This window comes from Rhododendron vialii, chromosome 12a, assembly GCF_030253575.1.
Source record: "Rhododendron vialii isolate Sample 1 chromosome 12a, ASM3025357v1".
Lineage (NCBI taxonomy): Eukaryota > Viridiplantae > Streptophyta > Magnoliopsida > Ericales > Ericaceae > Rhododendron > Rhododendron vialii.
This window is the reverse complement of record NC_080568.1, coordinates 26,113,352-26,399,540: the sequence shown is the minus strand read 5'-3', so window position 1 is coordinate 26,399,540 and position 286,189 is coordinate 26,113,352. Positions and strand designations below refer to the sequence as shown.

The 286,189-nt window shown below is 38.0% G+C and overlaps 19 protein-coding genes and 2 non-coding genes across 35 annotated transcripts; 6 read left to right on the top strand and 15 right to left on the bottom strand.

Annotated features, from left to right (window-relative positions):
- Window positions 1-6,162: 6,162 nt before the first annotated feature.
- LOC131310629 (ATP-dependent Clp protease adapter protein CLPS1, chloroplastic-like) lies at window positions 6,163-19,102 on the bottom strand. Its single transcript, XM_058337761.1, has 3 exons — window positions 18,864-19,102; window positions 9,522-9,669; window positions 6,163-6,597 (listed from the first exon to the last, which is right to left on the bottom strand). Exons 1-3 carry the CDS (start codon window positions 18,925-18,927, stop codon window positions 6,336-6,338), a joined length of 474 nt encoding a protein of 157 aa, XP_058193744.1. The 5' UTR covers window positions 18,928-19,102; the 3' UTR covers window positions 6,163-6,335.
- On the top strand, window positions 15,036-18,177 carry LOC131310628 (uncharacterized). Its single transcript, XM_058337760.1, has 2 exons — window positions 15,036-17,237; window positions 17,325-18,177. The coding sequence occupies exon 1, from the start codon at window positions 15,230-15,232 to the stop codon at window positions 17,027-17,029; it is 1,800 nt and encodes a 599-aa protein (XP_058193743.1). The 5' UTR covers window positions 15,036-15,229; the 3' UTR covers window positions 17,030-17,237; window positions 17,325-18,177.
- Window positions 19,103-21,240: 2,138 nt separating the features above from the next.
- Window positions 21,241-30,237, bottom strand: LOC131310627 (peptidyl-tRNA hydrolase, chloroplastic-like). 2 transcript variants are annotated; one of them, XM_058337758.1, is made up of 8 exons: window positions 29,787-30,237; window positions 29,542-29,626; window positions 29,090-29,157; window positions 28,957-29,007; window positions 28,803-28,876; window positions 28,439-28,497; window positions 28,281-28,357; window positions 21,344-21,837 (listed from the first exon to the last, which is right to left on the bottom strand). In XM_058337758.1, the coding sequence occupies exons 1-8, from the start codon at window positions 30,120-30,122 to the stop codon at window positions 21,724-21,726; spliced, it is 864 nt and encodes a 287-aa protein (XP_058193741.1). In that variant the 5' UTR covers window positions 30,123-30,237; the 3' UTR covers window positions 21,344-21,723. The 2 variants fall into 2 exon arrangements, with proteins under 2 accessions (XP_058193742.1, XP_058193741.1); XM_058337759.1 differs by lacking the exon at window positions 28,957-29,007 and having other exon boundaries at window positions 21,241-21,837.
- Window positions 27,394-27,501, bottom strand: LOC131312179 (small nucleolar RNA snoR100). Its single transcript, XR_009195756.1, has one exon. It is a non-coding gene; the product is annotated as a small nucleolar RNA snoR100 (small nucleolar RNA).
- A 1,257-nt stretch (window positions 30,238-31,494) lies between the features above and the next one.
- Window positions 31,495-45,566, bottom strand: LOC131310626 (protein CASP). The gene is made up of 19 exons (XM_058337757.1): window positions 45,172-45,566; window positions 43,207-43,317; window positions 42,810-42,988; window positions 42,117-42,266; window positions 41,861-41,949; window positions 41,008-41,117; window positions 40,782-40,876; window positions 39,139-39,194; window positions 37,595-37,760; window positions 36,887-36,979; window positions 35,412-35,540; window positions 35,138-35,257; window positions 34,792-34,872; window positions 33,668-33,775; window positions 33,338-33,481; window positions 33,157-33,258; window positions 32,310-32,389; window positions 32,060-32,152; window positions 31,495-31,986 (listed from the first exon to the last, which is right to left on the bottom strand). The coding sequence occupies exons 1-19, from the start codon at window positions 45,257-45,259 to the stop codon at window positions 31,926-31,928; spliced, it is 2,055 nt and encodes a 684-aa protein (XP_058193740.1). The 5' UTR covers window positions 45,260-45,566; the 3' UTR covers window positions 31,495-31,925.
- A 7,469-nt stretch (window positions 45,567-53,035) lies between these two features.
- On the bottom strand, window positions 53,036-55,266 carry LOC131310625 (heavy metal-associated isoprenylated plant protein 25-like). Of its 2 annotated transcripts, XM_058337756.1 has the most exons (3): window positions 55,130-55,266; window positions 54,938-55,019; window positions 53,036-53,351 (listed from the first exon to the last, which is right to left on the bottom strand). In XM_058337756.1, exons 1-3 carry the CDS (start codon window positions 55,139-55,141, stop codon window positions 53,170-53,172), a joined length of 276 nt encoding a protein of 91 aa, XP_058193739.1. In that variant the 5' UTR covers window positions 55,142-55,266; the 3' UTR covers window positions 53,036-53,169. The 2 variants fall into 2 exon arrangements, with proteins under 2 accessions (XP_058193739.1, XP_058193738.1); XM_058337755.1 differs by having other exon boundaries at window positions 54,938-55,190.
- A 6,873-nt stretch (window positions 55,267-62,139) lies between these two features.
- On the bottom strand, window positions 62,140-62,968 carry LOC131309603 (protein NIM1-INTERACTING 2-like). The gene is made up of 2 exons (XM_058336212.1): window positions 62,617-62,968; window positions 62,140-62,198 (listed from the first exon to the last, which is right to left on the bottom strand). Exons 1-2 carry the CDS (start codon window positions 62,966-62,968, stop codon window positions 62,140-62,142), a joined length of 411 nt encoding a protein of 136 aa, XP_058192195.1.
- Window positions 62,969-88,093: 25,125 nt separating this feature from the next.
- On the top strand, window positions 88,094-91,578 carry LOC131310624 (zinc finger protein CONSTANS-LIKE 16-like). Its single transcript, XM_058337754.1, has 2 exons — window positions 88,094-89,431; window positions 91,059-91,578. The coding sequence occupies exons 1-2, from the start codon at window positions 88,322-88,324 to the stop codon at window positions 91,299-91,301; spliced, it is 1,353 nt and encodes a 450-aa protein (XP_058193737.1). The 5' UTR covers window positions 88,094-88,321; the 3' UTR covers window positions 91,302-91,578.
- An 8,232-nt stretch (window positions 91,579-99,810) lies between these two features.
- On the bottom strand, window positions 99,811-102,645 carry LOC131310623 (NADH dehydrogenase [ubiquinone] 1 beta subcomplex subunit 10-B). Its single transcript, XM_058337753.1, has 3 exons — window positions 102,235-102,645; window positions 102,119-102,158; window positions 99,811-100,485 (listed from the first exon to the last, which is right to left on the bottom strand). The coding sequence occupies exons 1-2, from the start codon at window positions 102,518-102,520 to the stop codon at window positions 102,130-102,132; spliced, it is 315 nt and encodes a 104-aa protein (XP_058193736.1). The 5' UTR covers window positions 102,521-102,645; the 3' UTR covers window positions 99,811-100,485; window positions 102,119-102,129.
- On the bottom strand, window positions 101,611-101,721 carry LOC131312190 (small nucleolar RNA snoR100). Its single transcript, XR_009195766.1, has one exon. It is a non-coding gene; the product is annotated as a small nucleolar RNA snoR100 (small nucleolar RNA).
- A 2,363-nt stretch (window positions 102,646-105,008) lies between the features above and the next one.
- On the bottom strand, window positions 105,009-106,377 carry LOC131310622 (LOB domain-containing protein 40-like). The gene is made up of 2 exons (XM_058337752.1): window positions 106,188-106,377; window positions 105,009-105,800 (listed from the first exon to the last, which is right to left on the bottom strand). The coding sequence occupies exons 1-2, from the start codon at window positions 106,375-106,377 to the stop codon at window positions 105,169-105,171; spliced, it is 822 nt and encodes a 273-aa protein (XP_058193735.1). The 3' UTR covers window positions 105,009-105,168.
- Window positions 106,378-116,218: 9,841 nt separating this feature from the next.
- LOC131310621 (NAC domain-containing protein 79) lies at window positions 116,219-121,277 on the top strand. Of its 2 annotated transcripts, none has more exons than XM_058337751.1 (3): window positions 116,219-116,580; window positions 119,747-120,012; window positions 120,446-121,277. In XM_058337751.1, the coding sequence occupies exons 2-3, from the start codon at window positions 119,758-119,760 to the stop codon at window positions 121,010-121,012; spliced, it is 822 nt and encodes a 273-aa protein (XP_058193734.1). In that variant the 5' UTR covers window positions 116,219-116,580; window positions 119,747-119,757; the 3' UTR covers window positions 121,013-121,277. The 2 variants fall into 2 exon arrangements, with proteins under 2 accessions (XP_058193734.1, XP_058193733.1); XM_058337750.1 differs by lacking the exon at window positions 116,219-116,580 and adding an exon at window positions 117,948-118,325.
- A 1,022-nt stretch (window positions 121,278-122,299) lies between these two features.
- Window positions 122,300-129,134, top strand: LOC131310620 (cleavage stimulating factor 64). 3 transcript variants are annotated; one of them, XM_058337748.1, is made up of 7 exons: window positions 122,300-122,452; window positions 122,599-122,676; window positions 124,305-124,343; window positions 124,483-125,064; window positions 125,153-125,245; window positions 128,094-128,273; window positions 128,382-129,134. In XM_058337748.1, the coding sequence occupies exons 1-7, from the start codon at window positions 122,360-122,362 to the stop codon at window positions 128,505-128,507; spliced, it is 1,191 nt and encodes a 396-aa protein (XP_058193731.1). In that variant the 5' UTR covers window positions 122,300-122,359; the 3' UTR covers window positions 128,508-129,134. The 3 variants fall into 3 exon arrangements, with proteins under 3 accessions (XP_058193731.1, XP_058193730.1, XP_058193732.1); XM_058337747.1 differs by having other exon boundaries at window positions 124,468-125,064; XM_058337749.1 differs by lacking the exons at window positions 128,094-128,273; window positions 128,382-129,134 and adding an exon at window positions 126,992-127,401 and having other exon boundaries at window positions 124,468-125,064.
- Window positions 129,135-130,151: 1,017 nt separating this feature from the next.
- Window positions 130,152-145,860, bottom strand: LOC131310618 (synaptotagmin-5-like). The gene is made up of 14 exons (XM_058337742.1): window positions 145,454-145,860; window positions 141,700-141,774; window positions 141,504-141,611; window positions 140,448-140,480; window positions 140,268-140,357; window positions 138,631-138,756; window positions 137,271-137,414; window positions 135,827-136,246; window positions 135,083-135,205; window positions 134,520-134,738; window positions 134,015-134,290; window positions 133,382-133,519; window positions 132,114-132,416; window positions 130,152-130,576 (listed from the first exon to the last, which is right to left on the bottom strand). Exons 1-14 carry the CDS (start codon window positions 145,679-145,681, stop codon window positions 130,355-130,357), a joined length of 2,505 nt encoding a protein of 834 aa, XP_058193725.1. The 5' UTR covers window positions 145,682-145,860; the 3' UTR covers window positions 130,152-130,354.
- Window positions 130,152-163,754, bottom strand: LOC131310619 (synaptotagmin-5-like). Of its 5 annotated transcripts, none has more exons than XM_058337744.1 (15): window positions 163,205-163,754; window positions 161,770-161,844; window positions 161,574-161,681; window positions 161,109-161,141; window positions 160,929-161,018; window positions 158,845-158,970; window positions 156,314-156,457; window positions 154,618-155,037; window positions 153,854-153,976; window positions 153,289-153,507; window positions 152,784-153,059; window positions 152,163-152,300; window positions 151,028-151,330; window positions 149,198-149,420; window positions 130,152-130,353 (listed from the first exon to the last, which is right to left on the bottom strand). In XM_058337744.1, exons 1-14 carry the CDS (start codon window positions 163,391-163,393, stop codon window positions 149,199-149,201), a joined length of 2,466 nt encoding a protein of 821 aa, XP_058193727.1. In that variant the 5' UTR covers window positions 163,394-163,754; the 3' UTR covers window positions 130,152-130,353; window position 149,198. The 5 variants fall into 5 exon arrangements, 4 of the variants coding, with proteins under 4 accessions (XP_058193727.1, XP_058193726.1, XP_058193728.1 ...); XR_009195278.1 differs by lacking the exon at window positions 130,152-130,353 and adding an exon at window positions 148,711-148,952 and having other exon boundaries at window positions 149,035-149,420; XM_058337743.1 differs by lacking the exon at window positions 130,152-130,353 and having other exon boundaries at window positions 148,711-149,420.
- A 3,541-nt stretch (window positions 163,755-167,295) lies between these two features.
- LOC131310617 (cysteine-rich receptor-like protein kinase 29) lies at window positions 167,296-173,287 on the bottom strand. The gene is made up of 5 exons (XM_058337741.1): window positions 172,697-173,287; window positions 168,804-169,014; window positions 168,457-168,694; window positions 168,125-168,275; window positions 167,296-167,826 (listed from the first exon to the last, which is right to left on the bottom strand). Exons 1-5 carry the CDS (start codon window positions 172,895-172,897, stop codon window positions 167,452-167,454), a joined length of 1,176 nt encoding a protein of 391 aa, XP_058193724.1. The 5' UTR covers window positions 172,898-173,287; the 3' UTR covers window positions 167,296-167,451.
- Window positions 173,288-187,579: 14,292 nt separating this feature from the next.
- Window positions 187,580-191,076, top strand: LOC131310616 (glycosyltransferase BC10-like). Its single transcript, XM_058337740.1, has 2 exons — window positions 187,580-188,345; window positions 190,377-191,076. Exons 1-2 carry the CDS (start codon window positions 187,815-187,817, stop codon window positions 191,022-191,024), a joined length of 1,179 nt encoding a protein of 392 aa, XP_058193723.1. The 5' UTR covers window positions 187,580-187,814; the 3' UTR covers window positions 191,025-191,076.
- A 2,073-nt stretch (window positions 191,077-193,149) lies between these two features.
- LOC131310613 (LEAF RUST 10 DISEASE-RESISTANCE LOCUS RECEPTOR-LIKE PROTEIN KINASE-like 1.2) lies at window positions 193,150-206,781 on the bottom strand. Of its 2 annotated transcripts, none has more exons than XM_058337733.1 (4): window positions 206,027-206,781; window positions 195,088-195,123; window positions 194,746-195,006; window positions 193,150-194,300 (listed from the first exon to the last, which is right to left on the bottom strand). In XM_058337733.1, exons 1-4 carry the CDS (start codon window positions 206,757-206,759, stop codon window positions 193,381-193,383), a joined length of 1,950 nt encoding a protein of 649 aa, XP_058193716.1. In that variant the 5' UTR covers window positions 206,760-206,781; the 3' UTR covers window positions 193,150-193,380. The 2 variants fall into 2 exon arrangements, with proteins under 2 accessions (XP_058193716.1, XP_058193715.1); XM_058337732.1 differs by lacking the exon at window positions 206,027-206,781 and adding an exon at window positions 196,862-197,815.
- Window positions 206,782-212,016: 5,235 nt separating this feature from the next.
- Window positions 212,017-260,549, bottom strand: LOC131310614 (LEAF RUST 10 DISEASE-RESISTANCE LOCUS RECEPTOR-LIKE PROTEIN KINASE-like 2.1). Of its 3 annotated transcripts, none has more exons than XM_058337735.1 (3): window positions 259,697-260,548; window positions 213,593-213,628; window positions 212,017-213,503 (listed from the first exon to the last, which is right to left on the bottom strand). In XM_058337735.1, exons 1-3 carry the CDS (start codon window positions 260,541-260,543, stop codon window positions 212,395-212,397), a joined length of 1,992 nt encoding a protein of 663 aa, XP_058193718.1. In that variant the 5' UTR covers window positions 260,544-260,548; the 3' UTR covers window positions 212,017-212,394. The 3 variants fall into 3 exon arrangements, with proteins under 3 accessions (XP_058193718.1, XP_058193719.1, XP_058193717.1); XM_058337736.1 differs by lacking the exon at window positions 259,697-260,548 and adding an exon at window positions 215,670-216,511; XM_058337734.1 differs by lacking the exons at window positions 212,017-213,503; window positions 213,593-213,628 and adding exons at window positions 230,931-232,276; window positions 232,450-232,488 and having other exon boundaries at window positions 259,697-260,549.
- On the top strand, window positions 244,911-251,006 carry LOC131310615 (uncharacterized). 3 transcript variants are annotated; one of them, XM_058337737.1, is made up of 10 exons: window positions 244,911-244,955; window positions 246,507-246,556; window positions 247,585-247,851; window positions 247,970-248,191; window positions 248,489-248,742; window positions 248,833-249,054; window positions 249,190-249,282; window positions 249,375-249,485; window positions 250,233-250,761; window positions 250,850-251,006. In XM_058337737.1, the coding sequence occupies exons 4-8, from the start codon at window positions 248,095-248,097 to the stop codon at window positions 249,456-249,458; spliced, it is 750 nt and encodes a 249-aa protein (XP_058193720.1). In that variant the 5' UTR covers window positions 244,911-244,955; window positions 246,507-246,556; window positions 247,585-247,851; window positions 247,970-248,094; the 3' UTR covers window positions 249,459-249,485; window positions 250,233-250,761; window positions 250,850-251,006. The 3 variants fall into 3 exon arrangements, with proteins under 3 accessions (XP_058193720.1, XP_058193722.1, XP_058193721.1); XM_058337739.1 differs by lacking the exon at window positions 246,507-246,556 and adding an exon at window positions 245,088-245,306 and having other exon boundaries at window positions 244,922-244,955; XM_058337738.1 differs by lacking the exon at window positions 244,911-244,955 and having other exon boundaries at window positions 246,054-246,556.
- Window positions 260,550-279,636: 19,087 nt separating the features above from the next.
- On the bottom strand, window positions 279,637-282,630 carry LOC131309602 (PR5-like receptor kinase). Its single transcript, XM_058336211.1, has 3 exons — window positions 282,547-282,630; window positions 282,272-282,334; window positions 279,637-280,861 (listed from the first exon to the last, which is right to left on the bottom strand). Exons 1-3 carry the CDS (start codon window positions 282,628-282,630, stop codon window positions 279,749-279,751), a joined length of 1,260 nt encoding a protein of 419 aa, XP_058192194.1. The 3' UTR covers window positions 279,637-279,748.
- Window positions 282,631-286,189: the final 3,559 nt, after the last annotated feature.

Sequence of the window (286,189 nt, the reverse complement as noted above, 5' to 3'; positions counted from 1 at the left end):
CCTCCAGTGCAAGAGTCAGTTTACTTGCAAGAAAGAATTAGGGATTAGGAGCTAGGGTTTTTTTTGTGCGTACCTCCTCCAAGTAGGCATAATGGGATATTTATAGGGAACCCTTAGCTTGGTCTCCAAGGTCGCACCAACGCTCAACACGCGTCGGCTGATGTCACTCTTACATCACGTTTAGGATTTTGCAACCGTTTTCAAGATGCGCTGGCACCTTCACGTGCCCCCATCATTATCCTCATAACCGTTTGGATGACGTCACAACCATCATCATTGCCATGGCTATTGTTCTAACGCAGACGGGCTGGATCGTCGGCCACGACATGCTCGGAACCGAGCATGTCGTGCAACCTCGGCAGCTGTCTAAACGAACGTATTCCCCCGCCCATGCGGGTGCTGGGACTGGAGCGTTTAAGGAAGTAGTAATTGACGGGACCTTCGGCTACGGGGACCCTCGGCTACGGTTGCTGTTCCGAACGTTGAGAGAAAGATGACTTGGAGTTGAAAGGGATTATTGGATCACGTTCGGAAATGGCCCGAGCCATTTTGCTCGGCCTGCTACAACCTGCATTTGTCCATTTGAGCTGATTTTTCACGAGGCCACTTGATTTTTTATAAATATTGAACAATTTCGATTTTTTGTGCGGACCTAGAGTGGGCCCCACGTGCTGGTCGGTGCACCCATCGTCGGTGGCCATAGAAGGGTTCTGGAAACAATACTCCCCTCCGTCTCTTTTTAAGAGTCCAGTATTCTATTTTTTAATGTTCATTAATAAGTATCCATTTTTTATAAAAAAAATTATCAGCAGCCCATTTTATAAAGTTAATAGGTAAAAGTTTGCACATTTCTTATTTGTCCCTAAAAATAGATTTTATTTTGAAAAGTAAGTGAATAAAAGTGTTATCATAATGTCTCCATCGGAAATAAGTAGGAAAAGCTATAACTTTTATACTACGAAATTGAACTCTAAAAAGGGACAGATGGAATAGTATAATCTAGGGGTGATAATGATAATAAAAAATCAACCGAACGAGACGAGCAATAGTTATTCAAATTTAACAAGCTTCAAAACATATTGAAGCTCAACCTATTTTATTAATTAAGCTAGTTTTGAATGAGTTTTAATCGAGCTTAGATTTTGTATACAATATAAGCCCGAGCGGAGTAGTAGCATTTTGAGCTTGGTTTGAAACTTGACGAGCTTAAAAAAACCTTGTCAAGCTTAATTTTTTTATGCAATAAACTGATCTTGAATGATCTTTTAAAGAACGAAAACAAGTCTAAACTCAAATAGCTTGGTACGTTTGTCCGCCTCATATTCAACCTTGCCACCGACAAATCAACTTGTCTTGGTTGAAATCAGGGCCGGCTCTGAGATTTTGGAGGCCTAAGACGATCTTCGAAAGTGAGGCCCTTAATAATTGTAAACGAAAATCAAATAAAAAGTCGATAAATGAACTTTAATTTCAAAACCAAATACATGTATTTAAGGCAGAAAACCCAACAAAAAATACAATATACCACATTATTTCAAAAGCATCATTATCTTTACTTAAACATCACTCTTCTTGCGGTTTTAGCAGCAAAAGTACTAATTATGCCCTCACAATCAACCTCCTCTACCATTTCACTCTCGATAGATAGGATGGCCAGTCCATTTAACCTTTCTAAGGCTCCGTTCCGGAAAGGAAAATAAGTACTTATTTTTAAAAAATGCAATTTCAAGCTCAAAAATCATGTGCTTACGCAAATTATTTTCCTATTAATATGGGTCTTGTTTGATAGATCTCATTGAGATCTTTAATATGGTGCGAAAAAAATTGAAAAATAATTTTTCATTTACATTATTTTTTAGTTTGAAAATGTGAAATAAGTACTTATTTTTTAAGAAGGTGTTCTGGAACAGGGCCTAATTTTAGGCATGATTCCATAAAATCTGCAAATCCCAAAAAATGTCAACCATCAATTTTGCCATGAATCATGATGCCATCAAGAAGAAATAAACATAATGATATCAAACATGTAGTCCACACTCATATAGACATAAGACGTCCAGATTGAAGAACTAACAACTAATATTATGATTTTAAACCATGTATACTCATTAAGGGCCCAAACTAAAACCCGAGATAGGATGTGGGAAAAGAGAACAAATAAAGAATCGATCATAAAATACCTGTTGAATCTGTAATTTCCTTCTTGTCTCTCTTACTCTTTGATCTTGTTCCTTTAGTTCTTCGTCTTCTTCTCGATTTTTTTCCGCCCTAGTTCTGTTCGTTATTCCTCCTTTTTGTTTTTTTTCTTGCGTTCCGACGGTTCCTTATTCATTTTTCTGGACCATTGGACCTCAAGTGTAGAATGTATTGGGTTTAAAATTGGGCCCTAAATTAACACATATATACTAGGTCTCACAAATAAATAGAGGCCCTGTTTTTTTGACATTTTTTAGGGGCTTAAGGCCCACGCCTCTTGGGCCTTAGCCCAGAGCCGGGCCTCTTGAAATAAGAAATCAGTAACAAAGTCTATGCAAGTGTTTTTCCCTAGCCAATACAAGAGAAGGGGGTAAGAAAAATTAACCAAAAAAAGAAAAAAACAACCAAGGGAAGAAAAAAGGTAGACATGCTCAGCCGACTCCATCTCAACCACTTGGCAACTGAAAAATGGGATTGCAAAGAGCCAGAAAAACCACTCTTTAAACACACAATCAGCCATTTCATGTGCAGCCTCGTTAGCTTGACGATGAACCAAGGCAGAGGACTACCTAGGATGGGTAGCGAGTTAGAGCATCTACGGTGAAATAATCAAAATCATAGAATTGCTAAAGTTAATAATATTTTTTCAAAAAAGTGTTCACAGTGACATAGTTAAACTTAACAACCCCTTAGCCCTTGTTCGGTTATGGGTTTGGAAAAAAATTTCTTAACCCAAATTCACTCATTACCTATATTTTCAATAATTACTTTCATTTCTCTCTCAACTTATTACCCCTTTATCGAATCATTAATCTCCTTTTTTTTTTGCTCTCTCTCTCTCTCTCTCTCTCTCTCTCTCTCTCTCTCTCTCTCTCTCTCCACTCATTATCCCTATCTCCAATTATTATCTTATTTTCTCTCCTCACTAATTACCCAAAAACAAAACCGAAAAAATTTTCAAACCCACAACCAAACAAGGTAGCAACTCATCAAATTTTTGCCATTGAATAATCAAAATTAGCAACTTTTCGCCAATAATCAAATTCAGTGATCACGATATTTTCTCAATCAAGTACACCGATCATTACATAAAAAAAAAAAGAGCTCACATTGGAATAGCCAGACTTAAAAATATCTTAGCAACTTATCAAATTTTGGTCCTTGGATAATCAAAACTATCAACCTTTTGCCAATATCCAAATTTAATTGTCTTTATATTTCCTCAATCAAGTACATCATCATTACACAAAAATCTTCTTTCTTCCATTTTCAACATGTTTAAAACAAAAATACTTTTAAAAAGTTTTTATTTTTTTGCAAAAACAGTTTTTTTACACGTTTTTTTAATTAAAACTGTTTTTCTCAAAAAAAATTTAAACAGTTTTATTTCAAAACAGTTTTTTTATTAAAACTTTTTTTCAAAAAATGTTTTTTTAACTTTTTCTCTAAAACTATTTTTTTAAATCAAAGTTTTCAAAAACTATTTTCTCTTTTTCTAATAACCTATTTTTATTAGTTTGAAAACTATTTTTAAAAAAATTGTTTTCTATGTCACAATTTCTAGATTTTTATAAGTTAAAAAGGTGATGTGACAAATTTTGGTTATTCAATTTTGATTGTACTATTATGACCTCTATACTGCTAACCTTAGCAACCCCTAAAATAGATAATCAAAAGATGATGTGACAATTTTTGATTATCCACTTTTGATTATTCCACTGTGGAAGCTCTTAAATGGTTAACCAAAAGATGATACGATAACTTTTGATTATTCCATCACGGATGCTTAATTTATGGCTAACAACCCTGACCCATCTTTCTAAGTACGTAGGATCACGTCTAAAAATTGTCAGATCATTTGCCAAGCTACACTTTTACCAGATTTTCTACTTGGATTTACTATCTGATCTAGTCAAACGTGGTGTACACTAGGTTTAATTTTGCATATACTTGGTTTAACAGAGTCCGCTAGGCTTGACTTTTACATCATTGCGTATGACCTATTGGCTATATGAACCTATTTATTTTTTCTTAAATAACCGTGACTCGATCGGTTGTCTTTTAAAATGCCAGAGAGAAAATCCTCGATTGAGAGAATAATTTAAGCCTTTTTAAAAAGAAGTAGTTTCTTAAATTGTTCGAATTGAATAGATTTTAAAACATGGATCTAAGTAGAAAATGACTAGACGCACAAAAAGATAAAATGAATCCGGAAATTTACATCCCGAGCACGCGGGAAAGGTTTTAGCACTCCCTTTTAGAACTCATTTTCCAAAACATTAGTTTATGTGGAAGAAATTATATTGGCCATAACAATAATGTCATTTATTTACTTAAAAAAAAAAAAAAAACAACTAAAACTTGATACGGGGTCAAAGGTCATCTGTTAGAAGGGAAAGACTACAATACACACCTCTTATTTGAGTGTGTATCATATGAAGCTTGCCAACGTATTTGGTAATCCTAAGGGAAATCGTATCTAATGTAGTTCTTAACTTCTTTGGAGCAAATTGTACTAGTCATTTTGCAAAAATTGACCAAGGTTAAAGCCTGCCTACGTATCTCCATGCGAAGAGAATCAAATTGGACGTAATTTTTAAAAAATTTACAAAAATTTATTTAAGTAGTATTTTAAAAGACGAGACCGAAACTATACGAATGTTGCTTTTCTTTGCCTCAGAAGAATTAGGTACAAGACCTTTTATTAGTCTTTTAGATACTGTAGTTTAAAAAGTCCCTCAATTTGCAATTTCATACAAATCATTGGAAAAAAACATTCTTTTAAATAAAAACTCTTTTATCTCGTATCTTCTCGAAATTGGTTTCTAACTGGAATCAAATAGAGTGAAGACTATATATTTTTTTATTACATAAAAAAGTAAAAGTATTGAAAGATATTTAGGCCATGTTCTTCCTAATTTTTGCTCAGGTATTTTTTTCCCGTATAATTACTTTTGGCAATTTTTGTTTACCATTTTGTCGTAAGTTTTGGGGGCTAATTATTCATCTCAATGAGAGGAATAAAAAACATAAAAATGCACACCAGGGTTGAAAAGAGTTTAAATAAGGCCACATAAAGATAAAAAAAGAGAGAGCTGTTTGGGTTTATTGTGAATTATTTTTGTTTTTGGTGGTAATCTTTTATTTTTTAGACTATTTTTGCCGAAGCGAACGGCCAACCCATAAAAGTCAGTATGAATCTAACCAAACTGGGTGCTTTGGCTAAATAATTGAGCTAGATTTTTTTTTTGTCCTTATTCAATTTGTTTTCATATTTGTTAGTTTTGTGTCAAATTTTTTCATTCGTAGATTATTGATTCGTATCGTCGAAAGAAATCCAAAAAGTAAAGAATTATGAACCAAACTAAATTTTTTTTTGAATAAAGACAAAATAATTCAAAAAATCAGTTTTTTTTTTTGTCTTTACTAAACTTTTTAAAGATTTTGATCATAGTTTTGTACGTTTTAGATTCTTCTCGTCGGGACAAATCGATAATCCAAAATAAAAGTCAACACAGAACTATAATAAGTGCATAAAAATTTAAATAAAAACACAAAGAATAATCTGACTCAATTATTTAGCATAAACACCAATAATAGAAACGAAATCGAAACAGAATTTAGCAACAACCAGGTAGAAAGTAGAAACTCTAAAAGCAAGTGAAGCAACTGATTTTGAAAACCACGGCAAGAACATATCAGAGTGTCTAAATATCAGCCCCCCCCCCCCCCCCCCCCCCCCCCCCCCCCCCGCATTTTAATGGTAGAATGGAACCCACACGTATGTCAGAGTGTCTAAATATGAGCAAGAACATACCAACACTGACATAATGCTGCAACAACATTTTGCACAAAAACTGCAATCTATATATGAGCAATTCCTCGCGTTTCTTTTCCAATCATAAAACCTATTTGTGCAACTGAATCAGGGATGAGCCAGCGAATCATCATAAGAACAGGGTAACCTACACTGAAATATTAGGACTACGTTTTATTTGTCACATATGTTCTTGTTTTAATTCAACAAGCATTGTACATATGATCCACAACCATGTTATTCAGCATATGTACACATAAACCGAGTCACAAAACATGACCTGAGATAACTTTACAGGACGCATTCAAATTTTACCGAGTGTCTAACAACCTCCACTTGCAGGCTCTATCGAGCTCCTAAGGCCATTACCTCTCAGCTGTGTGCAGTGCTCTTCCGCATCCGCTTGAGCACATATAATCACGACCGAGAGGCCATTAATATGTGCCTCTTGCATGATATTGACGGCATTGTCAACAGTCATCCCGGGTATGACCTTCATCAGGACTTGAACAACATACTCCCTCTTATTGTAGTCATCATTATGGAGCATGACTCGATAGGGAGGGGAAATTTTCCTTGATTTCCTGAAAACGAAACCAACAAAACCATGATACCAAAAGCTAAATAAAAGTTTGTAATTCTAGGACATTAAGTAGCAATGTTGTTGCACATCCCAAGGGTTTTGGAAAAAAACATGTAGTTTAGGGCTTGTTCCCCCTCCTTTGCGAGTCAGTTATTCTCCAAACAACGATTCCGAGCGGCTTCTTCAGGGCTGATTTATTTTGGTTCATCTCAGGTATGATCTGACCTCACCTCACCTCTGGATTACTTGTTGGTTTTAGACCTTTTACACAGATGAAAAGTTCAACTGCTGAGTAAAGAAAGAAATCCAATACGAGATGTTCTAGGGAGAAACTTACTATAAAATGAGCTGATGTTGTTGGGACCAAAAACTGTTTTCGCAGGAAAAATGTTTTCGCAGGGTTCAAAATTGAGAAGTTTTCATTATCTCGGGCTCGAATTTGGAACAGTGGTTTGGTGGGTTGAGTTCGTGTGGTTTTGTAGTGTTACAAGTGAGAAATCCCACAAAACCAAGTGGTTGTACTGGTTTTTTTGTGCCACAGTCTATATGCTCCGGCACTCAGATTTTGGAAGATAAAATTCCTTTTTGGTGTTCTCTCTGGCCCACAACTCTCCATTTGGTATTGGGTTGTTTTCAACCTCCACCTCTCTTCCATTCAGATAGCTTCTTTGAGACACGTTGCGTTCCTCAACTATGTTGGCATTGATTGATTCTCTATTCCTACAAGTATGTTTCGCTATGGGGCTTCTGATAAGGGCAAAGTATTTCAAGAGTGTCGTCAAGAAAGGGTTCCTAGGTTCTGCACCAACAGCTGACAAGAAGTCCTCAAAGGAGGATTTAGGTAAGCATTTACACTTGAACATACAAGGCAGCAGAGGAGTCGCAACCCATCTCTGCTTGCACAGATTCAGTTATGGAGTTTGGTTAGACTTCTAGGACCAAACATATGGATATGGTAGGTAAGTCGTGTGTGATGGAGCTTGTTTTGATTCTTCTAATAATGGTGATGAGGGATGTCCAAGGAGAACAATGCTGCACCACAGGCTCAGACTCCTCGGCTTACTGCACATACTATTTCCTCTTAGTGTTTTTTTTTTTTGAAACAGCAAAATATTATTAAGAAACTTGATAAGGGTATCAAGTGGGGGGAGAGGGGAGGGGGATCCAACCGAAGGTTGGACAAACACCTGGAGGGACAAAGCCCTAAACACCTAGGGCAGGCCGTAACAAACAGACCAAACCCGAAACACCAATGGACCTAAAATGCCCAGATCATTCAACTCAGTACAAAACCTAAGGGCCGAAATACCCAAATTTGAAAATTCAGCACAAACACAAATGGCTAGGCTCAGCCCAATCCCAAAACCCCGTTCCCTACCCTACGTAGATCACCGCTATTTCCTCTTAGTTATTTGCCTGTTTTGCTTGTTATCCTGTATAACCGTTTGTTTTCAATGAATTTCTTACCTTTCCTCGAAAAAAAAAAAAAAAACTGTTCACTTTTTGAGTTTTGGGTTTATATTTGTAGAATATACATATTGCTCATGTTAAATTAGAATTGTTCTTGAAACAAGACAGTTAAATGGCCTCTCCGGCTCTTCCCCCTACATACCATACCATGTAAGTTGATTCATTGATTGGTTAATTCAATAAGAAATTGTAGTTAGACCCCAAAAAATGCACAAAATCTTTTTCTTAACAGAAAGAAAAACAAACAAAAAAGAGAGGAAAAAAACCAGAAAAATCAGAAAAACACCAAAACAGAAAGGTGACACTACCATCTAAGCTAACAGATGGTAAGGTTTTTATCCATACGACGGGAGCATATTGGCCCTTTATTATGATGTCTATCTAACCGTTGCTTGTGTTATGCTTTAGTATCCTCCTTCACGTATTGTTCAATAATGAAGGCATATTCACTTCACAAAATATAATTCTATTAACGAGTAGACCAGCTTAGACGCCTTCGCTATCTGATAAGTACTGAAATGTTTACATGTCGACCGGCCAAGCTACACTTAGTGCCGTATTGGTCTACATATTGGTTATATGTTACTTGTTTTGCCCTCTTTAAGCTTGTAGATCATTGGAGCTCACTGGGTGATTTTTGAAATGAATTTGGAAGATTTGAAAACTACTGTCAAGTCAAAGCAAAGTTTTGGAAGTCCATGATCTAATTTATCAACTTTATGAAGTTTAGGTTGCTAAATGTAGTTTCTACCCAATATAAAATTAGGTTGCTGAGTGTAATTTCTACCCGAGAAATACAAAAGATGCATTTTGACCTAGATTAAAGAAGGAAACCTTTTGCTTTACATTGTTTAAGCTTTGAAGAAGACGAAAAGAAGCAAGGGAACAACCCAAAGAAGAGATCTAAGGAGTTTTCCATGGAGATTCTAATGACGATATTCGATTCATCCATAACCATGAGTGGTTAATCTTCCTCTCTTACAATGTAGACTAATTCCTAACCTAGTAACAATGGGCTACATAACTGGAATTCTTCCATAACCATGAAACATGAAGACAGATTATTCTCGGAATTCAATTGCATGTAATTTCTTGTTGACACCATTAGAGCTACATAACAGGTCTTAATCATTTTGGTTATTCAATTTCTAAATTGGTACAATAACTTGGTATTTTGAAGTTAGGATGGAAGTGAAACCCTAAGACCTTCTCAACCTTTGAAATTCAACTCAGCAATTATTAATCTTCTTGGTTTACATTTGTTAGATAAACTAAAAACCACTAATATTTTTCTGAGTTGAATTGAGAATTGATTTTTTTAAAATAATAAAACATAGCCTTTTGATCCTTGTGGTACGATACTTGGACCCAAACCACCATCCTATTTACATCAAGGTCTTAGCTCAGTTTATATAACTTAATTATAATGTGGAAATGACCTTCCACTATCCATACCTCACACCAAATTCAGCTTCGCGACCAGGTTTTGTTTTCTCTCTGGTTGGTATGTCCAAAACACCACCACCTTTCCCCGCTGCAGCGGCTGGTACTGACCAAAAAAAGCTCCGGTTTGTGCATTGCTTATGGAGAGCATATTTATCACCTGCCATACAAGTCATTAATCAAATACCAGGCATACAAGGAATTGTCATATTACACAGACACAAGAGTGAAGCAAGATTTCATCTACCTAGGGAAAAAAGGAAGAAAAAAACTCATCAGAAAACACGTGGGTCCAATACAAGAATGTCAGTTAAAAGGAGAATGAGGGCGGGATATCATCTTGTTTCGCTTGAGAAAAACTGTCCATTGATGAAAGAAGCAAACCTGAGGAAGCATATATTGCTAACTTGCTGAGTATTGGTAATTTCGAATATTTTAAGGAAGAAGAATACATCATCTTCAGAAGCTCATATAAAAGAGAATTAACAATATACAAACTTCCAAATAAGTCAGTGTTCTAAAAGTTGCTAGGCACTAGTCGGCCAGAAGAGAGGCATCTAGCGCCTAGAGGCCGACTAGCTTCCTAGGCGGTCGACTAATCGGCGCCTAGGCTGATTTTTATCTACGCGTTGGACCCCCGTCTAGCACTTAGGTGCCAACTACTCAGCCACCTATACCAATTTTTAGAACAGAGCAAATAACACGGTACTAATTAACTCGATTGTTCCTTTGTTGGCAAACCAATGAAAAAGTAATCATAAGGTGCAAATAGGATAAACTCTGGCCTGTAAATAAGACAAAAATCTATCCTTGACCAGGAGACGAAAAAAACAGTTGCAGAGATCATCACAATTGTGCGAATGCCAATGAAATATGTTTTTAATTGAAATGGAACCTCATTTATGCATTATTTGGAATGATATACAAGCATTTATAGTGTGAAGCTTAATTTATACAAGTCATGACGGTCTAGGGGTGACTTAGTTGTCAGGAGCTTCTAAAGCGAGGGTGCTCCCATGATGGGAGCTGTAATTGGCGCTCCCGTCTGGCTCCCATCGAGATGGGAGCGTGCTCCTAAATAGGATGGGAGCTTCCACACAAACTTCAAGGAGGAAATTTGGACTTCTCTTTGCAAACATATGCAAGGAAGAAGAAAGAGAGAAAAGAAGTAAAGAGATTTAGGACTCTCGTCTCGTATTTGACTTGTCTATGTGTTTAGCCCATAAATTTGATATAAAACCTATATTGGGCCGTCTTTTATCACTCATGTTTATGTAATACATACTTGTATACACGCTCCTTTCGGCGCTCCCAACTTAGGATCTTCTACATACCCCCGCTCCCGTGCTTCTGCGTCTGCTCTCACTCCCGTTCCCACTTTGAGCAACTAAGGGACTTCGATCTTGTCCTTTTACGAGTAGAACATATTCTGTGTGTGTGTGCATATATATATCAACTTAACTCTGCCTGGTTTGTGCTTAGAGCCTTATCTTTATTCCCTAGCCGGCCCAAGCCCGGATAAAGGAGGAGGGTTGTGCGTTAGGTAGCTGACAGCCAGCATGTAAAAAAACCCGTCAGATCTCTATGACATGAATCCAAATATGATAACGAAACATGCTAGGACGTTCCCTTTAAGCGACGCGTTGTGCCTGCCTTCGGGTGCTTCGAAAAATGAGCAAGGGGCGCCACACCGGCACCCGGGTGTGGTGATAAGTGAGCAAGGGTTCCCGTGTGTACCTGGACGAGCACGGGTAAAGAACCTAGCCCAGGAGGAAGATTAGTATAGCTTGTCTTCAGGAAACTAAGTGGGTAGGGAAGAAAGCTAGGGAAATAGAGAACACAGGTTATAAGCTCTACTATACGGGTAAGAATAGACATAGAAATGGAATAGGTATCGTAGTAGATAAACACTTAAAAGATTCGGTAGTTACAGTCACGAGGAAAGGAGATCGGATTATTTTAGTTAAGCTTGTGATTGGAGGGAGCATAGCTAATATTATTAGTGCTTACGCACCCCAAGTAGGTTTGGATGATCTCACTAAAGAGCAATTCTGGGAGCAGATGGATGACGTGGTTCAAAATATACCTCTTGGGGAGAAGCTATTTATAGGAGGCGATTTCAATGGTCATGTGGGAGTGCATAAGTAAGGGTATGAGAAGGTGCATAGTGGCTTTGGTTTTGGTGACCTTAACGAAGGTGGTCGAAGGATTTTAGATTTTGCAGTAGCTTTTGACGTTATAGTGGGAAATACCCTCTATAGGAAGCGAGAAGAGCATTTAATTAACTTTAAGAGCGGAGCCAATAGAAGCCAAATTGACTACTTCCTTGCTAGAGGTGCAAACCGCTTGACATGTAAGGATTGTAAGGTTATTCCCGAAGAGTGTCTAGTGGCACAACATAGACTTTTTGTGTTAGATATTAAAAGGAGGAAGGAAACTAGAAGCCCACGAACTAAATGGTAGGGCCTAGGAGGGGAGAAACTAGAGGTATTCAAGGAAAGAATGTCTCAAGAAGTACAGTGGGGAATGGAAGGAGATAGTGACAATATGTGGAATACCATAGCTAACGGTATTAGAAGAATATCGAGAGAAGTTCTCGGGGAGTCGAAGGGAAAAGGTCCAATCTCTAAGGAGACATGATGGTAAAATGACGAGGTTCAAACCAAGATAAAAGCCAAGGAGTGCTTTAAAAAGTGGCAAAAGGACCGGAATGAGGAAAATTTTCAGGGTTATAAGCAAGCTAGCAAGGATGCTAAGTTGAAAGCCTATGAGAATTTCTACGCTAGACTCGATAGTAAAGATGGAGAAAAGGTTATTTATAAAATTGCCAAGTTGCGAGAAATGAGGGCTAAAGACGTTTCTCAAGTTAAGTGTATAAAAGTTATTAATTCGGTGGTGTTGGTAAAAGACAAGGCGATCCGGGATAGATGGAAGTCGTATTTCGAGAAGTTGTTAAATGAGAAACATGAAGGAGGTTTTGGTGGGGAGGAAGAGTATGTACCTGGCGAGAATATAGAATATGAATTTTATTGGAGAATACAAAAGTTCGAAGTAACCAAAGCTTTGAAAAGGATGAAACCGGGTAAGGCCTTAGGACCAGATGGTATCCCTATTGAAGTGTGGAAAAGTCTAGGTGACCTGGGGGTGACTTGATTGACGAAATTGTTTAACAAGATAATTATGACGAGGAAGATGCCCGACGAGTGGAGAAGGAGCACTCTAGTACCTATCTATAAGAATAAAGGGGATATCTAAAGCTGCAACAACTATAGAGGTATTAAATTGATGAGTCATACAATGAAGTTGTGGGAAAGAGTTATTAAGCATCGCTCGAGGATGGTGACTACGGTGTCAGAGAAGCAGTTTGGGTTCATGCCCGGAAGATCAACCATGGAAGTTATACACTTATTAAGGAGAATGGTAGAAAAACATAAAGCAAAGAAGAAAGATCTCCATATGGTTTTCATAGACTTAGAAAAGGCTTATGATAGGGTGCCTAGAGACATCATATGGTGGGTTCTGGAGAGAAAGGGAGTGACCAAAGGGTATATCGAGGTGATTAGAGACATGTACGAAGGTGCCGTCACTACCATTCGATCACCAGTAGGGGAAACGAGTGAATTCCCAATTACTGTAGGATTGCAACAAAGGTCAGCCCTGAGCCTGTACCTTTTTGCCTTAGTTATGGATGTATTGACTAGACAATTTCAGGAGGATATCCCATGGTGTATGATGTTTGCAGATGACATTGTCCTCGTAGATGAGACCGCTAGAGGTGTTAATACGAAACTAGAAATTTGGAGGAAAGCATTAGAGTCAAAGGGTTTTCGAATAAGTAGGAGTAAAATTGAGTACATGGTGTGCAAGTTTAGTGGTACCAGCAGTGCGCACGAAGAAAGAGTGATGATCCAAGACCAGGAGATACCTAAGAGTGATCATTTTAGATACTTAGGATCACTCATTAATAGTGATGGAGAGATTGCCGATGATGTGACCCATAGGATTCAAGTGGGGTGGCTCAAGTGGGGGAGCGCTACTGGTGTACTGTGTGACAAGAGGGTACCCATAAAATTGAAGGAAAAATTCTATGGAGCTGCCATTAGACCAGCGATACTTTACGGGACAAAATGCTGGCCTATTAAGAAACAACAGGTGAACAAGATGAGTGTAGCAGAAATGAGAATGTTGAGGTGGATGTGTGGTAAGACTAGAAGAGATAGGATTAGAAATGAAACGGTTCGTGAGATTATAGGTGTAGCACCCATAGAAGAGAAATTGAGGGAAAATAGGCTAAGATAGTTTGGGCACGTCTACCGTAGACCAGGAGATGCAGTAGTTAAGAGAGCAGATATGATAGCTTTGGGTAGCAATGCTACGGGGAGGGGTAGACCTAAATTGACATTAGATGCTGTGGTACGCAACGATATGAGTATAGTAGGTTTGTGTGAATAAATGGCTCTTGACAGAGCTCAATGGAAGAAAATGATTCATATAGCCGACCCCAAGTGATTGGGACTTAAGACTCGGTTTGATTTGGTTTGGTTTATAAAGATCAGCTTATCTAACAAGAATGATGGATAAAGCACTACTTTATAAGGACTCTTGGAGCTTTAAGTGCCACTTTGTCCGTTACCAAACCAATCCGTTTGTCCCTTAAGTCAAGATAAAGATCCAGGTATGACCAAGACCATTTCTTATTAATGCTGCAAAGTATTTCAAATGTATTAATACTTGTATCAGACACTCGAAACTCAGAAAAGGTTATGATATCCTCACCCACCAAGTTTAGGTGGACATCCGCTGAGCAAGTTTATTTTGCAATTCAAATTTACCATGAGCCTGGTTCAAAAAATAAAATAAAATTTACAGTGTTCTAAAAGGCGGGATTAATCGCCCATTAATCGGCGATTAATCGGAATTTTGCCCTCTCCGATGAGATTAATGCCTAGGCGGATCGATTTGGCGGTCGGCCGGTTAATCGGCGTTCGTCGGCGATTAACCGGCGATTAATCGGTCGGCGGTTAATCGGCGCTTAGTCGATTAATCGTTAGAAGGCGATTAATCGGTTAGAAGGCGATTAATCGGGGTAAAATCAGTATTTTTGGAAAATGAAAGGGGGTAACTGTTATATTTTTTACCAGGTTAAAGGGGCTTCGGCTACACTTTTAGCCTTTAGGTCTTCATTCCAGTCGATCGATCGACGATCTTGGACTTCGAGTGAAGTCGCCGCCGACTGTGAAGTCGCCGTCGGCTGTGAAGTCGCCGCCTTCTGCCATCGCCGCCGTCTGCCATCACCGCCGCACTGCTGTAATCTCTCTCTCTCTCTCTCTCTCTCTCTCTCTCTCTCTCTCTCTCTCGATCCCTCTCTCTCGATCGTATGATCTCTCTCTCACAGTTTCTCTCCCTCGTATGATCTCTCTCTCTCTCACAGTCTCTCTCTCTCGTAATTTCTGTTTCTATTTTGAAAGTCCATGGTATATATGGCCACGACTGGACTGTGGACAGTGGCCATGTGGAGAATTTTTTTTTTTTTTTTTAATCTTAAAACAGAAGTGTAGTATTGACTATTGACTATTGAGTATTGACTGCATTGTTAATCTTAAAACTTAAAAGTTAAAACAAAGTGTAGTAATTTTTTTTAATCTACTGATGTGTATTGACTGTATTGACTGTATTTTTTTTTGTGTGTGTGTTACTGGTGTAGTCTATACTGATATAAAATGTCAATGAATCCCACTCATATTCCATCTTCGGAGGCCTCTAATTCTGCGCCGCTATTGAAAAGAAATTCAGTTGATGTTGGATGGGATTATGGAGTTATTGTGGATCCTAGCAATAAGGACCGCCTACAATGCCTTTTGTGTGGGAATCAGTATACTGGTGGGGTTAGTAGGATGAAAAGACACATAGCTCAAATTAGGGGAGATGTTGCCTCATGCATTAAGGCAAGCAAGGAAGATATATTAAAGTGTAAGAAGGCAATTGATGATAATGCAGCTAAGAAAAAAAACAAGAAGAAAGCAGCCTTGGAAATTAGGGAGGAAGTGAATATAGTAGGTGATGAATCCGAAGGTGATGAGATTGAAAATGTGGCGGTGGGATCAAAGAAGAGGCCCTATGTTCTTGGTCCCATGGATAGATATACAGATATCAATCCCGATTCTTCTGACACGAGTGGATTTAAGAAGATGAGACAACCAAACATAAATGATAGCTTTTGGAAGGAGAAGAGTCATAAAGTGAGTCAATACTTGGCTCGATGGGTGTACGAAGCCGGCATTCCATTTCATGCCATAGACAATGATAGCTTCAAACGTTTTGTTGAAGCAGTTGGTCTATTTGGCCCGGGATACCAACCTCCAAGCCAATACCAACTAAGGGAACCATTGTTGAAGGAGGAGGTGGAGAGAACCAAAACATTACTCAAAAAGCAAGAAGAAGAGTGGGCTTCGACAGGTTGCTCTATCATGACAGATGCTTGGACAGACCGAAAAAGGAGAAGCATTATGAACTTGTGCGTTAATTGTAAGCAAGGGACTTGTTTTCTTTCTTCAAAGGAAGATTCAGAGGCGTCACACACGGGGGTGTATATCTTTGACTATGTTGACAAGTTCATTGAAGATATTGGGGCACAAAATGTAGTTCAAGTAGTGACGGACAACGCATCCAACAATATGGCCGCGGCAGATTTGCTAAAGATCAAGAGGCCTAACATATTTTGGACCTCATGTGGCACCCACACAATTAACCTCATGCTTGAAGGAATTGGTAAGCAATCCAAGTTTAAAGCAACTATTGACAAGGCCAAAGCGTTCACTATATTTGTTTATGCTCATCATAATACATTGGCGATGATGAGAAAATATACGAAGAAGAGAGACATAGTGAGGCCGGGTGTTACTCGATTTGCTACATCATTCTTGACTTTACAAAGTTTGATGGAAAAGAAACAAGAATTGCGAGCGATGTTTAGTAGCAATGCATGGGGTGAGAGTAAATGGGCTAAGAGCCCAAAGGGAAAAACGGCATATGCTACCGTGATGAGTCAGGCATTTTGGAATGGCGTAACCTTATGCTTGAAAGTGTTTGGTCCGTTGGTGATAGTTCTTCGACTTGTTGATGGGGATCGTAAGCCCTCAATGGGCTTTGTATATGGAGAGCTCACAAAAGCAAAAGAAGATATCAAAGCGGCATACAAGCAAGTTGAGACTAACTACCGGCCAATACTAGATGTCATTGATGGGAAAGCTAAGGGTCGGCTAGATAGTGCATTGCATTTGACAGCTTACTTTTTGAATCCTTTTTACTTCTTCAACAATTCTACCATTCAAGATGATCCTATCATTATGGATGGGGTTCTTACTTGTGTTGAAGCTTTCTTTCCCGATGATGTCAATGTTCAAGATGAAGTCATCAATCGAGAGTTGTTGAAGTACAAGAACAAAGAAGGTGGATTTGGAAGACCATTAGCCGCAATGGGATGTGCGACGAACAATGACTCTTATGATCCGGGTAAATAAGTAGTTACTTTCCTTCTTAGTATTATTCTTTTTGCTAAGTTACTTAGTTACTTAGTACTATTTTTTTGTGTGCTTTCTCTCATGACTAGTTGGATGGTGGTCTAACTATGGCAATCATACACCCAATTTGAAAAGAATGGCCACTCGAATTCTCTCTTTGACTTCAAGTTCATCGGGGTGTGAGAGAAATTGGAGCACTTTTGAGGGAGTAAGTACATACACGCACTCTCTCTCTCTCTTTCTTTGTATATATATGCATAAGAAATTATATTAACTGAAGATTTTTTTTGTATAGATACATACAAAGAAAAGGAATAGACTAGATGCGACAAGGTTGAACAATCTAGTCTATGTCCAATTCAATGCCAAACTCATCAACAATAAAAGAAATGGGAAGGATGTATTACGTACTAAAGAATCAACAAATGCACAAGGATGGCTAGTTGAAGGTGGTGACGAGGAAGTTGACCCGGTTTCGGGACTTACATGGGAGGTAATTGGGGAAGCTACGGGAGCGGATGAAGTCCTTCAACCTAGAAGGACTACTAGAAATATTGGAGTACGAGAACTACATGAGGAAGATTTTGTGTCGGAGGATGATACCGAAGAGGAGGTAGATGAGGATTTTGAGTGTGAGTCCGATGGAGAAGAAGTTATGCATGGATATGGAGAAGAAGAGGATGAGTAATTGACTAATAATTTCGTACTTGATTTCATTTGGTTTGAACGTTGAAATTTGTAATTGACTAGTAATTTTCCGTACTTGTTTTCATTTGGTTTGAACGTTGAAGTTTGTAATTGACTAGTAATTTTCCATACTTGATTTTATTTGGTTTGAACTATGAATATTGAACTTCTATGTCTCTATATTTGAAATGTAGAGAAGTGTTAACATTGAGTATCCGATAGCCAAAGAGAACTAAGAAATTTTTTGGGAGAGAAGATATATCACATAAACTAGAAAAACTGTGATTATTAATGTCAGGGACTCTAGGGAGGTTGTAGAATATTTATAAATAAAAAAAAAAAAAAAAAAACCCGACTAATTGCTAAAAGGCGATTAATGGCCGATTAATGGGTCTCGAAGCTTGAAGGTGGTCGGCCGCCCGCCTAGCGCCGAGCGCTTTTTAGAACATTGAAAATTTACCATGAGCCGTGCATAGAACTCCTACAGTATGAATATGCAATGCCCAAGGCACCTAGTGAGATTCATTTCTCCTAGAACATAAAAGAAACATACTAAGGAATAAGGAATATCAAATCTGAATGTTCTGTCATGTTACCGTGTCCTTGAGATGAAAACTAGATGAATCTGTTGGACACATAGCCAGACTTGACACCCGCACCCGAGTTAATGTAACATGAGCAACATATAAAGTTTGAAACTTCTGACGGTAATTAGGAATATGAACAGCATTATTTAGATGTGTACAGCTTATAGGCGACAAACCAAAATCTCTTCATCTTAAAGTTAACATTTTTCTCAGCTCATCATCGTTCCTAACCCAAAGCACCCCAAAATATAGAATAGTCAGTCCTGCTAACCTCAACCCAAGAAGCAGTGGTATTCTATTCTTTGCCCAAAATTCACATGGGAACTAGTATTTAGTGGAATCTATTGAAATTAAGAAAGCCTAATACTTTCAAACTTTTGGTCCAAATCTTGGCAGACCCAGTTCATATTCAAGAATTCAAATATCGAAGAAAAATCAGAATATGCAATTGTAAAACAAATCGCTCAATCTCTATTCATATCTGTGCTACACAAACATATAACTATATATACAGAGAGAGAGAGAGAGAGAGAGAGAGAGAGAGAGAGAGAGAGAGAGACCTGGTTTAGGGTGGAAGACTGGATTGGGGGAGAGAGCGACTCGGCCGCAAATGGCAGTGTCCATAGCCCCCTCGTCTTCCACTCTCTTCCCAACCAACACAATGCTTTGTTTTGGTTGCCCCAACAAAAGCAAATAAAAAATCTACAGCATTTTTTCGTTAAAGTAGACTTTCTGAATTCCTAGAGCCATGGGATTTTCTTATTTTGTTCTAGTGGTATGAGATATTTTGTCCTATTTTTATGCTGGTATTAGTTTCTCTTTTTTTTTTGTATAACCAGTTAAAATTTTTTTTTTATAACCAGCTGTCTGTGCTAGCATCTCGACTAATTTCAGCACCTTGAAGTAAAGAAACCTCTCCAAAAGGTTTCGAGGCTAACCTTAGGAAGAACCAAACTTGACCTTGTTCATTTTGGTTTTTAGATTTTGCATTTTGGATTTTGAGTGGGAAGAAATAAAGAGAGAAATGAGAGTAATAATTGAAAGAAAATTTATTAAAGAACGTGCGCTGAGAGAGAATCCAAAAACTAAAACGAACAAGGTCGATTTCCACACTAATACCTTAGAAGGGACAAAACCAATAGCTTCAGACCTTGACCGCAGGCTCAATCTCTTGGGATTATACAAGCACCAGAAAAAGAAAAGAAAAAAAAAGTAGTTACGTTATATTGAAAAGTTTGTGGTGTGGAATTCAGGGCTTATCAATGTTAAATCTGGGCCGATAGTCACTATTCATCATGGGGCGGGTGGGGATTATATACAAGGGGGGTTTGCTTCTGGATTTGCCCACCAGGAACATAGGTTCATTTTGGATTCAATCATTACAGTGACACACCTAAACTCACATGAGTGATGGACCCCATACACATACTAGAGTGTGTAGTGTGTGTGGGATCCACCACTCATGTAAGTGATGGGTGTGAATTTTAGTGTGGTACTAGCACCATTGTTTTGGATTTGCTTCTGTCAGGTTGGAATGAAAGCTAAAACAACAAAAAGGGGAAGCAGGAAAATTCATTTCAGCAAATCCAAAATGAAACTATGTTTCTCTGCCTTCGTCAAATCCAAAATGAAACCATGCAAGCACTTTACAAATACATACTCCTTCGATTTCTTTTTAAGTGTTCCTTACGAAAAGGTATGTAATTTTTGAATTAAATATAAAAGTACTTTCGTTCAAGATGAACCCTAAAATTAATTTCCACATTATGTTAACTAGTACAATAGGTTCAAGGAACTAGAACTATTATATAACACCATTTTTTTTGTTTTGACAGGTCAATCGTAATCATATCATTTCAAAAGGCTCAACACACTTAGGCCCCGTTTCAGAACTAAAAAAAGGTCCTCATTTTTTAAGTAAGGCCCCGTTCCAGAAACCTTCTTAAAAAATAAACAGCTTATTTCACATTTTCAAACTCAAAAATAAAGTAAATGAAAAATAATTTTTCAATATTTTTTTGCATCGTATAAAAGATCTCATCGAGATCATCCAAACAAGATTCATATTGCATATTTTTAAATTTCAATAAACCCATAATTTTTGAGCTTGAAATTGCATTTTTAAAAAATAAGGACTTATTTTTTGTTCCGAAACGGAGCCTTAGAAAGGAATCTACCCAAAAGACAAGGAAAAAAATAATAATATGCAACCATACTAACAAGATAGACAAAAAAACATTCAAAAAAGGAAATCTAATACTTCATCCGTCCCTAAATAAATGCCTGACCTACAAACCTAGACCTTTAGAAACATGCAATTTTTTTGTTAAAAAATTTAAACTTTTTTTCATAATTTGAAAGAACTCATTAATATATATTGATTTGTGAAAAAAATTTGAATTTTTTAGCGACACAAATACATCTTTCTAGAGAACTGGGTTTGCGGTCCGGACATTTATTTAAGGATGGAAGGAATATCTTTCATTGAGACAATAGGTCATACTGCAGTGCAGTACCAACACACATAATTCGATCAATAGAGCCGGTCAACAATAAAGAAATAGGCACCTAAGGGGGCATATAAAATCAGATAAATGTATAAACAATTTAGCACCGTGCATTCCAAAATATCTAGAACTAAGATGACCAGACAAAACTTAAAAACAACAAAACAAACAAGAAAAAACGCTGTGTCTACTCATGACACGGGAGAGAACAAACGCCGACGAAAAAATGCCAGCAAATCCTATATAACATCGATTGATATTTCATTTCATTTTATTTTCTCTACTATGCCATCATCAAATCCTAGATCCAAACAAAGTAACGATTCCAAGATAAGGATATGTAAGTTCTTCACAGAAATAGCGAATTTCGAAAGCAATCAACGATGCAAGATATAACCCTAGCAGATCTCATTATACTTCCAAACTTATATGTACCCGAAACAAAACAGTCTTTGCAAATCCAATGTACAACCAAGGACTCCCAAAAATAGGTACCTTGGAAAACATGAAAATCCTAACAGGGCTTTGCAATCTGAATAATTGAGACCAAATACATGTAAAATAATAAATAAATAAATTGATTGGTCATAATATTACTCTCATTCTTGTTAAGAAAACAAATTCTCACTCATTCAAGTAAATGTAAATCACGATTAGAAAAATTAGTACATGTATATCAAAAACACAGCTCTGAGGGCTCTTCAAAGAATGAATCCGGCAGACTCCCGAAGTGCTTGCAACTACCACGGATGGCGGAATTTCCAGTAATTCATGCTCACAGGTTTACCAAGAACAGAAAACCGTCACCATCAACTGGTGTGTAAAACACAGCCTCTTCTTCCATATATCATCAATCCTCAATATAACAAAACTTTGGAGCATTTCTAAGGAGCAAAACCTTGGGAGGCATTCTTTAACTAAGCTGTTCCAAATATTTGGCACTGTTGACAAATGTTGCACTTTTATCGAAACCTTCCAGCAAAAGAATCCGCACCGCTTCTATGCCATTTTGAAATGCGAAATCCAACTGAAAAAAACAGCATTACTTACATTGTGGTCCTGAATTAGAGGATGGACCAAAGGATCATAACTCAGTCTAAGAAAATATTTATTAAGATTTACATCTCTTTGTACATAGAAACCTGTTAGATGATGGATCTATTTGTATCTAGTGTAATTATATGTCTTATCATGTAATTAGTTTAAGTATCTAGGACCGTAGTGCAATTATTATACAGCTTGTATATATATTTTTTACGTTGAATGAAATTAACCCTAATGGGTTTTCTCCCTATTATGATTACCCTAAAACTGAACATGGTATCAAAGCGATAGAACCTGGCGACCTACGACGTTCTTCTCGTCGCTGCGTGAACAGTACTTACGGGTGAACAGTGATCGTGAACAGTGCCGCGTGAACAGTGCATGAATAGTGATCGTGAACAGTGATCGTGAACAGTGATCGCGTGAACAGTGATCGCGTGAACAGTGCTTTGTGAACAGTTCTTCGATCAGTCGGGGTTTGCCGTCACCGTCGATCAGATCTGTTCTCGCCGATCAAATCTATTTTTTTTCTTTTTCAACACTGTTTCAGTCAGATCCGAAGGTATTCAGTTGATTTTTTTTGAGGTTCTAGGGTTTTTGGAACCTTTATTTATTATTTTTGGAGTTCTAAAGTTGCTGGGAACATTGTTTATTGTTTATTTGGCATTATTGTTCTGCTTTCAAGATGTCAGAAGAGAAAAAACAGGCTTCCGCTAGTGGCAAGGATGAGTTGAGTCGTGTAGGGACTCTGGATAACTCTCCACTAGATATTTGTCCCATCAAACTGGATGGCACAAATTATTTACTTTGGTCTCGTACTTTTACATTAGCCATTAAAGCTAAAGGGATGTCTGAGTTCATTGAAGGCCCTGTTATTGAGCCTACTACTGATGTTGAACTCAAGACGTTTAAGTCTCGTCGATCTTTAGCCATGACTTGGTTGTTTAATTCTATGAAGGCTGATATTCGTAGTCCTTTCTTGCTTCTTAACACTCCATATCAGATTTGGACTATTGCCACACAGACTTATTCTCAGCAGGGCAATGATTCTCAGTGTTTTGAGTTGCGAAAGCGACTTCGTACTATGGATCAACACAATCGATCTGTTGCTGTTTACTTTGCTGATCTTAGTGGGGCCTGGCAAGAATTTGATTATTATCAGGAGTTTCAAGCAGTCTGTTCCGTTGATGCTGGTGCTTGATTAAAAAGAATAGAGAAAGAGCGTGTGTATGACTCTCTTGCTGGTCTTGATGTGGAGTATGATCCAATTAGAGTGCAGGTGTTGGGTCGTGTTCCGTTTCCATCTTTGGGCGAGGCCTATGCCATTGTTCAACAGGAGGAGAGCAGAAGGGGTGCTATGTTACAAGCTCCTACTTCTGATCGTTCTGCATTGGTTGCTATTCCGCAGGGACAGTTTGGGTCTGGCAGTGGAAAGTCTCAGTCTGGTACTACTAGTGGGATCATAGACCGTATGTCACTCCAGTGTGATTATTGCCACGACACTGGACATACCAAGGATTTCTGTTGGAAGTTACATGGTCGTCCTTCTCGTGGGCGAGGCAGTGGACGTGGAGGTCGAGGTCGTGGTCCCGGGCGTTCTCAGGCTCAGGCACATGTTTCAGAGTTTGCTACCTTGTCTGATTCTGGGTTCAGTACAGGAGTTCAGTCACCTTCTGATTCTGTTGGTGGTTTCTCTCAGAGGGAGATGCAAGCTCTCAGGCGTCTTATGGCTCAGGCTGATTCTTCCTCTACTATAGCTCCTACTTCCACAGCAGCTCCTACTGCATCCTATTTTGCTCATTCAGGTATTCCAGCTAGTGCATTTACTGCCTCCTCTGGTATTCCTTGGATTATCGATTCTGGTGCTTCAGATCATATGACAGGTTGTTCCTCTGTTTTTGATTCTTATTCCACTTGTTCTGGTAAGGATAAGGTTCGAATTGCCGATGGATCGTTCTCTGCTATTTCAGGGAAAGGTTCCGTTCGCTATTCTCCCTCTATCTCTCTCTCTTCAGTCCTCCATATTCCAAACTTTGCCACTAACCTTCTTTCAGTTAGTAGTTTTACACATTCTGCAAACTGTTCTGTGACATTTTTTCCTACTCACTGTATCTTTCAGGAACTGAAAACGGGGAAGGTGATTGGCAGTGGTAAAGCACATGGTGGTATCTATTATCTGGAGCATGCACCTCATCCATCTCAGCCATCTTTATCATGTGGACAAGCTCTACGGGCAGATATGAGTTCCACTCTTTCTTTGTTACATCGGTGGCACCGTAGATTGGGTCATCCCTCTTTTGGGATATTAGAGAAACTTTTTCCTACTTTAGTTAAACATTGTCCTAGGGATCAGTTTTTTTGTGAAGCTTGTGAGTTTGGAAAACATAAACGCTCTTTTTATGCACCTATTAATAAACGAAGTGATTCTCCATTTATGGTTATCCATTCTGATGTTTGGGGTCCTTCTCCTGTTACTTCTTTAAAGGGCTATCGATGGTTTGTTACTTTTATTGATTGTTATTCTCGTGCCACATGGGTGTACTTACTCCAGTCAAAAAATGAAGTATTTTCCTGCTTCAAATCTTTTCATAAGATGGTGTGCACTCAATTTAATACACATATTAAAATTCTTCGAAGTGATAATGGAACTGAGTATATTGATAAGATTTTTCGGACATATCTAGATGATAATGGTATTATTTTTCAGACGATTTGCGTTGACACTCCACAACAAAATGGAGTCGCTGAGCGTAAAAATCGTCATCTTGCTGAGGTCGCTCGATCTCTTTTGTTCACTATGAATGTTCCCAAATATTTATGGGGAGAAGCTATTTTAAATGCTACATATCTTATCAACCGTATGCCATCAAGTGTCCTTAATTTTAAAACACCTATTGAGTGCCTGCCAAGCAGTTGTCGAGTTACGACTCTTCCACCTAGGGTGTTTGGTTGTGTGTGTTTTGTTCATGCCCCAAAACTTTCTGGGGGCAAGCTAGGACATAAAGCCCATAAGTGTATTTTTGTTAGGTACTCTCCTACCCAAAAAGGCTATAAGTGTTACGATCCTTATTCAAGGAAGATGTTTGTCTCTATGGATGTTACCTTTTGGGAAACAGAGGTTTTTTATTCTCCCTCTAAACCATCTCTTCAGGGGGAGCATCAACAGGAGGAAGAGATGTTTACCTTTTATAATCATAGTGAGGGGGAGAAATTTTTCTATGATCATAGTGAAGGGGAGAAGGAAAACACTGGAGAGGAACCAGTATTTGTTGAAAGGGAAACACATGATATTGGTGGTGACATTGAGGAACAACTACCTGCACGACAACGACTGCAGGGAGCTGGCTTACAGAGGTATGCTAGACGGAAAAATGGAAAGTCTTCATATACGTTACCACTTTGTCAATCACAATCACCCAATCCAGTTCCAAATTTCTCAGCTGACTCTTCTGGTAATGATTCTTCTCTTATTGAACCTCCTCCTATGGATCCTGACAATCTTCCTATTGCTATTCGAAAAGGTGTTAGATCTTGTACTCAACATCCTATTTCACAGTTTGTTTCTTATGACCGTTTGTCTCCTTCGTACCATGCATTTGTCTCTTCTCTTTCTTCTATATCTATTCCACAGAATTGGCAGGATGCATTCAAGATACCTAAGTGGAAAGGAGCTATGGTAGAAGAGATGACGGCTTTGAAAAAGAATGGCACCTGGGATCTAGTGTCACTTCCAGGAGGGAAGAAATCAGTGGGCTGCAAGTGGGTGTTCACTATTAAGCAAAAGGCTGATGGTACAGTTGAGAGATACAAGGCAAGGCTTGTTGCCAGAGGTTTTACTCAAACTTATGGTATTGACTATGAGGAGACGTTTGCTCCGGTAGCGAAGATGAATTCTGTGCGAGCTCTTCTCTCGTGTGTTGCCCACTTGAATTGGCCTCTTCAACAGTTTGATGTGAAAAATGCATTTCTCCATGGTGATTTAGAGGAGGAAGTTTATATGAATATTCCACCAGGTTTCTCTTCTCTTGCAAGTGAAAGAAAGGTGTGTAGATTAAAGAAGGCACTTTATGGGCTGAAGCAGTCACCTAGAGCCTGGTTTGGCAGGTTTTCTAAGGCTATGCTGAGTTTTGGTTACAAGCAGAGCCATGCAGATCATACGATGTTTATCCGGCGAAGTAATGGTAAGATTGCTGTCCTTATTGTTTATGTTGATGACATAATAATGACAGGCAACGATGTGAGTGAGATTCATAACCTTAAGTCTCGTCTAGCTCAAGAGTTCGAGATTAAGGACTTGGGATCATTGAGATACTTCCTTGGAATGGAAGTAGCGAGGTCTGATAGAGGTATCTTTATTTCCCAACGCAAGTATATACTTGATTTTTTGGAAGAGACAGGCATGTTGGGCTGTAGACCTGCAGATTCTCCTATTGAGGCGAATCATCATCTTAGTGGAGATGTGGGGGAGCGTACTGATAAAGAGAGGTATCAGCGACTTGTGGGTCGACTAATATACTTAGCCCACACTCGACCAGATATTACTTATGCAGTAGGTGTTGTTAGTCAGTTTATGCATGATCCTCGTACTTCACATCTAGATGCAGTTTATCGTATTTTGAGGTATCTAAAATCAGCTCCAGGAAAAGGAATTTTGTTCTCTAATCATGGCCATTTGCGATTGGAGGCATTCACTGATGCTGACTGGGCTGGTTCTGTGGATGATAGGCGCTCTACTTCTGGCTATTGCACTTTCCTTGGGGGTAATCTGATTACCTGGCTAAGTAAGAAGCAATCGGTAGTCGCTAGGTCTAGCGCAGAAGCTGAATATAAAGCTATGGCTAATGGTGTTTGTGAGCTCTTGTGGCTCCAAACTTTGTTACTTGATTTGGGGTTTGCTGATAGTGTTCCGATGAAACTTTACTGCGACAATAAAGCTGCCATTAACATTGCTCATAATCCCGTTCAGCATGACAGAACGAAGCACATAGAGATTGATCGACACTTCATCAAGGAAAAATTGAACGAGGGTTTGATATGTATGCCGTTTGTGAGATCTGAAGATCAGTTAGCTGATATATTCACAAAAGGGCTGGGTAGCAAGAGTTTTCATCCTATTGTGTTCAAGTTGGGCTTGATTGATATCTTCGCACCAACTTGAGGGGGAGTGTTAGATGATGGATCTATTTGTATCTAGTGTAATTATATGTCTTATCATGTAATTAGTTTAAGTATCTAGGACCGTAGTGCAATTATTATACAGCTTGTATATATATTTTTTACGTTGAATGAAATTAACCCTAATGGGTTTTCTCCCTATTATGATTACCCTAAAACTGAACAAAACCCATCTAAATTTAAGTTTGAATCAACATCATACAACAATAATAGAAACCCATCTAATCCCTGATCATTGGGGGTATAGACGGGGGAAAATTGGAGACAGATCTAACATTTGGCAATATATGCACAAAGTGGCTGCTCTCAGAATACCACTGAAATAGTGGCCCCTATACCTCTAAGAACCAAGGAGCAAAAGAAACGTTTTGCTAGGGAATCATGCCCCCAAATCAAAGCCGAAAAGCATCAGAGAGGATAGGCCTGGAGATCCAAATCAATTTCTTTGCATATTACCACGCTTCCTTCATTCATAGTTCAGAGCATCGGATCTACACACACACACATCAAATGCCTACCATCATCATGGAGTCTTTTTGTAAATTTCTGATATATTCCATCAATTTGGTAAACTTATCAGTTAAGATGTTTTTATCACATTAACAATTTTTGCTTTGTGTCATTTTGTTCGTCTATCAGTTTTGAATCTTTTGATAATTCTCCTTTAAATTTTACACACATTACCATTGTTCTAAAAGTCGCTGGGTGTTAGTCAGGCGGAGGAGGGGCACTCAGCGCCTAGGGGCCAACTAGTTGGGCGCCTAGCACCTAGTGGCCGACTAATGGGCTTGCCTAGGCAAATTTTAATCTAGGCGTTGGACCCCTGCCAGGTGCTTAGGCACCAACTAATTGGTCGCCTAGGCCAACTTTTAGGACAATGTACACTACAAGAAATTTTGCATTTTTCTTCTTTCCTGCGTTAGCTTACCGGCAATTTTTTTTTGTGTTATTTACTTCATAATGCATTTTGAAATTTATACAGAGAAAAAGGTTTAAGGAACACAAGATTAGCGAAGAGATAAGGAAAATATTTAATTTCCCTAGCTATAGGAAATAAGAGATTTTAGGAATGGTTTGTGTGGTTGGAATCTATGAGTTATTAAGGGTATTTTACGGATGTTCTGAATCCTAAGACTAGTTACATGTTTTATCTTAAGGCAGGAGCTAGCCCCCTCAGCATATAGTACATATGAATCCATCACCATATTAGTTTCACTTTTCACCCACCAGTACATGTGGACTTCTTCATACCTCTTGTCGTTCTTGCTTGTTAAAGGCGCGCATAACAAAGCTGACAGGATTCATCTTCCCAGGAGGCCTCCCGATGCCTGCAGAAATTTAATACATCAGTGACTGGAATAACTGCTTGAGCAGCCTTTTGGCAAGGTCAATTGGCATTTTCAAGCTACCTATTCTCAACCGAGGAAAATCCTTGCTTCCTTTGAAGTGGTCAATCACACTCCTCATGCTGTAAGAGAAAGCTACATATCAACCTTACAAGATAATGTGGTAAGGAAGAAGACAAGATGCCTTTAAATAACCCAAAGCTAAGCATGCCTTCGTGTCAAAAAAAAAAAAATAAGCATGCCTTTGTAGTGACTGGGGTTCTACATGATTCAAAGTATCATAACTCAGCCAAAGCCCAAGATATGATTTGTAACGAGTTACGAATTCAAAACCTGATAGCTAAGACCGAATCCAGGTCATCAATGTGTAAATCTCACATAACTAATTGCTTAATATCAGAAGAAACTGCAGTGAGGTGATAAATACCCGTTGTGTCCTCCATGTCCACCTTTAGGCAGTAACCTTAATTTTGCAAAAGGCAAATCTAGGTCATCAAAAATCTGCATATGGCTGAATCGTGAGTTAGTTGCTCCAAGGTAAAAGCTCCTAGTATACGAAGAACAATCAAAATTCACTTTACCACGAGTACTTGCTTCAGAGGAATCTTATGATATGAAACAATTGCTCCAACCTTCAAAGTGACTCCAAAGGTCAACTAACCTTAATTACAGGTCAAGTAGTGGAAGAAAATATTTCAAGAGAAGTTTACTTACGGACTGACCGCTTGCATTCATGAAAGTTTGTGGTTTTGCAAGCATAACTGGGACATTTCCAATTAACCCTGCAAGGAAGGAACCTCATACATCAATATCGGGCATTGTGGGGTACAAGAAAATGCATTGAGTTTCCTTTCCATAAACTCCTAACTTCTTAAGTAGTTTACATAATAATACCTGCTTTAAGATCATTAATTACCAGTAGGTAAAAAAAAATTATTTAACAGTAGGTCCACCAAAAGTTTAATACTCCTGAAGTCCAATTGCTTAGGCCATTCTCTCGGGAAGTGCTACAATAAATACCCTATTTGTCTGTGTACGCAATTCACTTCCTTGAATTTCCTTAAATTCATAGCATTTGAATAAAAATCCATAACATATGTATATAATGCCAAATATTTGCACATAAATTCATAACATTTGCATCAAAATCATGACACCAAGAGAACCTTTCCCGAAAATGGCCTTGTTGGAAACACAGCTCATAGAAATCCCCTCAGCTTCAGCTATCGCATCTACCATCTCAAAACCCACCTAGAAAGAAATCCGTTACACAGCAGCATCAGGAACAGCACGAGAGGGAAAGAATGACAGACTAAGCTGCAATAGACTTTTACAAGATTAGAGAGAGAGAGAGAGAGAGAGAGAGAGAGAGAGAGAGAGAGAGAGAGAGAGAGAGAGAGAGGGAACACACATTGTGGCGGGTGCCATTGTACATCTTGCCGGGGTTGCCGAGGCCGACGATGAGCCACGGCTTTGGCTTGGGCTTCGTTGCCTCCACCGCCACCTCCGACGGCGAGGGTGTAACGGCTTCGGCGGCAGATGGTTGTGTAGTGGAGGCGGAAGAAGATGAGGATTGAGGCATAGTAATAGACTTGAGAGTCCTGTTGTTAGAATACGTAGGGATTAGGATTTTTGAGGAGGGGGAGGAGGAGTAGCTGCTAATAAGGAGGGGCCAATTGAAGAAGCGAACAGCGCCGAGGGAGAATAATGAAGCCGAAGAGGAGATTGACCCTCCAACCGCGTTCATGGCGTCCTCTGATCTTGTTGGCCCGCCGTGGAAGGAAGCTGTGAGGAAGACAAGATTTGGGGGTTTAGGTCAATGGTTTGCTTTGCACATTTTCCTAATTGCCGCCACGAAAATAAATTCCAACTAATCACAATTTACTCCTCTTTCTTTTCTTTTCCAACAGTGGAAAATTATCATCTATTTTGTGTTTGTACCCTATTCTTCTCTCCCAAGGTTTTGATTCGACCGAGTCTGCATTGAATCAAGCCAAAGATTGGTTCAAGCTCGGCTCATTTCTATACAAAAATTTGGCGGACTATTGCTTAGGGGGCGTTTGGTAATTTTTTGTTTTCAATTTTTAGTTTTAGCTTTTACTTTTTTAAAAACCAATGAAGAAAACTTGTTTGGTAACAAGTTTCTATTTTTTTATTATTCATAAACTTTTTTTTAGAGTTTTTGTAAACTATGGAAACTACAAAAAGGTGTTTTCCCCAGTTTTTTTTTTAGAAACACAAATATTACCAAACATGTTGCTTGTGTTTTGTTTTTATGATAACATAAACCTGTTTCTACTTCTAATTTCTTAAAAACAAAAAACTGAAAAATAAAAAAAATTACCAAACACACCCTTAAAGATTGGTTCTCGTTTTAAAAATACTACTTACAATCTATCTTCTCCTTTTTTTCCCCCCTATTTTTTCCATTGCTCAAATATTGGTTTTCATTTTAGAATTAACTACATACACTCATCCATTATGATTTCCTCCATCGTAAATTAGCCAGGTTGATTTGAAAATGATTATTGATTAAGTAATGTGCGTGAATATAGATATATAATTAACAACTAGCGTTGTGCTCATTCAATGCCCAAAAACGAAAAGAACACATCGTAAACATTTTATTTGTTGCCCCGTGCATCAAATGGACACAACGATACTTGTTTAATATTTGAAAGTGGCCGTGTTTGCTACAACTGCAGAGAGGGTCCAATGGCCTTGTAGCATGATGGTGTAGAAATTAGAGTTCGTACTAGTAAATTGACTTCCTAGTTGCAGGGCCTGTTTGGCCGCCCCATTAATTTAAGTGTAAAAAAGCACGCGTCAACTCCCTCTCGTTAAGGAAACACCAGTTATCCTTCTTCGAGTAATGATTTATAAAAGTTTTCCAGCCTTCTTAAAGAAAATGGCTTAGTGTATATTTCTTCTTGCTAATTTCTTTAAGAAAATAAACATGCAATTTAGGTCCAAACATCAGATGAAATAACCTTTAATAAATCACAAATAAAATGACGTAAAGTCATAACAAGAGGAACTAGCCAGACACTGGAAACTACTCAACGAGTCAATGTCTTCGTATACGATGATAAGTGAAGGGCGCGTACAACAAACAACAACAAAGCAATAACATGAATATTCATTGACACATTAAATTTGCACGTAAAGATCATAACAGCGGTCTTAACTGGTTTCTGAAGCCTTTAGAAATTTATCCTTCTTCAAGTAATGATTTACAAAAGTCATCCTTCTTCAGGCAATTCATACGGTCTCTGGAAACTATTGCTATGTTTTCGGTATTGAATTTGAAGAGGACAAAATAAGTGAAAGAACATGCAAATTGACCTTCCTGCATTGCTCAGATCCTCGCATAGCTTGAATGCCTTCAGATCTTCGTATAGTTGATAAGAAACGTATCCTCATGTAGACTTTGTACCATAAAGCTTGGTTAGAAGACCAACAAAAAAGCATATGTACATTGTAAGACACTCGCAGGAATTTTCATCACTCAAAAGAGGGAAACCAGAAATGAAAACAGAATATGGGAAGCTCATTGCGCGTGTGGGAGGTTGAGAGTTTTATCTCCGAGGAGGGATTCCTCTGGGCCGTTACTGCAGAAATACAGTTTTGAGTTAGGGAACAACCATTAGAAGAATGAAGGAGAAGCATTTTAAAGATGGTTACCTGAGATAGCTCAGAGCTGACATTCTATACAGACATGTGAATACAAGAATATGCAAACCGATGGTGTAGAAGAAGGCAAAAGTTCGAGCATATCTGCCAAAAAATTAGAGCTGTTATTTCTGTATCCCTTCCATAGTAGATAATTAATAAATAATATCCTTTATTTAGATACCAAATAAAGGATAGTTGATAAATATAAATAGACAAAGAGGGTATATAGGAAACCAAGTGAAGGACTATGAACCCATACTTGTTTCCGAGAACAAAGCGTCCACTGCTAAGTGTAATTTTATCCCGTAAACCCAACTCCTTGTACCTTTGATCCCTTTCCTGGAGAGAGTAAAAATTCAGTAGCACACTCGATTTACAACTGACAAATATTGCCACACGAAACAGTGTAGTCTACCTCTTTATGAACAAGGAAAAAAAAGGAAATATAGGAATAGCGTGCAGTATACAAAACATATGCCGACTGCAAACATGTAAGCTTTGCATATAGCAAGTGATACCAGTCAAGAAAAAATCTACGTCAGAGAGATATTGAGGGAAAAGCAACCAACTTGTTGCAGAATACATAACGTTACGTGCTAGTGCATCTACTGTCACGTCTGGCCAATCTTCAAATGTCAAGGTCAGGAGTTATGGTTGATGTCAATTAGCGGTTAAACAGGACCAGTTGCGTATTGTTAAGTACACATAGAAGCAGGGAAGGTACTGTCAAGAGCTTTGACATCAACTACTGTATTTGCATCGTCATTAATATGCAATGCTCATCAACAACTATTGTTACCAGGTAATGTTGTCTGGAGATCCACCCAAAAAAAAAGTTGTCTGGATACACAAACACGCTGAAATTAAGAAATTCTTGAAATTGGCCATCCTAAGTTTTGGGTTGGTGGTATTTTGGTTTTATCATTGTTTATCATTTATGTTAAGGGTAGTCAAGTCTTTTAGCCTTGATAGGATTTGTCAAAGGTTGTTAGGACTGGCATATATAGCAATAACATTGCTCGATTCAACATTTCAACTACGTATCCCAAGTCTAAATTTCATGCTCTGCAAAATTAGACAAGTAGCTCAGGAAGAGAGTAAGAAACCTTTTTCGAAAATGCTGCAAAAGGATTAATATCATCCTCATAAATCTTCTTATACTTGGATTCCACATCGGAGCTGAACCCACTTTCTACATCTTCAGCATACTGAGAATGAACAGAAATTTGAGCAAGAAGATATTTCTAACACACTATGAAAACAACTGTAGCATATGCAGGAGAAAACCTTTTTTGATCCTCTGGAAACTACTTTCTCTTGGTTGTAATCCTGAACATAACGGATCTTGCCATATAGTTTGACATTATCAGCTTTTGTTCTTTCCAGTTCCCCCGTCAATAACCCTATCTTCTCTTTCAAATGCCTTATTTCCTAGAACAGCAAAGATAGGGGGAAAACAAGCAAACGAATCACTAATCTATCTAACAAAGACAATGACAATATACACAATTGCCATATGAAGAAAACGGAAATAAAAAATAATCCTCTTTCTTACCCAGAACAAAGAAATAAAATAAAAGCAACAAATGCAATATTGTGCAAGGTGAAATGACATACCTCTTCTGTCTCTCGCAAGCGTACCCTAAACCGATCTCGCTGGTTGCAAATAACCTTAAGCATTGAGCTTTGGTCTTGATCTGAGGAAACATGTCTTTGATCTGGATTCTGCTCCATAAAGATTATAAATGACAAAAGGCACATAACCAGCTGGAAAGCAGAACATCGTGCAGAGACCAAGTAAAGTTGATCTATGATTAACATAACACAGAATGTTCTCATCAATGGTAAAAGTTGTCATAGATGATTAGTTCGTCAAATTCTTATTAGTTACTGTTGCTTTGTATCTTCATAATGCACTACCATATGCGTTTTTCATCCCTAATTTCATAGGAATATGTTTTTTATTGTGTTGTATAAACCTTCATACTAAAGGCTAAATAACAAATGTCCTTTTGATATTCAACATGACCCATGTGTCCTAATTTTTCAAAAGTAATACGTCCTTGTGTCGGCCTTGTGTTGTGTCTATATCCATGCTTCTTAGTTTGATGGTGTAATATTTACCGGGCCAACTGTAGTGTACAAGTTATTTTACTATATAAACTTTGGTACTGTAGCTTTGAAATCTCAGATCTTCCACGATTTGCACCTCTGAACAATTAGATAATTTTAGTCAGCTCAGGTCTGTAATGTTGCCGTATCAGGTTATAGTGGTCATTTTAGAGTTTCCCAACATCAAACTTGGCTTTGATAAGCTCCCAATGAGGATTTTCCCCAAGTGCACAGAATATGGGACTCATTAGACTTCGTTGGCAACTCTGGTGTTGTAGTCCCCTCCTTTGACCAATTCCATGGAAATAGTTAATCCTAATTCTTAAATAATTATCTGAGGTCAGGCTCATTGTAACCAACTTTCCAAAAGCCAAAAAGGAGACGAAAGAGATACATAGATGAACATGAACAAGAAGCAGGACTATTCAAAGTGACTTTGCCCATCAAGCAGTGGTTGTGTTCATGAAAAGGCATCCTACGTGGGAAAAAAATCTAACTCTGATACAGGAGAGACTATTGAAAAATATTTTCACAGAAACCAACAAAGTGCAAGCCCGGAAGCTGTCACTATTGCTCTTAAATCTTGAATATAAAGTGAACTAGAAAAAGGAAAGAAAAGAAAGGCATACTTCAGATGGCTCTGTAGCTACTGACTCTGAAACATCCCAATCATCGAATAGAATGGCTCTCCGATCTTTAGAATTATACCCCTGCATCAAAAGTAAAATGATGGACATGTGAAAATTAAGAGGTAGAGAAGTAACCTCCTTACGATTTCTATACTACATAAGGCAAGAAAATAAAATAAAATAAAATGCACTTGACAGATAAACAAAACTCTGAAAGGAACTTGATCTGCTAAACATAATTTCATTTCCAATGCCATAAGATAGTCTAACCATCCGTGAGAACATGTGGACAATTTAGCAAGGAAAGAAAGAGGCCCTCATCAGATTTTAAAATTAATTACCAAACCTTTAGTATATCATCTTCAAGCTTTTGAATTAATCTCTGTTGTTCGTTAACATTTGCTGTAAGTTCTGAGATCTTGGCTTCAGCTGCTTCCAGCAAAGATGTTTTCTCAGAAAGTTTGACCTGAAAGCACGCAGAGGCATTAATTTGCGTACAACAAATGGAGATTGGTAGAAGTTCAACCAACGTTTTAATTCAGATCCTCCAATATGTCACTGATGCAGAAAACTGAGTATAGATAAACTCACAAAAGCACAATGTACCCACAGATTCATACCTTCAACTGAGTGACTTCATGTTCCATTTTTCGGTTCTTATCAAGAAGTAGAGACTCAAGTTTGCTCATCTCTTCCCCACTAGTAGCTACTTCCCAATCTTCAGCCTCAATTGTATTATAACCAACAGCCTATGCAAAAAATAGGGGAAGTCAGACAGGAGAATAATAATGACTCAAGTTTGCTCATCTCTTCCCCTTCTCCTAAGGACCACCTTAACTTAACAAAATAAGGACCTCCCTTTCCCGATAGAATTTCGATGATCCAAGCTGCTTAATGTGTTCAGAACGTAATTTTAAGGGTACCCGCGAGAAATCAACAAAAAAAAATGACCGGAAAGGCTTCATCCGAGCCTTTTTTTTTTGTTTTTTATCGAACGGTTCAAATAAAAACTGCTTGGATGAAGCCCTTCCCAGTCATTTTTTTTGTTGATTCCTCGCGAGTACTCTTAAAATCACGTTCTGAATACATTGAGCGGCTCAGATCATTGTAATTCAAACGGGAAATGGGAGAAATGGAGAGGTCCCTCCTCATTTGAAAATGACTGTATATATATATGAAAAACTGCTCAGACAGGAGAATAATAATGACTCAATTACATCAACGTGTGAATAATTATGAAAAACTGCACAGATCAAGCCCTTCCCGGTCATATTTTTTGCCGATTTCTAACAGTTTCTCTTAAAAACATGTTTTAAACACATTGAACAGTTCGGATCATAGAAATTCAATCGGGAACAATGAGGTCTGGACCATAAAAAAATCAGGGATCCCTGACTTGAAAATTTCTGTATATATACGTGTGTGTGTGTGTGTCTATATATATATATATTATAAACAGATGAAGAAATATCAGGCCATGTGATAAGCCCCAAACACCTTGGCCTGCAACCTTAAACTTCTACTCCCTTAAGTTTCTGGTAGAGTAATTTGAGATTTGTTCAGGGTCCAGTTGGTCACTTAAACCCTGAGTTTGCTTAATCAGAAAGGCCACTAGGCAATGCATAAGACGAACAGACTTGTAGACCTTTCAGGGGAGCAAACAACAGTTTGAGTCAAACCTTGAGAATATTGAGCTTGGGAAAGAATTTCCTTCAGTGAACCCGGGCATATTGTAAAACTCGGCCAAAGGATAATACAATGTTGAAATTACTAGTAATTATCAACGACAATATTATTTAAGGCAGATTAACCTCCATTTTCCTCATTTTGTTTGATTTTGGACAACAAAAGAACAGTCTCCAAAAAAAATCTATGGCAAAAGCTTTATCCTCGTTCATTTGATAAGCTTTTTCCATCATCTCAAGATAGGCTTATGCCACTTATCAAATGAACGAGGAAAAAGCACCCAAAGTTGGCCATCATTATCAATTTGGTTGATATTTGTTTGCATGAAATCTCAGGTAAAGCATAAAAAAGTTCACAGTAAGAACTACTAAATAGTTCAGCGGATGTTAGAGAGAAGGGAGTACATCACCTGCAGAATTTTGACCTTTTTGCGCAAGTCCTCAACTAATTTTGCCGTAGGCCTTGCCAGAAGCTCTTTCTTGATCTCCTCAAGAGAAACGTCCTGTGGGTTAACAAAGAAGAAAACGATATTACAGCTGAGAAAACATCAACCGCATATAACAAACTTAAATTCAGAAACGTAATCAATTCAGCACATAAGTGAAGTTACCCCAACACTCTAAACCAGTAAACTCAAGGTATGTTGTCATATATTTGTCGGTTACTTCTGACTAGAGATCCATGGGAAGATTATCAACAGAGAGAGAGAGAGAATTGATTTGGTCATTCAACCACTAATAAATACAATAGCCATCTAAATACAAAAACCATGATCTGTGTTTCTAACACACATACAATAGCCATCGGGGGAGTGTAATCCTTCCTTGATGATAGATTTTCTTGTGCTCGGGGAAGTCTATAGAGTTTCTTGGTTTTTGGCCTTTTTGCAATCGGATGGCATTCACGTGTATGGGAAAAAGAAATTTGCAATGTTATTTACTTGTTTATGAAACTAAATCATTAAATTACTATTAAAAAAACAAAATTCAGGCACCAGCCTGATTGAACAGAATTTCTCACGAAGGCGTCGAAGTGTACATGGAAACACATTAATTTATTGTCCTAATTTTTATTCATAAACACAGGACTAGGGACTCAAAAGGCAAAATATAAATACCTTCTCATTGAGCAATGCATTCAACTTCTTGATTTCATTCACGTGTTGTTCCCGCTCATGGGATAAGGTTGTTTCAAGGTTGTGAAGTTCCATGTTAAGTTCAGATATTATCTTTTCCTTGGCACTCAATGAGCTCTCGAGCATGCTGTTTGAATCCATATCATCACTGCAACCACAGGAATGAAAACAGACAGAAATATTAACCCGAAATGAGATGTACTTCATACAATGAAATCACAAAGATGATTGTTGTAATAATGACCCCAAAAGATATTAGCTAACAGAAATTTTTCAGGGGCTGCTCCAGGATTTTAGTTTAGCGGCAGCAAAAACGTAAAGAAATTTTTGTATATAAAGCTCTATATAAATAAACATCTTTATTTTCGTTGAAATTTTATTGAGCCAAGTTTAATTTGTTTTGTTGAGCTAGATTCTCTACTTGTAAATTTAAGTGACTTCTTTTTTAATTTGGCTATGTACAAGCAATTCAGTGCCGACAATGCTAAAAAAATCAAATTATATGTAAAAAAAGGACAATTTCAGTGGATTTTTTGAGCCCAGGGGGTTCGCTTGAACCCCCTCAATCAATAGTCCAGCCACCCATGAGCCTCTCCATTGTTCCACTAAAAGGGAATCGATTGCATTCATGAATTACCTATATTAGAAAGACTGGAACAACCCAGCATGAAAATATATCGGTTGTTTACTGGTAAGAATTCAAAAGGTTTGAATCCAATTAGAGCTTGAAGAAACTGTGGAACTTGTTAATCTCAAAATGAATAACATTTTGGAAAGACGATTCCTAAAGTAATACTTAAAACGGTATTACAATATTTTGAAACCTCATTTCCTGAGTGAATACAAAATAAAACTCAAAACTACTTTTGCAGCAGCAGGTAGCCAGTTCCTAAACTGCTAATTTTGATATGACTCCAGTTCAACTTCAGAATTGGGCTGGGTACAGCACAGCTTTTCACTCGTAAACTCAAAAGCATTCCTAATTTCCAATTAACGTTTCCTGAATTTCCAAGTTTCTGACCAACCAAGATAAAATTTTCCACTTATTTAATCTTTATAGGAAAGTTGACAGATGATTCCACCAATGTCTTGTCAACTCAGATACTCAAGTTATTGTCCACGTATCAGAAGTTTCTCCAAATTCAAATGTCCTTCAAATAAAAATCCCGCTAATGCTCCTCCTACGGCTCTTTGCCAATCAAGTCAACAATTAGCTATTCAAATACTAAAATTACCTTTACAGAAAAAATCCACATCAGAAGAATGACAGAATGTCTGATCTAACCCAACGAGCCCCAACTTAGAGCACTAAAATAAATATTTAACCAACTTAGGATCACAAGACTTAATCCTTCTAATTTGCCCCACCAATATAATTTCTTTGGATAAGATCACAATCTTGGAGAATGTAAAACCACGGAGAACAGAAGCTCTATTATCATTTTACTTTGCTATTTGAATGTTTATTGTAAGCCCAGAAGGGGGAAGATGGAGTAAAAAAAGAAACAAAAAAGTGAACAACTCACCTTCTCTTATTCCCATTGTCGTCATTTGCTGATTGTAACTGGGAACGAAGAACTCCCTGCAGAATATTCGAGAATAAATTTGGGCAAACACTTACATTAACAACAAAAAACAAGAAGAGAAAGGTAGAATGGGCAAACTCTATTCACCAATCTCAAACTATAGTAAGTGAAGCCTGCTGTCATAAAAGTAAAAGCTGCTCAAGTCCAATTATTGGCAGGGGAGGTACCTGCTGATTACTACAACCTTCGGGGGCATTTACCCAACCTTCATGGGAAGTCGGTGAAAGTTACTAATTCACAATATTATAGTACACACTAACAGTAATCATTTGATGCGAGTGATGCAGTTTGGGCAGTAAGGACCAGCTGATCCACACTCAAAAGTGATACAACCAAATGACAACCAGCTATCTGGTTTAGAGTTTAGATAAAGTCACGCATCTCTAGTGGGGAAGGAGGTGAACCTGTGAAGACCTCCGCCAGGGAACTCACTAGACTCCAAAGCCATAAAGTAGGGCTAAGAAGAGTATCTCCAGGGGAAGAAGCAAAAATTCATACCAAATTTATACTTTTTTAACCTATGTGGCAAGTTGAGGAGGCATACTCCAAAGGTCTCTTCAAATGTTACTATTTTAACCATTTGTTCGGCATTTTTAGGGATCCAGTAGATCAAAGAATTCATTTCTTGACCATTAGTTTGGATTCTTGAAATTGTATGATGATGCGGCAATTTTGAAGAGCCATTTCTGTCTTCAAATTTGAAGATCGTGGGTGTGTGTACGTGTGCCTGCGTGCATGTGTGAGTGAGATAGAGATGGAGAGAGACAAAACCAAAACAGTATAGTACTTTGCTACTTCTTTTGAAGTCCTTTTCAGTGATATGGCTCTTTAAATTTAGTGTAAATCTTATTTTGCTACCTCCCTCATTATTTTGGAACGGATTGGTTGACGAGCCAATTTGAAGAACCATTTTTGTCTCTTCAATTGAAGAGAGAAAGTTAGACCAAAACAGTGTAGTATTTCCTTTGGAGTGCTTTTTGGTGGCAGGGCTCTTCAAATTTAGTAGGAATCTAACTTTGATACTTCCCTCAGAGTCAGAGATGCTCTAAGCCGGTTTCAATCTATTAAATCCATTCTGACTCCTAGGTTATGTCTTAGTCCCCACCATACAACGCATCAACCAAGAAGTCTCCCTCTTCAGATTCTTTGACTGCTAGATTTCTCCGCCATAACAACAGTACCAGGATTAACTTCATACAGCATGCACAAGGGATTCAAGAGATCGACATAACTTATAAACATCTCAACGAGTTGATTTAAACTAACCAGGACAATCCCTTCAAATCAACACATGCACGGATGAGGCATTCATGGTAATTTCATCAGAAGAAGTTCCACAGCGATTAAAGAAAATAACAGCAGCAACCAATAGACAACCAGTAAACCATAATACAAGGAGCATGGTCACAAGAAAACAAGTACTTGAGAAATGGAAGAGACGCAATGAACAAAGAAAATAAAATCTGAATCAAAGAACTCAATATTAGGCAAGGCGAAGTAAATGTGCCTTGTACCAAATGTTTAACATGAAAATTTGCAGGGCAGTCTGATTCTAAAAATAGAACAAATATATTGAGATGGACCTTCTCTCTCTCAAGACTATGAAGGCGGGTTTGAGCCCGTTCAACTTCATCCATCAAAAGGCTGACCTCCGACTGTTTGGCTGCTCTCTCCTCATCTGAAATTTTCAAATGAAAGTGAGTTGACAACCTATTTCAAGTAACCACAATCTTAGCCAAGCGAGTAGCTTAGTAGTTTACCACCATGAAGTTCCCTACAAACCATCATAAATGTCAATTAACATATCACCTGATTGAGCACGAACTTCAAACAACTGATTCTGTGCAAGCTCATGAAGTTTTTGCATATTGGAAACACTTTCCTTTGCTTGTCGCAATTGATCCTGCAGTAATCTCTCCCTGCATTAACCAATGAGCATAATCATCACTCATCAGAAGATACCCCGCTAAGCAAATAAACAAACTATGCGATTCTGAGCAATATCAAAACTCAAAAAATTAATATTGATGGTTGCTCTTGAATTAGCAAGCCCATGAAGGTACATGGCAGTATACTCAGTAATGTCCATTGTCAGATTAAACTGGTCATAGGGCCTGTCTGCGAATTGGATTCAGACCAATCAACAAGGTCACAGGTAATTTAGACCAAAGAGCAAAATAATATGACCAGTTCTAATACGGAAATGGATCGGCAGTGCAATCTAATTGTGAATAAATTTGTCGACAACAATGACTGGATTCACATCCATCTTGAAGTAATACAATTAATAACTGTTTTGCTTGCAAAGGTTTCTTATTAAACTATAAGTCTACAACCATATAACTCACAGAAATAAGAACAAATTATCCCTCACGCATGTTAAATAAAATGAAAAAACAAAATTTTGCAATAGGATCAGTTAATATTCCACCATTTTATTACTCTACTGTGATACAATGAGGATCATCAAAGTGGATTTAGATCAAAATCCTGTCATCCTATCCGTTGATGGGCCTAATGGTAGTTATATAAGTTACATAGTTCAATGGTAATTATGCAAGTTAAGTTACATAGTTCAATGGTAATTATGCAAGTTAAGTTACATAGTTCAATGGTAATTATGCAAGTTACAAAGTTCCCATGCTGCCACAGAAAATGATACCTTTCTTTTAGGACCTCCATTGTTTTCTGATTCTCTTCTGCCAAACTGCGTTGTTTAATCTCTACAACTTCTTTCACTTTTTCCTCCATCTGTACGAGTATCAGAAGATACATGGTAACAAGAAAATAAATACCACAAAACCATATAATCTACAACATTTTTTTCACCACAAGACAAGTACAAAGCATGCCATCTATACGTTACAACAAAATTACTATAACATAAAGACGACATTGTTATTTGAAGCAATCCTAACCTGTTGTTCTAACTGACGGGTGCGATCTTCAAGTCTCCTTATTGTTGCTTGTTGATTTTTCAGATGAGTTGCTTCTGTCCTGAACTCCTCGAGTTCAACCTTCATTTTTCGATTATCAGATTCTAGTTCAGATAATTTCAGATCTTTCTCCTGCATAGAGACAAGAAACAAATATCAAGTATCTCACACATGCACAAAACACACTTAATGCAACAACTTTCTAAATTCTACAAATGCAGAATCATATGAGTTTAATCATAGTGGAGAATTCTCTTTTGTACTTATAATAATGCAACCAAACATTATAAACAAGTCGCCGAGTGTACTGGATTTTTCTGTAAGAAGTACGTAGTGGAATAGGTACACCTACTTAGACGCATCCATCAACCTTTATACGATTCCACTTTGGAAGTTAAGACTTCAGAAAGTAAGTACTGAACTATCTCATTTATACTCAATTCTTAGTGTAAAGTTTAAAGTGAAGAAGTTTCCAAAGACAAGATAGTATAGGGGCAGGAATTGCATAAAGGAGAACCATCTAATTTCGTTTGGTTTTGAGAGCCTCCCTCTCCCCGTCCCAATGCTATGGGAGCTCATACATGTGACTATGAAAACAAAAGGGTTACAAAGTGGGGTGTAACTCACATATAAAAAAACTGTCCCAAAAGAACCTTGAAAAATACAAGTACTTACAGATATTGAAGCAAGAACAGGATAAGGATCTGGAGCCTCATAAAGTTTCTGATAAATGTTAAGGAATGCATTTTCTCCAAATTTTGCTCTTTTGGTAAGATTATCAACCTCTTCCTGGTAGCCTTTAAGTAAAGAATTGAATAAACCTAACTTTTCCTCTGCAGAAGCCTTCTTGAAATCTGTCAAAAGGAAGTATAACACACAATGAGTATGCCATCCCCGTTGACCATAACATAAAGTTCCTTTTTTCTAAAAATGTTCCAAAAACTGAAAGATAAATTCACATCTTTGCATCTAGACCACACTGCCAGCTTATGTCGGATTCTGATCCAATGATGATGATTGCGAAATGACATCATCAGTATGGCTGTAAAATATGGAAAACATGTGGTATTACCTCTAGTGCTCTCTGCAAGTTTCCGGCGATTCTTCTGGCTGTTTTCCTGATTTTCAGCTATCCTAAGCCCTTGTTCATCCAACAAAACCCTTTCCTTCTCTAGCTCAAAGTCTGCAAACAACAGCACTATATATAAATGAAACACTTAATAATTTCTTTCCTTTTCTGCATAGATGAACACAAGAAAATTGTATTCTGCATAGACTTCCGCAATTTTGGTTTTATGAATCAAATGACGTCTCCCAACCAATGAACTGATGTAACTTCGACAACTGTCATCATTAAGGAGGAGACGAAGAGAGAAAAAGGCAGCAAACGAAATGAAATCAATCCTTTTAAAGAACCTGTCATAAGCGCAATCTGGTAAAGTAACATAACGTGTATAATAACCAAGAAAATAGGAGAGGATGGCAAAGGTGATTCGAAATAAAACCCATGATGACATAATTAATAGAGTTGCACACTTCTCTAGCAGCTGATGAGTTGGTGGTAAACAATTCAATAGCGTATCAGAGCAAGCAATAATCTAGTGTTCGAAAATCACTGCCAACCTAAAAATCAACAAAATTAAGCAAGTTTTACGTGCTTATGATTCATGAAGGAGAGAATGGCCACACGTGATGAAACATCAATCATAAGTTGTCTTCTATCTAACAACTTAATCTTTTAAATAAGTGAGTGGTTACCAATGTTGTAAAAACAAAGGTCTTGTAAGATTTCTTATCTCTCCTTTCAGTGTGACTGGTAGAGGATGAATATCAGGACATTAAGCAGCAAGAAGGAAGGCGAAGTGGCCGAAGTGAGGCCTCTGCGAAGATGGGGGCTGCTAAGATAGTCCAAGGTCACCAGAGGTGGAGGAAATGACTGATGATAATAGATAAGGTACCTTAGGTGAGAGAAAGGATGGCAGTGGAAAGGCTTGATGTGACAGTGAGGTGCATCAAGAGAGTGTAGAGATTGTTTATCATCCATATATGCCTCCTTACATAGGAGGGCCCAACGGCCCCAACCATAGGGTATATATCAGCCCGGGAAAGGAAGCTCCCTTTAATTCTAATGTGCAGGTTTCTCTACTATCTGTTGTGGTGCCCCCATGGCAGACCTAAAGGACTGTGCCGGGAAAAATACAAAGAGGATATGATGGTTCAATGATGAAACAGTTCTTGAACAAAAGATTCTCACGAAGACTGGTCGCCCCACGAGGCAGGATGGCAATGTGCCTTGAAAAATTCTCACCTCTACCTTCAAGTCACATCCAACAGTGATAGCGTGATTCCTTGACCCCCTACCCTTTAGAGTAGGTGGCTTTAGCACCAGTGGAAGTGCCCATATGGAGACCAAGTTAGTGAGCTGGAGTGTCGCTCAGAGGATGCCACAAGGGCGAGGCAAATTGAACCAAGCGGGTGCCTTTGGAAGTTATGTGCGACAAGCTGACAACCATGTAATCTTACCTTAGACTTCAAGGGATGCATAAGACATGCTCACGCAGATAAGTACTTTGATGTGCCAAGACATGTAGTGAGTAATTCAGGTTGCGAAGTCTATGATGCCTGGTCTCTATGGATAGGGCACTGCCCGTGATCCTTAATTGGCATAGCTTAGCTTTCAAGGAGAGTATCTCGAGGGAAAACGATCGCCCCTCAAGCATGTTTTAGTAGTTCAGGGTGTTTTTGAAAGACGCATTCACGCTTGCACTCGGCATGTGCATTATGTGACTTAATGCATTTTTATACTATAACGGAACAAATAATCGAAAAACCAACAAAACAATTCACCAAATCAATCTCACGATCATAAGTGCTAATCACCTCATGGCTCATCCAATAACTAATCAGTAACTTCAAAAGCACTAAACACATGCTTCCTTTCATCAACGAATTAGATCAAGAGTTAACCGCATATCAAATTTGGAAGTCACTTGCAATGCTACGGAAAAGGTGTGAAAATCATTGTAAACTGCCGTACCTTTCCAGAAATTGGCGACACCGGAGACAGGTGTAGAGGTCGATGAATTCGATTTATCCCGCTCGGATCCTCCCTGGGAGGACTCCATTGATGAATCAGTACAGATCTGCCAAGAAGCTAGGGCTAATCAAATCTCTCTCGATCGATCGATGTTGATTGATCTCGCTAATATGTGTGTTTGTGTGTGTTTTGGTTGTAAATTCGATTCAAGGCTCAGTGCACGTGAGATGAGAATAGAGGTTGAAGAAAGAGAGGGATCGGAAGAGTGTTCTGTGACGGATCTCAGCAACGTATTGGCACTTTTTTGGAGGGGTTTAGAACAAATGAACCGAGTTGCTCGATTAAAGGCAAGATCAAAGCTCGAGTTTTAAATTTATTTATAATTTTAAAAAAAACTTTGCTAGCTAAGAGAGATTCGATTCGATTAAAAGATTCGTTTAGAAAATAGTAAACGAGCCAATATCAAACTTGAGTTTCAGGATCATTTAGTTTCGAAAAAAGCTTAACTCGTTGAGGGAGATTTGACACAATTAAATATGGTTGTTTAGAAAATGACTACTCGGCTTGTTAAGACTCGAGCCAAACTCGAGTTCAAGTTGTTGGCTTGTTTATTAAACAAGCCAAGCTCAAACTTGAGCTCGAAAAAACTCGACTCGGCTGGTTTGCAGCCCTATCCTGCATCCTCGGGCTTTATTTGAATTTAAAACTTTTATAGTACGAATTTTATTAACTAATAAAATGTAATAACTACTAAAAACTTAAGAAAGAAAATTTTGAACGACTCTATTTTTATTTATCAAACGAGTCAAACTCAATTTTGACGAAATTTTTTATTTTTGAAGTAAAAAAAGAAGAAGAAACAAATGGCTCGTTTGATTGTCGACAAGGAAGGAGATTTGGTAAGAGTAACACAAGGGCACACATGTTTCACATTATTCCTTAGTTACATTCGAAATTAACTATCGAACGGGATAAAGTTAGATAATTTCTCCATCTAATATGCAGGACATTATCTGCCGGTCCTATTTTCTTGTTGTCGTTCCTTGCGGACCCTATTTTGGTTTTGGAACTGTTTTGGAGTATTTGCGAATGGCTGGCAAGTACTCCATCAACTCATTTATGACGGCGGCGAGGATTAGAGCGAGAGGGGTTAATCAACGGCAATTGAAACAGTAATCCAACAGAATATTTTACAGTCGTAAGCAATTGTGAGCAAATTATACTCATCAAGTTGTGATTCAAATCATTACAGTTGCTCAATCTCTAATCTCTGTGGACAATGGTGTTGTATCTCATGTTGGAAGTCCTGGTGGATCAAGTTGAAAGTTCTGGTGGATCTCTAGATCTCTCTCAAGTCGGTTGGATGGAAGTTGGAAGTCCTCATGGATTTCAAGTTCGAAGTCGTGGTGGATCTCAGAAAATGCCATCTTGTCTGTCTGATGTCTGGGTGTGATTAAGGGGTGTGAATTCTGTCAAATAGGACATGTGAATTCTGTTTTTAGGGCGTGTGAATTCTATGAAATAGGGGATAGAATTCTGTTTTTATAAATTAGGGGGTGTGTCAAGGCATGTGAATTCAGTTTTTACCGGGTGTCTCAATATAGGGCATGTGAATTGCGTGTGAATTCTGTTAAATATGGGTGAATTCTGTTTTAAGGGGTGTGAATTTTGTCAAATAAGGCATGTGAATTCTGTTTTTAGTATGTGTGAATTCTATGAAATAGGGGGATAGAATTATGTTTTTAGGAGGGTGTGAATTCTGTCAAATATGGCATGTGAATACTATTAAATAGGGGTGAATTTTGTTTTTAGGGGGTGTGAATTCTATTTTTAAAGGGTTTGAATTGTGTCCAATAGGGGTTTTGAGTTATGTTTTTAGGGGGTGTGAATTCTGTCAAATAGAGAATGTGAATTTTAATGTTAGGGAGTGTGAAATCTGTCATATAAAGCATGTGAATTTTATTTTTATGGGGTGTAAATTCTGTCAAATAGAGCATGTGAATTCTATTTTTAGGGAGTGTGAAATCTGTCATATAGAGCATGTGAATTCTATTTTTATGAGGTGTGAATTCTGTCAAATAGCGCATGTAAATACTATCAGTATGAGATAAGATAAGGGGAGAATTATGTTTTTAGGGGTGTGATTTCTCTCAAATAGGAGGTGAATTTTGTTTTTAGGGGGTGTGAATTATGTCCAACAGGGGTTTTGAATTCTGTTTTTAGGGGGTGTAAATTCTATCAACTATCAAATAGGGCATGTAAATTCTGTTTTTAAAGGGTGTGAATTCTGTTAAATAGAGCATATAGTACATGTGAATTCTGTAATTCTGTCGGCAGGTAAATTATAGTATTAAATAGGGGTGAATTAGGGTATGAATTCTGTTTTTAGGGTTTGAATTGTGTCCAAGAGGGGTTTTGAATTCTGTCTTTAGGGCTTGTGAATTCATACCCATACTCCATGCACAATTCACACCTCAAAATTACACAATTCACACCCCAAAACTATATCATAGATTTAACAACTCCAAAAAAAAGAAATAATTCACAAAACAAACAAGCATTAAATCTAGATAACAAAAAACAAACAAACACCTAATCAATTGACCCCCCCCCCCCCCCCCCCCCCCCCCAACTGATCGTGAAATTAATACTAGAAATCCTGGTGGATTTCGCCCGAGATCTTGGTGGACTTGGGACTTGGAGCGATGGCAATGGACTTGGATTGAGAACGCCAAATCCTCCAGGCGGCAGTTGAGGCACGTGAACGTGGAGAAGCTGGGGGTGTGAACGCAGAGGAGAGCGGCCACAATGAGGAGGAGCTACGGTGGGCGGCACTGGAGAGGTTGCTGACGGACACGAACAGGAGAGGGAAACGGGGCCAAGACGTACAAGAGTTGGGCGAAGAGAAGATGAGCGACGAACTATTGGAAGCAATGAGCGGGGGTTATTTTGACAGATCACTTAAAACAGGGCCGGACCGGTATAGGTTGACACGCGCTTGGCCTAGACGGGAAGGGATTGACAAAACAGGCCGGCCAGTCAAAACCTCTTTAATATAACATGCGGGGAATCAACTAATTAATAACCTGGGGAAGGATGGTATTAGCTAGCCCCGTTCACCGGATTATTACCCTATCCTCTTTATCTCGTTATTATATAATCAAAAGCAGTACAACTAATTTTGATATTAGTATGATTCCATGATCTCCATCTATTACTCAGTGTCAGTGGACTCCAATTGTCTCTACTCCTATCCTAAATATCATCTTTTTCAAGTCTTGGAAAGGGGGTATGGGCCGTTGGGAAACAGCTTGGGCTGATATTTGGGCACTTCAATGGTGGGGTGAACATTGGAGGGGGCAACAAGTTGGGTTGGGAACAAACGGGCTTTCTTTTTGGGGTTTTGCTTATTCAGTGTTGTTGGCATCACCAACATCATTTTTTTTTTGTGTGTGTGTGTTATTTTTTGAAAAATTGAGAGGTTTGTGGGTATGTTAAGATTTTGCAAGTAGCAGCACTAGAGTCGTGGTTCACTCTTTGTAGATCTCTCTCAATGCATTTCATTAATTTGCTATTGCATTACGGGGTTGATCGCCGGATTTACGGGATAGTGGAGATAATCTGACTCATTGCTTCTCGGAATCCATTGTTGGTTTGTGAGTAAACTCCGTTGCTTAGGAAGAATCGGCATGATAATCTCCGAGAAGAAGAATCCGATTTTTTTCGGTAGTGTAATATCTGTTTGTTTCAAGGGAGAATTTTTCATAAGTCCATTATAGCACTTTTCAAACCCATCTAGTCCACTTCTAAGTTTCATAACCCACTAAGTCCACTAATAATTTTAATGACAAAAATACCCCACCTAAGAAACAAGGGCCTTGTTTGGCTAACACGAAAATATATATTTTTCATTTTTTTTCGTTTTTGTTGCAAGCAAGCCGCCACTGCCGCCGCCGCCGCGCCACATATAACGTTATATGTATAACAAAAAACGTATTTTTTTATTTTTCTCGATTTTTTTATTGAACCCGCTACACTTAACATTTAACGTTATATACGTGACAAATTTCTCTTTTTGTTTTTCCTATTTTTCTTGTATTGATTTTTTAACGTTATATGAGTGATAAAAATTTTCTAACATACAACATTATATGTGGCAAAAATTTTCTAACATGCAAAATTTCCGTTTGATTTTTCTTGTTTTTGGTTTTTAATGTTATATGTTGGTCCATATAAAACATATAACATTATATGTGAGTTTTTGAATATTTAAATATCGCCCAAAAAAAATAGAACATATAATATTATATTTGAGTTTCTGCAACTTTGAATCTCACAAAAAAATAAAACAGAACATATAACATTATATGTTAGCTTTTGTAATTCTAAATCTCACAAAAAACAGAATATATAACATTATATATGAGTTTCTGTAGCTCTAAGTCTCACAAAACATGACATATAAAATATAAGTTCTCAAAACAACATCATATCTTTTCAACAATATTATATATCTCAAAAAATAACATTATATGTTCACTACATATCATGCCACCATTATCCTTTTTTTCAGTTGCGCCTTGAATCCCAAGTTGAATGTTGATGAGGCCAGAGAGGGTTGAGCTTCATTTTTTCACTGTTTCTTCATCAAAATCCTCATCGAATCCTTCAAAATTTGTGATTTTCTGCCTCCGAATAGCATTCCCATAATCTCTATATTTACATATATACATATTCAAAACAACATAAACAACATTAATATATCTCAAAAACGAGATATAATATTATATATCTAACCCTAGGAAAAATACATATTACACATGACAGAATTTCACATATAACGTTATATGCTCCGTTGTCCATCACTTATTGAATTGGTCCGCGCAGCGGCCTCTTCGACTTGCTTCTGATAATATATGGATATATCCATATGTGCTTTTGAGAGGTCGTTGCGCAGACCTATTCAATAAGAAAACATATAACGTTATTAGTTCCTCTTTTTTTTTTTTTTGAATTTTACAGGACAAAATTTCATATACAACGTTATATATTCTCTATGCAAATTGAAATATTTTTTTTATGTCAATACAAGCTCATATATATATATATATATAACGTTAGAAGAATTTTCAAGTGAGGGATCCCTCATTTTGTTAAAATGAGGGACTTTCATTTCCCGATCAAAATTTGAAAATCCGAACCGTTCAATGTGTGCAGAATGTAATTTTAAGGGTCCCCGCGAGAAATCAGCAAAAAAAATGACCGGGAAGGGCGTCATCCGAGCAGTTTTTTTTGAACCGTTCAATGAAAACTGCTCGGATGAAGCCCTTCCCGGTCATTTTTTTTGCTGATTTCTCACGGGGACCCTTAAAATCATGTTTTGATCACTTTGAGCGGCTCGGATCATCGAAATTCAATCGGGAAGGAGAGTCCCGCATTTTAATAAAATGAGGGATCCCTTACCGGAACCTAACTCTATAACGTTATAACCATATATATATATATATATATATATATGTACATATGGTCAGAAATATTCTTATATAACCATATATAATCATATATGGATATATCCATATGTGTTTTTGAGAGATCGCTGCGCGGACCAATTCAATAAGAGAATATATAACGTTATTAGGTCCTTTGTTTTGAAATTTTACTGGACAAAATTAGGTACCAAGGGCAAATTATCACATATAACATATATATGTCTTAGTAGAGAAGATCATCTATAACCAAACTACATCGCGAACCGAGTTTCAAATCACATATTTTCTCGTATAAGTTGGAGAGGCCGCTACGTGGACCAATTCAATAAGTGATCAACAACAGAGTATATATTGTTATATATGACTAAAGGTCATATATAATGTTACATGGTACAAAAAGTAATATATAATGTTATATGTTCTCTTTATTAAATAACATAAAATATTTCTAATCTAGAATGTTATATATAATAATATAACGTTATATATTATTATATCTCTCTCTAACTAAGAATGTTTTTAAAACAATGACATTAAATAACAAAAACACACAAAAATATTTTTTTTTTGTGACATGAAAAATACACATATAATCTTATATTTTTTTTCAAAAAACACAACCTGTTCCAATCTTATATGTCTAGCCTTAGAAAAAACACACATAATCTTATATATTTATTCAAAAAACTCCAAATATTTCGGAAGCAAGTCGGAGAAGAAAGATTGCTGATGGAAGGAGAAGAAAGATTGCTGATGGAAGAAGGGTAACTGAAAAATGAATCAGCAGACAAAATGATGCATGATATGAGACCCTGTAGTTAAAAACTCAATAGTTCATAACTTGGAACTAAAAGTTAAACAGACAAAAGATCTGCTCTGCACGTTATTATCCTAATACCTTTAAAGATTCTGATTATAATCCAAAAACTCTATAACGTACGATACAAATTCAAAATCTAAACAATACTTGGCTCCCAAACACCTCCTTAGTCGCCAACATTATCTCTGTACAATAATGTGCTTCAAATTCAGACTTCCTCGAATTGGATATGTACCATAATACGAAGTGTCTGTTAAAAGCAAAATCAATAAAGCCGAGCTTTAAAGTGTTCGGCTTGTTCAAAAACTATCCTCATAACTCGGTTCAATTACTGAAACGAGACGTTATTGCAGAGCATCTACAATCGAGCCGAGCCTCGAGTTGCTCGCAACCGACCCAGTTCGGTAGCAGCCCTAAGGACGATTACACATCTAGGACTACGACATACTACTTCAAAGGAAAAAAATCAGAGACATAAAGTATACGGAGGTTTGAATTTAGAAGAGCTTAGACCTTGACAGAGTCAACCGTCGTCGTTCCGAGAGTAGCTTCTCTAGGATTTGCTGATTCATTTTCTCGAGGGAAAACTCGGCACGGTTGAACGGCGACCTCCTCGTACTCGGGGGAAAACTCGGCACCGTTGAACGTGGGTGGTGGATCGGCGACGGGGGCGTAAAAGGAGTTGGTCTTGTTGGAGCGCTGGGAGTCGAAGCCGACGGGTTGGGCGGCTTGGTTCTGCAAAATTGAGAGAGAGAGGGAGAGAAAGAGGCGTGCTCCAGATCTGTTTGTAACCCCTCTAGGGTTTCTCTCTTATGACTGGTTATATAGGAGGGTAATTTTGTCTTCGGATAATTTCTTTTTAAAAAAAAGTGGACTTAATGCCTTACCAAACTATATTAGTGGACTAGAGGGGTTACAAACATTAGAAGTGGACTAACTGGGTTACAAGTTCTCTATAGTGGACCTAAGACCAATTTTTTATTGTTTCAACTCATTGGCAGTAGAAGATCCTATAAACCCCAAATCTTTCATCTCTTCTTCTGCAAATTAACAAAGCTGAATGAATGTGCTTATTTTTAAACTCAATTTGTTGTTGAATTTGTCAATTCTGGCGAATCAATTTGGAAAATGCTGCACCACCCCTATTCTGGTATGCACGATATACATCCCCCGGTCATACTTTATACATCAACATGGGTTAACGAGTGTGTTAGTATATTAGTCAACAAGGGGTTCAGAGGCTGTCCATAACCCTGAACCCCAAAGCCGTCCCTTTTGGGGCTCGAACTCAGGCCTCCACTGAGGAGACACGAGACAACCAACTTCACCAAGCTTGGGTATGCTCGATATGCATCTCTTTAATCGCTTTGAATTCTTAACGTTTTGCATAAGGATTCACAACATTAGTCTTGAATTCATAACATCTAGATAACTCTTCATATAACTTTTGGATCAGTGGCAACGTCAGGATTTACATTGAGGAGTGACGCTATTTAATGAGATTAATCCACTTTATATCATTGAATATTTCTCGAAAAAACAAATGCTCCGAATGAAGAGAGAAATGTAATTAAGTGCCAAGAGAGTTCAACAATATAGTATGATCTTTGGTATGTTGTTAAAAACAAACTACAAGTTGCAATCTGGTTGTGGTTGGGGACATTGGATTCCAGTAGTATATACTACTAATTAGCGGATCAAGCGAAGTCTCTGCTCATAAATTCCAGTGCTGGGATTGAAGTCTTGTATATCCAGTATCTCCACTCTGCGGTTCGTCTTCTTCCTTATCTTGGTCGCCACATCTTGAGGCATGAATTTCCCGCACACGCTTACCCTGCACTGCTGCTTCTCTATCAAATGCGTTTCCAACTCTTTATTTTCATGCAAAACAAACCAAAAAACAACTCTTATTTCAGTACTTTTGGTTCCATTACTTGAAATTCCAAGCTAATCTTAAGCCCCAACTCTTATTGCAGTTTCAATGCACGTAAGACTCTGTTTGTTTTTTACGGGCAGCGATTGAAGAAGTAAGACATAAACATGATAGCCAAATCATGTGGAGATGCATGGCTCGGATCCTGCCTACTGGCCTCCGCGAATCAATGGCACTATGTGGTTACATCAATCTTTTATCGAGGTATATATGTAATTGATACAATATACGTTTAACCGGAACGGAGCCACCGACTTGTATCATGGGAGTTACTAATTAAAAATGTTCATCTTTATGAGGGTAATACAACAAATAATGAGCATTGCCATCAAGAAGATGTGTATCAACTAGCTAGTTCATATGAACGTGCGCGCGCAAGTCATGGAAAAAAAAGAAAGAAGAAGCGACGGCATTTATAACAAAAACACTAAATTAAATGCTACCTTTGTGTGGGAATCAAGTGGTAAATGTGTGAGTTTTTTTTTTTTTTTTTTCAAAGTACTACGTGTTTTAGAACAGTTGGCCGCAAAGTACTCTATTTTTCATACTATTTTTAAAACTGCTCTCTAACGTCGGTTTGAAGGACGTTGTCCGAGTAGCGCTGCGTATTAGCTTGTGTGACAACAACATCCACAAAAGCAGCGCCATCTAAGATGGCTCTGATATTGCTTCAGACTAGCGTCTTTCACAATAGCGCTAATTAAGGCTTGTTTACCGCTAACACAAAAGCCCGCTTCTTCTCCCTAGCTCTCTGTTTTTAAAAAAAGGTAGTACTTTGAAAAGAAACCTCTGAATGTGTTGTGCAAGACAATAGTGGTGAATGCGTGGGACATCACTGATCGATGGTGGGGAGAAAATAAAAAAGTTACTCAACAAACACAATTATTCTACTTTTCCAACATCAATCAACCGGTCAATGCATGTGGGCTGTGTGATGCTAGTTTTCCCCATGCTTTTACTTGTTTTCCACCACTACCATATGGGATTAATGTTTAATTTCAATACATGCTGACTCTTGCGACTGATTTTTCTGCGCATTTCAAAATTTCCAGAATAACTTGAATATATGCAAGGGAAAAAGAAGGAAAAAAAAAAAAAAAAAACCAGCTCTTTTCCACCTTCTGTTAATTTCTTTAGTTTGGAAAGTGTCTTCGTCTTCTCTCTGTTTGAAATATTGCCGGCAATATTGACATGAAACCCAAAGTTCAAGGTTAAAAAATTGATAAACTGATGAATGCAATATCTATCCAAAACTTGTTGAGAGGCCTTTTGACCCAACGACATCAGGTATGCACTTGTCAAAAGTTAAGAAAAATGTCAGGAGTTCAACTTATTTTTCAATGTGTCAATCTAACTATTCTTATGTTAACGACTTTCAAAAAAAAGAAATCTATCCAAAACTAGGGACTTGGAGAGAGAGAGAGAGAGAGAGAGAGAGAGAGAGAGAGAGAGAGAGAGAGAGAGAGAGAGAGAGAGAGAGAGAGAGAGAGAGAGAGAGAGAGAGAGAGATTGGAGCTTCTTTACCATGCATGCTAAGAAGGGCTCTTCTTACTTTCCTGAAACAGCCATTGCAGTCCATGTTGATTCTCATCACCATGCAACAGAACTGCGTATTAACATAAGGAACTTCAGATTCATAACTCCGTATCCATGGAGTATAGAGACTAGAATTCATGATTCCTTAATTTGCACTAGCTGTGAAACTAATTAAATTACCTTATCTGTCATTGTTGGTCCTATATTAATATATATCCTATGATTTGTTTTACCAACGGTGTCGGTAGGTCCTATGATGATAAAGGGATCGGAATATATAACAAAACGCAACAATGGGATCGAATCTTATATATATACACACACAATATATATGTATATATGCACGGAAGATTGCAAGCTGGTTTCATGTTTCGAATCCTTTGTAAATATGATTGTTTTTTGGTGTAGAATCTGATTCTTAAGAGTATGGAGAGAATTCTGGAGAAAATTCTTGTCTTCTTTACATTGTTTAATTATGCATATACTGCAGCAAAGCATACCTTTCTTGTTTGTAAAGGCCTTTTTAGCTTAACAAAAAAGGGCAAGTCTTTGTTTTTTGTTCATTCGCGCGCCGACCTTGCATGCAGGAGCGAAGCTAGGAATCGAAGGAATGTTGAACCTATAAGACATACTCCCTCCGTCCCAAAATTATAGTCCAATATTGAAAAGGCATATAATGTTTGGATTAAAAAAAAAAACTTTCATAGATAACTTAATTTTTGAATTTCTTCATAACAATTTAAAGAACTTTTTATTGAGATATATATTAAAATTAGTGCTATGAAATTCAAAAATTATGCACAAAAGTAAAAAATTACACACCTTTTTGTGGTGACCTAGCTAGGAGTGTAATTTTCGGGCGGAGAGAGTATATTATTTTGTAGGATGATTTCTTTTCAAATAAATACAGTCATTAATTATCGAATGGCTTTGATAAACTAAAGAATCTCTATTGTAAAACAGAAGGGTGTTGGGACAAGTTGTTGGAACGGCTTAGATTCATTTGATCCAAAGACTGTAATGCATCCTCCTACTTTCCGGTTAAGTGCTCATGGTTTTCACCTAAATCACACAACTGTCATCCCCTTCCAACCGGGATGCGTAGTGGCGTAGATACGGACTAATACTAGTTACTACTATAATTCAAGATATTATCGCTACAATATCGTTTAATGGCACACAGTGTCATTGTGCAACTGTATCCTACAAATGATCCCAAAAAAAAAGAAAGTGAAAAGGATAAATTATACATACACCTCCTCATATATAGGCTTGTATCACTCACACCCTCTAAACTTTAAAACTGAAGAATGACACCCCTAATCTATCCATAACAGTAAATTGCTAACTCTGTTAACGGAAGGTCATAATATAAAAGGTAGACTGGTAAAATTATACTAGAAAGGAGAGATTGCATAGCTAATTTAGATTATTTATAATCCAAGTGATTTTTTTAGTTGTGGCCAGAGTAGCTCTTCCCTTGCTTTCAAGCTACTTCCTCCGTCCCAAATTATTTATTCTATTCACAAAACGGAGTGTTAAAAATAATGCAATTTTTTCAAGAAAAAATTCAAACTTTTTTCACAAATTAAAAATATTCATTGATATCTAGTAAGTTGTTGAAAAACTTTTGATTTTTTCTTGCAAAAATTATATTATTTTTAACACTCTATTTTGCGGACCGAACAAAAAATCTGAGATGAAGAAAGTAATTAATATATACTTAAGAGCGGGCTACGTCTAGCTTTCTTTGTTTCTAAAGGAAAACTCTTAACATGCCATTGAAATAGGTGCGCGCAACATAAGTGGTAAGCCAATTAATGGTGGTGGTAATTTCATACCCTACCGACCCGGCCATCTCCAATTCCCTATGTTAGAGTAGAATATGTTTTTCTTTGCACTATTGAAAAAGATGAAACAGTTCAGTCCCGTTCCGCTAAGGTTTTTATTTTTTAAATATTTATTTCTCGTTTTACGAAACAGGTCATTCTCTTATAATACATTACATTTAATTCAAAAAATAAGTACTTACTTGAAAAACATCAAATAAGTACTTATTTTAGTTGGTGGAACACACCTTCGTCTATGAACCGTGGATTCCCAACTTTTTAATTCCAACTACGAAGCAAAGGATACTATATACTATTTCTTATGATCGCATGTCTTATATAGGAACATAAAAAATGGAAAACAAATTATTTCCCTCCCTCTCCCCACGATTATGGAGTCAACAAGGCCGGCCCTCTATTTATCGGGCCGCCCATGAACTCCAAAGACCACTCGACGGTGTCATATCATAAGACCAAATTACAAAGAAGATAAAAAATATATGTGTATAATAAGACTTAGAAGCCCTTTTGAAAGAAGACTTAAAAAGCATGAAAAATATATGTATATAATAAGACTTAAAAGCCCTTTAAAGTAAGACTTAAAAGAGTCCGGTATACGGATTAATTCAAAAAGAATGGAGTGAGTTCGGCCTAACTTTTTATGAACTTTCTGGCACAGTTTTTTTAATTTATTGCTTTCTTTTAATCTTTACAAGTTTTGGATGCATTTTTTACATAGTATTTTTTGTCCCGACAAGGAGGAATCGAAAAAATTTAAAAATATAAATCAAAGTTGAAAAAACTTCATATGAGACGATAAGAAAGACCCAACAAATCGAAAGAGTCTCATCCTACTTCTAGTGTTCTTTAGAGTAATGCGTTTCCATAAACAACATATATAACACATCAAACAAATGGGAAAAAAATTTACAATACACACCCCTTAAAATGATGTACCATATACACCTATTTTATGGTTCATTCATAACATTTTAGTGTGTTTCGTAACTTTGTTCTAGAATTTATAACCTTTCAGCAGTACGATTCGTAACATTTTCATTATAATTCATTTAGTTTATCTCGTAACCTTTATATGATTCATAACTTTTTAGCAATACGATTCGTAAAATTTTCTCCATAATTCACAACATTTTTAGGGGTGCATATGATACACACCCAACAAGGGATGTATATTGTAGTTTTTCCCCAAACAAATGTATAAATCTACGACACCATAAGAAATTAAACTATTTAATACTTAGAAATTAGAATTATACTTGCGCATTTTAATCACTAAATTTACAAGGACATTTTAAGTACTGTTGTGTCCTCTCTTCAAATTTATTATACTTGCGGAAGCTGATTTTAGCGCTCTATTTTTGTACGCAGACGCTCTACTTTTAACGTATCCAAGTACAAAGTGAAGCGCTTGCGTATAAAAGTGAAGCTCGAAAATCAATTTTCCAACTGGGTTAAGTCAAACAAACAACGTCCAAAGGGCCTTTATGTAACTCATGCCTTAAAACCCTATATGCAGAATGATGCCTACCGACATCAGGACTTGAACAGGGAATTGAGTTCTGGCCGTGGGCATCGTGACAGTGGCGGAAAAAGACCAGAAGAAAATCGTTCTTTTGAGTATGGAGATTAATCCAACATCATCCGATTCACTTCTTTCGATAGCCGGCTAAACCCTCGTTTAGGGTGTAGATGAAACTCGCACTTTGAGTAACATCATATATGTTTTGATTTAGGTTTCAACCATTCGAATTTTGGTTGTATATATGACTTTTGAGGATTTGTTTACAATATTAATTCTTTCCATCAAATCTTGTGCATGAATTTCTAGGTTTTATGCACATTTGTACAACAGTTGTTAATTGTTTTGTGATAACTGCTTGGATGGATTATACTACGTAAAAGGCTTCATGCCGATGAGACAGTATGTGCTTGATTTGAGAAAGTTTGTGATAGGCGGAGATAGTCCACGCTGATTAGTGATTCACAAATAATTCTCAGGAGATATCGCCATGGCTTGCCATCCTGCTATATCCAGAGTGATTCAAATAGTTGACCTACAATTGAAACATATTTAGGGTTACGAGCGGGAAGGGTATGTTTGAAATCCTAGAGCTTTTTTCCATCAATTTTTTTCTACATTTTAATCGCCTTAATTACTTTTCAATAATCCTAAGAAACCAACAATAATCAATTAATCTGTTTCTTGGATTAATATAGAAACTACTCCCACCGTCCCAATTTACTTGTCATTTTTAGAAGTTTGTGTCATTTTTCAATTAATTATATCTTGTAATGTATAATGTTTTAGGTGATTTCGTAAAAATTGAATTATAAAACAAATCGAGATATATCAAACAAGATTCATATTGGATATGAAATTTATTACCATTTTAAAGATATAACTAGTTTTTTAATCCAGTTAGAATAGAACTGGGACAAGTAAATTGAGACAGAGGGAGTAATTGAAATTACTATAACTCAACTTTATAATCAATCCATGTGGATCGATAGTCGGAATACTTATCACTATTCATTTGAGTAGTAGTAATTGTTTTTTTATCAATTATTTTTTATACGGTAACACCGATCACACCTCATCGTCAACTCATGACCGGCGGCGCTTGCCGCGCTACTACCGCCTTTTTGAAGTGTTTGACTGCCACTTGCATCCTCCGTACGATAGCAAAGAACTCGTACACCTCTTTCGTTTGTTGGCATCCCTTCCGCTTCCGCCTCTCTCTCCTTCCTCCTCCTCCCGCCACCAACAACTTTGTTGTCCTCTGCCCTCCTCCTCTTCTTTTCCCCCTCCGTCCCCACTCTCATCAACCAAAACCTCACAAAAATATTCAAGTCTAAAGTCTTTCTCTCTTTAAATATGAAATGTATTATTCCATGTCCCTAGACATTAAGAAGCGGTGCCCCAAACTCTTTTTGACCATATATTTGCAAGGGTTCCACACACTTTGTGGTGTGAACCACAATATATGGTAGAAAAAAAATTTGGGACATTGTGTAGCGGTACTCACATAGTGCCCTAAGGGCATCGAATAATTTTCCTTTTAAATGACTTTGGTTTTACACAAAGTATCTCTCCTTGTTTTGTGGTCAACGACACACAGACTCTCTGTTAAGGCAAAGGGGTAATGTAACAAAAATGTTAGGAACGCAACACTCTATCAAAATAAATGACACCCGTCTGCGTGAGACTGAGAGCTTGTTCATTTGGGAGCTTTAAAATTTTTGCGCACGATCCCAAATGCATTTTTTTCTATCTATCTCTCTCTACTCAAACCTCCTTCAAAACTCAAAACAAGCAAGCCTTAAATGATTGATAACGAGAGAACAATCGCTTTTGAAGCTATTTGCAACCACCACTCATGCGTGCAACATGCGCAGGTGTCGTCGATGTTGTGTCTCTTAACATTATTTATTGGTAACGTAAACTGACGTCATGGTCCTGGCATATGTAATGTTGAAACCCATAAATAATGGAACACGACAAGACACTACGGCGCTGTACCATCACAGAGGAATAGACTTTTTGGTCGGCCGTGTTTTGTCAATTCAATGTCAAAAGAGGGCGATCTAGGGATGAAAATTTTTACCGGAAAAACCGAATCAACCGATGGAACCGAGCAATTTGAACGAAAATCTTCAGCCCTCCACCAACCTTTACTAATTCAAAGGGTTTCTACGTGTATGGGGTGGTCCCAATGGCTTTTTGATAGCGTAAGAGAGTCGAATCCGGGACCTCAAGGAGATAAACCCTTCTATCCTGACTGATCAACCAACTGCGCTACACCTTGGGTTTATGTTCTTTAACAATTCTCTTTTCTTAATTGAGAATAAATTCTTTACACCGCTGGTGTAAATATTTGTTTCTTTCAAATCAATTGCGTTGCGCCACGTCGCCATGTTTTATTAATTGGGACCACTGTTTTGACACGTGTCGCAATGCAATTGATTTGGAGGAAACAAAATGTTTACACCGGCGATGTAAAGAATTTATTCTCTTCCTAATTTGGAACACTTTTTGAATTTTTTTTTGAAAAAATAGTAAGAGTAATAAATGGAGAGAGATAGAGAGAGAAATAATTGGAAGTAAATAAAATCAAGGGAGAATCTTTTGAAAAATATTTTTCTAAAAGAGAAGCAAACACAGCAACTAATTTGAAATCACCCTTCAAATTTCTTCTCTCTTTTCAAAAATACCAAAATATTGTTATGTTCTTATATATATCCAACTATATAAACTCATTTTGCACATTTTTCATGATTAAAAAAAAATCTCATCTCATCTCATCTCTTATCTTTCTTTCCTTGTTTTGTTTTTTTTTCAATAACTTGAACTTGAATTTTACAAAATTTTCCAAAAGTTGAACGATCCCAATTTCTCGGCCAATCACCTAATTACCTACACAAAATAGTAATTTTATCAAGTGGTGCAGCAAATAATAAAAAGAACTAGGGCGACAACCCTTCCAAGGCAGAGAAATGTATAATAAGTATTTAAGTTGAAGATATAAAATAAAAAGTTATGACATACCATACGGTTATATAGACAATGTTTTTTTAAGGAAAAATAGAATTAAAGTAATTAAGCAATTAAGAAGAGTGGTAAAAAAAATTGTAATGTAAAAGACGAATCATTTTACATTTAATTCAATAAAACCATAAACATATTAAATTTAATAAAATATTGTGGCTTCAATAATCTTTTAGAGTGCACTGCAGAAACTTCCTCTTTAAATTTTCAAGTGTATATAATGTGCAAAGTAAAACTTTGATACTAACTCTTGAAATATCTAATAAAGATGCTCTAAAGAATTCGAGTACTCCAAGCTCACGTATGAATTTTTGTGGATCCTTGTCCGGCCAATTTGATGATACTTAATATTGTTTTATCTTTTTATTTTGTTTACGGACGAAATTTTTAACCGAAAAACTGAACCTACTGATCGAACCACTACATTTTTAGCCATTTCGGTCGGTTTTAGTATTTTTACGGTTGGGTTTTCAATTTTTCGAAAATATATTCAGTTTGGGTTTTGAGGGAGATTTTAAAATGTAATGAGTGGAAAAAGATAGATAAAGAAAATTTATTGGGACCATGTGCAGGGGTTTCGGTTTTGGTTTGGATTAAAAACAAGAGAAAAATGTTACTCATTTTCGAGAATAAATTATATATACCAGTGGTGTAAATATTTTTTACCTCCAAATCAATTACATTGTTTCACGTCGTCAAAACGGTAGTCATAATTAATAAAACACAGCAACGTGATGCAACGTAATTGATTTAGAAAGAACAAATGTTTACACCGACGGTGTAAATAATAACCTCTACTCATTTATCAGCAAAAATTTTGCCCTGACAAACAAAGAAAAGGAGAAACCCATACCTAAGAGCAAGTTTATCAATTGTTAGGTAAAAATGCTAGTAAACAGTATACTTTTTTCAATTTACCTATTCACATCTTTCTCCACACTATACCAATACTATCTATTTAACATATTCTCTATTAAAATATTATTACTTTTATTTTCTTTTTATTTTCTGGGGAGAGAAAAAATAATTAATAAAATAATATACACATCGTGAATAGTACTTAGGTATATTTACCTAAGTACTGTTTATAGATAGATTTTACCTAAGTATTTACCTAATTTGGTGTAATACTCATTTGAAGGTTTTGCTAAGGTAAATGATAAAGTTGCTCTAAGGCTTAAAATACAGAAATATGAGAACGCATCAGCATAAAGTGCAAAAAAAGAAATTAAATAACAAAAAAACTTGGATTGATAGTACTAATTAGATACTGTTGCTTTCAGCCTCCGGAACGGCGTTAAGGTCCAAAGCGCCGTTCTTCTTCTGCACCCCGCAAGCTGATCTCTCCTCTGCAGCCTTACCACCGTTAACTCCGGCTAAAACTTCAGCCTCTAACTCGGTTGCCCACCTCCCCGTCCACTTACGGCCGGCGGCCGCGTTACGACCACCCTTTTTGAAGTACTTAACCGCCACCTGCATCCTCCGTAAGATGGCAAAGAACTCGTCCACCTCTTCATCCGTCGGCATCGCCTCCCCCTCCGCCTCCACCTCTCTCATCTCCTTCCTCCTCCCGCCGCCCACTTGGTCGTCCTCTGCCCTCTTTCTCTTCTTCTCTCCCTCCATCCGCCCTCTCATCCACCACCAAAAGCACCTCACAAAAACTACCCAATTCGATCTCAAGTCTCTCTTTAAATGACGTTACGAAATTTCTCTCGATACAGAGATTCAGAGGTTTATAGAGGTTGGTTGGAGTCGGTATAACTAATACTAATAACAGACATACAGAGCAGAAATTCCTCGGTGCCCCGGGTGGACACGGGCCACGTGGTGTCGAGCATTCATCTCGACCGTTCAAACGTATTTTAGACGGTCCAAATCTGTTTGGACTTGAGGTGTTGTTTTGGTAATTTTATACTAAAAATTTGGTAATTTTATACTAAAAAATTACCCAAACAGATCAAGATTGTTCAAAACACGTTTAGACGACCAGAATAGTATTCGGCACCTCGTGATCCATGCCCACCCGCGCTGAAAATCTTCTCGAGAAGTGTTAGAGACAAAGAAAATTGACAAAGAAAATACTCTTAAAGTGTACATAAACGACTAAAATTTTTTATGCAGTACATCTAAGTCGTTCATATACACTTTAAAGGTTTTTTCTTTACCAATTTTTTTTTGCACAAAGTATTTCTCAATCTTCTCAGATACAATGGGTCATCATCGTTATCATCAGCCGTTGGATCTTAAGGAAAGCACGGCTGACGCAAGCAGTAGTAGGTAAGCGGATGTCACCATGGTCATGTCAACTTATGTGGGACGATTCGATTGGAGGTGGACCAAAAGGCGAGCGGACAGCAGGGGTCTCCGTGAAATGATAAAGAAATGTAAGAATAATACTCCGCGGGGGAATACTGCAGTGCTAGCTGCACCATCGAACGGGAATATATCTTTTCTTTATGGTGGGCCCACGTTTTTCACGTCATTAAAACAAAGGTGATTTGACGACTAAACAGGTCTACTCGAAGTTACCCCCTCACAGCTCAATTGGTGGAGTGAGTTACGGACGGACTTCCTGTTGCTGCTGTGCAGTGGTGGTGTACACAACATCATATTGCGCATCTTTAAGCCGTCCGATCGTGCATCTGACAGTTCAGATTATATCTCGACAATCTACGATCGAAAGCCGTTAATTATTGAGATGAGATTCGGATACACAATTCACCATTGCACAGCATCATCCCCAATCAGTTACAGACACTTTATTTGACGAGGGTTCAGCCCCGCTCTCTAGTTTGATAACATTGAAAAACCAAACCGAAAGGCGAAAAAGTAAGTGCTGGATTTTGTAAACTGAAAAAGTTGTTTAGTAAAAAGGGAACACCGTATCACCCTTTAAGAGCATCTATGGATGTGACACATTGAGGTGAGATTTTATAATTTATTCTCCTTTTTTTTCACTTTTTGTAATTTTTGGGAAAATTTTTGAGGGACCCACCGTCCTTTTTAGAGTTTGGTCCTCTAAAAGTAAATTTGGTCCTCTAAAAATGGAGGATCAAAAGTAAATTTGGAGTACAAAATTCCTCCAAAACTCTAAAAATGACGATAGGCCCCTCAAAGATTCTCCCAAAAAGTACAAAAAGTGAAGAAAAAATAGAATAAATTACAAAATCTCCCCTCAATGTGTTACATCCATCCTCTATTTTGGATGGATTGGAGATGCTCTAAGGATTTCCTCCGATTATGCTTTCGACTGGTTTAATGTTATGTCTTCGACTGATTATGTTATATGGAAGATAGAGCAACGCCAAGACAAGAGGAGAATACCTTAGCATTATCCTAGTAGAAATATCAAAAGCTGAATTAATAGATTTGTTTTGATACTATAATGCTAATGAATTTACCTTAAATCGTTTTGTGACCGTTTGCTTTTAGATAATTTTATTTTAGATGGATGTCGTGTGTTTGTAGTCGTGGTGGTGGAGAGAAGGTGGTAAATGGTAATGGTCATGGCGGTGACGGCCGTAGTTGGTAGCGTGATGGTGATGGTTATAGTGAAAGGTGATGTGGTGGTGGTTGTAACAGAGGTGGTGGGATGAAAGGATGGCGATTGGTGGTGGTGCGGAGACGACGGTGGCGGAGAGAGGTGCAATTGATGACAATAGCAAGCAGTAGCGTTGTCGTGGACCTCGTGGTGGTGAAGAAACAAGCTCACAAAAAGGATTCCGGATATAATAATCCAGAAAAGATGCTAAAATACTTACATAACAGTAAACCGGATATAATAATCCTCTGATACGATTTCACTTACTTTTATATACTGTAGTTCCATGGTTAGTACTACAGCGGTTCTACAGTCTCGATCGGATCCCGATGTTCTGCTGGACCCACTCCGGTCATATATATATACAAAAACATGAAGTGTTTGGATCGAGTACTTATACACATCGGATGCCGTTGATTCTCACGTAGGCCGGCTTGTTTTTTTTTTTTTTTAGAATTTTTGTTTGAATCTGCCGTTCGGTAGCCGGAGTGGGCCCTACGGTACGTCGGGATCCGATCGGGAACCGTAGACTTTTCATTAGTACTATTTATAATCAATTTATTTGTTGTAAACATGATGAAATTATGTGGTTGTCAGTCAAACCATATGCATAAGCAAGGGTAAATAAAATTGCACGCTCTTTCTCTTTCTCATATTATTTATCTACTTTTAAACTCATGCGTCTAATCGAGTAAAATAATTTTAATTTTACATGGGTTTTTTTAAAAAATTTGCCTTTAATTGGATAAAACAATAGTGTACTTTTATGCATATTTTTCCAGAATCGATCTTTCACAAATTTAATTGGACAATTAAAAAACATGAGACAACAGCATTACTAAATTAACCTTGGCTGCTTGGGTCCTTTCCACCTAATGACCTATATTCATGAAGCCTCCCAAATGGAAATACATGAATTTAAGCTGAGAATTTTCTGCGAAAATTACAATCCACATCTCTGTTTTGAGATTCAAAATGAATCAGCAGCTAAACGTTAGTACCTTTCAGACACCGAAAGAGCAGAGAGAAGCATTAATTTACCATGCCATTTCCAAATAGTTCATTACACTTGCCCATCCATTTTGTTTGTTTATTATAACCCCAACTTGCATAACTCCCAAATGCAAAAATTGAAGCTCTCTTTGTTTTAGTTTTTTTTCTTCACAATATTGTATACATCAATGTGAATTAGTAGGGAGTTAGTAGGTTAGTTCGCAGGAAGTCTGAAGACTGTCTATAGCCTTGAACCCCAACTAACCGCCCCTCTTGGGGCTTGAACCTAGGCCTCCACTAAGGAAGGCGGTGGGCAATGCCAACTGAGCTAGGAGCTCAATGGCGAAGCTCCTTTGTTGGCTACCCCTCCTTTTTTTTTTAGGAGGGGGGGAGAATTCCTACGCTTCGGGAACCTTATAGTAAGCAACTCTGTAGTGCGCAATTCAATCCGTTTATTTCGACAATCAATTAATAGTTTAGATATGTTTGTTAACTCTTACCAGTAAAAGTTAACAACGAATCAAAACCATCGATTGGAGAAAAACGGACGGTCCAAATGTTCATTATACTCTTGTAGTGACTTGCTCACTGCAGGATCCCTGGGTCCAAATCCCTCCTCCTTGTATTGATCCTTCTTTTTCTTTGTAGAAGCTCTCTTTCTTGTCTACTCTTTCCTCACGATGGACTTATTCTTGAATTGGGCGTTTAGTTGAGCGTTATTCGTTGTTGTAGATTGAACGGGGGGCCTTTGTCAGCATTTATTGTTGGCTCAGCATTTATTGTCGGCTTCCTTTCTTTCCATAACTACTCTTAATATTTGTTTGTATGAAAACCCCACAGTTCGTTGGAAAGTGCCCCAGAGTACGTGTCTATTATTGTAAATTTGTAATTTTCAGACTAAATGTAAATTTACTCTTTCATCTATTGACACAAAAATGATTTTTAGTAAATTGATTTATAAACTCTCCTAATTGATTCAAGTACATCTTTTTTTGTCTTTTAGTAGATGAATTTATGTAACAGTCCCTCAAAGACAAAAATACAAGAAACAACTGGCTTTGTTTGGTTTGCATTTTGTTTTTTGTTTTTGGGTAATGATTGTGGAGAGAAATAGGGGCAATAATTGAGAGATAGGAGTAACGATTGGAGAGATATAGAGAGAAAAATTTAAAGTAATAATTAAAAATATGGATAATAATTGAGGAGAAATAGGAGTAATAATTGAAAACAAAAATGAAAGTGGAAGTTAAAAAGGTAACCGAACAAGGGCAGTCTCTTTTAGTGTATGTATATAGGGACTGTTTCATAAATTCATCTACTAAAAGACAAAAAAAAAAAAAAATCTATGGAAGTGTAAAAAATATGTTATTTTTAAATTTTTCTAAAAGTCAATAAACACTTATATAATAGTCTTTCTTTTCTATTGTCAAGTACACATTCGCCACCACTACACTTTAATCTTTGTCCAAAAAAAAGGATTGGGCCCGTTTCAGAAACTTTTTAAAAAAATAAACAGTTCAATTTACATTTTCAAACTCAAAAATAATATAAATGAAAAATAATTTTTTAATTTTTTTTTATTGTATAAAAGATCTCAACGAAATCTTTCAAACAAGATTCATAGTGCATATTTTTAGATTTTAATAAGCTCTCATTTTTAAATTTGAAATTGACTTCTTAAAAAATAAAGACTTATTTTGAGTTCTGAAACCCACCTTTAGGATTCGACACTAATTAATGTTTGGAGTATAGAAGATATATTTATATAAACCCAAAAAAATTCTTTACACGTAGAGAAAGAAAAGAGAACACTCCTATGGAATGTCTGTACAGGAGTATTCTCACAGTATTCTTTATTGTCATCATTATTCTCACAGTATTGAGTGCAATTAACAGCAAAAAAAGGAAAGTACATTGCCCATTTATCATCAATATTATTCTTCCGCTGAAAAAAAAAAAAAAAGGAACTGAAGAACAAAGGAATTACCGAGTTCAATCTCCTCCGTTTCGAAAATTCCTATACTTCTATGCCAAGGAATTTTATGTTTTAAATTAAACAGCCAAAAAAATTCTTCGTCATAGAGACGGGAATTTTCGACAAAGAAGATCTTGCTTTTTCGGAATTATTACCATAGAAACCATACGGCGTAGAAGAAGAAATACAGAATGCATCAGCATAAAGTAAAAAAACCATCGTCAAAAGCAAAGAAAATTAGACAAAGGAGAGAACAAGAAAAACTTCGCTTGATCCTAATCACAAACTGTTGCTCTCGGCTTCTGGAACGGCGTTAAGGTCCAAAGCGGCGCGGTTCTTCCGTGCGCCGCAAACGCTCTCCTCCGCAGCCTTAACGGCGCCGTTAACACCGGCCAAGACTTCGGCCTCCAACGCCGTCGCCCACCTCCCCGTCAGCTTACGGCCGGCGGCGTTTCCGCGACCCTTTTCGAAGTACTTGGCTGCCACGTGCATCCTCCGCAAGATGGCAAAGAACTCGTCCACCTCTTCATCTGTCGGCATCGGTTCCGCCGCCGCGGCCTCCGCCTCTCTCTCCTTCCTCCTCCTGCTGCCGCCGCCGCCGATCGCTTCCCCGTCCGCCGCCCTCTTCCTCTTCTTCTCCCCTTCCATTCCCTCTCTAGCTTGTCGACCAAAACCACACAGGAGCGCACCCACTACCTAATATTCGATTCTCAAGTCTCTCTCTCTCTCTAGATCTCTCTCTTTCTCTCTTTAAATGACTTTGGTCTTATACTAGTAATAATAAAACCAACCTTTGTTTTATGGTTGACGACACTTCTCCCTCTCGCGTAATTACTAAGTGGTATCTCAAGGCACCGCTACTCAACCACCTCTCTTCTCCACCACATGTTTATGGCATATCAATATACGGTTGAGGAGCGCGTTACCCACCACCTACTGCTCAGGATCTACATAGTACTAGCATTTTTCTTGTGAAAATGTTAAAGGCACCATGTGCACCGACGGTGCACTGACTAGCACGCAGGCCCACTGCAGGTCGCACGTGAATTATGAATCGTTCAATAATTTTAAAATTCTTTTTCGATAGATTTCGTGAAAAATCAGCTTAATCGGATGTTTGTAGATATTTGTGCCTTGTTTTCTTTAGGATTCAAAAAATATTTTTTAAAAAATTCTCCCTAGATTCTCTCTACTCCCAGCATTTCTCTTTCTATCTCTCTCCACTTATTACGCCTGCTATTTTTCAAAAAAAATTTCAAACATCAATCCAAACAAAGCGGATCTAATCAATCAATATTTTATTCAGATTACCGGAGAATTAATTGAAAGATCGGATCAAGAATCTACACATAGCTAATGAGATGATTGTTCCTTTGGGTCATTTGGAAAATAATTTTAGAATTATTAACCGGCTTGAATTATCCTTGAGGAATACGATGTGGGCCCACACTCCGGTCTGTTCAGTGTGCACCATCAATGCACAACCCATCGTTCCCATAAAAGGGTTCATTTTCTTTGGCTTTCACGTCATATTGTGTGTGTGTGGTGAAAAAGAAGTATGAGGAACTTCCACACGCTAGTCAGTTCGAGTCACATATGGAGCAGGTTTGAGATTCAGAACTATAGATAGCCTCTGAACTTTCGTTGACTAACATACTAACATCATGCTAACCTCCGCTGATGTATATCGTCTAACAAAAAAAAAAGGTCCGAGGCAAGACGTGTCCGTATCCAAGACACCCAAAGCGGGAACACCCTCCAGAAAAATAAATCAAAGGTCAAGAACTTTTTCCAACCAGAAGAATTTTTTTTAAAATCTAGACCTTTCATTTGTTTTCCCAGCAAGGGTTTCTGGATTGGGCCGTTTGGGTTTGCTTGGACCGTATAATTTCTGTAAAATCACTTCCTCTCGGGGTATTGATCGGATCATGATCGGCCGTTGGATTAAAAATCGAACGGGTGACGTAAGGGTGGGATCTGGTAGGAAGACGTCATGCCACGGGCGTGGCATTACCATGTGATATGCTTGTAGGAAAGGAAGAAGGGACAATGATTTCCGAGGGAGACCAAAGCAGAGGAGGAAATTTACTCCTTCCCCGTCAACGTTAATAATAATGACGATAATGAAAATGGGGGGGGACTATACGAAAGTGCTGGACCATCGTAGAGGGAATATTAACTATCTTTTATGGTGGGGCCACTTCGTGTCAATTCGTAGGGGAAACAGCAAGGTGAATTTTCCCTATTAGAAGGAAGTCGACCGGTCGAGAAACTAACTTGGAAATTCTGTAAAGCAGCCAGCACTACGCAGCCTACGCTACAGGGAGTAGTCGGGCACCCCAGGGCCCAGGCCAAACGTGTGAGTTGGGACTTTTACAAGGGACGTGGGGCCTCTCCGACGATGGAATCGGAGAGCCGAAAAAGTGTCTTTAATGGTCCGGATTAAAAAAAGACTCCCCGCGTGAAAATAAGATTCCTTTTGCGAAAAGCATTGCCCAACTTAATTCGATGGAGAATATGGGTGTTAATCGAGCCAAACACAGAATTATTCAGGCTTGGCTTGACTTTCTTATTAGTTGTGATCAAGTTTAGCTCGAGTTTGAGAATTTTTCTAAACTAACTGTTCAAGTTTGACTCACATTTGAGGTTTTGTATTCATAATAAACTTGGCTTGGCTCGTAAGTATGTAATCAATCTCAAGCTCTAAAGCCTAAGCTAAAGCTCGCGAAGCTTCGAGCTTAAGCTTAATTATTAAGTTTCAAATTTTCATATCTCACGGAGATTTCCTATCTAGATGTTTATTACTGTAAAACTAGTGAAAATATCTATATGAAAGGCGGACTCAAATGTCATTTTTTGAAATATTTATTAATCTACCCCTATACTTGTAATATTTATGAAATGATCATTCTATTCATGAGTTTATCGAGTCAAACACTCATATGCTTAAGATTGACTTAAATCCATAAACAAACAAAAAAACGTGATTGAGCTTAACTTATATTTTCTTTTAAACAAGTTTTTTTTTCTTTTTTGAAAGGCCTTTTAAACAAGTTAGAACAAACCAAAATTTGAGTTGAGTTCAAGCTGTTTAGTTCGTTTAACAGCCCTAATCGAGAACATTACTTATATTGTCCTTTATGTTGAACTAATATCAATCAATACAAATTCTGAGATAAATGAGTTTTGATTGTACCTCAATCTATTCTTCCAATATAAAAGTAACCCGTAATTATATTGAGTGAATTCAACCAAATAAGTTTATGGCATGTTTGATATTGTTTATGACTAATTACCAATTATTCGATTAAATGCATAAATGTGTAGATAATTGTTTATTCGATTAAATACAAAATTTGCAAAATTCTGTATGACGGTAAATTAGTTTTTTTTTAGGAAACGAAAACATATCATATATAACAAAGAAAGAACAAAAGGGACACTAAGACACCACAAGATCGCCACCGGATTTGCATTAAGACGCCTTTATCGTCGCCGTTGGAGAGCTCAGAAAACCGCCGCCCGAACAGAAGCTGAGAAGACGACAAGAATCTCCGTGCAAGAGCTAGAACCCAGACCTAAAACTCTAGATTTGGGTTTTCGAAGTCCAAAAATAATGGGGAGAATGAGAGATTTGCTCATCCACAAAGAAGCATCTCGATCATCTCACAGACATGATAGGAGAGAAGAGACGAAAGAGAGACCGGGGGAGAGGGGGATTGAGAGGAAGAAAGAGAAGAGAAGAGAAGGGGACAATCTCAGTGACTAGCGTTCCCTCCAACCTCGGTTACTTCCACCCCATGGACCAGGACTCATCTGGAATTCAAAAGTACGAATTTACTCCTTTATACTCTGTCAATTTACTATATGTGGCCTGAACTTCTTCAAGAAATTACAATACACATATCCATTTTGGAGACTCAAAATCTATTTTATTGATAGAACCTTGTATTTAGACAACGCAATAATTTGTTCTCAGACGATGTTCAAGAATTTGTTTTGGAGTGATGAGTTATGTTTCCCCTTGAAAATAGAAATGATCAATTGCAGATTTCTCAGAAAAAACTTATGAGTACGGAACTTGGTAACTTTCCTGGAATCAGAGCAGAAGAGAGAGAGAAATATCTGGTGCATCCCCCGGTCTCGGCGTGGATTGCTTGTTTCTGACGAGACCGGGGAGGAGAATGCTGAATGCGTGCGTAAGCTAGCTCGGACACTTCTGACTGCGTAACTCCAAAAAAGGGAAAAGTTATTTGAGTGAGATAAGTGGCTTCCTATGTCATTGATCGGTTTACATAGCAGAATGTTTAATGCTATGGACAAAGAAAACTTACTTCGAAAGTACTCCGAAAAGAGCAACTAGAGGCTGAGATTCACTTTGATGCGTGTGATCCAATAATCAAAGTAATTCTCAACCATACATTGTTTTTTTCGAGGTACTTTCGCGGTAAGTTTTATTTGTACCTAGCATTCTTTCAAGAAAACTGATTTTCGCGTTCCACTTTTTACTTATGACACTTCAATTTTAACTACAAAGTGGAGCGCCAGTAAAAAGTACTGAAGTGCGAATATCAATTTCCTTCCTCGAATTCCCCGTCTTTTTATTGTTTGACGTTTACCAAACAACAACATGAGAGGTGGTAAATGGTGGCACGTGTATGGCCACCAGATATTGATTCCTCGAAAGTTAAAGACAATCTCATGTGATCACGTACCGTCTGTATTGCTGCCGTGTGCACCTCTGATGCACATAAGAACAGAGAAATTTTTGGGGAGCCGGTGGGTACCACGCGTGTCCGCTCAGCTCATTCGGATTGCTCATTTTGGTTTTGAACAATTCGGATTTGGAGAAAGAAAGAGGAGAGGGAGAGAGTGGTGGGGTGAGAAGAGAGAGAGAGAGTTTCAATCTGAACCGTTCAATATATTTTTGGATAGTCTAAATGGACTGCTCGGCGACCACGTGGTCACAACAACGTGATACCCAAATAAATAATTATGTAACCCAAATAAATAATTATGTAGGGACAACATGTTCTGATGAACGTTGAAAATCCAATAGTAGGTGAGAAAAAAGTGTATAGTAGGAGTGGACCATTACTTTTGCACATTTTATTGGAATATGACATTTAGGTAAGAAGGTGCAATGACAAGTAATGGAACACCTATATCTGATAACAAAATAAGAGATGCTATTGGTTGAGATATATAATCTGTATCAGCACGTACAAACCCTTTATGGGTCCGTTTTGGGTCCTAAAAAAACGGTTGGAGCCGCTCATTTGGTTTGAAATGTTTTGTTTACGGTCCCTACGAAAAGTAAGCTCAATCCAGTATCGGTTTGGCATTTATGGAAACATCCAACTTTGTTCCAGAATTCAAGTCTGAATTCTAAAGCAAAGTTAGATGTTTGGTAATCGCCTTTACCGATACAGAATTAATCTTTTCTTTTTGTTTTTGGTAAGAACTAAGAACCGTAAATAAAGTATTTTAAATAAAATAAGCGACTCCGATTATTTTTTTTAAGAAAAAAAAATGAGCCCTCAAAGAATTTGTACATGTTGGTATAGATTATATATCTGCACCGTTATCATTTCTGGTACCATGGCACCTCCACCTATGTCAGTAGCTCCGTCCCTGCATTTAGAGCAAATTACCATTCACACACTCCAACGACAACTTTCAAGATCGGACTAGAGAGGGATTATTTGGCCACTTGATACCTCATCTACGGGACTTTCCAATACCATCTGACGGGTGGTATTGGCTAATCCCAACCATTGGGATTGTTTTTCCCTTGTTGTGAATGATCAAAATGATTATTCACTCTTCATGCCATCGTATATCCACCCAAATCAAACAAAATACAATTAGTCCCTGTACAACCTTAAGAATAAAATCTCATCTAGGAGTATTATCCTAAGAACCCGATGTCCCCTTTATCGCCATTATTAATTTCATCTTTTATCCTTCCAAAAATAACGTGGTAATCAAATGTGCCCATAGAGATCACACACAGATAAAAAATAAAACATGAATCAGTGAATAATCCTCGAGCGATTATTCAGTGCTCTCATAGCGAAGCCACGTCGTGCTCCAAAACATTTTTTCATCACGCATGTGCGGTAGATAAAATCCTAGAGCACCACTTAGCGGTGCTCATAACGATTTTTCATAATCATAATCCATAGGGGTGTTTACACCATAATTTGGTAATTTAGTCTATTATGATCGACTGGGTCAAAATGTGACACGTGTCAACATGTTTTAGACTAATTAATTTAAATTCAATGTGAATCCTATTAAGGAAAATCAAGTGGACTGATCGACGGTTAGTAATTATTCAAATCCGGAACACATTTCGAAGCACAAGTCATAAGCAGATTGTGGATAAGACAGTTAATACAGGCAGTTAAAGCAATTACAACATTGGGAACGTGTAAGATCATGGAGCAAAATGAGGAAGTAACCGCCCAATTCAAACCAGAGGAGGGAATTTCATTTGGTTTGAATTTCAAGTCAAGGCTACACACTATAAATACAAGAATTGAAGACAGTTACAACCCCCAATCAATCACCCAAAGGCTTCTACTTTTATCTGTACTTTACATTTCTTGCTCTAGGAGTAGTTTGTAACGTAATTGTCTGTTCGATTGTGTTCTCATCGTCAATCGACTTATATCTCGAAGAATAATAAAGTCCATTTTGTTGTTCTTCTTTCATCTCCATTCACTTCATTAAATTTGCTTTCAGAGAAGTCTTGAAATACGGTAAGGAACCAAACTCTCCCATCACAAACACCCACATTACAGCATACACGTATAACAACTCTTAGTCGATTCGTCGACTATAAGTGAGAAAATAGACAAACAAGGGGCCACACGATTGGACGACTAATCTACCAAAAGGAAATTCATTGCAAAAGAAGGTGGGCCCATCGGTAAAATCTTTACTTTGATGGAGCGTACTTTGGTGAAGCGTAAAGTCATGATTGATGCGGTATAACCAAGGCCAAGGGTTTTATTACTCCTTTGGAAAATAAAGGATCCAACCAAAGAGAGTGGACCCCTTTGGAATCAAACCTGCTGCAATTTAGATGGTAGGGTGTGTGGTGATCCGATGCTGAGAGGGGAGTGATGAAAACGCGTAAACCGTACGCAGAGCATATGAATGGGAATGGCAACCGGACGGAACGGGGCGGGTCGCCCTGTTCGAGGGACGGATTTACCCGCCCGGACTGATCCGGTAAGAAATGAGAAAAAAATTATTGGCCCGAAAGCAAAATAAAAGGCAATAATTATATGTAATTAGTGGTATTTTAGTATAGCGCAAAAATAAAGTTATCTATATAATATGGAACAACTAGCGAATGTCCGTGCCTTAAGGCACGGCGCAACACATTTTGAAAAAATCTAAATCGAATTGCCATTTTTAGGCACGGCGCGACACATTTTGAAAAAAACAAAATCGAATTGTCATTTTTCTGGAATTTACCACCCCACCGATAAAGACAAAATCTCCTATAAGTCATTTTCTTAAATAAACTTCCAATAGGGTCCATTTATTCAAATTATGTACCATGAGAGTGGAAAAAGTACCCCACTTGATTCCACTGGGCTCTCCCTTGAGACTGCATGACGGTAAAAATCATAACATTGTCTATTAAAAAAGAACCACCAATGACAAACATGTTCTATTAACCATTCTCCTTCCCATTTTGATGCCAATGACCATAGCAAGAAGTAACTAATTACACGCAATAAGACTAAAACAAACACATGCCCATTTTAGCTTACACTTCAAAGGGGACATGACCAAGTCTATTATTTTTTGGTATGTACACAAATGACAGGAACCGCGTAAAGGCCGCATTGCCTCTCACATTCAGCCGCTACAATGTTAGCTGCAAGAAGATTTCCCTTTTGGAAATCACAATTGAGTGTTTCATATTAACACACCACCATTGAGTCTCGCCAACATAATCCAGAACATCAGTCACTTAATTAATTTGTTCCCCTCTTGTGGAGTGTGATTCATAGAGCTCTTACTACAAATCTGACAATTCTCAATCAGATTCCTATGAAGGCGATGAGGAGCTGGATTTTCTTTGGTTAGATTCACTACTTGCAGCAAATCCATCTCCATTTCTACTTGAGTCTCCCCTTGTCCGAGGATGCACTCCTGAATTCCATGCTCCTTTGTCATCCATAAGCACACCACCAAAGCCAACAGCTTCTTGATTACCCTTGGAGCATTGCAAGTATTCAATTTCACGTTGAACCACAATATGCAATTATTGGAATGTAGAATCATCAGTTTTTCAAAAAGCATTTTTTAAGTGCCATAAAAAAGGGCAGCCTCATAGCCAATATACCCGTACATGCCTTCCCCATTCGAAACCTTCCATATCTCCACATCTGAAAAATAAAATACGTTGAACTACATTATGCAATTAAGTTCAGAACTTGAGAAATGATTTATTCACACCTGAAACAATTAAAACCAAATCAAAATTTTGCCCAAATGAAATTGGACACATTAAGAACTTGAGAAATGATTTATTCTATTTATTCGTCCATTTCAAGTTTTCTCATATAGGCACATTAAGTTTTTGAGTAACTCAGTTAATACTCTCTCGAAACAAATAGCCGCTTCAATTCACACAACTATTCAACCCAATGGTCATTACAAAGGCCATTATGCATGCCACACTTGATACTAATGCTGGAAGGCAAGGTATTCAAAAGGGATTAAATAAAGCAGAGAAACTATCAGTAAAACTCCTTAGTAAAAGCCAATAACAAACCAAATAAATTTCTGAAGGCCCATAATTCTTTTTGTTAATTGTTCATGATAGTGAACTAAAAGCCACGTAAAGAATAAAAAGAAGGAATGGGCCTTATCTTAATTATTCAGTTTTCATCTATACACCATGAATGCAAAGTTTAACAAAAACATGAATTCTACTTATGAAGATTAAAAATCATGTTAGAAACCCAAGTTAAGGATTGACCAAAAGAATAAGAAAGGTACTGAATGAGTACACGTTTTTACCCCTGGTTGTTATCGTTGCCGTGATTTCGCTAGACGAGATGGAGGACAGAAAAGAAGAGGGGCCGAATCACTCCATGGTGCTGATGGGATGATGTCGGTGGTCATCAGTGGATGGGCCTACTGCTGCAAGGGGAGGTTCTTTGTCTTTGATCAGGGGCAAGGTGAGCGGTGGTGTGGGTGGACGATGGAGGAGACGTGTTAAAAAGTCGCTTCCTGCACGAAAGATAAAATTTTGGGTTCAATGTAGAAATCATCCATCTACAAATCTATCACAAAATGAATGAAGGAGAACCAATTTCAATACATGAACCACATATTTGATATGCATATCTAAATGTGGTCATAGTTCTCAGCTTTTAACATTTCTCATCCATAAAAACCGCAAAAACTGCATCATTGAAAAATAGTTTTGAGGCTCATGTCATGGAACTAAATTGGTATTGTCATCACAACTTTCGCCACTAACCACATCCTAACAACCACGAAACAAAAACATTTTGCTCCCAAAAGAATCAATTTGCTCTCCATTATCTTGGCGTTCTTTCATATAGGCTTTTTAACAAACACTACATATGCATCTTTTCCAGACCCGCACGGCTTACCAATCTGAACATGAAAATAACTTATCAAGCACGCAAGTATGAAACAATGGCTACTAAGTAGTCAGTCAAGTTCCACAAATAAGAACAGTATGAATTTTAGAATGCATTATGAATTTTCAACAGTATCAACAGTTTGATTTATAGCATGCACTATGAATTTTAGAAATGCAGTTCAAGATAGATGGTTGAGAGAGAGACGTAAAACTTTTGCTCCGATCACCGATGAAGGGTCACCCACTCATTGAAATGCAGTTCCCTTTGGTGGTTTCCCACCATTGAATCACAATACCAAGGATTTAGACAAATGAAATCAAACATGAAGCGAGAATTGAACTCCATAAATAAATGATGATGAGAGGAAAAAATCGTAGTACTTGCTCCGTTTGGTGCAAACACTCAGACTCGCCATCGAAAATCCACATGACACACCTCTGGTCTTAAACAATTGCTGCTAAAGAAACAACCACTTGGCTGCTGCTGCTGCCGAAGAACTCCCTCCGCCGCTGCCTACTAATCATGACTGAAGTGGAACTGATTGTCCGCCTTTTGATTAAGTACAGTATACATGAATGTTTTTTCCAATCCACAAAACTCATAACATCATCAAAACTAAAGGAGTAAAGGGCTTAATTTATCCAATGAGCACCTAGGACTTTCCAACAGATCACCACATCGTAAAAGAATAGTAGCTGAAAAGAGAATAATAACAAAAGAAAATTTTAAATTAGGCCCACAACACCACATGAGATTTTTGATTAAAAAAAAATTGACATAACAAAATATAAGAAAGGGAAAAATCACCGATATGGAAGTTTTAACTGGCTTTGAGCACAAAATTCATAACACTATTCGTGGAAAAAAAAACAAGCATCAACCATAGGTGGAGCTTTTAATCTAATTCCTCACCATCCCTAAGCTCACCATGGTTTGCCCAATGCTTGAAACAAATCACTTAATGGTTTTGATTCCCCCAACTCATCCCTACTAACACACCCATAGCCAAATCCAAGTTTTCGAAGCTCTAAGTTTTAAAAAATAAGCTGCTCGAATCAAATGACTCGATAATGGCTTTTACACTATAAAGACAAATAAGTATCAATACATATCTATAGATAAATGTACCCCTTTTGCCGGCGGAATGCCAACCTAAAGTTCTGATGTTGACCGCCGACGCTTTTGTCAACCCTTTGTTCCCTTTGAAAACCCATTACTCTGCAGTTTGCAGCCGCAGTTTTTTTAAACAGGATAAAAGCCAAATTCGAAAACCAAATTCAAATCCAAGATAAAAACCCTAATCTGGAATTCCAATAATGCTAACCAGGTTTAGTAATTTACCTTAGATCAATTGAACTCGAAAATAATGCGTGGGTGGATTTGCTCTTTCCGGTTTGGGAATATTTTGGCTTACTTGAATACATGGTGGTAGATGAGGCAGTCGGAAAAATAAGAGTTGCCACCCAGTAGATCAGTAGATGGAAGGTACAGAGAGAGAGAGAGAGAGAGAGAGAGAGAGAGAGAGAGAGCACGCACCTTATGGAGGAGTACTTCATTGGTGTCTGGCCTGTAGCAATCGGAGGTGTCGAGGAAGGTGATGCTGCTCTTGATCGCACGCCGGTCGGTGGTGGCTCGCCGCTCCAGTCGGTGGAGCTAGGAGAGCGATCGAAGAGAGGGAGACAGAAGGAGGGTGAGGTATGGGAATACGGTTAGGGTTTCACAAAATGTCTGCGTTTCTACGTTTCAAATTTTGGAAATCTAATCCTAGTTTTACCAAAATGCCATTTATGATAACCCTTGGATGGATCAAATATTTACAGAAATGCCATAGTAGAATGAATGGTAGAGATTTATGTAGGCATGAGGACAAATCTAGAGCGTTGGTTGTCTTTTGGATTCAAACACAGCTCTGTTTTATTATATAGATGGTTTTTGAATTATCTATATTTTGGACCATCAGATTTGTATATATTTTTTCTATAGCTGAGATTTACGGATAGTAAGACTAAAAATATACTCGGAAAGAATAAATATTTGGAAGAAGGATGAAAGAAAAAACTAAAATTAATGTTTCTTAATTTTATTCTGATTCCTAATTTTTGAATTTTCCTTACTTTCCTAACAGTTATCAGTAAAAAACGATAAATACTTATATGATATACTTAGGTAAAATATCTCGTGATTTAGAGGAGTAATAGATACGGTAAACGTTTAGTTACTTGAATCTACGCTATCAGAATGTGGTCTATTCAATCTACCCAAGTCCGAGTGTTGAACCTACGCTTTGATACCATTTTGTAACGCCCCAATTTTTTAAGGAATTTCTGAGGCAATAAAAATAATAAAATTTTATTGAAATAACTCCATAGCGACTCTAGTCTCAATTCATATCTCAAGCATACTCGATCTCTGCTTCTGGGCCGTTGCCCTTAGTCTTGTATGGCCAAGAAGTTAATAATAAAGCAAGAAACTTTTATCAACAAAAGTTTTGATAAAATAATATATATATAGGCTTGCATTAGTATTTTAAGAAATTAGATTAACAACTAATTACGTACAATAAATAGATAAAAATATTAGAATAATTATCATGACTTTAATAGGAGTCCTATGGTCCTATGTAAAATGTTTGGATGTCAAAAGTTGAGCTCGGATGGTCGTGAGATTATTTTAAAATAAAGATATTAACGAAAGTTGCCGAAAATAAAATAATTAGATAATAAATAATCTTATAAATAAAATATGTTGAGATTAACAAAGTTTCATCTTAGGATCGTAAGGAGTCTAAAAAAATTACTCGGGCATTAATAACAAGGTTTATAAGGTCGTAAAGTAATTTTGATTGGAAACACTTTAAAAATAATAATAAATAGTAAATTTAATAAAAGAAATATGAAATTAGCAAGATATCATCTTTGAGATGCGAGAAGTCTAGGAAAAATAGTTTGGGTGGTAAAAACGTTCTTGGAAAGGTCGCAAAGATTTTTCGTTTTTAAACTTTGAATGAAAACAAGTAAAAAAATATAATAAATAGAGAATAAAATAACAAATATATGATATTAACAAGTTATGATTCTTAAGGTGTGAAAAGTCTAGGAAAAATAGTCCGGGTGTCAAAAAACGGTTCGGAAGGTCGCAAAGTTGATTCGAACCAAAACAGTTCTCACCGCAAGGTCTGACCGGGTTGACCTTGCGGCCCGCGAGGTCGGAACCCTGATTTTTGCGGCTGGGCAACTCGAAGGTCACGGCCACAATGTCGCGACTGGAATTTATTTTTTTGTTCGTTCGGCTATGGTTTCATGCATGGGTTCACATGGGCTATATTTTAGGTCTAAAAATACATAATTATACTTAGAGGAGTGGTTGGAATGAATCATAAAACCTCGATTGGATCAGATTGATTCACAAACCGAAACTTGAATTTTGCGGAAGATGACTTCGGTTTTGGTTATGGAGGAACCTTGAGACCGAATTGGATGTCGTTTGGGGATGCTTTGAGTTGTAAAAAGTGTTTGGAACGGTCAATATGGGTTTTGGTTCGTTTTAGAGCACAAACCCACTTTTCTCTCTCTAAAACTCCATGGTTTGAGCTTTAATAGGCCACGATTTTCTCTTAGTTCTTACTTAGTGGAGGGTGGTGGTTGCAATGGAGAGCTCGTAGGTTGAAGTGATGAGGTATTTATAGGAGAATTTTGGATAAGGTGATAAGATGACATTTAATGGAGGTTAGGTTCATGGTACTTGAAATGGACAAATAGGAACTGTTTTTGGGGCTAGAGAGGAAACAAGAAATGGATATGAACGTATTTGAATTTCGGATCATGCTTGGTGATGAAGTAGTTTTTGGTTTGGGGCAAGAGGGATGAATTTTGTTTTTCTTGTAGAGAAAGGAAATGGAGGGAGTAATGGCTGGAGAGAAAAGGAGCTGTGGCAGGGAGGGAGAGAGACATTGCAGGAGAGTGAGGTGAGGGAGATGAGAGTGTGTGCATGCATGCACGGAAAAAAAAGAAGATTGCATGCATGTTTGTAAAATATATATATATATATATAAGTAATTGTATTAAGAAAATAATCCTAATAATATTATTATATATAAAAAAATTAGGTCAAAAATCCGGGTCCTTACATACACACATAGCTTTATGAGAAAGTCTAATTGTATAGATTTTATATTCGTACCAGTGGGTACAATCCCTTTTTGAACCCATATTGGGTCTTAAAAAAATGATTGGAGCTGCTTCTTTTATTTAAAATATTTTATTTATGGTTTTACAAAAAAATAAGTTCAATCCGATGTCAATTAAGGTGTCTACAAAGTTTGGATGTTTCGTAAATGAGTGGTTTCAATCATCTATACGAAATCCCGAGATGGATACCGCGTTGTACTCCAAATGGTGTACACATAATTTTATTGAATAATGTTACCGTTGTGACATCACAAAGGTGATGCAAATCACCATGATGGATATGCTTTAGTCTTAAAAAAAGTTGTACACACGTAGGTTTATGAGAAAGTCTAATTGTACATATTTTAGATTTATATCTGTACCAGTGGGTACAATCCCTTTTTGAACCCATATTAGGTCTTAAAAAAATGATTGAAGCCTCTTATTTTGTTTAAAATACTTTATTTATGATTTTTATAAAAAAATAAGCTCAATCTAATGTCAATTAAGGTGTCTACAAAGTTTGGATGTTTCGTCAATGCTCTTCGCGATATTAGATTGAGTTTATTTTTTGAAAGAACCATAAGTACTTTTAACAAAATGAGTGGCTCCGATCATTTTTTTTAGATTCAAAATGAGACAAAAAAGAGATTTATGCACACTGGTACAGATTTTTATATGTACCAATAGCAGTTGTTACTCGTAAAACTTTCGGTCTCTTTTTCTTTTCTTCTACTAGAGTGGTTTAGGTGGAAACTTTATATCCTACTCAAACCCAATTGATAATGAGTGGAGAGATTCTAAATGTTATTAAGTGATCACTTATTCCACTTCCAAGCAATGTGAGACTCTATTTCTTTAACATCCCTCCTCACGTGCAATCACGTTTGAGGTTTGTCACGCATGACCACTCTTTGGGTCATATCATTGTACAGCCTTCGATTGGTCTATCATCGTGGGGTGTGAATTGTGAATTTTTAAAATGTGGGGTGGAAGGAGTCCCGATCTGATCCCATGTGGAAACTTTATCTCCAACTCAAGCAAATGACTAGAGAGGTCTAAAATATTATTAAGTGATCACGCATTCTACTTCCAAACAATACGAGACTAATTGGTATAAAGTCCCAAAACCCTCGTCATAAAGGTATAGCTATATAAATCAATACTGCGCAAATGATAAGCCCAATTAATATTGGCCCAGGAGTCCAACAAAAGCCCAAGAGATGTGTCCTTTTATTTCAAACTGGCCTAAGAGATATGTCGAGCCGAAGAAAAAAGAGCCCAAGAGATAGCTAACGTGCTTTCTTGGTATATTATTGCTTCTTCTTCTCTTTTTTTTTCCTATTTAACAAATAAAATTTTCATTCATTACAAAGATAATAAAATGAAAATGTTACAATAAGAAAAAAAAAAAAAATCATTCTACTAAGAGAGCCTCGAAGAGTACACAATAGTAGTCAATCTCCTTCTACTGTTGCTACTCGCGAAATCTCAACGTACCCCACAGCCTCTTAAAACACCAAGAGCTAGCTTCACAAGCTAATGCATGAGCCACAACCAAAACACCACCCAAAAAGCTTCAAAACTCATCCATTGCCTGCATTGCGGCTGCCACAACTAAACACCTCAGTTTCGCCATGCCGCTGCCTCAAAACAATCCAAAAATTCAGCCCCCAAACAGCACCTAAACCCGGATCCAGGCACCTTGTAGTGAGCAAAGTCACTATAGGGTTGCAGTGAAATTGAAGTGAGCAAAGTCACTACAGGGTTGCAGCGCGCAATTTCAATCGTGCAAAAGTGTTTTCAACGGTTGGTATTAAAAAAAATACTCTTCCATGGAAGAAAATAACTCTTACCTGAAAAAAGCTTGTTTTAAATTCGGACTGTTGATTGCTAAAATGCTCACTGTAATTTTATAGTGACTTTGCTCACTACAGGGTCCTGAGTCCAACCAATCCCCTAAAACATCCCTTAAAAAAGCCTCAAATCTGCCCCAGAACAGCACCAATTAAAGCAGTCACTAAATCTGCCTTTAATAAATCAACCCGCAATTAGCCCCCAAGCAGCACCCAAATCCAAAACAACCCCTAATACAGCCCTCACACAACCCCAAAATCAGCCTAAACAGCCCCCAAGTTGCCATAAGAAACTAATGCTCTCTCCCCCTCAACTGGTTTTTCACTTAACATACACAAAAAAACATTTCAAATTTCCCCTTACATTTAAATTTACTCTTTTACTGCAATTTTTATATGGAAAATGATTTTCACACCCCCTTTTTTTATGAATGCACTACATTTCTTGTCTTTCAATGAAAATAACTAAAGGATAAAAATTGGAATGGGAATGCTTGCATTTAGTAAAAAAGAGAGTGCAAAAGTCACTACCCTTTTAAAATTTAGTACTCCCTCCGTCCCAATAATTGTTTGCTTATTACAGGAATTCTCCAAATTCATTGACTTGAAGACTTTGAGTTGAAAAGTCTTTAGATTTCCAAAAGTACCCTTTACAACGGTAGAATACTAACTTTAATTAGTTGTGATACAAAGGGGTTAAAATTGGAATTTTGGTTTTTTTGTGGTTTCTTGCCAACAATTTTGGGACAACCCAAAAAAGAAAGGTGAGCAAACAAATTGGGACGGATTGAAATTTAGAAGGATTTTTTGGAGTGACTTTTCGAGTGGTGTGATTGTGTCACACCTGTTCACATGTATATGTTTTTTTTATTATAATTCTTCCAATATTTGTTCTTCCATTTTTCTCCTTTTTGTGTCATACCGACGCAATCTCACGAGGGAATTGATGCACCACGGTGGCATACAGATTCTTGGGACCACTAGCCAGATATTTGGTTACTAGCTAAATATCTTGTAGAAAGTAATAATTTCTAAAATTGTCTCATAGTAAGTAAATATCTTGGGATATTTGTATCTCCCTTCAATAATTAATCTGCGAGAGAAGAAGAACAATGCTGCGTACATTCCTATCGACCACTCTTCTCACACATATGTGTCGGCCACATACATTTAATTACGGGATGAGCTTCACACATATTTGAAAAAGGAGTGGTCGGGGAGTGGTACTTTTTATGTTTTTATTTTTCAAAACAAAAACATGTACATATGCTTCTTTTATAAACGCCCTTCAATTGCCTTGAATTTATACTACTAGCATTTTTCCATACCAATTCATTGGATTAATCTTGAATTCATTTCTCTTGCATATAAATTCATAACATTTGGACATGAAGATTATCAAAAAAAATAAAATAAAAAATAATTGGACATGAATTCATTGCATCGGCTTTGAACATTCAAAACATTTCTTATGATTGTGTATTAATCATGCTACGAAATTTTAATTCATGTTATTAATATCTATGCAAATGTTATTGATTATTTATACAAAAGTGATGAGTTTTACTACAAAATGTCCAAAAAAATTCCAATGAATGAACTACTGTACACTTCCCAATAATCAATACTATGGGTACTTTTATCTCAAGAAAAAATATACGGCAGTACTTTCTATAATTGTCAAGAAAATAGTACGCACCACATGTTTTTTTTTTTTTTTTTGTGTTCAAATGTGTGAGATTGACCATCCTCAACATCTTGATTAGAACATTGGTATGAGATTCCTTCTGTATACATTCCCTAATAGATTTCGAGGAGATATATCATTTGTGCAGACTACAAAGTCTCTCTCTCCTCGTCTCTCTCGTTCTGTCTCTCTCGATCGATCCGTCTAACGATGACTTGCTACTATATATGGAAGTCGATGATATTCCCGTCTAAACATATTTTCACCTTTAATTGTGTACGGTACCTCTATATTAATCATTTTTGGTGGACGTACCTATGTAGCAAGTAGTTTTCAACTACTAGATCAATCATGTCAGATTTTTAACGGGAGAATCTCTAATTTACCATGATCGTTAGTTAATATATTTTAGAGGCTACTTCACCCAGCCAATTGGTTTTAGGTTAGAATTCTTCAAGAAATCTAACATGGTATCAGAGCTAGGTTTTGGGTGACCTCACCTCTCGTGGGAAAGTCTCTGTTATCTCCGTCGTCCGAGTCAATCAGTCAGCTCCTGGTCTCCTAGTCTGTCACCTCCACGTGCATCTGAGCTGCACGTGAGGGGGAGTGTTAGACTTGCCCCGTATCGCTCATTTAAGCCACCAAAGCTTGGTTAATATATTCCAGAGGCTACTCCACCTATTGTCAATTGGTTTTAGGTTGGAACCCTCCAAAAAATCTAACAACACGTTTGAAGATCATTTGGTACAATGATCGTAGTACACAAAATATGTATAGATCAGGACATTGAGCCTTGAAATTACGTCTAGCATTTAAATTGCATTAATTGGTTGTGGCCTTTCTGGCCAGTGCACCTCCAGTAACAAAAAGGATTAAGCATATCTATCTATCTATCTATATATATATATATATAGAGAGAGAGAGAGAGAAATTTTCAAGTGAGGGATCCTTCATTTTGTTAAAATGAGGAACTTTCATTTCCCGATCAAATTTTGAAAATCCGAACCGTTCAATGTGTGCAGAACGTAATTAATTTTAAGGGTCCCCGCGAGAAATCAGCAAAAAAAATGACCGGGAAGGGCGTCATCCGAGCAGTTTTTTTTGAACCATTCAATGAAAACTGCTCGGATGAAGCCTTTTCCGGTCATTTTTTTTGCTGATTTCTCATAGGGACCCTTAAAATCACATTCTGATCACTTTGAGCGGCTCGGATCATTAAAATTCAATCGGAAAGGGGAGTCCCGCATTTTAATAAAATGAGGGATCCCTCACCGGAACCTAACTCTCTCTCTCTCTATATATATATATAAAGACCGGGTAGTGGAGCACGTGCCCTCATTGGAATTTTATTCCATCCTTTCTCTTCATTTTTTTTCAGATGAATTAGCACCTTTAATTGTCTCAACACAGTTACCTCATACAAGCTAGCTTCTCCAAAATCTAATCAAAACCCAACTTTCAAACACTAGCCTAGCCTTCATTATTCTTCAAAGCATAATATATAACAAGTCGCTAGTAACATTAATGGAGCAGTAATTTTGTAGTATTAGGGTAGTCGATCTTCTTCTATCTAAAGTTTCTGGTCATGGGTTTGTAGTCGTGATCTTTTGTTATTTAATCTCGATTGGAGAACGTCGTCGGCCTATTTGGGTGAGATAGCATGTCCCCATTTTCAATCACACTTTTTTCCCGTGACAAAAAACTCTTTCTATTACACTTTTTACCTATGATAAAAACCCTATTAAAATCGAGATACACTTGGTACTCGGCATTAGGATAAAGGGATAAGATAAGATAAGAGATAATATGAATAATGGTTAACTCGCATTGCTCAACTCCCCATATACCACACATGTATTCTTAGACGTAGCCTTTTTTTTTTTTGTCAAATTCAATTTTTTCCAATATTACTCTCTCCGTCCCAAAATGATATTCTTGTATGAAAAGACTTGCAATTTTTGACTAAAAAATTAAGTACTTTCGTTTATAATTTTTTGCACCAAGAAACTCGAAAAATTATGTACGAAAATACTTTATATATATTTTTATTCAAAAAAAATACACTTCTTTTCGTAGAGGACTATCCAAATGGGACAGAGTGAGTATATTTTAGTAGAGTTCGTAAAATTCAAGTTACTTGAATTGAAGCTCTCTTGGTGCATTTGCTTTTTTTAATCTCATTCTTTCAATCTTTATGATAATGAGAATTTCTTTGCCGGAAATTAGTTATTGGAAAAAGAGCCAAGAAATATATCTTGAGTGGGGCCAAGAGTGAAACCCCGCTGCTAGTGATCGATCGATGCATGAGGGTGGTACCCCCATAAAATTACAACTTCTCTCGTGAGAGTGAGTTTTAAGGCCGAAATTCATCATTCACGTCCACTGACATATTAACTGGAGCAGAATGGTTTACTTTGCACCATCTCCAGAAGCCTCCACTAATCAAATTCGACCAATATGCATGAGAGAGAGACAGAGACAGAGAGAGAGAGAGAGAGAGACGAAAGCAACCCTCATGCAGGGACCACCTACAAGAAGTTTAAAGTTTAAACTTCAAACAAAGAATAATTGAGCCATTGGGGTTACATAAAACCAAAGAACGTCCCCTTCACTATTATGTGGAGAGAGAGAGAGAGAGAGAGAGAGAGAGAGAGAGAGAGAGAGAGCCATGGCCCCTGCATGGCAGCATGGGCCGAACCGCACCAATTAATTAGACCCACAAAGGTATCAGAAGAAAAGGAAAGGGAGCCAATAGCAAGGAAGAGACTGAGATAAACTTCAAAAACTCAACCAATGAGCACCAAGATAACGCCACCCTCGTTGGTCCCACAATTAAGCTAGGGCTCTCTCAACCTCTCTCTCTGTACAAAAACCTTCCAAAAAAGTGCATCAATATTTCTCAGACCGACCTTAAGCTTAGAGACTAAAAGCCCTACCCTCATCGGGTACCACACTCCCCATCACAATAATTGCAACCCATTTCCAATTTGTGCCCTAAATTTCACTTCCACTCTCCCCACTTCATCACCCATTCCACTTCATTTTTTTCAGCTGTTAAACTTCTTTCTCCCAGTTTGATATCTCATCTCTCTCTCTCTTTTATTTCTCTCCATGATCACTTCAAAGAAAGCTGCAAACGCCGTCGGAGGCAAGACGGCGCGGGCCTGCGACAGCTGTCTGCGAAAACGGGCACGGTGGTACTGCGCGGCCGACGACGCTTTCCTTTGCCAAGGATGCGATTCGTCGGTCCACTCGGCTAACCAGCTAGCCAGCCGGCACGAAAGGGTTAGGCTCGAGAAGGGGGCTCCTAATAAGCCCGTGTTTGGCTCACCGAACACACAGAATTCTACGCCGGCTTGGCTTCAAGGGTTCACCCGTAAGGCTCGAACCCCGCGCCAACCCAAGCCAGCCAAGGCCATATATGGCTCTGCGTTCACAAACCCACTTGCTATAGTCCCGGAGATTGGTTGTGAAAATTCGCCCAATGAGAGCGAAGAGCAACTGCTTTATCGGGTCCCGGTTTTCGACCCATTTGCCGCGGAGCTATGTAACGCACCAAACAACATGGCGGATGCATTGGCATACGAAAGAGAGGGAACTGCCACGGGAGGCGGCTTCGCGGTTTCGATGAGAGATGAAGGAGTAGTATTACGCGACGAAGCGTGCGATATAGATTTCGATACTCTCAACGGATTAATTCTTCCATCGGATATGGAACTCGCGGAGTTTGCAGCCGATGTTGAGAGCCTACTCGGGACCGGACTCGACGAGGACTGTTGTGGAATCGAAGGGTTAGGCTTAGGGTCAGGTGTAGGGTTGTTAGAGTGTAACAAGGAAGATGACGATGATGATGATGATGATATGGGTAATTTTTTCGTGGAAAGCAGAAAAGTTAAGGTTGAGGATGATATTAATGAGGTGGAAGAGGTTGTTGATTGCCAAATGGAAATGGGTTTTGATTTAGAGAGGGAGACTATAGATTGGAACTTTGATTATGAAGTGAATGGAGAAGAGGAGGAAAAGATGGTGGGTGGTATAATGGATGGAAGGAGTGGATTGAAACAAGAAGAAGAAGAAGAAGGAGAAGAAGAAGTGAAGAGGAAGGTGATTTTGAGTCTGAATTATGAAGGGGTAGTTAGTGCTTGGGCTAGCCAAGGCTGTCCTTGGACTGACGGGATCCGACCGGAGCTCAACGCCGATGGTGGCTGGCCCGACTTCATGGTACTACTCGATCTCCCTCCCGTCATGTCTTCTGCGTAACCTATGAACATATGCATACATATTTTCTTTCTTCTATATAATTGTGTGTATAGGCGAGCTCACGTGCAACTTGAGTAATCCTTGATCCCAAACTTAATGACCAGGCCTTAGATTTGAATATGGCTGGTACATATCCTATTGGCTGCAACGAAGCGGATTACCATTACACTCTGGTATACCGGTGCTACCAAACATTCACTCCAGTAAAGGTCCCTTCCTAATATCCATGGCTTCATATGCGATTTTTCGTTTGCTTCACAACCGATATGGGCCACTTCAAGCAAAGCCGCGCCGGCCCTGACTTTTCGAGGCTTAAAACAAGAATTAAAAATAGTGCATGCCTCTTTTGTTGGATTATAATAAGAGATAATAAAGTAGGAGGGGACTTTACAATTCATAATTTTTTGGAGGCCTAAAGTGACCGCAACACTTACTTTAACTCAAGACCGGCTTGACTTCAAGTGCTCTAGCACCAAAATCGATTTTAATAGTTTCAGCCTTTCAGGTCCGTTATACCCGATTCTCGCTAGTTATTATTTGACACTCGCTGCTACCGTTCTCAGTACGCAGTCCGCTACTGATATTAAAACCTTGGTCGACCAGGCTAATATGTAGCTCTAGCCTCTAGGGTTTCTTTGATTGAGGGTCAAATCTGCCAGCTCGAGAGTATAAGCCCTTTTCTTGGGTGTAATGCTCTCGTTCGACCAACACTTTGCTTCGCCTATCATATCTTTTATTTTATTTTATTTTATTGTCTTCAATATAAAACACACATAATACAATACAAATTTAGAACTTTACATGCATATTGATTTCCAATGAATTGTTTCTGCTTGGTTCATTTCATTTCCTTCCCTATATTTTTGCGTTGGAATTTTTCTGGTAAACAAAGTAAAAATTTTCTTTGGGTTTTCATTCATCCTTTTTTCGGAACGCTTTGAAAACACGTACGTTTTCAATGCAGGAAACTCCAAAAACACACTTATACGGAGTTTCAGGAACTTCTTTCTTTTCTTTTTTGGCTCGACTTCCAAAACTTCTTTTTGCAACAAAGAAAAAAACGATTTGGATGGAGATAATTACATGGAGGAGGCTAATGATTTCGAGGAATGGGTTTCTCTTTTCTTTAGATTTTTAATTAATTTTAAGGTTTTGTCCCTTCGGATTGTTCTTGTCTTTTGGCGTTGGTTTGGTTTTTGATTGTAGGTTTCAGGATTTTTTAGGGTGTGCGGTGAGCTTCTTGCATTCCTTTGGTTTAGGTTTTCAGGTGGTGTTTTTGCCGTTGTACTCGAAATCCGTTTAATTTTTGTTACCTTCTTCAAAGATTAATAAAATCTATTTTGCCTAGAAGAAGAAAAAAAGAACAAAAACAAGGACGAGTGTTCTTAAACTCTTCAATGCTTTTATTTTATTTTATTTTTTGATGCAGAAAACAAGAAAACCAAAAACATTAATGTTGTCACAAGTTCTTAGGGTTCGAGTGATGAACTTTTGTCATAGCTAAGATCCATCCATTAGTCCATCGAATGATTGTGATTAACACAAATTAAGGTGGTATGAGAGACTTATGGGTTCAAACTTTTTTCAGGGTTATTCTCATCCATACGGAGGAGTAGGAGGCAGCCACGTGAGGGGTGGCGACGACGGAGGCCGAGAAGCTCGAGTTTTGAGGTACAGAGAGAAGAGAAGGACAAGATTGTTCTCGAAGAAGATAAGGTACGAAGTCAGGAAACTCAATGCAGAGAAGAGGCCAAGAATGAAAGGCCGATTTGTCAAGAGGACACCCTTTTCTGTGCCTTCTTTTCCCAGTTACCTCGTCAACACCAAGTAATTTGTCGACTTTACCAAAGTTTGAGTATTGTTATGGCTAATTTGGAATGAAGTTAAATTACGTCGGCTTTTAATGGCCTATGATGCAATAGTATGGAAGTATGTTACAATAACATGTAGTTACTTTGGCTTTCAATGGCCAATGAAGTTACTTTGGTCGGTTGGTTTCTTGTCTTGGGTTTAGTTCTCGGGTGGCGTTTTGCCGGTGTGTTCGAGATCCGTTTAATCTTTGTATTTTTCTTCAAAGGTTAATAAAATCTTTTTGCTTAGGAAAAAAACATGGAGTACATCTCTCTCTAAAATAGTCATTAGGAAATTTGAATTCTGGATATATTCAAACTTTCATTGGGCTAGACACATCAGATCTCATTTATTCCTACAAGATGTCATCTCTTTGGGAACTAGGACGAGCAAGGAAAAAAAGAGTTATAGGAGCACATCAATTTGTCACACATCAACCACACCTCTCTCACATACATGTGGTTCTAGCATATATTGTGAAATTCTCACACATGTATGTGAGAGAGGTGTAGTTAGGGTGTAACTGTAACGCCCTAAATTTTGGGTACGTTAAAAAGACAATTTTATTGAAAATCTAAATAGAGTCTGGCTCATTATTACATCATAATCTCCATAATTACACAAAGGGAGGGAAACTAAGATTCCTAACTACAGCTCCGTCTGCTCTTCCATCCTAGCCAGCTCTTCAACTCCAAAGGCCTCCAAGCTGTACAGCTCACCTTGTTCATCTATAAAGTCTGACATATTATACCAGCGTCGCCTCCAGTATAATATGTCAGGGTCACCAAAGATAACATCATGAGCTACAGGAGCTCAATAGAATAATCTATATCCACTAACTCTTTAACTTACACACATTAGATCATAATATTAACGATTTCCACATAGTACATGTATATATAACAAAAACAGTTAATAATGATATAACCACATTTACTATTCAACTATCATTGGTGTCTATGAATTCTGAGTTTCTCCTACGCGTCATTTCGTAGACCGTGTCACTGGTTTCACTTTTCATTTACCAAATCAACGTTTTCAAATCCGTTTTACACACCCAACATCGGTTCTGCCGTTCCGGTCTCCCGAGTATCCTCACAATGGTTCTGCCGCACCGGGTCCCATTGGCACACAAAATTTGCATTGGGTCCTTTCCGCGGATAACCAAGTTATATTACCAATGAGGCTACCACATCAGGCCCCATTGGCAATCTTCACAATGGGCTACCAAGTCTAGCCACATTGTGATTTTCACAATCCACAAAATGGGCTACCAAGTTCGGCCACATTGTGATTTTCACAATCCACGCAATGGGCTACCAAGTCTGGCCTCATTGCGAATTTTCATTCACACAACGGGCTACCAAGTCCGGCCACGTTACGGTTTCTACAAATCCTGACTACCAAGTTCGGCCACATTGCGGTTTCAAAACATACCTTGCCATTAACACATCCTAGGTATCATGTTTCTACTTTCTCAGTTTATGTGTCTCGTTTTCATGCAATGACTCCGCGGTAGGACTTTTCACATATATAATCATAAATCATTCATTGTAATCTTGAAACTAAACTAGCAAGATCATCAAACTCTATATTACTAATCATGCTCAAATCACCACTTAAAGTATAACGCCATATGTACGGACGCCTTTGGAGTGAAAATCACTTATGCTTTATCGCACATCAAGGCAAACAATCATAGTAATCACGTATACATGCTCATAACCATCCTAAAGATCAAAATACGAATACTTTCAATCAAACGATAAATTCCTATCTTTCAAAATTCGTTCTTTCCTCCTTTGTGGAAAGTTCCAAAACAACATATGTTTATTGGAGTAAAAGCTGATTAATCCACATGTTCATATATCTCTATTAGCAAATATAAGATTATTAACTAACATGCATTTCAAACGTACAAGTAATATACAACTTCTAGTTATACTTAGAGAAGTGAGTAAGGATAATCTACCGTTCTTCTTGGCGGTAGGGCGGCTATGGAAAGTAAGTCGACTATTGAATGGAGTGACTTCCTATGATAAGCTTCCAGTAGCTTTGAAAGAAAAAGGTTTCTCTCGAAACTAGTTCTTGACTAAACTACTAAACTTTTTGGACGAAAGATGGTCGAGTGGTGGTTTAGGATGAGTTTTTTGAAAAACTTCAAAAACAACTCAAGAACGAGAAGAACAAAGAACAAACTCAAGAATTTTAGAGAGAGAAGTTGGAAGGCTTGAAGGTGTGTGTTGAATGGTAGGATGGGGGGTGCTATTTATAGCAAAAATCTTAACTTTCATTGGCAAGACCAACTTCTATTACCCAAGGAATAAAATTTTCCCTAGCAATTATTGTCCAATAGGTAAATGGGCAATTATGATAGGTATGGCCTTGTCTTGTCTTAAGAGAGAACAAAATAAATGGTTAGGATTATGTTTAAAGAAGCCTAGAAATGAGTTGTCAAGCTTGAATGTGAAGTTGGCTAAAAGGGTTGCTTGCTAGAGTGAACAAATCACATGCACACACTTACACACTTTCTCTTTCTCTTCCTATCCTCTCTTTCTCGGCCTTCTCTCTCTATCTCTCTCTCTCGTACTAGGAGTATATATATACATTTATATATACCTAGAGAAAAATCTAGGAAAGTTGTCCTTGAAGAAAAATTAGGTTTAAGGCTATTATTCTAGGCTTGCATGCATGACAAGTCTAGGACATGATGAAGGGTTCTAATGATTTGTCAAATCTATATACTTATGGGATTTTGGCAAGTCTTATTCCTATTACTCAAAGGATAAAGATTACCCTACAAATTATTACCCAATGGGTAATGAGATAAGGATATACTTGGAAGATGTAATAAAGTCTTGAAAGGACTAATCATGAGAGTGAAATGATTTCCTAGTTTAGGGTTGAAGAGGTTCAATTAGGGTGTAGAAAGGTTCACAAGGTTCATCTAGGGTTAAGAGAATGTAACGAAGTTGAAATGGTAACTAGGTTTTTCTAACTAATTGGTTGAAAACTAATTCTACTTGCCATGTAGGATTTCTAGCTAAGAAATATAATTTTAAGATTTTATCTCACTCACTAAGAGAATATACAAAGTGCTTCTACAAGCATACTTGTCTTTAGAAAATGACTAGATTGTTTGATGCGAAAAGATATAATTTTATAAGCCTTAAATCTAATTATGACGGATTAATAGAAATTAAAAAAAAATTTAAAAGCAAATCCAAGTAATTAAAATAAAATTCAAATATTTAACTAAATTTTTATTTGCCGAAAATCAGGATCGTTACAGTAACACATTGATGTGTCTCTACCATTTCCCTTCAGACAAATGATGAGGTGGTGGGTATTTTTAGAAAATTGGTCTATAGGGGGGAAATCGGAAAGACACAAACCTAAAGCTATCTACAAATGGGCAAGCTGCAATTTCATTATCTATTTCCTTTTAAATGAGGCTCAAACAGTATATGATATTAATAAGTCGTTAGGAGTTTGATATACAATGGGGATGAAGGGAAAGTCATTAGTAAGATTGCTCATTTGAAGGAGATTGATGAAGAGCGGTATAGAGCCATGCTGGCCAAGGATGGATGGATCCTAGATTAATGAGGTAGTGGTGTTGGGTTTAGGAGGAAGCTAGGGGTGAGGTTGGGTGTTTTTAGTTGGCCTCTTTGCCAACCTTTTCTTAATTGGGTGATGGGCAACCATTTGATTGGCAGAGATCGAGTATGGATGTCATTTGTTGTGATTCTTGTCCTTTGTTGTGATAACATCTTGTCTCAAATTCTTTTAAATTATCTGTAAACTTTTTTTTCTGAGATTAAGATGGCCGGCCCAAGAAACTTGAAGGCCCTGGACGAAATTGTGGGATGGAGCCCTAGATATTTATGGAATTATAACTATAGAAATGTTTCTTTATATTACGAGATTTCAATCTTTATAGAGCACATTACATGTTTTGGTTCTGGTGGCCAAAGTTGTTTTCTTGTATCCTACTCGAACTTAACAGCTACACTTAAAAACCTCCACAATACACAATGTACATTTATCCAATCGCAAACGAGTACCAATCACACCAAATTATTCGTCTCGATGAGATGATTCCAATGTGGGGTGTTTTTGAGTTATTGAGTATTGAGTCTTGGTTATTGGTAAAAATTGTTAAGTTTGGTTATGAAATGAGTGGAATTTGATTATATGCTAAAAGACTTGTAACTTTGTTTATTATAATTTGGGGTGTTTTTTTAAGTATTATTGTTAAATTTGCTTATCCACACTCATTTGCTTATTACAATGAGAATGCTCTTATAGGACAAATTAGGAACTTTTGTTTCTAAATGAGAGTTGGGGTTGAACAATTTTATACAGTATGTTTCTGTAAGGTATCTGAAACTTTGACAAATCAATTCCTCACTGCTAATTTCAAACTTATAGCAACAATGAAGATTTCGTCATCATATGGTATTCTAATACCTAAGTTGGTCTCAACTCAAGAGAGAAAGAGTACAGTACTTTGTGAAGATATTAATGACATAATACCTCTTTGGGTATATTGTGTATTTTTTGATAAGCACACAATATTGTATATTATTGTGCTTAATATATCTCATTTTCTATATAATTATGTTTATTGTTAAATATTTTAGATGATACTGCGCGTAAGGTATGTTTCTCTTAATTTCAGGTAATATTTTACGATAAAGTGTTGCTGTTGACATCCAATTTGGCCCGCTCAATCAAGCGCGCAAAAATGACACCGATATCATCATCATAAAGTCCAAATAAAAATAAGAATTTTAACTGTATTCGGATCCCAATCGAATAACGTAAAAAAGAAAAGTCAAGAGCATCACAGAACAATGCGCATCGTGTGTGCCTCTTATTTCATCTTCTACACGTACGGAATTGGAAATGCAACTTGAAAGCTTCACTTTTATGTGCCAGGAAAAGAATAGCTGGATGAAGACAAATAGATAATATCATATATAGTATTATAATATGTTATGCATGATAATGCAATTGCATGGTATGATACAGTAGATGACATTAATATGCCTTGACTTGGCTGCCAGCAACAAGCCCATTTTCTCTTACTTTTTCTTCATTTTTTGTTTTGTTTTGTTTGTTGCCTATAAAAGTAGCCAATGAGTGAATAATAAAGGAGATACGTTGATAATCAGTAGGAGTTTTCTCTCTCTCTCTCTTCTCTCAAGCCAAAAAAATGCGAGAGTCTTCTCACTCTAGCATACCTTTTTTTTCCAGAATTTCTCTTTTTTCCTTAGTTTTCTCAGTACTCTTTAGAAGCATTTAGGGACTGGCCCTTGTAATTTGCATTGTAATATTTGTTGCCTGAAATAAGATTGTAGTTTTATAATTTTCCTTTCGATTTTTTTCCAAATTGTTAGACTGTTTAGTTCTTAGTTTAAATTCTTAAAAAGTAAAGATTGAGGTTTTGTTGTGAGTATTCGCAAGCTACTCAGCTGTTTCTCATACAAATTTAAATTTAAGGTTAATATTAGTTTGAATCCCTTAAAGGTTGAGAACGGAATGCCTTTGGCTTACCTCCGCTGTAAACATCTTTCTGGCACGCACTAGTATCGATCTTTCATATTCACGTAAATAATAAGTAATTATGTTTTTAGTAGTTTTTAACTTTTCCTTAGCAAGTCCTTTGTCAATGGAGGGGTAGTCGTTATGGGCTTGGCCCTGGGGTGAATACCATCCTATGGCCTAAGTACAAGGGCGGTACTGTGTATGGGCTACAGTAGGCTGTAGCCCAGGTGGTCTTCAAAAAACCAAAAAAAAAAATTATATGTAAAAACACAGCCCATAAAATGCCTAACCCATTTAGCCCAACCCATTTTTTACAGCCTAGTCTAATTGTTGAGATAAAAACACACAACGCACTACGTTTTGTCACTCCCTCGTCAATCGTAATTCCCGTTCTGTCATCTATATATTACACCTAGACAAATGCCCTGAAGGCCTGAAGCAACGATTTCAACAGCGATGTTCGAAGGGTTTGATTGGCGACTGAACTGATACTCCGAACCGGACGAACTCGAAAGCATGTGAAAACTAATTTGCGCAACAAAATGGAGGATGATTTTCTAGTGGATTGTATAATTATTTACATCGAAAGAGATCTTGTCCAAGACATCTACTCATATTTGATAATAGATGATTTCTATTTTGTGAAACATCTTAGGGTACAACTTCGATAGTGTACGTTTTTTTTTACTTCTCTTTTATTTATTTTTGAACATTTACATGTGTGTATATATATATACAGTAATCTTCTAATAAGGGCACCCTTACCGTATTACGGTAAGAGCTTCCCCTTTTCTTCTCTTTTCTGACCAAATTTTGATGATCTGAGCCGCTCAATGTGTTCAGAACGTGATTTTAACGGTATCCGCGAGAAATCAGCAAAAAAAATTACCGGAAAGAGCTTGATTTGAACAGTTTTTATTTGAACCGTTCGATAAAATACAAACAAAAACTGCTCGGATCAAACCCTTTTCGGTCTTTTTTTTTGCTAATTTCTCGCGAGTACCCTTAAAATCACGTTCTAAACACATTGAGCGGCTCGGATCATCGCAAATTGGTCGGGAAAGGGACGTCCTTACCGTAATATGGTAAGGGCGCCCTTATTAGAAGTTTTGTGTGTGTGTGTGTGTGTATATATATATATATATAAAAGTTTGCCTCTTTTTGGTTTATATATATGTAATTTGGATTAGCCCAAGGTAGATTTTATTCCTGGTTCCGCCCTTGCCTAAGTAATTCGATAATTCTCACCGTTAAAATCAATTGTATGTGAATGAGTGGTTGAATTTCTCCTTAAATCGATTCGAAACTCAAAAGTGTTAAGCCTTTCATTATGCGTCGATAGTTAACTCTGGCACGCATAATGCTTGGGTCGATGTCCTTTTGAGGGTTCGACAAACTCAATAGATAAATTCTATCGCACTTAGCATAATCTTCCGGTCGAGCACACAAAATACCTGTGGGACTCGATTGTGTAAATTAGTGAGAATATTGAATTATTTAGGTTATAGGTGGTGTAAACCCTTGGCCCGAGCCTATCATTTAAATACTTACAACCATAATTTTAGTTTAATCTAGAATTCACCAAAACAATCACCAAAAACCAAGGGTTGGCTACCTACAGCTACAAACCACCACTTAGACCGATTAAGCATTTCACTCCGATAAACCGCTCCCTGTGGATCGATCTTGGTCTTACCGAGTTATTCTGCAACCGACTTGAGAGCCCTACGCTTCAGGCTAGACACCCAGGAATACTATCTTTGGTCGCAAGCACTTTTTATCTAGAGAAGACTAGACTTGAGTTATAAGTAAGATTGTGTTTTTCACAACGTTATAGTTTATAATAAGCGTCTCTCGAGAGGGACATCATGCACTACGACTTCTGGATGGCACCTGGGCAGGGGCCACGTGATTGAGTCGTCTCGCTTGGCGCCGATGTGGCTTCACCCTATATTCCATATCAGTCAAACCCAATTCCTTGCCCCGCCCTCAATGCCTACTTGTTGGGTGTGCAGATTTTATAGGTCAGATGTTCAAACTCGATGGGCTAGGTATTCGAAGAAGTGGGTTGAATTTGTATTTGAAACAGAAATAAAAAAGCTATTTATGTGAATACCTTATGCATTGCGGTTTCCCTATGGATTTGTTTATTTTGGTGAGCATTACATGTTCTGACATAGAAAATTGAGAATTGTAGAATGTTTGAGGTTGAATATCTTTCAATAGACTCCCCCGAAATTGAAATCCTGGCTTTGCCACTGATAGAAAGTGATGGAGGGAGAAGGAAAATCTCAGATCAAAGATCGAAAGGAGCACAGTCACTAGGGTTTCAAAAGTCTAATGAGAGATATACTCTCGGTAGAAAGAGAAAAGGAGCTGTTTGTTCAAAGTTCGAATAGTATCTTTTTTAGCAATAAACATATCCAATATCATAAGCAACTATGCATGACAGAAGGCTTAGTTACCATACCTCACCCAATAACACATGGAAAGGTTTAGAGTTAGTTTTTCATTTACTCCTTAATAGTAGTAGCAGTAGTTTTGAACAAACAATCCAATTGATTAGGATCGGGTAAAAACATTATGTACATAGGTGTTTGTCATGCTCTGCTATCGATTGGAAAGGTCCAATGAACCCAATCGATATTGTAGGCATAACTTTTACCTGTGAGACATGGATGCAGTCAGTCAGTTATGGCATGAGCACTGTCCCAAGCCGGGGCCGACTCAAGATTTTCGTAACCTATATGCATTGAGCTTCAAGAGTTGTAGGTGACAGTGAAAATAGTGGGTTTTTCTTTAATTTATGAATTGCCTCTTCTCCAGAGAAAGGATTGAAAAAAAAAAATTCAACAAAATAATAGAAAACAAACTAGCATGCAGCTCCAGAGCAATTATCGCCATCTTCTACAGTTGAACTTCTGGCATATCTTAATAGCATCTTTAACACATCCTAGCATGGGTTATAGGCAAAAATACAAATTTCCAGAGGTCCTTAGGGGCCAATCTGTCACTTGTCCCTTGGAAGGTCCACCGATTATGGAACATTTTACAACTACGAATCCTCTTTTTTTTTTTTTTTTTTATAACCAGATGTTCAGGCCTGTTTGTGCGCAACTCGACTAATTCTAAGACTGAAGTTAACGTCTAGGCAAACCCTCCAGTTGCCTCAAGGTTTGGATTGTTTGGCATATGTGGAATTCAAACATGTGATCTCATGGAGGACAAAACACTTTTGAGCTTTCTCGTACCCACTTGGCTAAACCCTTGGGGATCCCTATTTGCAGCGCAGTTGCAGGAATAAGACCAACCTCATTCACGATACTGAAATATAGCACTTTCAAAGATAAAAGGGCAAACACTATATTTTTTCCCCAAAAAAGGTACTTATTCAATCTTCTGAAGTCCTTGAATTTGTTGCTTTGATTCAAATCTTATCAGTTTACAATGCCAAAAATCAAAAGACTAAATATGAAGCCAAAGCTCACATCATTTGGCTCTAGTTTAACAAGAAAGAAAACAAATGATAGTAGAACAATTTACCACACTGCTCGACAGGCAACACCACGATCGTCACCTTATTCCTCGACAAGACAACTAATTTCAGTTACCTGCAAAAAGGAAGCAACAGTTAATTGAATCCTTCCTTTAACCTTCGCCAAACAATTCACTCCCTAACTAAACAATGATCGGAGCATGGTGCCATTAGCTTGTATCAGTGATATTATCGAAATGGTGTTCAGTCCCACATCCATCCAGATTATTTGAACGCCTATTAAGAATTGAATGGCTAATAATACTCAACAATAATGCTATATGCTTCAGTGTTTTCTGACACCACCGCTGAATGACTGGTGAACTCGCACATTAAACAGCAGCAAGAGAATTCAATAACAGTAATATTATTGAGAAGCGCACGCGCCTGCTCTGTGTGTGTGTGTGAGAGAAAGAGTAATTTTTCTGAAGTAAGAATAAGGATATGATTCCATAACCAGTTTTTCTTTCTATCACCATTGTTTCTTTTTTTGAACTCACTTTCTGCTCTATCAAAGAAAAAAGGCACTTTCTGCAAAGCTTAGACATATTTGAACTGTGAGCATCCATATCAAACTTTGCTCTTACTAATGGCATTCCTCTTCATAAAATTCTTCTATGCTAACAATATAGTTTTCTCCTTTACATTACTAAAAACTTAAGTAAGTAGCATTTAAAAGTCAGACAAAGAATCCAGAATCATGTTGTAACTGTTGTTAAATTTAGATTATCAATCTGAACATTTGGCATAAGATTGCATAGATGGTTAATTATGCTGTGCAGGTAGCTGAATAACTGTTCACCAAATGACTACTTCATAGACTATTCCATAAGATGAATTGAATAAACAGCTCCATGAATCAGGGGAGTATCTGAAGCATTAGGACCAAATACCAATCCACATGGAGCAAACTGAACGACTTATGGAGCAAATACCGTTTCCCATGGCCTGCAAGCAAGAATTTGCTGGGCAGAAGCTTCTTAGGTTGTGCCAGTCCAGAAAAAACTCAACACAATTGGAGATAAACAAAATAAATAGTAACCTAATGAACACGAACTGATGAGGGTACGGGCAGGGGTCGATCGGAGACAGAGTCACAGACCTAACCTTTGGAATTACATACACAAAGTGGCTACTCTTAGAAAGCTTTACTGCAGAAATAGCGGTCTCCTATACCTCCAGAATCAAGTAACTCAAGGGACATTATGTCTTGGAACCATGCCCCAAATCAAAGCCAAAAAAAGTCATCAGAGAGGGCAAGCATAGCAACCCGATTCAAATTTTGTGCTCATTATCTTTGCTTCATTCATTCAAAACCAATGCACAATTAACCTAATGTACCACTTGTGCAAAATCAGGTTTTGATCTATTAGCCATTTTCAGCTAGCATTTCTCATCTCCAAATAATACCCAAAGGCCACGTTTAATTAACCAGATAAATAGCAATACCCTAACTACCAAGACATCCTACATTTATACAATTAGTTTTCCAAACGGCGACGTAATTCCTTTCAAACATATAATTGACTTTCCACAGGGTTCTTAACCATTCCTATGTAACCTCATCCAGGCAATCAAACTGGCCCAAAAGCGAAAAGGTAGTCGGCCCTTCACCGCATTAATTCTAACAGAAAATTTCAACCAACCCCAGCGAGCGTGAAAGTCAAAAATTGCAAATTCGAAACAAGCAATTGTAGCAATACAATTACCTGGAAGGAAGTCACTCAGCCTCAGCCTCAACCTTAGGACCTGATACACCAAAAACAGAAAGCAATCAGCAGAAAATCATCACAGAGAGAGAGAGATTAGGGGGTTTTAAGCTGACCGTGAAGGGAGAGGGGGCGGTGGTCCTTGCCCCAGCCGATGCCGCGGGTGGAGTCGAGGTACTGCTGGACGAGGTGGCGGCAGTTCTGGTGGTGGTTGATGCCCTCGACGCGGTAGCACCACTTGAGCCTCTCCCGGAGGATCTTCGCCGTCTCGATCTGGATCCACTTCTCCCTCACTATGTGCTCCCTCATCTCCAGCATCGCCACGGGATCCTTGTACGGATTCTCCGGGTCGAAGTCGTCCGGCGCGCCCTCGTCGAACACCACTCCCTTCTTCCTCCCCATCGCTTTCGTTTTCCTCTTCTTCTTTCTCTCTCTGCTTTCTCTCTCTGCGGGATACAAGTCGACGACGCAGCTGGGCAAGGCTGTGATTCGGCTGAGAGGGTGACACCAGGAGTAAAAGGCCGGGTCGGAGTTTCAATAAGCCCACCATGTTGTTGTGGTTTTCTAGGCCCAAAGGCTAAAGATCGGGGAAAAAAAAAAAATTTACTACTCCTTCCGTTCCAAATAGATGACCAAAACCACTATTCACGGCTCTGATAAAATTATGTTTTACAAATACAATTTGTATTTTGTTTGATAGATTTTACTTAATTTTACTAAACAATGTTCTAAAATCATGAAGAGTATTATAGATAACAAAACATATATAGATGATTTTTTTTAGAGATGCGAATAGTAGTTTGGGACATCCGTTGTGGTACGGAGGGAGTATCATAGAAACTTAAAAATTGATGTTGAATTCGTTGAGTATAATATTTGAAGACTACGGCTTAGTTTCTCCTGTTGACTAAACTGACTAAATGAAAACTCACCGTAAATTATATTCATCTTTTCTCAATTTTTACCACCTCCTTCAAATTTAGAGACCGCAAAAATGATGACGAACCTTGTTCGTTGGTCCTACATCTCACTTGGGTAATCTTCTCCTAGACTCCTAACAAACTCCCGAAGAGCATGCGATGAGATATACGGTACTCATATGTATACCCAAAATGAAGCAAAGGGACAACAAGGATAAGAGAAGCAAAGGTGCACACTCTCAAAACCTATACTAGTGTCAATATACACTTCTGCTTCGTTCGACTGGCTTAATCGTCACAGCATCCACGACCACAATTACCACCGGTCATTGGACTTATTTGGCAAGGCTGGTCAAGGTTCGTGGATCAACTATCCACTTTTTGGCTTGATCACTTTTTACGTGCATCTTTATAATGTTGGAACAAATGCGAATATATAGCTCAAAAGTTAGGCTAGATAAGTCACTGGATGTCATAAGTGTGTACATCATCAATATTGCTATAAAATGTTCATGTGTATTTTTCTTGAATATTTATCTAGCCCAATAGTTATGCCAAATAATTAGAATGAGTACATTTTTTCAATTTATGTCTTACGGCGGGAGGTATTATTAGAGTTACAAAAAAATACAAAATTGTAAGAGCATCCGCAATGGGTGTGTTATATTTGTGTATCAAAATATTTGTTAAAGTATGTGTTAGAATAAAAAATGAGTCCTACAAGTGTGTGTTAACTTAAAAGTGTGTTAGTATATATATAAGTACCTCAATGGGTTAGTTAGGAGTGTGTTAACTCTTTAAAATAATGTATCAAAACAATGGCTATAATAAAAACTTTTACAATGACTATATGTCACCAACGTCATTTTTCTGTAATGAAAGAAAGGCCAATGGCTATGTTCCTGCCACTCCACTTCCCATTTAAAAGAGTTATGTTCAGAGCATGAAATCCCATTGCCTATTTTGTCTTTATTTTGACCTTTGGTGTTCAACACATATATTGAAAAACAATGAAAAAGGCTACGGTAAATCAAGTTAACGGTAAGTTTTCAAAAAAGAAAGTAGTATGGGCATTTATGTTTTATGATTAAAGTTTGAATTTATAGAGATAGGACCCACTTATTGTTTGTTAACTTCTTTGCTAAACTTGATAACCATACTAACACACTACTACATTTAGCACACTCTAACACACAAGCATTGTGACACAAAAAATACAATTTTGTTTGTTAAATCTTAACACACACAATTAACATACTAGTTAACAAACCCATTGCTATGCTCTAAGGTGGTGCTACAGTGAGTGCTAGTTGGCTACAGAAAAGCATTATTTTGTTTACCTTTTGAAAATTTTCCCATTTTCCTAGATCTATTCACCTTTTCTTAACAGAACGTATTTACTTCATAACCACATTGTATGGCGGGTGAAGTGTCATTATCCAAGAAATAAGATTTGCTTTTCAAAAAATCTACAGACACAACTTCAAATAAAATTAGATCCGCACACAGTCATTCGATGCATCTACCACGTGGATCAAACAGCCCAAACAACACAATTTCAAATAAAATTAGATCCGCACACAGTCATTCGATGCATCTACCACGTGGATCAAACAGCCCAAACAACACAATTTCAAATAAAATTAGATCCGCACCCAGTCATTCGATGCATTTACCACGTGCATCAAACAGCCCGAACATAATTGTGTCCGGTAACATTGTTTGTTTTGACCGAATCCAAGAAATAAGATTTGGGAGATAAAAATTGCTCCTCTTGTCACCAAGGTGGTACTTTTCCAAGAGTCTTGTTTCCCACCCACTAGTACTATTTCCCGTCCCATTATTATTTTTCACTAGTACTTTTCCAAGCGTCTTGTTTCCCATTAATTATTTTGATTGTTCATTATTTCTTTTTTCATTTTGAATAGCATAATAGTAGTATCTTTCAACTTTTCCGTGACCAATTAAAGTCAGGTAAAAGCAAAAATGAAATAAAATATTTCCCAAAACTTATGACAGATTGTTTGATCTGGGCCGACCAAAACTGGTTAATCTAACGGTCTAAAGTTACACCGATTCTTTCCTCTTTTTGTTTGGTCTGAACTCTGAAGTACACAGATTTGGTAAAGCCTAAACTCCTACAAGAAAATTCAAGCCCAGCTGAACCTCACACGTGGCGTCCGATGAACCGTCAATCACCTCCCCACCCTTCAAAGCTTTCTCAGCCCTCAGGATCGGCTCCAAGCCGAGACTCAGCTCCAGCTCAACCCCCCTACCACCGGCTCCCTCATCCGCCTTCACCAACGACTCCTCCACCGTCTCCACGGACCCACTATCACCCTCGCTCCGCTGATGACTGACCACCGAGTCATGACTCGCCGACCGGTCAAACTCTTTCTTATTCGACCAGCTCCACATAACCCGGGCCGCCTCGGCTTCGTCAACAGCCGGCTCCGCCCCACCCTTCGGCTTCTTGCCGGCGCGCTTGAACTTCCCACGAGTTCTCACCTTGTGGTGCACATCTCGAGAAGCAGCCGAGCTCTCGTCCTTGGACACGTGGCGGATGTCGCACGCCTTGATTGGCGGGCTCATTGTGCTCTCGTCGGTTTCCAAAGAGACCTGCACGATCGGCGCGCCGGCTAGGACGGCTTCGACGGCGGCGTGACAGAGGTGCCAGTTGCCCGACCACAGCAAGCCAGCCGAGCCGTAGATCGGGTTCACGATGCGGCCACACGCCTCGTATAGCAACGATCTGAAAATCGCTGAAATAAGAAAACAGAGAACAAAAATCGTTAGTTTATTTTCTTTTCGGAATAAAAAAATACAAAAAAAGCGCCTAGAAACGACTCTGTTTGGAACCCATAGAAATGAAATGAAAAGAAAGAAAAATAAAAAAAAGAAGGAAAATGAAAGGGAAAATTTACTATTTACTACGCTTGAAATTATTATTTTCTTTCACTATTTCTTTTCCAGTCAAACAGTGGAAGATAATTTTTTTTAATTTTTCTTTCTTTTCATTTTCTTTTCATAGGTTCCAAACAGAGCCGATTAACTTATCGGGACCCACATGCATTGGATGGTTTGTGTTTGGAGTTGTGTTTTAAAGTTTATTTTTTGGAGAAAAAAAAAGTGGTTTCAGAAAAGCTTACAAGGGCGGAGGTGGTCGGGGCCGGCATTGATGAGGTTCTGGAGGCCGGCGCGGCCGTAGAACTTGGCGAGGAAGACGGTGGCGTTAGATTGGGATTCAGGGGATTTGATCCACTGGAGGCAGGGTCTGATGGGGCAGTCGTCGCTGCAGCCTTTGCGGAGGACTCGGCATCCATTACAGCTGACCCGCATGGCATATAGGAGTATATGAGTAAGTAGTATATGTCTAGAGAGAGAGAGAGAGAGAGAGAGAGAGATGTACTCTAGTTTTTTTATCAGAGAGAGATCGAGAGAGAGTTGCGAGGGTTTGTGGGAGGGAGGAGGGGTTATATGGGAAGGGGATCGTGGGTTCGTGGGTTTTGTGAGGCGCAGTGGGTTTCCAAGAGGGGGATTCAAGAGTGGTTTCGGGAAAGTTGGTGCATTTGCCGGATGTGAAATCTTTATTCTGCCCTTTTCTCCGTCTGCTTTTGCTTTTCCTCCGGGAAAACAAATGAAAACTTCGTTTTGGTTTGATTGGTACGTCTTCTCGAGTTTTTTTATGCACAGTTCTAAAATTCCGGGGGCTGTCTTTTGGAAAAATTATTAGGTGCCACGTGCTCTCAGACCCTTCCCTCAATAGTCAATAAAGGGAAAAGTAAAAATTATAAATTATGATTTTTACGCAAGTATTTTGAAAGACATCCAAGACAAAAGTAAAAAATTGCGGTCTACAATTTTTTTGTTAATGAAAACACCCGATGATGAGAAAATGCTCTGGAGCACTACGTTTGTGGTGATCACGGAGCACTGAATAATCATTACTACTATTATTTTATCCAATGACACCAGATTAGAAGTTATTGTAGTTAACATTACCACCACGTAATTTAAATGTATAATCAACAGTTTCGGTTTAGGATTACCAAAAAAACACTTGTCATTGATGGCTCATTGTCAACTAAATTATACATATCGGGTATGGTTTAGCAAATGAATCAAATTGTTACACTTTCTCTTGGCAGAACAATTTTATTTATCCTTACTAGGGCATCTCAACCCACCCTTTATATTTTGTTACTATTTCCTTACATTTGGAGAAAGTGTATCTCCAATCGTCTTATTTTTATTTTTTTGTGCTTTTCTTAGTTTTGTGTTCAATTTGTTGGATTAATCATTCATCTTGATAAGAGGAATTTTAAAAGTCAACAACTAAAACTAAAAGTTACAAAATTGAATTTATACAAAAATAGTTCGATATAGACATTTTTTAAAATTATTAATCTCTTCTATAATCTTTTTGCAAGTTCTTCTCATGTGTTTACTTTTCTATATTCTTCGTCGAGATTAATTTAAAATTTTGAAATACTTACGCTGTGTTTGGATGAGTTTTTGAGAATTTCTTTATGAATAATAATTGAAAGTAGGGGTAATGAGTGAAGAGAAATATAGAGAAAAATGAGAATAATGATTGGAGATAGGAATAATGAGTGGAGAGTAATAATTGAAATGATTAGAGATAGAGATAATGACTGAAGAGTAATGATTGAAAGAATGGGTAATGAGTATTTTTTGAGTTGAAATTTTTGTTTTTCAAAGAAATCTAAACACATCATTAATTTGTCGAGATGAATTAAAAACAATTAAAAAAATTGACCATGAAATAAAAGAATCCACTAAACGGAAAAAAGAAATAAGAAGAGTTAAAGCTAGTGCACAAATTCTACTCTGTCAACTAACCAAAGAAACTAATTAACTGTGATTAGCTCAGTTGGTCATCTTTGTACACTCTACGAAAGGAGGTCGGGGTTTAATCCTTACCAAAAGCAAGATCGATTATTTCTTCTTCCTTGAATGGTAAATATTTGTTCAGTTATTTACCCTCTTAATGACTTTTTCGTTGAATTTAGTGTAATAATGGATTTATATCTTGTTTGATGTAATTTGGATACTTATATTTGTACGATGTTTAAATCTAGATAGAGAAAATAAGGGCTTGGGCAAGGGCCCTATTGTCCATTCATCCAATCCACGGCGGGAGTGTTAAAATGGTAATTAAGGTTGAAAACGAAGGGCTGCAGGGTGACCCAATGCCATGCAAATGGGTCCAAAACCATGAACGCCAACAGGGAAACACGTGTAAAGGTATGTGCCAGAGCTCAGACTATTGGCGGCTCGCCACATACTCCTGGGGCACACACCCCGTAGCCACGCGCTTCGTATTTCGCGTTTATATCCCCCCCGAACCGGAGACTAGTAGATCCAATATTACTCCTCCCATTTAAGGCTACTTTGGCCCCGTTTTCTTGAACTTAACTAAAATTTAATTGGATAAAAAAAAAACTTAAATTTAGGAGTTTTGTGCTTATTTGAATTTTTTTGAATTTGTTAGTTTTGTGTCAAATTTTTATGGGTTCTAAATTCGTCTCAACGAGAAAAATCGGAAAAGTATATTTTTTTTACTCTTACCCAAATATTTTGAGAAATAACTATTTTTTATCAAAAAAAAATGATATTTTTGCATTAAAAATTTGTTATTTTTCAACATACTTGAGTAAAAAAAAAAAAAAACTATTTCGATTTCTTTCATTGAGATGAATTAATAACCTACAAAATTTTTGCACAAAATTAATAAATACAAAAAAAATTTAAATAAAAATAAAAATTTCAAATTTAAGTTAAATTTAAGAGAACAGAACCAAAAGATCCCAATTTGTAGTACACCTTTCAAACTTTTTCGGTCTTTACTATTAATTTTATTTTTTATTTGAATCATACTCCTTGATCACATATTACTCGTCCATGTGATATTTTGAAATGTCTCAAAATAATTGTACTACCACTCAGAAGAATGGGAAATGTTGGACTTAGACTCAGAGTGCCTCAATGAATTTGATTACACAATGTCATTCTTTGCGATCGCTCTAAAAATAGATTTGCGGGTACGATGTCGAATGTCGTAAAAGACTTAATTAAAGTCTTCGTTAATACCAATTGGTTTTTTGAGAAATGGTGGAAAAACAGTCCAACAAGTGATATCAGAGCTAGGAAGTCATGAGTTCGGGTCGCGGGAACGTCATTGTGAGAGAGGGATTGTTGGGTCCGGAGTGCCTCCATGGATTTGGTTACTCATTGCCACTCCCTGTGACCGCATTAAAAATAAACTTGTGCGTGTGATGTCGAATGCCATAAAAGACTTAATTGAAGTTTTCGCTAATACAAATTGGTTTTAGGAGAGATGGTGGAAAAACGATTCGACAAGTGGTATCAGAGCCAGGAAGTCATGGGTTCGAGTCGCGGGAGCGTCAAGGAGGGATTGTTGGACCCTGTGACTGCTCGAAAAACAGATTTGTGTGTGCGATATCGAATGCCATAAAAAATTTTAATTGAAGCCTTCGCTAATACTACCAATTAATTTTAGAAGAGATGGTGAAAAAACGCTCCAACAATAAATATTGAGAATTTTTTTTTGATCCGGTAAATATTGAGAATTTGATCAAACTTTCTTATGAGGTACACACGCCCTTTAAAAAGTTAATTAAGTTCACATCAGACGACAAATGATATGGGACGGAGGAAGTAGTTTTAACCTTTCAAAACAGTTTGTTAAGGTCAATAATTAATTTAAAGTATCAAACACGAATTTGAAAGAGTTTATATAGAATGACAAACTACAATTTTTGTACACAACACATACTCACATTCACCGTAAATCTCACACACAGTGCTGTGTGTGCGACTTGCGATGAATATGAGTTGTCCACTTTTTTAGGTGGTTCGTCAATTAGAAATATCCAAATTATCTTATGCGGACTTTAACTAATCCAATCAACTTTCCGATTAGCTTAAAAGCAGGTTATTCACGAAGTTTAAGCGGTTTGACCCCCAAAAGTTATATCCTGATAAATTGTGTGAAAGACAAACTCATCAATCAACCCAACCAGAAACGTGCATGGCTGCTGCGCAAGCGGGGGCAGAGTAAAGGGTGCGCGTGGGGATTGGGATTTAGAGAGGGGAGTCCTTTAGAGAGAGGGGGGCCGCCCACATAAGCCACTCCCGGTTTTGTGGAAGTAATTTTCTTCCGATTGAATACATACGTACGTACTCTGGTTTTGAAACGGGACTGTGGGCGCCCTTTGAACTACGGCCTCTGGTTTTTCTCGTCACCCCCGTTCTTCCTTATCCCATAAGCATGGAGCCATGTGTTGTCCTACCACCTAATTTCTTAACAGTACTTCCTCTGTCTTTAAATAAATGTTCGGTCCAAAATTTTAATTTTTTTTAAAAAAAATTATATATTCTTAGTTAAAAAATTCAAACTTAACTCGAAAGAATTCATTGATGGAAAAATTAGTCGTAATGACGGTAAAATAGTTTTCATTTAGAGGAATAACGCCAGGAAAATAATTTTCAGTGGAGATTCTTCAACTTTTTGAGTTTTTAGTCATACGGCCGAAACATGTTTAGGCATTTTCATATAATTTTAGGGTGCGCTTTCTTATTATACGGTTTTAATGGTTTTTGCATTTTCATAGACGCATTTGTCTTTATGTTTAATTGCAAAAGACGTTTGTTATTGACCTCAAAAAATATAAATATGAGGAATTTTTGACTAAATCTCCCTTCATTGATATTCATTGATTTGTGAAAAAATTTTAATTTTTTTAACGAATAAAATGCATCTTATTAAAGATCAAAGTTTGCGATTTGAACATTTATTTATTTAGGGCCGAAGCTAACGTTGCACCGTCCCCTCCGTCGATCAATTTTTCTATTGGCCTCCTACAATTTTCTATTGGCCTCCTAGGGGACATGTGAAGAGGATCCGTTTTCCTACTGACCTCCTACAATTTTCCGGGGGGATGTATGTATCGATTTCCCAATTTTTCCCATCAATTATCACCCACGTTTTTTTTAATTATTATAAATATCTATGAAAGCCCCCAATGTTTTCTTTGCTTATTCGCCCAGAGAAAAAAGAAGGATGTATGGAGAGGAAAAAAGTGCGAAAAATCATTTCCTAACAAGAATTTTATTTTCGTTATCGTCAAGTTAAAAAAAGAATTTGTGAAAAATAGTTCAAGCAAGCCGTGATTTGGCCCGACGAGAAACACTGCGGAATCAAACTTGTGTTAGAGAAACCAAAAGAACACAAGTACAAATCAAAATTTTCAGAAGATCCAAAAAGAAAAAGATGGACTTTGTAATCTTTTTACGCCGTCTTATATGAATTTTTTTTTTTCAATTTTTTAATCTATGATTTTATATTTTTTCGAATCTTCTCCTTGAGATAAAAATTATTGCGTAAAACTTATACTTTAATATCACAAGAATCGAGATAAAGCAATTAAAATAAGCGTGCAAAGAAGTTCCAAAGGGGTTTGGCCAGCATCAACTCATAGAATGGTTGAAACTTGAAAGATAATTTTTTGGATGATGCTATGGTGTTCCCGGTCATTTTGAGGATACCGTAATTTTTGGCATAACTTCACTATTATGAGCATAACTAAAACCCATTACAGGCATAACCGAACCCAAACAAGGTATAATCAAGGAATATCCAAAAAATCAACCAAGATATAACCAAACCCAACCAAGGCATAACAAATAAGTTATGCTTTGCTATGGTTCTGTTATCCTCATAATGGTTTTGGTTATGCTCATAATAGGTTTTGGTTATACTCATAATGGTTTTGTTATGCCAAAAGTTACGGTGTCCCCAAAATGACCGGAGACACCGAAGTCATTCCCCCTATAAATAGTTGGTTGAATTGCTTAGAGTTGGTGTTCAAGAAAACGCAACGAATAGGTGAGCGACTTTGAACCGGGTTGAACTTTTCTATTTGCTAATATGGGGAATGACTTCGGTGTCCCCGGTCATTTTGGAGACACCATAACTTTTGGCATAACAAAACCATTATGACTATAACCAAAACCCATTATAAGCATAACAGAAGGATGATGCTATAGTGTCCCCGATCATTTTGGGGACACCGTAATTTTTGGCATAACTGACCATTACAAGCATAATAAAAATCAGTGACATATATAACCAAGACCTTACAAAGGTATAACCCCCAAAATCCCCAAAATTTTTGGAAATTCTAGGGATTTTGGGGATTATGCCTTTGTAAGATTTTGGTTATACATATCACTGGTCTTGGTTGTCACGCTCTCGATTTTCAACATAAATAATAATCCAGTTCAATAATCAATCTCTGTATAATATAGATAATACCCAAAAAAGAGTTCCTAAAAGATCACTTACAAACCAAGTCCCAGAGTTTAGAGATTTTACAACATTAGCACTATGGCCCAAATTTCATAATTAGTCAAAGAAGATAAATTTAAATGTTACATAATATCTAAAGTTAAGAGAGTTCAAATGGATTTACAATTACACCTTTCTAAAAAATCAAACAAAAGATGATAGAACCATTACTCGATAACGGCTTTCAAAAGATGTGAAGTCAAGCATGCACATCATGCGCTCTGCTTCAAGATTCTTGCTTTTTTTTTTTACCTGAAAATGGTAGGTTGAGCTACACTAGTCCAGTAAAGAATTCTATACGCAAGCTATAAGTAAATGTGATGAAACATGCAACAAGAGTGAATGAATTCCAATGAGATGAACAAGAGGTATAAAGGAGCACCACAATGAACCGACAGACTACGACTACGGGATCCTATACATCTTATAGTTATCCCTAACCATTCATATATCGAGTCGGAAGTAGCATTCAACACACACATCCATCCAAATAACCTACGACAATTTCTCATACCATTTTAAGATTTTTCAACGAACACCACAACTAGCTTCCTCATTTCTTACCATTCATCATTAAGCCCCTTTTCATAAAAACGTTCCTTTCTTGGTTGCCAAAAATACTTTCAAGAAAACTCTCGACCTCTACGGGTCAAGCTCCGTTGATTCGAGTTTGAATAGCCGGAGTTCGTTGATTCTCCGCACAAATACCGGAAACCGTTGATTCGCTCAAGAATAGCCGGAGGATTTTCATAAAAATCCTTTTTCCAAAATCGAGTTCCTTCCTTTTTAAAAACTTTGATAAATTCAATTATTTATTCTCTTTTTCAACGGTTACAATCTCCAATAATACACAGCTCAATCAATAACATGAACTTTCATAATCAATCATAACTTCCTTCATCATGTGAGACATTCAATTGTATTACCACCACTTGCGTTACAGTGAATTGTCTCCACCAGGATTTTCGCATTACCACATCTTGCGTTGCGGGCCCTTTATTCAAATTCTCAATTCAAACATACACACACACAAACCATCGTTCAATGTACAAGCAAGTAGCATTTTCCCAAATTCACATTGTAATACAAACTTGTAAACATGTCACGTAGTACATTGATAAATACTTTAAATTCACATTATTCCTCTAAGTCTATCACGACGCCCTACGTCACGTACCAAATCCACAATAACTCCACGACTCACCACCGGCTAGGTTCTAAGCGAGAATCTTATAGGACGAGTGCCAAAGGAACTTAGGAAGATCAACAAGACGAAGCACGAGGATACGAGTCACAATACTACCCATCTAATCAATAGACAAACTCATATCTACCCACAACACTTACTATATTACCTCTTATGGTCCACGACACTCCTATCAACCTCATGGTACGATCCCTAACCAACTTCGTTAATTTTAAGCTCTAATGAGTGCCAAAAAATAAGGTCGAACGATGAGTTATTAGAACATAAGCAATAATGCTCAAGAGTGACTTAAACATGTTCTAATTATATACGGAATCATAACACGGAACGAGAACAACCTTAGGAATAACCACGGACATCGGTAGATTGACACACCTTTACTCAAATGGTCATAACTTTTTGTGTACCATGATTTTTAAAGTGATTCTAGTGGCAAATGAAAGCTAGCTTCAAGACCTTCGAATCGATATAAAGTTTGCATGAATTTAACATCGAATGAGAAAGTTATGGCCGTTTGAAGTTAGACTGAAACTCAGAAGACGAGCAGAAATTCCAGAGAAGGGAGGGATCGATCCCTCCTCTCTTGGGGATCGATACCCAGGGGCAAAAGTTAGATGTTTTCCAGATTTGAATGAGGGATCGATCTCTCATGCTTGGGGATCGATCCCTAGGCGATTTTGGGCGATTTTCTGTAGATTTCGACAGCTTTTCGAAGACGCAATGGTTGATGATCTAGACTCAATTAAAGCATGAAATCAACTCATAAACACATAGAATGAGAAAGAAATCCCTATCTCAAGATTAGAAGCTTCAAACACGAGATCAACGAACGAGCCCCAGCTTCCAAAGCTCCGAAATCTTCCAAGAACGAGTTCTAGCACAAACCCACGTGATTCCAAGGCTCAAATTACTCGTTGGAGACGGATTGAAGGTTAGATTTCATGGGTTTCAAGTGATTGGTGAAGTTTTTTTTGGGTGAGAGGATGAGAGAGAGTGAGAGAGCCGGAGAGAGAGAGAGAGAGCTGAGAGAGAGAGACGTGAGGAGAGAGAGATAGATTTTGGGGTTTTTAATCCCCTACACACACACCAAATCACACTAACACTCCCTCCAATTACGATTCTATCGATCAAACTCCAAACCAAAATAACTCCACAAATTTCGCATTAACTTATAACATTTCAAAAATTAAAAAAAAAAATTTCCGGGTCTCTACATTGGTTATGCTTGTAATGGTCAGTTATGCCAAAAATTACGGTGTTCCCAAACGACGAGTGGACACCGTAGCATTTCCCATAACAGAACCATAGCAAGACATAACTAAAACCACAGCAAGGCATAACATATATTGTTATGCATTGGTTGGGTTTAGTTACGCTTTCGTTGGTTTTTTGGATATTCTTCTGTTATGCCTTGTTTGTGTTCTGTTATGCTTGTAATTGATTTTAGTTATGCTCCTAATGATAAAGGTATGCCAAAAATTACGGTGTCCCCAAAATGACCAGGGACACCATAGCATCATCCCATTGGATATGTCGGAATTAGTGAGAAGTTAGTAAATTAGTTCACATGGAATCCAGAGACTGTTCATAACCCTCAATCCCAACCGACTGTCCCTCATACAACTTGAACCCAAGCCTCTGTTAAAAAAGACGTAGATGATGTCAACTGAGCTAATTAAGAGCTCATTGGCTTGACAGAGATTGAACATGGGCAAAAAGTGTACTGCTTTGTTGGCAATGGACCTTTGTTGGTCTTTTCTGGGCTGAGCTTCGAACCTAGGATTGTTCTCTGGGCCTTTTAGGCCTTTGTTCTAATGTGCCCAAGGCAGAAGGCTTGAGGTTTTTAGCTTTCCTACGTTTTTAAGTCCCAATAAATTAGGATCGGCCAACTATATATGATGTGCCAAAAGGGTCTTAAAGTTTATTTCTGAGCTCAAATGTGGAGGTTGTTTGTTTAGCCAGAAAGGGTTAAAATGCTAAAAATGATGCCAAGTTTAATTTGCTGAATCTCCAAGTCACGTGAGACCTCGGGCTTGCTATGTGAACTCAGCCCAATGCTATAAATAGTTGGTTGAATTGCTTAGAGTTGGTGTTCAAGAAAACGCAATGAATAGGTGAACGACTTTGAACCGGGGTCGAACTTTTCTATTTGGTATGGTCTGTAATAGTAGTTCTATTAATTTGGGATAATCTTTGATCTAATGGTTTGGTTTTGATTATGGAAAAATAAGTATCGGTCAACGTGATTTGTTTATCGATTCTACTCTTAGGAACCACTGCCAGAGATGAGCTAAATCACTTTAACGTCTCTCTTTGTATGTACCTATCGGTAGTAATTAAAGGTCTCGGATCGATCCTCTCTCCACATTTCTCTCTCAAAATCTTGTCAAAAATGAAAGAATTAAGCTATGTCGTCTCAAACGGGAAGCCTAACAGCAGACACAACTTCTTTGCCACCTCCATTTTTCACTGTCTTTCTCCGATTTCCATTCGACTGAATTCAAAGGGTAACCCTAAATTTTCACCCAATGCAAAAGGAAAAGGCCACTCCCTCCATAGATAGATCATTAGACACCATTTTGCATAACATTTCCAGTTAATTAGACAATCTTTCCCTTTTTCTGCATGCGTTTTTTTATTTTTCTTCCTTTTTAGTTCTGTGATGAGATAGGTTGCTATATCATATGCTGAGCACATAGGTGGTGGAAAAACAGGAGTCACCATCTTCCACACTTACTTTTGCCTGTTTCTCGTTTGTATTTTTCATTCCAAAGTAGCAAAATGCACCCAAATTTGGTGAGAGAAAGGGGTTTCTAGAAGATATAATGTGGAAGTTCTCTTTGTTAGGATAGAAAAATGGGGGCCGGACAAACGAAAAAGGTACGTGATGAATAGGAGGGGATTGAAAAAATCAATGCCAACAGAAGATACAGTCGTGCGGGTTGGTGACCATTTTAACCACTCCTTGCTATAGTAGTAATACTAATTTCTCCCCATTTATATATATATCGCCATGCATGAGTAAAACATGCAAATTGACGGCCTAGATAACCCTAGTCATATATCCAAGACTTATATTATTGCGATCACATTTAAGTACGTACCACGTACCATGCATGTGATGTGGCGTTTTACATGATATTTTGACCACATCGTGTGATGAACCCTGCATATCATCTGATATCAGTTTGCCTATTATATATTGTGTCATCTGATATCGGTGTGCCTACTATATGTTGTCACTTGAACTGGCCCCATTTTCTTTTTGGTCATTTTTTTTGAATTTTGTTAAATTCACGTTAAAATTTTCGGATGAAATCCAAGGTATGAAGACATTAGTCATATCATATCTATCAACCACCATGAACGTACTGTTACTGGTATTGTATAATATCCAGAATTAGTATATATCCTTAAGATTTTGTTCACAAGTGTGAAGCAAGATCAAGCTTAACTAATACAATTGAGAGAGAGAGATCAAGCTTAACTAATACAATTGAGAGAGAGAGAGAGAGAGAGAGAGAGAGAGAGAGAGAGAGAGAGAGAGAATGAACGAACAAGTGTCAACAGAAAACTGGTGGGAATGATATTGAGGCCAAGTTGCCATTGGACCACGAGCTGGAGTATGCAAATTTCACTGGGGTTTGGTGGGTAGGAATGGTTGAAGGTGGTTGGACAAAGGCCCATAAAACAAGAATATCGTCCATGAGGTGTAACTATGACTCTAAATCCTTAAAATTTGTTCCAACATTATTGCCACTCATTTACCACAAAATTAGGCTCCGTTCCAGAAATCTTCTTAAAAAATAACCAACTTATTTTACATTTTCAAACTCAAAAATAATGTAAATAAAAAATAATTTTTCAATTTTTTTTGCATCGTATAAAAGATCTCATCGAAAATTTTCAAATAAGATCCATATTGCATATTTATAGATTTCAATAAACCCATAATTTTTGAACTTGAAATTGCATTTTTAAAAAATAAGAATTTTTGCTACTTTTTATTGTCCCCGAAATATTATCCCGTTTTAAAAAGTAATGGGTTTGATGGGTTTACTCTTTTATCCTTCCTTTTCGAAATTAAATCTTATATGGGACAACAAAATACTGATGTTTGCAGGGTAAAATGCGAAAAAAAATATTCACAAGTGTAACAATGATGTTTCCTAAATACTACTAATTAAGATGGAATCCCCACAACGAATCATTAAATGGGGTCGACGGGGGATTAACAACAAGGATTAACAACAAAAATCCTACTAATACAGGACAGTGGCATTTCGGTAAATCTTACGTGCAGCACCATCTTTGTCAACATGTTAGCTGTAATTAAAATCCTAAAGAAAGACTAGAAATGGCTGCTTCTTCTTGAAGGGTGAGGTACAGGAGAACAAGTACACACCATTAATAAGGAAACTCAGTGCTCCGTATTTCTGGTCCAATCCTTCCACTTTTGGCTCTCAAGGAAATCCAAGAACTTAACTAGCTAGCCAGGTTGGGTTCTTTACTTTACTTGAGAGTGGAAAATGATGGGGGAAAACCTTCCTCCAGGGTTTAGGTTTCATCCAACAGATGAAGAACTCATCACTTATTATCTGAATACCAAGGTTTCCGATTTTAGCTTCACGTCGCGAGCTATTGTCGATGTTGATCTCAACAAGTGTGAACCTTGGGATCTACCAGGTATTCATACGTCGAATTGTTCTTGCTCTTCTTCTTTTTTTTCATGCATCAAGCTTTCTATATATTATGTGTATTTTGAATATATGGAGCATCTGCCATTACGATTTCGGTTTGTATATACTATCTGTAAACTTTTGAGTTGCTTGTAATTCAAGTTTTAATGTCAGGTTCTTTCGTTAAAGCACAAGAATGTACAGTTTTCTTTTTTCTACTTTTTTTTTTTTCGATAAACGAAACTTTTATATCACTCGAAAGAATACATCGAGCTGGCTCGAACACAGTAAGATTACACACTTTCTTTTTTCTACTTTTAAGGTCGAGTCATGACCCACTAAACTAGCGACGGCCTAGGGCCTCTAATTTTTGGACCCCAAAACAAGCCTTTTCTAGTTTGGTGTAACCGTATATATCAGTAATTTTGTTTTGGATAGGTTATAACCTTTTTCTTAGTTTTGTCCGCCTGCTTCTCAAAATATGTTATGGTTAGTTTTTTAATTGCCCAAGAATGTGATGCCAACATTATTGACAGAATATTATTTGGAGACAAAAAATTCTCCTAAAATTTCCTCTTGATTGTCGTACTTGAATTGATTAAACCAAGGTCATTGTAACTTTTTTATGTGGCAATGTTGGTACGTAGAATAGAATTCGCCTAAATGACTCTAAAGCAGCTTGGTCAATTAATAAGATCGGAGGTGATGATTATATGGGAGATGATGAGGAAGTTATAAGCAGAATGACGATTATGGAAGCCGAAGATGATGAAAGGGCTGCCGATCAAAAAAAAAAAAAAAAAGATGATGAAAGGGCTAATATTCAGGCTCAGCATGATGCTTGAATCGTTTTCTTTGGGCTTTAGGATTTGGTGCTCTTTTTGGGGTGGGTGAGTGTTATCTATTTTAGGTGGGTGTTTCCTTTGTGCTTGGGGTGGTCTTCGTTAGTTCCTTGCCAATCTCGGATAGTTTTTTTCTCTCTTCATTTTCCTGTGGCTTATGATCGTCGGTGTGAGGGGATGCCTTTTTTATATGCTCTTGCTTGTTGAGATTTCTCTCTTTGGGTCTTTTTAATCTTTGTAATTTATTTTCAAAGATTAAGGAAATTCTTTTGTTTCTAGAATTGGAGTTTAGCCTTGTGTAAGCTCAATTTTTTCATGCGTAAATAATAGGAAAACATTACAAACAATGCACACTCTGGGTGTTCTGGTATGCTCATGAGTCGTTTTTGACCCATAACTTTTCATTCATAAATTTTTTCACAATTATCCATAACATCAAGAATTTATAATACCACCTCAAAATTAAACAAGCAAACATGGAAATGTTATTTACTCAATATTGATCTATGAATTTACGAGCAAAATGCTATGAAATTTTAAATGAATGCCCATTATAGTATGAGTCTATGACCAACCTTTTGTACAGCCAAAGCATCCATGGGGGAAAAGGAATGGTACTTCTTTAGCTTGAGAGACCGAAAATACCCGACCGGATTGAGAACCAATCGAGCCACAGAAGCGGGCTACTGGAAAACAACCGGCAAGGACAAGGAGATCTTCCGCGGCGGAGTCTTGGTTGGGATGAAGAAAACCCTGGTGTTCTACAGAGGTAGAGCTCCCAAAGGTGAAAAGACAAACTGGGTTATGCATGAGTACAGGCTTGAAACCAAGCTAGGTTTCAAACCAACTAAGGTAACTAAACATTGTAACCTCATTGATTACCAATTTAAGGTTGTAGATTAGTGAGTTTTTCCCAATCTTTTTTGAATTTTTGTTAGATTAACATTTTATTTTTTAAATTAATCATCTGTCTTGATAAGAAGAATTTAAAAAATATAAAATTCACTAAAGAGTAAAGAACACCAAACAGTTGGTATATATTTTTGTTTATAGTATTGTCTCATCTGAAGTTTTTAAAACTTCGGTCACATTTTCATCTAATTTCTCTTGTCATGACAAATAATTAATTTCAAAAATTACAACGAAAAGTTAAACAACACCAAACCAAAAATTTAAGGAAAACTCACACTAAGTGATTGGTTTCTATATTTTTTTTCTTTTTTTTTTCTCAATAAATTCATCTTCAAACTTGTTAAATATTATGGATTAATGTATTGTTGTTTAGGAGGAATGGGTGGTATGTAGGGTTTTCCACAAGTGCTCAACTGTGAAGAAACCCCAACAGACACAATCCTCCCAACCATCATTCGTCGACTCTCCTGGCGACACAAACACCGTCACGAACGAGTTCGGCGACATCGAACTACCGAATCTGAACAGCATCGCTAACTCATCGAGCGCGATGAGCAACATTTCGCTACAGAATTACAACAGCGGCGGGGACATGGTCAATTCCAACATGAACATGAACCTTAACATGAACTGGCCCGCGGCAAGGGAAGCAACAAGCAATGCCATTAATCAAACACTTTCTTCATGGCCTTCCAGCTTATTAAACCCGAACCTGTCCGTGAATTCCTTGCTTCTTAGGGCATTGCAACTTAGGAGTTACCAGCAAAGAGAAGCGACAAACAATATTGATTACTCGTACATGCCCCCGGGGATTTCTCAATTCGGGACCGATTTTAGTTCGAACTTCCCGGCGGCCGGTTCTGCTTCCTCTAAAGTTTTAGATTCTGTGCAGCAGCAGCAGCCTCAGGAGCAACCATTCAATTTGGACTCCATTTGGTAAAAAAAGGTTGACATGAAGAGTCAGAAAACTAACAGCAGCTTTGTAAACTTGTTTCAAATGTATTTTGTCTTTTCAATTGTGTAGAAAATAAATTTGGAACTGCTAGGTGATGGGGCAAAGCTCATATCTTGCACATGTAAGTTGTTGTAGTTACTTGTAACATGGGGGAAAAAACCCTCTCTATCCATTATTTTTCCTTTTTATGTTGTTGCATTTATGCATGCATGCTATAGCTGTCCATTTTCAATGCAAAGTTACTTTTGTCTATTGTGAAAGAGAGATAAGCTGCTCTCAAAAGCATTCAGTATATTTTGGATACTACTCCCTTTGTTCCAAAAAAGATGACAATTTTTTAAATTTGTGCTATTTTTCATTGCATAACTTTCAATCTATAATATTTTTTATGAGTTTGAAAACTTTGTATGATAGAACTAATCGAGAACTAGCAAATACGAGGCATATTGCATATTTTTTGAGATTCATATTTAAAGATATAAGGAATTGAAATTGACACAAATATAAAAAATTATCATCCAATTTAAGACGGAAGGAGTAACATATATATTTCAAAGGTTGACATGCAAAAAAAAAAATTAATTCAACTATGAATGAAATTAGCACGTTTTTCTTTGCAAAAGCATAATTCTGAGTTCCTCAAAAATTCTCTAGTTTTCTTTTTAATGGCAAAAAGAATTTCATTAATCTTTGAATAAGAGAATACAAAGACTAAAGAAAACACGAGCAAGCAGCATCACAACAGGAGAAAAGCATGCCAATTATGTTGATGCCCTAACTCCCAGACAATCATGTACGAGCTTGGACCCAAAAGAAAAGAAAACAATGGTTGGCTTCTAGCCAATTGCAACCAATGGAAAACTAAACAGTATACGATAAAACGATAAAAGAAACAAGTTGGGTTTAGCCAAGTGGACATGAGATCGAAAACAAGAATCAGGTGATAGTTTTACACGAGGTAGCGTGTTCGAATTCTACAGGGGCCAAACATTCTAAACTTTGAAACTACTGTGGGGTGAATGAGGCGCTCCAACCACTTTATACACTTCTTGTAGGGTTCATACACTTAATACTGAACCCTACATAATGTTTTACTATTATGAGTAGTATATGTTGCTGTGTGTGTATATATATATATTACTCATATTTGGCTTTAAATTCACATTAATAATGTATACTTCAAAATTTCACAAGGCCGAAATTTAGCGGTTTCTTGTGGTCCGATTCTTTCAGTTGATCCACAGTGCTTCGAATTGGGCCTAACCCGTTTGCCTTCTTTCAATAATAGCCCACACCATTCTACCACTTCTCTCTCTCTCTCTCTCCAAAACCATGGCGGCAAAGCAGGTCGACGGCGACGGTATTTCCGCGAACCTCGCCGGGATGTCGAAGAACCAGCTTTACGACATTATGTGCCAGATGAAGGCAAGTCAAACACCTCAATTCCACACCGCCCCTGTTTTCTTTCCCAATTCTGTTTTTCTTTCCTTCTAAATTACTGCAGCGAAAAGTTTCACGAATTGATCATATTCGCACTTGCTTTATGTTGTTCTAATCTGTTCTACGTACAGATGCTGATCGAACAGAACCAGCAACAAGCCAGACAAATTCTCATCCAGAATCCTCTCCTGACCAAAGCTCTCTTCCAGGTCTTTACCTAGGGTTTTAATTTCCTTTCGATTTTCTTTCTTAATTTTGTTGTTTGCAGTGTTCTAAAAGTCGGCCGCCTGGGCCGACTAGTCCCCACCCAGCGCTAGGCGGTGGTCCAATGCCTAGATAAGGCAGCCAACTCGTCGGCGCCCAGTCCCATGTAGGCGCTTGGCACCCCTTTCCTACTTGACTAGCGCCTAGCGATTTTCTGAACATTGGTTGTTTGGGATTTTATGTTTTCCCCCAGTTTTATGTTATGTGAGTCCGTAATTAGGGCTTGAACGCTTATGCAATGTTAACGAGTTAGGTCCGATTAGGCCTAAATTTTTATTTAGTTATTTTTGTTCGTCTTTCCTGAATTTTTATTAGATTCACGCTATCTTTTTGATTTAATCATTTGTCTGAACGATACGAGTCTAGAAAGTAAAGATTTACAATCTGAGGCGAAAAAGGAAATGCTACGGTACACACCCGTACCATAAACATCTGTATAACCAAACCATTGAGAATTTGAAAGGCGTAACCAAACCATTGAGAGGCGTAACAAACTTCGATTTTATTTTTTTGTACTTTTTTTTATTCTTCTCGTTGAGAGAAATGATGCTCTAAATTTTTTTGATGAAAAACTGAACGAAAGATCACTATTTAATTTAGGCCGAACACACCCTTAGTTGCTTTTGTATGGTAGTGATCATTGTGCACTGGTTATGTAAGTCATCGTAAACCCTCTTGTCTTCATATTGGGAACCTAGGTCTGTTTCTCTGTCCAGTGTAGCATGTTTAGCTATGATATCGGCTAATCTTGATGGGTTTGAAGCTACTGTCAATTTTAGTGCAAAAAGCTCCGTTTGGGTAGATGTGGATTTCACACGAAGGGATTTGATTGTCTTTAACGAATGAAATCTAAAATTTGGGTTTTTGGTAGTTTACTTATGGGGTTCCATGTTGAGTTTGGGAGTTTTATCATGACATATTTGTAATTTTTATTTAATGGAGGGGGTCTGAAATCCTTCGTATTGAAACTTAAAAGTTGCAGCATGGGTTCCCATGGAATTAATCACTTTTACCCTTAATTCGTCTTCCACTCTAATTTAACGAGCCACCTGTAGCGGAAGCTCCAATTGTTGATCTGAATTTATCACTGTTCAAGTGGAGCCTAAAGGTGTTATGTCACCTCTAATATAACTTTGGGGTAAAGATACTACCTTGATTATTTGTAATGCTTTGTCGAAGTTTTGATGCAGTCATTGAAGTAAGTACACTTCCCAAGTTGCCTGCATCCGAGACTAGAAAACTAAGAGCCATAAGAAAAAGCTTCATAACATTATAGCATCTTAATGTGGAAAGAACTCACCCATGACCTGTCTTTTGAGGCTCACAAGAAAGAGCTCAATCCTACATTGCAGACTATCCAAGTTAAATTATTTATTGTCTATATTAGCGTTATTTTTACTAGCATAATTAATAAAATGTCTGACGTTGTTGTACTTATCCGTTTAATTGCAAATGGAATTTCACAATGTTGGGAAGTTCTGAAGTGGGCAACCCATGTAGAATAGGCTTCTTGGTTATTGTTTTCAGTTATTAGCAACTGCTGTAAACTGCTAACCCTGTTTTCCCATATTAGGCACAAATTATGCTTGGAATGGTGCAACCCCCTCAAGCGGTATGCCTTTCTTGTTGTTCTAACTTCTATTTTGGATTTATATTGGAGTGTCTTTCCCAGCTTTCAGTTCAATCCGACTCACCAAGAAAGGAAAACATAACTTATTGTTTTGGTCTTCTCTTGGATTCCAACTATCCAGCCTACAGTTGCACTGCCTCGTACACAACCAGTGCAACCAGTTCAGCAAGCAAATATTCAGACTACTCAAGCATTGCCAGGACAAAATGGTTCCAAGGACCAAACTAGTTCAGCACCTCAGATATCATCTCTTACAAGAAACCAACACCAAAACCCACCTGCGATCCCAGTCCCACCTGCTTCTTCTGCCTCTCCCTTCAACCTTCCAACCCAGTCCTTCCCACCACATGCCTTACAGCCAGTAGTACAGCAGACTGAGGGACAACATATTAGCAACCAAGCAACAACAATGTCACTTCCACAATCCTCTCAACTTCCTAACATATCTCCACTTCCACATCATTCTGCTTCTCATACTCCCCCACTTCAACCCCCAATGTCAATTGGCTCTACCCCGTTGCAGCAATCGTTACAGAAAAGTGTAATTCAACATCTGCCACTCCAACCCCCGCTGCCACCACAACCCAGACTACCTTCAATGACGGCTTTCTCTCACCAGCTTCACTCACAGATAGGGCAGAATGCAGGTTTCCAGCACCACTCTGGTGCACCTCAGATGCACCATTCACAGAACATGTTCCACGTAAGCTGGTGCACAAAGTTCATAAGTTGAGAAATTGAATTCTCTTTTTACATTAGCAAGTTGGGGTTTGACTCTTCCAATTTTGCAGTTAGGTAACAATCCTCCATCTGGCATGAGGCCTTCATTTCAACAGGGACAGCCACCACTTCCAAGTCAGCCACCACCTCAGTCACTTTATCAGGTTTGACATCAGCTCATTTCTTCTTTTTTGTTGGGTGATCCAAATATGGTCGTGTTATGTGACAAACATTTCTTCTTTTTTGTCATTCAGGGCAGGTTAGTCTGTTGATAGTTTATGTTTGGTATCATTTACTGCCATTTCGAATGAAAAGTAACACCCTTGACTTTGGTTAATGAATTGTAGCTTGAGTTTCATCCCAGCATGCCAGCTTATATTGCTGCATATACAAAGTTCTTGCTGTTGATTTTTCTTTTGACAGAAAAAGCTTAAGAACCAATTACAATTCAAGTTACAGGATAACTTTTTCTCTGACATGGTGGACCTCCATTCGATTGAGAGTTTTCTTAATTGATCTAGTTTTGATCTTCTGATTGCATACCCTATAGAAGAATTTCTATCTGGTACACTGACCTCCCTTCTAGTTCTGATTACATTGATCTTCCTTGAGGTTGAGGTTTATGGCGACTACACTGACTTCCCTTCTAGTTCTGAAAATTATTGTCACCTCCTTTACTTTACAGCAATTGTTGATTCCCCTTTACTGTCAAAATAGGCTAGACGGTGTTAACTTTAAGGGCTTAAATACCTTCAATAGATCAATACAAGTGTTTTAGTTTATGCGAGTTATTGTAGTATTAGCACATCCTAATTATGGAAATGTTTTCCGAAGTACCAAAAAAAAAAAAAAAGGAAATGTGTTTTTTTTTGTTGTTAATGTTAAAGAAAATAAACATCAGGAAAAATTCAAACCTGTCAATATTTTTTAAATTTCTTTTATCTTTACTGATTTTGTTATAAGCTGCCAAGTATTTTACTTTTTCCATTTGTCTAGTCCATGCAAACTAAAAAAGTACTTAATTTTGTCCACAGACCAAAAATAGTAAACTGCAGGGGAAAAAAACTAAAATTGCAACTATAGTTAGTTGTTTTTTCTATCTATGTGTACTTTCTTCAAACTCAGCTCTTGGGTTCTTGTAGTGATGTGTAACTTTTGTGGCATTGTACTTTTGAGTTTTCAATGAGAAGTTATTTTTGTCTATGATAAGTTATTTTTGTCTATTATTTATTGAAGTTAAAGTGTGTCTAGATGAATTTTATTTCTTGTGAAGGGCCCCAGTTTGAGGATTTGCCTGGGCCACAAAAGACTTGGGGCCATCATTGGGGTCAGACACTTGTGAGAACGGAGATATCTATTTGGAATGTTGTTGGTTCACCCAGCTAGTGCTCATAAAAAAGGTTCACCAAACTAGCAATATGATTTTACCATATAAGTTATAAAGCTATGCACTAACTATGATGCATGAAATGGTGTACATCTCTGCCGATAACGAAAAAGTATGTTGAAGAAATGTGATTGTTTTGTCGTATGGGAGTTAGATGAATATGAGTCCTGTAGCTATGTACCTCACTGACAATGCTCTTGAGTCCTTGTTTCATAGCTTGTCTCATCCCCTGGCAGACCAGGCTTGGTTTCATCACTTTTGTACACGGATTTTTCAAACTCGGTTATTATTGACCGCGGTGTTTCTCTATAAGTACTAGATAAAATACTCTTGTGATGCCCAGTTTCTTGGTTTGGAATTTTGCTTTGTTTGGTTAAGTCATTAAGCAACTCTAATCAAATAAAACTTAACTATTGTTAATCCACCCAGATTTTTGTTGCAAAACTATTTTATGGGACCCAACTTATTAACGAAGTCCATACTTAGAACTGCAATTAATGTTTGTATTCAAATGAGTTCGTAGCCCTCAGTAGCAGATGTCGCATTTACATTGATGCAGACTTTCAGAGGATGGTCTGAACTCTGAAGGATGATTGACTGAGAATTCTTTCTTTCGGATTGAGATCACCCATCAAAGATATTACTGTATTAGTGTGTGATGAGCCAGAGAATGGTCTGGCTCAAGCCTTGTTTCTTTAACTCTCGACCTTTTGTTGCCCATTGTTATCAAGTCCAATTGTTAAAAGCTGCTTAAGAAGTTGTTTCATATGGTAAATTCCCAGTTTGAGCAACCTTTTGTTATTCATCATTTGACAGCTTCAAAAATGTTGTACTTACAAACTAAAAGTCGGTCTTGGTATATTCTTTGGGTTTACTAGTCGTCTTTGTTTTATGATTTCAGCATGAATAAAGGCCATTTCCAGCAGGCACTCGAATTCTTTCAGTCTTACTGTTAGCAACTTAGCATAACACAGACATGTCTTGTTTCATTTGTGGGCAGAGACACCACTCATGTTTTTTCGCAGACTTGCAGTGCAGAAACAGTTTTCCAAATCTAGACATCTGCACAAGGCTATTATTTCAATATATTTTTGAATGGCTATTATTTAAATAAGTTATTTGATATATATGAACTACTCACATATTGCATAGTGCTGATGAAAATATTTACAATTTTACATATACAAATCAAGGTTGTCAAATCGTGAATCAGATTGGCCCTTCTGGATCGTGAATCAAATCAAATTGAACTTTCAAAACGCACAAAAAATTGTATAATTAATAGGAATACTTGGAGTTTTGCGGGGGGCCCAGCACTTCCCTTGTCTGCCACTGGGCATTTAGGAGAGCCTTTGCCTATTTGAGGATTGAATGACATTTGCTGATTAGAGAATGGCTGATATAAAATATACTACAGGGCAGTAATGGCTTTTTTGTTTATTTTCCTTTGAATGCAAAATTGCGACATTTTAGGCTCCTGAAAGTAATATAAAGGTTATACCTGCAATCTGTTGTATCTAGCTTTCTGAACTCATGTGATTATGCAATATCTCTCTGCTACACTTTTCAACCTTGTGGTTTTAGAATTTGACTTGGTATGTCGCCGAATGCCTGGTAACTTCCAGGTTGGAGGTTCACATTTAGGTAGAGACTTCAACACTCAGGTAGGAAGCTCCATGCAGCCCGAAAGAGGACCTGTTTGGTTGCCCGGTCTTTCAGATAACATGGGAACACAGCTTCCGGGACCGCCACCGTTAGTCCCTGGTCAGATGGGCCAGGGCAGTCAGCCTCCACGGCCTGCACCTGTAATTCATCCATATTCTTTTTAACTTGTGTGACAACCCAATTAAATTAGTTGCAGTTTCAATTTTCCCTGCTCGGTGTTTCACTTTGTGAATGTGTGGCTTGTGCAGTTGACCCCTGAGGTGGAGCAGGCGCTACTCCAGCAGGTCATGAACCTCTCGCAAGAACAGATTAATAACCTTCCCCCAGACCAAAGAACTCAAATCCTCCAGTTGCAGCAGATGATACGACGTTAAGGCGGGAAATCAATTGGTTTGAAAACGCATGGGAGGCATTTTGCTCTCTTTTGCTGTAACTGCAGCATAGAACAGAATCTCCCAAATCCATTTCTTCATTGCATGCATTTACCTCTCAATCAGCCAAGGTCAACCAATTTCAACAGAATTGCCAATGTCAATTTTAAAGTTCTGTTGTTTGGCTGATCCGCCATCAGGCAATTTTTAATTTAGCAGGTTCTGTAGTTGGGGTTCTTTGTTTTTTTTTTGTTTTTTTTTGTTTTGGTCTATGAACATCAGTGCTTGGGTTTCCTTTTTTAATTACTTTCTGTTGTAATTCTGTTAACCCCAAAATGTTGTGACCCCTTTAGCAGTTCATTATCTATAAACAGCATCAAACAGGTCAAAAAATCAGAACCCGAATTTAACACAATTTACATAACCTGCCCATTTGAACATGAGATGTTCTTCAAGAAATACAGGCTTTGTAAACACTTCAAGAAATACGGTAAAGATGTTCAAAAAAAAAAAGAAGAAATACGGTAGTCTCTGAAAGAGCACTTCTTCTTTTCTTTTTTTTTTTTTATATCTTTAGACTGATAGAAGTTGACAATGACATTTTTTTGGGGGATTCAATTTTAAGTCTACCCAGACTCCTCCACTTTCACTTGATCCATGAAGTTGGTTAAGGTTACCAATGACACAATAAGGCCGGTGCGTAACCAAGTCAGCTACTGTCTCTCGATTAGTACAAAGCCAGCAAAATATTAGCTCAGCTACTGTCTCTCGGTATGTAACAAAGCCAGCAAAATATTAGCTAACGGTACTAAGGATGCATCTGAGTTTCTTGGAGTTCTAGCATGCTCTTGGATGTGTTACTAGCAAAGTTTGAATCTACTAGATGTAGATGTGGTTCCTTTGATTTCTGTATACAAGACAGCCTCTCTTCTAGACTTTTTATTTTTCTGAGAGGTAATCTCTCTTGAAAACTAGAGCTAGATTTAATCAAGACAACATTTTCCAGCAGAAAGAGAAGAATTTCTCGGGAATCCTGTGAATTCATTCATTTTCTGCAATAGACGGTTACAGGTTTCACCCTCATTTGAATTTGAATCCTGCTGAAAGACCCATTAGAGATCAGAAACTATCGATTCAAGATGTTTCTTTCATTGTTTCCAGGAGATTGACAAACAAGAAAATGGATATCAGTTTAGTTCGATAGTAACTTAGGAGTGTGGCGAACGAAGGGACAGGTCACAGTCCAGTGTGTCGAAGGACTTCACTCTTTGTATGCTTCATTGGCCACTTTTTGTTACTATCATTCTTGTGAGGATCTAATAATCTAGAATCTATCATCAACCCACAAAAAGGGATTCCTGGAATTCCTGCTCCCCTTTGCATTGGGTTCGCTACGTTCATCTACCCGTAGAGGGAAATCGTTTACAGAGCATTCCCAAAACTCCTGTCCATATCCCGCCTCTATGGGGTTTCGACTATTACACTACATTAAAAACTCTTAAGCGGTGTGCGATTCAATGGAATTCCCATCCGCCTTTGAATTCACCTGAACCCGAAAAGGCAGGAATCCACTTAACACTATCACGGCAGGGCTTGGAGGGTGAAATTGTCATCCTGGATCATTTCCATTACGGCTGAGACACAGAATAATAAGGCCACTCAAAATTTTCTTTCATCTGGTAAAAAACCATAACCATCCCCACACATAATTACACATTTACTTGGAATGACAGGCCGCAACGAGGTATTCGTCATTGCTCACTATTATGTGCTTTCTATCATATGGATTTTGTGCAACTAAAATTACATGTTGAAGAATGGAAATTGATGTTGAAATTTCCATCAAGGCCTCAATTGCTAGAAGATTCTCTGCTGAGGGTTGGCGACGCGTTGAAGATTTCCTGGCTGAGCTCATTTATCTTGCCCAGTAAAAGCATCTGCTCGGTCTCCAGCTGAACCATGTACTCGTCTTGCATATCATGGAGGCTTTCCAGCTCGCTTAAGGATGTGGAGAGTCCATCTATATTCCCCTCCTCAATTAATGATTGGAACCTTACCATCATTTCTTTCATCTGTTGAAAACCCATTCCGAAAGGAAGTTGTGATTCAAAGTTATGCAGTAGTAAATAATCTGCAGACGAGTTAACAAAGGGCTGCCTCCGGTAGTAGATGGTACAGAAATTGTGAAGCTTGGAGGAACAGAAACAAGAACAGAACAGCGAAGCGTGCGAAATCTAGTGTTTCACTAATATGATAACACTAACGCAAATTAGCATCCATATGCATATGACAACCAAACCACTAAAAAAAACAAGAAAAATAACATAAAAAGTCTTTTGATGTGTTAAGTAAAACATTAGTGAATAGTCACCAAACTAGATCAATTCATTCACTATTACAATTCAGTTCACAACATTCTAAACGTGCAAATGCTCGACAAGTATTGTCCTTAACATGTGAGTTGACACGTATATGGGCACAGGACACCCGTGTCAGAACCGCGTCCTTGACATGTCCAACATAAGATATAAAAATAACTACCCGTGTGACAAGGTGGACTCGTAGCCCAAGTGTCCTACGTGTGTCTTTGTCAGACATACTGTGACAACTAAAGCAGAGTGTCTATGCTTCATGGTAGTTTTAGACCTCTCGCAATGTACTAAAGTGAACAACTAGACACTGCAATGACAACTAGAAAGAAGAGTCCTTGCTTCATACATAGCTCTCTTAATTTTGTAGATTGAACAGTAGGACAAGCTATCAAGAGTGATAATCTGGTTGGCCAACCGCATCAAAAAAATTGGTTATTCTTGTGTTTGTTTGTCCTCTTTTCCTTTTTTCTTGTGACTTCGGGTATATCTCCCACGTCCCACGTGTAGACGGTTATTCACCTGGCAAGTGTGTGTAGTACTCTGAGTTTACTAGACAATGGAAACCCAAAAGTATCAAGAGTGATAATCTGGTGGGCCAACTACATCAAGAAAATTGGTTATTCATTTGTTTATTTGTCCACTTCTGTTGTTCACTTATATTTTGCTGGGTTCCGTTCCGTTCCGTTTGGTTGTTTGTTTTTGTGTGAACACTCCAATAACCAGCTACATTAGTGAAAGAAGCACTCGTGTCACATACTCAAGGGTTGGAAAGGACTACCCAACCTTTGGATAAATGTTTGACAGGCGACATAGATGTGTATTCCCTTGGCAAATATGTAGTAATCTGAGTTTTCTACACAAGTTATATACAATATGCGCCGGATGATTTATGGCACAAGGTAATAAAAAGTACAAATGGTTCGCCATGTCTGTGTACGTAGACATGCGAATTTGCTGAATCCGACACTTAAACATGCCCACATCCCAAACCCGAGACCATATCAGATAACCAGGCAAGGACTTCAGACACGTAGAAGAGAAAGCAACATATCTTGTTAGTATGGAATAAAATGATGTTAATCATAATATTGCAAACTAGTATGCTGCGTACCGTCAATCTGTGATCTTAGGCCTTAAATATAAAAGAAAATAAGAACTTCTCAATGTTCTTTCATGAGATGAACCACTAGAAAGCACACATGAACGGATACATGAAAAGACCCGCGAACTCTCTCACCTGGCCGGATATTTTGTGTGGTTTGGTTGAGGAAGATTCAGAGTCCAAACTTGGTCTCTTCTCTAGTTCTGGAACTTTTCTTGTAATTTGAATATGGATCTCCCCCCTTTTTACTCCTTGAAGGGGTATCCACTTGTCAGCTGTCTGATTGGGAGGCAATCTCTGATATTCCACGACACAATCACCGATATTCGATGTTGGAAGGATAGCATTATGGTCTTTCACATGCAACACCAAGGGACTACCATCATCTGGGAATTCCAAGGTCTGGTGCCACTGAGGATTCAGAGTTTTATCCATAACCTGGAAACAAAGGCAAAACACGGCAAGGTGTGTATATAAATAATTACATTGCAATGTAAGCAGTTTAATCAAAAGACGAGTTAGCTATGATGAATGCACTTCTAGTAGAACACGACAAATCAAAGAGCTACTTGTAGAGTATATGGTAGTGATTTGCATGCCACTGCAAAATGAAAGTTCAGTATCCAGACTCCAGAGTAAACTTCAATCATGTATCTTCAAAGAAAATGCATAAGGATGATCCGATGAGATAGAAAATCCTGTGTCAATCTTGGGAGAGGATTTCTATTCACATTTCTAAAATGTAAAGCCCTCCCGTCTTAACTCTTTCCTCTGTCATTCTCGGCAAATCTCCCTAGGTATTCTGTTCCTAGAGGAGAATAGTTTTGTAGGTTTTTTATATGTTCTTTGCTTCTTCTTTTTCCTTTTTTTCTTTCTTTTTGTGGAAATAAGAAGGTACCTTCATACTACCCTCTGTTCTGTTTTGTTCTTTCAATAAAATTATGGGTTATCAAAAAACAATTATAGGAAGCCATAAATTGTAATACTAGTAAGCTTTCTTTGACGTTAGACGCCCAGAAGTTGTCCGGAACATAATCTTTCAAATAATTTCATTCACGATGCAGGGAAAAAGTCATTTAATCACTTGAAGGGCACATGGTGGCTTGTTTTGCACCATTAGAAGGTGCCCCGTGTTAAAATGCTTGATAGGTTGTGCTTTACATCCAAGCCTCATGCAACTTGCTTCCAAAACAAAGCACAGAGAGAGAGAGAGAGAGAGAGAGAGAGAGAGAGAGAGAGAGAGAGAGAGAGAGAGGAATAATTTGTGGATACATGAAAGTTGAATTTTACAAGACACTGACCTCGAAGCACGAAAATATACTCAAGGATAAACCACATAACCAGAGAAAACAGTTTCTTCCTGGTAGCAACAGAATTACATGAAGAATTGCAGTGTTGCTAACCTTTGTTCTTCTTTTTCTGTTTCCATAGTGTATCCTCACATATGGATCACTAGTTCCTCTGATATCGGCAGCAACAAGGTCTCTTGCTTCAATGAGGACAAGTTCAATCCATCCATTAATTGAACCACTGGTTGAACCCTGAATATACCAACCAAGTAAAATGGAACCACTGGTTCATACTCTTGAGCACAAGGATCCCTAACCAACTTCACAGACCAACTAGACGCACAAACATGGAGACACACTTACCTCTGTTACTGTTAAGTGCCTATGACAGTACCAAACCAGCTTGGCCAAGTACTGAAACAAAAATGAAGGCGATAAGGTTCTTATCTTTCTAAAGAACCCCAGCGCAGACTTCATCGGCAAAACTCTTTCAAAAAGAGAACAGTCTAAGAAAAATAGTTCTAAAATGGATTTCCGAACAAAGAACCAATTATAATATCCAAGGAGATCATGACATAGTACAGTGTCAAAAAATGTAGGATTTTTATAGAAGAATATTGGTGATTGGTGCCATTTTCATCTCGTACTGGTCTACATCGTGTTGTATCTTTGAACCATGCAAGCACATCCTCATCTCTATTTCATAGTTGATAGAAAATATGAAAGGAAATGCCGATAAAAGCATACCTTCAGGACTTCATTATCTTCCATTCTTACTGCTTCTATAAGAAGTCGCAGTTCTCCGGAATTTACTTTTTCAAGCGGAACCCATACATCCCTCGTTGACCCCTCAGCAAGTCCTTCTAAATTTACTCGCGCACTACCAATGTTTTCATCACCCAGCGTTTCTTCACTGTAGCATTTTATCTTAAGATAGTCACCTCCTCCTATCTCATCAAACTCAAACCTCTGATTCCAGGTAGGATTTGAAGTATGTTGGACAGCCTTTGTTTTCTGGAGTGCCTGAAAAGAAGGTTCAAGCCTTATCAGGGTTGAGTTCTAGAGATATCACAGTGAACATGTCTCTGAGGTTTTGAAAGCTGTGTATAATAAAATTCTGACACTTGACAATTTACGTGAAGAATCTTTCGCGCAAATTACTTTAATGGGGTAGCGGGCATTTCCAAAAGCTTAAAAGTACATTTTGTAGTTCTGAACCGAAAATATGATATATATGTTTCCATTTATTTACCTTTCCATACTGCAGTTTAACATATGGGTCAGACTTTCCAAATTTGTCTTTTACCAAAAGGTCCTTCCCTTCAGCAACACTAATACAAATTTTCCTTCCAGTTCCAGTCGGAAAATTTGATGACCCATAAAATGACGGCCAAGAGCTGAGACGGAAACTGTTCAAGCTATGTGAACCATCAGAGAACTGCCATTCTTTCAAGACAAGTTCCACAGTCAACTGCATACAATAAGTGAAAAGATTGAGTTACACAGCTGAACCCATTGTATGATTAAACAATGTTAAAAGATACAAACTTCTACTTATTGTACTGTTACATAAATGGGACACAAAAGAATTTCTAATCTGGCGACTGTCCAACTTGACCAGATTCAGGTGGTGGGGTGGGAGGAAAGATTTATATATCAGGGACAAAAGTAATCAGGACGTGACAACAAGCAATAATATTAATGACCATTAAATGATGGAATCAGAAGAAAAAGTTTCATCATGATTTTATAGCAATGATCACATAACTCGAATACAAAATCTCAGTGCCTAATTAAGGTAACAGAAGCTCTTACGTTTCCCGAATTAGCACCCTCGAAAGGAACAACCATTTCAACTTCATTAGCATGCTTTGCTATCATACTAGAATCAGGTCCTATTGCCCAAAACATCGTGGAATCATCTGCAACATATTTCACCTGCTCATTCGGCGAAAAGAATGCGTATAAACAATTGGCACAACAGATACAGTAACAATGATCATTGATAAAGGAGGAAACAGAGATTTAACACTTAGGGATGTTCAGATGGACTCTTATCTGTCGATTGAGCAAAGAAACTTTTGTTAAACTAAACTGTGAAGTAACCAATTGGAGTCGGCAAATTAACAATGACATGGCATGGTGCAAAGGAACGTTTTTATCATACATATTATACACATGCCATACGTTACGTTTGAAACTCCATATAGATCCACTCAATTTTCATACACGTTTCTGTTGGAACAAACAAAAGCCATTTACAAAGTGTTTGAATGATGGATCTGCTGAGGTACTTACTGAAGGGAAAGGAAAGGCAAACATAAGGTGAAGAGGCTAAATTTGTTTTTTCTACGGTCTCCTAACATTTTTTCTTGCCATTGATAAACCCATCGAGCCAATCCATGATAAGAACACACCCTTACTGTTCCCTGATCTACCATTAACACTTCAGGCTACCATTTGCAATGCAAATTAATTGCCCCATTCAGATACCACAAAAATTGAGACGTTTGTCCAACTTAGATTAGAGAGAAGAGTTAGCATCATACATGGCAATACCTTAATTTCACAGCTTGTTAGATAGTCATACTTCACACTCCCTGGGGTACACTCATAAAGATGGAAACGCAGAATGCCTGTATTTTCGTGTAAAACCATATTGAACGTTGAGTCCCATTTAGGGCTTGATCCGGGTTTGACATTCGTCTTCCTGGTTAGTTCCTCAAGTTCAACCTCCACAAATGTAAGCATATCTTTGTTGTCATGGCACTCTTCTAACCTACCATCCATTGTAGAAATATGTTGCCTTTTAGAAAGGCTTCCCTTCAAGTTACTCTTGGAAAGTTTGCTTGCTGAAATGACAGTCACGTAAATTATACCACCAACGGCCTCTTTCCTCAAGTCTACAGATGGCAGAGAGAGACAAAGGCGGCGTGGTTCAACCATTGTCTTAACTAAGGTGTCAGTTGAAAGTTTAACCTGCAAGGAGAATAAGGTACATCAATAACATAATTCCGAAAAATTAGCTTAGCCCTTAAGAAAGAAAGTCAAGTTTGTATGGCCCCAAAGTTTTGGAAAATCCCCTTATCGTGGTTGTATTGCTTAGAAAAATCTTCAAATGGGTTTGGTGGAAAATGAAGCATTGCCCCGTAATTTTTTGCAATTTAGGTATACAGTTATAATTCTCTCTCTCTCTCTCTCTCTCTCTCTCTCTCTCTCTCTCTCTGTGCGTGCGCGTGTAAATTTTGCCATGTAATAGCACATTTAGCCTTAATCTGCAATTAGAAAAGGTAGAATCTATGATAACTTAAGTAAAAAGCAAAGAGAGCGGAGGTCACATTTTTTCCTTATTTGGTAAAAAACGAAAACTCTTGTTACATTGGCTACAAAATGGAAAACAAATCATAAAGTGGATAGCTATGGAGGTTGATGTGGAATGGGAAGATAGAATTTTGGGTTATGCTAGGCGTTTGGAGATCACAATCTGTAATCTTTCTTATTTGTTGAGAAAGTTGAGATTTGTTAGGATTATATTTATTCTCCTGCTTTTCGGAATAAATGTTGCTTGTTTTGCGTAGAAATGGGTCATAGGCGATTACGTCAACCAGACTTGATTATTGGAATATCCAAGTGACATCGGTTCTCTTTCTCTCTCAACTTCCCTACTTTTGCCCAGTTATTATTCTTCCATCTATTATTCTCTTTTGGTGCTACGTCTGAGGTACCACGGGACCCGATCTTTCAAATATTGTCCTTGAAAGATGCACAAGTTCTTTGTTCCTAAAACGCACAAACATTAGAAACTGATATTGTATTTTACACGTTTGTAACAATTTCTAAAGATGTAAACTCAAAACGCTTCCAAGCATTATGAATGTGATAGTGCAGATATCCAATTATGTTAATTTGTCAAAAGAGAACATGAGAGGAAAATTTTGGCATTTAAGCACATCGTCTATGTCTCTTTCAAAAGCTTTCGAATAGAATTGTTTCAGAAACATACCAGCCATGAGGAAACACCAGGAAGTTCTGTTGCAGGTAGAGATTGACTTCCTCCACTACCAAATGCAACGCCTATTCTCACCTCAGGACTGGATAAAAATGAGTACAAAATTGCTTTTCCATCCAGAACTGGCATCATGAGAAGCTGTAACCAGATAACAATATGGGTCAGATATAGTTAGTGATTTTCTGATTCTGGATGGTCACGACTCACGTGTATATACTAAAGTTTTCGCATTTATTTGATGCAAGGGTCATTCAAAATGGTCCATCTCCCTTAATGGGGAGAAACAGTATATCTGCTTACTGCAGTGAACGTACAGGAAATATAATTAAGAAACAATAAAACAGGCTTTTGAAATGAAAAAACAAAACCAAGTGCTCCAGTTATATGTAACCAAAGCCCTTTCAAGTAACCAAGACAAGTAACACTTCACATCAAATAACAGCTGGAATGTCTTAACATACATCCTCGCCACTATATAGCACGGCTATGGACATAGACACAGACACAGACACAGACACAGACATGGATAAGTCTCGAACACAGATACGGATAGGGACACAGGATTCCTACAAAAATAAAGACACGGAGACGGTAGGGACACCGAAAAATAAAAAAATATTTATTTTAAACAAGAGAAAACATAGTTATAGTAGAAACATGAAGCATTGATATGTATAAACAAGAATTATATATACATCATATTACACTTTCAACTCAAAATATCTGAAGTAATACACATTTAACCCCCAGGAAACTCAAAAAAAATGCATATTTAACCCCTACCGTGTCGCCTCCGTGCCCCTCCTATGCCCCAAGTGTCCCTCTCAACAAATTTAATAATGGACACGCAACATGGTGTGTCCCAAACGTTTTTTGCCGTGTCCCCGGGCATGTCGGGCATGGATACAATGACCTCTAGCCTCTAGGAGTGTTGGTGCTTCATAGCTCGCCTCTATGTTAGGTAGACATTCATGAGGAGTACATTCCAACAGGGTGTTTGAATTTTGTGAATATTTTCCCTTTTTGTTCCCCTCCCATTAAGAACAAAATTTCCCCATGGAACTGATGATATGCCCTGGGACCGACGGAAACAAACACACACACAAATAAAAAAAAGTAGGCCCCTTGTTAAGCATATTTTCAGCAAACATTGTTTGCTTGATTGACAAATTCTATTGAATAGGGCCCAATTTGGGTATCAACTAGATTGTGATATCAAAGAGCATTACACCAAAAAAATTCTTATTCTTCAGATTCTTTAGGTATCAATTACTAATTAACCCGAAAAAAAAAGGCCATAAACATTAAATTCTGGAATTACAAAGGAAGCGAACGAAGAGAGGAGGTTACATACTTCACCCTTGATGTGGATGCTGTTTATGACAATTCGGGCAGTTCCCATTAAAGGCTTCGCCAACTTAGCAAATAGCAAAATATTTACATCCGAAGAATCCCAATCAAACCCCATACGCATGATTCGCTGTCAACAGTACACGAACCATGAGCTTTCTTACATTTACAGAAACACTAATACAAAATCCAAAGTAAAGAATGGAAGCAGAATATCTTATGCTGAATGTTCCACAATGAGGAGAATCCTGTATCCTACATTTCTTTAATTATTTTTTGTTTACATGTCATGGCTGTCTGTATTATATGTTGTATCACAATTGCAGCCAGCTGCAAATCAATCTGCAAAAAAATGCTCATATCGATGTCACAAATCTATCCTGCGTCTTTGTTGTTGTTGCATATTAGAAATTAGATAACGGTTAATAGACCATCTAGCCAATGTAAAATGGAGCACCTAGAAATAACCATTTTCTCAAACATGTCCTATTTACCGAAACATGAAAACAATCACCAAAGTAAAGCATGGTAGCGGAATATTTTATGCTGAAATTTTTAAGAGGACAATCCTTTACTTTTCATTAATCTTTTTTTGTTTTATGTCATGGCTGTATAATTCATGTTGTATCACAATTGCAGCTTCTGCAAATACGGGTGCCAATGAGCTGAGCCGAGCCGAGCTGTAGGGTGCTCAAGCTCTGCTCGAGATCGAATCAAGCCCAAATACTCGAGCTCGATTAGTATCTGAGAACTCGGTTCATTTACTAAACGAGCCGAGCTTATCTACACAAGCTGAGCTACGACTAACTTGTGCTTGGCTCATTTACTAATGAATCAAGCCAAGCCGAGATCTTAACGAGACGAGCCTTGAACTGCTCACAAATAGCTTGATTCGTTTACATGAATTTTGAATACAATATATAGAGCTACAGTAAAGGGGAATCTCTATGAGTCATTTTTTTTCATCAATAAGAGATTTGGAGGTTGTGAATCGATGTGATGGAAAGTTCTACTTTGCTTAGTGTTGTTCTAGTACGAGTCATGAAAATTATCCTGTCCACTAAAAAAGTAGGCGTAATCTCTAAAACCCTACAGCATTTTTGCAATGGGTATAACCTTATCAAGACGATTTGTTATTGACATTACCTGACAAAACTAAAATATTAATACAATGAAATTTCTATGTGAACATGTATCTGCACATACTTTTATAGTCTGGCCTTCAAGCTAGTCTGCACAAAACTCTGCCGTAGAGATTCAGGTAGAATAAGTTGTTCATCACTGTTCCTAGGCATTAATAATGGGTATTTAGTTTGGTGTGAGTACCTCTTCTAGTACCTATAAGGTCTAAACTATCCAAGTACCCCTGTTGCATCAAGTCAGCCTGTTATGTAGTCAAATAAGCTCAACCGCTTACTAAATGACCATAACAACAAAATCAGAGACAACCACGAGTTATTCAAATTGAACCATAAAGTTTGAAAATAGCCACATCGCAACTGACTATCATTTTTTGAGGAACATATATCAGTACATAACAACGGTTTTTTCTTGTGTCACAATAACTGTTACTGATATCTTGACCGCCAAGAAAGAAAAAATGCGAAAAGACATCTCAATAAAAAAACCCAGAAATCGAACCTGATCACCTGAAGTTGACCACTGAGTACCATTAAGCCCCAAGACAGGAGGGCATGAACCTAGTGAAAACTCTTGCAATTCAATTCTTTCCTGTAAATAGATAGCTTGGTCTCAGAGAACGTTATGACATTGTTAACAAATATAGATGTACAATTCAATGTAAAAAGGTAAAAAACTTACAATAAGCCTTGGTTTTCGATGCTTCAAGCGTTTCTGCAGGAATAAAAATCATCTTCGTCACACCCATTTACTTCTCTTTAGAACACAGGAGATAGTAATCAGGAAAGAAATTAGAGTTTGATGTTTTCAAAAAACTAGTTCCCCGAACATTATTCTTTCGAATATTACCCAAGGAAAAGCTACAAGAAAGAAACCCACTTTGTTAGATCCATTCTAACAAAAACGTTTTCTATTTTTCTCAAGAGGCAGGAAAACAATTTCTGGCCTCCCAATGAGAGGACTGATCTACGAATTTCGCCTTATAATAACACTATAATTGAATAGGTTTTCAAGTGAAACTTGACTGGATCCTGAAATCTTATTATCCAGTGCCTCATGAAAACCCGACAGGGACAGGTATCACTAATTGTACACGGACAGTTAAATACCAAGAGGTATGATTCAGAGGGCGTCTAGGGCCGACATGACTAGGTAGGAGTATTCAGGAGATGCCGTTCCAAACAAAAAAAAAAAAATTTATTCAGGAGATAAGACCCCTTTTATCCTGGAACACCAAGCATGAGTTACAAATGTAGATAGATCAATTCTTCCTTGCTGTGCAAATGTATGGAGCCAAGCAAGATTAAAATGACGATATATGCTAAATGAAGAAGCCAAAAAATTCAAGCGATATGTTAGACACTCCATCACTTAGATCCTAGCAACCATTCTTGAAAAAAGTTCATTTTCTAGGTACACTCGAAACAAATAGTGATCCACTGCCAGTCTGCACTTGTTTCAATTGAAGAAGAAGCGTAGTTGTGTCGATAGATGTGACCATTCAGTTAACTTTCTAACAGCCAATTTGCACAGAGGACCGATAAAAACACTTATCTGGTGTTTTGGTATGTTCCATACATAAAGATATGCAAGTATAATGTGAAATTGACAAAATTTAGGAGGTCTAGAGTAGATGTAGACAGTTACAAAACCACTTCTCCTTTGCTTTTAGCTTTAACTCACTTATCTTGTACCACTGAAGTAGGATGCAATTGAAATAGAGAACAGGGAGGTCACCTCAACGATAGATGAAAACATCAAGCAAAGCTTAGGGTTAATGTAGTTGGGCCAAATATCCATTAACAACTTGTTCAGCCATTCACAGTGCTCCAATGGTGTTACTGGCTTCATAACAAGGGAAAAAGAAGAAGGCAAAAGTCAATTTCACTATAAACAAAACGATTGAAATGTGAAACAAGAAAAGAAAACTCACCGCAGTGTGGAGTATGACTTGCTTCCATTTTCTATTCAAGTCCTCCGCAAGGATTTGGCGTTGATAACTCCCGTACTGCACATGAAGGATGGTGAATTCTCATTTCAGTGCATTGGTTCTCATACTCTCATCTCATTCAATCAAACCCCGATATTTTGGGAAAAGAAGGAAAGCAACAGAAGAAAAGAGCAAAACAATGAATTTTATCATGATATGAACATGAACAATAGAATTGACCCCAATGTCAGGTGCAAAACAAAGAGATGAACCACTTTACAATAGCTAGCTTACTATACTGGTTATTCTCATTTCTATAATTCACTCAAAGGTTCCTCCATGTTATGTTTGTATTACAGGAGTTAACAGAATTGAATAATGACTGAGCTGAATAAGTACTACCTAACAATTGTAAAAAAAGAAAAAACCATGGAAGTAAAGAGAAAGAGTAGCAGGAAACAAAGAAACAACAAAGAAAGGGTATTTTTGTGTTACTCCCTAATTTTTGTCTTCATTCATAGGAGGTAACAGTGCTACTGTTTCATCAATTCTTTTTCTCTTTCTTTTTAGGCAAGTATAAATTCATTTTCTTACACATGAAACGATAATAAAGCAAATTCACATGAATAATGACACAAAAAAAAAAAGTGTGAATGCCAAATGGTAAGAGAAATTTCCAAAAGAAAACCTATAGGAACTACTAAAATTTACTAGTGGATCATAACTGCAAGAGTAAAGTCAAATTCTAACCACCTGGATTGATCTCCTCTCTACTGTCAAAGGTAAATCTTCAAGAACCATTACCACCAAACTAGCATTCACTGTCACTGTTTATTATACTTGGATTGAAAGGAATCTACGGAAATTCCAAAACATTGCATGCCCTGTCTCAATTGTTGTGCATAAAATTTGTCAGGTTATTAGGTCCAGGTTGTTGTCCTTGGATAAGCTTCTCCAAGGCCCTCAATCTGAATCGTTTATAAACGAATGAAATCTTGCATCTTAAATGTTTCCCTTGTCATGGATTTTCAGGTTGGAAGCTTTGTGGAATGTGTACCTGACAATTGAGGCTTCTACTACTATTACTACAGATGGATCTCTATGTTAACTCCAAGGAACTCTTGAGCTGTTGATGGCAGGCTTTACTCTCCTATTACTTCTAAGTACACAGTAACTATCTGAAACTATCATGGAGTAGGTGTATCAGCACCAACCACAATGCAAACGTGTGTGTGATCTTCTTTATATGTCCAACCCCTCAATATGAGTGCGTATGTGTGATACCCGTGAGCTGTGTGTTAGATGCTCTTTCCTTTGGAGTGGAGATAATAACGAGCGGGGTCATCTTGTGAGAACTAGTGAAGGGAGAGGGCTGGAACCATCTTCCCCTTTTGCTATTGTGATAATAGGAAGGGTGGGAGCTGTGAGTTTTCAAGGGAGTCGTGGTGTGAGCAGTTAAATCGCAAAAAGGGGCATTTGCTCTTTACTAATCGGCAATTGTCTAATGTCTCTTCTTCTATCTTCACTTGGCATCTCTTTTCAGTTCTTTAAGTTCATCTTGTGTTGTTCGTTTCATGATGTGTTACTGGTGTTGTTGCAACTGCTGTGACGTTTTTTTTTTTTTTTTTGGTAAATTGCTCCATCAGTCTAAGCTGTTAATTTTCATAGGGGGAGTCCATGGAATTTCAGTAATTAGTGCAAGTCATTTTACCCACTGTTGGGCTTATGTTTGTCCAATTATTCTATATTGTTATATTATTTAACCTAGCACAGCTGAAAGTTTTCACCTAACCACGGGGGGTTGTCCCTTGGTATAACAATTGTATTCGGTTCAATTCAAAGCGGGTCTCTGTGTCATTGAATTGGCAGCTATGGAGGAACATTTCCCAGCTGCGATCTCAACTGGGGGCTTATTTGCATCGTTGGGCAGGTTTCCATTTGTCCCATTGCGTATGGATCCTTGCTTGTGAAGTTTTTTCTTTCAGCATATGGGCTGTTCTCGAATGGGCCTTACTTTGCGCGCTCAATCTGTTGTGCACATTTTTGATCCTTCCATCCTTCTTGGTCTCTGTATCCATGATCCCAAGTTCACCGGTCTCTTGAAGAAGCACAAGTTCTGGCCTTAATTTCAGTTGTAATTCAGTAGTATGATACTATGCTACATTCAATTAATGTAACCCAATGTTATTTTGTCCATTGTCTCTCTTCCCTCTTCTTTAGATGGGAGGGAAACAATTGTAGTGAATCTAGTAGCATTTGTAGCCATTAGGCCTAGTTTTCCAAATTTTCCTTTTTTTTAATTTTTTTTCTTTTCCTCCTGAGGTATGCCGTAGGTTGTATATTCGGTTAGTCTTTTTCCTATTCAAGCTAATTTACACCCCCCCCAAAAAAAAAAAAAAAAAAAAACCAACCACCAAAAGACGAAGGACAGAAGAAAAGATGAGAATGGAAAAAATCAATAACCAGGTGTTTACACCCTATTTTTGACAAAATTCTTGACTGTCGATTGAAGTTGAGAAGGCTGTGTCGAGTAAAAGACATCTGGCAATTTCCTTAGCTTGTCGAGAATGTGTTGAGCAGCTAAGGGCACGTGGCAGCAGACGAAGAAATAACAGAGAGAGTTTTGATAAGGCAAAGGCAGTTGGATCAAGGATGTCGGAAAGGACACCTACACAAAGCAACTACCTAATCTGGACACAAGATTTCAGGCCAAGTAACTGCCCAAAAGTTCAAATTGAGGAGGGAAGTTGTTCAAGTTTGAATTCAAAGAGTGAAGTTGCAGCAAGCCTATAAATACTAGACTTAGAAGTCAAAACGAACCCCAATCAATTAATCGCTCAAAGGCTTCTATTTTTATTGTCATTTACTTTTCTTGTCTTTAAATTCCCGTTCTAGGAGTAGGAGTATTGTAGTCACCATCGACTGTTACCTTTGGTTGTTACGCTCGACTGTAATCTTTGAAGATTAATAAAAGTTTCTCTTTTGTTATTCTACTGATTTTGACTGAGTGAAATTTTTAGTAAACATGAGGTTAGTTCTTTTAAGTTCAATAACTAGGTGATAGAGGTGGCAAATTGGCGGAATTTGAATTGGTTGAAACGGGTCGCGGGTTGAATATGAGCAAGTCGAATACGGGTCAAAGAGTAGACGTGTTAAAACGGGTTGGATCGAATATGGGTCGATCCAAACCCAAACCCGTCCAACCCTACTTGTTTTCTCCGTCATATACATATAACATGTACGGGTTTCCTAATCAGGCCAAATTGGATCTAAAAAAACACATAATTAGGAAAATTCATAAAATAAGGATAAAAATTGAGAGTACGCCGACCGTGAATCAGAGTGTAAATATTATAACCCAATACTAATGTATTTATCTTGAAGGTAAACAAAAAGAACGATGAATCTGATTGAAAAGGGGAGAGTGATTAATGTTGATCATAGGCAAAAAATCAAACTGTAATCAACAGTTTCGTCGACTATGATTTAGATAAAGAGAGAAATTCGTCGATTTTGGTTATAGTTTCGGTTTTAGGCATAAGTTTTGGTTTTAATAGCCAAATCGAATTATACTGTTGTCATTTCTAAGTTCATCTACGGTGGTATAATCAAAAGTTAATTGTTTTTAAAGTTAACAATGTTGGTACGAAAGATGGCTCACAGCGGCACAATCAAACTTAGAAACTTAGCAACCGCTTGAAAGAATAATTAATATCACAAACCCAGATCGAACCATTCAAACAAGAGTGAAATTTACCTGAATAGTAGCCCAAACGGCGACCCCAAGCGGAACCCAGTTGGAGAAGGTAAAAACCCATTTCTCAATAAACCATCCGACTAAAATCAAAGGAATTATGAACGGTAGAAGAGACTTGTCCACAGATAAATGGTTCAAGAATTCCAGAGCTTCATTCAGATCAAAACTTCTTGATTTTCTTTTGCTCATTTTTTGTGACAAGAATTCGGTTGAAGCCTTCACTGACATCACTTTCTCAGCAACAAATTGAGTTGACTGTTAATTAATGGCATCGATAATACGCAAAGAAACAAAATGGGATCCTCTGGCAGGCAGCAGGAAGAAGGGAGAGAAATAAAATGTAAAAGAAATAAAATGGGATCCTCTGGCAGGCAGCAGAGAGCGAGAGCGAGAGCGAGAGTGAGAGTGAGAGAGAGAGGAGTCCAAGTCAAGTCAACCATGTGGTCGTGTGGATTTGGACCGGCCACCGACCGAGTGTGGGGTTCACTCTGGACCCCGCACGAATGATCCGAGCCGCTCAATAATTTAAAAAAAAAAACCGAGTGGGCTACGTGAAAAATAAGCTCAATCCGATATGTGTACGTGCTCGTTCCAAACTTTCATTTTGAACGGCTCGAATCATCTGATTTTGGAACAGCTCGGATCGAGCACATACACACATCGGATTGAGCTTATTTCACACGTAGCCCACTCGGTTTTTTTTTTAAAATTATTGAGCGGCTCGGATCGTTAATGCAGGGCACGGAGTGGACCCCACACAGGGTCGGTGGCCGGTCACCAGTGTTTTCGGTGTGGATTTTAGGATAAAAGGTGGGTTAGAATTGAAAAGTTATGTGATTTATTTATTTATTTTAATAAAAAATATTTGTATTTATTTATTTTGCATTAAATTTTTGTGATTTATTAATTTGTTTCGACGAGAGAAATTGAAAAAGTAAAAAAATTTGATCGAAACTCATAATTTTTTGAATAATAACAAAAAATAAGTCAATAAGACCATTTTTTAAATTTATTTTTGTCTTTTTGAAAAAAAATTATGAGTTTCGATCAAAATTCTTTACTTTTCTAATTCCTCTGGTCGAGAAAAATCAATAAGTCACAAAAATTTGACGCAAAACAAACAAATTCAAAAAAAAATTGAATAAAGGCAAAAAAAAAAGTCAAATGACTTTTGACGCCAAACCGGCCCGAAGGGAGGTTTATTTCTTTTTTTTGTTAAGAAAATTGATTTTGGCATTCTCCAAATTGATAATCACACTTTCAAGAGAAGTGTCAAAATTATTTACTTTTTCAATTCTTTTGGTCGAGACAAATCAATAAGTCACAAAAATTTAACGCAAAACGAACAAATTCAAAAAAAAAAATTGAATAAAGGCAAAAAAAAAAAGTCAAATGACTTTTGACACCAAACCGGCCTGAAAGGAGGTTTCTTTCTTTTTTTTTGTTAAGAAAATTGATTTTGGCATTCTCCTAATTGATAATCACACTTTCAAGGGGAGTGTCAAAATCAATTTCATATAAGGATTGATTTTGGCCACTTCCCAAATTGATAACCGCACTCACTCCCCTTTTGTTAATATATACTCCCTCCTTTTCAATTTACTTGTTCCAGTTCTATTCTAACTGGATTAAAAAACTAGTTATATCTTTAAAGTGGTAATGAATTCTATATCAAATATAAATCTTATTTGATAAATCTCGATTTGTTCTATAATTTAATGTTTTCGAAATCACTTAAAACATTATGAATTATAAGATATAATTAATTAAAAAATAGCACGAATTCCAAAAAATGACAAGTAAATTAGGACGGAGGAGGTATACAGTAAAAGTTTACAAAGTGAGTTAGTATCAAGAAACCCCCTAAACTATGTGTTTGTATCACTTTCCTCCCCTCATCTTTCAATGAAAGCATTTGCACCCGCTATTGATTAGATCGCATCATTATCCCCCTTTATATTAGGTTATTGCGGGATATGCTGATGATTATTAGTGATCACATGAGTTGTGACTGAAATAACTCATTTAAGTCTGAAATACCCTTTTTTCTTCCCTCAACAGAACTCAGAAGGCTCACATCTATCTTTGTATACATCCGAATCATGGAAATGTGGTTTTTTTTTTTTTTTTTTTTAAGGAAATGCTAAAGAAAATAAACATTAGGAAAAATTCAAACCTGTCAATATTTTTTGAATTTCTTTTATTTTTACTCATTTTGTTATAAGTTGCCCAAGTGTTTTACTTTTTTCATTCGTCTAGTATGCAAACTAAAAATGGTACTAGTAATGAATTTTGTCCAAAGACCAAAAATAGTAAACTGAAGTGGGAAAAAAACTAGAGTTGTAACCATATATTGTTATTTGTTTTTTCTATCCATGTGTACTTTCTTCAAACTCGGCTCTTGGGTTCTTGTAGTGATGTTTAACTTTTGTGATTTTGTACTTTTAAGTTCTTCAATGATAAGTTATTTTTGTCTATTATTTATTGAAGTTAACGTGCATCTCGATGAATTTTATTTGTTGTGAAACCCCAGTATGAGGATTTGCCTGGGCCCCAAAAGAATTGAGACAATCATTGCGGTTACACACTTGTAAGAACGGAGATATCTATTTGGCACGTTGTTGGTTCACCCAAATAGTGCTCATTAAAAAGGTTCACCAAACTAGCAATATGATTTTACCATGTAAGTTATAAAGTTATGCGCTAACTATGATGCATGAAATGGTGTGGTACGTCTCTGCCGATAAAAAAAAATTTAAAATATGATGTACATCGCCATGTAAACTCTGATCAACATTTTCTGGAGAACGAAAAAGTATGTTGAAGAAATGTGATTGTGTTTTGTCATACGGGAGTTAGATGAATATTTGAGTCGTGTAGATATGTACCTCACTGACAACCCTCTCGAGTCCTTGTTTCCTAGCTTCTCGTCCCAGGCAGACCAGGCTTGGTTACTTTCATCACTTTTGTACACGAATTTTTCAAACTCTGTTATTATTAACCTGCGGTGTTTGTCTATACGGTACTACTAGACAAAATACTCTCTTGCGATGCCCAGTTTCTTGGTTTGGAATTTTGCTTTGTTTGGTTAAGTCATTGAGCAACTCTAATCAAACTTAACCATTGTTAATCCGCCCAGTTTTTTTGTTGCAAAACTACTTTATGGAACCCAACTTATTAACCAAGTCCATACTTAGAAAAGCAAACAGTGTTTGTGAGTGTGTGACGAGCCAGAGAATGGCCTGGCACAATCCTTGTTTCTTTTTAACTCCTCGACCTTTTGTTGCCCATTGATATATCATAGAGGGAAATTGTTTACAGAGCAGTCCCAAAACTCCTGTCCATATCCCGCCTAACTGGGGTTATTACTATTACACTACATTAAAAACTCTTAAGCGGTATGCGACTAAATGGAATCCCCATCCGCCTTTAAATTCACCTGAACCCGAAAAGGAAGGATTCCACTTAACACTGCCAGGGTAGGGCTTGGAGAATGAAACTGTCATCCTGGATCATTTCCATTCTGGCTGAGACACAGAATAATAAGGCGACTCATCTTTTTCTTTCATCTGGTAAAAAACCTATAACCGCCCCTACGCATAATTACATTACTTGGAATGACAGGCCGCAGCAATGAGGTATTCGTCATTTCTCACTATTATATGCTTTCTATCATATGGCTTTTGTGCAACTAAATTACATTTGGAGAAGAATGGAAACTGATGTTGAAATTTCCATCAAGGCCTCAATTGCTGGAAGATCCTCTGCTGAGGGTAGGCGACATGTTGAAGATTTCCTGGCCGAGCTCATTTATCTTGTTCAGTAAAAGCATCTGCTCGGTCTCCAGCTGAACCACGTACTCATCTTGCATATCATGGAGGCTTTCCAGCTCGCTCAAGGATGCGGAGAGTACATCTATATTCCCCTCCTCAATTAACGATTGGAACTTTACCATCATTTCTTTCATCTGTTGAAAACCCATTCCGAAAGGAAGTTGTGAGTCAAAGTTATGCAGTAGTAAATAACTTGCAGATGAGTTAACAAAGGGTTGCCTCTGAGCAGTAGATAGTACAGAAATTGGGAAGGCCTCTGAGCGGTAGAAAGTACAGAAATTGGGCAGCTTGGAGGAAACAGAAACAATAACAGACCAGCGAAGCATGCAAAATCTAGTGTTTCATTAATATGATAACGCTAGTGATAATACTAACGCAAATTAGCATACACATGTATACGACACAAACAAACCACCAAAAAAACAAGAAAAATAGCATAAAAAGTGTTCTGATGCGTTAAGTAAAACATTAGCTAATAGTCACCAAACTACATCAATTCATTCACTACTGCAATTCAGTTCACAACTCAATTCTTAACGTGCAAATGCTCGACAAGTATTGTCCTTAATATGTGAGTTGACACGTATATGGGCACAGGACAACCGTGTCAGAACCGTGTCCCTGACATGTCTAACATAAGATTATAACTACCCATGTGACAAGGTGGACTCATAGCCCAAGTGTCCTATGTGTGTCTTTGTCAGACTTACTGTGTCAACTAAAGCAGAGTGTCTATGCTTCATGGTAGTTTTAGACCTCTCGTAACAACTAGACACTGCAATGACGACAAGAAAGAAGAGTCCTTGCTTCATACATAGCTTTCTTAACTTTGTAGATTGAACTGTAGGACAAGATATCAAGAGTGATAATCTGGTTGGCCTACCGCATCAAAAAAAAAAAGTTATTCTAGTATTTATTTGTCCTCTTTTCCTTTTTCTTTTCGCCTAGTGACTTTGGGTATATGTCCCACGGGTAGATGGGTATTCACCTGGCAAGTGTGGGTGGTACTCTGAGTTTACTAGACAACAGAAAGACAAAAGGATCAAGCTGGTGGGCCAACTACATCAAGAAAATTGGTTATTCATTTGTTTAGTCGTCCACTTTTGTTGTTTTATTTATGTTTTGCTGTGTTTCGTTTAGTTTTGTCTAGTTCTTTTTTTTTTTGTGTGTGTGTGTGTAAACACTCCAATAACCAGCTACATTACATGACTCTTCTTAATGAAAGAAGTACCCGTGTCACATACTCAAGGGTTGGATAGGACCCACCAAACCTTTGGTAGCACTACGGGATAAATGTTTGACAGGCAGCATAGATGTGTAGTCACCTGGCAAATATATGTAGTAATCTGAGCATTCTACACAAGTTATGTACAATATGCTCCAGATGATTTAGGCACAAGGTAATAAAAAGTACAAATGTTTTCCCATGTCTGTGTACTTAGACATGCAAATTTGCTGAATCCAATGCTTACACATGCATCCCAAAGCCGAGACCATGTCAGATAACCTGGCAGGGACTTCAGACACGTAGAAGAGAAAGCAACAAATCTTTGCTAATAAGGAATAAAATGATGTTAGTCATGGTATTGACAAACTAGTATGCTGCATACCGTCAATCTGTGATCTTAGGCCTTCATTACAAGGAAAAAAAAACAAAGACCTTCTCGATGTTCTTTCATGAGATGAACCACTAGAAACCACACATGAATGGATTCATGAAAAGACCAGCAAACTCTCTCACCTGGCCGGAAATTTTGTGTGCTCTGGTTGAGGAAGATTCGGAGTCCAAACTTGGTCTCTTCTCTAGTTCTGGAACTTTTCTTGTAATTTGAATATGGATCTCTCCCCTTTTTACTCCTTGAAGGGGTATCCACTTGTCAGCTGTCTGATTTGGAAGCAATCTTTGATATTCCACGACACAATCACCAATATTTGATGTTGGAAGGATAGCATTATGGTCTTTCACATGCAACTCCAAGGGACTACCATCATCTGGGAAATCCAAGGTCTGGTGCCACTGAGGATTCAGAGTTTTATACATAACCTGGAAGCCAAGGCAAAACACAGGTAATTGCATTGCTACTTGTTGGAGAACATGACAAATCAAAGAAACACTTGTAGAGTATATGGTACTGATTTGCATGCCACTGCAAAATGAAAGCTCAGTATCCCAGAGAAAACTTCACTCATGTATCTTTGAGGAAAATACATAAGGATGATCCGATAACATAGGAAGTTGAAGTCCTATGTCAATCTTGGGAGAGGATTTCTATTCTCATTTCTAAAATGTAAAGCCCTCCCCTCTTAAGTCTTTCCTCTGTCATTGTTGGCAAATCTCCCTAGGTATTCTGTTCCTAGGAATAGTTTTGTAGGTTTTTTATACGTTCTTTGCTTCTTCTTCTTTGGAAATAGGAAGGTACCTTCCTAGTTCTCTCAGTTTTGTTTTGTTCTTTCAATAAAATTTAGGATTACTAAAAAAAAAAATCATGGAAGCCATATATTGTAATACTACTAAGCTTACTTTGACGTTAGATGCCCAAAAGTTGTAACAAACTCTTTCAAATAATTTCATTTTCAATGCAGGGAAAAAGTCATCTAATCACTGGTACAGACTTAATCACTTGAACGACACCCTGCTTGTTTTGCACCGTTACAAGGTGCCCCGTGTTAAAATGCTTGATAGGTTGGGCTTTACATCCAAGCCTCATGCAAATTGCTTCCAAAATAAAACCAAAGAATGTTCTGGATACATGAAAGGTGAATTTTACAAGACATTGACTTCGTAAGAATGAAAATATTATCAAGGATAAACCATATAACCAGGGAAAACAGATACGTAGCAACAGAATTACATGAAGAATTGCAGTGTTGCTAACCTTTGTTGTTCTTTTCCTCTTTCCGTGGTGTATCCTCACATATGGATCACTTGTTCCTCTGATATCGGCAGCAACAAGGTCTCTTGCTTCAATGAGAACAAGTTCAATCCATCCATTAATTGAACCACTGGTTGAACCCTGAACATACCAACCAAGTAAAATTGAAGTTCATATTCTTGAGCAAAATTATCCCTAACCAACTTCACAGACCAACTAGACCCACAAACATGGAGACACACTTACCTGTGTTACTGTTAAGTGCCTGTGACAGTACCAAACCAGCTTGGCCTAGTACCGAAACCAAAATGAAGGTGATAAGGTTCTTATCTTTCTAAAGAACCCCAGCGCAGGCTTCAATGGCAAAACTCTTTCAAAAAGAAAACATTCTAAGAAAAATAGTTCTAAAATGGATTTCCAAACAAAGAACCAATTATAATATCCAAGGAGATCACAACATAGTACAGTGTCAAAACATGTAGGATTTTTATAGAAGAATATCGGTAATTGGTGCCATTATCATCTCGTACTGGTCTATATTGTGTTGTATCTTTGAACCGTGCAAGCATATCCTTCTCTCTACTTCACAGTTGATAGAAAATATGAATGGCAATAAAAGCTTACCTTCGGGACTTCATTATCTTCCATTCTTACTGCTTCTATAAGAAGTCGCAGTTCTCCGGAATTTACTTTTTCAAGCGGAACCCATACATCCCTCGTTGACCCCTCTGCAAGTCCTTCTAAATTTACTCGCGCACTACCAATGTTTTCATCCCCCAGTGTTTCTTCACTGTAGCATTTTATCTTAAGATATTCACCTCCTCCTATCTCATCAAACTCAAACCTCTGATTCCAGATAGGATTTGAAGTATGTTGGACAGCCTTTGTTTTCTGGAGCGTCTGAAAAGAAGGTTCAAGCCCTATCAGGGTTGAGGTCTTGAGATATCACAGTGAATATGTCTGAGGTTTTGACAGCTGTGTAAAAAAAAAAAATCTGACACTTGACAATTCACGTGACGAATCCTTCACGCAAATTGCTTTAATGGGGTAGCGGGCATTTCCAAAAGCTTAAAAGTACATTTTGTAGTTCTGAACCGAAAATATGATATATATGTTTCCATTTATTTACCTTTCCATACTGCAGTTTAACATATGGGTCAGACTTTCCAAATTTGTCTTTTACCAAAAGGTCCTTCCCTTCAGCAACAGTAATACAAATTTTCCTTCCAGTTCCAGTTGGAAAATTTGATGACCCATAAAATGAAGGCCGATAGCTGAGACGGAAACTGTTCAAGCTATGTGAACCATCAGAGAACTGCCATTCTTTCAAGACAAGTTTCACAGTCAACTGCATACAGTACGTGAAAAGATTGAGTTACACAGCTGAAACCTTTGTATGATTAAACAATGTTAAAAGATACAAACATCTACTTATTCTGCTGTTACATAAATGGGACACAAAAGAATTTCTAATCTGGCGAATGTCCAACTTGACCAGATTCAGTTGGTGGGGTGGGAGGAAAGATATATATAAATCAGGGACAAAAGTAACCAGGATGTGACAACGAGCAATATTAGTAATAACCATTAAATGATGGAATCAGAAGAAAAAAATTCATCATGATTTTATAGCAATGATCACATAACTCGAATACAAAATCTCAGTGCATAATTAAGGTAACAGAAGCTCTTACGTTTCCTGAATTAGCACCCTCGAAAGGAACAACCATTTCAACTTCATTAGCATGCTTTGCTATCACACTAGAATCAGGTCCTATTGCCCAAAACATCGTGGAATCATCTGCAACATATTTCACCTGCTCATTTGGCAAAAAGAAAGCGTATAAACAATTGGCACAACAGATACCGTAACAATGACCATCGATAAAGGAGGAAACAGAGATTTTTAACACTTAGGGGTATTCAGATGGACATCCCTTGTCCGTCGATTCGGCAAAGAAACTTTTGTTAAACTAAACTGTGAAGTAACCAATTGGAGTCGGCAAATCAACCTTGACATGGCATGGTGCAAAAGAACGTTTTTTATCATACATACTAAACACATGACATACTTTACGTTTGAAACTCCATATAGTGATATGAAAAATTAATCCACTCAATTTTCACACACGTTTCTGTTTGGAACTAACAAAAGCCATTTACGAAGTGTTTGAATCATGGATCTGCTGAGGTACTTCTGAAGGGAAAGGAAAGGCAAACATAAGTGAAGAGGCTAAATTTGTTTTTTCTTCGGTCTCCTGTCATTTTTTCTTGCCATCGGTAAACCCATCCAACCAATCCATGATAAGAACACACCCTTACTGTTCCCTGATCTACCATTAACACTTCAGGCTACCATTTGCAATGCAAATTAATTGCCTCATTCAGATACCACAAAAATCGAGACGTTTGTCCTACTTAGATTAGAGAGGAGAGTTAGCATCATACATGGCAATACCTTAATTTCACAGCTTGTTAGATAGTCATACTTCACACTCCCTGGGGTACACTCATAAAGATGGAATCGCAGAATGCCTGTATCTTCGTGTAAAACCATATTGAACATTGAGTCCCATTTAGGGCTTGATCCGGGTTTGACATTCGTCTTCCTGGTTAGTTCCCCAAGTTCAACCTCCACAAATGTAAGCATATCTTTGTTATCACGGCACTCTTCTAACCTACCATCCATTGTAGAAGTATGTTGTCTTTTAGAAAGGCTTCCCTTCAAGTTACTCTTGGAAAGTTTGCTTGCTGAAATGACAGTCACGTAAATTACACCACCGACAGCCTTTTTCCTCAAGTCTACAGATGGCAGAGATAGACAGCGGCGGCGAGGTTCAACCATTGTCTTGACTAAGGTGTCAGTTGAAAGTTTAACCTGCAAGGAGAATAAGGTACATCAATAAGATAATTCCAAAAAAATTAACTTAGCCATTCAAAGAAAGAAAGTCAAGTTAGTATGGCCTCAAAGTTTTGGAAAATCCTCGTATCATGGTTGTATTGCATAGAAAAATCTTCAAACGGGTTTGGTGGAATATGAAGTACTGCCCCATAAATTTTTGCAATTAATGTTTAGCCAAGTTCATTTTAGGTACACAGTTATAACTCTCTCTCTCTCTCTCTCTCTCTCTCTCTCTCTCTGTGTGTGTGTGTGTGTGAATTTTGCCATGCAATAGCACATTTAGCCTTATTCTGCAAATAGAAAAGATAGAATCTATTATAACTGAAGTAAAAAGCAAAGAAAAGAAAACTTAAGCGGAGGTCACATTTTTTCCCTTATTTGGTGGAAAAAGAAAACTGTTGTTAACATTGGTAACAAAATGAATAACAAGTCATTAAGTGGAAAGATATGGAGGTTGATGTGGAATGGGAAGATAGAATTTTTGGTTTATGCTAGGTAATGAAAAGCATTGTGTTTGGAGATCGCAATCTGTAATCTTTCTTATTTGTTGAGAAAGTTGAGATTTGTTAGGATTATACTTATTCTCCTTCTTTTCAGAATAACGGTTGCTTGTTTTGCATATAAATAGGTCATAGGCGATTACATCAACCGGACTTGATTATTGGAATATCCAATGATTCCAATTGATATTGGTTCTCTTTCTCTCTCCCCAGATCTTCACTCTCTTATCCAATTATTATTCTTCCATCTATTATTCTCTTCTGGTGCTACGTCCGAGGTCTTTGTTCTAACCTAGGGACTCGATCTTTCAATCTTGTCCTTGAAATATGGACAAGTTCTTTGTTCCTAAAACACTCTAACATTAGAAACTGATATTGTATTTTTCACGTTTGTTACAATTTCAGCCCCCCAAAATGAAATCCTGCTTCAATCCATGTCCGTCGTCAATGTCAAAACAAATTAAGGCGGTTATCGAAAACGAAATTAGATGTGTCTCACAATCAAATCAACAGTGAAGATCAGGTGTTTCTCTGTCTTTGAATGGGAGAGGAAAGAATGGGGGAGGGAAGCAGTTTATCTTCTGTATAGAAACCAATAGGGGAAGATGTAACTTCAAAATGCTTCTAAGCATTATGAATGTGACAGTGCAGATATCCAATTATGTTAATTTGTCAGAAGAGAACATGAGAGGAAAATTGTGGCATTTATGTACATTGTATATGTCTCGAATTGAATTGTTTCAGAAACATACCAGCCATGAGGAAACACCAGGCAGTTCTGTTGCAGGTAGAGATTGACTTCCTCCACTACCAAACGCAACGCCTATTCTCACCTCAGGAGTGGATAAAAATGAGTACAAAATTGCTTTTCCATCCAGAACTGGCATCAAGAGAAGCTGTAACCAGATAACAATATGGGTCAGATATAGTTAGTGATTTCTGATTCTGGATGGTCATGACTCACGTGTATATGCTAAAGTTTTCGCATTTATTTGAAGCAAGGGTCATTCAAAATGGTCCATCTCCCTTAATGGGGAGAAAAAGTATATCTGCTTACTGCAGTGAACGAACAGGAAATATAATTAAGAAACAATAAAACAAGCTTTTGAAATGAAAAAACAAAACCAAGTTCTCATGTTATTGTTAGAATTCTTGGAGGGTTCCAATCTAAAACCAATTGGCTATAGGTGGAGTAGCCTCTAGAATTTATTAACCAAGCTTGGGTGGTTTAGATGAGCGATGTGGGATAAGTCTAACACTCCCCCTCACGTGCAGCCCAGATGCACGTGGAGGTGACAGACCAGGAGCTGACTGACTAACTCGGGCGACAGAGATGACAGAGACTTTCCCACGAGAGGTGAGACCACCCAAGACTTAGCTCTGATACCATGTTAGAATTCTTGGAGGGTTCCAACCTAAAACCAATTGACTATAGGTGGAGTAGCCTCTAGAATTTATTAACCAAGCTTGGGTGGCTTAGATGAGCGATGTGAGATAAGTCTAACAGTTATATGTAACCAAAGCCCTTTCAAGTTACCAGGACTAGCTGAACACTTCATATCAAATAACAGCTGGAATGTCTTAACATGCATGCTCACCACCTATGTAGCACGGATACGGACACGTATAGGGATAAGGGATTTCTAGAAAAATAAAGACATGGACACAGTAGGGGACACCGAAAAAAAAAATATTTATTTTAAACAAGAGAAAACATACTTATAGTAGAAGCATGAAGCATTAATATGTATAAACAAGAATCATATATACATCATATTACACTTTTAACTCAAAATATCAGAAGTAATACAAATTTAACTCCCAAGAAACTCAAAAAAATTGCATATTTAACACCTACAGTGTCACCTTCATGTTGGGATGGCCATCTCGGCCGATCCGTCCGTATCCGATCCGTTATCTGTCCCGAATGGATCGGATTTTTCGGAGTTTTTTCGGATATTGGGGCGGATTCGGATTTATTTTTTTTAAAAATTCGGAGATCGGATCGGATTCGGAGGTAAGTTTGCCTCCAATCCGATCCGCCCCGAATCCGATATCCGATCCGCCTCCGAATATCCGATCTACCTCTGAATATCCGACATAGGATTATTTTTTTTCCTTCTCTCTCACTCACCATTCCCTCGAAACTTTGTCTGAGACTCCGCGTTCACACCCTTCCACACCACGCTTTCTTCTTCCTCCCTCTTTTTTTCTAAAACCCATCCACAGTCCACACCTCCTCATACAATATACTACTCCTACTATTAGAATAGATTATTATTGGGTTTGGACTCAGACCCCAACATAGGGTTTGAAAGAGATTATAACCTTGCTGATGCTGTTCGACGAGCAGAAGAAGCGCAAATCGGAGAAGTGGTCGAGGATCGGCAGCGCAGAGAACGACTCGCTCGACGCCAACCACAGGAAAAAGACTCAGGCCATGTACCAATCTGTTTTTTTTTTTTTTTTCCAAATTCGGATTCGGATATCCGATCGGATCTCCGTTCCCCGTTCGGAGCGGAGATGGAGGTCAAAAATATATATCCGTTCGGAGTTCGGGGCGGATTCGGAGGTGGGAGGAGGGTTCGGATTCGGATATTGCAATATCCGCCTCCGCTCCACCCCGTTGCCATCCCTACCTTCATGCCCCAAGTGTCCTCCTCAACAAATTTAGTAATGGACGTGCAACGTGGTGTGTCCCAAACGTTTTTTGCCGTGTCCCCGGGCGTGTCGGCCATGGATATAATGACCTCTAGGTGTGTTGGTGCTTCATAGCTCTCCACTATGTCAGGTAGACATTCATGAGGACATTCCACCATGGTGTTTGGATTTGGTGAATATTTTTCGTTTCTCTTCCACTCCCATTAAGAACAAAATTTCCCCATGGGAACTGATCATACGCCTCGGGCCCAACGGAAACAAACAAACACACACACACACACAAATAAGAAAGAATAGGCCCCTTGTTTTCAGCAAACATTGTTTACTTGATTGACTTAGAAATTCTATTGCAGCAAAATCAAGTCAACGAAAAGAATAAAAGAAAACGGAAACCATCTTCTTTTTGGAATCTTCACTTTTTTTAATGAATGGGGCCCAAATTGGGTATCAACTAGGTTGTGATATCAAAGAGCATTACACCAAAAAAATTCTAATTCTGCAGTTTCTTAAGGTGTGTAATCCAATTACTAATTAACCAGAAAAAAGAAGAAGGGAAAAGGGCGTAAACATTCAATTCTGGATTTACAAAGGAAATAAACGAAGAGAAAAGGAGGTTACATACTTCACCCTTGATGTGGATGCTGTTTACGACAATTCGGGCAGTTCCCATTAAAGGCTTTGCCAACTTAGCAAACAGCAAAATATTTACATCCGTAGAATCCCAATCAAACCCCATACGCATGATTCGCTGTCAACAGTACACGAACCATGAGCATTCTTACATTTTACAGAAACAATAGCCAAAATCCAAAGTAAAGAATGGAAGCAGAATATCTTATGCTGAATGTTCCGCAATGAGGAGAACCCTCTATTCTACATTTCTTTAATTACTTTTTGTTTACATATCATGGCTGTTTGTATTATATGTTGTATCACAATTGCAGCCAGCTAAAAATCAATCTGCAAAAAAATGCTCATATCGATGTCACAAATCTATCCTGCATCTTTGTTGTTGTTGCATATTAGATATTAGACAACGGTTAATAGACCATCTAGCCAATGTAAAATGGAGCACCTTGAAATAACCATTCCCTCAAACATGTCCTATTTACCGAAACATGAAAACAATCACCAAAGTAAAGCGTGAATGTTTTATGCTGAATTTTTTAAGAGGACAATCCTTTACTTTTCATTAAACTTTTTTTGTTTCATGTCATGGCTGTACAATTCATGTTGTATCACAATTGCAGCATCTGCAATTAGGGGTGCCAACAAGCCGAGCCGAGCTTTAGGGTGCTCGAGCTCTGCTCGAGATCGAAACAAGCCCAAATATTCGAGGTTGATTAGCATCTGAGAACTCGGTTCAAGTACTAAACGAGCCAAGTTTATCTACACAAGCTGAGCTACGACTCACTTGTGCTCGGCTCGTTTACTAAATGAATTGAGCCAAGCCAAGATCTTAACGAGACGAGCCTTGAACTGCTCACAAATAGCTTGATTCGTTTACACGAATTTTGAATACAATATATAGAGCTACAGTAAAGGGGGATCTCTATGTATCATTTTTTTAAATCAAGAAGCGATTTGGAGGTTGCGACTTGATGCGATGGAAAGTTCTATTTTGCTTAGAGGTGTTGTTCTAGTACGAGTCATGAAAATTATCCTGTCCGCTAAAAAAGTAGGCGTAATCTCTGAAACTCTACAGCATTATTGCAATGGGTAAAACCTTATCAAGACGATTTGTTATTGACATTACCTGACAAAGCTAAAATATCAATACATTGAAATTTCTATATGAACATGTATCTGCACATACTTTTATAGTCTGACCGTCAAGCTAGTCTGCACAGAACTTTGCCTTGGTAGTTATATTTAAAAAAAATTAGTCTTAGGTCCATTATGTGAACTTCATAAGCCCACAAGTCCACCTATTAATTTTGTAAGGTCTCAAGTCCATTTTAGGGTACCCTAGAGTAGGGTAGGGTACCCTTTTAGGCACTTTCATAAGATTTTAGGGTGCACTTTCCTATTATAGGGTAGGGTAGATTACCCTAGCGTAGGGTACCCTAGGGTTTAGGCACTTTCATAGGGTTTTAGGGTGCACTTTCCTATTATAGGATTTAAGTGGTTTAAGCACTTCCATAGGATTTATGGTTTTAGGCACTTTCATAGGGTACCCTAGTGTTTAGGTTGTGTGGACTTGTGGCTTTACGAAATTATTAGGAGGACTTGTGGGCTTATATATGTTGCTCTTCACTGTTCCTAGGCATTAATAATGGGTATTTAGTTTGGTGCAAATTATGAGTACCTCTTCTAGCACCTATAAGGTCTAAACTATCCAAAGTACCCCTGTTGCATCAAGTCAGCCTGTTATGTAGTCAATGTAGTCAAATAAGCTCAACGACTTATTAAATGACCATAACAACAAAATCAGAGACAGAAACACAAGTTATACAAATTGAACCATAAAGTTTGAAAATAGCCGCATCGTAACTGACTATCATTTTTTGAGGAACCTATGTCAGCACATAACAACGGTTTTTTCTTTTCTCATTTATTTGGTTTCAATATGTCGAACAAACATCGACCTTCTAAGAGCATAATCCAGCCCAATACTTGTGTCACAATAACTATTACTGATACCCTGACTGCCAAGAAAGAAAAAAATGCAAAAAGACATCTCAATACAAAAACCAGAAGTCAAACCTGATCACCTGAAGTTGACCACCGAGTACCATTAAGCCCCAAGACAGGAGGGCATGAACCTAGTGAAAAACCTTGCAATTCAATTCTTTCCTGCAAATGGAAAGCTTGGTATCAGAGAACGTTATTACATTGTTAACAAGTTTAGATGTACAACCCAATGTAGAAAGGTAAAAAACTTACAATAAGCCTTGGTTTTCGATGCTTCAAGCGTTTCTGCAGGAATAAAAATCATATTCATCACACCCATTTACTTCTCTTTAGAACACAGGAGATAGTAATCAGGAAAGAAATTAGAGTTTGATGTTTTCAAAAAAATTAGTTCCAGTAAAAGGAACATTATTCTTTCAAACATTACTTAAGGAAATGATACAACAAAGAAACCCACTTTGTTAGATCCATTCTAACAAAAACGTTATCTATTTTTCTCAAGAGGCAGGAAAACAATTTATGGCCTCCCAATGAGAGGACTGATCTACGAATTCAATGTGAAATTGATTTAGGGGTCTAGAGTAGATGTAGACAGTTATAAAACTACTTCTCCTTTGCTTTGAGCTTTAACTCACTTATCTTACATACCCAAAAAAAACTCACTTATCTTGTACCACTGAAGTAGGACACAACTGAAATAGAGAACAGGGAGGTCACCTCAACAATTGATGAGAACCTCAAGCAAAGCTTTGGGTTAATGTAGTTGGGCCAAATATCCATTAACAACTTGTTCAGCCATTCACAGTGCTCCAATGGTGTTACTGGCTTCATAACAAGGGGAAAAAAAGAAGGCAAAAGTCAATTTCACTATAAACAAAACGATTGAAATGTGAAACAAGAAAAGTAAACTCACCGCAGTGTGGAGTATGACTTGCTTCCATTTCCTATTCAAGTCCTCCGCAAGGATTCGGCGTTGATAACTCCCGTACTGCACATGAAGGGTGTTGAATTCTCATTTCAATGCATTGATTCTCATAATCTACTCTCATTCAATCGTACCCAGATACAGTATTTTTGGGAAAAGAAGGAAAGCAACAGAAGAAAAGAACAAAACAATGAACTTTATCATGATATGCACGTGAACAAAAGAATTGACCCCAATGTCAGGAGCAAAACAAAGAGATGAACCACTTTACAATACTGGTTTCCTATACTGGTTATTCTCATTTCTATAATTCACTCAGAGGTTTCTCCTTGTTATGTTTGTATTACAGAAGTTAACAGAATTGACTAATGTCGACTGAGCTGAATAAGTACTACCCAACAATTGTAGAAAAAAAAAACTCAAATCAGAATAGTAACTTGTGGACCTTCCCGACTACAAAATTAACAGAAATTGACTAGAACTAAATGATTTGGGTAAAGCAAAAAATAAAATTTAGTTAAAATAGATATCTATTATCTAGCCATAAATAAATATTTGGAAGGTGGCCATGGAAGTGAAGAGTAAGGGTAGTAGGAAACAAAGAAACAAAAAAGAAAGGGTAGTGATTTTTGCACTCTCTTTTTTCTTGCTCCCAAATTTTTTATGCCCCCAATTGTCCTGAACAATTGGATCTTTCTTATTTAATCACAACCGTTGGATCTTCATGCCCCTTCTGCTATCGGACTAACCAGTCGGCCATATTTTGTGGTAAATATTGCCATATTTTGTGGCAAGTATGATCATAAAACATAGTATACAACCATTGTTAGCAGTAAGTAAAAATACGATTTTTTGGAGGGAATATCGCAAAACCACATCGTCTTTAGAAATTCCACCCCACTTTTGGTGTGTGGTTTTCATCCAATGGCTCAGACTCACCCCTTTTTGGATCTAATGACTGAGATTTACTAGGGCATCAATACCTCAATACCACAATGGGGCATTATAGAAAAATTCTTCATTCATAGGAGGTTACAGTACTACTGTTTCATCAATTCTTTTTCTTTTTTGATAAGTATCAATTCATTTTCTTACACATGAAACGATAATAAAGCAAATTCACATGAATAATGACCAAAAAAAAAGTGTGAATGCCAAACGGTAAGAGAAATTTCCAAAAGAAAACCTATAGGAACTACTAAAATTAATAGTGGATATATATAATAACTGCAAGAGTAGAGTCAGAATCCAACCACCAAAATAAGGAGGACAGAAGAAAAGATGAGAATGGGAAAAATCAATAACCAGGTTTAGTTCTTTTAAGTTCAATAACTAGGTGAACCCAAGACCTTAATCAACCGCTTGAAAGATTAATTAATATCACAAACCCAGATCGAACCATTCAAACAAGAGTGAAATTTACCTGAATAGTAGCCCAAACGGCGACCCCAAGCGGAACCCAGTTGGAGAAGGTAAAAACCCATTTCTCAATAACCCATCCGACTAATATCAAAGGAATTATGAACGGTAGAAGAGACTTGTCCACAAATAAATGGTTCAAGAATTCCAGAGCCTCATTCAGATCAAAACTTCTTGCTCTTCTTTTCCCCATTTTTTTTTTTTTTTGGAATTCGGTTGAAGCCTTCTCTGACTTCACTTTCTCAGCACCAAATTGAGTTGACCGGTAGTTAATGGCATCGATATGCAAAGGAACAAAATGGGATCCTCAGTTTAGAGATCAGGAAGGGAGGGGGGAAACCCAAAACCCAGTTTCCCAGAAAAAAAAAAAAAAAAAAAGTTGGAGAGGAATAAACTGGAAAAGAAATTCTCTCAGTCTCCTCTGGCAGCCGACGCGCGCGCAGAGAGAGAGAGAGAGAGAGAGAGAATAAAAAGAAAAGCCCAGGTCAGAGTCAGAGTCAGAGGATAATAACTAGAACTTAGAATAGAATATAGCAAAGGTTTGGAAACCATGTGGGTCAAGTGGAGGATTTTAGGACAAAGGGAGCCTTTTATTTTCCTTTTTTGTTATAGAAGTTAACAAAGGGAGTTGATCGCCCGTTGAAATCGCAGATATTTAGGAGGAGTAATTATCAAAAACCCCCCCTAAACTATGTGTTTGTGTCACTTTCCCTCCCTCATCTTTTAATGAAAGCATTTCCACCTGCTACTAATTAGATTGTATCATTATCACCCTTTCTGTAAGGCTATTGTGGGATGTGCTGATGATAAGTGATCGCATGAGTTGTGACTGAAATAACTCCATTTAAGTCTGAAAATACTCTTTCTCCTTCACTCAATTGGGCAAAGAACTCGAAGGCCCACATCGATCTTTGTATATATTTCGTATGTATGTTTCGGAGAACATTTTTTCTTCTCTGAATACTTTTTTCGCTGCATTGTCACATTAGTCTTAATCTTCGAATATAATAATTACTTAAGAGTGTTTTATTTAATTCTCTTTACATGAGTCTTGTGTATGGATCTGGAATTGAGATCCTTATCCTTGACCTAGAGTTGCGAGACAAATTTCGAGTATGGCTTTACTCAATGTTTTGAAACCCTTGTTGATGAAACTATAAGTTTTCCTGTATTCTTTTTATGAATGTTTAAGATGGCTTGATAAAGAAAAGACTATTAAATTTTTTAATTATGCAAAGGGGAAATGTATGAAGAGGAGTATGAGAGAATAATAGAGACAAATGTGTGCAATAATGTATGAGTTTGAGAGATCGATGCCTTTTATCTCATTTAGTTTTTGACTTAGTACAGGGTTAAAAGTTACCTTCCATTTTCTTTTTCAGTTTAAGGTGTCGGTAAGTTCATGATTTCGTATAGTTAATGGGGTGTAAATGATTGCTTTTGAATATTGGTGGTGATAGTGATACGCGGTTATATTTAAGGGGCTGTTTACGTAATTAAGCAAGAACGGATCCACTACGGACATTCTCCGTAACTCATTTATGTGGTCCACTCCCACCTTGACATTTTGCGTCGCCGTACGGCACCACACCTACCAACGACTTGAAAATTTCAATTTTCCTAAAAAAAAGTAAAAATTTTATTTGTATTAATATTTGGAAAAGTCATTGGAAAATTCGCTGGTTAGACAATTCAAAAACTACGGCTCAAATTAGACTCATTAAATACTCCTATGTTTTAATTCAAAAAAAAAATCCACATTTATTAATTTCATGTCAATTTTATAAATTATTGGTATGTCTGAAGAATTGAAAAATTAAAAAATTATGACCCAAACTCAATTAAAAATAAGCCAAAATAGATAGTTTTTTGGGCTTTTTTGGGGGCATATTTTTACCTTTACTCAAACATTTGTGTTTTTCGATCATAATTTTTTACTTTTTCGATTCCTCTCTTCTAGAACGAACCAACAATCCACAAAAATTTGAAGTAAAACTACCAAATGCAATATTTTTTTGAATAACAAGAAAAAAAAATCCAATTGACTTCTTTAAGCCAAACCTATGAGAAATGGAAGATTATTCGAAAGAAAAAGTCCAAATAGGGAACGTAGAAAATGATAGAAGAAACATCTTCCTCCTTTTTTACGTCGAGGCATATAAATCATGTTTGACATTTTTAGTTTTCTTAAAAGAACTGAAATATATGTATTTAGGAATTTCTGGTATATTAATATAATGGAGAATTATTTTTTGATGTATAGATAGATAATGTAGAATTAGGCCTACCAAAGGGTGCAAAAGGCCAGTTCAAAAAATAAAGGGGTGCAATCTTGGTTGGATTCTCATCCCCTCTCTCCCTTGCTTTCTCCCTTGCTTGTTATAATCTTTGACAAGCTCCTTAATAAATTGTTATTTTGCCGATAAAAAAAAAAAGAGAGGAAATTTGTGCCTTTGTTTGCAAAAGGAAATCAAATACTACTAGATTCGAGAAGTTTTTGGATGCCCGGCAGGTACCAAACACGTGGTATCCGTCGGCGATCCCAGCAGTCCTAATGTGTTTTGAACGGTATAAATTTTAGAGAGAGAAAAAAAGGAGAAAGAGTGGTGGGATGAAGGGCGAGAGAGGAAATAAATCTAAGCTATCCAAAACACGTTTGGTTGGATGATTGAGATCGTCGACTGATACCGTCATGTGATACCCATCCGGCACCCAAAAGTTTCTTACTAGATTCTATCCAGAGTCTCCTTGGGTCAATGGAAGTGCCTTCGGTTACTTTTTGTCTTTCTTGCCAGCAAAAATATTGTGATAAAGCAGCTGTTAATTTAGTACCAACTTTTGTCCTATAGATTTTCTTGGAGTCTTATCCGTACACGGTACACCCAAGTTTCTTGGAGACCTATGGGGCCATTGAGGTAGATGACTTGAAATGAGGAGGCTTTTGAGGGTGTTTGGTACCCTATTTTTCGCATTTTCATAATTTCATTTTCAAGTTTTGGGTGTTCGGTAAGAGCAACCCAAAACTCATTTTCGCAGAATAATTTTTTCCAAATTGTTGTTTTGAGAAGAGAAATGAGAAAGCGGGTACGAGGAGCACTTTGAATTCTCTTTTTTGCATTCTCTTTGACACATGTTTGGATAAAAACCATATTACCCTCCCCGAATATAGCGTCAAATTGGAAGAGAATTACAACATGAGAGAATTACAACATGAGTACTAGGTATGGCCTGAGGACATGAAATTTGACACTAAAACATAGCGTCAAAGTTCTTTCGATCAATGTAAATCTCAGGGATTCAGTCTAATTAAGTACTATAATTCTGAGGTCTATCATTGTGATAACTGAACTATGACTATGAATTTGCAAGCTGATTGCATTTTTGATAGCTTTAACTCTGTTTAGAATGGTACCAATGTGTCACTCGAGAGCTAGATGTTAGATCCGTAAGAAACATTTTTAGACACGGAGAATTTGAGTCATCACGAACTCCATACAAGTTTTATCCACAATAATTTTAAGCTTCACATTGAACCCATTTCCGACGCTGCCTGAAAAGACTAACCACCATTCCCGACGGAAATCATTTTTGGTTATATAAACCAAACCAAACCATACCAAACCGAGCTTTGTGTCTCAATTAATCAGGATCGGCTGCATGAACCCTATTATTCCATTAAGCTCTGTCCGGAGCCACCTGTTCACTTAGATTTCGTAAGCCCAAGCCGAATCACGGCATCCAAAACTTTTGGTTGTATGGTGAAAATTATTCTACTACTTACCTTTTATGCAACCCAACAACATAAACCATAGTCGTCTTTGCTGTTTGTGTTTCTCAGGTGTTTTCTCTTGGTTGCTTTGCTATCTCTTCCCTTCTATCATGCCGAGCAAAAACAAAGAAAACCAAAATGCAGACAACCTAAAGAAAACCAAAATGTGTCCGATTTTAGCCTGATCGGGTTGCAATTTGGAGTACACACAATGCTAAAAGAAACTAAAGTTAAAAAGCTTCAACAAGAACTTCCACTAACAATGCTAATTAGCGGCGGTAACTATTCGTTACAGTGTTATAATTGCAAGGCAAAAGAATCGAGAGTTCTACTTGAATTTTTTATTTTTATTTTTTTGATAAGTAAATAATTATATTAGAGAGTTCTACTTGAATTTTTAAAGGAAAATCTGCACTAGAGAACAAAAAAATGGAAAAGAATCAAATCCGTGGAGAACCCCTTAAGAAATATTTACAAGGAGGTTATCTACCTTCATCTATAGAAGAATAGGAGATGGAGTTTTTAGAAAAATCCTCGACAATAGTACTACCTGCTGAAGCGCTGGTACCGGCGGTGTTGGTGCTATTAGCTCTATTTGTATTAGTGAAAGCAGAAGAGGTGGTAGTGGTCCAACGGCCTCGACGGCCTTGAATTCCGGGTTTCCCAGGTCTAGGCAAAGTAAATGAATCACTTGACAGCATAAGATGGACAGAATTCATATCGGGCCTATCGGCAACATTTGACTGACAGCATAACAATCCTAGCTGAATGCACATCGCTGCCTCGTCCTGATTCCATCTTGCAAGACTCGGATCAACTAAGTCCAATGTTTTCCCTGCTTGAAATAGCGTCCACGCCTGCAGAAGCAGAAGAAAAAACATAGAATTAATTGGAAAGATTGTCTCATATTTTTCAAAGCCGTAAAAGATTGCAAAGACATTCTTTATCATCTGTTTATGTTACAATTTGACTATCTATGTTTCAATCATCAAGTGACCTTACAACATAGCCAGATCACTACTGGGAGGATTCCTTAACCTTGGCATGATTACATATTAGTCCAGTATTTTATCCGTAAGATATCCTTACCGGTAAAAGCAACTGTAATTACAGTCATTCAACAGGATTGCAGCAGAATAGGTTTGGGATACTTACATAGGTTAAGAGGTCTTCCTGTTCTCCACCAAGCTCCCTAACATGGTTCTTTCGACCACTCACAATCTCCAATACCAACACTCCAAAACTGAATACATCCGTCTTCACAGACAAATATCCATGCATTGCATATTCAGGAGCCATATAACCACTGCATTATACAAAATAGATTGCTTATTAAAATGCTACTCCCATTCACTAGTATTTAACTATTCGTCGAAAATTGTCAGACAACTGAAGAAGAGAGATATATATACCGACACGAAGTCAAGATGACTATTATTAGGACAATAGTTGGGAAGACAAAAAGAGGGGGCAGAAAAACTACTTACTGAGTACCAGAAATTCTGAATGTATTTAGATGAGTATCATCCCCAGGGAACAGCCTAGCTAATCCAAAATCTGAGATCTTGGGATTTAACTGTCCATCTAGCAAGATATTACTAGCTTTAATGTCTCTATGGATAATCCTTTCAGGAGCTTCTTCGTGTAGGTAGAGTAGACCTCTTGCAATACCTGTCACTATCCGATATCGTCTCAACCAATCCAAGGATGAAGACTTCTTTTTATCTGGCAAAAAAGATAGGTAACTTAACCTTCACACCAAGGCTAACGATCTTCCCAATATCTGTGTAAACTCGAGATACAAAATTAATGATAAGTTGGAGGTTTTTTTTACCAAAAAGAAAATAGTCGAGACTCCCGTTTGGAAGATATTCATAGACAAGCATCTTCTCTGGTCCTTCTGCGCAACAACCCAACAACATGACCAAATTCTTGTGCTGAGTTTTCAGTAACAATTTCACCTCGTTAGTGAATTCTCTGAGCCCTTGTCTTGAATTCAGTGATAGCTTTTTCACAGCCACTTCTTGACCATTTGGTATCAATCCCTGTAGGAAAATATACCAGATACATTATAGAGGCATAACTGAACATAAGTTTGACAGAAATGGAATGACATCAATTAACTTGCTTTCGAAACTCAAACTGTTAGCTTCAAATCATTCAACAGATACAGAATATAGTAAACATGACAACCGGCCAAGATACTACGAGTCAAATTGTCCAAGAGAGTTCCCTATAAAGCACCTACACCCCTAGAGATCACCATATCCGTGTCCGACACTCCGGGGACACATAGGGACTTGTATGGGACACACCACATGACATGTCTATTAAATTATAATATTTTTATGGTGGGACACACTGAGGGACATGACGGTGATACGTTATGTGTATAGACATACAACATTGGTCGATAATGCATTTGATAGGAGTCTTAAGCTCAATATTTAGTGGTTATAATGTATGTTTGCATAACTAAAAAATTATTTTAAAGAATTGCCATGTCTCCCGCCGTGTTTGTGTCCCTATTTTTTGTGATATGCTGTGTCCCGTAGCCGTGTCTCCGGCAGTGTTTGAGTCCATAACCATGCTACATAGAGAGCTCCCAAATCTCACTAAACATGGACACCGTTCTTCCTTTCAATGTCTCTAGAGTCTATTCAGTAGCTTCTAAAAACCTATTTCTTGTTTTGGGCAAAGCTAGGCCAAAATCCTCAGTCACCAATATAACTCAAATGTTGATTCCACAGCTCACACTAAAAACAGCAGATGCGAAAAGATTTTCCTGAATTGCTCAAAACACTTTGCATTGCGAGGCAATTGTTGTCCTCAAGTTCCTGGAAATACAAATCCAGTGGAAATACGTTTTTAACTTCTCAATTCTAGCTTCATTGCCATATTGACTGCTTTATACTCACAGCACACTTTCACCAGCTGTATAATCGAACTTCCACATCTAGTTATACTAAACAAGGCGCTCACTTCTGGCACCAAACACTTGACTCCTAACAGCCTGGTCACTGCAGGTCTTCCTTTGCTGTATCTTTAGTAACCCATATATTTTGTTTAATACCAGGGTAGAGCAACTGCAAGATAAAGCATAGGCTTTAAACTACCACTCTAACAATAAGCGAATAAATTAGCCCGAGACAAACAAATACACGAGAAGGTATATTGGCAGTGGAGACTCCCCACAATCCCCTCTGCCAAACAAAAGAAGAAGGAGATACTGAAGATTGAAGTTTAGATCTTTCCATAGTTTTTCACCCCACCCCCAATGGGATCATCAAGTCAAGCCCATTGGAGTCTTTCTAAAATCTCGCTCTGCATTTTTAGTCTGAAATGCTAAACCCCTGAAAATTTTCTGTTTTTCTTGCACGAATACGCATTGCTATTCATCATGGGGCTGTTTGTTGACTGGAATAATAGTGGAAAGGTATATCTCAAAGAATGGGTTATCCCTATGGACTAAGAGCGAAGATCCTATGGACTGATAGAGAAGGGATTAATAACACCAATACCAATATCCCACACATCGTGAGATATTACATCTACTGACTATTTAATCCCGTCCATAAATATTCTAACTACTGGATAAAAATTCCATACTTTAGACTTTTGAAACAGGAACAATGATTTGACACATTCCTAATGAAAATGTGGAATAAAAATTTGGGATGGAGGGGGTATATTCCCTATCATGGCATGATTATTTTGGTCACGTAGGAATTGGTATTGTTGATAAAACTTATGGCCTTTAAAATGCATGACACACAACTTATTACTTATCTACTCACGATGATATAAACTTTAAACTAACCAGCAATGACGTCTATTAATCATTTACCGCGGTAAGCTAAAAGGAGGAACGAGACTCAGCAAACCAGTGCCATTGACAGTGAATCCTCAATAGAAAATCTGCAGTGGTCGAATGAAGGACAGGAGTGAACATAACGAATTCAACTCCATATCGTCCCTACCCTCTTAGTATTGGAAATTTAGACACAAGTTAGGGATGACATACCCTTAAGTTCGTCAAAAAGATGTACTTATTTGTCTTTAGTTTTGATTTCAACAGAACAAAATGTTACAACTTAATACCTGACCCATTGTACCTTATGGCTCAAAATTTCGTATAAAATACATTCATAATTCAACTATTAGCGTAAAAATCCCCGAACTTGAAATTCCTTGAACCAATCCAACATGTAAAATTTTATTCTGGGTACTTACAGATTATCTCTTTTCTGATTGCTTATGTTAACTAAGCCCAAGAAACTGATCCCACCAACCACAACTTTAGGTCGCATAACCACGCCATAGACCGGAGCCCCCTTTCACAACTACTCTTGTTTCGCACAAGCTTTCAATTGCGTGGAAGGTGCCCCGTAAGTTATATAAATCACCAGTAAGACTGTCCGCTCATGCTCTCAATCCTTACGCTAGGATTTCACTCTCACAAATTTCAGCAGTTTGAGATGTTTTTGAAAGGCACTTTCACACTCTCCCTCCCTTTTTTCATAACTTGCCAAAATGGTTCCTACAATCCGGTGTGTATCATACACACCTATTCCCAACTAGCAAGAATAAGTAAAACATCAATCCATAAAAAATTCTTCATACATGAAACATAAAGTTCGAAACTAACTATGCATATGTATAACTTCACTTTTCTGCGTTGCATACTCATTCATAACTACACAATAAGATACTACGTAACATGGACAAAAGAAACACATAAATTTAATTCAACTATTGTTATCTTCTTGTGAGAATGCACATAATTCATTATTCCATCAGATGGGAAGGGCAATTAAAGAACTCCATCGCGTTGAGATTAGCGGAAGCTAGAGGATAAATATCATACCTACACCCAAATCACGCACACTAGGATCATCACACATGGAAACCACCAAACGCGAACGTTGAAACAGAAAACGTAGTACCCAAATACTGAGGGCCAACAAACAACCAGACTAAGTTCCATCTAGATATATCCAGAAGCCATTCATATAGTCCATGAACACATCGTTAGCATGAAGAAATACTAGCCGATAATATGTAGTTGAATTGAATTTTTGCATGGTATCTTGATAAATTAGTTTATACTTCATAGAAAATTAACAATCAACAAAGCAAAAACCTGCAATATATCTCAGTAAATGTGGATGAAGTTTAATGTGGGTGAGTTACTTTCATTCAAGGTGAACAAAATTGCTCGGGTCAGGTCCACCTTTTCCGCAAAAAAAAAAATTTCGAAGACACCCCGAAATGAATGAACGGCTCTAAAAGCACTAACCGAAATAACACCCCTGGTGAGATTTGGCGAGAAAAAGGAGAAGGGTAAATCAGAACAATTTTATTTTATTTTATTTTTTTCTTCATTTCTTAACAAAATGTTCAATCCAAATGAGTAATTTCTTAAGAAACCACAACCATTTCCTTTCTTTGTCTCATGAAATCACCCCATCCAAATGGGTATGACTCTTGGGCCAAACTCCAGCGGTCGTGTAGCTTCCCGGTCTTGTAGCTTCCTTTGGGAGTGAGAGGTTGTGGGTTCGACTCCTACGTGGAGAGGAGGTCACCCCTTATTGGTAATCACTATAACTACTTAATACTAATTACTAACTCTGATGTGTACCATACGACGAAAAAAATAATAATAATAATATGATTTTGATATTCCGTATTTAGCCCAGTTTATAGCGATGAATTTACCGAGCCTACCTTGTAAACGGGGCCGAAGCCGCCGTGGCCGAGCTGGTTCACCTCCGAGAAAAAGTTGGTGGCAACTTGCAGAGTCCGCAGCTCGAAGAACAATTCCGACGACTGCCCGCCGTCATCATCCTCGTCTCCTCCTCCGCTGCCGCCGTCCCTCAGTTTCTTCACGAAGCAGCAGCACAGTCGGGCGAGAAACCCCATCGCCATGGAGGCATCAATCAGTCTGTACACCTGAGTAACAAACCTGTGAAGAACCCGAGTAACATCCAATGCTAAGCCCAACCCAATCCGGCGGCCGGGGAGGGTGGACGCCGGCGATTGGTCGGATGAGAGAGTATTTGAGAGTTTTCTTTTTGTGGGTTTGGTAGCAGTTTTGGGAATTGGGACAATTCCGTTGCGGGTAAGAGTTGCCCAGGTGGTAAAATGCGACCGCTCAGAAAGGAGAAAAAGTCTATGCGGTGGTTGTGCCCCCTCCACTCTTCATTCCCAGAAAAGGCTATGCAGGGCTAAAAATGCTCCGGTAGCAGTTTTATCCCATTTGTTTTCTCGGCAATCCCAGTCTTCCGCTAAGGAGTAAAAGTCAATGATGATGAAATTAGGCCCGAATGAAAAATAAGTATTTATGTAAATAATTTTTTAATTAATATAAATTTTATTTGATAAATCTCATTAAAATCTTTTATACGGTAAAAAAAAAATTAAAAAAAATATTTTTCATTGAATTTGAAAATGTAAAATAAATATTTATTTTTAAAAAAAGTGTTCTAAAACAGAGTCTTACCATAATAGATATATATAATTCCAATGAAGCCCAATTGTATAAGTTAAACTAGTAGACAGGTGTAGTGCTCGTTGTCATCAAAATCTAACACCTTGAGGCTAAGAATCGATAGTTTGCCAAGTCTTTGTGGCTAATTTTAAAAAGGGGTGGTTTTCGCCACCCGCCATTGAGGGTCTTATTGAGCGTTGACTTTAGTAATATGTACCATTTATCTTGTAGGGTTTGCAAATTAATATGTCGACGCAAAAAATTAGCTTCATCGGACATGAATAGCTATATCGAAAATTAAATAGTGGTTTAAAGACGAATAGCCTGATTTGTCACCAATTTTTTAAGTTAAATTGTCCATGATCGTCTATTTTATAGATCAAAATTTAATTATTGATATAGTAATCGATGTCAGTTCAAGTTGATTTGTTACGCGGACATATAATTTTGCGGGCCCTACAAGTTGAACGGTTCAGATTACTGCAATAAACGCTCGATATGGCCCACAATGAGTGGCGAAAACCATGGGGTTTCCACCTCATACGAAAAGAATTTAATCTCTTTTAAAAAGTGAACAATCATTTTAGGACAACCTAAATAGAATAAACAATTGGGACTGAGAGAGAGTAGTATTTTTGTTTAGAGTACTGCTATTGGTACCGATGGTATCGTAAAGAAAATGCACCGACGGTCAGCGGACGGCTGTCTCCAGCCACCGGACGGCCGATCCGAGCCGTCCAAAAATTTTAAAAAACAAAACCGAGTGGGCCTTTGCAAAAATCAACAGCATCCGAGGTGTGTAAGGTACTTGATCTAAGAACCCCTTTTTCATGTATATACACGTATATACATAGACGAAAAAAGGGTGCTCGGATCAAGTACCCTACACACCTCGGATGCCGTTGATTCTCAGGTAAGCCCACTCGGTTTTGTTTTTTAAAATTTTTGGAAGGCTCGGATCGGCCGTCCGGTGGCCGTCGGTGCATTTTCCCTACGGTACCAATAGGATTTTCGTTTTGTTTATCTGTTGTGCTGTGGACAACTTATTGGATCATCAATAAGACAAAAAAAAAAAAAACGAAATATATAGTTTTTGATAAACTTTTAGTATCTTTCAAGGCACTATATATAGCACATAAAAAACTGTGGGTCCTTTTTTTTTTTTCATTTCCCTGACTTATTGTTAAATTGGCTGACATTAGCATTTTTCTTTGTTTATTTATATTTTCTATTATTAATTTGAGTACTCACTATTTTTTCATTATTTTTTTTCCATTTAGGAAAAAATTAAAATTAAAAATGATGAATGAAAACTGAATTCACCAAAGACAAGTAATTCACCAGAGATAATTAATTTAGGTTATTTCTTTTGGAACTTTTCAATATTCGGTTCATTTTTTTATCTTTCTAATTTTTATTATCGAGAAAAGTCAGAAAATTTATATATGTAGATCGAAAGTTAAAAAAAAAAGTCAATACTAACAAAACAAAACAAGTCATTGTCTTCAGAAAATAAATAGATTTAATCTAAACTCCTTCTATAGTAGCTTATTCTTTATTGTCGGTGGTATTTCATATTCATTTCCTTAGGAACGCTGGTAAAGCCAATTTCTTTTCTTTTCTTTTTTTATTTTTATGTATGCGGTAAATTGTTTCTAAATTTCGGTAAAATGCTTTGATCTTGTAATTTGTCTAGCCGAGGAAATCCAAAAAATTGAAAACATATGAAGGACCTTACGAAAGAAAATCACATCTCGTCCCTCCATCCCTATTTGTTTGTTCATTTTTTTTTCTCTTATATGTTGCAAAATATTTGTCCAATTTTAAGTTGAATTCTAAAAGTTCTTTCAATACCCTCTTTATTTTTTAAAAATATTATGAAGTAGAGAAAACACATTCTCATTTAATGCCACAAAGTAAGGATATTATTGGTGATTCAAAATTTTTTTTTTACTCTAATCATTAAAAACCCAAATTAGACAAACAAAATAGGACGGACAGAGTAAGATTTACAAAAAATCAACTAAGGTAGAAAAATTTATCTTTTTGAATATTTTGAGGGTTTGATGTTTGCAATTCCTTTCTCACGATAAACCAAAAAAAGCAAAGTTGTTTTGATCATACGTTAAACATGTTGATTAGGAAGGTGGTTCCTCGGCACAAAACAACATGCTTTCGTAAAGCACATTCTAAACCCATCGTGAGTTCAAAGGTTTGATTCAAACTGCTTATTTTATTCGGCTCGTTAAGTTGGCAATATTTATGAAAAATTTACATTGACCGGATATCGTGAGTCAAACGATATCGGTAGTTTCATCTTGAAAATCCTTCTCACAATAAAATACGCGGCCCATTCAAAAAATTCAATAAAAACGCGTTCTTTTCAAAATATGCAAGTTCCTGTCACATCTTGACCTGAAGAACAAAACGAATGATTTTAATTTAGATAAAATCATTCAACAGGCCACATGGCCCAAAAGAGATCCGAAGACGAACCCAGTACTTTCCGAGAAGTCAAGCAAAGCAAGACTGCACGAGTCCGACTCTCATTGGTCCATCTTTGTCTGTGTGTTGCCCTTAACTACCGGAAGACTTTTTCCCTGAGAGGAAAGATTTTCTATGCCGAAAATTCCTGGTCTTTTATGCTGAGAGCTTGTTCGACCGTTAGATTTTAAACATAAATGAAAAATCACACAATCCAACGGTGGAAAAACCTTTTCATACGAAGGCATGGGGGTTTTCGGGTCAAAGGGGATCAAACCCCTTTTCCCTATGCGCCTGGGCTATTACAAAAATCATATCAAGTCGAAAGACTTTTTTTTTTTTTTTCAGTACGAAAGTCGGGGGTGTCACACCTCAATTAATCTCATCCATAGTCCAGTTAAATGCAGGCCATCCAAGCCGGAACTAGCCCTTGAAAATCAAACCGTGATCAATTTTGTAGAGAGTAAATCCACCACCAACCCAAAAAAAAAAAACAACCAACGTAATAACCCTTGAGATTAGTGCCAAAATAGTTTGGATTTATTTTTCTCTTTAGTCAGCATTTTTGTTTTGATGATCTGGACCGGCCATTTATTTTGTAGCTCTTGATATGCTATTTACTCATGTAAAAGAAATATATAAGTTAATCAGATATCATTACTCAATTTAAGCGAATCCCATTCTTAACACGAATATGATTTGATCGGACATTTGTTGATGAAATAAATCCAAATTTAAGCATTAAGTATAACACAATCAAAACTAAAATAGATAACTCAAACTATTAAAAAAGACTCGGATCATAAGTGTGAGCCATCAAATAGATGCATTTGAAATGCTCCCACTATTTAACAATTTTGTTGGTTGCTTTTGACAGTTTATTATCTTTAAGTGGTATTGGAATTAGAGTGTATGTACATTTCAAGCTATTTTAATTGCTATGGCTATCAGAGGTGGAGCCAAGATTACCTTGAGCCTATTAATTTACTTTTTCTTTTAATCTTTCGATAATAAACAAGAAATTTCTATAAAAAAATGATAAACGAGATGCCTATTCATACAAAAATGTAGGAGTATATTTTTTTAATAGTATAAGATAACCTTGTCCATGCTTAAAAATCATGAAGAACCCTAAGAAAAATGGATATGAAATCAATACCACAAAGACAGATGATTTTGGCACTCTATTTTTTTATGACGACGCTCTAAAACTTGTTTTTAGTGTAAAAATAATGCTACATAGCAAGGCATACGTTAAAAGACAAATTTTGAAGTGTCATCATAAATAAAAAGTGGAGTATTGCCGAAATCATTTTCTTGTCGTACAATAATATGTAAATTAATCAATGCAGTTTGACTAATAAGTTCTCCCTGAACATATCCATCACACTTTAATTTCCAGACAAAAATTAGGAAGAACCCTAAGAAAAACGGATGTAATCAACACCACAAATTTCTCATACAACAATACTCAAATTAATTAATGCAGTTTGACAAAGTTCTAATGAATGCAGTTTGACAAAGTTCTCGGTGAACAGGTCCAACACACTTGCATTAGAGAAAAACTTTTTTACAACGGAGCCATGAAAATAATTTATGGCGCTCAATCACGCGTGTTTAAATGTGTTTTGAATAGTCTGGATTTTGAAAAAACTATTTGCGCGAAGAGTTAAACTTTTCTAGTACTTTTTTTTTTATATCTGAACCATTGATTGTTGAAATGAACGGCTGAAATTGCGTACAGCTGTGAATAAGTTATTCACGGTGGAGTCTCAAAAGCATTAAATATATATAAATCATCAACGTACCAACACTGATTTTGAATCAACTTTGACTAGTGAATTCCCATAAATAAAAATGTTATTTGTTAATGCAAACCCCAATCTCCAAGCTTCGAAAATTTACAATCCCAAAATAAAAAACATAACGAGAGAGAGAGAGAGAGAGGGAGAGAGAGAGAGAGAGAGTAGGTTAGGAATAGGAAGGAAAACGATAGTTAGCGAAGTCAATTAGTGTACGTCTCTATTCTAAGGGTATTTTCACTTCACCCCACTTGTCACCTGTGCCTAAGGCTGTAAACGAATCGAATCGAGTTAAATCCTGTTAAGTTCTGCTCGAGTTTGTTAAGGTATGAGTTCGGCTCGAGCTTGATTCGAGCCTGAACAACCTGGCTCGAGTTCGGCTCGTTAAAAAATTTCAAGGCTCGGGTTCGGCTCGGTTGGGTTTGTTAAGATACTAGTCTGGCTCGAGTTCGGCTCGGATTCGGCTCAGGTTTGATTCGAACTTGAACATCTTGGCTCGAATTTGGCTCGTTAAACTCAAATGAATCGAGCCGAGCCGAATCTAAGCTCGAATTGAGCTCATTAAGACTCATGTTTGATTTGGCATGAGTTCGGCTCGGGTTCGGCTCGAGTTCGATTCGAGCCTGAACAACCTGGCTCGAGTTCGGCTCGTTAAAAATTTTCAAGGCTCGGGTTCGGCTCGGTTGGGTTCGTTAAGATACTAGTCTGGCTCGAGTTCGGCTCGGATACGGCTCAGGTTTGATTCGAACTTGAACATCTTGGCACGAGTTTGGCTCGTTAAACTTAAATGAATCGAGCTGAGCCGAATCTAAGCTCGAATTGAGCTCATCAAGACTCATGTTTGATTTGGCTCAGCTCATTAAACTCAAGCGAACCCAAACTCTCTCATTGATCGCATAGAATTTGGGAGAAAAATAAGTATTGAATTATATATACAACCTTAAAATTTTTTACATTTACAAATAGACCCCTATTGAATTATTAATTAAATTTAAGTATAGGTTCGCGAACCTAACCGAGCCGAATACCGTTAGGCTCAGGTTCGGCTCATTTACGGAACGAGCCTAGAATTGAGGTTCAAGTTCAGTTCGTTTAGCAAACGAATCGAACTCGAACGAGCTCTTATCGAACCGAGTCTCGAACAGTTCGTGAATGGCTCAATTCATTTACAGCCCTACCTGTGCCTAATATTAATAGTGTTGGAAATCTCATTAGCACCTTCAAAGAGGAGCGAGGCCATTGGATGATTGTACAAGCTTAGAAGCAGAGTTTTGGGGTATTTTCAGACTGATTTTCATCAGTGCTACAGTCACCGACCGCGTGTGGGGTCCACTTCAAGCCCCGCACGAATGATCCGAGCCGCTCAATAATTTAAAAAAAAAAACCCGAGTGGGCCACATGAAAAATAAGCTCAATCCGATGTGTGTACTTGCTAGTTCCAAACTTTTATTTTTGAACGGCTCGGATCATCTGATTTTGGAACGGCTCGGATCGAGCATGTACACACATCGGATTGAGCTTATTTCTCACATGGCCCACTCAGTTTTTTTTTAAAAAAATTATTGAGCGGCTCGGATCATTCGTGTGGGGCCCGGAGTGGACCCCACACGGGGTCGGTGACTGTAGTGTTTCTGATTTTCAGAGGCTTGGGGTTAGTGAAAAATCAAGGAGGTGGACTCTGACTCGGAGGTTGCTGTCACATTGATTAATGAAGACGCTCCTGAGCACTCGATCTCCTCGCAATAGTAAGGGAAATGCTAAACGCAAAAAAAACGTACCCAAAAATTATTCCGATAGAACAAGTCAATGATACAGATCCATTTTGAAATACATATGTACTGTGGATTTGCCTTTTCGGGATAATTTTCGGATACATTTTTTTTGTACCTAACACTCCCCAGGAAATAGAGTGGCTGACAAGCTTGCAAACATGGGGTCAGGCAGGATGTTAGAAGGGTCTCTCACATGATTCCGTTGGAGGATATCATCCCTTTGCTCGATGCGGACATAGTGGCTTTTGAGAGGTTTTATGCCTTGTTTGGATGATATTTTGAAAAAAAATTCAAACTCAAAAAATACTTATTATCTCTACTTTCAATTATTATTTTCATTTCTCTCTCCACTCTAGCTCCAATCATTATTCTCGTTTATTTATCTATATTTCTCCATCATTACTCCTATCTCCAATTATTACCCTAATTGTCTCTCTACTCATTACCCAAAAAATAAATTCTAAAATTCTCAAAAACACCATCCAGTCAAGGCATTAGTTAATTGCTTTGTTTTTCCCAGTGTACCAAAAAAAAAAATATATATTTCATGATGTTTAAAAGTAGCCCGCTCAAAGTAATCCAACTGATGGGTCCACCTAGCTAGTGCAAGACCTTTCCAAGGACCTTTCTTTGCTTTGCAAAACCAAATACTAGTAGTATTGAATAAGAGGTGTCGTCTTCAAATTTTACGTTCGCATGCACATAGTCTAAAGCATAAAGCATTGGCAAAGTTCATTGGATGAGCTCAAGACTTTGGAGAAAATTTTCGGTGTCGGGTGGGTATTTCTCATGTAGTACCCGCTGGCACATCTGATCCATTCAATATACTTTTGGACGGTTCGGATTGAAATCCTCTCCTTCTTCTCACCGCAATACTTTCTCTCTTCAAATTCGAACCGTCTAGAAATGCAATGGATGGCTCAGATACGGCGAACAGGAACCACGCGTACCCACGTGGCACTGAAATTTTTTCCCCAAGACTTGGCTTTATTACCTCAAAACTAATAGCAGCCACTCGTTTTCCAGGTGCAAATTAGTTGAGGCGCTGGTAGGCCTCTCCGTAATAAGGTTTGACTAGTCCGTACATGCTTTATGTTGTCAAAGACTTGAAAAGATGAAAGAAGACCTTGAAAAAGGGGCAGACGGGCAGTTTGGTTTTTCACAAAATAGTACTACTACGTGGACACATCACGGCCACGGCTGCGGTTCTAAAGCGAAAAGTCTACGGTTCCGATCCCAAAATCCCAATCGGATCCCGACATCCTGCCGGGCACACTCTGGCCACCAAACGGCCGATCCGAGCCGTTCAAAAATTCTTAAAAAAAAACCGAGTGGGCCTACATGTGAATCAATGGCATCTAATGTGTGTAGGTGCTCGATCCAAACACTCTATGTTTTGTATATATATGTTACAAAAACATGGAGTGTTTGGATTGAGCACCTACACGCATTGGATGCCGTTGATTCTCTCGCGAGCTCACTTGGTTTTTTTGTTTAGAATTTTTGGACGGCTCGGAACGGCCATCCGGTGGGTTGTCAGGACCCGATCGGGATCCCATTTGGTCGGGAACTGTAGCACCGCAGGTTCGAAAGTGACTCGAAGAGAGAAAAAGGAGAACATTAAATGAGTGTTTCCAATAGTGAAAAATTTGTAGATTTTTATTTTTGGTTGATAAGTTATTAGGTATTTTCGGTAAAGAATAAGTTGTTGAGAAATGTCAAGTTGTTTTTTATAGTTAATAAGGGGGTGTTTGAGAGCCAACTTTTTGGCTTTTCATTTTTAACTTTTTGACTTTTGGAATTATAGTCAGAATAGATTTTGAATTTGATAGAGTGTTTTGATGATATGTATAGAATATATTTTGCAACATGAGCAATGTTTGAGAGATATGTGATGAAAATAAGTTATGAGTTGGTGATTTACCATGTTGCCCTTGATTATTTATTATGGGATATAATGTGTATAAATAATGGTTTGATCAATTTTTTAAAAGTTATATTGTGAAATTTTATTATTCCTAGTTAATTGATGAACGGTTTGAATTATTTGTGTGAGACAAAAAAATGCGCCCCACACGCCATTATGTACATTATTGGTACCAACTATTTCGGTACCGCTAGCTTTATTGAATTTTTTGTTTATAGATAAATTTGTAAAATGGGGTATTTCGGTGGGTGGAAGATGGACAAGGGCAAACAATACACATAACATACTTACGTTAACATGGGGTTTCTTGGTTATTATCTGAAAAAGTGGAAAGTATTATGGTCTCCAATCACACCACCTGAAAAATTGAGTTTGAAAATGGGAATGGAAAAAGGAGCTCCACGCCTCTTTTTGACTTCTCCTCTAGAAACATGAAATTAGAGAACTCATTCTATGAGAACTCATTTTGTGGGTAGTCAGTCAACCACCCAAAATGTGGAAATGAGAAGTAGAAAAGGCAAAAAACAAGCGGCAAACACCCTCTTAGTTGTTGATGGGTTTATGAGTAGAGTTACTGTAGCAAAAATAAAATGGTAAAATGCTGAAATTTTTTTGTTAGTAAAAACGAGATGGTAAAATGCGTTAAGTTTTTATTATTTTTTGTTAGTGAAAACACCCCCTTAAGTATATTTGGTTCGATAAAATCAAAGTTGGAATAGATCCTATTAAATGAGAGAGAGAGAGAGAGAGAGAGAGAGAGAGAGAGAGAATTTGGGCTTGTTGTTTGTCAGTGCTACATCAGACTTCAGTGAATTATTGGTTCGTCTCATTGAGACGAATAAGAGAAGTCATAATTTTTTTACCCAAATACTGTAATTATGATGGTATTAAAGATAAAACCCAAAAAGTAGATTTCTCTCGTCGAGACAAATCAATAGTCCATAAAATTTGGGGTAAAATTAATAAAAGCGGAGTTTTTTTTGAATAAAAATAAAACAAGAAAAGAAGCCCAATCTTGCTGGATTCGTTGCAATTCAAAGTAAGGGAAAACGTGGAAATTTGTTGAGGTTGCTTTTTAATTTTGCACTTCTTTTAGGCCCATTTAAGTTATTTTGTAGGCCTGCTCTTTCGTGGGCTTTCCTATACAAGAGTATGTACACCAAGATTAACAATTATTCTAAGACCACACCCAAACACACACCCAAATACATACAAACACACAAGTATGTGGCCTCTACACATACTTATGTGTGTGGGTGTGTATATGGGTGTGTGTTTTGAGTGTGGAGGTAGAATTACTCTCTAGTTAACAATTACTCTCTACTCAATTTGGATCTTTATCAATTTTACGGACGTGGGGGGCTACTGTCCCAATTTTGGGGCCCACCCCGGTCTCACTTCGATGATCTGAATCGTTCATTTTGTAGAGCTCGTCGAGTAGAACAACTATTCAAAAAATCAGCTTAATTGGATATCATTAAATACCTGATCGAAGCCCATATAACTCTCAGTCCATAGGTTACAGTGGATTTGATCCAATGTTTCCGATCCATTCTTTTTAAGATAAAAAAATTTCGATCAGGCACTTAATGATATCCAATTAAGCTGATTTTTTTTCATAATTCTTCTACTCGACGAGCTCTATAAAGTGAATGATTCTGATCATCGAAGCGAAACCAGGATGGGCCCCAAAATGAGGTGCAACAGCATGCTGCTGTCCCCAAGGGGAAAGCAGCCCCCCTCCCTCCCAATTTTACCTGCTCACTTTTTGTTTGGGCTTGCACCAACAGTCTCTATCATCTTCTCTATCCTATAAAATATTATTAAATTCAATGGGGGAGAGGTATGTAAATCAACAGTGTTGCTAGCCGTATCGACCAAAACCCACCGAAATCGTATGACGGCCACCGGATATGTGTATGGTGGTTGGATCAAGCACCCAACTTTTTCGTGTATTCGTGTATATACATATATACACGAAAAAATGGGTACTTGATCCAACCACTATACGCACATCGGATGCCGTTGATTCTCGCGTGGACGCCCTCGGTTTTTTTTTTTAGAATTTTTGGACGGTTCGGATCGGCCGTCCAATGGCCGGAGACGGCCCGGCAGTGGCCGTCGGTACGAATTCGGTGGGTTTTGGTCGGTCCTCATAGAATTTCTGGTAAATCAATGAGATGAGAGTAACAAGAGACAGCAGGAGTAAAAATATAATATTTAAATTCACTGTTGATGACTAGTGACTCGCTTAAAATAATGAGAAAATGTGGCAAAGGTAAAAAAATTCCCTTATACCTAATCTGGTGCAGTTAGGTTTTTAGGTTTTTCCTCTTTATTAAAATAGCTAAAAATGACATTTAACTCAACTGATGTACATACTCTAAAGGGGTTATGGGAGTGTTCTGGGGTTTATGCTTTTATGTTTGAGGTTAATTCTAGGGTTTGTGCCTCTTTGAGAGTTACGGATATTACCAGTTCATTGTAATGTCCCATCTCCGTTGCTCTGTGTTGCTTGTGATGGATTTGCGAATCTTTTGAAAAGAGGACTCACGTTATGGTCTAATTAGTGACCAGTTTATTTGGAGTACCGCAGTAATGATGTTTGCTATTTGGTGTTAAATGTGAATATCCCTTGATATTAATTAGCATGGCATTTTCTGTAAACTGTTAGCTCTGTTTTTGGATACAATTAATATCTATCTAGAAAGAAATATGTTGGTGTTAAACTACTACGTACTTGTAACTAGGCCTGTCAATGGATCGGATCGGATCCGAAAAATCCGAATCCGAATCGATAATGTCGATCCGATAATCCGAATCCGGTAATCCAAATACGGATCAGATCGGATCGAATTAAATCTATTATCAATCCGAATCCGGACTTTAATTTTTTTAAAAATTTTAAATTTTTTTTTTAAAAAAGAGTAAATTTCTTATTTTGAAAAAAAAATGTTTAAGAAGTTGTATTTTTATTTTAAATTTTTTTTTGGAAAATAAATTTTTTTTTTGAAAAAAATAATTGTATTTTTTTGAAAAAAATATTTTCTTTTTGCTAAAAATTTTGAAGTAAAAATGTTTTCGGATCGGATCCGGATTTTCGGATTTGGATCCGGGTTATCAATATCGGATTCGAGTCTGTCGGATCCGGATCGGATCCGGTCTATTGACAGGCCTACTTATAACCTCTAAAGCACATACATGTCCACAAATGCAACATATTTGTACGACGTGTCATGATGCGGTTGTGTGATGGAGACAGCGGCTGGAGCACCATGTTTCCTTGTCCATTTGGCGCTGAAGTAGTCTGATGTGTCAGTACACATAGTTAGAGGAAGTAGTTTGCGTATTTTGTTTGAACCAAATTTATTTTTAAAAATTGAATTTCCAGTTGACAAAAGGAATAATAAGAAGTGACGACCAATACATTTTTCTTAATTCGATAAAAAAGAAAAGAAAAGTGATTTTAGTAACTTTTGGTCACTGTTTGTAGTACATGATAGTTAAGAAGTCTTTGTCACAGTCATTTTCTAAAGTCATGACTCATTTTACACTGAAATTTATAAATGGAATGGACCATGAAAAAGCAGCAGATTCGATTAAGCATGACACAAGCTCAGGTAAGGGTTGGCCATGTTTTGTAAGGAACGTTCTTGCAACCATGTCATGTCTTATTCTTATACTATAAAGATGGTTAATTTTAGGCAAATCATGTTTAATTTTTATTTGGTTTAGATGTGACATTTCATGTGTACGCAATCTATGTCGCCATTCGTTTGTTAGGAGATGCACATCATGTGGGTTCAAAATTCGTGATGACATACAGATTGCTTGATAGACAACGAAGAAGAGAAATAAAAACTGATTCTGTCACTTGCTCCTTTTCTAATGATTTTGATGCATAGCACACAGTTAAAAAATTTAGGAGGAAAATATTACGACATGGCTGGAAGATAATAAAAAGCTGAATACGCATACCTGGGGTGCGCCTTGTATATATATACCTTTTTTTTTTTTGGGTGGTTTTTTTTTTTTTTTTTGTGGTCAATTCCCACAAAACTTGTAGCGACTGTGCAAAGCGTCTGGATTTGATGTGGTAGTAAAAGGACCAAATTATGATTTTTTGCTACAAAGTATAAGGAAAGATAAGTTGTGAGCCGTTAATTGATGGAATTTATATGATGTGAGTTGCAGTCGTCTGGATTAAGATTGTTTCCCATACATAAATCAGCGACAATACCATCTGTTTAGTTGTCGAGAATGTTGTGTGAGAAATTGGTTCCCAGAAAAATGAAGTTGAAGAAAAGAAAAATGAAATTTATTTTCATGTGTGTGTTCTGTTGACAACAAATTTTGCAGAAAAAAAAAGAATTCTTTCTTTTTGGCAAGACCTATTTTGCCGGAAAGTATTTTTCAATGGAAAAATTGAAGTTGTAAATCTTATAACTTTCTTGGTAACTTAACACACATACGTAAAATTTTAGAAAAAATGATTTTTCCATCATTTCCCATCCTTTCCATGCAACTGAATGAGAGAAAAGTAGTACTGGTAGTAGTACCCAGGTTGGTGCCGACTTATGGGGCAGATTAGAATATAAATTTGGTGAACATTACCCTTCTTTCTATTAGTTGAAATAGTGTGGATCTCACCACAAAGTAATGTCATGCTTATCAAAAAGTGCATTCAACGGTGGGACCTATGCTATTTCAACCAATAAAAAAGAGGATAACTTTCACTCTCTTTCAAAGAAGATGAACAAAATTGCACTTGGCTGATTATGACTTCGTCCATGGAGGACTTGGCCTTTTGAAAACGTATTTTGTTTATGTAAAGATGTGAATTGTAGTCATATAGATGTTAACAAATGGATTTTTTTAAATAACAGTACAATAATAAGTTGCGTGACTATACAACCAAGGGAAAGATAACACATGTATAATAATAAAATTGATACTCTTTGCACACGCCATATTTATTCTCAATATGTAATACCTGGGCTTGGAAGAGCCTGTTAGTTTATTTTCTTATGACTTAGGTGTCGGAGTCGGCTTACACGCATACACCTCGACTAATTCTGGTGACCAATCTCATTGTTCACGTACTGGGATACCAATTAAAGTCAGAGCAAAGTTTTTTATGAACCGACTCTAAAAAAATTGATAATACCTGAAAAAGTTTCGAACTTAAACTTAAGAATTTAGGAGGAAGCAAATCCTTAAGTCCCATCAGTTGCTTAGATCAATTCTTTAAATGTGTAAGCCATCGAAGTACGTACAAGTACAACTCACCCTTCCCTAAAGTCAAAGTTAGAATTGTTTTTGGCTGCATTATAGCACACGATGATCTCATGAGAATTTAATTTTGTTTTGGTATGGTACTCTTTGTATTCGAATTTCCAACTATGCAGAGGTCAGCGAGTACTCGGACACTTGGACTTCCCTTTGGGGCGATACGTGTTACTCTTAGGCGATGGACACATGACACGACTGCGAGGGTGCGAGGTTGCGACGACTGCGCCGCACGACTCCCAAGGCCCACGACGGTAGAATCTCTGCGAGTACTCTTGAAGGCTGCGATATATGCATATTCCTTACTGATAAAGCTGCGTTTTGGAAGGGACACGGAACCCGAGATTAGAGAGGACTAGCGTCGCCCCAACAAGGGCTAATTTGTATCGTGATCTATTAGATATACGTTGGCTCAGACACTGAGATGTCTAGTTTGGTCGAATGCCAGGACTCGAGATGCCCTGTGAGGCTTGGTCCCGGTATAGGCAAAATTGAGCCTGGTTTTGACTTTGCCCATAGGGAAATCATGGGAGATCTATTGACGCAGTGGTTTGAAAGGAGAAGGGGTCGTAGCGAAGGATAGAGAGAATTTATTGGGCATCGTGACCCGTGGCCAAACATTACGAAAAGAAAATTCTTTCAATGCGCGTTGACATTTTATCGGTCCGCTTAGATTTGAGTAACGGCCAAGTGGTTTATAAATAAGAGACATAGTATTCTATCAACGCGTTACATTTGATCGGTCCAATTAGACTTCAGTAATGGTCCAAGTGGTTTATAAATCAGACAAATGTGTCGATACCTCGAGACCACCGAACAATTAGTCCTTCTAACTTATAAAGGTCAGAAGGCACATATTTTTAGAGGGAAAACATTCTTTCTAGAGTGAAGATATTCTCCCTCTCTAGACAAGTAATACCTTCCCCGGAAGACCGGAACCAATTTTCTTCTTCTCCATTCTTTGAAGAGGGCCATCGCTTTCTTCCCAAGTACTACTTATCTTCCAACTCTCCTCTCTCTCTCTCTCCAAAGACAACCTTTAGTTTCTCTCTCTCTCTCTCTCTCTCTCTCTCTCTCTCCAATGAAGAATGAGAAGAACCAGGGCCAAGCAACCTCAACTACAAAAGTACCATTTATTTCCTTGATCCATCATTCCAGCCTCATCACTAATTTGATTCTCGTCGCTCTTGGTTTAACCATTGGAATCACGTGTACTTCCTACATCAATGGCTTTTTTCCCTTCAACCACGAGCTCAACAAACTCTTCTACAACATCCCGTCGCCTCTCGAGGCTCCTCCGACTCCGGACACACCAAGAATTGCCAATTACAGTCAGAGTGAAAGCTCCTTCAGTGATCATGAAATAGTGGAAGACGAAGAGTTAACGCGGAGAGCTTCAACGGTTCCTCGTATTCCCCAAGCTCCATTCCAGCTTGTCCCAAAGGTTGCCTTCTTGTTTTTGACAAGAGGGGATTTGCCCCTGGCGCCACTGTGGGAGAAGTTCTTTGAAGGGCATAAAGGGAAATACTCCATCTATGTCCATTCCAGTCCATCTTTTAACGACACAGCGCCTAGAAATTCAGTTTTCTATGGCACAAGAATCCCTAGCAAGGTAACTGCTACTCTGTTTTTTTTGTTATTTTTTTTCCTGATAATTTTGCAACTTGGCTCACACCTCTTTCCACAATTTTTTTTTATTTCATTAATTTGTTGTTGAAAATTAGTACGAGTTTCATCTATATTATTTTCTATGAGTTACGACGAGGGCATTTGAGGGCATGTAAGACACGTTTCCGACAGGTTTTCGAATGACCTGTCTCGTAAAGCAAAAAAAAAAAAGTACTCAAAAATAGTAAAAATCTTAGCGAAACAGGCTTAAATACTTCATCTAACATAAAGTACATAAAACAGGGCATAGCAAAAGTCATACATGGTAGAGATTTAGCGCCATTTGTTTAAGCGAATATGAGCATCCGAGTGGATTATATCTTGGGTTAAGCCATGATCATCCCAATATGGGTCTCATTGGGTTAGACACATCAGATGCTATTTTCTGGGAAAGGAAGAGAGGAGGTGCAGAGAGATGTTACCCCTCTGGGCCGGGAGATAGGAACAGAAAGAAGGATGGAAGGAAGAAGAAAAGAAGAGTTCGACCAATTGATGAGGTGATGGGTATTTTCGGGAATTGATAAGACTCTTGGAATTGGAATATTTCTAAATGATGCTCAAGCAGTGTGGGATATTGATAAGACTCTTGGAATTGGTTATGATGGCGATGTAAGGGAACTCATTAGTAAGATTGCTCAAATGAAGGAAATTGATGAAGAGCGATACAGAGCCATGTTGGCCGAGAAGGGATGATTAGTATTTTTCTTTTTTGAGCCGCTTTTTAGGAGGAAGGGGTGGGGTTTAGGATGTTTCCAGTTCGGCCTCTTGCCAATCCTGTATTAGGCATGTGATTCGCGGAGAGTGTGGTTTCTCCTTTGGGTTGCTTGCTCCTTGTTGTGATGCCGTCTGGTCTTGGGTTCTTTTAATCTCTGTAATTTCGATATTAATAATTGCGCGTACGTATATGTGACCATTCGCTTTACCACATATCCTACATGTCGACAACACGTAATTTCCTTAGTAATATTTCGTACTTAAATTTCCTAAACTTAACATTTCGACAAATGAATTTTGTTGTGATGTGCACCTTACCCTTTTGTATGTACTTTTTATTAACGTTGGCATCAGACAAGCACGCCATACAGGACTAAGACTTGGTCCGAATTCTATTGTCAAACCGTGTTTAATGCTTCATGCTTGAAAGTCTTCCCATTCATCCAACCAAACTAATCACTAATGTATTCAAATGAATTAGGCTATGAACAATTACCATAATACTATTTGCCCTATGGTGTGATGACAAAATCCATAATACAATAGCATTCGCCAAATTCTTGTGCTAATTCACATCGTAAAGACGGTCCGCATAAAGGAAATAGCAAATTGATTTCACCTAAAATCTATGTCATTATTCATGAATGCAGATAAGATAATAACTATTTAACTAAGCAAACATAACAAACGTGTAAAGGGAAAAAAAAAAAAAACCCTAATGCGGGAGAAAAATAACAAGCCGAAAGAAAGGACCTATAATCAAGCCCCGGATACAGAGAGTTTCTTACAACCAGGCTGCCAGCTATGAATCCTCAACATTCTTGACCAAATCCACATGAACCGTTCTAATAGATGTTTCCTTCTGAATTCTAATCCTTGAAGGTAACTCATGTGAAAGTTCTTTTGTATATGACAAAAGAAAATTCTAAAATCAGCCCAATGGGCTGACAATAGTAGGTGTGAGAATATGTATTAAAGAGTGTAAAAAATAAATAGAAAAACATATTTTCCTTGCCTTTTAGTGTGTTTATCGTCAGCCCAGTGGGCTGATAATAACAAGACCAATTGGAGATGGTCCTGGCCCCCAATAGCCCACATTTGAATTCTGACTGGCTTCTATGCAAAATTCTGGCTACACCATTGGACACGCACACTTCAATTGATCAAAATATGACTACTGGCTACACCATTGGACACGCACACTTCAATTGATCAAAATATGACTACTAGTAATTGACAATCTTCTTGTTCAATAATGCAGGAAGTACAGTGGGGAAAATTCAACATGGTCGAAGCAGAGCGCCGCCTGTTAGCAAACGCCTTGCTCGACCTCTCAAACCAGCGTTTCGTTCTCCTCTCCGAGTCTTGCATTCCCCTCTACAACTTCCTCACCGTCTACGCTTACCTCATCGGCTCCAACCAAACCTACGTGGAGGCCTACGACCTACCAGGACCCACCGGCCGCGGTCGATACAGACACCGACTAGCCCCGGTGATCGCCAAAGAGCAATGGCGGAAGGGGTCGCAGTGGTTCGAGATGGACCGCGACCTTGCCGTCGAGGTGATCTCCGACTGCACATATTTTCCGACTTTCAAGAGAGTGTGTAAATCGGTCAAATGTTATGGGGACGAGCATTACTTGCCAACATTTGTGAATATGAGATCTGGGGAGAAGAATTCGAATAGGAGTGTGACTTGGGTAGATTGGTCGAAGGGTGGAATCCATCCATTTCCCTTTGCCAGAAAACATGTGACCAATGGGTTGTGGGAGAGGATTAGGAATGGAAGCAAATGTGAGTACAATGGGAAGAGAACTAGTGTTTGTTTCTTGTTTGCAAGGAAATTCCTGCCTGGTAGTTTGCCTAGGTTATTGAGATTTCCTCCAATTACGATGAACTTGAATTTGTAAATGCGACCTGATAGCCCCATTCTTTCTAAATTTTTTTCGAGGTTTTGGTTTTTGTGTTTTTGTTCGTCGTTTCTGAACTTTTGTTAGATTCGTGTTGTTTTATTTGGGATTCCTTATTCGTCTTGGCGAGAAGAGTCTTGAAAGTAAAAAGTCATGACCAAAAGCGAAACAAGTTTGTCAAAGACGAAAAACATACAAAAATTAAAGCTGTCATTTTTGTCTATCTTGTATGAACTTTTTTCAGCTTCAGTCCTCATTTTATAATTTTCTAATTCCTCTCATTAGGACCAATGATTAATAAAAAAACATTACGATGAAAAAATCGAACAAAAAATCCCGAAAAGGAAAACATACAAAAATAAACCAAACAAAAATATAGGGAGAATGGGGGCACAAAAAGAAAGTGATCCATGAGCGTACCGATTCTTTCATTTTCTTTTCCTTCCAGTTTTATTTGCTCAGTTTTCATCTGCAACTACAAAATTTATTTGTTTATGCATGTGAATTAATATTCTTGGTAGTTTTCTTGCATTTGTATTGTAGTACTTATTAGATTAGCTAACCACCAAAGATATACTTGACTGCACAGGCACTCCACTTTCTCAACATTTCTGGCACGAATGCATTTGCAGTTCGTTTTGCTGCTCATTTCATGATAAAATCGTTTCAACAATAGTACTAATAACACATGTATCGATTTTCTGATTAGTCTAGCCGAGACGTTCATTTACTTTCCGATGGACAATTTAGCAGTTACAACACTGATACTCGAAATGGACCGAAACACAAAATCTCACTTGTCCCTCGAAATGAAGGAAGTATAAAGGGGTTGCCGTATGCTTTACTGCGTGAGTCAACCAGAATTTTGAGTTTTACTACTACTACCATTCATGGTGGCATGACAAATGAAATATATTACTTCGGAAAAAGGGAAAGTTTTCAATACACATCCCTTTAAGGTGTATACTTCTTACATACATGTTGAATAAGTACTATCGCGAAAGGGTGTCAGGGGTTCGCGAGTCTATACTTGGAAAGCTTATCCCCCACTTGGTTTAGTCACTTCCTTGGCCAACAATGGCTGCTTCTTTTAGTTCTAATGAGGTTCCCTTCGGTTGCAATAATCAATAAAATTCCTATCATTCTGACAAAAAAAAAAAACACATAAATTGCCCAAAAAAAAAAAAAAAAAAACACATAGCGAGTGTAGTTTTGCATGATGTGGTTGTGCTAGCTCTCCTGGAGGTTTGGATTGCGCAGTCGGATCCATTTAGCGGCCTGACTGTAGGGCAATTCCTCCGTTGCCAAAACAAACAAACAAACAAACACATCGCGAGTATAGTTTTGCACGGGCTTAGTTTTCTTCTGTTTTTCCTCTCCCTTTGTAATGCTTAAGGTTGTGTTTGTTAGAATAAATGCATATACAAAATAATATCGCGATCAAATTGTGATTTGATTGTAATTAGGATGATTTTATTCTATAGTTAATCAGCATGATTTTCTTTCCGTAGTTAGGCTCTCTCTTCTTGTATAAATAGAGGTCTTATTGTATGGTTTCAATAATTGAATTCAATATTTCTTCTCTCATATTTAACATGGTATCAGAGCTATAAGATCTAGGCAGTGTGGTGTTCGCTCTTGGCGGGCGGCCTAAGCCTCGTAGCCGTCTGCCGGGCACTTAGTAACTTAATCAATCTCCTCCACGCTTTCCGGTTGCTTTTGCCCACCAGAACGTCTCTTCATCACCAGCATGCCTCTTCACAACCAGCGCTCGTGGCTTTTCGATTCATGCTTCTTCGTTTTTTTTCTTTTGAAACTTAAGTTGGTAGACCTACTTGAGTTTGGCTTGGCTTGACTTGACTTGGACTTGGCGTGACGGCTCCTGGTTTCTTTTTGCTTGGATGTTCCTAGTTTCCCTTGGCTTTTTCAAACTCAAGTTGGTAAATCTACCTGAGTTTGAGGGGGATGTTAGAATAAATGCATATACAAAATAATATCGCGATCAAATCGTGATCTTGAGATTGTGATTTGATTGTAATTAGGATGATTTTATTCCAAAGTTAATCAGTACAATTTTCTTTTCATAGTTAGGCTCTCTCCTCTTGGATATATAGAGGTCTCATTGTACGGTTTTAATAATCAAATTCAATATTTCTTCTATCATATTTAACAGTGTTACTGTGTTTCGATCGATAAATTCTATATTGTCAATGCAGTAACCTTAATGAAACAAAACAATAAATATGTAACTTATGGAGATTCCTAGAACTAGAAAAAAGATAACCACTCAAGAAATCCCGCCCGCCCGAAAAACGACCTTATGAGCGCCGATACTGCACCTAATTGGCATGTACATCTATCTCGAATTGCTCCCACGAGCGATCGAACTCTTAGCTAGAGAATCTGGCGAAAGCGTCGGCGGATCACTCTTCAGCAGCACCAGCTCATCGGATAGGATTTCGACCTCCTCTGGTTTTCTCAGTTTCCAATCCTCACTCTGTATTCCCTTCAGAGTTTCCAGCACCTTTTCCATAGAAGGCCTCATATCCCTCTCACTTTGCAGGCACTGAAATGCCAACTCTGCCACCTCACTTATCATCTCCCTCGCCTTAAAGTCGGTTTCAAATCCCAGATATGGATCGATGAGCTCGTGCAACGCATGGTTCTGGATCTTGTTCACAGCCATAGTGGATAAGTTGATTTCGTGTCTATGCCTCGTGATGTCCACGGCAGGTTTCGATGATATGAGCTCAATTAGAACAACCCCAAAGCTATAAACGTCACTCTTGTTTGTGAGCTGGTAGCATTCATGATATTCGGGGTCCACGTACCCGGGAGTACCCTGTGGGGCAGTGGAGACATGGGTAACATTGGTTGGGAACAGGCGCGACAGACCAAAATCCGCTACTTTAACACAAAAGTTGTTGTCAAGGAGAATGTTGTTGGTTTTCACGTCTCTGTGAATAACGTCGGAATGGTGGAGATAAGTCAACGCGTTGGCAGTTTCAACAGCAATGCTCAATCGAGTCGTCCACGAGAGCGACCCTGGTTTGGCCCGGTCACCGTGGAGATGATCTGCGACCGTGCCATTTGGAACGTACTCGTACACGAGTAGGAGTTCGCGGCAGTGGCGCGAGGTGCACCCGTAAAGGGACACTAGGTTTTTGTGTCGGAGCCTGGCGAGGATCTCGACTTCATTCATGAATTGCTCCATCCTCTTGTAGTTGTGCTCGTACAATCTCTTGACAGCAACGTCGCGCCCGTCTTTGAGTTTACCTAGTCAAGTACATGGCACATTGGCTGTCAACAGAGAACCAAAATCTACACACACACATAACATTGTACTACACGGTACCGATAAGAGGGTGAGATTACAGTTCACGCCATAACGTAACGATGTTTCAGCCTTCCGATACCGTTGCACCCCATTACCGGTCAGACTGAAAATTACGTGTGTAACGGTGGGTTACCGTTGCGTGTCGCTCCGTTTCCGATTTATGGACAGGTTATTTAGGCAACTTAATTTTGTTTTTGGTCAAATTTTTTTAAAAATTTCACAACCACTACAACCGATTCTCATTACGTATCGTTCGACAATGCCGATACGGATATACAACGACCATTATGTTTCCATGTCTTGGTACTGTCATTTAAAATCTTGGTTGGCATACAAGTAATTTTATTCTCTTGCGTTAACGGGATGTTTTGTTTCCGGTATTACCTTGGTATACCGTGCCGAACCCTCCATCTCCCAGTTCCTTTTCAGAATCGAAATTGCCCGTGGCTTTTTCGAGTTCACTGTACTTAAAAATATGGACTCCGTAGATAGCGCCGGCCTGCTCAGGATCCGTCGCTGAAGAGGGAAAAAAAGAAATGCTTCGAGGGATCCAAGACGGAGTACCATAACGTTTCTTGTTCCGGTGTTGATGCAGAAAGAAAAGAACACACATGATGAGGAGAGTACCCCCTGACGCTCCAAATCCTACATGAAAAACATTGTGAGACTGCTGTGTTCGGCATTGTTTGGCCTAAGAGAAACCGGAAAAAAATTTAACCGTCTTACCTATAGCAAGCTTCCGTCCAATGTTCCATTCATCCCCTGTAACAACAGTCGTCGAAACAGACTAAGGACTGTCGGTGAGTTTTCGGTAGGAAAATTCAGTTGTTAATTCATAAAAATCAGTCAAAATGTGATGCCTTCAGAGATGAATTATGGGGGGATATAAAAAAATAACACTCGCAATATGCACATTCCACAAAGTCAAATTTGTAAAATCAGACTCATCTCAAGAATGGTCAACAATCGCAATACATCCCATCAAAGATTGAATGTGATGAGACGGTGAGTAAGAACTATCCAAGTGTATTCCATAAAACTGGGGAGAATTTGGTTACTGCCTTGATCGTCGGAGGACATTCCCAGTCGACTTCCAAACGATTTTTTCTTTCACAGGTCGAAAGTTAAGGATCAAGGCTTTCATCTTCTGAGTGTGAATTTGAAGAAAAGCCTCATACAAAACAGAGTCCTAAACCCGGTCTCTCCACAAATTGCCGTATAAAGAATTATCATTCTAACGTAATTTCCACTGTAATGCTCCAAACACAAAGAAGAGTTGATCTTGTTTTCTTCGATTACGCTCCCAAATGAATTATATTTCTTACTTCAGTAGTTTTTACTATTTTGACCGCACTATAAAACCCATAATTTGTGCTAAACCACTTCAAAGCTTCAAGCGTACATAATCTAACTTACATTTCTAGTTCCGATACCACAAATTAAAATTCCTAGTTCTGCCCCTGGGTTGCAAGAACTGTCGAGACGTTGTCTAGGAATAGCGCGGAAAACAAAATTGCAGCCCATCCGAAACTGGATGTTGTCAATGGGAAATGCAGGGGACAAAGTTGACAATTTTGAAGCTGACGTTGAAATGAAGAGAGGCATATTCCTTGCATTTTCTTAGATGGAAAATTGACTTGTTCAAATAAGGATAGAGAGGATAGTCATAAGATGCCTGCATGTACACACCTGATGGGATTACCCCTGGAATTCAAAGTTCAGAAGATTGGATGATCTGAATTTTTGAAGATTAGATGACGTGAACTTTCGAAGAACGGATTATCCAGAATTTTGACTTCCCTTGTGGTCAAGAAAAAGAATTAACTAATGTAGCCAAAACTTCATTGGAAATTGATGATAGTCCTCTTTTCTTTACAACAAATTTTTTCAAAATAGCGGAAGATGGAGTAGTAAAATAGTTGCAGGAACGACTTTAATGAATGAGAAAAAGTTGTGTCCGGGCTACCCGGTAACTAACCAAGTTGTCTGGTAATCCAGAGCAGCCAAGTCAGCCACTTTCAGAAAATGCAGCTGTATCACCTAGCTGCGTGATAAAGTTGAACACGCATCTGAAGCATTAATGCAGTTACATAGTACATCTGCAATTTTCTGAGAATTGCTGATGCTGCTCCCTATTGCATTACCGGACAGCGATGGATTACCTTACTGGATTAATTTTTTATTTTTTTTACCTCTAATAGAACATGCTTTTAATTCTATATGATCAGTTTTTCACTATACACGCGAAAACTTCATAACGAAGAACAAGCCAATAATGGCACTATATATAGACATTCAAAAAGACCCAAGTTGTGTCTGTTATTTTTCAATCTCATTCGAACTATTGCTTTGTTTATAGTACGATCGATCAAGTGTGGTGTAGCAGTACGGGGAGTATCACGAACACGAAAAAAGCATAGCGAAGCCCCTAACACTCAATCATATATTACATAGCCTATGACCTGAAATAAGCGGATGAGAAAGTAAAGGGGCTGCATACCAGGGATTTGACAGGTCACGGGATCAGTACGATCGCGGCAATAGCAAGCAAACTCGGTCAAATTCGATCCACAAATCCCACCTGAACCCTCACACCTCGCACAGGCGGTTTCATGGGCATCATACACCACCTCAAACCCTATGCGCAACCCCTCTTCAAGCGTCAATGATTTTTCCAAAATTTTGCCCACGGTCACCCGAAGAACTTGGACTTCAACACTCTGGTTACACGATATCGTGGCGTACAGAGTATTCTCAAGCTCACCAAAAAGCGTCGCGTCTGCGTAGAACCCATGGCTCTCTACACCACCTATTTCGCACGTAAAATTCTCCGGAATGGTTCTCCCATCTCCTGACGTGCAATTGTAGAATAAAAGGAGGTCCCGGTTAATTGGCCCATCAGTGAACAAGTTGTCGTCCAGCGTGATATTTTGCAAGTCCCGAGTACAATGACTTTCCCAGAGGTCTGAGCTGGCAAGAGTAATCGTACGATAGGATTGATCGATTTTTTGCACGCGAAAGGCCCGGTGGTTGATTTCGATAGTTGGGTACTCGTTGTTGTGGCACGTCAATTTGAACGATGGGTGGCCGCAGGATTGGGGGAGATCGCCTCCCCAAAAAGGGTAGCCAACGTTTCGGATGGTTAGGCCGCAACTGAAGTTGCGAATGCAGGTGTAGTATGGCTCCTCCTCTAGGCCGTAACACAGTGAAAACACGACCGAGACGAGGATTAGTAATATCGTGGTGGTGGTGGCTGCCGCGGCGGCGGCGATGGAGGATGGGGAATGCATGTCTAGAGATGGGGAGGTTGGGGGTGGGGGAGGTATGGTTTGGTTAATATGGCAAGGATTGGATTGGTGGAAATAGGAATGATTGTCAAAAGGGGGAATTCAGGGATGGTTGCCCAAATTTCTCCAGAAAAATAGAATCAGGAAAGTGATAGGAAGTTGGGAACGAGACTGAGGGGGGTTCCGGTTTCTTAAAAAAAGAGCTTTTAGAAAAGGATGGAAATTGCAGGTTCAAAAATCACGTATTTACGCAAATAATTTTTTTACTAATATGTATGTTGTTTAATAGATCTTATTGAGATCTTTTAAATGGTGTAAAAAAAATTAAAAAATTATTTTTTATTTTAATTATATTTAAATTTGAAATTACATTCTTGAAAGCGGAACGGGAGAGTCTTGGAAATTGTTGATGTAAGATAACGCAAAGTCGTAAGCAGTTTGTTTTTGACAGAGAAAGGTAAGGCTGCTAATGCTTAGACGACCATTTCACTCGTCTGGGGATATTTTTGGGTTGAATTTCTCTTGTGTGACAGACGTAAGAAATTGACACCTATGTCCAGTGCAAGGATAGGATAGGAGTTTTAGGGCGGCGACCGCCACGACAAAAATTTTAAAAAATATAATTATTATAGGTAAAAAAAAAATTATGCCCGACTTATATAGTTTTGCCACCACTAAATTTTTTTAGTATATATTTCGCCACTGCTAGGATAAAATCGTGGTTCCATCCTTGGTCCATGGGCGGATATATGGGGGTGCACCGTGCCGGAGATCCCGGGCTCTTGCACAACTCTAAATATTTTCACTAATTATATTACTGTAGTAGTTAATTTATGAGGTTAATTTGAATCGGCTTTTTATAGAATCGGATTTTGCAAGTCTCCTGAGTGAAAAGAGTTGATAAAGTTCCTATATATGTGTAGAAAATAAAACTCCTAAAATTTCATATTATCAACCATTTTTTTGTGCTATATGTACCGACAATGGAGGAGGGAAATCGTACCGCCGGCCGCCGGCGGGCCGTCTCCGGCCACCGGACGGCCGATCCGAGCCGTCCAAAAATTCTAAAAAAATAACCGATGGGGCTCTCGCGGGAATCAACGGCATCCGAGGTGTGTAGGGTGCTTGATCCGATCACCCCTTTTTCGTGTATATACACGTATATATATATATATATATATATATACACACCAATAAAGGGTGCTCGGATCAAGCATCTTACATACCTTGGATGCCGTTGATTCCCAAGTTGGCCCCATCGGTTTTTTTTTTAGAATTTTTGAACCGCTCGGTTCGGCCGTCCGGTGGCCAGAGACGGCCCGCCGGCGGCCGTCGATATGATTTCCCTCCCCCATGGTCGGTACTCATAGCTTTTCTGTTTTTGGTCGTAGGTACAATATTAAATGACACTTGCGTAAATACACACAATCTCATCTCCTTTTCAAAACTATCTAGTAGTAGTATATATATTATGAACTATATATCGAGCCGGTTCCGAGTACACCAAAAAAAATACCTCATAGTTTTCGATCAAATTTTGATGATCCGAGCCGCTCAATGTGATAAGAACGTGATTTTAAGGGTACCCGCGAGAAATCAGCAAAAAAAATGACCGGAAAGGGCTTGATCCGAACAGTTTCGAATAGTTTTTTATTGAACGGTTTAAATAAAAACTGCTCAAATCAAGCCTTTTGCATTCTTTTTTTTTTTGCTAATTTCTCTCAGGCACCCTTAACATCACATTCTGCACATATTGAACGGTTCGGAAACGAATCTTGCTCCTGCCACTGCTTGTGTCAATTGAGATACGAAGAGCTGACATCAACTAGAGAGTAGAGAGTGAGTTCCAAAGAGTGTTATTTATTTTATATGGTGTATGAAAATATTAGTATTTTGCTCCGTGGGGAGGACATTTATGCCAAATCACATTGATCTTTGATGTCTATGTTGTGTGTCTGTGATCCCCAACAATTGGTATCAGAATTCGAGTCGAGTAAAGGGTCATCAGAAAACATCGTAAACATAACGGTCATATTCTTTCAATTTTTTTTTTTGAAATCTTTCTTGACGATACAGTTAGATTCGCCTCGTCGAGAAAATCTAGAAAAGGTATTACACACACTTCAATACGAAGTGAGGGTGAGCGGCACCTTCCGATCAAATTTGAAAATTATTTGAATCTTTCTTGACGATACAGTTAGATTCACCTCGTCGAGAAAATCTAGAAAATGTATTACACACACTTCAATACGATGTGAGGGTGAACGGCACCTTCCGATCAAATTTGAAAATTATTTGGACCAAGCTAGAAGTTAGATCCACGCATATATCACTATATTACCGAGTACTTCACACGTGCGCAGGAAGTTGGAGACGCTGACATGTTGTCCAGTGAGTGCCATGTCAGTAAGACATCATATATTGCCCGATCCACGCCACCCACCCCCTCAACAATGTGGCTCCACATGAGTGCCATGCCAGCAAAGTCTTTTGTGAGCAGTATAACAGAACATTTGAGATTGACGGAAGCGAAATATATATTCTCTAGTGCAAAAGAATATTTTATAACGCGTTTTTCACGATTTTCAACGTCGTTTAGATACTACTCCCTCCGTCACACTTTATCGTTTAGATTATCTCAATTTATAATATTTTATATATTCAATATGGATCTTGTTTGATAGATCTCAATTAATTCTTTTAAATAAAGTTTTTGAAATTATAAAAATTATTATAGATTGTGAGATATAGACAATTTTTTGTGAGTTGCCAAAAACGAAACAAGCACAATAAAGTGGAATGGAGGAAGTATCATTTTGGCATGTGAATATGTTACCTCATACCCTATGTTTCCACATTCAATTCCAAAAGTGCTTGTTCGCTGTTTTATACCCGGGGAGGCTATATTCTGAAATTTTGAATCAACTGCTAGCCCCAATAGTCGATCACTGTTTTTGTATTTCTTGCTAAGCTAGAAGGCAAGGTCAACCTCCATGATCGTGCTTATAGCTAACCTACTATGCAATTCGGGAGCCGAGGATGGAGGATATGTTGTATCGCAAGGATTTCTTTGACACTTTGAATCTCAAATTAAGGAGTCAAAACAAATAGGAACGAAAGCGGATAATGGGAATAAATTTAATAGAAAACAATTGGGTTGATCCCGCAATATATTGAACACGCAGTTCGTCATCCCATAGCCCAAGAAACTGACATCTACACTCTATGGACTGAGATGTAGGCAACGAGTTAATAAAAAAACATTGCGAAAAAGGTGAATTCAAGAATGATAATTTAATCGCTGGAAATACGAATGAGTTGTGAATCACCTGTCTAGTGTTGATTAGAAATTCAACCGCGAGACACAAGCCTCCTATATCTACTTGTTCCTTGCAAGAAGACTTGGAGATCGACCTTAGTGGCCCCCTATTTCTCACTACGAAGGTACTGTTTTCTTCCAAAAACGGCGTATATACCACCCGATATGGAATAATATTGTTAATTAACAGCGATGTTCTACAGTGTACATCTAAGCACACTTGGAGCCGAAAAACTTGGCTAGTTAATAGTGGGCTACGTATAGGTTTGCCATTTTGAGAGAGAAACTACTTTCAAATGGGAGGGGTATTTCAGTGCCGAGCGGGTATATCCCACGTGGTATACGTTCGGCCCATCTTAGCCGTCCAATACACTTTTGGACGGCTCGAATTGAAACCCTCTCTCTCCTTTCATCCCAACATTTTCTCTCTCCTTTTTTTCTCTTCAAATCTGAGCCGTTCAAACACGCAATGAACGGCTCGGATGCGCGAGTGGTACTCACTCGGCACTGAATTTTTTTTTCTTCAAATGGACTTTGAGGGCTGAAGCCAGGCTGGGCCCAACGGCTATGGCTTGCAGCACTTCGTTTTATTTTCAAAGACCAAAAGTCCTCAAGGATAAGTGACTATGCTGTTGTTTTTCAAGAGAGTGGGACCCATATTTTTCTTCTTCTTCTAATACTAACATTGTTAGTGGTAAGAGCATCTTCGATCTATCTCTAAAATTCAAAAAACCGAGCATGGATCTAACGTATTAAATTTTTAAATATAATTTATTTCAGCTTTTCTTCACTTTTTATTCTTTTTGGAAGAATTTAAGAGGGACTTATCGTTTTTTTTAGAGATTTGATCTCCAAACTTACTTATGGATATCTGAACAACGGAGACCATCAAACCACACTCACTTTCAATGTAGAGACCAAATTCCAAAACCAACAATAAGTCTTTCACATATTGGATGGTGTTTTGATTGCTAATTAGGCTATTCACTGTTGGAAAAATTCTGCTCAAGGAGGTCTAATTCTTAAATTAGATTTTGAGAAAGCATATGACCGTGTGAATTGGGATTTTCTTTTGGATATGCTTAAGAAGGTAGGTTTTGGGGAGCGGTGGTGTGGGTGGATTAAAGAATGTTGTTTCACAGTTTCTATGGCTGTCTTGATTAATGGATCAGCTACAAGGGAGTTCCAAACCCAGAAAGGATAGAGACAGGGGGATCCCTTATCACCCTTTTTGTTAAACATAGTAGCTGAAGCACTCAATATCATGCTGGAAAGAGCTTGTGCGAAAAATATCATTAAAGGCGTAAAGTTGGGGACAATGGAGTAACTATTTCCCACCTGCAGTTTGCCGATGATACGATCCTTTTTTACAACAACATTCTGGAGGAAATGGGGAACATTAAACGAATTCTTAGGTGCTTTCAATTAATGTCTGGCCTAAAGATCAACTACTCTAAGAGCTCCATTTGTGGTATAAATGTTCAACAGGAGGATATTGAAGCGCTTGCACATGTGATGGGTTGTAGAGTGGAGTCTTTGCCCATTAAATACCTTGGGCTTCCGTTAGGTGCTAATCCAAGGAGGGTCAAAACGTGGGAGCCTGTTCTTGAACGGACTCAAAAGAGGCTAAGCATTTGGAGATCGAGAACCATCTCTACCAGGGGAAGACTTACGCTTATCGACCATAATTCTAGCACTCTGCCGATTTACTACATGTCCCTATTCAAAATGCCAATGGCAGTTGCAAAGTCGCTGGAGAAATTACAAAGACAATTTTTTTGGGGCGATACACCGGACAAAAAGAAAATGCACATGGTGAATTGGGAGAAGATTACTTTGAGAAAGGAAAATGGGGGCTTAGGGATCAAGACATTGATACAACAAAATTTGGCTCATCTTGCTAAGTGGTGGTGGAGATTTGGCAGTGATAGAAACTCTTTGTGGGTAAAAGTTATTCGTGGGAAATATAATCTGGACCGGAGGAGCTGGCTTCCATATACACAGGGCTCGGGTTCGATTTCTAATGTATGGAAGGACATATGCTCAGTGGGAAATATTGATTCGGCCCTGGGATTTTCTCTCCGAGAGGGCTTCAAGGTGCAAGTAAACTCAGGGCATGATACTCTATTTTGGGAACATAGCTGGCTGGGTTCTACTACGCTTAGAGAGGAATTTCCAAGACTATATCACTGGTCCATGCAACAGGATGTGGTTCTGAGCAATATTTGTGAAGGAAGGGGTAGTGGAGATTGGAATTTGCAGTTTAGAGGAACGCTTCGTGTCCGGGAGAATCAACAGTACGAGGACTTAAAACAAAGACTGAATGGTGTTACATTGGATCCCTCAAAACTAGACTCGCTTCAGTGGATATGGTCAGCAGATAAAACCTTCTCGGTGAAATCGATTTATAGGCAGTGGGAATCCCTTACACAGTCTCCAAACACTCTTCTGGGTTTGATGTGGAGGAACTTGAGCCCCCCTAAAGTGGAAATTTTTTCATGGATGGCCACTCCAGATAGAGTTGCAACTCTGTCGGTACTTGTCGATAGGAATGTAATTTCTGAGATTCACTTGGCAGTGTGCCCATTCTGTGCTCTTCATGTGGAAACCCCTCAACATCTTCTCCTACACTGTCGTTTTGCGTGGGTAGTATGGTCAGGAATTCTGGAATGGTGGAACCTACAGTGGGCATGCCCATCCGAAATAGCAGAGTTGGCGCTTTGGTGGTTTGGGAATAGGTTTCGCAACTTGGAGAAAGCTACATGGGAAGTTTGTTTTTATGCAACTCTTTGGTCCTTCTGGTTAACAAGGAATGATTATATCTTCAACGGAGCAACAACCCAGGCTTCGGAAGTGGTGGAGTTAGTCAAAACTAGAGTAGCCATGTGGATGAAGGCTAAGTTTGACATCAAGATTTACACAGTGGAGGATTTTAAAGGTTATTTGGATGGGATACGAAAAGTGAAGGTGTAGAGTAAGTATTTGAGGGTGTTTTATCCAACTTTGGTTGGATAGATCTTTGTACTTTTGGTTTCCTCGTCGATGTACCCTTTCGAGTTTAATAAAAAGTTCCATTTGCCGAGCAAAAAAAAACAATAAGTCTTTCACAGATTTTCAAAAAGTACAAAAAAAATTACAATTTTTTTTTTCTCAATATGTTACATCCATTCTTCATTTTAAAATTTTGGAGAGATGATCCAACACATAGTCAATCGGGAATGCTGTTGGAGTTAACAACACATTTAAGAAAACCATCCTTGAGAAATCAGTTGTACTGTCGTTACTCTAGCCACTTGGCCACTTGGATGCGATAAAGTGATCAATAGAGATGCTGAAACGCAGGGGTGTTACAGACTTTTTCTTTTTTGTCATTAATCAAATTTTTTTCGTATTTATTAATTTTACGCTATAATTTTATACATTATTGATTCGTTTCGACAAGAGGTATTGGAAAAGTAAAAATTTTGATTTTTACACAACTACTTTTTAAAACAACAAATTTAATTTTTCGATTCTTCGCGTCGAGACGAACCCACTAATACATACTTCCTCCATCCCTATTTAAATGACCACTATTCCATTTTGGGTTGTCCCAAAATAAGCGTCCACTTTGAAAAGTTAATTAGAAAAGTTGAGGATAATTTTGGAAAGTAGAGGTAAAAGTTAATGTGTGAAGTATAAAGTGAAGGATAATTTTGGAAAGTGGAGGTAAAAGTTAATGTGTAAAATATAAAGTGGAAGATAATTTTGGAAAGTAAAGATAAAAGTTAATGTGTAAAGTGAAAAATGAAGGTTAATTTTGGAAAGTAGAGGTAAAAGTTAATGTGTAAAGTATAAAGTGAAGGATAATTTTGAAAACTGAAGGTAAAAGTTAATGTGGAAAGTATAAAGTGGAGAGCAAAATTGATGAAAAAAGTATAGAGTAAAGGTAAAAGTTATTTTCCTAAAATTGCGTGTTTTTTAAACTGGGATATTTAAAATGAAACGTAAGGAGTATTAAAGTTTAAATCAAAATTAACAAATGCGAAAAAAATTAAATAAATACAAAACAAAAAATTTGTAATCGATAACTTATACTCTCTCCGTTCCCTATTGAGATCGAGTCCACCATGAAAAGTCGTACAAATTTTCAAATAAGAAAATCAATTACTTCTGTTTATAATTTTTAAATTTTTTTTCCACTAAATTAAAGTACTAATTGAGATCTTTAATACGGTGCAAAAAAATTTGAAAAATTATGTATGAAAGTAGTTAATTTTTTGATTTGAAAAAGGTAAGAAAAAAATGGTGAAACTGTCATTGTGGATCGGAGGTAGTAGATCAATGGCAACACCACTCCGGGTCTGTTGCTTTTCCACTTGCCACTTGGATACGACGATCAGGACAAAGGGTAGCTCTCACTACATTGGGTAACTATATGGACTATTAAAACAGCTCAAACGATTAGTCCGGATGGTTGGTGAATTTAATTTCCACAAATTGATCAGGGTTGGGATAGGTCGTAAGAAAAAAAATTCTTGTTCGTTTTTTGGGGTTAGGTCGCAAGAAAAAAATTTCTTGTTAATTCCCTACTCCCAACATGAATGACCGGACCAAGAAGGTGATCTAGTTGAGATTTGTGTCAGTTGTTCTGGGCACCCCAAAATCGTTGGAAAAAAAAAGAGAGGAAAAATTACTTCCTCGTTCAAATGTGGGGCCTACGTGACGGGACCAAGTTTTGACAATTATCACCTGATCCCAATTAGACATGAAATTCTGATTAAACTACGAAAAGAATTCAGAATGACCGGATTCAAACGCCAAACACCACCGATGGGGTGGCCTGGATGGCAGGGTACGCCACCACACCCCCTAGCGGAGGCTCGGGTTCGAGTCTCTCCAATGATAGGGGTAGTGTTTATTGTCATGTTCTCTCCTAAGGGAGTTTCTATACTAGTCGCTCCCTCTCATTTTTTTAGCTTAGCTACAAAAAAACGCTAAACAGCGTAAACCTAATCACCCCACTATAACCACAATCCTTTTAAATTCAAAATCGAAAATACTCCAAAAACAAACATACCTTTGCACGTAGCGTTAGTGCGTGGGGATCCATCGGAGCAAAAGCACAAGTAGTCATCGTTCACTGTATTGTGCCCACACCGCCCTCCCGACGCTTCGCACGCGCCGCACGCCACCGCCTGCCGCCAATCGAGCACAAACCCGTCCTTCATGGCCCCGTCAAACCCCATTGTCTCGTCGATCTCGGAGTCTGTCACCGTCACTACCACCTTCTCCTCACAAAAATCGTACCAATTACGAAACTTTGCTGGCTCGGTCTCACACACGAAAACATAGGACTCATTTTCACCGGACGATAAGCACCCTATGGGAACAGCCTTGATTTCCACGCCGCTGCAATTATAGTAAAAACTAAGGTTCAGGTCTAGGCTGCTGTATGACAGGGGCAACGTTTGGAGTGTAACGTTTTGACGCGCCCGGGGGCATGTTTGGCTGGAGACTTCTACGTCAACAAGGGTGAGGGTATAATCGGCATAACTTATGTTTTTCACGTAGAAGGATTCCCCTTGGAGGTTAAGTATAGTTTCTGGATAGGAGCAAGTGAGATTAAAGCCAGGGTAACCACAGTACTGATAGGCGGTTGCGTCGCTTTGTAGCCAAAAAGGGTAGTCGATTTTCACGCCGCACTTGTGGGAGGGACAGTTTGAGGCGAGCGCGTTGCCGTGGGAGGTCTTGGAGAAGAAGAAGAGGGAGGAGATAGGGAGGAGGAGGAAGAAGGTGAGAGGTTCAGGCATGGTGGAAAAATGTTGGGTTTGAATATTTCATCAAACGTTAGACTCTGACGGGTGAGCTAAACAATATATGGTCTTTGCTTTGCGTGATTACAAAATTGTCCCTCCCTAAATTTTAGGCTTTAGGACTTCGTGAGGATAATTTAATTTCAAAAATGATAGAGGTACAGAAAATTGGGGACCGAATCCGGACCGACGGCCGCCGGCGAGCCATCTCCGGCCACCGGACGGCCGATCCGAGCCGTCCAAAAATTCTAATTATACATATACACACGAAAAGGGGTGCTCCGATCAAGCACCCTACACACCTCGGATGACGTTGATTCCCGCGTGGGGCCCCTCAGTTTTTTTTTTTAGAATTTTTGGACGGCTCGGATCGGCCGTCCGGTGGCCGGAGATGGCTCGCCGGCGGCCGTCGGTCCGGATTCGGTCCCCAATTTTCTGTACCTGTAGCAGCACTCATTTAATTTGGTGCATAGGCAATGAAAAGTTGTTCACTAGGACATCTTGAGTTATCAAACAAAATTGTGTGCACTTGGCATTATTCTTTATGACTGATGCAATTGGTCGTAGGGTACATTGATTTTTCACTCTATTTTATATTATGGTGGGACGAACTGTAAAACCGGTTTGGTCCCGATTTTAAAAAATTAACAATCGTGTTCAATAGTTTGGTCTACGGATATATGTCAACGATTTTTGTTCCAATTCGATCCGAACAATCTATAAATAAATAAATATCTATAGGTATTAGAGTACATTTTTAACTTAGACGCACCAAATAAACATAGGCTAAGCCACAATCAATAAGTTATCTAATGTAATACACAAGTCCACCACCCTATTCCTACATTATAATTGAATTTAGATACACCAAATTATCGTACGTTAAGTCATAGTCAATTAATTTTCTAATCAAATACTCCATTCCGCCGCCCTATCCTTCGCTGTCGTGAATATCTTTCTTGCCCAGCCAACTATAAGCATTCTTTGCTAGACATTATCTTCTCCTTCAATAGTTCTTTCATTGCTATATTGTATGTATACAAATCAAATTGGTTTCAATATAAGCTTTGGTTTAATTTATCTGCTCAATTTTAAGTACTTACATAGTTTATGAAGATGATATCTCAGTTTCAAGCGAATCGTGATTCAAAATCAAAACCAAACCACATTTTAATGGTTTCAATTGGTTTGGTTAATTCTATGAGTTTTATGGATTGTTTATTTCTCCAAATTGGTAATACGTAGGGATTGGTTTGACTTTTGATTTATTTTAAAACCGAACCAATCCGATTCATACTCACCCATAATTTTATACACCTACATTCTTAGTTTCTTATTCATATAAATTTATGACTTTGTTTCCCGTTACACACATAGAAAGCATTTCCTATATAATTACCAAAGTAAAGAATAAAAAAAAGAGAGTGGCAATTCTAAAAATATGGAGAGGATAATAATTCAATTAGAAAAATCTTGGGGAACAAGGGTATTACATTATGGGTGTGAACTTGTCCCAATGAGTGTTTTCTTGATTGGCATTTTGTCTCGTGTATATAAGCACATGATTATTCTTAGATTTAGGAATATTGTTCTTAGATTTAAGAATATGATGCTGTCAACCTTGATTTTTTTAGTTTTTGTAATAATTTCAAAGATTATAAATTTTTTTTTTTGCCATTCAAAAAAAAAAAAGGTAGTACAACACCTTTGATCCATTTGGACAAAGGCCTCTTAGTGATGGACCCAGAGATGCCCTACTGAGCAAGTGTAGAGCGGCCAATTTGACCGTTCATCTTGACACAGACGGCTTGAATCGAATTTGAAGTTAGAAAACCTAGACATTCTTTGAATAAAATGTGGGGCCACTCATGAAAGAACGAGTCATTGACTGAGAGTAGCTGGCTACCAAACAAAGTTGGACTGTTAAGTTAAAGTCACAGTCAATAAGTTAGATGCACCCCAAATAAACATTGACTAAGCCACAGTCAATAGTTATCTAATTTAATACTCAAGTCCACCACCCTATTCCTACATATAATTTAATTTAGCTACACCAAATTATTATACGTTAAGCTACAGTCAATTAATTTTCTAATCAAATACTCCATTCCACTGCCCTATTTTTCACTGTCGAGACTAATTATTCTGATTATATAAAAAGCTAACGTAATAAACTTAAATTGCATCAATCTCTTCTTGCCCCGCCAACGATAAGCACTCTTTGCTAGACATTTATCTTCTCTTTCAATAGTTCTTTCATTGCTATATTGTATGTATACAAATCGAATTGGTTTCAATATAAGCTTGGGTTTAATTTATCTCCTCAATTTTAAGTATTTACATAGTTTACGAAGATGATATCTTAGTTTCAAGCGAATTGTGATTCAAAATCGAAACCGAACCACATTTTAATGGTTTGGATTGGTTTGGTTAATTCTATGAGTTTTTATAGATTGTTTGTAAGTTTCTCCAAATTGGTAATCCGTAGGGATTGATTGGTTTGATTTTTGATTTACTTTAAAACCGAACCAATCCGATTCATACTCATCCCTAATTTTATACACCTACATTCTTAGTTTCTTATATATTCATATAAATTTATGACTTTGTTTCCTGTTACACACATAGAAAGGATTTCCTATATAATTACCAAAGTAATTAAAGAATAAAAAAAAGAGTGACAATTCTAAAAATATGGAGAGAATAATAATTCAATTAGAAAAATCTTAGGAGAGAATAATAATTCAATTAGAAAAATGTTGGGAAACAAGGGTATTATAACAAAGGCCTCTTAGCGATGGACCCAGGGATGCCCTATCTAGCAGGTGCAGAGCTGTTGATCCGGCCGTTCATCTAGGTACAGATAATTTTCAGGTTGTGATAATTATCATAATGTTATAATCTGCAGGTTGTGATAATTTTCATAAAAATACAAAGGGCACACTACAACAAAAAACACTATTGTCTACTAAATTTACTGGGTAAAACTAAGTTTTTTGCCCCAAGAAAATCCTTTAACTAACAACTAATTTTGATTGGCAAAGATCTGATGTCATAGTTTTAAAATTTTTTAAATAATGTTTATATATGTATTTTTATATATTTTAATATCATATTAATTGTATTTCAAAAAATTCAGCAAATTTTTAGGAAAAAAAAAGTTTTCTCACTTTAGGAAGTAAGTATAAATATTTTTGTTTTCCTTATATGATAGAAGTTCTTGGCTAGCTTATTAGTGGTAAGGGTTTAGGAAATCAATCAAGAGTGTGTAGTTCGAAACTTGGCAATGATAAGAAAAGATGGTCTAGTAGATACAAAGAAAAGATCACGCACAATGGTTTTTCATCTCAGTTTATGGTGTGATCATTTTGAACTTTCAATCACGGTTATAAACTGTGATCTAAAGTGACATATATACGATCACACTAAAGAGAAACGATCACGCCCAAAAAAAAAACAATCATGGCTTATAATCGTGATAAAAGAGAAACAATAACGCCTTTTGGCCGTGACTGTTTCTCTCTTTCAATCACCATTTGTTACCATGATAAAAGAGAGTGACTTACAATTATATCCAAATCCATCTATCACGATAACATGAGCGTGATAAAAAACTTATAATCACGATCAATAACTATAATCTTTATGGTTTATTGCAGTAGTATGTAAAGTCAAGTTTCTTTAGTACGAGAAAGAATACAAAGCGAAGAGTGAGGTAATGTCCTTTGAATTCATCTGGATGCTTTCGTAAGAGAGAAAGAAACCACGCGGCTACTTGTTGACCCCGTCCTCTAATAGCTAGCTAGTGCTTGTTCCTTCCTTTCCTAGTGTCATGCGTTCAAATCTTTGGCCATGTATGTTGAAAAAAAATGTTACTTTCCTCAAGTCTTCTTTTCCTGCACGGCACAAGAAATTAAAATGATATAAATTGATCACTTTATGTAATTTTGCAGTTTTTTGTTTTTTGTTTTTTTTGCCACGGCGATATACATCAGCGGGGGTTAGTGAGGTGTTAGAGTTAGCACGGGGAGACCAGAAGCTATCCATAGCCCTGGTCTCCTAAAAGACCTGCCTTATGTGGGGCTCGAACTCAAGACCTTCCACAAAGGGGAGACAATGACTGACCAACTGCACTTTTTCACAAATCGTGTTGGATTTGTACAAATTGACCATGAAAATTGAAGCCAAAAGATAATGGTTACAACCATAATCTACCATGTAATATTTTTGCAACATGTCAGAGTAATCGCTATAGTCTTCGAAGCCAAATGAGTGGTTGCAACATGGAGATGATGGCAAAGACATTCAGACTTCAGATCGATCAAAGAGTAGTTGAAAAGTACAAATGTCATCTATAAGCTATACGCTATGGCAGTTGATTAGTATTGAAGTATCTCATTTTCTGGCTGACGGCGTCGTTGTTGCCGTCGATCTGATTCTTTGGTGGTGGGGCACAGATCGTGATCGAACACGGAGGCAACCACTCTTTGATCGATCTGAAGTCTGAATGTCTTCGCCATCATCTCCATGTTGCAACCACTCATTTGGCTTCGAAGACTATAGGGATTACTTTGACATGTTGCAAAAATATTACATGGTAGATTATGGTTGTAACCATTATCTTTTGGCTTCAATTTTCATGGTCAATTTGTACAAATCCAACACGATTTGTGAAAATTAATCATGATAAATTTCTTTTAATTAGCTTTTCCAGATAAATATATATTTTCCCTCTTTCTGGACCATCCAAGCCCCAGAAAAGGTTCTAAACATATCCATATTGGCTCAAAGTGTTTTCTTTATGCCTTTTGGATGACTACACATTTTAAATGCATGTATAAACTACATGCACCTTCGTTACATACATTCTTTTATTTTTTTTTTTGGGTACACTGGAAATGGAAAAAACACAAACTAAAGACATTCAAAAGACACACCCCGTATATTCGCCTCAAGCAGCGGAATAATGTCGTCGGGCAGGATAACATATGACACCATCTTATTCTCTTGATTCACACCCATATTACCATCTTAACCCTTATCACTTTTCTTTGGTTCTCGATCCTCTTGTGAAATTGCAAATTCAATTGACTCCGGAACATAGCATGCATATTGCTCGATCCAAGAAAGACTCGTGTAAAAGGAAAAAAAGTATGAATTCGTGTCAAAATCTGTTACTGCAGCCATACACACACAGAGAGCGTTCAATACCTAATTTCATTAACTGATCAAGGGGTATCAGATGATACTATATAAACAAACATCTACATATGATACATGAAAACCAAACTTTAGAAGTAAATCATCAGGTATATATGGGTACATTAATCATGTGCAGTTGCAAATATAAATTGCCAATGGCATATGCCATATCACAAAAAATGTATACAAACATTAATTGACAATATTTTTGGTCTAAAAAAAGCTTCATACTAATAAAGTGTTATTTTTGCCGATAAAAAAAATATTACTTTTACTGATTAAAAAAAAAGCTTCACACTTCTTGAAACTAACCAAAGTACTGTTGATTTGACAACATGAGGAAAATCCTTTGGAATTAAGCTCCACATTTTGTCATCATGGGAAGTGGAAATTTCATTTTCCCTGGAAGCATGAATGCATTGTCACACTGTCATGACGTGAGTGGAGAGGAAGAATCCACCAGTGCTCTTGGGGGAGAAGACAAGAAAGGCTTAGGTGGGATTTGCAAAGACTCCAGGCTTCCTACTAACATCTCCACCACCCGATTCATTGATGGTCGGTGTGAAGGATCAATTTGTATGCACCACAATCCAATTATTATCATTTTCCTTGAACTTGCATTTGCCTCATCATCCATAATCCCATGCAATCCGAGTTCTTCATCTAGCTCAAGACGCTTGTATATCCAATGTGGAAAGTATATTTCACTGGTACGATCAACCTCGACACTAATGTTCTTTCTTCCTCCAACCATTTCTAGAACCATCATTCCATAGCTATAAACATCAGACTTGTGTGAAACGCCACCAAAATTTCTATTAAATACTTCCGGGGCAATGTACCCTACCGTTCCTCTAGCACCCAACAATGATATGATACTCTCTTTTTGTGGGCATAGTTTAGCAAGGCCAAAATCAGATATCTTTGGGCAAAAGTCCTCATTTAGAAGAATATTATGAGGTTTTATGTCAAAATGCAAAATTCGTGTGTTGCAACCACGGTGTAAATACTCCAACCCTCGGGCAATACCAATTGCAATTTGGTACAATGCTTCCCAACCCAATTGGCGATATGTCAAGGAACCACCATCATGAATGAATTTGTCAAGAGATCCATTAGGCATGAACTCATATACGAGAGCTCTACGGCTACCCTCAAAACAAAACCCAAGAAGGGTCACAATATGAACATGAGAAGTTCTACTAATGGTTGCGACCTCATTAATGAAGTCATCTCCATTGCCTTTCAACCCTTTTAGAACCTTCACTGCCACGAGGCAACCATTTTCTAACTTTCCTTTGAAGACAGAACCAAAGCTTCCCTTACCTAGTTCAGTTTCGAAGGAGTTGGTGATTTTCTTAATGTCTGAATAAGTGTATCTTTTCGGAGAAAGAGACCCACAATTCTTTAGAAATGCCTCAATATTTCGGTAGTTTTCTGTCTTAGGTTTCCAAAAGAATGCATATTCACTTCGTTTGAGTTTCTTGATGATAATGCAGAACAACAGAATTACCATAATCCCACCAGTAGAACCTAATCCTACATGAAAAACATTGTGAGACTGCTGTATTCGACATTTTTTCGCCTAAGAGAAACCGTGAAAAAATAAAGCTGGTGGGGCGTCTTACCTATAGCAAGCTTCCGTCCAACGTTCAATCCATTCCCTGTGACAACAATCATGAAAACAGAATAAGGACTGTCAGGCGAGTTTTCGGTAGGAAAATTCAGTTTTTAATTCATAAAAATCAGTCAAAGTGTGATGCCTTAATTCAAAGATGAATTGTGGGGGCCTAGAAATAAATAACACTCGCAATACCCACAGTCAACAAAGGCAAAGTTTGAAAAGTCAGAATCATCACAAGAATATTCAACTATCGTAATACATCCCGCCAAAGATCGAAAGGGAGAGATGGTGAGTAAGAACTATCCAAGCGTATTCCATAAAACTGGGGAGAGTCTGGTTACTGACTTGATCGTCGAAGGACATTTCCGGTGAACAATTCCGGCCGAATGTACTTAACGATTTTGTTTTTGTTTTTTTTGTTTTTTGCAGTTCGAAAATCAATGGTCAAAACTTTCATCTTCTGAGCGGGAACTCAAGGAGAAGCCTTATAAATAACGGAGTCCTAAACTCAGCTTCAACAAATTGCAGGTTAAAAGATTAACCTTCTAACGTAATTTGTACTGTAATCCTCTAAACACAAAGAAGATTGGATTATCCGGAATTTTTACTTTCATGAAATTTGACTTTCCTTGTGGCCAACAACAAGAAATATTGCCAAAACTTCATTGAAAATTGATGATGGACCTCTTTTCCTTACTTACAATTTTTCAAAATAGTGAAAGATATAGTAAAACAGAGCAGGAAGGACTTTAACATAATATGCTTCTTTTTATACTATACGATGATAAGTTTTTCACTATACAAGCGAAAACTTCTTCATGAAGAAGAAGCCAATACTGGAATAGATCAAGAGTTTGAATTCCGTACCGCACCAGCTGGTACGTACTAGTATCGATCAAACCCGGTATCTTACACCTCCAATTTTGTCCCGACTCAAATTCCAGTTGGTATTGGCAATACCGGCCAATACCGATCAATACCAAACGGTACTAGTTAATACCTAACATTACCAGTCCACTTAGGTGCCAACTAGTGCCGGTCAATACCGGACTGAACTACTATTTTTCAAATTTCTTAAGCCCGAGCAGAGCAAACTGGTCAATAGAAGCCAATATTTTCTCACTCGTGAATCCGATTTTCGTGGATCCTATATCTATATGTAGTTCAATGCAATTTGGAGCTAATAGTCTTGAAGACTCGCAAAAACAACAAACGGAATGAATGATAGTGCACTTTTCACCCAAACGTAGCTTCAATAGGGCAAACTGGACAACGGATGCCAATATCTTCTCAAATGATCTTCTCATTCGAGAATCCAATTTTCGTGGTTCTTGTTTATATATGTATTTCAATGCAATATGTTATGCTACTCCCTCCGTCCCAATTTGTTGTGCTTATTTTGACTTTCACGTAATTTAAGAAAAGATCATAGTTAAATTGACTTTGTATCAATTTTACCATTTTACCCCTATGTAACTATGACTTTTTGTCAACTTTCTTATAATGTCATTAATTTGCTATATTTCCTTTCAAATCAAGTTCAAAATTTGAATGTGGGAGGGATAAATGAGGGGTAATATGGTACTATGGACATTATCAAAAAAAAAAAAAAATGGCACTACGGACATTTAAAATTGGAAGTTTTTGAAACAAGCTCTTCATTTTGGGACATCTTAAAAAAGAATAAGAGCACAACAAAGTAGGACGGAGGGAGTAATTGCTAAATTTTTTCTGAAGTAGAGAAATTACACTAATAACGATAAATTCAAAACTGTACTTGGTATCTCACCGGAACAGGTACACACCGTATGCACCGTATTAACAGGAAAATGAGTACTCTAGCCCTAGCCTATTCTGAACCTAGCAATAGACATTCAAAAAAATCCCATTTCTATACGTTATCCCTTTTCCTCTGTTTTTTGCATACGAACAATACATGGGATTGGGTACTATTGCTTTGTTTATAGTATCGCGAACACCGATTGTGAAAAAAGCATAGCAAAGCCCCTAACACTCTCAATCATATATTGCAGAACGTATGACCCGAAATAAGCGGATGAGAAAGTAAAGGGGCTGCATACCAGGACTTTGACAGGTCACGGGATCAGTACGATCGCGGCAATGGCAAGCAAACTGGCTCGAATTCGATCCACAAATCACACCTGAACCCTCACACCTTGCACACGAGGTTTCGATATTGGCATCATACACCACGTCAAACCCTCTGCGCAGCCCCTCTTCAAGCGCCAATGATTTTCCCAAAATTTCGGTCATAGTCTCCCGAAAAACTTGCACTTCAACGCTCTGGTTACACGATATCGTGGCGTACAAAGTATTTTCAAGCTCATTAAAAAGCGTCGTGTCTGCGTAGAACCCATGGCTCTCTACATCACCTATTTTGCACGTAAAATTCTCCGGAATGGTTCTCCCATCTCCTGACGTGCAATTGTAGAATAAAAGGAGGTCCCGGTTAATTGGCCCATCAGTGAACACGTTGTCGTCCAACGTGATATTTTGCAAGTCCCGAGTACAATGACTTTCCCAGAGGTCTGAGCTGGCAAGAGTAATTGTACGATTGGATTGATTGATTTTTTGCACGCGAAAGGCCCGGTTGTCAATTTCGATAGTTGAGTACTCGTTGTTTTGGCACATCAATTCGAAGGATGGGTGGCCGCAGTATTGGGGGCGATCGCCTCCCCAAAAAGGGTAGCTAACGTTTCGGATGGTTTGGCCGCAATTGAAGTTGCGAACGCAGTTGTAGTATGGCCCGTCCTCTTGGCTGTAACATGTTGGAAATGCGACAGAGATGAGGATTAGTAATATCGTGGTGGTGGTAGCGGTGACGGAAGATGGGGAATGCATCTCTAGAGATGGGGAGGTGGGAGGTCTGGTTTTGTTTGGTGAGGAATATTACATTTAGGATAATACGAATGATTTTCCAAGGGAGGAAGAGTAAAGTTACGACGAAAATGGGAGGAAAGTGATGGAAATAGACTGAGTCAAGTGGAATAAGATGACACTGTAAGCAAATAGGGAAAGTCTTGTGAAAGAGAAAGGTCTGCATGGGGCTGCTAATGTTATAGATGGACGATTATTTCAGTCGTTTTGGAAAATGCGGTTTGAAGTTTCATGTGCGGCCGTATGTACTTAAGAAATTTACACTCATGTCTTATAGAAGACAAAATTTTCAGTGCCGAGCGGGTACCACGTGATGCCCGCTAGGTGCATCCGGGTCGTCTATTTCGGTGTTGGACGGTTCGGATTTGGAAAGAGGAAAAGGAGAGAGAAAGAGGAGAGAGAGTGTGGAGGTGAGAGGAGAGAGTGTTTCAATTTGGGCTGTTCAATACACTTTTGGAGGGCTAGGTACAAAGAGATAGGTAGATACTGAGGGGATTTATCAAAATAAAATGAGGTTGTTTTGGGGTGTTTAATCAAAATCTTCGTTGTTCTTGATCTTGGGAAAGCTTCTAATTATAGATGCTCCTCCCCGGCAGATCCTTGTGCCATTCGGTGCCTAGCTCCTTCGCCCAATTTGCATTGAAGGAGTATTTTTATTTTCTATCACTAGTGTTGCTCTAATAAATGTGTTTATGGTGGTATGTGTGTGATCTTGTCGTACTGTATTGAAATTAAATTTATAAAAGCTAAGAATTAACCCTAATTAAGAAGAATAGTGCCTAAATCAAGTATCGATTCGCAGGGAGAATGAGGCTAAGTTACTATAAATTTGATTAATTAGCAAGGAAAAAAATTGATTGATTGGCTTGATTGTTTTAAGAAATTAATTAAACTAAAGAGCAACTTAATTAAAAGGTTTGGAAACGATGAAAGAAGGATTTAGGGTTTAGAATTCGCCCCAACCGCATAATCATGTATTGCATAGACCGGATTAACACTCAAATTGCAAATCACTATTGCTATGGCTTACAATCCTTATTGACATTGACTATCCAAAAACAACATACCTTTGCACCTATCGTTGGTGCGTGGGGATCCATCGGAGCAAAAGCACAAGTAGTCATCGTTCACTTTATTGTACCCACACCGCCCTGCCGACGCCTCGCACTCTCCGCACACCACCTCCTGCCGCCAATCGAGCACGAACCCGTCCCTCATGGCCCCGTCAAACCCCATCGTCTCGTCAATCTCGGAGTCCATCACCGTCACTACCACCTTCTCCTCGCAAAAAACGTACCAATTACCAAACTCCGCTGGCTCGGTCCCCCACACGAAAACATAGGACTCATTTCCACCGGACGATAAGCACGCTATGGGAACAGCCTCGATTCCCGAGCCGCGGCAATTATAGTAAAAACTAAGGTTCAGGTTTAGGCTGTTGTATGACAGGGGCAATGTTTGGAGTGTAACATTTCGACGCGCCCGGGGGCATGTTTGGCTGGAGACTTCTACGTCGACGAGGGTGAGGGTATAATCGGTATAACTTATGTTTTTCATGTAGAAGGATTCCCCATGGAGGTTAAATATGGTTTCTTGATAGGAGCAAGTGAGATTAAAGCCAGGGTAACCACAGTACTGATAGGCGGTTGCGTCGCTCTGTAGCCAGAAAGGGTAGTCGATTTTCACACCGCCGCACTGGTGGGAGGGACAGTTTGAGGCGAGCTCGTTGCCGTGGGAGGTCTTGGAGAAGAAGAAGAGGGAGGAGAGAGGAAGGAGGAGGAGGAAGAAGGTGAGAGGTTTAGGCATGGTGGAAAAATTGTTGTGTTTGTCAAACGTTAGACTCTGACGGGTGAACTAAACATATATATGGTCTTTGCTTTGTGTGTTTACAAAATTGTCCCTCCGTAAATTTTAGGCTTTAGGACTTTTGGAGAATAATGGGATATTTTCGGTAGTGAAAAATTTATAGATTTTTATTAGTGGTTGAGAAGTTGTTAGGTGTTTGCGATAGTGAATAAGTTGTTGATGAGTTTATGGATAGATTTACTGTAGCAAAAAGAGTTTTTGTTGACAACTTTTCTGTTAGTAAAAACGGGATAGTAAACTAATACTTGGAAACGTTAAATAAACATTTTTTTATTGAAACTAAATAGAGTCTTGACTCATTATTACATCATAACTTTTACAAGAGTATAACACGAAAGGGGTAATTAGGGTTCCTATCTACTGTTCCGACTGCTCTTCCATCCTAGCTAGCTCCTCGGCTCTGAAAGCCTCCAAGTTGTAGAGTTCACATGTTCATCTACAAGGTCTGACACATTATACCAGTGTCGTCATCAATATAATATGTTAGGTTCACCAAAAGGTAACACCATAAGCTATATGGCTCAATAGGATAATCCATACCCGCTAACTCTTAACTTACAAGCAAATGATCAAAAAATTCACTACAAGAAAAATTCAATTGGGTGACGAATGAAAATCGTCACAAATTGTATGTTTTTCGTCACAAATAATATAGGTGACGAAAAAAAATTTGTCGACTAAAGGTTGTCGAGAATTCCTACCTGGTGACGAAATCTATTTTTCGTCACCTATAGTGCATTTTGATGACGAAATATTTCATCACCAAAAAGTGAATTATTGGTGACGAAATTTTTTTCCTCGCTTATTGTGCTTTTGACAACGAAAAAATTCGTCACCGATGAGTCACATCGGTGACGAAAATTTTCGTCACCAACATAGGAAATCGGTGACGAAATTTTTCGTTGCAAAAGATGTTTTCATATGGAAAAAGATATCATTCTTTCTTACTCTTGCTGGGTTTTGAACCCTAGTCTCTTAAATTTTTTGCACAAGCTCCGACCAACTACACTACACACACTTTTCAATAAATATTTGAAATATCTAATATATATAACACATATGTTTAACATGAAAGTATATTTCGAATGTAATTTTGAACCTTTAAACATTAAAATTAGCAATTTTGATAAACATGAAAGTTGTAGGCAATTGAGTTATTGTTCAAACCCAATTTGAATTATCTCAATCGGAGATTTTAGTAAAGAATTATTTTAGAAATATATTTAGTGACAAAGCACAATTCATAAATTTCGTCACGAAAGGTACCCATTTGATGACGAAATATATTTTTTGTCACTAAAGTTAAGCATTTGGTGACGAAAAAAATATTTAGTTACTAAATTGCTCTCATTTGGCAATGAAATATGTAGGTGGACAAATTCAAGTAGTGCTCTGAACAGCACTGGAATGCAGCGGCTTCACGTGCCTCTTGAACGTAACTCTATTTTGTCAATGAAAACCTTGTCCTACAAAACAGATAAGGAGTGAGTGCACCTTTGCCTCTCGTGGCAAAGGCCCTCCGATGCCTTTGTTAGTATTTCGTACTAGCAATCAAACCCTAATTGTCAGTAGGAAAGCAATCAGAAAACAATGTATTGCGTACTTTTTGCCTCTAGGTTTATCTCATATTTATAGATTTGCATATGCTTGCTGGCCAAGCATCCGTGTTGCCCTAGGATTCCTAACTCGAATAGGAAACCCAGGATATCAAGGATTCTCGTTTCCTTTATCAGTTTATTTTCTTAATCCTTGTAGGACTCTTTCCATAACAAGCCAATCATCCCATACTCGTTAGGTATCTTTCTTAGATCCTATATTCTTGGGATCTCATCCTTTAACGGAATACCGGTGATTCTGGACCCTTCTAGAATGTTCCCTTCAATAGGACTTCTCTCTTTGTTCGGCCATCTCATGGCCGAACAGATGGCCTGGACCAGTTACTTCACATGTAACTGGTCCTTAAGAAACAATGGAGACCATATGCTCTCCTCATTGTTCGGCTCTTTGCCGAACAATGTATCTGAACAGTGGCATCACATGTCACTTTCCTTGTATTTGGTCCAATAACGTCTCGTGTTACTGTACCGAGAATCGTACAACCTCTCTGGTCCATTGACTTCTCATGTCGCTAGTTTACAGTGTGTTGACTTTTTACTTCACCGTGCTTGGGTTCTTCTTGGACTTGTTCGGAAATACCTCCCTACAAAATATATTTTTTGTCAATAAATGATTATCTTTGGCAACGAAAAATAATTTTGTCACCTTTTTTAAGCTTTCGTTGACGAAAAATGTATTTTGTCGCCAAATGGGTATCTTTGGTGATGAAAATATTTCTTCATGATCGAAAGTTGTCAAAACAGTGACGAATTTATTTTTTCGTCATCAAATATACTCATTTAGTGACGAAATTTAATTTCGTCACCACTTTTTCGTCACCAATTTTCATTTTTCTTGTAGTGATTAACGATTTCCACATAGTATATGCATATTTAACAAAACAATAACAATGACACATCCACATTCACTATTCAAACTTACGTTGGTGTCTATAATTTTTTGAGTTTCTCCTACACGACTTGTCGTAGACCGTATCACCATTTTTCATATCCCAAAAAATCAACATTTCCAAAATCGCTTTTACACACCCAATCTCAGTTCCGCCGCTCCGGGTTCCCGAGTATTCTCACTATGGTTTCGCCCCTCTGGGTTCCCATTGACACACAATCTGCATTGACTCCTCTCCACGGATAACCAAACTATACACCCAACCTTGGTTCTATCGCTTCGGGTTTCCGAGTATCCTTATAATGGTTTCGCCGCTTCGGGTTTCCATTGACACACACACACACACACACACCACACAACGAGCTATCACATCTAGCCACATTGTGGTTTTCAAACTATTTCTCTTTTTCAAAACACATCTTTTCATTTACCACACCCTAGGTGCCATGTTTCTATTTTCTTGATTTCTGTGTCTCGTTTTCATGCAAAGACTCCGCGGTAGAACTTTTCTCATATAAAATTATAAATCATTCATTGAAATTTTGAAACTAAATTAGCAAGATCATCCAATTTTATATTACTTTATCATGCTCATATTTACGGAATCATATTCCAACAATTACCACATTCTTAAAGCATAGTGTCACATGGACAGACACCTTTGAAGTGGAAACCACTTATGCTTTATCACACATTAAAACAAGAAATCCTAGTAAACATGTATACATACTCGTAACCATCTTAAGATCAAAATACGAATACTTTGCCATCAAGTTTATATTTCAAAAATTCGTTCTTTCTTCCTTTTAGGGAAGTTCAAAACAACATATATTTTTACGGAAAATAAAGTCTATATATTCAACATACTCTTGATACGCACACAAGATTGTAAGATCTTGGGTGCTCAAATCCTTCAATTTGCAACGTTTCTATGCTCATTTGATCGCTAAAGTCAAGTTTTGCACGTAAGGTGTTTTGCTGAGCCTTTCAAGTAAAACAAGCGATTAAGGCGATTCTGCGTGCCAAAGGATGTTTGGATAGTACATTGGTGTCCAACCACTCGAGTCCATAGAAGTGGTGCCGCCAAATCCTTGGACCCTGCGACAAAGTTTTATATGAAACTCAACCAATTCAGCAAGCTAGATCTTCAGTTCTGCAACAAAGTTATCGATTAATAGAGCAATGTTATCGATAACATTGCCCCAATCCTGTTCTATAAGTACTCTTGACCCTGAGTTATCGATTACTCTGTTCTAGTAACCGATACCTTTCCGCCATTTTAGTCCAGAATTTGTCCAGAAGCAAGGAGATCGATAACTCTTGTTCAATGTTATCGATAACATGGTTACCTTGGGTGCCTATTAGAGTAATGTTATCGATAACCTTTTGTCCCTGAAGATATTTTTCTTACTTTTTCTGACTTTCCACTTATGGAAACTTTCTTTTTATGGGTTACTTTTTGGGGTTTTTCCTGACTTTTGAGGAGAGAGAAAGTCCTTTGTGTATAAATAGGACCTCCCCTCTCCCTTTTTACTAGCTAGGTCTTTACACTTTTAGTTTTTACCCCATTAATATTTTTGGAGCTTTCTTAAGTTGTTTTCTTCAAGAACCACTTAAGGTATTGATCATTTCTTGTTTTCTTGTTCTTTAATGTTGTAGCTACTAGTTGGATCTTCATATAAATCAAGTTTATTTCCGTTTTTATCGGTTAAGCATGTGTTATCATTCCTTCCATGCTTTCTAGTCTTCTCAATATGTGTGAGTAGTCAATAAGGCTTGGCCACGGAGTGAATAACACCTTGTGACTTTGGTTAATCTTGCCTTTCTCAACTTAAGACTTGAGGTTTGGTTTGAAAATGTGAGTGGTTTGCCTTTTATGTAACAAAACTTGTTGATGTTAACCTCCGGTGATCATATGCTTGCACATATGGTTCCGTGAGCTATGTCTCGCCTCGTGTTTGCCAAAAGAACCGAAGAACTTGCTCGCTTTCCAAACCATGCTTCTAGTTCTTGACCTTGATATTTAGTTTGAATGCAAGTCTTGGCGTTGTTAATCTCCGGTGATCATGTGCTTGCTCACATGGTTCCGAGAGCGATGTCACGCCTTGTGTTTAGCTTGTTATTCAAACTCTATATCAAGTCAAACTATTTTCATAGCTAAATCTTCCGGTTGATAGCCTATGCCTTGCGATTCAACCGTGTTTTCGTTGATAATTGTTAGATGGCTTAAGTTACGGGTGTTAGTAACTCCATTGCCTTGCCGCCTTTAATTCTTAGTTAAAACTCATTTATAGTCTTTTCCATAAAAGTGTTTCTCCACCTTTCAAAAGAAAACCAAAAGTTGACCGTCTAAACGCCGCAAACCCTTACATCTAAAAATCCTAGCAAGCTATAAAGACCATCTCTGAGGGAACGATTCCGGACTTTCGGATATTATGCTGACAATGACCTAGCCCTACGCTCGGGGTAATTCAACCTATTTCGACGGTTAGGTTGGGACGAAGCACTCCCATTCCTTTTTAAAACTTTAGTAAAACCTTTTCAAATTATCATGTATTTCAATCACTCAAACATTATACACACTTTTATATATACTTAGAGTAAATGAGTAGAGGCATTCTACCGTTCTTCTTGGTGGTAGGGCGGCTACGATCAAGTAAGTTGGCGATTGAATGGAGTAACTTCTTACGAAAAGCTTCGGTAGCTTCGAAAGAGAAAAGGTTTCTCTCGAAACTAGTTGTTTACTAAACTACTAAACTTTTGGATCGAAAGGGTGGTCAAGTGGCGGTCTTGGATGAGTTTCTTGAAGAACTTCAAGAAAAACTCAAGAACAAGGAGAACAAAGAACAAACTCAAGAATTCTAGAGAGAGAAGTTGAAAGGTTTCAAGGTGTGAGTTGAATGGCAAGTGAGGGGTCCTATTTATAGCAAAATTTTGGCTTCCCCTCTCTCCCCTCTCCCCTCCTTGCCCCCCCCCCCCTCTCTTTTTCTCTCATTTTTTTGCTCCATGGTCTTGTCCAATCAAGCCTTTTAAGCATGCCATGACTTGTAAATCCAATTTAGGTTCAAAGTCTAGGTTATCATGAAGGGTTTTGGCCTTGTCTTGTCCTAGGAGGGTTTACTTGCAAGGAAGAAGAAATGATTGGCTAGGTTTATGTTTAAAGAAGCCTAGAAATGGGTTGTCAAATTGTACTTAGATATAGTGTGATGTTGGCTAAAAGAAGATAGCTTGCTAGAGTGTAAAAAACACATGCACACACCTCACTCCTCTCTCTCACTCTCAGCCTTTCTCGCGCTCTCTCTCTCTCTCCCTCTCTCTCTCTCTCTCTAGTACCCTGTGTGTGTATATATATATATCTAGAAAAGTAAGCCTTATTAGGTTCAAGGCTATTAGTCTAAGGTTTGCATGCATGGTAAGGCTACGTTTGCTTCTTTTGGAAGCAAAATGATTACTTCTAATGGTCTAATGGTTCTATTAGGGTTGGAGGGGTTCACAAGGCTCAAAGATTGTCAAAATGGTTCATCTAAGATTAGGGAAATGTAATTAGGTGAGGTGGTAGTTAGGTTTCTCTAACTAATTGATTGAAAGCTAATTCTACTTGCTAAGTAGGATTTCTAACTAAGAAATACAATTTTTTCAGAATTAGTTTATTCACTAGGAAAATATACAAGTCCTTTTTCAAGCATATTTGCCTTTGAAAAATGACTAAACTGTCCGGGACTAAAATATATAATTTTATAAATCTCAAATCTAATTATGACGGATTATTAGAATTTAAAAAGAAATTTTAAAAGCAAATTCTAGGTAGTTAAAATAAAATTTAAATATTTAACGAAATTTTTATTTACCAAAAAATCAGGGTCGTTACAAATTGTGTGCACTTGGCATCTTGAGTCATCAAAACAAAATTGTGTGCACTTGGCATAATTCTTTATGACTGATGCAAGTAGCTGTACAGTACAATGAATTTTTTCACTATGTTTATATAGGGGTGAGAAGAACACTGTGAAACCGGTTTGGTCCCAATTTTAAAAAATTAATAATTTGGTTCAATCGTTTGGTCTATGAATATATGTCAACGATTTTGGTTCTAATTCGATCCGAACCGTTTATAAACTAATAAATATCTATACGTATTAGATACATTTGTAATATATAGATGCACCAAATAGACATAAGCTACATAATCATATAATTTAATTTAGATACACCAAATTATCATACGTTAAGCTGTAGTCAATTAATTTTCTAATCAAATACTCCATTCCACCACCCTATCCTTCACTATCGAGACGAATTTTTCTGATTTTTTTACATATGATGAAAATAACCTAATCCTACTATTATAGAAATCTAACGTAAATAAACTTAAATTGCAGCAATCTCTTTCTTGCCCATCCAACGATAAGCACTTTTCGCTAGACATTATCTTCTCTTTCAATAGTTCTTTCATTGCTATATTGTATGTATACAAATAGAATTGGTTTCAATATAAGCTTTGGTTTAATTTATCTCCTCAATTTTAATTACTTACATAGATTATGAAGATGATATCTCAGTTTCAAGCGAATTGTGATTCAAAATTGAAACCAAACTGCATTTTACTGGTTTGGATTGGTTTGGTTAATTCGATATATGAGTTTTATGGATTGTTTGTTTCTCCAAATGGTAATCCGTTGGGATTGGTTTGATTTTTGATTTACTCTAAAACCGAATCAATCCAGTTCATACTCATCCCTAATTTTATACACCTACATTCTTAGTTTCTTGTTCACATAAATTTATGACTTTGTTTCCTGTTACACACATAGAAAGTATTTCCTACTCCCTCCGTCCCATAATGTTTGTTCGGTCCGCAAAACGAGGATGTAAAAATAATATAATTTTGTAAGGAAAAATTAAATTTTTTTCAACAATTCACTAGATATTGATGAGTTCTTTTGATTTATGAAAAAAATTTGAATTTTTTCTTGAAAGAAATGCAATATTTTTGAGTCCTCGTTTTGTGGACCGGATAAACAATTTGGGATGGAGGGAGTATATAATTACCAAAGTAATTAACGAATAAAAAAAGAGTGACAATACCAAAAATATGAAGAGAATAATAATTCAATTAGAAAAATCTTGGGAAACAAAGGTATTACATTACCTCTAATGCATTTGGACAAGGGCCTCTTAGCGATGGGCCCAGGGATGCCCTAGGGAGTAAGTGCAGAGCGGTCGATTCGGCCGTTCATTTCGGTACAAACAGCTCGAATCGTATTTCAAGTTAGAAAACCTACACATTCTTTGAACAAAATGTGGGGCCATTCAGAAAAGAACGAGTCATTAACTGAGAGTAGCTGGCTACCAAACAAAGTTGGACTGTTGTGTAAAGTCAAGTTTCTTTAGTACGAGAATTGATACAAAGAAAAAAGTGAGGTAATGTCCTTTGAATTCATCTGGATGCTTTCGTAAGAGAGAAAGAAACCACGCGGCTACTTGTTGACCCCGTCCTCTGATAAAACTAATTGGCGTTCCGGATTATTTTATGGAACAGCGTCCTCTGCAATCTAGGTCGATTCTGGGCATTTCACGGGTCCATTTTAATGATTGAGATCGTTAATAATTTAGACCTCGTCGAGAACATTAGGCATGCCAAAATTCATGTTAATCAGATATTGTGTAATCTAGTTTCGAATTACATTTGTCTTGGCGGACATTGGTTTTTATCTATTGTTGTGATATTTTTTCTTGACATAAATGTAATTCGAAACTAGATTAAACGATATCCGATTAACATGAATTTTGACTGTGCCTAATGTTATTTACGAGGTTTAAATTTTGAACACTCCCGATCATCAGAACGGATTCGGAAAGGGTTCGAAAATGGCCTGGATAGGATCGTTCAGCTCCTTTAAAGGACTAGAGACGATCATTTTCCTTATATTTTTCCCCGGAAAAAGTCTTGTATTCTTTAACATAACTACCATGTGGATAAAAATAAATTAGGGAGAATGATTTGTCTTTTAACATAAAAACCAAATAAGTCCACAAATACCCAAAAAACAAAAATACCAAAACAAATTTAGGGAGAATGCACGCTAAGGACTTCGGACTTCATGTTTGGATAACTTTATATTGGAAAGTTCAGAATTTTTTCAATGGGAAAAATTCAAGAACTTCATTAAAAGCGCAGTTCACATTTTTTTTCGATAACTTAGGTGTGTGGACTTACGTGTCCTGGCCTTAAACTAATCGTAAGAAACCAATATAGTCCACTAAGGGGATCCTAATAAAAGCTAGAGTTTACATAACGTTATGAGAATAATAGAAACAAATTATAGGATGGTGAAGTATGTTATTTTCCGGTTGACGGCATTGTCGTCGTTGCCGTCGAATTGATTCTGTGGTGGCGGGGCATAGATCGTGATCGAACACGGAGGCAACCACTCTTTGATCGATCTGAAAATTCTTGACATCATCTCCATTTTGCAACCACTCATTTGGCTTCAAAGACTACACGAATTACTCGAAATGTTGCAGAAATATTACTACATGGTAGATTATGGAAATTGTAACCATTCTTTTGGCTTCAATTTTTATGGTCAATTTGTGCAAATTTAACATGATCGATTTGTGAAAATTAATCATGATAAATTCCTTTTAAGCTTTTCCAGATAAATATATTTTTCCCTCTTCCTGGACCATCCAAGCCCCACAAAAGGTTCTAAAAGCGTATCCATATTGGCTCAAAGTTTTTTTTTTATGCCGTTTGGATGACCACACATTTGAAATTAATGCATGTATGAACAACACACACCTTCACTTCATTGCATGCATTCTATCCCACATTTTAGCAAATTTTATCACTTTTCTTAGATTCTTGATCCTCTTGTGAAATTGTAAATTCAATTGATTCTGGAACATTCCATGCATATCTCTCGGTTGAGCCTGGAACTGTTCTTGAGCTAATATGGCTCCTTCTTGTAATCTCTAACGAGATTTTCAAGAATCTTCATCTCGAAAATGATCAAGACTACGTACTGTTCTTAGGAAGTGTGTCCCGATGACCTATTTGCATTTTTCCTTTGCATTTTCATCTGTACGTGGTCAACAACATTCACTATTGAAGGAAGACGAGTTGTTCTGTTGGGATTTTTTCCCCTAACTCAATCACATCCGCAAACAGAAGCATAATCGAAAAATTACTACGCACAATAACAAGGCACAAAAACAACAAATATACGTGGTTCTTCAAACTAGGGTACGTCCACGGAAAAGATAAAATAATTTCCACTATTACCAAAGTTTATAAAAGGGTTTACAAAGAGATCCAACGATCTCACCACAAACACCCTATCCAACAAACTATAATCAAAGTGGAAAGATCTTAATTACCCAAAAACTCTCCAACACAGTTGAAACAGAGGGCACCAACCGGATCAAATCAGCCCACAAAAATTCATCCACAAACTGCCACAAATGGCTTCAGGAGAGAGGGGAAATAGCTAGCTGCCCTTTTTGTTCCTTGACCACCGAAAAACCCAAGCACACACAGGAGCACTTTCTATTTCTCTTTTCCAGGTGAACAATGAATCACACACAGCACCAAAACCCTTTTCTCTCTTCCGTTCTTCCGCTCTCTCTCTGCTCTCTCCACCAGAAGCGCGCACACAGTGCACTAACCCTTAATTTCTTTTATTTCTTCTAACAGGTTTTGGAACTCTCTCTCAAGCAAACAAAAAACATTTTTGTTCCCAATAAAAAGCCGGGAGGCTTAATTATTCATCCTAGAAGCCTAACAGAGTTAAGATTTCGTCCTCCTGTTTTGAACTAATTATGATTTCATCCTCGTACTAGTTTTTATCCCATTATTGCCCTTTTGTTGTTGTTGTTGTTATATATATAGTGTTGAAATTAGGGATGAAATCTTAATCCCTTTCGTCCTCGTGAGATTATCACGATTTCCGTCCCACGATTTACGTTCAATTCCGAAAAATTTGGATCCCAAGATTATCAACCCAACAAATCCCATAAATTTTGGGAAAAGCATTAAACAACATCCCCCACCCCCCAAATCTCATTTTCATATTTGCAGATTTTGGAGAGAGCGGCCTCTCCGACCGCTGCGCTCCTTGGCACCGTCGATCGCCACCGTCGTGTGCTTCCGCTTGAGCACGAAGTTCCAGTGATTCTTGATCACGTTGTTCGACAGGCCGTTGTGGAACCTGGCGATGGTGGCCCACTTGTTGCTGAACCAGGAATGGATCGGTGCTTCACCTCCTCCACCATGATGGGTTTGCCAAGATTGAACTCAACGGCGATGTCAAACGTCCGAATCACAGATTTATCGGGTTCCCTATTTTTTCGTGTTGTACTGGTACATTTGTTAATGGGATTTCTTCTACCATGGATGCCGCCAATGATGTGTTTCGAAGAGTTCACAGAGGTTGGTTTCTATTGTTGTAAATCTATAACAACACTAATTTCATTTTGGGTATTTGTTCGAACAGTTGAATAGGGGATTTGAGTAGCCATTATTTTCTCATCCATCTTCTAGCGCTTCTATTTTTATTTTTTTTGATCTGCCTTCTAGCCCTTCTATTGATCGTAATATTTGACAATCAAAAGTGGATTTGACCAAAGACAATACCCCGTGATGGGTTTCTGATAGTCAGAGGAGCAACAAGGGAGATGGATTTTTTTGGACGTTGGGTTTCTATCGGTATATGGATCGTCATGAAATGTTGAAATCGACATGGTAATTTGACCATGAATTGTTGATCACGATAACCTATTTTGATGGTAATTTAACCATATTTGAACCGTTTACCATGAAATATTGTTCGAATCATGGGATATTTATCGTGTTCACGTTGTAATCACCATGGTAATTTAACCATGTAATGTCATGGTAATTTAACTATTTAACCATGTAACGGTTTGAGTATGTCATCTTATTTCTTTTTTTTTTTTTATGGTAATTTAGCCATGTTCCGTGTAATAAGATCAATGAAAAATATGATTTTTTGTTGTCCGGTTGGCCAACTCGAAGAATGAAGAAAAAATGTAAAGATGTGGTCAACTTATCATGCAAAGATGGTCATTGCAGAAAAAGGATGGAGAAGCACCAAGACGAATGTAAAAATTTTAAAATGCAAAAAGACGGTTTATCAAGAAGGAAGTAGAAATCATTGGGATTTGGTGATCTACACATTCAAAAATTTGAAATCATCCTATTGTTTCTCACTTAATTGGAGGATTGTGATATGAAACCGAATCCCTTTAATTTAGGAGTCAAGAAGATTTATCTAGGACTGTGGTATTCATTTGAATCCCTTTAATTTAGGAATCAAACAAGCAAAGGGGTAACAAGGGTATTTCACACATTAAGAGGTTGAAAACATAAGCATGAAAAAAGGGTGGAATGAATTCTTACATGACATGGATAAAGAGAATGGATATTTAAATATTCCTAAAAAGCCAAGTAATGTTGGGCTTCCAAAAACAAAACACTTGGGCCAAAATATTGGGCCTATTTTCATGGGCGAAAACCCAACATGTTCTTCCATGCCCCCGAGTGCTATGGGGCATGGATCGATGCCCTTGTAAATATGGACTTTTAAATTGAAAAATGAGTAAATCTCAGCCATTGAATCAAAAGCATATGCACCCACAAAAACGAGATGGTTTAATGATTTTTTTGGAAAAAAAATGCAATTCTACTTACTACACAAATGGGATTTACATACAATTTACTATAATCACACTTACCACAAAGTATGACCACACTTACCATAATATATATGGTCACACTTACCACAGTGTATGACTACACTTAATATGAGAAGTATTCAACCAATAGTTGAGATTAAAAAATGAAGGATCTAACGGTTGAGGGTAAATAGGGGCATGGATGCCCCCAAAACCGGATAGGAACATCATAGCTGGATCCAAGGAAGACCCGTGTAATAGGGGGAAAAAAGTATTAATTCATGTCAAAATTTGTTACTGCAACCACACGCAGAAAGTGTTCAATACCTAATTTCATTAACTGAAGGGGTATCAGATGATATATAAACAAACATCTATGATACATGAAAACCAAATTTTAGAAGTAAATTATCAGGTATGGGTACATGAATCATGTGCAGTTGCAGATATAAATTGCCAATGTCATATGCCATATAGTATCATCACAAAAAATGTATGCAAACATTAACTGACTTTTGGGCTAAAAAAGCTTCACACTTTTTGGATTAACTAATCGAAGCACTGTTGATTTGACAACACGAGGAAAATCCTTTGGAATTAAGCTCCGCATTTTGTCATGATGTGAGTGGAGAGGAAGAATCCACCGGTGCTATTGGGGGAGAAGACAAGAAAGGCTTAGGTGGGATTTGCAAAGACTCCGGGCTCCCTTCTAACATCTCCACCACTTGACTCATCGATGGTCGGTGTGAAGGATCAGTTTGTATGCACCACAGTCCAACTATTATCAGCTTCCTTGAACTGACATTTGCCTCGTCATCCATGATTCCAGGCAATCTGAGTTCTTCATCTAGCTCAAGACGCTTGTATATCCAATGTGGAAAGTGTATTTCATTCGTATGATCAACCTCGACACTAATGTTCATTGTTGCTCCAACCATTTCTAGAACCATCATTCCATAGCTATACACATCAGACTTGTGTGAAATCCCACCAAAATTTCTACTAAATACTTCTGGGGCAATGTAGCCTACCGTTCCTCTAGCACCCGACAATGATATGATACTCTCTTTTTGTGGGCACAGTTTAGCAAGGCCAAAATCAGATATCTTTGGGCAAAAGTCCTCATTCAGAAGAATATTGTGAGGTTTTATGTCAAAATGCAAAATTCGTGTGTTGCAACCTCTGTGTAAGTACTCCAACCCTCGGGCAATACCAACCGCAATTCGGTACAATGCTTCCCAACCCAACTTGGTACAATGTGTCAAGGAACCACCATCATTAATGAATTTGTCAAGAGATCCATTAGGCATGAACTCATATATGAGAACTCTATGGGAACCCTCGAAACAGAACCCAAGAAGAGTCACAATATGAACATGACAAGTTCTACTAATGGTTGCGACCTCATTAATGAACTCATCTCCATTGCCTTTCAACCCTTTCAGAACCTTCACCGCCACGAGGCATCCGTTTTCTAACTTTCCTTTGAAGACACAAGCAAAGCCTCCCTGACCTAGTTTAGTTCCGAAGGAATTGGTAATTTTCTTAATGTCGGAATAAGTGTATCTTTTTAGAGGAAGAGGCCCACAATTCTCTAGAAATGCCTCAATGTTTCGGTAGTTCTCTGTCTTAGTTTTCCAAACGAATGCATATTCACTTCGTTTGAGTTTCTTGATGATAATGCAGAACAATATAATCACCATAATCCCAGCAGCAGGAACAACTGAAGCACAATTCAAAATTAAACAATAAGGTATGAATAATAGTTCTACATTAATTATCTCCCTAATACTTAAAAATATCTAGCTAGAGAAGTATAATGGGAAGAGGAAAACAAAATATCTCTGTTGATCATTTGAATGAAAAACTTGAGCTAATGACGCACATGAACAATACCTGTTCCGAGAGTCAATGCTTTATTAAAGTTACTTCTTCCTGTAAAAATTGTTAAAGAGAGACAACAACAAAAAATAGGTTAGATGAGTTTAGAAAGAAAGGTGCATGAACAAGGCTATAAAATAATTTTACTTTGCACATTCTGAATCTGAATGCATGAACAAGAATTAATTAATATACCCAGATATGCTAGTACCTCCTCTCTTGTTTAAGCATCAGAACTCCCCAAAGTCACGCGGGCATTGGCCTAATGGCCCTAATCTAACTATGCAGAATATTTCAGTACTATAACAACACAGACTACAACGTTGAACTCTAACACAATCTCTCTACACTCTCTCTTACAGAAACCCATGGTTTATAAAGATCAACCAATTACCCACCATAGTTGTTTTAATTTTATGTTTGACATACTAGTTGATCTGGATAAATTGTTGCTACAAGGAGAAGTAGGACCTCCGGAAGTCGACAGAAAACAGATTCCTATGGGGATGATATCATGTGTCAGAAGTGTTAGGATCGACACACACACGCACACGATTTATGAGTATAAACAGCAAAGAATCAACATAGAGATATACGTGGTTCCCTAAAATCAGGTACGTCCACGGGAGCGAGAGTGGCTGCTGTTCTTTATTATCACAATATGAATTGAGGTTTACAACATAGAGTATTTATACCGACTCTATTCTAACCCTAATATGGTATTTGGTCTGTATCTCAAAAATACCCCTGTACGAACCGTACCGTACCGCGGGGGGCAACGTCCCCCGCACCCCCCAATTACGGAACACCTGGGCCTTCGGCCCAGTCTACTTTCACTAGATCATCAGCAGTGGGCCAAATGCCATCGCTCCACTCCATTCGTTGCACTTTGCTCCATTCGTTCCGTTCCGTTCCAGCATCTAGCATTTTTTTTAGAAATCCTTAGTATCTCATCATACTTAACATATGAGTCATAGTTCTAACAAGAAGTTCCCGAAAGGTCTTCCTTTTGTTGGAGTTGTAAACTTAAATTGTGGAGACAAAGGAGCAAAGAGGGAGATGGGAGAAATGGGGAGTGGTGTGTGTGTCCGACAATTGAATGTATAGGTTCGGGTTTGAGATCTAAGTATGCGGCTGAGTTTAATTAGTGTATTCTGTAAGTACGTGTTTTGTGTATTGTCAGTGTGCCTAATGTAGTTAAAGTAGGTGGCTGATAATGCTACGACAACTTTTTTTAAAGCCACGACTGTTCATGTTTTCTGACAACATTATCCCTTTGACATTTGTTCCATTAATTATCTTCTTTTCACCGCTATATTTCTCACCACTTCCTCTCTCTTTATCGCCGACCGGCCACTTTCTCTCTTTAACCCCGTTTATCGGAGGCCACTGATCCAAGGTGAGGATTCAAGATGTTCTCTTTCATCAGTTTCGGGACTGACGTTTCCGTAGAAAATACAAATCATAGCCTTGGTAATCCTTGAGTCAGAATAGATGAAACAAATTAAATGGAACGATAATCTTTGAATCAAGCAATACCTCAATCAATTTATTGTACTTAATCTCAAAAGAATCACAAAGGCTTGGTTTGTAAAATGAACGTAATTGAAGATATGGGATTCAGAGAAAAATTTCAGAAATGGGTTTGCTTTTACTCTCGTCTTCATCCTCTCCGCAATGAAGAATCGGTTTAGATTTGGAGAAAAAGAGAACACATGTTAATTTCACTCCATACTGGGGAGAGATGATCAGCGAAAATGGACAGAACATGGTGTGAAGGAGTGGATCGATCATCAATAAAGACGGCTAAAGACAATCGGAGAAGAGACAGAGGAGATGGAATTGGGTTTCTTGCCGATAAGTTGAAGAGAGAGAGAGACGGAGAGAGGGGTAAAGTTGTAAAGAACAGTCTATTAGTCGTGGCATTAAAAAAATGGCTCGTGGCATGAACGGTACCCTTAAAGTAAACCAATTATTTCACTTTTTAGGCTACTTTAGTAGTCATATGTTTATTTTTTATTTATGAAAGAAATTAAAAAATAAAAATATAAAATAACGATTTTTTATCAAATTAAACCAAAATTATTAAAATTATAAGTATTTATACATGAATAATTATCGAAAATATTTAAAATCAGGTATATAAAAAATAAAAATTTTAAAACTCGAGGTCGGGCTCCCCGACCCCAACATAGCTCCACCCGTGTTAACCACAGGTGTTGGCAAAAAATTTGGAAGGTTAGGGTGTTGTTCATTTGTATACCCTCCCCCGTTCGTACGAAAAAATTTCCCACCATCGTGAAACCAAACTTGTAATGTGCCTGACAGGAATAGTTTTTCAACTGCTTGCACTAATATGTCGTCCAAATTAAAGCAAGTCAAGTTTTAGCATTTCTTCGGGAACTTTAGTTCTCCGAACTAATCACCACTCTAGTTAGTGGTTCCGACTAGTAGTCCTTTGGCGAATGAAGTTTCTTGCGGTGGTATCGCTACATTCTAGTCTATATATGGACGGCATGGTTTTTAAATAGCAGTATGAGAAGATTAAGAAGTGTCCGGACTGGTGTAGCAGTATGGGGAGTTTCGTGTACGCCGATCTTGGAAAAATCGTGGCTAATCACCTAAGAGCATCAACACCAAATGAGGTATATGTATAAAATTAGTTAAAGTAGAGAAATAAAATCCAAAAACACTACTGCAGCAGATTAGCAAAACAGAAAATGTAACATTTCCATGGATGGATAGCTAAAAATAGCTACGCACTATTCACCAGGATCTGCCTTTTTATTATTTTCCGAACAACTCTGTCTCACCCTCTCTCTTCCCATTTGTACTTTTAATTGTAATAAAGAAGAAGAAAAGAAAAAAGGGAAATAAAAGTAATAATATTTTAATAAAAAATAGGTAAAATAGATAGTATTGGTGTGGTGTTGAAAAAGATGTAAATAGATAAAATGAAAAAATTACACTGTTCACTAACATTTTTACACGACAACTGGTAAACTTGCTCTAAGGCTCCGTTTGTTAGGGCGTAAAATATTTTTCGGTAAAATATTTTACCTATTTTTCGGTGTTTGGTTGTATAAAATATTTGGTTGTATAAAATATTTTTCATCAATTGGATGAAAAATAACTTATCCTTAAATTTTCTGTAAGTTATTTTCCGAAATGAATCCGCTGCCTTCTATTGCAATTCTCACTGCTCGGTTTCCTCGATTGTCAGTTGTAGCAGGCTGAAATAACGGCTCGGACGAGGGCACATGGAGGTGCCAGTTCACCCTATAAATGGTTATGAAACCTTGGCCTGATGGAAGGGTGACATCAAGCGACGCGTGACAAGCATATGTACAATCTTAAAGGCCAAGCTAAGGAGAGGGGTGCCCTATAAATACCCCATTATGCCAACCCTAGATAGGTACATGCTTTTACACTTTAAAACCTTAGTTCATGGCTTGTATCTCTGAGCAACTATACTCATCCTTGCACCGGAGGGCCATTCCAAAGATCCTCCAGTGTGGTCTTTTAGTCGTGTTTCCTTGTGCAGGCTAGGTAGAAGTCACGAGCCATTCTTGAACCACAGTCAAGGAAAGAGTGAACCAGATTCATTAGAGCCCCACAATTTGGTGAACTCGACGTGAATCCTCTTTCTAGATCCACGGCGGCTCCTCCTTCGTTCTTTGAATCACTCATTCCTGCAACCCCCTTTCTCTCAAATTGCCGCTTGAAAAAATGGGCAGCCCACCACCTCCCTTTCAATCCTTAAATCTCTCCTCACAAATTCTCTCCGAAATCGGTGTCAACACCACCTCTCCCTTTCACCCTCCCGGATTCACTCCACTTGGCCCCAACGTCTTCGTTCAGCGACTGGCGGGCATGGGTGAAGACGCTCTGGCTTATGTTCAAATGCTGGAGCAGCAACAGGAACAGACAAACGCTGATATCGATATCCTCAAAATGGAAATTGCCAGAATGAAGGCAAGAGATCATCTGGCGACCTTCCATTCTGACTTTCAAGGAAGGTGCCGATGAAGAAATAGGCAACCGGTCACCCCTAACTGGAAATGGGGATCCACGTCGTATCTCTGTCCACGATTGGCTAGACCCACCACTGACGAACAATCGAGCCGGGGACAGCGCTCGCTTTAGGCAGCAACATTCTTGGGTCCATCAACATCTCGGCAGTGGTGCGGGCGGCGGGGGAGGAAGACGCGAAGGCAGTTTTACTCGGGCTTGTCGGCTGGAGACGAGTACTCGCAGGGTTCGCAAATTATGACACCGTGGAGCTGCACGATAACCACCAGGCTATAATCCCTTACGAGATAGGAGGGCGTAAGAGCCGAAAGTCCCCTACGGCACGGCAAAGATCTTGAAGGATGGCAACCTGAGCTTTGAGGACATGCCTCGCGAAAATGCCAATCTCGGACGCACAACTGACTCAAGAAACGGCGTAGATCCCTAGGGAAAGAAGCGTTAGCGTGGTCGTTTGGCACGGTGATCAACCAAGCCATTGTAGAGTCTATCGAATAGAGAACCTTCCCGAAGAGGATCAGTAGAAAGTGCTTACCGGAAAAAGGGAGAGGACATATCAGCGACAACACGAAAAGGTGACCGACAAAGAGAAGGACTACTGGACCTCGAAAAGGTCTCGGGGTGATCGAGATGGGCTCCCCCCAGATCGACCAACGAATACCAACTCAAGAAGCTCACTAAGTCCCCATTCTTGGCCAAAATCCAAGCCACCCTACCACAGCCTGGTGTACACCTCCTGAAGTTCTAAAAGCTCGATCCTAGCACAACAGAGGCCTACACTCACCTCATCAGTTATCGTAACACTATTTCTTGCATGATTGATGATGACACTATCATGTGTAAGGCATTCTCTTCTAGCCTTAGGCGCCTCGGTTTGCTATGGTTTAACCAGTTGGAAGCGAGATTAATTCATAGTTTTAAGGAACTCGAAAGAGCCTTTAACTACCGTTTTATCAAAAGCAACAAGCAAGCGAAAGAAGAAGACGCTTTAGCCCAGATGAAGAAAAGGCTCGGCGAGACACTTTGAAAGTACGTCAAGCGTTACTTGCAGCTATTTAATGAGATACCTGGCGTCGACCAATATTGGGCGGCGAGAAATTTTAAGAACGGACTGGAGATGAGCAGCAAGATTCTTGACAAACTGGCAATTCAGGCCCATCATGGGATGAATGAGCTCATGATGACGGTTAAGCAATTCTATTCCTACGAAGAGTTCCTAGCCGAGCAAGAACTTCAAGAAGGACAACCTTTTGCCGTCCCCCAAAGCCTCCATGTTATTACTCCTCAAATCGTGACTCAAAAACCTATGATACCAACCTAGCCAAAGAAACAGGTGAATACCGTGAATATGGAAAACAAGAAAGCACCAAAGGCTCATGATTACTTCGCCGAGATAACAGTCTTTAAGGAGCCAATCTACTTCCTCCTCAGGACCTTAGAGTGAGAACCATTCTTCGTTTGGCCAAACCCGCCAAAGCTCAACACAGAGGCGGGGAACAAATAAAGTAGGAAACGGTGCTTATACCACAACGAGCTTGGTCACTACACCATGGCATGTGTAAGGACCCGTAATTTCAAAAAATATTTAGAGGTTCATTAATATTAGAAATCGAAGGAAAATATGAATTTGGTAAGTTTAATTGATTTGGGGTTTGAATGATAGAATTACAATTAGAGGGAGTGCAAGTGTATTTTGTGTATATGCTAGTATATAAGGGGTGTGTTTATTGTAGGAGATTAAGGGCCCATTCCCGAACTCCAAATAAGTACTTATTTTTTAAGAAATCAATTTCAAGCTCAAAAATAATTATTTACGCAAATAATTTTTCAAGCAATATGGATCTTGTTTGAAAGATCTTGATGAGATCTTTTATACGGTGTAGAAAAAATTAAAAAATTATTTTTCATTTACATTATTTTTGAGTTTGAAAATGTGAAATAAGTACTTATTTTTTTAAGAAGGTGTTCTGAAATAGGGCCTAAAAATCTCCCATCTCACTCTCTCTCATCTCTTCCGATCTTCCTCTCTTTCGGCTCTCCACTCTCTCTCTCCCTCTTGCTCCCAACCAAAACCCACTCAAACCAACCTCCATTCCACCTTCCTTACGCGTTATTGAGCTTGTAGCTTGTCCGATTCGGCTAGGAGAGGGCATTGCGGGTGTATTTCAAAATTTGAGTTCAAGGGTTTGCATGGCCTGATCTCTTTGCGTGTTTGCTCTCCGACTTCGAGGTAGGGATTCTTGCTTTTTCTATATGCCTATGAGTTGAATTTGTGCTTTGATCGTACTTGAAATTGTTGGTTTGATTGTTGAGAATAGTTTCAAAAATCTGTAAAAAATCTGCTTGAACTGAGCTGGTATCAATACCATTTGGCATTGGTATCGATACCTTTGTGTTCCAAAACCCAAAAAATCACTTGTTATCGATACCATTTGTCCTAGGTATCAATACCCTTGCGTCTGGGATGCTTCTTGGTCAATACCATTTGTCCTAGGTATCGATACCCTTGCGTCTGGGATGCTTCTTGGTCAAATTGTATCGATACCATTTTGCTAGGTATCGATACCTTTGGCTTACTTAGGGGCAGTTTTTCAACTTTGTTCTAAACTTCACCGTTTTGATTCCCAATCATTTCTAACACTTCTAAAGCACCTTTGAACCCTCTCTAAGCATGGTTACTCGTCCTCTAATGACTCATTGCTCGTACTCCAATGATTCGTTGATCATCTCCCATTCCTTAGTCCTCTTTTTAAGAAAGAAGAGTGTATGATTAAGTAAATGTGGTACTCGTATAGTATTGGTGCATTGGGTTGGTCGGAGTAGATATTGTGACATGCCTGATGAACGATATTGACTTATTAAGTGCTCTAGCACGACTTGGTGTTTAGTAGGAAGAAAATGTACTATAGAGTGTATGAGGCGTACCATCGATTATAAGGATCATTATGGGGAACGTACGGGGTGGATGTGAGTGTGTCTAGTGGTCCAAATGATGTTAAGATGATATAATAACTTGTGTCCTCATGACTCATCGAATCTTTCAATTCTTTTGATACTCGCCTTATGAGGTTCAAGCGTAGTAACAAATGGATAGAGTATTGTAAAAATTATATATATGGGCTTAGTACGTTATGTAGGATGCGGATTTGTAAACTAATGAAAAGGCATGAACATGCACATTTGTGGAGTTATGTAAGGTTTGATTAAAGTTTTGTGGTACAACCGATAGATTGATGATAAAGTTGATTATGAAATGATGACGATTATGAAAAGTGTGAAAGGTGACCCAAGTGGTCGTTATTGAGGGAATAGACTCGGGGTGACCCTGCGCTTGAGGAAAATAGACCCGAGGTGACCCATGTGATTACTATTATTGAGGGAATAGACTCGAGGTGACCCTGTGCTCGAGGGAAATAGACCCGAGGTGACCCATGTGATTACTATTATTGAGGGAATAGACTCGGGGTGACCCTGCGCTCGAGGGAAATAGACCCGAGGTGACCCAAGCTATTTTTATTATTGAGGAAATAGACTCGGGGTGACCCTACGCTTGAGGGAAATAGACCCGAGATGACCCTAGTGATTATTAATGGGAAATATCTGATTAAAAGGAAAGATTTTGTAATGAAGAGATTTGATGATGATGATTGTAGACACGAGAAAGATTGTAGTATCGTACGAAGAATAATAAAATGATTTAGAATTGGTTATAGACTAAGGTGGATTGACGTGAGTTCATTGATGTATCTAGTCTGAGGAGTAAACGGTTAGTGACGTTCCGGTGAAGTATAGAATCCTTTGATCAAAGCGTGCAGCTCATTGGTAATCGTTCATACTTTGGGCGTATCTGTCTATACTCACTCATTCATGGTGCATGATTTATCACAATTCCATATAGTTGAGCATAGAATTCTCTACTAGGCATGTGTTTGCTCAAACCTATTATCATTTCAAGTACAACACAGGGGCAACGACATGACGTGCATGACCGGTGTCTTTGTTTTAAAGTCTGCTTTCAGGAGCCATCTATATGTTTGTAAAATAAATAGTATTACACTGTATCATTTATTTTTGGAATGTTGTAACTGTTAAACAAGTTTATTTAAATTTGGGAATTGTAATATCTTTTGGGGTATTATTTCTATTATCGCGAGGTTTTCAATTATCTAAAGTTATAACTATTCATGCTAAAAATCGAGAGCGTGACAGCATGCTCTCCTTACAAGGCACTTCTGAAGACCTTGGCGGCTCAAGGACTTCTAGACAATCACATTGATTGGACAAAGACCTCGAGGCGACAGCCGAACGCTGGAGGTCCCAATCCTGTCCCATGTCCGGTAGGAGTCATTAACGTCATTCACGGACCAGTAAACAAGGAGGCGGCCTAGAAGCCACGAAGGTCAGCAGCCATTCATGCCAAGGCGGTGATCGAAGAAGTTGATAGAATCCTTAAGGCAGAAGCAATCCAAGAAGTGCAGTATCCAACCAGGCTTGCGAATATAGTTGTGGTGAAAAAGAAGAATGGGAAACAAAGAGTCTGTGCGGACTACACCAACTTGAATGATGCATGTCCAAAAGACTGTCTCCCCCTTCCAAAGATTGATCAATTAGTAGACTCAACAGCTGGCCACACTTAGCTTAGCTTTATGGATGCCTACCGAGGATATCACCAAATAGCCATCGATCCTGATGACATGAAAAAAATAGCTTTCATCACTCCAAAAGGTCTCTATTGCTATCACGTCATGCCATTCGGTCTAAAGAATGCTGGGACCACCTTTCAAAGGGTGGTCTATCTGTTGTTCGGCTTGCTTATCGGGGAAATCACGGAAGTTTACATCAATGATATGGTGGTAAAAAGTATTAAAGCAGAGAACCACCTCGCCCACTTGGCTGAGGTATTTGCCATCTTGAAAAAGTTTAAGCTACGGCTGAATGCTGAGAAGTGCGCTTTTGGCGTTGGTTCGGGCAAGTTCCTGGGATACTTAGTCATACGGGTAGGCATTGAGGCCGATTCCAATCAGATTGCGACCGTTCAATAGTTAATGGCGCCAAGCACTCCTATAGAAATCCAAAAGTTGACAGGGATGGCCGCAGCCCTTAATACGTTTATTAGTCACTCGTCGGACAAGTGCCACGTGTTTTTCTAGGCACTAAAGAAAAAGAGCCGACAGAGTTTTAAGTGGACAGAAGAATATGATGTGGCTCTCACCAAATTGAAAACTTACCTGGGCTCGGCACTAGTCCTTGTAAAGCCCAAGCCATTTGAAGATCTCTATCTTTATTTGGTAGTCTTTCCCCATGCCGTTAGTTCGGCCTTGGTAAGTCGAGAAGGCTCGGAAGACCAGCCAATTTATTTCACCAGCCGTACCTTACTGCTAGCATAAACAAGATATCTACCCTTGGGAAAGCTTATCCTCGCTCTGGTCACATCCGCTTGGAAGCTCCTCCCATACTTCCAAGAGCACTCAATCATAGTCTTAACCCAGTTTCCCCTCAAGAATCTCCTCAGAAAAGCAGATCTTTCAAGCCGAGTCTCATAATGGGCCGTTGAGCTTACTAATTTTGATATTCATTTCGAGCCAAGGACTGCTATTAAAGCGCTAGTGTTAGCAGATTTCATCACGGAGTTCACCCCAGGAAGTTTGAACGAGGAGGCTTTGGTTCGGCCTAATTATGATATGCTGGAACAAAGTGAGACCAGGAAGACTTGAAAACTCTTTAGTGGTGATGTCTGAAAACTACACGTAGACGGGGCATCAAACAATAATGGAGCTAGTGCGAGGGTCATCCTCGTAACCCTCTGCGGCATCCTACATGAGAGCGTAATCACAATCAACTTCTCGGCCACCAACAACGAGGCCGAGTATGAAGCCCTCCTTGTCGGACTTTGCACCGCCGCATGTCTTTTGTGACTCATAATTGATTGTCAACCAAGTTACGAGAGATTATGAGGCTCGGGACCCCAGAATGTTGAAGTATCAAGTTATCGCTTTATAGCTAATCAGCCACTTCAAAGGGTTCCATATAGAGAAGATCAACCGAGAGAACAATGCACATGCCGACGCTTTAGCAAGCCTCGCCTCGGTAAGTAAAGCATCTGAATAGCAGACCATTAGTCTCGGGGAGATAGATGCACCGAGCTTCAACGCGACGGGAGAAATCCTCAGCATTGAGCTCAGCCCTAGTTGGATGGATGAAATTGTTGCATTCTTGAAAAATGATGCACTTCCAAAAGACAAAAAGGAGGCCCATCATATACAGAGCAAGGTGGCGTATTATTGTATCTCAGACAGCAGCCAGCTTTACAGAAAGAGTTTCACTGGGCCGTACCTCTGCGTTATTTATCCCACTGAAGTTCCAGCCATCTTAACCGAGCTCCACTCTGGCAACTGTGATTGTTATTCTAGCGGCCGCTCATTCTGCCAAAGGGCCTTAAGTCAAGGTTATTTTTGTATGAAGAAGGATTGCGAATAAGTTGTGAAGAAATGCCGACCATGCCAACTTTTCTCACCCATCCCAAAATAGCCAGCTCAAGCACTCAAGCCAATCACGAGCCCATGGCCATTCGCTCAATGGGGCCTTGACATTGTTGGAAAGCTCCCTATTGCTCTGGGAGAGTTCAAATTTCTTATAACCGCCACTGATTACTTCTTGAAATGGGTTGAAGCCGAACCATTGGTAACCACTACAGAGGCCAATGTATGAAGATTTGTTTGGCAAAACATAGTCACCAGGTTCGGCGTCTCCTATGCGATAGTTTTCGATAATGGGTCTCAGTTCGTTGGCAAAGAGCTCACAGGACTACAACAAATTTGCCTTTTGGCGACAAGGATTGGCGACATAACAACAAATGCGTCACCCTTGGGTATGTATTGGCAACACACTTTGATGTCGCCAATAGTTTTCACATTTGGTGGCAAGGATTGGTGATACAACTAAAAGTGCATCGACGTTGGGTATATATCGGCTACACACTTTGATGTCGGCGAAAGTCTTCACATTCGGCGACGCAAGTTGCATCGGCGAAGGGAAAATTTGGCGACACATTTGATGTCGGCAAAAGGCTTCACATTCGGCGACGCAACTTGCGTCGCTGAAACGCAAATTTTTTGGCGGGAATATTTGCCGCCCTCAACCTTTCTTTTGGCTCTAAGTCAAAATGTTCAGCAACAACCTTACTGTGTCGCCAAAAGCCTTCACAATGTCTAATTTTATTATATGTAATTCATATTTTAATAAACTTCGATACAATTATTTAGAGGAACTCAATAAGACAAAACCATTTTAACAATCGAGACCGTTGATTTCATTGTGCTTATTGATAAAATAATTATTGTAAAAATTTGACTCGATCAGGTTTAGAAAGCTTCTTGCATTGGTACTCAATTTGGTTTTTGGATGATAGTTATCGTCTGATCAAATGTGTAGCGATACCCGATCAACTTCATTCTTGGTACGTAAGATTGATGAACTCCATAATATGTAAAACATAGACATTTAGATCGCAAAATAAAGTCTCTGGTTGGGGTCGGGTCTTGCAATCTAATACTTTAATGATCAAGATGCATCAAATATTGTCTGATCAAGCGGTTGCTGGTATTCGATGATTTCCAATTTTGGTGACAATGATGGAATCTGTGAGACGTGAAATGCTAACGGTTCAGATCGACCGCTGTAAAAATTGAGTTGGTAGTGACCTTTAAATTCTATATATTCAATGTAATTGTTAACAAACTAAGACTCATACTATACTTAAATGTACGATGGTCATTCGACTGTGACATAATTAGGATGATCCAGACCGTTGATTTTATTTTTCTTGTTGTTTCTATCTTTCTCGTAAAAATTTGTCTTGATTGGGTTTAGAAAGCTTCTTATCGAGACATAATTTGATTAACTGAATGGGTTTTTCTATCCGATCAAGTATGTAGCGATACCTGATTAATTTTGTTCTTGGTACGAATGATATATTCCATAATATGTAAAAGATGGATGGTTTGATTGAAAAAAAAAGACTCATGTGGGGGTCGAGTATTGCAATCTTATTGTCTAATGCCTCGGAATGCACCAAATGTTGTCCGATCAGGCAGTGGCTGATATCCGATGATCCTCGATTTTGGTGATAATGATGGAATCAGTAAGACGGGAAATTCTAATGGTTCAAATCAACCATTATTAAAATATAATTGGCTAATTAAGCTTAGAATTTGTCCGTACTGCGTGATACGAGGGTGTTTAATTATTTTGGTGTTGATTCTCCAAAATAATTTAAGTCCCCCAAATTTATTTGGCGCCATGTTTGGCGCTACATTTTTTAAGCAATACATCTAAAAACGGCCATAGTATCATTGAAGTACTACTGTAATTGTTTTTGTTTTTTTTTTAAATTCCGGGTTCGGATATAAAGAGAGAATACGAAGGCAACGCCTTTTATACTCTCTCCATTCACTCTGAGATGATGCAGCGCCGTCTCTAGATCTCGTTACCAGGTCTCTCTCTCTCTCTCTCTCTCTCTCTCTCTCTCTCTCTCTCTCTCTCTCTCTCTCCTTCCTTCCTTCCTTCCTGATTCTCTCTTCGAAGAACATCTATTGATCAATTTTCAGTTTACATTTTGGACCTAGAATTGGGGCAAAATTTTGGGGCTTTGCACGGCGGTGGGTGGTCGTCGGTGCGCCATTTGGCCAGGAGACACGACGGGTTGGATTCCTTGACCTTTCGCCGCCATGCATGGGTCTAGTGCGTTGATTTAGATTCAGACATTTGACAGGAATTTCAATACTCTCTCTCCTGATTCTCTCTGAGCAAAGAAGACCCCTTTGTGTATAACTTTGTGCTGATAGGTTATGTTTTCTTCTTGTTTTGGCAAAGGCCTGTCGTAATCCTTGTTTGAGCTTTATCAATCTTCACAGTTACCAAAAGGAAGGGGCAGCTAGGCTTTTGGTTTTTTCGAATTAATTTTTACTGAAAGGTGGAAGAAAGGGGTAGGGTTGTGGGTTTTCTGTATTTTTTAACTAAAAGGTGGGAAATAGGGGTAGGGTTGTGGGTTTTCTGCATTTTTTAACTAAAGGCGGAAGAAAGGGGTAGGGTTTTGTTTTGTTTTTTTTTTTTTGCTTTCATATTATTTTAACTAAAAGGTGGAAGAAAGGGGTAGGGTTTTGGTTAGTCCCAAAAAAGTTGGTATATTTTACCCAAAAATAGGGTCGTATCAGTTTGTGGCTTTTTCCTAATTCTAACATTACCTATTTCTCTAAGTTTTGGCTTTTACCTAATTTAGAGTTGAGTTTTTTATGAACTTGGTTTTTGTCTGGTGTGCTTTTGCAGTTTCAATTGCTATTCATGCTTTTGCATTTTAGTTATAGTTGCTATTCATGTTGATGGGCATAGCCTGTTTTTTGACTGGTTTTGAACCACATTTTGAGCTTTGTTTGTGACTTGGCTTTGAACTTATCAGACCTTAGCTTCATTTTCTGAATTGCACTATATCGAAACTGAATCATGTTGGCATTTTCCTAGCCAAACTTTGATTTTTAGTGAAAAGAAAAAAACAGAAAATGGAGAGGAATTGGACTGCCTATTCAATCGGCAGAAACAGGGGTAATGAATGTGAAAGGTGGGGGCTGCTCAGTCTTGATCTCACGAAATGGGGCAGCTCATTCTACCCACTCTCTCACACTTTTCCTTTCTTAAATAATAGGGCAAAGCCCTTTACATAATGGACGCCACACTTCAACCAATTACAAAACTAACAAAAGCATAAAGCATTGCAATAAAGACACAAGGCGTTAATCACAGCTTACAAAAATAGCAACAATAATCTCTTGAACCACATCATGAAATTTGCAGTTGAATGCCTTGTTAAATGTCAGTTCTTTGAATCTGCAGTTAGGATTTCGTATTTGTAATGCAGTAGTCCTATTAATCTGCTATTGGAATGATTGATTTCAGGTTTTGGATTCTCTCTTTTTGGAATGTGGTATGCATTATCTGCATTTACTGAATCTGTTTTCTTTTTTTTGGTTGGCCTCTGTAATGCCTTGCAGATTGGCCGAAATCGAAGAAAACAACTTCGACCAAATCTTTTGCGAAGAAGGTACGGTATTCTTAGTGTATAGTAACATTGGATTTTGGTCCTCCCCTTTTCACTCTCCCACTTAGTTCTCTTTTGTTTTTCTAAAGTTTAAACTGATATCAAATAACATGCCTTAAACATTTTATGTGACTAGAATTGGACAAAAGTTGGATGCTTCTTTCTGATAGATTTTGTCCAGCCTATGTTAACGGGGTGGACTCGTTTATTGAATTTGTAAAGGCACATTTGAGTGGGGAGGTGGAGATAAAGTGCCCATGTACTAATTGTCATAACTATTATAAGAATGATTATGATATTGTGAGAACTCATTTGCTTATATGGGGGATATGATGATGGTGTCTTATACGACCCAGTTATTACATGGTGAACTTCCTGAACCCGATGAGCAAGATGATAGCGAGGATGAATACAATGAGGATAGAGGTGATGAATATGAGCAATTGATAGAAGACCACTATAAGGGGAACATGGGTAGTGATACCATAGAGAGGGAGGATGTGAGAGACTTTGAAAAATTATTAGAGGCCGCCCAACATAGCTTGTACCCAGGTTGCAAAAAGTCAGATACCTTATTAGCCTTAGTCATTGAGATGTTACAAGTGAAGGTAGAAAGTGGGTGGAGCAATCAATCTTTCAACGAGAATTTGGCGAAAATAAGCCAGTCCTTACCTGAAAGGCATGTAGTTCCGAAGTCAATTAACGAGTGCAAGAAGCTATTACGTGATTTGAGCTTGGGATATGAGTTCATCCACGCATGCCCAATGGATTGTGTGTTATTTTGGAAGGAAAAGGCTCACTTACAAAAATGTCCTAAATGCATTGAATCTTTTGGACAGATCGTGTTCTTTGCATTGTTCTGATTATGAGTATTGGAAGTCTCTTAAGAATCATTGTAGTGTAGTGTGTTTATTTTACAATATAAATGCGACGAAATGTTGTTATTGCTGAATTTTAACCTTTTTCTAATAGAAGTGGTGGTATCTTGTTGATGAATTTCTAGATTCTAACAATAGTTATTGGATTTCTAGATGCTGACAGAAATTGAAAAGGAAAGGCAAGAAACTATTAAACATAACTTAAAAGAATTAGAGGCTGTAGGGATAGATCCTGCTAGGTTGAAGAGCATGGCAATGTCATTGTTTGGTTCAAAAGCAAAAGCAAGTGGTAAAAGCACTAAAGAGGGGAACAACAAGGTGGGCCATGGTGCTGATCCTAATTATATACCACCCGAAGGTGTAGAAATTCTAAGTTCCTGCAGTGACAATGATGAGTCTTCTAGGTCTCAAGCTAAAAAGGTAATATTTGCAAATGATTACTCTTATAGTTGCAATCCTTTTTTTTTTTTTTTTTTGGGAATTCATATATTGTATTATAGTTGCAATCCTTTTTAATTCTTTTGTTTTTAAATTTTAGGCAAAAGTTATGAGTCCAAGAGAAAAGAGAAGCACTTCAGCTACTCAAGCTTTGAGAAAATCACAAAGAATTCCTGGAGCAACCTCATCTCTGCCAACTGAACCTACGGCTAATCATGCTGAGGCATGTCTGTGATGGTTGCCCAACCTTCTGAACTCCCCACCTCACCTACCGATGAGACCAACCAGTATTCTTGCCTGCCTAATGTCTGGGGCAGCACGGGTGAGAAATTATATATCATGTCAATTTTTATTTGTGAAACTGATTACTTATAAGCTGAAATATGTGTTATAAGCCAAAATTGCGTCCGTCTATTTTATTCCCTCTCTCATATGCATGCAATTTGGAAATGCTGGAGTTTATTTTAGCAATGACACTTTACATATAGATGCTGAAACTCTACTATATGATCTTGACTTGCCGTAAATTTGATTTACAAGTTGTAATTATGTCCGTGTATGCTGGAACTTTTTTTTTCAAACTAAGTTAAAATTGCATTATGGTCTTTCTAATTAATAGGGTCCACCTTAATCCCAAGTAAGAAGCATGTACGAGGTCCTACTAGAGGGATAAATGTGGATAAGGAAAGGAAAAAGCTTGGTCATCCCATTCCCGTTGAAATAGATCGCGAAGCAATGGCAATAGTTGGAGATTATGCAACTTCCGTGGCTTATGCTATTGGGGAGAGTATTCAATCTCATGCTCCAGTTCGAGACATTGGCTGGAGAGATATTGATTTTGGGATCAAAGAATCTATTATTCTGCGTGTTGGGGTAATTTGCATTTTTGTTACTCTTTTAATGCATTATCCATTTAATTCACTCACCTACCAACTTATATTAAACTTAGTCGTGTCCTTACAGCAAACATTTGGACTTGGTGACTATAAGAACGATATGGTTCTTAGGCACATCATCGACGGTAAGTGCCAAGCTTTGTATAGAGAGTGGAAGTGCACGCTACACAGTCACTACAAAGTGATCAAGAAGGAGGTGTCTGACCCCAAAAACCATCCATTATATCCCTATAATCCAGAGGACTGGAAATTCATGATTAAGAAAGTGTGGCGGAAAAAAGCTTTTAAGGTAATCTTTGTCCTTTTTTAGTATATAATAGACATTACCATAGATGCATAAATTAGTAGAAAGATGTGGAAGTAACAGAACATGTAAGATCCCATTGGCTTGTTCTCGACAAGTCTATTTTATGATTTTTCGCAGAAGAAGCCTAAGAGAGGGAAAAATGCACGAAAATCATTGAAATATAACCATACTAGCAGCTCCCAATCATTTGTAGCACGAGCATCCAAGTTTGTAAGTATGACTTTGTAGTTATCTTCTTCTTCTTTTTTAAATTATAAACTTGCTTATTCTAATGTTAAGGAGAAATGCAAATTAAATTATAGGTAAAAAAAGAAAGAAGAGAGCAGTCTTTTCTGGAGAGGTTCAAGGACACACACATACGTCATCGACATGGGGAGGAAGTATAGATAAACGACAAGGCTAAGGAAGTTCATGTACGTATGAACTTTACTAAATTCTACTACATCGATCTGCTCAGTTTATTGTGTTCCATATCTGCTCTGTTTTTGTTGCTTCATCTTGATTTCCCTTTAGTGTGGCATGTTTTGCCCTCTATGAAGGCCAGATCTGCATGCTTCAAAGCTGTTAGGTGCAGTGATGCTTTTGCCGTGTTTCCCTTTATAGTTTTTGTAATTTATTCCAAAGATTAAGACAAGGTTGTTTTTTGATGTTCACAAAAAAAAAAAAAAACACTAAACTGAAACAGTTTTGTGGGCTTCACTGTGTTTCCTTTTAATAGTCTTTGATTGCGCAAATGCAGGTTCTTATATATGCCGATAATGGCCTAAGTGAACTGCTAACAAAAGACCTTACATGTTCTTAGAAATTAACAGTGCTACTACAGGGTTAATTCCTGTTAACTCACTTGGCAATTTGCATTATTTCAAACTAAGAGCAACGTTATATGATCGTGGGTATATGTTTATATTTAGGGAGTAGTTGACAAATGATTGATGAATTGCCAAAAAATTTGTACTACTTTGTTTGCTGCATGAACAAAATCACTTGAGACGATCTCTCTTGATATGCTTACTGTCAAACCTTTGAAGATCAACATAGGATAGTCTTGATTTTGCTTCAAACATATTTTCTTTGTTGGTAGACTACCGATCAGAAATAGATTGCCGAATGTAAATTTCTACATATACATGTAATATGCTAACTAATTCAAATTGATGTAGGATACGATTGCTAAAAAGCTAGTTGAGCAGTCGCAACCCGGTGTCACAAATTCTCAATCTGAGGTACAAGTTTCCATTGATGTGCTTGGGAAGAGATCGGGCTACTTGAAGGGATATGGAATTCGCAAGAGCACATATGTTACACATTCTCAAGCAGTCCCAAATTCCGAGGTAGTTGCTCTTAAAGAAGTCGTGGCTGATCAAGCAAAACTCATAGCTAATTATGCTAAAAAATTTGAAACCATGATGCTCTTCATGGCTACAAAGAATGGAGTTGATCCAGCCACCATTCCGGGATTGATTTCAAGTAATGAAAATGGAGAAGACACTTCGATTGGACAAGAAGATGGAATTTTGACTTAAATGGAGGTCGAACGTGCTAACTTTAGTTGTTTTGAATGGGTTTTTTGGATATTACGTTTGATTCAACTATGGTAGGTGATTACTGTTGAATTTTTTTGTATGCATAGACATCTAGATTAGTTTTTGGAGACATGGCGGGTGGAGTAAATTTGTGGAGACATGGCAGGTGGAGTACTAGTTTTTGGAGACATGGCAGGTGGAGTACTAGTTTTTGAAGACATGGCTGGTGAAGTAAATATGTGGAGACATGGTAGGTGGAGTACTAGTTTTTGGATACATGGCAGGTGGAGTTATCTTTTGGTTGTATTTTGGATGTTTATATAAGTTTGGGATAATCATTTGGCTGTAATATTCTGGATGGTTGGATAGTTGGTTTTTGGATTGCGATATATTTAAAGGTATTAGAATGACCTATCTATTGATTTTGATGAACTTCTGAATGAGTTTGGATGGGATAAATGTATTTACAAGTTACTGATAATTATGAATGGATAAATGCATGATATCAGTTTATAGGGAAAAACAGATTTAGTAAAAAATATATCCACTATATTTAAAGTTTTTTTGCCGATGCAAAGTTAGTCGCCAAAGGTGCTATATTATCCCAGATTAAATGCACTTTCGCTGATGCAAAGTTTGTCGCCAAAGGTGCTATATTATCCCAGATTAAATGCACTTTCGCCGATGCCAACTTGTGTTGCCAAATCCATTCCTTTTTGTCGACACAAGCAGTTTGCGTCAGCAAAAACTATTGCAGACATAGCAACGTCGACGACTTGCTGACGCAAGGTCTTACGTTGGTGAAACTCTTTGCCGACAACTTTTTTGCATCGGCAGAACCTAATTTTGTTGTAGTGAGGATTGTGCGCCGAGTTCGGAATCAGATTCTTCAACTCCACACCGTCGTATCCGAAAGGGAACGGCCAAGCTGAGGCAACCAACAAGACCGTTTGTGCAGGCATCAAGCGAAGACTTGACTCTAAACGTGGTCGGTTGGCCGAAGAGCTTCTTCGCATCCTTTGGGCCTACTGCTCTACCCTAAGATGCTCCACCGATCAAACTCCATTTGCCATGGCCTTCAGGCATGGAGGTAGTCATTCCCCTCGAATCAAGGTTCCTGACCTTTCGCACTAAAACGTTCAACCCTCAGACAAATGATAAGGCGGTAGAAGCCAAGCTCATCGTGGCCGAAGAGAAAAGAGATGAAGCCCAGCTTAAGTTAGCTAACTACCAGCAAGAGGTCGCTCAGGGCTACGACCGCAATGTACGAATCACAAAGTGGTCTGCGCCAATGAGAAAACCAAGTTTAAGCCCTACTGGGAGGACCCTATAGAGTGGTGAAGGACGTTGGTGGAGGCTCTTATAAGTTGGAAGACAAGAATGGCAGAGAGATTGAAAATCCATGGAATGCCCAGAACTTGAGAAAGGCTTACCTCTGAAGAAGCCTCGAATTTATCTATCCCATCTCCCAGTTTTTTCCAAGAAGTCCATAGGGACAGTAGCTCAACCTGAGTACACCTCGGCCATTATCTGTTTTTACTTATTAAACTTTGTAATCGTTTGAGTAATTTCCAAAGGCAATGAAAAGCTCCACTTTTGTCCAATGAGTAAATTCTTTTATATGTATCTTTACTTTGTTTAACATTCGACTTCAGTCGCACAGTTCGACCATCTGGCCATCGCTTAGGCTTTCCCGACAGCCATCAAAAGCACAATCAGACCTTGAGTCTCCTGAGCTTAAATCCAAATTGGGGCTTTTGACTTATAATCCGAACGGCTTGAAGTTCGGTAAAAACCTAGCAATTAAACTAACGGTTGATTTTTCGTTTGGTTATGTTCATCTTTGAATTGAGCAAAACCACAACCTCACAGATCAACATTTACTTAAAATTCTCTTACTTCGGCATAGGACTGACACTTTAGCCGAGCCCTAATCCAAACTAGGGGCTATCACAAGTCAATGATTTCTAAGAAAGCATGCAAACAAAGTCAAGGCTTAAAAACCTTCAGCAAACACATTGAAATATTTATAAGGCATTCAAGTATTTCTAAGGCATCGAAGTATTTCTAAAGCATTGAAATATTTCTGAGAATTCAAAAGATTTCTAAGGCATTGGAAAAATACCATGTGCTGGAAAATTCCTATCAAGGATGTAGAGACTCGTAAATCATTTTATTTTCTTTAATCATTTAAATACGTGGAATATTGTATTTTGAGGTTGAATTGATGTTTGGAAGTGTTGGTAGCAAGTAGGGTTTTATTCGGTGACCGTTGCAAAAAAATTCATTTTTTGTCCAGCTTGAACCGGTACTGGCTGTTGCCCAGCTCCAGTACATGGAGTCCAGAAGTTGTGTTTTTTTGGGTATTTTTGGGTTTATGAACCGGTACTGGGAGTTGCCCAGTACCGGTACATGCTGTGTTTTTCTGTAATTTTCAGCATGCTTTTTGGACTTCTATAAATACCCCCTTTTGTCATTTTTCACATCCAAACCCACGAAATAGATCTAGAAACACCCCCTCTCACCTACGCAACTCCAATCTCACCCAAATCTTTTGATTTCAATCTCAAATCTTCAAGATCCAAGGGTTTCCAACCTCAAATCACTTGAATCTTGCATTTGGTGAACAATGGGTAAGTTTTGTGTTCCTGCTCACACTTCTTGGCTTTCAATCACGTTTTTCTCTCTCTCCTCTTAAAAACTTGTTGATCCTTGCTTGTTTATTTTATTTTTGGGTTATATTTACCTAGATCTTGTAGCAAAGCTTGGGAGAAGCTTGTTCTTGAAAGATTTGGGCTTAATCCACCTGGTAGACTTAGGGTTTTGCTCAAAACCCATTTTGGCTGGGATTTCTTACCCTTGTTATACGTTTATGTGATGTTTATGTACCTAGATCGTGCTTGGTTTCGTGCTTGAGATTGGGTTTTGCGTTTCGGTCGAATCTGAAAATTTCAGCCCGTTTTCTGAATTTCAGCAAACTTTAAACGGTCATAACTTCTTCGTCCGATGTCCGTTTCATGCGAATTTTATATCGAATCGAAGGTCTTGAAGTCAGCTTTCATTTGCGATGGGAATCATCTAAACAATCTTAGTACACAGAAAGTTATTACCATTTGAGTAGAGGTGTGTCAGTTTCTCGATGTCTGTGGCTACTCCTAAGATTGTTTTCGTTCCGTATTATGACTCTTTACATGATTAGAACACGTTTGAGTCACTCTTGAGTATGATTGCTTGTGTCTTAATGACTCATTATTCAATCTTGTCTCTTGGTACTCGTTAGAGTATGATATGAGTGTCGTTGGGTAGAGGATGTACCGTAAGGTTAATAATAGTACTATGGGCTATAAGGGATAATAAGGTGAGTGTTATGGATGGACATGATGCTTGTTCAATGATCCGATCGGACATGTTTGTAAGTTTGTAATGCAATGCATAGCAGTAAATGAAAGAAGGTGAACTGGGAAAATGTTGTCTTCTTGTATTCGGATTGATCATGCATGTGTGTATGTCTGAGTTGATAATTTTAAATTGAGGGTCCTGCAACGCAAGATGTGGTAATGCGGAGACTCTAGAGGGCTCGTAATGCAAGGTGTGGTAATGCAGAAACCCAGGTGGAGAGAATTCAATGTGACGCAAGGGGTGGTATCACAGTTGAATGTCTCGCTTGATGAAGAGAATTATGGTTGACTTAGACATTTATGTTAACGTTTGGATTGTTTGTTTATTAAGATTGTCGCTGCTAAAAAAGTGAATGAAAGGTTGACTCTATTGAGGTTTTATTAAAGAAATAAATTTTGTTTTAAAAAGAGGATTTTTTTATAAAAATCCTTCGGTATTCTTGAGCGAATCAACGGATCCGGTATTTGGGCACAAATCAATAGACTCCAGCATTCAAGCTCGAATCAACGGAGCTTGACCTATGATGGTCTTAAGTTTTCTCTAAATTGTTTTTTGGAAATCAAAAAGGAAAGTTTTATGAAATGGGGCTCTATGGTGGATGGTATGAAAAAGGAAGTGGTTTATGGCATTCATTGAAAAAGTTATTTGATGGTTGAACTATTGTTGTTGTTTGTTGATTGATATGAGTCTTAATGCTACTTCTAGTTGACGTGTGAATGGTTAGGGTTATCTCTAAGATGTCCAGAATCCCGAAGTCTAAATTTGTTAGTTCATTTTGGTAACCCCTTTTGTATCTCATGTTCGCTTGTTGAGTCTCATTCGCGTTTGGTCTATGTGTTATTGCATTTTCATATAACTTGAGTATAGGTTTTTCTACTGGGCTAGTGTAGTTCAACCTATCATTTTCAGGTAAAAAAACAAGGAAGTCGGCATGGCGTGCATCTCGTGCTTGTTGTTCATGTGTCTCGGAGGTATAAAGGAAGAGTTGAATTTATATTTTATTTGAAAGTAGTATTTGAAAGAATGAATAATGAAAACTGTAATATTATTTTGGTATTTGTATAACTCGGGGCTTCGAGCCAGGATTGTAACTTTTAAATTTTTTTAACTTTGAGAACTGGGGAAAATAAGTCATTTGGGTATTATCGGTACATCGGTATTGGTTGTATTTATTGAAAATGGTTGTTATTTATGTTGAAAATCAAGGGCGTGACAAAGGAGGCACGACGTGGTAAACCGTTCGGTGCTACCCTCCTTCAAACTATTACAGCGAAAGACAGATATGCCAATGGCTCGGCAAAATTCCTAAATTTAACTATTACACCTGGTATGGCAAACTCCTGATGTTCGGAGCCGTCCAGTCCAAATACAAGTTTAAGTACTTGAAAACAAAAAAAAACTTGGGAGAAATTTCTGAAAAGATTAAAGGGTTTTCAACTAAAGCAACCGATCAACCTAGCTTCGGCGCCTGCAAAGGGTGTTCTCCTCAACTTAATCAATTTCAACATGAATCTCATCTTCAGCAATTCTATCCTAGACCTCGGCCTCGGCAGATCTGTCTCGACCACCTCCCTCGGTAGCGTTACCTCCAAACTCTCTCCGATCCTCGGTTGTTGCCCCGTCTGCCATCTCTTCATCTTTTTCATCCTTGAGAGGCAACGACTGGCACTCCTCTTCGGTGTATTACAGCTCAAGGTCTGGAATGACGGGCTCGGGAAGCTAGTTAAGTAAGCCAACCCCTGGCTCGATCGCCATCACCCCAGCCTTCTACTTGGCTTTAGAAGCACAGCCAAGTCGGTAGAAATCAGGCAACCTCGCCTCAAGCTCATCGTTCACCATTCTGTGCACCACCCTCATGTATTCTTGTGAATCTTGGATGATGCCGGCCTCGTAGCCCTTAAGATCGACAGCCTTCAACTTTTCCTTCTCCTCCTCCTTCATCTTTAACCTCTCCCCAGGCGATTTCAGTTGCGCTTTTCGCATCGGCAAGCTCCTTCCTTAATCTGTCGGCCTTGGCACCCGCAGTTCTAGCCTGCTGCTTCAAGTTCTTCCCCTTTTGTCGAGCCACATCTTGGTCATTCTTGTAACGCTCCTGCTCGGTGGCCACCTTCGTTGCCTTGTCATAAGCCTTCAGAGCAGCTTGACAGGTCTGGTAAACCAGAAAGTCAGACACCGACGAAACATAAAGGAAATGAGAAAATAACCAAGTAAAAGGGGATACCTGCACTAAGTGGGAGCACATCTTGCCGAGGCCCAGAAAAAGCTCAGAAGGAACCTGGTCAACATCCCTCGACAAGGCCAAAACTTTCAGCAGAGTAACGGCGAGACCAAGCTCGGCCTTCACTGAATCGTTGAGAAGTACGACCCTACCGTTAGGACCAACGTAGGAAGGGCTAAACTCCCGCCAATGACAGCCTTCGCAGGGGTTCCCGGGTCTCGAGGTGAAGCTCGAGGACGTTCACGCTTGGCGTTGGGACATGTAGATCCTCAGGTTGGACAGGCTGAGAGCTACTCGGAGGGGCAGAGACTTGTGTAGTCTTTTGCCTTTTTTCCCTTTGGGAGTTCGGAGGATCCCTTGACCAAGCGGAATGGAAGTGCAGGTAGGGATGACCAGCCGCGCAATATTCCTTCTCTACATGTCTTCGGCAGAGGGATCGATAGACTAAAGCAGCAAGTTAAGCCACAGAAGAATTGGCTCCTTGACGTTGCTCGGCTTCAGGGGGCCAAACCAGAATTTCACGTTTTTCCTGAATGTTGGAAGCCTCACCCTCGGCTACTTCGGCCCCTTCTTGGCCCCATCAGTACCCGATAGAGCGCCTTTCTTTCTTCTGCTCGGTTCTCCTTCCTTCCTCTTGTCCTTTTTCCTGAGCACCCCCTTGTAAGATGGCACGTAGTCGAGTAAGGTAGGGGCATCTCAGCAGGCTTACACCAATAGAATCTCTCAATGCTTGGTTGTGGAGTTAATGTTCAAGCCCTTTGAAATGGGACCGAGCGCTACAAGAGATAAGAAATGATTAAAACAAGCAGAGGAGAGGAATTAAAATACCGAAAGAGAAAAAGATGCATGAAAAACAAAACTACGAAAGACCTCTGGTATCACTGATCTTCGGCATGGAGTAAAGCCTCCGCTCGTCGCTGAACTCATAGTTGTCGTGGACCTCCAAGTAGAAATCTGCCCACTTGTCGGTGTCCGGAAGACCAGTGATCAGCGGATCCATCCTCGGACGGGTTGTCAAATACCGCTGCCCAGTACGGCCATGCCGAGACATGGTGTAGGTATGGAACAGGTCGGCGATAGAGAAGTTAAGGTTTTGGCTTTTGATACGGGCGATTACTGACATGATAATCTTATAACTATTTATTGCCAAATGGTGCAGGGCCAGACTAAATCTAGACAAAACCTCCCTTAGGAAGGGGTGAAGGGGAAATCGGAGTCCAGCCTCGCTAATCGCCATCAAAGGCACGGTGATATGCTCGGGATGATCCTTGGCCTTATCCTTAATCTCCTTGCTCTTAACTCGGCTAAGGACCACGTCGGCCGGAATATTATACCGTCGGCAAAATTCTTCGTACTCCTCGCTTGCCGCTAAAGAAATGCGCGTGGGGGCATAATCGGCCTTTATCGAACAGTTTAGTGTCGCTCGGCTCGGAGGTCAAGGCCCCAGCCCCAGAAGTGAGCCTCGATTCAGCCTCGCGCCCTAGCCGAGGCTCGAAATCCGACGCAGTAGAGGCAGTGAACTTGATTTTTGGCTCGGTGTTAAACTCCAACTCGGCGTTTGAGTCATCGAAAACTCTCGAATTTGCTGATATGTTTGAAGTAACAGAGGAAGAGCCTTGGACACGGTTCCTATGTTTGTCAAAAATTCTCCTAATCAATGACTCAGTGGAATCACCTCCTGAGCCTTCGGAATCGAAATAGACGTCGATGACTGGGTGAGCCAGACCTAACAAAAACAAAAACAAAAGAAAAAATGCAAAATGAGAAGGCTTGACATCGAAAGAAGGTTCGAGAAGGTTCTGCCTATCCTACTTGGCTCACCGCAGTCAGGGGCTCGGCATTCAAATATCTAGAGTCCAAACAGTCAGGCTCGGCAACTAAGCAGAGGTTGGGCACGTTCGGCCACAACCAATCCAAGCCATCATTGGGGCTAGGAAGAATAGCTTGAAAATGGGGATGAACATCACTGTTCACCCCAGCATTCTACTATTCACACAGAACAAAAAATCCCAAAACAACAACAGAAAAGTGCAGAAAATGGGATGGAAATTAGAACAAGAAGAAGAGCAACATCAATCAATCACATACCTGAAGATTTTTGCTGGATTCGAGATTTGGGCTTGGATCGAGAGGCTAGAGCGAGGTTTCTAGAGAGAGAAGCTTTGGAATTTAGAGAGAAAAAATGTCAAGAAACTTTCACTCTCCTCCCTTCTCGCTATTTATAGAGGAGGGGAAACGGTTTGAATTTCCTGCCTCTTCGTCTCACCGCCAAACCATTGACCAATCAACGTATGACACGTGGTGATGACAAGACAACCGCTCAGAATCCTGTGTGTGCCAACTGTCTTTTCGCTTGATAAAGCGTCCTTTCATCTAACATCCCGACGCGATGATCGACACCTGTCACTTTCCAAATGGGGCTTATTTTTGGCAGTTGCAGCCTCTAAGGAAGCTCGGCACAGCCACGTCTTCTCCTTTGGATCTCTAGTTCGGCAAAAGGTTCAAGCTCGGCCTGTCTCAGTATCAATCCCAACCACACTGAAGCATCGACATGAATTGAGGGGCTGTTATAGCGAGCCAAAATAACGGCTCGTGCCCGCGCCAAGCAGACATCGAGCCTCCCATGAACGGTCCGTGTGATCCGAACCTTGTTGATGGTTCGGCTCGGCTTTGCTCGACGTTTGGCGGAGCCTCTCTAGAAATCAGAAATGAATCATCTGTTGAGCATGCCGACCCTTTGATGGTTAGGCTTCATGTTCGGCCTTGAACGAACGTGGGGGCCATGCTGCCAGCTCACCTACGTGGGAACAACAACCATAGCCATGATGATGACTGTGACATCATCCGAACGGTTACGAGCTTGGATAAGGACGAGGGCACATAGAGGTGCCAGTTCACCCTATAAACGGTTACGAAACCCTGGCGTGACGGAAGGATGACGTCAAGCGACGCGTGACAAGCACATGTACAGTCTTAAAGGCCAAGCTAAAGAGAAGGGTGCCCTATAAATATCCCATTATGCCAACCCTAGATAGGTACATGCTTTTACACTATAAAACCCTAGTTCTTGGATTTCATCTTTGAGCAATTGTACTCATCCTTGCACCGAAGGGCCAATCCGGAGATCCTCCGGTGTGGTCTTTTAGTCGTGGTTCCTTGTGCAGGCTAGATGGAAGTCAAGAGCCATTCTCAAACCACGGTCAAGGAAGGAGTGAACCACATTTATCGGAGCCCCACATCAGTCTTGACCCACGTTTAATTTCAATATTTTCAGATTTCTCCACCGTTTAAGCCCCTTTCTCTCTCTATATACTATTTTGTTGAATTTTGAAAATATTTTCAAGTGCCAATCAAAAATACCAGAAAAATATATTTTACATGAAAAATATTTTATATTGTAACGAAACAAACGGAGCCTAAATGTCAATTGTACAGAGCCTATGACTTGAAATGAGCAGACAAGAAATTAAAAGGGGCAGCGTACCAGGACTTTGACAGGTCGCTGGATAAGTACGATCGCGGCAATGGCAAGCAAACTCGCTCGAATCCGATCCACAAAACCCACCTGAATGCTGACACCTCGCACAGATGGTTTTATTGGCATCATACACCACCTCAAACCCTCTGCGCAACCCCTCTTGAAGCGTCAATGATCCTTCCAAAAGTTTGTCCACGGTCTCCCGAAAAACTTGCACTTCAACACTCTGGTTACACGATATCGTGGTGTACTGAGAATTCTCAATCCCATTGAAAAACGTCTCGTTTGTGTACAACCCAAGCCTTTCTATACCACCTATTTCACACGTAAAATTGTACGGAATATTAATTGTCCTCGCTTCTGACGTGCAATTGTAGAATAAAAAGAGGACCCGGTTGGTTTGCCCATAAGTGAACAATTTGTCATCCAAAGTGATATTATGCAACTCCTGAGTGCAATAACTTTCCCAGAGGTCTGAGCTAGCGAGAGTTATTGTTTTTTTTTTGCTGGATGGATCGATGTCATGCACGCGAAAGGCCCGGTTGTCGATTTCGATAGTTGGGTACTCGTTGTTTTGGCACTTCAATCCGAACGATGGGTGGCCGCAGAATTGGGGGCGACCATCTCCCCAAAAAGGGTATCTAACTTTTTGGATGGTTTGGCCGCAACTGAAGTCCTGAAGGCAGGTGAAGTATCGCCCGTCCTCTTGGCTGTAACATGAAAACGCGACCGAGCCCAGGATTAGTAATATCGTGGTGGCGGTGGTGGTAGTAGCAGTGACGGAGGATGGGGAGTGCATCTCTAGAGATGGGGAGGTGGGAGGTCTGGTTTTGTTTGGTGAGGAAGATTGCATTTATTCTAATACGAATGATTTTCAAAAGGCCCCTACAAATACTGAAAAAGTCTTTACGAATATCAGATTAAGATATTTTTTTTACAAGAATCTATAAAAATATATTTCAAGAATGACTTATGATTTGAATAATTTTTTTGAGACCCAAAATAGACCCTACAAAATCATCAAAGGAGTACACGTGCGCGCTCGCGCACACACATATATATATAAAAAAATATGGGTGAGAAGATGGTTAAAAAATTAAGTGCTCCAAATTTCAATCCATTTGAATAGGTGAGAAGATTTTATTTTTCTAATCATTTAATTCTAAAGGATCATAATTAAATTTTGACTATAGGGCTCTCGTTGATTAATCCTAAGAAAGTTGTAGAATCAAATATCTTTTAGGACTAACCAACGAGAGTCCTATAGTCAAAATTTAATTATGACCCTTTAGAATTAAATGATTAAAAAAATAAAATCTTCTCACCCATTCAAACGGATTGAAATTCGGAGCACTTAATTTTTTAACCATATTTTTTAATATATAAACTGCAGGTTGAAAAATTAAGTGTTTCAAATTTCAATCCGTTTGAATTGGTGATAAGATTTTATTTTACTAATTATTTAATTCTAAAGGGTCATAATTAAATTTTGACTTTAGGGCTCTTATTGGTTAGTTCTAAGAGATATTTGATTCTACAACTTTCTTAGGGCTAATTTACGAGAGCCCTATAGTCAAAATTTAATTATGACCTTTTAGAATTAAATGATCAAAAAAATAAAATATTTTCACCCATTCAAACGGATTGAAATTTGGAACACTTAATTAATTTTAGAGAGAAGGTTGTGTGCAGTGGAAGAGAAGAACGTGTGTCGATGTTCCAAGTTTAAATTTTAATCCGTTTGGGCAACGAATAATTTCTCTCTAAAGAGAGAGGAAGATGCAGCAGCAGGCGTCGTACTGAGGGAGAGAAGAAGAGGCTTAGAGTTTTGGATATATTAGTCTTTTTGCATGACCCTTTTCATGTATAATGAAATATTTTTTTCCGTTTCATATTTTTAGAATTCTGTGAAAACTAGTCCATTCGTTGAGACTTATTTGCCCCAAGGGCCACTGTTCCGTGATTTCCCCTTCATTTATAGGCATATTAAGTAAATTGCTATTCCCCTTGACCCCCCCCCCCCCCCCCCCCCCAAATTACCCCCGCCTCTCCCTCTCTCTCTCTCCCTTTTCTCTCTCTTTCTTTACATTACAGTTTGCTCTTTTTTTTTTTCTTTTTTCCTTTTATTTCCAGTTTGGTTTTTTTTTTTTCATTTTATTTTATTTTCTTTCTTTCCAATTTGAATTTTTTTTCTTTAATAATAGGTTCAAGTCTAATTCTAGACTTTGTAAAGTAATTGAGAGAAAAAAAGTGTTTCAATTGATCATGTTTATCCGACTGTTTTATGTTTCTTTTTTTGTCCTTTATAGATTAAAACATATAGTTACGAAAATAAGTGTTTCAATTTTCAATCCGTTTATATCAGTGCAAAGATATTATTTTTCTGATCATTTCATCCTAAATGATCGTAATAAATTTTTGGCTCCAAGGTCTTTCAATGAACATCCTAAGAGAGTCCTTAAACTAAATAATAAGTCTTAGGGTGCTCATTGAAAGGCCGTAAAGCAAAAAATTCATTAAGATTACAATTAGTGTTCGGGAACTAATTAAGAAATGTATTTTGCAAACGACATATTAATCCAGAATACAAATATTATATTTAGGATTACTTTTTTTTAACTATAGTACAATTTAATAAATTTGTTAACCATTATTTAACATAGATCCTCTTAACTGATTCAGCAGTATGTTGCTTCAAATCACGTTTCTACTCCATAGGATTGCAAATGGCTAGTTTCTATTTTTTTTTTAAAACTAAAACGGAAACGTTTTAGGAGCTTCGTAGGAGCTACTGTGCCAATGGGGACAATAGAGCCCTCGGGCCCCCCTACTTTTTAATTTTTTTTTATTTAAGTACTTATATCTTATTTATTTAATTTCTATAAATACACTATTTGTATATTTAAAAATATAATTCAAAAATTAAGTACTTTAATTTTCAATTCAGTTAAATCAGAGTAAAGATCATTTTTTTATTATTTTATTTTAAATGGTTATAATGAATTTTTTGGTTTAAGGCCTTTCAACAAACACCCTAAGACTCATTATTTAGTTTCAAGACTCTCTTAGGGTGTCCATTGAAAGGTCTTGAAGCAAAAAATTTATTACGACCATTTAGGATGAAATGATCAAAAAAATAACGTCTTTGCACTGGTTCAAACGGATTGAAAATTGAAACACTTCTTTTCGTAACTATATTTTTTAATCTATAAAGGACAAAAAAGAAAAATAAAACAGTCGGATAAATATGATCAATTGTAACACTTTTTTTTCTCTCAATTACTTTACAAAGCCTACAATTATACTTGAACCTATTATTAAAGAGGAAAAAAAATTTAAACTGAAAAGAAAGAAAAGGAAATAAAAAAAAAAATACCAAACTAAAAAAAAAAGGAAAAAAAAAAGAAAAAAAGAGCAAACTGTAAAGAAAAAAGAGAGAGAGAGAAAGAGAGGGAGGCAAGGTAATGTGAAAAACGGACCGGGGGGGGTGTGTGTGTGTGTGTGTGTGTGTGTGTGTGTGTGTGTCAGGGGTAATAGCAGGTCTCATAGTATAACTATGGGGGGGTGGGTGGGTGGGTGGGTGTGGGTGTGTGTGTGTCAGGGGTAATAGCAGGTCTCATAATATAACTATGGGTGGGTGGGTGTGTGTGTGTGTGTGTGTGTGTGTGTCAGGGGTAATAGCAGGTCTCATAGTATAACTATTCCAAGTCCATGCTTGGAGACTTTTTCTTCCCGGCCTTTAATTTCACACATGCTTTTGCTGTCAACTTGGATGCCCACTTGCCTTCAAAGGCTACTAGGATATATCCACGTTTTTCATTCTCAACCCAGTTTGCTTTTCAAAAAAGAAGAAGTTAAATTTGAATAAGCAAACGTAAAATAAGGTTGTGTTCCACAACCCAAATAAGAACTTATTTTTTGTTGAATAAGAAAGCTTGTTCCCCAAAAAAATAAGAAAGAGGTGCTTATTTTTCAGAATTTATATAGGAACCAATGGGCGCCGGAGAGGGAAATCGAATCAGCGGTCGCGCCGGGCATCTCCGGCCACCGGACGGCCGATCCGAGCCGTCCAAAAATTCTAAAAAAAAAAAACCGAGGGGGCCTTTGCCGGAATCAACGGCATCCGAGGTGTGTAGAATGCTTGATCCGAGCACCCCTTTTCCGTGTATATATGATCATCACATATACACGAAAAATGGGTGCTCGGATCAAGCACCCTACACACCTCGGATGCCGTTGATTCCCGCGATAGCCCCCTCAGTTTTTTTTTAAAGAATTTTTGGACGGCTGGGATCGGCCGTCCGGTGGCCGGAGACGGCCCGGAACGGCCGCCGGTACAATTTCCCTCTGCCGGCGCCCATTATCATAACAACAGTCTTATTTTTTATATGAGGCAACTTCAAGCTCAAAAATCATGTGTTTACGCAAATAATTTTCCTATCACTATGGATCTTGTTTAATAGATCTCATTGAAATCTTTAATACGGTGCAAAAAAAATTGATTTTTTTTTTCATTTACATGATTTTTGAGTTTGAAAATGTGAAAGAAACTTTTTATTTGGGTTTTGTGGAATGACCCTTCTTATTTTTGAATGAAAAGTGGCAAAATAAGTACTTATTTTTTAAGAAGGTTTCCGGAACTGGGCTCACTCTTAAACATTTATGTCTTTCTAAATATTTCGAAGTAAATCATAAATAAAAAAATCTCAATTGGCACGTTCAATGGGTTTGTCCCGAATCTTTGAATGTTCATCTCAGGTGGTGGATGGATAATAGATTCAAGAATTTGGAGAAAAGCTTGTGGGAAGCTTCCTTCTTTGCAACATTGTGGTCGTTGTGGTTGGTGCGCAATGAGTATGTGTTTAACAATGCAACAGTGACAATTGGGGTCGTGATTGAGAAGGTAAAAACTAGAGTTGCTATGTGGGTTAAGGCAAAATTTGATGTGAAGGTATATACGGTGGAGGAGTTTAAGGTTTTTTTGGATGGAATTAGACTATTAAAGCTGTAAATCGTATTATGGGTGTGGTGTGTTTTTTTCCAATGCTCTGTTGGAGGGCTTTGTAAGTTAATATCTCGTCTTTTGCTTGACTTCTTAAGCATTGTGTGCTTACTGTGGTTGAACCCCTCGATGTATCTTTTTGAGCTTCCATAATAAAATTTCGTTTGCCGAGAAAAAAAAAAAATCTCTCCCTCTCTCTGATCTCTCTCTTTCTCTCTCTCAAAACGTCATAACAAAACAAAAAGTTTTCTTTCTCATATCTTGATTAGAACGTTTGTATGTAACATACATCTGCATAAATCTCATATCTTGACTTAATTTTATACACCTACGTTCTTAGTTTCTTATTAATACGGAGTATAAATTTATGACTTTGTTTTCAGTTACACACATAGAAAGTATTTTTTTCCTATATAATTACCAAAGTAATTAAAGAATAAAAAAAGAGTGACAATTCTAAAAATATGGAGACAATAATAATTCAATTAGAAAAATCTTGGGAAACAAGGGTATTACAACAAAAGCCTCTTAGCGATGGACCCAGGGATGCCCTACTGAGCAAGTGCAGAGTAGTCGGATTCGGTCGTTCATCTCGACACAAACAACTTGAATCGAATTTAAAATTAAAAAACCTAGACATTCTTGAACAAAATGTGGGGCCATTCATGAAGGAACGAGTCATTAACTGAGAGTAGCTAGGTACCAAACAAAGTTGCACTGTTGTGTAAAGTCAAGTTTCTTTAGTACGACTGTACGAGAAATAATACAAAGTGAAGAGTGAGGTTATGTCCTTTGAAGGTGAAATGTTAAGTGCAAAGAAAATGGACAAAAAATCTCTTAAAGTGTACTTGAACAGTTTAGATTCACTGCACAGTGAATTTAAGCCGTTCATGTATACTTTAAGGCTCTTTTCTTTGCCCATTTTCTTTGTCCTTAGCATAGCCCGATGAATTCATCTGGTTGCTTTCATAAGAGAGAAAGAAACCACGAGGCTACTTGTTGACCCCGTCCTCTGATAAAACTATTGGTGTTACGGATTATTTTACGGAACAACGTCCTCTGCAATCTGGGTCGATTCCGGGCCTTTCACGGGTCTGTTTTAATGATTGGGATCGTTGATAATTTAGACCTCGTCGAGAACATTAGCTAGGCATGCCAAAATTCATGTTAATCGGATATCGTGTTATCTAGTTTCGAATTACATTTATCTCGGCGGACATTGACTTTTATCTAGTGTTGCGATATTTTTTCTTGAGATAAATGTATTTCGAAACTAGATTAAACGATATCCGATTAACATGAATTTTGACTTGCCTAATATTATCGAGGCGGTTTAAAATATGAGCACTCCTGATCATTAGAACGGATTCGGGAAGGGCCCAAAAATGGCCTGGATAGGACCGTTCAGCTCCTTTAAAGGACCGGAGAGGATCATTTTCCTTATATTTTTCCCCCCAAAAAAGTATTGTATTCTTTAACATAACTACCATGTAGACAAAAATAATTTAGGAAGAATGATTTGTCATTTAACATAAAAAAAAAACCCAATTAAGTCCACAAACACCATGAAGACAAAAATACCAAAATCGATTTAGGGAGAATGCACGCTAAGTACTAAGGACTTCATGTTAGGATAACTTTTATATTGGGAAGTTCAGAATTTTTTCAATCAGAAAACTTCAAGAACTTCATTAAAAGTGCAGTTCACATTTTTTCCTGATAACTTAGGTGTCTGGATCAGCTTACGCACCCTCGAAGAGTCCTAAGAGACCAATCTTACAGCCCAATAAAGAGGTCCCAATAAAAACTAGAGTTTACATAACGTAATGAGAATAATAGAAACAAATTATAGGATGGTGAAGTATGTGCAGGCTGCAAGGTTTGGCTATAGGACAGGGCAAAGGAAGCAACCGCTTCGTCCCTCCAGATTTTGATCAAAAAAGGGGCCCCGAGTTATTTTAGTTATATATATACATATCAAAGTCTTCATTATGAAAAATCGTACTAGTGGTCTCAACTAATAGCTAGCTTGCGCTTGTTCCTTCCTTTCCTAGTGTCCTGCGTTCAAATCTTTGGCCATGTATGTTGAAAAAATTAATTGTTACTTTCCTTAATCATCAGCCAGCATTCTAACAATCGAATCCCAAAATCAACAAACAAAATCCCAACAAAAAAATCAGAGAAAAATGCTCCACAAAAAGGAGGAGTTTTTCACAAAAGGAGCCCACATCAACCGTACGTCCAGTCCAAATTACTAGATCTAGTGACTCCGGGGACTAAAGCCTGACCGGAGAAACCAAAAATTGTGTGCACTTGGCATCTTGAGTCATCAAAACAAAATTGTGTGCACTTGGCATAATTCTTTATGACTGGTGCAAATAGTTGTAAGGTACAATGAATTTTTTCACTATGTTTATATAGGGGTGAGACGAAAACTGTGAAACCGGTTTGGTCCCAATTTAAAAAATTAATAATCTTGTTCAATAGTTTAGTCTATGGATATATGTATAACGATTTTGTTCCAATTCGATCCAAGCCGTTTATAAATTAATAAATATCTATATGTATTAGATACATTTGTAATATATACATGCACCAAATAAACATAGGCTAGGCCACAATCAATAAGTTATCTAATATAATACACAAGTCCACCACCCTATTCCTGCTACATAATCATATAATTTAATTTCGATACACCAAATTATCATACGTTAAGCTATAGTCAATTAATTTTCTAATCAAATACTCCATTCCACCACCCTATCCTTCACTGTCAAGACAAATTTTTCTGATTTTTTACACATGATGAGAAGAACCCATTCCTATTATTATAAAAATCTAACGTAAATAAACTTAAATTGTAGCAATCTCTTTCTTGCCCAGCCAACGATAAGCACTCTTTGCTAGACATTATCTTCTCTTTCATTGCTATATTGTATGTAAACAAATCGAATTGGTTTCAATATAAGCTTTGGTTTTAATTTATCTCCTCAATTTTAATTACTTACATAGATTATGAAGATGATATCTCAATTTCAAGTGAATTGTAATTCAAAATCAAAACCGAACTGCATTTTACTGGTTTGGATTGGCTTGGTTAATTCTATGAGTTTTATGGATTGTTTGTTTCTCCAAATTGGTAATCCGTAGGGATTGGTTTGATTTTTGATTTACTCTAAAACCGAATCAATCCGGTTCAAACTCACCCCTAATTTTATACACATACATTCTTAGTTTTTATTCATATAAATTTATGACTTTGTTTCCAGTTACACACATATAAAGTATTTCCTATATAATTACCAAAGTAATTAACGAATAAAAAAAGAGTGACAATTCTAAAAATATGGAGAGGATAATAATTCAATTAGAAAAATCTTGGGAAACGAGGGTACGTATTACATCACCTCTTGATGCAATTGGACCAGAGGCCTCTTAGCGATGGACCCAGGGATGCCCTACCGAGTAGGTGTAAAGCGGCTGATTCGGCCGTTCATCGGCACGGATGGCTGGAATCGAATTTGAAGTTAGAAAACCTAGACATTCTTGAACAAAATGTGGGGCCATTCATGAAAGAACGAGTCATGAATTGGAGTAGCCGGCTACCAAACAAAGTTAGACTGTTGTGTAAAGTAGTCAAGTTTCTTTAGTACGAGAATTGATACAAATTACGTATATGTCCTTGAATATTTCTATTAAGATTTGATTATAAAAAATGGAAGTTAAGACAACAATCAACATAAGATTTTCCTTTTCTTTATGTTTAATAAAGTACTCTTTTGAATGTTCCGTGCCTTGAGTTGCACGGTTTGGATGTCTTGCTAGTTCCACGAGAAAGACTTTGAGTCAAGCAAACGAAAGTCATCTTTAGGTACTATTCCCCTTTTTCAATACAACCGTTCCAAACACGCCCTTATTGAAGTAGCGTTGGATGTTTTTAGTCTTCTTTTGGTCCCTTACATTTTCATTCTTTTTATCTTTTTGTTCCCACCGGCCTGGAGGTAGGGAGAAGGAAATTAAAAGAAACGAAGCAATATGTACCCATGTCATTTTCTTCTAACTTCAATTTCTTGCTGGTTTCCTTTTATTTGTTTTTACAATCATTAGAACCTAACAATAATAAGAAAAAGAATTTAACACAAACAATAAGAACTAGAAGAGGCAATTTTTGCGAGGAACTAGTGCAGATTTTATATTACTAGTATTAGTGTAGCTTTTTTGTTATTTCTTGATCATTTGTTTTTAAACTGCTTATTTCTCTAACGAATTTTTTTGCCCGCTTCCACAAAAATAAAAAATAAAAAAACCCACCAATTAAGACCATAACAATAGTTTTACCCAAACTCTCTTTACTTTCACTTACTTTTTTTTTTTTCTCTATATAGGAACATAGAAAAAGATACAAGTAATAAGTGGAGAGAATTCTTATTGAAAAACATGAAGAGAAGGAGGAGTGTGAGTTCGATCCATGGTCGTGTCCAATGGTCCTGTCTCTTGTATGCTTCTCACTATTTTTCTTGTGTATTGTCGGTTGGTTCCCTGGAGCCGACGCTAGGTACTAATGGATTAATTTTATCTCGTTTGGGTGTGGGACCTCCTATGTTGTAGTATTCTCGTTATTGACGCAAGTATTATGAGTTATGGCGGTTAAATGTCCAATTATTATCCTTTGATTTTTCGATCAACATCTGCTGAATTCTCTCTCTCTCTCTCTCTCTCTCTCCTGCAAAAACACAACGAAGGTGCATGGATCGACACCTCGGCCCCACTCCATCGATCGATCAAACCAAATAGTTGAATGAACAGCCTTCCATTCTTTTACTCGGAAAGTAGAGTGAGGTATATGTCCTTTGAATTCATCTGGAATCAGCTGGATGCTTTCATAAGAGAGAAACAAACCACGCGGCTACTTGTTGACCCCGTCCTCTGATAAGACTATTGGCGTTACGGATTATTTTCTGGAACAGCGTCCTCTGCAATCTGGGTCGATTTCGGGCCTGTCATGGGTCCGTTTTAATGATTGGGCTCGTTGATAATTCAGATCTCGTTGAGAACATTAGGCCCGTTAAAATTCATGTTAATCGGATATCGTGTAATCTAGTTTCGAATTACATTTATCTTGGCGGAAATTGGTTTTTATCTAGTGTTGCGATATTTATTTCTTGAGAGAAATGTAATTCGAAACTAGATTAAACGGTATCTGATTAACATGAATTTTGACGTGCCTAATGTTATCGACGAGGTCTAAAATATAAACACTTCCAATCATCAGAACGGATTTAGGATGGCCCGAAAATGCTCCGGATAGGACCGTTCAGCCCCATTAAAGGACTAGAGAGGATCATTTTCCTTATATTTTTCCCCGGAAAAAAGTCTTGTATTCTTTAACATAACTACCATGTAGACAAAAATAATTTAAGGAGAATGATTTGTCTTTTAACATAAAAACCAAATAAGTCCACAAACACCCTGAAGACAAAAATACCAAAAAAAATTTAGGGAGAATGCAAGCTAAGGACTAAGGACTTCATGTTTTGATAACTTTAATGTTGGGAAGTTAAGAATTTTTTCAATGATAAAATTCAGGAACTTCATTAAAAGCGCAGTTCACATCTTTTTTCAATAACTCAGGCGTCCAGGCCAGCTTACGCGACCTCGACTAATCCTAAGAGACCAAACTTACCGTCCACTAAGGGGGTCCCAATTATAAAAGCTAGACTTTACATAACGTAATGAGAAGAATAGAAACAAATTATAGGAGGGCGAAGTATGTGTAGGTGATAAGTGCCAAAATATACTTATTTTGGCCCTCCAAATTATATTTACTAGTCTTTATATTTGTCAATTGTTATTTTTTATGTGTTTTTACGTTTACAGGTTGCTCGAGCTTGGTTTTCATGATTTTTGGGTAAAGATAGAAGTTAGCAAAAGTTTTGGATTGAAGTGCGAAGTGCATTGAAGTTTTGGATGGTTAATTCAATATTAGACAAAATTCAAGGGGTCACTTTGTAATAAATTCTTTCAAACCCTATAAAACCCATGTTTTACCCTACTGATGGAAAAACTTTTTGGCTGCGGGAATTTCAGGAAGTTAGAAACGAAGAATGGAACTGCCGACTGCCAAGTTATTGTTAAGTTTTTAAGTTTTGTTTAATTACTTGCACTTCGGTAACTCGTTTTTATTTTTGTTTTTAATTAAAGTTGTTCATTGATTCTTGTTTAACTTAAATTCTGTGTTTATTTTCTTTCTCCAGTACTAGAAGCATGAATCAAATTAGGGTTTCTTCTATTTCTTGCATAATGATTAGTGAGTAGTCGTTCAGGTAGAGTCGCGAGGTGATTAGCACATCGTAGCTAATTCGGGCACTGCTCCTTTTATCAAACTATTAAATTAAACGATTTTAGATTGGAAAATACTTTCCGCAGACGAACCTGGGCATCGTCGGAGCCCATGTGAACGGAAGAATGGGGGTCCAAAACTCATTCTTCGCTGCGCATGGGTATACGGTGACCATAGGGTCTCGCATCTTGCGGGGTATCTATTTCAATATAAAATTAAATGTTTTCAAGAACTCCAAACAGAGCAGGTTAACCCGGACTGGTTACGAGTGCTATGAACCCTACGACCATACCTTCTTTTAATTTTCTAGAAAAGCACATTCAATTTTCTTGTTTTAGTTAATCTCTCAATCAATCGTCAAAGGGTGGCTACCTAAGAGCCCGTTTAAATTATAATCACCCGAGTTTTTAATCAACACACATCACCGTCTTTGTGGATTCGACTCCGGTCTTATCGGATATTGTGCTACGACGGTCTCCGCCCTACGCTTGGGGCAACCCATTATTTTAGGACTAGGATTCCGTCAAGCATTTTTGGCGCCGTTGCCGGGGACGGTAACGTGTGTTAAGAATTCGGGTAGTTAATTTTTTATTTTATTTTTTTTTATTTTATTTATCGTTGAAAAGCAAAAAAAAAAAAAATGGCCCATTTTGCGGGGAGGTATGGAGGTTATGCAAAACAATTTGATTGTTCAGTGTCGCTTCCTATATTTTATGGTTTTGCATCAGAAAATCATTTTTCGCATGTTCATAAACTTGAGGAAACTTTTGCTAGTGATGAAGTGGCTCTTTTACATGTATTCCCAGCATCTTTGCGTGATAGTGCTCTAAATTGGTTTAATTGTTTGAGTCCAAAATTGACATGGGGTGAGATTGTAATACAATTTTTCAATCATTTCAATCCCTCATATGAGACTCACATGCTTTTACAAGAACTATCAGATTTCTCTCAACATGATGATGAGTCTTTGTCACAGTGTTGGGAGCGATTTAAATTTGTTGTATTCTCTCACTACAAGAAAAATTGCATTGGGTGACGAATGAAAATCGTTGCAAATTGTATGTTTTTCGTCACAAATAATATAGGTGACGAAAAAAAATTTGTCGACTAAAGGTTGTCGAGGATTCCTACCTGGTGACGAAATCTATTTTTCGTCACCTATAGTGCCTTTTGGTGACGAAAAATTTCGTCACGGAAAAATGACTTGGTGACGAAATTTTCTTTGTTACCTATTGTGCTTTTTTGATGACAAAATTTCGTCACAAATTATTCCCTTTGGCTCGTCAAAGGTGATCCATTAGTGACGAAATTTTTCGTCACGAAAGACATTCTTATATGTGAAAAATCTCACTTTCTTGTTCCTGCGGGGTTTCGAACCCGAGTCTCCTACGTTTTGCACGCATGCTTTAACCAACTACACCACACAAACTTTTCAGCATATATTTGAAATATCTAATATATAACACATACATTGAACATTAAAATATATTTTGAACGCCATTTTGAACTATTAAACATTAAAATTAGCAATTTTAATAAACATGAAAGTTATAGCTCTTTATGTTATTGTTCAAACCCAATTTAAATTATCTCAATCGGAGTTCTGAGCAAAGAGTTATGCCCGAAATATACTTGGTGACAAAGCGTAATTCATAAATTTCGTCACCAAATGATAAATTTTTCGTCACTGAAAACGTAAAAAGAAGACGAAAATATTTTTCGTCACCAAATTGGTTCATTTGGCGACAAAATATTTTTTCCGTCACCGAATAGTTATCTTTGGTGACAAAAAATAATTTCGTTGCCAAATAAGAGCCTTTGGTGACAAAAATATATTTTTCGTCACTAAATAGTTATAATTGGTGACAAAATAATTTCGTCAAGGAAGTTATCAAAACAGTGACGAATTTATTTTTTTGTCGCCAAATATACTCATTTAGCGACGAAATTAAATTTTGTCGCCACTTTTTCGTCACTAAACATACTTTTTCTTGTAGTGTCTTGGTCGTTTAATTGTGAGCTTGGCAGTCTTCTGGTTATCTTTTGCCGTGGTTTAAACCTTAAGTCATGCGAGGTGGATTTTAGGTCCACTGACGAATTTCTGGATAAAACCCCTGAAGACACTTGGGATTTCTTAGATGAATTAACCCAAAAGCTCCAATTTAATGAGTTGACCAAAAGTTCTGAGGATACCAATTTTGATGCCAGAGAAAAAGTGGAAATAGAGCCGCTTCCCGAGGATACCAATTCTGATGCTAGAGAAAAAGAGGAAATAGAGCCGCTTCTTGAGGACATGAATTCTGATGAAAGGGAAAAAGAGAAAATTGAGCCGCTTGTCATTAGTGAAGGCTATATGCCTTTTGAGGAGTCATTGCTAATAGCTTTTGAGGAGTCATTGCCAATAGTTTTTGAGGAGTCATTCCCAATAATTGCCCTAAATAATCAAATACTCTCGGCTCTAGATGGTGTCACTCCTCCTTCTGACTATCCACTTTTGCAAGAGTTTTTAAAGGTGGAACTGATTGATTTTCTTAGTGTTGATGAATTTAATTCAGTTTATCATCCATATCTTGTGGATTTTGTCAACAATTTGAAAATTAATCTAGTTTGGGCTATACACTTGTTGGAATTTAAATGTCTAAAACGAATTCGGCAAATGTGCTACTCGAAGTATCTTATCTTGTGGCATGGTCGGGTTCAATTCTTGATAAAAGGTGTAGAATGGAGCGCTATGTTCATTGTCTTAGCTTTCATTGGCATGTTAAATGTTCGGTACCCACGTTTGGCGGCTCGTACATAATTTTTTTTTTTTTGGGTCTGGTATAGCCACCCGTTTCTCACTTGAGAAATGGGGAGAAAAGTAGTACCCGTGTCTTTCGCGTGAAAAAAGTGGATGGTTTAATTTTGTGTCTTTTATTTTATTTCTTGCCTTATTTATTTCTTTTAGTTATTTTTCTTGCTGTCTTGGAGGCTAACATTTTTGCAGGTTGTTCGATCCAAGTTGGGGGGTCTCCCTCTATCTATAGTTTACTCTGCTTAGTCCCTCTTTTTCGAGGTGATATCTATCCTCTCTTTTATGCTTATGTCCTATTTTTATTTTTCATGCTTTTAATGAGGACATTGCATAGTTCAAGTTGGGGGGAGGGATCACTTTGTTCTTCATTTGCAAAAATTGAAAAAATAGTGAAAATCTTTTGCATGAGACCTGAAAGCTGTTGAAATTGGCTCTTCATTGATTGAGTTGGAGATGTGATAGTCATTGTTTGATTATATTGTGATGGCATTGTAGTTCTTTTTGCTAGCTTATCGCGAAGAATTAGTCATGGCATTTATTTTTAGCACATTTGCACTTCACATCTGTTTGGGCTTTGGTTACTTGTGAGCTTTGACTTGATTATTCTTAATGGCTAGTTTAGTGGAGACTTATGCCCTATGTGAGTTTAGAGCCTTATCTTTTCTTGGAGTGGTGTCAAATAAATTCTTGTTGTCACAAAAGAGCAAATTCGTTGTTGATCTTATTATTTTTGTTGTTGTCAAGTGTTGAGAATATTTTGAATTGCCTACTTGTCTCTTTGATTTGAAAAGTTGCATGGTTGTATTGCCCCTTAGAGAGGATTATAGGCCATTTTTGATATCTTGAGCCAGTTCGTTTCTTTTCTTTTCATACATTTATCCATTATGAGCCCATTTGAGCCTCATGCGTACAACCTTTTTCTTGTTGAGCTCCACCATCTATATTTGTGTCTTGAGAAGGCTTAGTAATTATGTGGAGGGGAATTATTTAGAAAAGAGAGGGTAAACGTTGTAAGAATTGAGCGTTGATTGTTGGTGATCTTTCCCATTCAAAAAAAAGAAAAAAAAACAAAATGGCAAAAAGGGAAGATACCAATTTATTGTGAAAAGGAAAAACACTTGTTCCTAATGTGGGATTGTATTAAAGGTAGCAGAGAGAGATATGGTGAAGTTGAAAAGAAAAGAAAAAAAATTAAAGAAAAGGGGCATGCATTGTTTTATTTGCCCTATATGAGTTGTGGTTAGCCTATTCTCAGACACTTGAATGTTTTACCCTAACTTTGAAATACTTTCCCTACCTTAACGTTATCACCGGAATTGAAGTCCTATTTGATCCTAAAGGCAATTGGTTGTGAATTGGCCGATAGAGAGAGTTTTCAATACTTGGCATTCTGTTCATGAAATCGTGTGTCCACTATATAAAGCTTTCTTTTCGCGTCAACTTATGCAGGATACTTTGCTTTCGTTTACACAATTTCCGCCTGCATATGTTGAGAGTAATATGCACCTTGTTTCCAGTATTTCATTTGTTGAGTGCATAACACGGTGAGATTTGAAGTCGAGACTCGATCCGAAGAGAAATTTTGGTTATTTTTCACTTGTAACCGAAGCCCTTGTTCACACACGCTGAGTATTGGTGCCATGATTTATTTTTCTGACTTGATAGTATCTAGAACTGTTTATGCCCATTATCTCATCGTGATGGCTTCATATTCTTTACTTGAAATATCATTTAAGCTGTCTTACAGGTTTTTGGAGATGTGAAAAGTATTCACAATGTTTGCGGGTGTTCATTGCTGTAAACCCTCACGAGACTCCACTCGTCCTCTGGGGATCGCCTAGGGGTTTAAAAGGCTTGTTGCACATGCTAAATGCAATCGTGAGTCCTACGAAAGTGGCATAGTTAGAATTTATTTATTTTTATTTTCTTTGCTCGGGACTAGCAAAGTGTAAGTTGGGGGGTGTGATAAGTGCCAAAATATACTTATTTTGGCCCTCCAAATTATATTTACTAGTCTTTTATATTTGTCAATTGTTATTTTTTATGTGTTTTTACGTTTACAGGTTGCTCGAGCTTGGTTTTCATGATTTTTGGGTAAAGATAGAAGTTAGCAAAAGTTTTGGATTGAAGTGCGAAGTGCATTGAAGTTTTGGATGGTTAATTCAATATTAGACAAAATTCAAGGGGTCACTTTGTAATAAATTCTTTCAAACCCTATAAAACCCATGTTTTACCCTACTGATGGAAAAACTTTTTGGCTGCGGGAATTTCAGGAAGTTAGAAACGAAGAATGGAACTGCCGACTGCCAAGTTATTGTTAAGTTTTTAAGTTTTGTTTAATTACTTGCACTTCGGTAACTCGTTTTTATTTTTGTTTTTAATTAAAGTTGTTCATTGATTCTTGTTTAACTTAAATTCTGTGTTTATTTTCTTTCTCCAGTACTAGAAGCATGAATCAAATTAGGGTTTCTTCTATTTCTTGCATAATGATTAGTGAGTAGTCGTTCAGGTAGAGTCGCGAGGTGATTAGCACATCGTAGCTAATTCGGGCACTGCTCCTTTTATCAAACTATTAAATTAAACGATTTTAGATTGGAAAATACTTTCCGCAGACGAACCTGGGCATCGTCGGAGCCCATGTGAACGGGAGAATGGGGGTCCAAAACTCATTCTTCGCTGCGCATGGGTATACGGCGACCATAGGGTCTCGCATCTTGCGGGGTATCTATTTCAATATAAAATTAAATGTTTTCAAGAACTCCAAACAGAGCAGGTTAACCCGGACTGGTTACGAGTGCTATGAACCCTACGACCGTACCTTCTTTTAATTTTCTAGAAAAGCACATTCAATTTTCTTGTTTTAGTTAATCTCTCAATCAATCGTCAAAGGGTGGCTACCTAAGAGCCCGTTTAAATTATAATCACCCGAGTTTTTAATCAACACACATCACCGTCTTTGTGGATTCGACTCCGGTCTTACCGGATATTGTGCTACGACGGTCTCCGCCCTACGCTTGGGGCAACCCATTATTTTAGGACTAGGATTCCGTCAAGCAGTAGGCTGCAAGGTTTGGCTCTGGGCATGCAGGACCAAGGAAGCAATCGCTTCGTCCCTCTAGATTTTGGTCCAAAAAAGGGGCCCCAAGTTATTTTGGTTATATATATATATATATCAAAGTCTTCATTATGAAAAATCGTACTAGTGGTCTCAACTACTATTAGCGCAGCTAGCGCTTGTTCCTTCCTTTCCTAGTGCCGTGTGTTCAAATCTTTAGCCATGTATGTTGAAAAAAATTGTTACTAATTTAGTAATTTCCTTAAGTCTTCTTTTACTGCACGGCACAAGAAATTAGTTAAAATGATATAAATTGATCACTTTATGTAATTTTGCAGTTGAAAAGTACAAATGTCATCTATAAGCCATACGCTACTACAGTTGATTTATATCAAATTAAGTATCTTATTTTCCAGTAGACGGTGTCGTCGTTGCCGTCGATCTGATTCTATTATGGTGGTGGGGCACAAATCGTGATCAAACACGGAGGCAACCACTCTTTGATCGATCTGAAGTGATTGTGAACGTCCTTGCCATCATCTCCATGTTGCAACCACTCATTTGGCTTCAGAGACCATAGGGCCCGGGCTTACTCGACATCTTGCAGAAATAGTACATTTGTAGATTATGGTTGTAACCATTATCTTTTGGCTTCAATTTTCAAGGTCAATTTGTGCAAATTCATGCATGTATAAACTCCACCCCACCGCCTGTTCTCAGCCTCCATCCCTTTCTCTAGTTTCCGGCTTGGTGTTGTGTTTTGGGGGTGGGGCTGCCGCCCCCATGCCCCACCCTCGCCCGTCCCGTTCCCTGCCCATCACTGACCTTCATCTCCACCGCCGGCCTTACCATAGCCTTGCTAGAACTCGCCCCCTCCACTGCCTCTTCCTCTGCCTTTGTCGCCTCTTCCTCTGCCTCTGCTACCTCTTCCTCCAACCACCACCAGCCGTTTCCCTCTTTTGGTAAGGGTTTATGCTTGGGCCAACGAGGAGATGACGTTGGGTGGTTTGGGCCCCCCGACGCAATAAGGCTCCGGATTTCGCAGGCGGCCGGCGATGGAGCTTGGTTTCATTCCGGGGAAGAAGCCGAACAGCTTCCAGATCTGTTTTGTTACTCTTTGCTATGACTCAATGGGGCGACTCAGCGAGTCAACCCAGGGCTGTAACTCAGTGAGTTGGAGGCTGTTCAGTTTTTTTCTTTCTGTTTTCTTTTATGTTTTTTTTTGGTAGGTTGTCGATTTCATCCTTGCACTTGTTGTTCGAGGTTTGAGCTGGGGTTCTTTGGAGCCTCTACTTCTGAGTCGCTGACAGGTCTCTCATACCAGCACGTAATGTAGGTTTGCTTCGGCAGAGTGTCCTAAAGTCTGTAGCCTGTGTGTTTAAAACAGTAACTCGTGTTTCGATTTAGTAGTTTTGGGAGCCTTGTATTTCTGATGAAATCTTTTCCCTTGGGGTGTTGAAATGAAGTGACATTTTCAAAAAAAAAAAAAACTACACGCACCTTCATTACATGCATTTCTATTCCACATTTTAGCTACTTTTATCACTTTTCTTAGGTTCTCCTCTTGTGAGATTGCAAATTCAATTGACTCTGGAACATGGCATGCATATCGCTCGGTTGAGCCTCGAATTGTTCTTGAGCTAATATGGCACCTTCTTGTTAATCTACGAGATTGTCAAAAATCTTCATCTTGAAAATGATTATGACTTTGTACTGCTCTTAGGAAGTGTGTCCCGATGACCTATTTTCATTTTTCCTCTGCATTTTCACCTGTATATATGTAGTCAACAACATTCACTATTGAAGGAGCGAGTTTTTCTTCCCTGCCCCTGAGTGGTATGGGCGCATGGATCTGGGAAATTTTTGGGTGTCAAGTGGGTATCACAGGGCCGTGTCCACATGATGCCCGAGTAGCGCATCCGGGTCTTCCAAAAGTGTGTTGGACGACCCAGATCGATTGAAACCCTCTCTCTCTTCTCATCCCACCACTCTCTCTCCTCTTTCTCTCTCTCCAAATCCAAGAAATCCAAAATGGAAATTGACGGCTCGGATGCATGCGCTGCTTGAGCAGCACGTGGTGCCTGCTCGGCACCCAAAAATTCCTTCATGGATCAATACCCCCGTAAATATGGACTTTAAGATTGAAAAATGGGTAAATCTCAGCCATTAGATCAAAACCACCCACAAAAACGAGATGATTTAATGATTTTTCCAAAAAAAAAAATTGTTATTCTAACTACACAAACTGGCATTACATACAATTTGCTATGATTACACTTACTAAAATGTATGACCACACTTACTAAAATGTATGACCACACTGACCATAATATATGGCCACACTTAATCTGAGAAGAATTCAACCAATGATTGAGGGCAAATGGGGACATGGATGCCTCCAAACCGGATGGGGCATCATAGCCGGATCCAAGGAAGATTCGTGTAAAAGGAAAAAAAAAGCATTAATTCATGTCAAAATCTGTTACTGCTACCATACATACACTCATAGTGTTCAATACCTAATTTCATTAACTGAAGGGGTACAAGATGATATATAAACAAACATCTATGATACATGAAAACCAAACTTTAGAAGTAAATTAAATCATCAAGTATGGGTACATTAATCATGTGCAGTTGCAGATAAATTCCAATGGCATATTGTATCACAAGAAATGTATGCAAACATTAACTGACAAAATTTTTGGTCTAAAAAGAGCTTCACACTTTTTGGAACTAATCAAAGTACTGTTGATTTGACAACATGAGGAAAATCCTTTAATTTGGAATTAAGCTCCACATTTTTTGATCATGGGAAGTGGAAATTTCATTTTCCCGGGAAGGATGAATGCATTGTCGCAATGTCATGACGTGAGTGGAGAGGAAGAATCCACCGGTGCTCTTGGGGGAGAAGACAAGAAAGGCTTGGGTGGGACTTGCAAAGACTCCAGGCTCCCTTCTAACATCTCCACCACCCGACTCATCGATGGTCGGTGTGAAGGATCAGTTTGTATGCACCACAATCCAACTATTATCAGCTTCCTTGAACTTGCATTTGCCTCATCCTCCATAATTCCATGCAATCCGAGTTCTTCATCTAGCTCAAGACGCTTGTATATCCAATGTGGAAAGTATATTTCACTCATACGATCAACCTCGACACTAATGTTCTTTGTTGCTCCAACCATTTCTAGAACCATCATTCCATAGCTATACACATCAGACTTGTGTGAAACCCCACCAAAATTTCTACTAAATACTTCTGGTGCAATGTAGCCTATTGTTCCTCTTGCACACGACAATGATATGATACTCTCTTTTTGTGGGCACAGTTTAGCAAGGCCAAAATCAGATATTTTTGGGCAAAAATCCTCATTCAGAAGAATATTATGAGATTTTATGTCAAAATGCAAAATTCGTGTGTTGCAACCTCGGTGTAAGTACTTCAACCCTCGGGCAATACCAACTGCAATTTGGTACAATGCTTTCCAATCCAATTTGGTACAATGTGTCAAGGAACCGCCATCATGAATGAATTTTTCAAGAGATCCATTAGGCATGAAGTCATATATGAGAACTCTATGGGAACCCTCGAAACAAAACCCAAGAAGAGTCACAATATGAACATGAGAAGTTCTACTAATGGTTGCGACCTCATTAATGAACTCATCTCCATTGTCTTTCAACCCTTTCAAAACCTTCACTGCCACGAGGCATCCGTTTTCTAACTTTCCTTTGAAGACACAAGCAAAGCCTCCCTGACCTAGTTTAGTTCCGAAGGAATTGGTAATTTTCTTAATGTCAGAATAAGTGTATCTTTTTAGAGAAAGAGGCCCACAATTCTTCAGAAATGCCTCAATGTTTCGGTAGTTCTCCGTCTTAGGTTTCCAAAAGAATGCATATTCACTTCGTTTGAGTTTCTTGATGATAATGTAGAACAACAAAATTACTGACAGTGACACCTGTAGAACCAAATCCTACATGAAAAACATTGTGAGATTGCGGTATTCGACATTGTTTGGCCTAAGAGAAACCGTGAAAAAATTTAGCCGGGGGGCGTATTACTTACTATTACCTATAGCAATCTTCCGTCGCACATTCCATCCATCAACTGCAACAACAATCATGAAAACAGTATAAAGGATAGAAGAGGGGCATCATCAATTTTCAATTAAGTTTTGGCAATATTTAAGGAAAGTCAAATTTCATGACAAGTAAAAATTCCGGATAATCCACTCTTCATCGTGTTTAGAGGATTACAGTATAGATTACGTTAGAAGGATATAATCCTTTAAACTGCAATTTGTTGAGGCCGGGTTTAGGACTCCGTTATTTATGAGGCTTCTCCGTTATTTGACCATTGACTTTCGAATTGCAAAAAAATAAAATCGTTAATTAAGTACATCCGGCCGGGGTTGTTCATGGGGAATGTCCTCCGACGATCAAGTCAATAACCCGACTCTCCCCAGTTTTATGGAATACGCTTGGCTTGAATAGTTCTTACTCACCGTCTCTCTTTATCGATCTTTGGCGGGATGTATTACGACTGTTGAATATTCTTGTGATGATTCTGACTTTTCAAACTTTGCCTTTGTCGACTATGCGTATTGCGAGTGATATTTATTTCTATCGATCCCCCGCAATTCATCTTTGAATTAAGGCATCGCATTTTGCCTGATGGAAAATGAATCAACAATTGATCAACATTCCTACGGAGAACTCGTCGACGGTCCTATATTTACTTACAATTTTTCAAAATAGTGAAAAATAGTAAAACAGTGCAGGAAGGACTTCAATAGAATATGCTTCTTTCTAATACTATATGATCAGTTTTTCACTATACAAGCGAAAACTTCATCATGAAGAAGAAGCAAATACTAGCATTATAGATCAAGAGTTTGAATTCTGTACTGCACCGGCCGGTACGTACTGATATTGATCAAATCCGGTACCTTACCCCTCCAATTTCATCCCGGCTCAAATACCGGTTGATATCGGCAATACTGCCGGTACCAATCAATACCAAATGGTACCGGTATTCCCAACCAGTACCATACCACTTTGGTACCAACTAATGCTGGTCAATACTGGACAATACTGAACTACGTTTCTTTAGCATGAATAGAGCAAACCGGTCAACGGAGGTCAACATCATCCAACTCGTGAATCCGATTTTCGTGGTTCATATTTCTATATGTAGTTCAATGCAATTTGGAGCTCATAGTCTTGAAAAATCGCAAAAACAACAAACGGAAGTAAATATCTTCTCATTCGTGAATCAGATTTGCGTGGTTCTTGTTTCTATATGTATTTCAATGCAATATGTTATGCTAAATTTTTTTTGAAGTGGAGAAATTACACTAATAACGATAAATTCGAAACAGTACCTGACATCTCACCGGAACAGATACGCACCGTATTTGTAGGAAAACCGATACTCTAGCCCCAACCTATTCTGAACCTAGCAATAGACATTCAAAAAAATCCCATTTCTATACGTTATCCCTTTTCCTCTGTTATTCTCATTAATTCGAACAATACGTGTAGTATCGCGAACACCGATTTTGAAAAAAAGCATAGCTAAGCCCCTAACACTGTCAATCATATATTACACAGCCTATGACCTGAAATAAGCGGATGAGAAAGTAGAGGGGCTGCATACCAGAACTTTGACAGGTCGCGGGATAAGTAAGATCGCGGCAATGGCAAGCAAACTCCATCGAATCCGATCCACAAATCCCACCATTGTTCCGTCATTATCAAGCGTAAAGGGAGCTAAAATTTGGCAAAGGACTTTATCCCAAAGGTAAGAAAATGTGGCCACTGTAGACTACCTGGTCATTCGCGAACGAAATGCTCGAAATTAGTACCAAATAATATGGGGAACATCAACGAAAATGAATCAGATTCGAGCATAGTTCACCCACAATCATTCACTGGGCGAAACTCATCTATATATTATCCACAATCATTTACTGGGCGAGACTCATCTGCATATTATCCACAATCATTCACTGCCAATAGTTGTGAATCTGGTGTCGAACCTAATTTGGTAAGTCTTTTATTATGTAGTCATTTAATAGACTAGTATCCATTTGTCCATTCACTAATTATTATAACTAAACTATACAGGCTGCTGGATGGTCAACAAATCCAAATAGTGTTCAGGCCCAGATCCTAGGCAGCAACTTTGGAGGATGGTCAACAATTCCCGTCAACGGTTCTGAAGGGTAAATGTAATCGTATGTAGTTTGCACTACAAGAAAAATGAAAATTTGTGACGAAAAAGTGGCGACGAAATTTAATTTTGTCACTAAATGAGTATATTTGGCGACGAAAAAATAAATTTGTCACTGTTTTGACAACTTCCGTGACGAAATAATTTCATCACCAATTATACTTGTTTAGTGACGAAAAAAATATTTTCGTCGCCAAAGGCTCCCATTTGGTGACGAAATACATTTTTCGTCGCCGAAAACTTAATAAAGGTGACAAAATTATTTTTCGTCGCCAAAGATAATCATTTGGTGACAAAAAATATATTTCGTCACCAAATGAGACCAATTTAGTAACGAAATATTTTTTTCGTCACCAAATGCTTAACTTTGGTGACAAAAAATAATTTTGTCACCATTTGTACACTTTCAGCGACGAAAAATATATTTCGTCGGCAAATGGGTACCTTTCGTGACGAAATTTATGAATTGCGCTTTGTCACTAAATGTATTTCGGACATAACTCTTTACTAAAAATTCAGATTGAGATAATTCAAATTGGGTTTGAACAATAACTCAATTGCCTACAACTTTCATGTTTATCAAAATTGCTAATTTTAATGTTTAAAGGTTCAACATTACATTCGAAATATAGTATCATGTTAAACATATATGTTATATATTAGATATTTCAAATATTTATTGAAAAGTGTGTGTGGTGCAGTTGGTCGGAGCTTGCGCGAAAAACTTAAGCGACTCGGGTTCGAAACCCAGCAGGAGCAAGAAAGAAGGATTTTTTTTCCATATGAAAAAACGTCTTTTGCAACGAAAAATTTCGTCACCGATTTCTTATATTAGTGACGAAAATTTTCGTCACTGATGTGACCCATCGGTGATGAATTTTTTTGTCGCCAAAAGGAATAATTGATGACAAAAAATTTCGTCGTCAAAAAGCACAATAAGTGATGAAAAAAACTTCGTCACCAATTATTCACTTTTTGGTGACGAAATATTTCGTCATCAAAAGGCAATATAAGTGACGAAAAGTAGATTTCATCACCAGGTAGGAATCCTCGACAACCTTTAGTCGACAAATTTTTTTTCGTCACCTATATTATTTGTAACAAAAAACATGCAATTTGTGACGATTTTCAATCATCACCCAAAGCAAATTTTCTTGTAGTGTTGAAAATGTAGTATGCAGTTTGAAAATGTAATCGTGACCTTTGTTTCATGTAACGCCTTTCATTTGTAATCGTAAGAACATTCAGTATTCGTGAAAAGAATGTCCAGTTTTTAGTTATGAACACCCTGCATTCGTGGTAAATAGGTTCTTTGTCATGATAAGTACCTTCAGTCACTATTTTTTCCTTCCAAAATTCGTGGTAAGAATGTCCAGTTTTAGTTAAGTACATCCTGTATTCGTGGTAAGTATGTTCTTTGTCATGGTAAATACCTTCAGTAACTATTTTTTCCTTCCAAAATCTATGGTAAGAATGTCCAGTTTTAGTTAAGTACATCCTGTATCCGTGGTAAGTATGTTCTTTGTCATGGTAAGTACCTTCAGTTACTATTTTTCCTTCCAAAATCTGTGATAAGAATGTCCAGTTTTAGTTAAGTACATCCTGTATTCGTGGTAAGTATGTTCTTTGTCATGATAAGCACCTCCAGTTTTATGATATGGCCACTAAGATGGTAGGATATCCCTTCATTCACAACAAGCAGGCATAAAATTTCTCAACATTCATCAAAACAAAGAAAGACCCCGATATCATTGAATACATATCATAAGTTTTTAGCTATTCCGAATGACAAAAGACAGCCACAATTAGTACCAATCTACATGGTCAGTCAGTAGCCATGTTAACTAACAAAAAGGCAGCTGCATGTTAACTATCAAAAAGTCAGCAATCTACATGAGCCACAATATACAATATACATCGAAAAGGCAGCAGCCATGTTAACTAACAAAAAGGCAGATGCATTTACATCCAAAATACTACATGGTCAGCAGTAATATGGTCAGTTTTTCCTCCACAATATCATCAGTTTTTCTCTTTAGGGCTGGGATATTTCGTTTTAGCCTTCTCCATAATCTTTTCTTTGACGTTGTTCCCTTCAAACATGATCAAGTCCAAAACTAAGCCAATCCTACCCTCTGCAGAACTGAACTTCAGCTACAATTAAGAAATTAAACCAAAAATTAGGAACAGGTGTTGAGTATATAAACCGGTAGAAATGACATTATATGTAAAACTAGTTAATTTGTTACCATAATCAATTCGTCTTCAATAAATTGCTCCAAATTAAAGTACTTGGCGGTATGCACGCCATAATCACCAGCTTCTTAAATTGGAACCCATTTCAGTCTTTCAAATCGGAGCATACTATCAGAGTATCAGACTATCAATCTAAATGGATCCAAAACTAAACTACAATTATCAGAGTATCAGTCTAAATGGATCCAAAACTAAACTACCTAGAAGGCCATTGCATCCCCAGTCAAAACCCCTACTGAATACGCCTCCCCATAATTCTTGGTGACCCATGCGAACTAACTTAAATCACCTATTTCTTCTAACAACGACACTTTACTGCAATAAATCAATAACACTCTTAAATCGTGCCCAACGAATTTTTCCCATTTTGTTTTGCTTACAGAAGTAAAAGAAGCTAAAGAGTTCCTATTCAACACAACACCACCAAAAATCCCAATAAATATCCACCACGCAACACAAATGTTTGATGAGAATACCCCAAAAGTTTCTATTTTCACAAAATCCTAAATCTACCCTGATTTTCACAAAACCCTAAAATCTTCCCCCATTTTCCCAAGTCAAGCAACCCATGTGAAACCCTAAATCTTCCCCATTTTCCCAAGCATGTTCGGCCCAGAGAGAGAGAGGGGGAGGGGTCGGAACCCACATTGTGTGTGTGTGTGTGTGTTTTGGCGAGAGAGAGGGAGAGGGCAGGTACCTCGAGTGATGCTGTGGAGGAGCGTCCGGGAATGCTGTGGAGGAGTTGGTGTGGAGGGACTGCTATGGCGGAGGATAGGAGGAGGAGAGAGTCATGGCCATGTCCAGCTCTCAG

Excerpts from the sequence above, each read along its gene's own strand:
- LOC131310628 (XM_058337760.1), top strand. The coding sequence starts at position 15,230 with ATGTCAATGAATCCCACTCATATTCCATCTTCGGAGGCCTCTAATTCT.
- LOC131310629 (XM_058337761.1), bottom strand. The coding sequence starts at position 18,927 with ATGGACACTGCCATTTGCGGCCGAGTCGCTCTCTCCCCCAATCCAGTC. Across the intron at positions 9,670-18,863 it reads AGTCTTCCACCCTAAACCAG|GTGATAAATATGCTCTCCAT; the intron begins GTCTCTCTCTCT and ends CTTGTATGGCAG. Across the intron at positions 6,598-9,521 it reads GAAGCTGAATTTGGTGTGAG|GAAATCAAGGAAAATTTCCC; the intron begins GTATGGATAGTG and ends TTTCGTTTTCAG.
- LOC131310627 (XM_058337758.1), bottom strand. The coding sequence starts at position 30,122 with ATGAACGCGGTTGGAGGGTCAATCTCCTCTTCGGCTTCATTATTCTCC. Across the intron at positions 29,627-29,786 it reads ACAATGGCACCCGCCACAAT|GTGGGTTTTGAGATGGTAGA; the intron begins GTGTGTTCCCTC and ends ATTTCTTTCTAG. Across the intron at positions 21,838-28,280 it reads ACAAGCAAGAACGACAAGAG|TTGGATTTCGCATTTCAAAA; the intron begins GTATGAAGAAGT and ends TGTTTTTTTCAG.
- LOC131310626 (XM_058337757.1), bottom strand. The coding sequence starts at position 45,259 with ATGGAGTCCTCCCAGGGAGGATCCGAGCGGGATAAATCGAATTCATCG. Across the intron at positions 42,989-43,206 it reads ACTTGCAGAGAGCACTAGAG|ATTTCAAGAAGGCTTCTGCA; the intron begins GTAATACCACAT and ends TCCTTTTGACAG. Across the intron at positions 41,950-42,116 it reads CCCGTCAGTTAGAACAACAG|ATGGAGGAAAAAGTGAAAGA; the intron begins GTTAGGATTGCT and ends ATACTCGTACAG.
- LOC131310625 (XM_058337755.1), bottom strand. The coding sequence starts at position 55,088 with ATGAATTCTAGTCTCTATACTCCATGGATACGGAGTTATGAATCTGAA. Across the intron at positions 53,352-54,937 it reads AGCCCTTCTTAGCATGCATG|AGTTGGAAACGCATTTGATA; the intron begins GTAAAGAAGCTC and ends ATGAAAATAAAG.
- LOC131309603 (XM_058336212.1), bottom strand. The coding sequence starts at position 62,968 with ATGGAGGGAGAGAAGAAGAGAAAGAGGGCAGAGGACGACCAAGTGGGC. Across the intron at positions 62,199-62,616 it reads TCCGGAGGCTGAAAGCAACA|GTATGGGTTTCTCCTTTTCT; the intron begins GTATCTAATTAG and ends ACTTGCTCTTAG.
- LOC131310624 (XM_058337754.1), top strand. The coding sequence starts at position 88,322 with ATGATCACTTCAAAGAAAGCTGCAAACGCCGTCGGAGGCAAGACGGCG. Across the intron at positions 89,432-91,058 it reads GTGGCTGGCCCGACTTCATG|GGTTATTCTCATCCATACGG; the intron begins GTACTACTCGAT and ends AACTTTTTTCAG.
- LOC131310623 (XM_058337753.1), bottom strand. The coding sequence starts at position 102,520 with ATGGGGAGGAAGAAGGGAGTGGTGTTCGACGAGGGCGCGCCGGACGAC. Across the intron at positions 102,159-102,234 it reads CCGCCCCCTCTCCCTTCACG|GTCCTAAGGTTGAGGCTGAG; the intron begins GTCAGCTTAAAA and ends TTGGTGTATCAG.
- LOC131310622 (XM_058337752.1), bottom strand. The coding sequence starts at position 106,377 with ATGCGGGTCAGCTGTAATGGATGCCGAGTCCTCCGCAAAGGCTGCAGC. Across the intron at positions 105,801-106,187 it reads CCCCGACCACCTCCGCCCTT|CGATTTTCAGATCGTTGCTA; the intron begins GTAAGCTTTTCT and ends TTCTTATTTCAG.
- LOC131310621 (XM_058337750.1), top strand. The coding sequence starts at position 118,169 with ATGATGGGGGAAAACCTTCCTCCAGGGTTTAGGTTTCATCCAACAGAT. Across the intron at positions 118,326-119,746 it reads TGAACCTTGGGATCTACCAG|CCAAAGCATCCATGGGGGAA; the intron begins GTATTCATACGT and ends CCTTTTGTACAG. Across the intron at positions 120,013-120,445 it reads TAGGTTTCAAACCAACTAAG|GAGGAATGGGTGGTATGTAG; the intron begins GTAACTAAACAT and ends ATTGTTGTTTAG.
- LOC131310620 (XM_058337747.1), top strand. The coding sequence starts at position 122,360 with ATGGCGGCAAAGCAGGTCGACGGCGACGGTATTTCCGCGAACCTCGCC. Across the intron at positions 124,344-124,467 it reads TGGTGCAACCCCCTCAAGCG|ATTCCAACTATCCAGCCTAC; the intron begins GTATGCCTTTCT and ends GTCTTCTCTTGG. Across the intron at positions 125,065-125,152 it reads ATTCACAGAACATGTTCCAC|TTAGGTAACAATCCTCCATC; the intron begins GTAAGCTGGTGC and ends CCAATTTTGCAG.
- LOC131310618 (XM_058337742.1), bottom strand. The coding sequence starts at position 145,681 with ATGTCAGTGAAGGCTTCAACCGAATTCTTGTCACAAAAAATGAGCAAA. Across the intron at positions 136,247-137,270 it reads CTGGTGTTTCCTCATGGCTG|GTTAAACTTTCAACTGACAC; the intron begins GTATGTTTCTGA and ends TTCTCCTTGCAG. Across the intron at positions 134,291-134,519 it reads TTAAACTGCAGTATGGAAAG|GCACTCCAGAAAACAAAGGC; the intron begins GTAAATAAATGG and ends CCTTCTTTTCAG.
- LOC131310619 (XM_058337744.1), bottom strand. The coding sequence starts at position 163,393 with ATGGGGAAAAGAAGAGCAAGAAGTTTTGATCTGAATGAGGCTCTGGAA. Across the intron at positions 151,331-152,162 it reads AGAGGAAAAGAACAACAAAG|GTTATGTATAAAACTCTGAA; the intron begins GTTAGCAACACT and ends CTTGGCTTCCAG. Across the intron at positions 149,421-151,027 it reads CACACAAAATTTCCGGCCAG|ATGAAAGAAATGATGGTAAA; the intron begins GTGAGAGAGTTT and ends GGTTTTCAACAG.
- LOC131310617 (XM_058337741.1), bottom strand. The coding sequence starts at position 172,897 with ATGGCGATGGGGTTTCTCGCCCGACTGTGCTGCTGCTTCGTGAAGAAA. Across the intron at positions 168,276-168,456 it reads TTCAGAATTTCTGGTACTCA|TGGTTATATGGCTCCTGAAT; the intron begins GTAAGTAGTTTT and ends TGTATAATGCAG. Across the intron at positions 167,827-168,124 it reads AGGAAGACCTCTTAACCTAT|GCGTGGACGCTATTTCAAGC; the intron begins GTAAGTATCCCA and ends CTGCTTCTGCAG.
- LOC131310616 (XM_058337740.1), top strand. The coding sequence starts at position 187,815 with ATGAAGAATGAGAAGAACCAGGGCCAAGCAACCTCAACTACAAAAGTA. Across the intron at positions 188,346-190,376 it reads GCACAAGAATCCCTAGCAAG|GAAGTACAGTGGGGAAAATT; the intron begins GTAACTGCTACT and ends TCAATAATGCAG.
- LOC131310613 (XM_058337732.1), bottom strand. The coding sequence starts at position 197,651 with ATGCATTCCCCATCCTCCATCGCCGCCGCCGCGGCAGCCACCACCACC. Across the intron at positions 195,124-196,861 it reads CGTGACCTGTCAAATCCCTG|GGGATGAATGGAACATTGGA; the intron begins GTATGCAGCCCC and ends CTGTTGTTACAG. Across the intron at positions 194,301-194,745 it reads GTTCGGCACGGTATACCAAG|GTAAACTCAAAGACGGGCGC; the intron begins GTAATACCGGAA and ends GTACTTGACTAG.
- LOC131310615 (XM_058337737.1), top strand. The coding sequence starts at position 248,095 with ATGTCTGTGATGGTTGCCCAACCTTCTGAACTCCCCACCTCACCTACC. Across the intron at positions 249,055-249,189 it reads GGCGGAAAAAAGCTTTTAAG|AAGAAGCCTAAGAGAGGGAA; the intron begins GTAATCTTTGTC and ends GATTTTTCGCAG. Across the intron at positions 249,283-249,374 it reads TAGCACGAGCATCCAAGTTT|GTAAAAAAAGAAAGAAGAGA; the intron begins GTAAGTATGACT and ends ATTAAATTATAG.
- LOC131310614 (XM_058337734.1), bottom strand. The coding sequence starts at position 260,543 with ATGCAATCTTCCTCACCAAACAAAACCAGACCTCCCACCTCCCCATCT. Across the intron at positions 232,489-259,696 it reads AGCGACCTGTCAAAGTCCTG|GAAGAAGTAACTTTAATAAA; the intron begins GTACGCTGCCCC and ends CAATTTTTACAG. Across the intron at positions 232,277-232,449 it reads AGCATTGACTCTCGGAACAG|TTGTTCCTGCTGCTGGGATT; the intron begins GTATTGTTCATG and ends ATTGTGCTTCAG.
- LOC131309602 (XM_058336211.1), bottom strand. The coding sequence starts at position 282,630 with ATGGTGGGATTTGTGGATCGGATTCGATGGAGTTTGCTTGCCATTGCC. Across the intron at positions 282,335-282,546 it reads CGCGACCTGTCAAAGTTCTG|GTTGGGGCTAGAGTATCGGT; the intron begins GTATGCAGCCCC and ends GGTTCAGAATAG. Across the intron at positions 280,862-282,271 it reads CTGTTCCGGTGAGATGTCAG|GATTTGGTTCTACAGGTGTC; the intron begins GTACTGTTTCGA and ends TTTTTCATGTAG.